Source organism: Leptinotarsa decemlineata, unplaced genomic scaffold, assembly GCF_025532065.1.
Source record: "Leptinotarsa decemlineata unplaced genomic scaffold, Ldec_3_MD MMD2_tig00026369_RagTag_RagTag, whole genome shotgun sequence".
Classification (NCBI taxonomy): Eukaryota; Metazoa; Arthropoda; class Insecta; order Coleoptera; family Chrysomelidae; genus Leptinotarsa; species Leptinotarsa decemlineata.
In genome coordinates, this window is record NW_027412709.1 from 4,594,200 (window position 1) to 4,882,557 (window position 288,358).

The 288,358-nt window shown below is 35.1% G+C and overlaps 3 protein-coding genes across 3 annotated transcripts in view; 1 reads left to right on the top strand and 2 right to left on the bottom strand.

Annotated features, from left to right (window-relative positions):
• LOC111502469 (uncharacterized) overlaps positions 1-1,949 on the bottom strand; it is a 10,512-nt gene extending 8,563 nt beyond the window's left edge. The window contains exon 1 of the mRNA XM_023156556.2: positions 1,798-1,949. Within this exon, the coding sequence (XP_023012324.2) occupies positions 1,798-1,809 (12 nt within the window). The 5' untranslated portion in view covers positions 1,810-1,949. The remainder of the gene's footprint in view (positions 1-1,797) is intronic.
• A 101,850-nt stretch (positions 1,950-103,799) lies between these two features.
• On the top strand, positions 103,800-124,880 carry LOC111508594 (uncharacterized). Its single transcript, XM_074185248.1, has 6 exons — positions 103,800-103,957; positions 104,996-105,227; positions 106,132-106,424; positions 106,556-107,167; positions 121,438-121,578; positions 123,788-124,880. The coding sequence occupies exons 1-6, from the start codon at positions 103,943-103,945 to the stop codon at positions 124,760-124,762; spliced, it is 2,268 nt and encodes a 755-aa protein (XP_074041349.1). The 5' UTR covers positions 103,800-103,942; the 3' UTR covers positions 124,763-124,880.
• Positions 124,881-137,796: 12,916 nt separating this feature from the next.
• Positions 137,797-233,716, bottom strand: LOC111508593 (uncharacterized). The gene is made up of 5 exons (XM_074185210.1): positions 233,571-233,716; positions 171,853-172,051; positions 169,340-169,630; positions 145,720-145,902; positions 137,797-138,696 (listed from the first exon to the last, which is right to left on the bottom strand). The coding sequence occupies exons 1-5, from the start codon at positions 233,577-233,579 to the stop codon at positions 138,374-138,376; spliced, it is 1,005 nt and encodes a 334-aa protein (XP_074041311.1). The 5' UTR covers positions 233,580-233,716; the 3' UTR covers positions 137,797-138,373.
• Between the last annotated feature and the right edge of the window lie 54,642 nt (positions 233,717-288,358).

Below are 288,358 nucleotides of genomic sequence, written 5' to 3' on the forward strand. Positions count from 1 at the left end.
GAAAAATATTAAAAAATGTGACAGGAAAGTGAGTCTGTTTTTCAAATTTTCAACTGTATCGTGAAATTAAAACATATTTCAAAATTTCAAAATCAGTTTCTCTACAGTGGAGTGAAACATAAAGATTATCTGGTCCGGTTCAATAAATAAAATTCAATTTTCAATTTTCAAGATGGAAAATAGCTTTATCAGGTCGAACTTTATTATTTTAAGAAATAAATAAAAACTAGTCTACAGCGCGAGGATCATATGATATACGAGTATACATAATGTCCGCATCCGAAGCATTAGCATGAGAGAAAATAGAAGTTATTCTAACTTATACTTTCATTTTGGAAACTCATCTACTGAAAATATTTTTGTTTTAGTTTCCGATTTTTTACATTCCATGGATAAGATCGATAGAGTGTGATATGGATATTTTTATTTTTCGACTTGCGATAAACTCGAAAAAATATTTTTTCTTCAAGATGAAGCTCGACTCTAACTAGAAATAATACCTTAACAGTTTTTTTTGTTCGATTGAAAACCTATTCATTCTGTATAAATTCATATTGAAAATAGGATGAAGAAAATAATTTTTGTCCAATTCCATCTAAGATTTTTATTCGTTACGACCGGTTTCGGTTCATGATTATCATTCATTATTCAAGTTCATCATTCAAGTTCACTTGAAAATGATTTTAAAAATCAAAAATTTAATAAATCAAAACCGGTCGCAACAAATGAAAATCTAAGTAGAAAAAGTTATTTTCTTCATCCTATACGCATACAGTTACTAATTATATATATATATATATCAAATTAAATAGTTTTGAATTGAATGTTCGTTGAATAGAACTATCCGATACTTGATGAAAATCTATATCAAAACTAATTAATACAATTCATTGTACGATTTTCACTATAAAGGGTTTTACAAAAACCTCGAGACGTGTTTCGCCATACAATAGCTTTCTCAAGCATAAACTGTTTATGAATGTGCCTGTCTGAAAAGAAGTTACTTGATGAACTTCAATCCTTTTCATATTTATGAATAATTATTTTCTGAACGAATTCACATTAGAACCGTTTTCGAGCTACCACCAGGTACAAATCTATCATAAGTAGGTATTTTAGTAACTGTAATGTTCGGAATCACACGTTAAAAGGTAAGACCTCGTTAGTTCTTACCTAGCACAAGTTTAAACTTCTCAAGGTTGTCGTTCGTAGGGGTGCGATAGCTGGTTAACGGGAAACACATATTTTAACATATTTTTTTAAGATATATTTTGTACGATTGAATTCAATTATCCAGTTATACCTAATAATATCCCAGAAAAATTTGATCGTTTCATAAAATAAAAGAAAAATTGCTTGAATGCAATTCAAATTGTTCTCAAAGTTACCCTCAAAAACTCGTAAATGAGAAAATACTTCTCTATTGTCATCTGCAGCATTTGAAAACACTTAGTTTTGATTGTATATTTCAATATATCGATCCTGTTTTACTGAACGAAAGTATTGTGGAGGAAATCAGAGATTTATCGACCTTATTTTTTGGGTTTTTCGCCACCTACAATCTGAAAAACTTAAAAAATTGTGAATTTGATGAGTGACCAATGAAAATTAATTCAAATTTATGCCGTAACTCATCAGAGTGAACTGAAAGTTTGTCTTTCTGAACCTCTTCAACGTTTTCCACTACAATTTTTAATTTTTTTTAGATTCTGGAAGGTGAAAATACCCATACAAGTCGACTAAGTAACATAACACATTTCACTGTTCTCTTTCACTTGTCCTTTCACCCTTACTTACAAGACAATTCATTGTTGTACACTAAGATCTGGTATTTTGCAATAACTGACACTGTAACGGAGCAAGAGAGTATTTATATGGGACCGCATCTCTTCCGGTATCTCCCTGTAATATCAATTCACTTCCACTTTCATTAGAACTTGACAAAAAAATGATGGCAATCCGATTCAAGCGGAGCGAGCGAGATAGGAAAAGAATCGCCACTCACAAAAGTAGTTTCTTCTTGCCGAACTTGACTACAGAAATAAAAGTATTCTTCGGTCAAAACGTGAATGTCGACGGCAGGTAAAATGCTTTTCTTTGAAGATTGTTAGAATAGTCCTGTCAAGGAATGCGTAAACAATCTTCGGAATTCTTCAGAAACAGCTCCGATTTTGATGATTTATTTTTTTTTATTATCATTTGAAATAGGAAACCTTTTAAGGCGAGGGAAAGAATGCTTTTTTTAATGATCATCACATCAGTACATTAGATATTCATATGATATGGCACTAACATTGAATTTGCTCTTGATAGATATAAAACGAAACGAACTAAAGAGCCTGAGAGAAATCAGAGAACAATAAATTATACTTCAATCTAATATTCACCTATTTTTAAGAAACATGCATTTGAGGAATTTTTGTTAGAAAACTGCTACAGATTGCTTCATTTTAACTGATCTCAAATAGTTATATTTGTTTATGTTATTCAACGTGCATGAAAACACTAATAGGTTATTTTGATGTATCCGTATGTAAATACCTGCATCTTTTTTGCAGGTGAATTCAATGCACCTCTGTTAGCAAATGGTCTAACAATAATTCTCCTCAGAAAATGCCTCTTTTTTTATCTAATTTTGTTAGTAACAATTGCAATTCTCATGCGTGTTGTACAATGATTAAAATAATTTTTTCACTCGTCAGTTTCAATCCAATGAGCTACCGGTCATATTTTGAGGAGCTTTATTTTTCTTCAATACAAATTTCCATGTGTGAAATAGATTATTTTGAATAAATTGATGGATGTAGTCGTTACTATGTGGTAGGAAATCATCATTCAAACCTTTTCATGGGAAGCAACCACAATTTCCCGATTCTAAACGATACGGAAATTTTGCACTGTGCAAGAAAGGGTAGCAAACTCAATTATTTGGAATCCTTGGAATTTCATAAGCTTAAGCATTGTGGGTGCAACATGTTAACTGATCAAATCGATCTAGTTTACTCATCGGTTTTCAAATTAGCATACCTACCCATATTGTCGTCACAGGTAAACAAAATTACCTACATTACATTAACAATTACATTAACAATTACCTCTGTTATTACCTACAGTGGTGGTATATAAAGGCTATTGTACTTGTGATGCACTGTTTGGAACCTTTGGTGTAGTAATGAATATTACTGGAGTTTTTTCCCAACACCAAATAGTTATTTTTAATACCTCGACACGTGTTTCGATCACCAAGTGATCATCTTCAAAGAGAAAGATTAAGAGTTTTAATCTTCCTCTTTGATGATTAAAAGATGTCGAGGTGTTAAAAATAACGATTTGGTGTTGAGAAAAAAAACTCCAGTAATATTCAAGGCTATTGTAATCAATCACTTTTAGTTTAATATATAAGTTTTGAAAATATCCTTATAGGACGAAACTACAGTAACGTTAGTTACAAATAAAAGTGGTAACATATAAAGTTTCAGATTATTTTAATATTCGCTCACATGCACTGTGAAGCTTATTTTTTATTTTTGATCCTGAACAATGTAAATTCATGACATATTCATTTTTGTTCGTGTCTATTGATATGCGCGAATGTTCATTCAGAAGAATCAATCTTTATAGATTTTCTGTAAAGTTGAACTTGAATTCATTTTACATTCAATGCAGAGAATAGCATCCACTAGTTGTTCGCCTCTTTTAGAATGTTATATCCAAAAATCAATATTTTATGAACTTTTTTTAAGGACAGAAGACAAGCACTACAGGAAAATCCTTAAGGCCCTTTCAGAACGGTGCCTGAGGGTCAAAATGAATTTGTAAAATTATTTTCAGCTCCTAATCCTTTTAGAAAAATATCTTCATAATTACTATGGAGTTACTCCGAAGTAGTATTTGTAATAAACTATTATCAGAATTATGGAGTTTCTGAATATATTTTTATATTTTAAGAAATAATATATTTTCTTTGAGAAACAAAAATTAGCGAAAAGGCGACACACGTGAATATTCGCTTCTGTAGTTTTTCAGTCCGATAGGAGCAGAAATTGATATCAAAATGAAGCTATTATTATGAACTCATACATGTCATCCCCAAAGTATACACTAGTAGTAATAGGTACCTACTAACACGTTATAATGATGAGAAGTATGCACCAAGTGGGAAACTTATTAAATTTATTAAAAGTTTTTCGACAAAATGTTATTCTTAATAAAAATTTGTGCATTCCCTAAAACTGAACATGCACCAACAAAATACACTAAAACACGTAATATACGAAAAAATTTCGGGAAATTTGTTTTTCAGCATTGAAAAATACATCTAGATTTGAAGTCATGGTTATCTGAATTAAGTTTCATTTTTTCACCAACTTTTTTGAAATGGGAACTACGAAAAAAAATTTTGCTAAAACGATAAATAGACAGCATCCTGTATACGACGGTTTATTTTAAAAGCCTGTTGCGGAGTTTTTGTTGCAAAGTTATTTTTATTTTTTGTTAACGCCGAAAATTTTTCTAAAGTATACAGTATTGTAATAAGAACTCAATATCCAATACTATCAAATCACAAAATAGGTATTTTGGAACAAACTCATTGATTTTCTGGAGATTATTTTGTAGAATTACATGACTTTGTTTCGAAATACCTATTTCATTTTGATATTTTGTGGTATTTGGTATAATTGAATATTGAGTTCTTCTTACAATACTATAGAATTTTGAGTACTTTTCGGTGTTGAAAAAAAATAAAAATAACTTTGCAATCAAAAAAATTGACCGTGGTCAACACCATAGTTGTGTTATTCGTAATATTACAGGCTTCTGAAATAAACCGTTGTATACAGTATGCTGTTTCTTTATCGTTTTAGCATTTTTTTTTCGTAGTCCCCATTTGAAAAATGGATAAAGAAATGAAACTCCACTGCTGAACAACTTTGCTAAGAAACATTTCCCGAGATTTTCCAAAATAAGGGTACTTTACTCTTATCTCAAAATCAAATATTTGAACGCTTCTCGTATATTACGTGTGTTTTACTGTATTTTGCTGATGCATGTTTAGTTTCAGGGAATGCACAAACTTTTATCAAGAATAACTTTTTGTCGAAAAACCCTTAATAAATAACTTTCCCATATGGTGCATACTTTGAGGATGGCACTGAAATGAAACTAGAAGATGGGTGAAACTAGTATTAGAAAAGTAAACTCGATGTTTCGAAATTGGGAATAGGAGTTTTATGTTAAATATTTTTTCCATCATTGGTTAGATAATTATAATTCTCCTATTAATTATGGATAATAATGACGGGAATCGGACTTTATTCATTATAATGTCGTTTATGTCGAATACCACTAATGGTTGAAAGGCTCGAAAGAGTCTTATTCAAACACCTATTAGGTTTTTATGAATAGAGAAAGGTTTTCTATTTTGTTTGTGACAAAAATCATATGATATGTCGTTTGCTACTGTTTAATATTACTTGTTCAGTTATTGTATACACTGTATGTGATATTTCATGGGGACAAGAAAGGACCATATTGAATTGAAAACGTATCACAAAAATACAATAAGTTTTTATGTTTCACTTGATCGTATGCAAATGAGAGAAATCGCACGATGTGAGGAGAACAAAAAGTGTGAAGAGTCACATAAATTATCAATTACATATACAGGTCGTATTTTTTAGCTGGTACCAATATTGCTGTATATCCTACAAGGACGGTTGAATAGAACAAAAGTTGCCTATTTAGGGATGCAATTGGTATTTTCAGATCTATAAAACCATCAACGGTTTCTGAGATATTTGCAAAAAAATGAAAATGACAGATTTTATTTTTTTGCCCTACCGCCTCCAAAAACTTCTTGCTTCATTAAATATGCTTCATAATCTGGGTGAACTCATTTTCAAATGCAACGTTTCGTTCATTGAATTCCATCATCAATATATTTTTTAAATACGGACCTGTATATTTTTTTATACATTTTTGTAGTCATTGTAATCACAAATTCGTTGAAATATCACAACATATGTATTTCTCGATGTTTCTTCCCGAAACCACATCATCAATATTCTATCGTTTAGGTAACTTTTTTTATTAAATGAGAAATCAAATATCAGACTATTGTTGTAACACATAGTTGACAGTATCGTTAATACATCACATTGAAAAAAAGACAGTTGCGAAAGAAAATGTAACGAAATAATAAATGATAGAAAATGAACACAATAACGGAATGTCTCACGTTTCATTTTTTAAGTTACGGTCTCACGCGATATCGCACCAAATATTCAAATTGTCTTCTATCATTTGTTGAACAAATACTTGCCCTAGAAATAGTGTGCTTTTAGCAGTTCTCTAACATCTGTGGAGTGATAGCCAGGCACTCCTTATTGAATCTTTCAATTCTTCAATATTTTCAAAATTTGTTCTGAATACTTGATATTTTATGAAGTCCCACAACGAAAAATCTAGGAGAAAAAGGTCCGCTGAACGTGGTGGCCATTCAATAGGACCATTATTTCCTATCCACCTTCCATGTCTATCCTATCCACAACATATATCTCTTGAAAATTGATAACTCTATGTAAATATTCATTTTCTTGTCTCCAATGATAATGTATATTCCTTTTGAACCATCCATTATTGGTAAATGTACTTTCATCACATCACACATTGTTTTACAAATTTCATTATCTTGGCGAAATTTTCTAATGAGCCATCTACAAAAAACTTTTCTTCTATTGTCCGTTAAACGCAAATGATGAACTTTCAAGACTCGATTAGCTTGAATTTATTTTTCTTAAAAACTTTCCGAACAGACGTAGTGGATATGGCTGAATTATGAGCAATCTTCCTCAGAGATACTTCCTTGTTCTCAATTTTTTTTATTTCCATAAATCCTAAATCAAATTGATGTCCCTTTATCATTATTGTGAATCTTCTTTGAACTCACCTTAAACGTCAATTTCATTATCGCCACCACATTCAGTAACCGCGTACATTTTCTTTCAGAGGGTTTTTCAAAAGATCCATAATTCCGTAAAGTATTTTCGGTTCGTTGAAAATATCTTTGATTAGGTTGTCGTCGTTCAGAATACAATTTCTGATACATTGCCAGAGATTTGGTAGCACTCCTCAAACATCTCGAATATACAAAAAGCATATCCTTTTTTTCGTCATTGGAAAAATTCATGTTTCTCCCTTAAAATCGCTCAACGATTTAAATAACTTTCATTTTGTGGCATTCACATTTATATATTTCATGGCTTACTTCAAAAAAAGAAATTATCGCCTATCATGTTTCTCGTGCAAATCATCTTTGACTTTTTTAGTTCAGTACTTTTATTAGTTAATTCTTGTTGATATCCTCATGTTCTGAACAGAAATTTTTGGGTAGCTAAAAAATTTTCAAAAAATATTTGGAAATTGTGAATGGCTTGGTATTGATAAAGAGATTATTGGTCTCTCTTTTTCAAGACGACCCTGACAGAAATTTTGTTGAATTTCAGTGAAAATGAATATTTACAATCTCAATGAACGACATTATCGACAGGAGAACTCTGGATTTCAGTAACATTCCGAAATTCGAACTCTTAATTAAAAAATATAGTGATGATGCGGTTTCGGGAAGAAACGTCGGGAAATATGGATGTTGTGATATATCAACGAATTTGTAATTATAATGACTACGAAAATGTATAAAACAATATACAGGTCCGTATTCAAAAAAAATATATTGATGATGAAATTCAATGAACGAAACGTTGCGTTGAAAAATGAATTCACCCAGATTATGAAGCACATAAAATAAAGCAAAAAGTTCCTTTGTCATTTTTTGATATCATTGAAAATGGAGGTGGTAGAGCAAAAAAATGAAATCTGTCATTTTCAGTTTTTTGCAAATATCTCACAAACCGTTGATGATTTTATGGATCTGAAAATAGCATTGTGTTGAACCCCTGAAAAGGTGATTTTTGTTATATTTAACCGTCCTTGTACGACCTACCGTTTCCGTGATAGCAATAGTGGTATCAGCTAAAAAAACGACCTGTATAATTGAATTTTCTTTCAAACCTTCATAGAAATTCACCGCCGAGGATATGACGAAAAGAACAATCAACTCATATTGGTTTTTAGAGAACATGACTTTTCATTCCACATGGAACCTTGTTAAGAATAAATAGGAGACACTATTCAAATATTTTTTTTAGAATGATATACGATATATTTTCAAAATGATAGAAATGCAAAATTCTTTTTTTTTCTCAAATTTTCTCATAATTATATTTTAAGTAAAAATTAATTGATAATTAATAATGAATAAAATTGGTAGGTAGAATGATATCCTCTCGGGTTGACGTAGGTGCTTTGCTCCACTCACTCAATCGACCGCTGTGTGAATCGGTGGTTCACGCCTCGTGGCCGGACGATCGATTTTCACTTGCTATCATCCAATCCAGATGATAAGATAAGACCTTGTTAGTGTTTAGCTCGCACATGTTTCAACTTTTGAGAGTTATCATTCGTAACGTAACGGAAAAACTGAAATAATTGATAACTTTTGAATTTCATCTATGGGACGACAGCACACTCAATCTACGAATTTCAAAGATAGACGAGACATTCCGATGAGGTTCATTGCAAAGCTATGCTTCAGGCAGCACTATTTCGACGTGTCATATGTCTCATCAGTGGTGCTGGGCTGAACCACTAATGCATTTCTGGAGTCCACTAGAATTAAAGTACAAGCCTGACTGATTGCCTTACAGTGAAAGACAGAAGACAAATCTCGCTCGGAGTTTTGTAAAGGACCATCCTGGGGGCCAGCTCAGTTTATTTTTGATATTTGTGTAGAGAGTATTCTATTGTTTCCATAGATGACGTTTCCGTAGGTGAGATGTCATAGTTTTTACTCACTTGAGTTATATAGTTGGTTCTATAGGAACAAATGGGTTCAGCAAATGATTCGACCTAGAATTACTGATGGAACCCATGTCGATTGGACACGGCATTGCTCACTTTCGGGACATGAATGGGTTCTGGTAGTAAATAGTTGCCTTGCAGTGGAAGGTGTAATAAGAAAAAGGGAAATCAGTATTGGCGGTTGATTTCAAAACCGCAACAGACCGCCTTAGGAAGCCTCGTGTATCTTTGATAACCATTTTTTTTAATGTCACTCCGAACGTAAAGTTCCGTTTCAATCATGTGTTATGTAGTTTTCATCAGTTCCATGTAGGATGGTCCCCATTTTTGTCTACATCAATCGTATTTGATCTCAAAAATTTCTAATGGGTCAGGCATTCAATGATAATAATTTTTGTAACCTATTTATTGAAAATATATTAAAATCGACTGAAAAATTTGTTTCAGAGTGATAACATGAATTATGCATAATCGTTGCATAAGTCTTTTTTAATGAATTCTGAGCTGAATTCTGTGAAAACGCAATAGTTTATGCTGTGTAGAAAATTACACGATGAATAAAAAAATGTCATTGTATCAAATCCAGGCAATTCATAAATCAACATCATAAATCTGAAAGAGTTTTTCTGAAGGTGGAAAACAAATACACCTTTAATTTGGCGATAGAAATTCCTTCCAAATACCGTTGCTATTTGAACTTCCATACTTGTCTTTCAGTGATAACATCATAATGAGAAAAGTACGGAATATAACAATAAGTTTTTTATCGACCTTTTTTTGGGTAATTGTTACCTTCCACAATCTGAAAAAATGTAAAAATTATAATGGAGAACTTTATACAAGTGTAGAAGGGCAAACTTTTTAGTTTACCCCGATAAGTTACTGCGTAAAAATCAAAGCATTTTTCACAAAGAAAAATCTTCTATTTATCAGTAACTTGTCGTATTTCACAATTTTGCCTATCAAAAAAATAATCAAGAAATTATACTTATCTTTTACGTTTCGGAGGCCAAAATCTGCCTCCGTCTTCAGAAATGGATAACAATTCGAATATATACGCAGTTATTCCTTTTTTGAGAGCTTATTTCTTTACTTTTTCGACAGATGTCAAAGAAGTTTTGAAATATGAAATTATGTCAATGTTGTTGATTGACAACTGAAATATTCGATGTAATACAAGGTACTCTCCGATATCAGTTTGTTTCCATTTCGCCACTATCCAAAGTTTTCTTCAAGATGGGTAGCCAAGTACGGTCTATTTCTAAGGAGCCATTCGAGATACAATTCTCTCCAGACATGAGAATATACGCTGATTCTTTTAGCTTACGTCTTTTAGAATGAGGCTCATTGGTAATCTTTCTTGTCCTATTCCATTCCACCCGATGTTCACCGTCTGATTTTAAAATGTGTTCTGATAATTTTGATCCTGTCAATTGTCTATTTTTTATATAATCTCGATGTTCATTCTCACGCACTTTCAATGGTCTTGAGGTTTCACCAATATAACTTTTACCACAAGAACAAGGTATTTTATAAATACAATTTTTTGTTTTTTCTTCAGTGTTGTTGGGTTTTGTATGTGTGAGTATAGATCTGAGATCTATACTGTGGACGGCACAGGTCTCGCAGCTGTTCGAGAAGTCGCTCTAGAGATCGTAGATCTCGGTCAAGAAGCAACTCAAGATCCCGCAGTCGTTCCAGACGTCGCACTAGTACCCGCTCTCCATCTCCGAAGAGGAGTCGTAGCCGCTTCCGCACCAGCGATGAGCATTCGAGATCTAGGTCCAGATCTCGTAGCAAGTCTGCTGTTAAAGAAAACGGCAAGGATTGAGTTTTAGCATTTATATCATCAGTTTCTGATTGAGTGTTTTCTATATTTTTTTACATTATCACTTCTCGGTTATAGCTTAGCAATAATTATCTTGACGAGTGTATTCACATTAAGTAATAAGTAATATTTCTAGTACAACCCTGAGACCCAGAAACATTCAAAAAATTCAGAAAACATTGAATACACACGTCATTGCAGACAATTACATTCACGAGGTATATGCGGCTATATTTCACGTCGACACATCTGTAGATTCCGGCAATTGCTACACATTCACCAGAGAAAAATATGACTATTTAAAATTTAATGATAATGTTGTTTCCAGAACATCATGGGATGAATTGAGCCTTCTAAAATCTCCAGAAATTCCCTACATTCTCTTTCACAGTAGAGAAAAGGATTTATATCTGGAGATCATACCTTTCGCTGAACCTACCTGGCGCTCGAAGGTAGAAAATGATAACTCATAATTTTCAAAAATGGTGAAAATGAATTTCTTGCAGCACAAGATGATTTTTCAGCTCAGCTTTAAAGGAATGTAAGCCAGGGTGTTTTTTTCGTTAACCAGCTATCGCACCCCTACGAATGACAACCCTCAGAAGTCGAAACTTGTACGAGCCAAGGACTAACGAGGTCTTATCTTTCGACATGTGATTCCTAACATGGGTTGGATGATAGCAAGTGAAAATCGAGCGTTCAGCCTGCAGCTTGAAACATCGACTCACACATCGGCCGATGAGTGAACAAATCACCCACGTCGATCCGCCTAGCTACCGTCCGACCAAATGACTGACTAAATAAGACTGAATCATACCAGTTTCGAAACTTCAAGAGAAAGTGTGTTTTTCATTTGATGGAGTAGAAATATGTGTTTACTAAGCTTGCATTTTATATACTCAATATTATTGCACCAGGTGAGTTTGGAGTTAACATTGACTCCTAGGAATCATGTCCGAGACTTGTCAAACTGACGTGTTGTTCGGTTTCACTAAGTAGTTGCTATCTATTGAAGAACTTTTTGTAACAAAATCAGTCATTTGAGTTTTGTTTGTATTGATAACTATTCCATTTGAATCAAACCACTTGGAGAGTTGATTTGTAGCCTTCTGCGCCCTACTAATCATAGTGGCTGATAATAATAATAATAATAATAATAAATATACTTTATTGTCTGAAGTCATACTAACTCATTGACAAAGCTTGGCTATGAATAAAACATATGTCATAACTACTAAACACATAAAATAAATAAACAAATAAATAGATATATCTAATGGTACGTCACCTAGTGGGACAGTCTGGAGAATAAAAAAACAAATAGTATATACGGTAATAACATACTAGAAATATAATACATGGTTATGCACAGTAATAAAATTACTGGAAGAATTCCTGCAGCGTGTAGTAGGCTCTCTCAGAAAGAAATGTTTTTACAGTTTTTCTGAACTGACTTTCACTTAAGTTTGCCGTCCTAATATCAACTGGTAAGTGATTAAACATCTTGCCAGCAATATAGAAGATAGAGTTCCTGGTGAGATTTTTGGAGGGTAATGGGAGTTTCAGTATGTGCCTATTGTTGCGGGTAGCATAATGATTAGGAGTTGAGACAAATTTTGATCTATGTTTATTTACCAGGCAGACCGACTCCAGAATCAATAATGCTATGACCGTGAGTATTTTGTTACTTGTGAAAGTTTCCCTGCATGACTCACGGGGTTTGATTTTATATATAAACCTTATGGCCCTTTTTTGTAAAATGAGCAATTCATTGAGAAGTGTTGAGTTACACATTCCCCAAAAAGGTATTCCATAACGAAGGTGAGAATCTATAAGAGCGTAATATGTCATTTTGGCAGTAGCTGGTCCCAGTTCATTAGAAATAACTCTCACTGCATAGCAACCGGAAGAGATCTTGCTTTTAAGTTGTTTCACATGTTCATCAAATTCAAGATTTTTGTCTATGAGCACACCTAGGAATTTAGTACAATCTTTATTTCCTATTACATATTTGCCAAACGCAGGTTCATTAATCGAGCATCTGAAGGATAATAGGTGAGTCTTATCTGTGTTGAGGGATAATTTGTTCGCATCGCACCACTCTTTTACAATGTTCAAGTCTGAAGATATTATATCATGTAATTCCCTGGTCTCCTTGCCTTTCCATAGTATAGTGGTATCATCTGCAAATATAGTGAATTTACCAGATATCTTGACTTTAGTGAGGTCGTTGATATATAATAGGAAAAGAATGGGGCCGAGCACAGATCCTTGGGGGACTCCGGACGTTATTTCCCGCCTATTCGATAGTTCTGTTGTTTTAACAATCTGATAACGTCCTGAGAGATATGAATCGAACCATGTGAGAGACACACCTCGGCATCCATACAGTTGAAGTTTTCTTAGCAGTATCTGGTGATCAACACAGTCAAATGCCTTTGTTAGATCACAAAACACTGCTGCTGTTGTCTCTATAGCATTTATCTCAGAATAGACTTCATAAAGGAGTGAGAAGATTGCATCATTCGTATTTTTTTTATTCTGAAAACCGAACTGATTTTCACTAATTATTTTATGTAAGTTCAAAAATTCTAACAGACGCTTCTTGACTATTTTTTCGATAATTTTGGCAATGGTTGGAATAAGAGAAATAGGCCGAAGATTTGAGGGATTATCCAGATCTCCACCTTTATGCAGGGGGATAACAATAGAGGTTTTCAAAAAGGAGGGAAATTCGCCTCTACGGAGGGAGATATTTATTAGTGAAACTAGTATATTGAGGGCACATAAGGAAAGGTTTTGTATTATATTGATTGAAATTTCATCATAGCCTGCTGTTTTCTTGTTTTTGATATATTTTAAGATTTCTATCAGTTCGTGAATGTTTGTGTAATACAAGATAAGGCTTTCACTAATTGTGTATTGTTCCAAGTTTTTTAAGGGATCATGTGTGGGTGTTATTTTGTTACTTAAGTTTTGTGCAATGGAACAGTAGAAATCATTTATTGTATTGGGATTTAGCCCTATATCCTTGATTTTTTTCTTTGCTTTTCCCCTAATATCATTAATAATTGACCAGGATTCTTTCACCTTACTAACAGAGCCGCTAAGTCTATTATGGTAGTATCCTTCTTTCGCAGTTTTAATCAAAGATCTATAAATTCTTCGATAGTGATTGAAGTAATTATGAAATGACTGTTCATTTGTGAATTTCCGTATGTAATGTAATGAGCGGAGGTTTCTCGACGCTACTTTTAGCCCTTTCGTCAGCCAGAGATTTTTGTTTCTTTGTTTTATTTTTATTTTTTGCTTGGGGAAAGATTTATTGAGGACATCACATAACACAATGTGGAATGCGTGAAATGGTTCTTTATGAGAGAGGATACTTTCCCAGTTGACATTAAGACAATTCTGAAAGAACTTACTATAGTTTGCTCTGCTATAAAATCTTCCAAATTTACAAACTTTAGTCTTTTTTGTGTGATCAAATGGTATGCTGCAGGTGACTGCCTCATGATCAGACAAACATGAAGGAGTGACAGAGCAAGATACCATTCGATCTTCAAAATTACTACACACATAATCAATGCAGGTAGAGGTGTACTGAGAAACACGCGTGTCTGATTCAACGTGCATAGTAAAGTTGAATGTAGACAGTAGGTTTTTCATGTCTTCGGTAGCTGGTGAAACTTGATTACTGAAATTTATATTGAAATCCCCTGCTAATATTATGGAACAATTCACAGGTAAGTCCGATAATATTAGTTCCAGCTTATTCAAAAAGAGATTTGGGTCTGTAGAGGGGGATCGGTATAAGCATAGGATATATAAATTACTTTTCTTACAATGACATAAGGAGAATTCAAAACTTTTTTCTTCTAACAAATCTTTAAACTTATCAACATGGGTGAAGGAAAAAGTATTGGAAACAGTATTTTTTATTAGGATGGCAGTTCCGCCATGCGCAGAGGTAATTCTTGAGTACCTGGATGACACAGAGTATTCCGGGATGTGAATAGGTTCCTCTTCCTTACACCAATGTTCTGTCAGTAAAATTAGATCAGGGAAATTGAGGGTTTTCAGAAGGGCAAATAGTTCGTTGGTCTTGTAACGAAGCGATTGTATATTCAATAAAATTAAAGTGATAGACTTATTTTTCATTTTTTGACAATCACTTTTTTGGGTTGTTATTCTATCATCAGCATTTCCTGGTTTGTGCGAAAATAATCATTCTCCGCAGTCAAAAATCTTAAATTTGAACATTTTTTCTGTGACTGAATATTATCTCTTAATATTTTCTGAGCAATTGCAGTAATACTCAATATTTTACCTGTACTGTTGTTGATATCCAAAAAGGATATATCGCCTTCTGCATAGTGATTGAGTTTCTTAGCATATTCATTAAGTTTGCAGTTAAATTTATATATGCGGTCATTGTTTTGGATAATCTTGCCGTAGGGTACAGAGGTGAGTATTATGTTGGTATTAGTGCAATTTTTCAATATATTGTTTATTTCCCTGAAGGATGGATATTTATCGCCCTTAAAATCATTTGAGCCAGCCGATACAATTAAGTAATCATTGAAGGTGAATTTTTTTGTTAAGTTTTTAACATCTTCAATTACGTTAATAAAATAAGCTTCTGGCTTAATGAATGACTGAATAGTGTATACATTCCCAAAGTTGCTTTGAAAAATTTTACCCCATCCACGTCCGATTTCATCACCTAAAATAAGAACTTTGGGTGCTGAGTAATGCTGCATGGTTGAAGCGGTCAACGCCACCCGTTCACTAGATTCACTCACTCCTACCGAAACTATATCATCATTATGTAACGTGTTGCTTTCTGTTGCAGAGAAAGCCGTTGGCGATGAGGTATTTTTGATAGGACTTACCGTTGTAGACATCACTATTAGGTCTTGGAGTTTGACCCGTTCCATTTGAAGTAGTTTATTATCCGTTTCAAGTGTAGAGATTGATGTCAACATATTTTTTTGCAAAGTATTATCTTTCAACTTATCTGTCGCCAATGCTTGTATGTATTTTTCATTGCGGGCTAGTTCTAGCAGCAGATCCTCGTATTTAGATCTTAAGTCATGAAGTTTTTTTTGCAAACCATATGTAATGCTTTTTTGTTCTTTAAATTTAGCATCAAACTCTTGTTCAGATTCATCAACTTTATAATCGAAATTTTGTGATCTTCTTTCGTGATATAACAAGATTGGCATCATCTGCATACACAATGGATAGAGAAGCAGCAGAATAGTAAGTCGAAAGTTCATCGATAAAAAAAAGAGTAGAGGCCTGAGTACAGATCCCTGAGGTACGCTTGTTGAGATGTATTGCATATTCGAGAAGGTATCGTTACTAGGACCATTAAGGTAAGTAACAATACTATAAAGTTCTAATTTATACAGCGTGACTTACGGTCGATGGTAGGTTAGACGTTTCTGGAAAACGCAAAGCATGATTCCTCTGATAATTCCACCTCTCACATTTCCTTACCTGTTCTATCGATCTAAAATATTTTCAGCATTGCGGGGTTGCCACTTCTATCAAAAAGTCCTAGCAACTTTAATTTTTTAAATGGAACACCCCATATATTAATACATTTTTGGAATCGCTCTGGTATTTTAATACTTTTTTGTTAATAATGTCCTATACCTATCTCTATCTGTTTTGGAGATAAAAAATAAATTGTGCTAAATATGGTCCAAAACATAGCCTTAATTGAAATTAAGTACATCAGTAATCTCAATTCATGAAAAGTTGATATTTTGATGACAGTTTGGACAAACTTGAAATATTAAAATAACACCAAGAAATCGACTCCATATCATACAGGGCGTGCTAAAATTACTATTATTTCCATTGTGCATAAAAGTAGTCAAAAGTTCATTTTTTCAATTGAAACCCCCTGCATATTACTCGATAAATTGAAAGATGGTGAAAAATGTTTCAAGATGATATATCATGTCTCTATACCTTAATCGTCAAGTTTTCTCAATAAAGTCGCTTCTTCTAGAAACATTATTTTCTTTTAGAATATGGATTCAGGTAGCAGTGGAATTATCAAGCTTATAGCAGTTCGGTTACTTTTATAAGTAATCTACAAAGAGTTATTGACAGTGTTACGAATCATTTTCCAATGCAAATATCGATTATCCAAACGAAGTTCCTATGAAATTATTCATTATACACATGAACAAAGTGATCAAATCATTGTCAGAACGTGTAAAAAATTCAACCAAATGTATCCTGAATTAATAACAATGAACAAGAGGAAGTTTGTAAGGTTACAAAATAATTTCCTTAACTATGACTCAAAGTTTCCAGGGAACAACTGTACCAAAAATCAGTCATTTTTAGGTAAAAAGTGAGATTTTGTGGGCTAAAACATGTGAAAGTACAGACAATAACAGAATAGGTCGATTCAATATATCAAAATTGTAAACAAAATATTACACCCCATAAGTAAAAGTCAAGTGGCGTGAGATCGGGTGATCTCGGTGGCCAATCCCACGGCCCTAAACGCCTTAACCAACGATCGTCGAAGAGTTCGTCAAGTTTCCTGGAAACTTCCTGGGTGGAATGAGCTGGCGCTCCGTCCAGTTGAAATCAAGAATTCCTATATTCCTCTAAAGGCAAATTCACAAGAAAATCGGATTTGAAGATATCTCTCTGCATTCAGTGTGTCTTCATAAAAAAAAGCTAATTTCATTGTTCTTCAGAATACAGAAAACATTCAGGTCAAATTTTTCTTGAAAACCCATTTCTTTTGTAACATGAGGATTATGATCAGCCCAAAAATGTTTATTCCTTCTATTGAAAATACCATCCCTCGTAAATTTTGATTCGTCGCTCCAAATTATTTTTGACAAAAATTCTCGATCTTCCTGTGTATGAATCAAAAGGGATCCACAAAAATGCATTCTACGTTCGAAGTCTTCTGCTTTTAGAGCTTGAACTTTGGTAAATTTATACGGATGCATTCCGTGATTTTTCAAAATTCGTTGTACTGAAGCATGTGATACACCTAAATCTTTTTCTGCACTGCGAATGGAAGCTTCTGGATATGCATAAAAATATGCCAAAACGTTAACAGTATTTGTCCTCATTTGAAGTAACAGGTTTTGGTAATGTTGAAGACACTTTTAACATGGAGCCATAGTTAAGGAAATTATTTTGTAATCTTACAAACTTCCTCTCGTTCATTGGTGTTAATTCAGGATACATTTGGTTGAATTTTCTACAAGTTCTGGCAATGATTTGATCACACTGTCCGTGTATGATAAATAATTAAATAAGAACTTCGTTTAAATAATCAATATTTGCATTCATTTTTGGCGATTTTTTGAAACACCGTCAATCACCATTTATCAATTACTTATAAAAGTCACCAAACTGTCATGAGCTTGATATTTCCACGGCTACCTAGAAATCAAATTCTTTAAAAATTATTTTTTGTACATCATTGTACACTTCAATCATAACACCTACCAAAAATTCATTTAGAAAAGTTCACACATGCAGTTCGTGCTATTGGTAATATTAAATCCCTGTGAAGTTACTGACGATGACGAAGTAGTATTCAGTCCAACTGTAGAAAGTCCTTCATGACTAACCAATAATCCTCCTTAAAATAACGTGAGTTGGCGTATGTAGTTGTAACATATGCCTTGTAATCCAAAGATCGTGTGTTCAAATCCCATGGACCCTATAATTTTTTTTATTATCAGCAGTAACGTTATACAAAAAAATGTGTATGATACATTTGTTAAAAGTGATTTTATTTTGCTCATGAGTTTGCTCCACTTGCTGACGCCCGTTTTGCAATAATCCCCACTCACAAAATAAAATGCCACTTTCAACACTTGTAGGTGAAACGTGAAAAACTATTTTTCCATAAAAACGGCTTTATTGAGAAAACTTGACGATTTAGGTATAGGGACATGTATATGATCTTGATTAATTTCAGCATCTTTCAATCTATCGAGTAATATACAGGGGGTTTCATTTGAAAAAATGAACTTTCCACTACTTTTATGCACAATGGAAATAATAGTAATTTTAGCACGCCCTGTATGATATGGAGTCGATTTCTTGGTGTTATTTGAATATTTCGAGTTTGTCCAAACTATCATCAAAATATCCACTTTTCATGAATTGAGAGTACTGTTGTACTTAATTTCAATTAAGGCTATGTTTTGGACCATATTTAGTACAAATTATTTTTTATCTCCAAAACAGATAGAGATAGGTTTAGGACATTATCAACAAAAAAGTATTAAAATACCAGAGCAATTCCAAAAATCTGTTTTAAATCTGTTTTAAAATCTGTTTTTCCGTTAACCAGCTGTCGCACCCCTACGAACGACAACCCTCAGAAGTCGAAACTTGTGCGAGCTAAGGATTAACGAGGTCTTACCTTTTAACGTGTGATTCCTAACACGGGTTGGACGATAGCAAGTGAAGATCGATCGTTCAGACTAGGGCTTGAACCACCGACCAACACGGCAGTCAATTCGAGTGAGTGAACAAATCACCCACGCCGAACCGCTTGGCTACCGACTGACCAAAAATGTATTAATATACGGGGTGTTCCATTTAAACAAATAAAGTTGCTAGGACTTTTTGATGGAAGTGGCAATGCCGCAATGCTGAAAATATTTTAGATCGATAGAACAGGTAAAGAAATGTGAGAGCTGGAATTTTCAGAAAAATCATGCTTTGCGTTTTCCAGAAACGTCTAACCTACCATCGACCGTGAGTCACGCTGTATACAGGTTGCAGAATCAACCGCGGTACGAATGGGCCTATTTATTTGAGGTTTCAGATTGAACTGTTCAAGTAGGTTTAAGAAATTCAATCGAGGTTTACTATGTTTCAACAGGTCAATGTTGAAATCACCGTAGATAACTATATTCTATTGTACTGTATTGATGCCGGTTGGAAACTAAAAAATATCGCTATCATCATGGTGATTTTTCACCATAATTTAATTCAAATTGAATAACCAGAACCAGGATTCTTCTAATTAGTTGTCGTGCATGAGTTTCTCCACTACGGTTTTTTTTTTCAGATTGTGAAAGGTGAATAGTCCGAAAAAAGGCTAATGAAACCTCTGATTCCTACATAAGAAATGACTTTTGTTTATTATTTAATAACTATGTTCAGTAATTGGACGAGAAGATGCCTTTCGATGCTTTCGATGCCTTTTGTGAATAAGAATATAATTTTTGATGATGCTCAGATGCTTTTCGTTAATTCAGTATTAAAATATGCCTTTCAAGAGACAGCTGGATCTTTGAAGATTGATTTATTATGTAGATTGATTATTCTGAATAATTTGATTTTTTTCAGAGAAATGTATATTTTCTTTTCTCCTAATGAAGGAATATTTTCATTATTAATCAATTTGGTGGGAAGGTGTCTCCAAGTAATGATATAATAATAATTTCATTAGCAGTCTTTTGCTGATTGTGGAATACTGTTTTGTTTTTTGAAAAATTAAAAATGGAAACTTCAACATTATTATACATATTTTGGAATATAGCTAGCGTGAAGTGTTACTAACACCAAACTGAAATAATGTGGAATAGGTAATATTAGACTTGATATTAAAATAATTTGTTTTTTTTTAAGTAAAGCACTAGATTATTGGAAAATAATATACGTTTATTTTTGTTTATTTTGAAATACGAAAAACAAAACAATAAATGAACATAAAAAACAGGAAGAACAAGAATAACTCAGAACAAAAATCGCAGATGTAAGGGTCTTTCGCGGCATCTGCACATTCTTCGTGTACCGAGCAGTTGCACAAGGCACACATAACCCTTATTCCTCCGCGAGTATCATTTGAAAATCTCAGGTCACAAATTGCGTCAACAGGGCACGTTTCTAGCAAAAAGTTTTCTTTTTCGCCTGAAGAATTTTGCAATGAAATGCTCTTGTTAGATTCTGAGCTCGATGAAGATGAAACTCTTTTTTGGCGTTTAGCGGAAATTCGCAGCTTCTTTTGTTTTTTTGGTTTATTTTGCACTCCACTGTAACCTGGTCCTGCATCAAAAACTTTTATCTTTACCATTTCCCCTTTTTCCATTCTTGATTTTACTGACTTCTCTAAATCCTCTCCATTCGGTGTAGAAGTTATTATTTTTGCCCGTCCAGGTTTCTATCCCTGGTTGCTATCTTTCCTTCAGGTTGGGAACCGGAACAATATCTTATGGATTAACTGAAATAGGTGAGCATTGCCTTTCTTCTCTATTTTCGCGATTAAGGTCTGCAAGCGGTTGTTCTGGAACTAAGTCATCATGATGTGACGCTGCCAAAAAATCTTCATCAGTAAAAACACCTCTTCTGAGCGAATACATCCCCAGAACAGCAAAATCCTCAACAGCTCGTTTGGTGGAATGAACTTTTAAGTAAGCCCGGCCAAAAAGTTCGCAGACAACAAAGTGATTGACAGCACGTTGATTTGTTCTCGAAAACATTCTAATTTCTTAATTACTGAATGTTTTCAGTGCCCCCATTACTGTTTTATCAAGGGGCTGCATTTTATGGGATGTATGCGGGGGAATACAAAGAATTGTCACAAAATATTATTTAGCCTTCACGACAACATGAAGGTTCCTAGTATGGGTATTATGTCCATCTAGGATAAGGAAAATTGGATTATATTCAGATGGGCGAACTTTCTCAATTAAGTGTCAAACCAGGCAGTGAAAAGATCAGTCTATATTCGACCAGACAGAGTTCCAGGTGGAGCACCTGTTCGTTACAGTTTTTTCGCGGATTTATAATGAAAGGTGGAACAAAATTCCCTTCTGCGCTCATACACATTACAACAGTTATTAACGACCCCCTTTTTGCAGAAGTGAGGCTTCCGATCTGACGTTTTTCTTTCAATGCTACTACTTGGGGACACTTCGACTGTACAATACAAATACCACATTCGTCCACATCAAAAATCTGGCTAGCAGTAATCTTTTTTTCTTCAAAAATCGTTTCAAGTAAATCAAAGAATTCATCTACCCTTTCTTTGTTGAATCCGGTAGCCCGTTGAGTTGATGTACCTGTAGGTCTTCTCAAACTGATTTGATCCTTATGTCTATGAAGAAAACGCTTCATTCAGTTTTTTCCTGCTGTTTGATGGGGCAAGGAAAATGGACTTGGTAGATTATTTTGCCTGGCAAGTTGAAAATCAATAGAGCATACGTCCCGCCTTGTCAATCCAAAAAATTTTTTCTCCATTAACAGAATGTGCTCTACCAGTTTGGTTTCTAGCACTTGAGTTAAAACAGATTTTCTTCTCAAGGTCTCTTTTTCAATAAGTCCAGCTTTATCATTCTTACAGTACCGAATTAATGTAGAGCGCGGTACGTTGTAATGTTTAGCAGCCCCTAAATATCCCATTTTTTTTCTCCGTACCGCTTGTATGCCATTCTCAAGTTTTCTTCAGTCCATTTCTGTTCTTTTGAATATTTATAAAAAAAATTGTAAAACATCGAAAACAAAATATTAATGAAATATTCAAAATATTTTATAATCAAGATTTTTAATGGATAATAATTTGTATTTTGAAGATTACTATACCAAAAATCCACTACATGGAAATATTCGAAAAAGTGTATGCCCTTGAGAGTATTGCTGAGACTTCTTCCCTATTTTTGTGTTTTCAATCCCATCGAGTTGATTTGGGGAAAAATTAAATAAAGCATCAGGTTTAAAATTTTTTGTCCAAAATTTGATAAGAAGTTACTAGAGCTAATCAAAGAAGAAATATCTAATTTTACCGAAGAAGACAGGCAGAAAGGGATGAAAAAAGTAATTTTAGTTGAAAAAGACTATATGGAGATTGGACACTTCCATATTAATGGTGGAAATGAATTCTTTATTGATTTAAATGACGACAGTGATAGTGAAACAGGGAATATGGAAGAGGAATTATCAGAAGCTTTCGAAGATGATGCAACTAATTTTCCTTCATTTTCAGTATTTCAATATTGATATATGTCACAAAAAGGATTTGAAGTTTTATAAATCGTATTTATTATATGCGCTATCGCTTTCGATAGCTAGTCATGCTTTCATTTTCAAGGTTTCACTCAAACTGAACGTGTCATCCACTTGTTTGTCCTTTAATGCGGTCAGAACGCCTTAGTGCAGGTACTGCAGGTACTTAAGGTAAATTTGCCTGTATTTGGGTTACATCAGGTAATAATATTTGTGTTGGATTTTCTCTAGATTTACTGTTCCTAGGAGAATGTATTGTTTTGTGTAGTATGCTGAATGTTAGGTCTTGTTGTGTTTTGATTTGTATTTGTTCCTCGATAAGTGAATTATGACTGTTGAATTTATGGATTTTAAGTTTTTTAAGTTTTCCCAGATGTCCATACCGTTTCCTTTCATTGACTTGTTTTATGAATTCAATGTTCTCTGGTGGGGGAAATAATGTTTGTATTGTATGGCGTGTGTTGCGAGGTTTGATTTGCATATTATGGGTTTATGTTTGCCTTTTTGTGTTCGTCGTACGTCTGAATCAGTTTTTTTTTGTTTGACCGATATAGAATTTGTTGCAGTCCGAGTATTGTATGCTGTACACCCCGTTCAGGTTTTTGTCTACTTCTTTTTCATAGCTGTTTATTTCTTGTGTTATTTTCGTGTTTGACTTGTATGTTCAGGGGTTTGAAGATGTTTGTTAGTGTTTTGGTTTGACCTATGTACGTAAATGCTGTCCATCGTTGTGTTGTTTTATCTGTTGGAGTGGTTTGATATTTGTTCTGTATTTTTAGTTCAACTCTATTTTCTAACTCATCTATTGTCTTTTGAGTGTATCCGTTCTCGTTCGCTATTTGGTATATGATTTTCCTTTCTATGTTCCGGGCTTCATTGCTAAGTGCATTCCATAACATTCTGTATATTGCAGGCAGTCATTTTGACGGGTAGTTTGAACTTAGCACCACTTAGCAATGAAGCCCGGAACAAAAAATCATATACCAAATAGCGAACGAGAACGGATACACCCAAAAGACAATAGATGAGTTAGAAAATAGAATTAAACGAAAAATAAAGAACAAGGATTAAACCACTCCAACAGATAAAACAACACAACGATGGACAGCATTTACGTACGTAGGTCACCAAACCAAAAAACTAACAAACATCTTCAAACCCCTGAACATTAAAATCACATACAAGCCAAACACGAGAATAACACAAAAAATAAACAGCTATGAAAAAGAAGAAGACAAAAACCTAAACGGGGTGTACAGCAACAAATTCTATATCGGCCAAACCAAGAAAAAACTAATCCAGAAGTACGACGAGCACAAAAAGGCATACATATACCCAATAATATATAAATCAAAGCTCGCAACACACAGGTTGAGTAGAGCCTTGAAGATGAAAGCACGACCAGCTATCGAAAGGGCTCGCATATAATAAATAGGAGTTATACAACTTCAAACCTTTTTTGTGACATATATTAATATTAAAATACTGAAAATAAAGAAAAATTAGTTGTTCGGAAGTTATATTTTTTCTGAAGAACGGTTGGTTCAATTTTTCTTGAAAAACAATTGTTTCCTTTATTCCTTTGGAAAACGTTTCCTCATTTTGATCGATCTCCTGAATTTAACTATTCATTCACATCTGAATACTACGTCTGATTCTGTTATTAAGTTTGCTTTCAAATTATATCATGTGAAACTAAAAAAGAATGTTCCTGTTAATTTCAATACCACAGCGAAAGTAACGACGAAGTACCCTTCACTCTCGAACGACAATTACTTTTATAGTGAACGCTAGCAAAACGATCTTAATTCAGTAATATTAATGAAGGTCCCATAAATTAATTCTTCATGAAGAGTTTCAAAAATGTATTGAAGTCATAATGATTCAGTCACGGGACTGAAAGAAAGTCCGTATGGTATACTCCACTTGAAGTGAAGTTAAATTTGTGTACCTGAATAAATAAACGTTTATTTGAAGGTGGTTGACAATGTTTCGTGGTGTATTTCATCAGTTTGGACTTCCATTGTCTAATATAATATAAATTGATTTGAAATCCCCGAAAAAATAACAGATTAACCGAAAATAACAATTTTATCAAAACAAAAAACTGAAATTACAAGGAAATAACATACAACCTACAACCAGAAAATAAAAAATTGAAAAATATTTATTTTTATTTCTCATTTTTGTTGATAATATTTTTTAATTTCCAGCTTTCATCAATATTTCAATTTTTCATTTTCTGGTTGTAGCTTGTATGTTATTTCTTTGTAATTTCAGTTTTTTGTTTCAATAAAATTGTTATTTTCGGTTAATCTTTTATTTTTTTCAGGGATTTCAAATCAATTTATATTATATTAGACAATGGAAGTCCGAACTGATGAAATGAATAAATGAAGTTACAAGCTATGGCTTGTGAGAAAAAATTCAGATAGTGCAACAATAACTTCAAGATGCTCTGACAGGGGTAGCTGTTGGATTAAAATCGCTGCGACACCTATTTCGTTTGTCTCACAGGGACGCAAACAATGAAACAGGGTCCCTGGAAAATGTGTTTTGAAGTACTCGTATATTGGATTTAACTTTGAAACGATAGAAATGATCTATAGGAGAGAGACAAGTACCCAACTGTATTTTAATGATCCAGGTTATTATTTTCACCAATGGAGGTTGAGTATGTATTCAAGTGGATATTTCTCTCCTAGCAGTCTCTGATATTCCAGTGCAATATTCCAGAGGGCTTTATTTGAGCAGAAAGCATTGTAAGGGAACTCTCCAGTGCAATATATTGGTAACCTGGTTCTATTAGAAGGTTCGATGATGTTTTATTCATAGAAAAGGGTTCTGAAGCAATATGGATATCCGGAAAAAACAGGCGTTGATGCTGATAGCAACCGAGTTACTCATGAGAAATGACCGTTGAGAAAACTGAAGATTCACAGATAAAAACGATCTGGCTAACGATAACATCAAAATTTAGTTGAGACAAACCTTCATTTCAGACACGGTCATTCACTTCGAAACTATAAAACGAAACAGCTCGAAATTCTCTATATTTGATTGCATTATACCAAATATGAATGACATATAGAAGAAGGCAAATGTTGATTTGTACTTTCGAAAACCATATTGAAGATTGCTTGAGATAATCAAGAAATGTTTTTGATTTAGATTTTGAACCACTTCAATACGTTGAACAATCAACGAAACACAGATGTGAGCATTTTCATTTCAATTGACGTTTCATAGTATGAAAGATAAATTGAAATATTGCATTTTCAATCATGAGTATGAATAGAACTGATAATAAAATAATAATAATCATGATGTATCTTTATTTTTCCAATAGACGGAATTGTAAAGTAGTTTTGCGAAAAGGAATTGAATAATTCTATATGTCATTTCTATATTCAAGTTATTCGTTCCAAAACTAATAAATCTTGGTATGTTGGTATACAGATCCCACATACCAGCAGAAACAATAGATAATGTGGACATAAATAGTCCATCCCCTCTCAAATTTCGAACGGAGTCGCATAATTCACGTGTAAAGAAACAATTTTTTGGTATTTTCCGATAAAATGTCGATAACGTGACATCATTTGCCTCCAAGAGGGCGCTATTTCAAGAAAGTGAGTCTTTTCACATTTCGTATGAGAGGTATTTCAGTTCTCTATATAATAACCTGAATTTCGATAATTGGTTGCGGATTTATTGATATTTGAACTCTTTACAAGGTATTTTGTATGTAGGATTTTTGAAGTAAATGATCATTTGAATAGAAAATGAGTGTGAACTTTTTTGCATATATAAAAAAATTGTTTACGCAAGTATTCTAACAGGAAAACAGTTAATTTTCGAACTCATTATAAACATTTTGTGACGTTTCTGGTGTAATACTAGCAAAAGTTTCGCTAATTCTGTTTCTGAATTTCTGTTTTGTCTCAGGTTACGTAACATGAACTTTCGATCTTTTCTGGCCTGAAACGAAAAAATTTGGGAGAGTCACATTCAAATTCACAAACCTGGTTATGAATATTATTGAAACACCAAACCGTTTATTTTTAACACTTCGAGACGTGTTTCAATCACCATGTGACCATCTCCATGAAGAAGATTAAACTTTTTCAGTTTGAACTTTTTTAGTTTAATATTCCTTTCGAAGATGATCACTCGGTGATTATAACACTTATTGAGGTGTTGAAAATAATGGTTTGTTGTTGAGATAGAAGTCCAGTAATATTAACCCAAAAGCTTCAAACAGTGCATCACAAATACTCAGTTATCTCTGATCCAACCAATTACATACAATACTAAATATATGAGGACGTACCATCTTGTTGAAAAAACAACTAGATTTTCGAATGCATCTTGAAGATCTGCCTCAATTCCTTGAATCTATGGGTGAGTATTTGAGGTTATGAAGAATTCCCATATATAAATCACCAGTCAGATTTATGGGTTCAACAATATGATTTTTCAATATTCCTCCCCATACATTCATTTTCACAGGAGTTTGAGTGGTATCTTTCTTAAAAATATTTTGTTTCATGTCCGGCAATATAGCTCATTCTGACAGTTGACATTTTCGTTTGAAAAAAAAGGACAATTGCTATTGAAACATACTTTTTTCAACGTCTCGATTTGCAGTCAAACATTCAAACATCGAGTCACAACAGTGAATTCTTCTAGCAGGTTGATCTTCAATCAAAAAGTGTTATATCTTCAGTCCAAAAGAATGAAAATTATGTCTCCTGTCGTTTTTTTTGATGGTGGTTGCTGAGACATCATTCTCATGAGCAACTATTGTCGAAGGCTACAGGAGGTAATTCACTCTATTCACTACGATTTTTATGAATTTTTTCAGCTACTCTAACTCTAGTTACACTCTCAGTAATTTGGAGTTTTCTGACCAATTTTCTGAGATATTTTCGGTATATATAATCTTTAGGAAATTTTGCATTGAACACTTTCTGAATCATGATATACTGAATATTGAATTATCAGTATCGATATTGACAGCTGCCAAGCAAGCACAATACTCTTGTTGTGGATTCACGTTGTGGATTCTTATCTACATTGTTGATCACAAACATCCTGAATCGAAATGGAAACTGAATTCGTGTTTTTGTCGAATACTTTGGTTCAATTCCATTCAGAATTTACCGTTGGAAGAGATCTACTTCACATTCAGAATATTGGTGTTCATTTTGATGAAATTCATTTCAAAATCCAAAATTTCAGTCGGACAGTGGTTTCAAAATTATATGTCTATTCAATTCAACTTTTCCGCCAAAGAGTGAAACATTTTATATTTTTTAATTTAAATCAGAATTTCACCACAAAAATTCAAATTTTGGCAGAATATTTCAAAAGTATCATCGAATAGTTTGTCATCTGGTTTCACATAAATAGCGAATAGTATTTCTACAAGGGGACACCTAATGCATCATAGTGTACAAGATAGAAATCGCAATACACAGAAATTTACTCCATCATAACGTCAAACGATAGAAATCGCAATTGATCATATAGTACAAGATAGAAACGTACAGCGACATAATGTACAGTTTCATAACGTAATTCATCATAATATACTTCATCATAACGTACTTTTCATAACGTACTCCGTCATAACGCTAACGCATCATAATATCATTCGATCATAAACCCAATGCATCATAAACACAATGCATCATAACAGCAATGCATCATAACATCAAACTATCATAATCGTAATCGATAGAAACCGTAATGCATCATAATGTACTTCATCATAACGTAAAACACCATAACGTAATATGATCGTACTTTGTCATAATCCTATAGTACATGCGCTCGCTTATACTACGTGAGAATAATGGCGGAAGTTGAAGTTTTTAACTCATTGAAGATCTAAGAAGAGCCCTATGACAGTGAAGAAGTTTGAATATGATGAATTACTTGAATTTATTATTTCATTGTTTTTAATTTTTCATAATTCTACAATAATAAAATTTGACAAATGAGTATCTTTGATTCATTATAACACTAAAACAGTTCAAAAATAACTCTTCAAAACGCTCAAAGGTGGGAACCCTCTTCCTTCTTCTCATAGAAGAAGATGTATGGATCTCCACTCACAAGCGATTTTGATGAAATTGATCACACGTGTGAATCATTGTATTCGTGCCACGTCCCAGTGCTGTATAATGTCCGCTGTGAGTAGACCCACTGTGATTTGAAAGTGCATATAGATTAAAACGACAAGGAGTCACATTGTCTGCTACATAATTGTTCATATCTGATACATCAAGAAGAAACTCGATGGCATTATTCAACTTACTTCTAAATATTTCTGTTAGAGATAATCTTTTAAAATGAATGATTAAAATACGGGAAAACTTATGGATCGATAGAGCCTTCGTGCATTATTTTCTTTCCTTGCAACTCAAACATTTCGGTTTTTCATGCCCATTCAAAGTTTCCTCTCTTGTGAAGAAATCCAAGTATTGTGATAGAGCCAATTGGCCAGTTTTTTGTGGTATGGGGAGTGACAAATCCCAGAAAGGATCGAAGGTTACAAATGAGTGTCCACAGTATGTGCACTTTATTGTGGATTTCAACTGACCAACGAAATTATCTACAATCTTACAGTTATATGTACTCAAATAAATCAACCATGACTCTTGTGCTTTTCCGCTGTCACTCAATTTTTCGTCAATGTCCGTTAAGGTCGAATTAGGTTTCTCATTAATTCTATTAACATCATCATGTAAACCTTCTAAAAGATAACGAAAGAACTCCTGGGCGTCTTGATATGCATGACTCATGAGGGGCAAAACTCTGAATCTGACTTTTTGAGGATATTGTGTTCACTGCTCTATCAGATGAATCTTCTGACCACAATTCCTTGATGACTTCTGCTAAAGCTTTGATGAAAGCATCCTCCATACTAGAAGTCTTAGTATTGATATATTTCATGTACTCATCATTTTTCAAATATTTCAGTAACCAACTCGTTGATCAACATTAGATTACACTGTTCATCAAACAGGTGTTGCCAATATTTTTCAATCCATTAAGCCCAAGGGTTTTGACTGAGGAATATATCATTGATCTAATCGTGTTGTAGCTGTTGGTGATACGTTCGCCACCGCTGTTTTCTTTCCAGTGAATTAAATTAATAAAATACAGAAACATTGCATAAAAAACTTTAATCGGTTTTTGGTGCCAATGAAATATGCGTTACTGTTTTCATGAATCTTTTCATTCGAACAGTGAATTCAACAAAAGAAATACATAAATAATTACGTCAGGAGCATAAATGCGTGTTATATTCACTCTTTTGAATATGACTTTTTAAAAAAACACTTTATTTTCAATTACAGACTTTTCTGAATAACAACAAAAAATATCGTTACAAAAACTACAATGAAAAATGGAACAGAATCTAAGTTGATACTAAACGAATTCTAAATTAGTTCTGACCAACTGTAAATAGTTACTGACTATGATTTGACCTCGCAGGGTCCATTTATAATGTGTAGACAGCGGTGTCAGCAGGAGACGATGGGAAATAACAAAAGTATCAGGTTCTGCTGACTCTGCTGACTCAAAGTCTTGGAAGTCGTTATCTTGGTGATCTGATACCGGTGAGATCGTCCTACTCACGATATAACAACTCCCCTTATCAAAAAAAAGTTGGTGCTTTGCACCAACTTTTATTAAGAAAAAGTTTTTTCATTCAAACTCGTGGTTAGCTCGACATCTTCTTCAACAGGGTCTTCTAGACGGACGCTGGGTCTTCTTCTAGGAACGAATCTTGCCAGGGTTCTGGGTACTATTCTTGTTCTTGGTGGTCTCGGTGGGTTGTCGTTGCTTGAAGAGGTGATTCCGATCGCAATTGACTTCTTGCGACGGCACTTGCAGAAAATAAACAAAATCACCAGTGCGATGATGAGAGCAATTGTAAAATACGTGAACCAAGAAATATGTTTGTTCACGAACGGTTCGTTGATGAGTTTGTCCAATTCATCTGAGTGTTGGTTCAACTTGTGTTTGGCGATGTAGAGATTCTCGACATTTATTTTATTTAATTTCAGGGGTTTCAGCTCCGGGAGTTTTGATTTTTCCGGGAGGTGGTCACAGCATCGATATGGTATCTGGACTGCATGTTTGTTGTAAGTTACGTTCTGGTATCTTTCAACGAAATATTTGGAATGAACTCTCGTGTTTCCAATGAAGGCGTTGCATTCAGGCTGAAGTTTCAGGAGAGTATTGGTTTCGATGATTTTTATGATTACTTTTCTGCCGATACAATTTATGGTGACCGGTAGAGGATCGGATATTGATATCAGCCACAGATTTTGAGAAATCACTTGAACGTTGTAGTCCTTTGCGTAGATCGCTGTTGATTTACAATTTTCAGGCAATTGCAGAGTTTGTTTGAGGAGCTGGGCTTCACAAATAGCGTTGCTGTCTATCGGGTATGGAAGCACTTCTGCACAAATTTTCAAGTCGGTTTTGATCACTTTACAATTATCTAAATTTTGAAAAGTAGTGTACAACATTGAATCGTCGTCTCGCGCAATAAATTTTTGAAATGATAATAATATATGGTGAAGTCCTGTTCGAGCATCCAAGATTGGTATTGGATATAAACGAAAAAGTGTGTACGTTTCAGGCTCTACTAGGGGAATATTTAAAACAAATATGCTTGCAATTTGCAATTGATATGCTTGCAATTCAATGAGGTCCAGGTATTGGGGGATATTTCCAATACTGACGTATAATGGTAAATTATTTTTGTTCAATGTTTGTGATATTTCTTGAAGTGAATAACGTAAATTTCTTGATGTTATGATTGAACCATGAATTATTTTCAATCGAGCGAAAGTATTGAATTGATAATATCGCTAATAAAGGTTTCAAGGAATAGGTAGCTTTCCATGAGTGATTCGCATATCTCTAGAGTTTTTATTTGAGCTTCGTAAAATGCCATATCGTCTGATATTTCCATTAATCATTTTTCGTTTTTTTTTATATCTTGATTGAAAGTCTCTTCATCAACTTGTAGCTTTTGAATTGTTGAATTGAAGTTTTTGATCACCAAGGTGGTTACAGATATTTGATTTTTTAATAGATTTTCAATTTGATGTTCGTCTTGGCTTATTTTATTGATACAATCGTGAAATATTCTCCATCGCATGCGTCAAGGTTTCCGGTTATTACTTTCCAAAAAGTTCCTACACCATTTATTAAACCACGTTTTGTTCTTTTTTCGAATTTTTCGTGCCCGTGAAGATATCTCTAAACTTTACTTGTAGTGAGTCTGATATTTGGGTTAAAGGACTGGTATGTGTTTTTATTTGAGCTTTGAAAGCTAGTATTCTAGGCTCGTCTCTGTCAAGAAAATAAATGAGGTTTTCTAGGATTTTATCATTATTGTATAAAGCGTCTTTGATGGATGATAAATCTTTGTAGACCAAAAGGGTCCATTTTTCGTTTGTTATTTTGAGGGTTCCTTCTTGATGGAAGAAAACGCCGATTGAGTTATTGATTGACTCTAAGTTGTATTGGGCACTGGCTGTTGATGACAGCAGGAGTGTCCTGAAAAAGTGTTCATGAAAAGGTTTCAAGCGGTCGAAATTTACTTTAGTTTTATTTCGCGTTTTCCAATTTACTAACATCGCGGAATTGGGATAAATTTCTAATATTTCGAATGGTCCATTGAATTTATTTTCGAGTTCATTTGAAATTAGTGACACTTTCACATAAACCTTGTCTACTACTTTATATTTAGGGACGTTTTCGGAAACTGTCCTATCAAATCTGATTTTGGACTTTTCTTTTTGTCTTTCGGTTTTTGCTCTGGCCAATATATAGAAATATAAGGTTAAGATCTCTAACATATTTTGAAATTAGGTCTTTTTGGTTATAGAGCGTTTCTGGGGATCGACTAGCTGTATGTCCGAATATTAATTCGTACGGTGTGAAACCTGTTGTTTTGTTTCCCGTATTATTATAGCAAATAACTACATATGGTAAAACGTTCATAGGGTGTTTGTCGGGATTTTCGGCTTTAAAGGCGCGAATCATCTCAGCAAAAGTGGCGTGGAATCTTTCGATTGATCCGTTTGATTGTGGGTGATTTACACTCGAATATGTTAGTTTAATGTCGTACAAAAAGCATAAGTCTTTCATAAGTTGACTTGTAAATTCTCGATCGTAGTCGCAATGTATCCTAAGTGGTGTACCGTAGTGTTGAAAGTAAAGAAGAAGGGTATTCACGACTGATTTCGAGGATTTGTCTTCTATGGCGTATGCTTGTGTGAATTTAGTCAATTCGTCTCTTATTGTCAAAGCGTAGTATTTTGTGGGAATTTCGAAAATGTCTACATTGATACGTTCAAAAGGGGTTTTTGGTGTTTCAGTTATGACGAGAGGTGTACTGAGGTTTTTTCGGCAAATTTTGACTCTTTGACAAATTTCGCATTTTTTCACGAAATTTTCGACGTCTTTAATGAGACCTTGCCAGTTGTATTTCTGTTTTACTCTTCTGATGGTTTCATCAATGCTACGGTGTAAATTTGTTTTTCCTGAATGGCACTGATCAATGATTATGGGAATTTGATCGGGGTCAGGAGTTGTCGTTAAGTTTTGACAGACTTTTAATTTGATTTCTTCGTCAGCAAAAATGAATGAAAATATTTCTAATATGGGTAGTTCTCGGTTGTTTTCGATTGAAAAGGTATTTCTAAGATCGAACTCATTTTGGGATTTATGAATAATATAGAACATGTGTTCTATGACAGATTCAGGATCAAAAGGAAGGGGTATGATGTAGTATTTACGATCTTTTACTGATTTGCTAGAAAGTATGTTGATTCTATCATTGTAAAACTCTGGGTGTTCTTCGAAGAGGTCTTCGATGATTTCATAGTGTAATGGTTCTAGTTTGTTTTGCCAAAAGAAACTAACAATGTTTTTATGATGTTTGTCAAGAAGTTGAGAATTATCGAATTCTATTTTAGAATAATCGATTAGAGATTTTGATTTATATAAATTGACAAATGTATTAAATTCTTCTTGAATGGTTTCTACGGGGATTTCGTTTTCAGGGGTGTCGTTTCCTTCAGGGTTATTTCTTTCTTCAGGGTTATTTTCGTTAGGGTTATCACTTATTTCGGGGTCCGCTTTTACTTTGGTTTCGTTCTCGTTAGATGCGTGTATGGAAATTTTGTGTTGGAAATTCGCGCATTCTTTGAAGTAGTTATCTTTGATTCGGGATAGTGCATCTGCATTTTTGTTGATTTTGCCGGGTTTGTATTCTATCTGGTAATCATACTCTTCAAGTTTGAGTCGCCAGCGTGCCAGCCTACTTACCAGGGTCTTTTATTGAAAAAAGCCAGGTGAGGGGTCTATGATCAGTAATTAGTCAGAATTTTCGTCCGAAAAGATATGGGCGAAAATGCTTTACTGCCCAAACGATGGCAAGAAGTTCTCTTTCTATTGTAGAGTACTTCGATTCTGCGCTACAAAGTGTTCTAGACGCATATGCTATTGGGAGATCTTTGCCAATGGGACCTTGCGATATAATAGCACCAATTGCAAACGCACCGGCGTCAGTTGTGAGCAAAAATGGTTCCTCAAAATTGGGGTTAATGAGAATGGGGCTCGTTATGAGTGAATTTTCAAGTTGTTCGAATGCTTGTCTGCATTCTGCGTCAAAGGTGAAGGGGGTATCTTTTTGTAGTAATTTGGTCAATGGTTTCGAAATTTTGGCGAAATTACAAATGAATCGTCGATAGTATCTAGCTAAACCTAGAAATGATTTTATTTCTTTTTGGGTTTTTGGTTCGGGGAAATTTCGTTGGATTGGGTTTGACTCCGTTTTGGGTAATGACATGTCCAAGATAGGCGACTTCTTTTCTCAAGAATTCGCACTTATCCGGTTGGATTTTCAGGTTCGCTTTTCGAAGTCTTTTAAATACTTCGGTCAACCTTGCTATGTGCTCATGGATGGTAGGAGAATATACAATGATGTCATCCATGTATACGAGACATCTTTCTTTCTGTATACCTAGAAGAACATTATCCATAAGTCTCTGGAACGTGCTTGGAGCATTCTTTAAGCCAAATGGCATACGAACAAATTCGTAGTGACCATTGTCCACGGAGAAAGCCGTTTTGGGAATATCTTTGGGTTCGATTTCAATTTGATGAAATCTGGAGGCGAGATTAAGCGTGGTGAAATAATCGCATTCACCAAGCTGGTCTAGGAGGTCAGAGATGTTGGGTAATGGGTATTTGTCGTCAACCGTTAGCTCGTTGAGTTTCTGGTAATCGATGACAACTCTCCATTTCTGTTTACCGGAGGCATCCATCTTTTTGGGTACAACCCAAACTGGCGATGACCATGGGGATATTGATGGCTGAATAATGCCTTGATTTAGCATTTTTGATATTTGTGTTTTCACTTCCTCCTTGTGTACCTGTGGGTACCTGTAGGATTTCGTAAAGACGGGTCTAGCATCCTTAGTATCAATGTTATGCTTTATTTCGTTGGTAAAAGTGAGATTGGAGGCATGAATCAGTTATTGATTGATGTTCCTCTTCGTTCAAATGTTCGGTTCTTAGTTGCGCTTTGATTTCTTGGATACAATCAATATGGGGTTGGTTTTGGGAAAACAATTCATTAATATTCAAAATTGATTCATGTGTTGGAAGGGGTTCGAGTTTTATTTCTGAAAAATCAATTTGTTTTGGGATTGCGTTTGTATTTACGATAGTAGTGTAGAACATACCGTTTTCATCAATTTTGATTATGGCGTTGGGAATTATTACTTTTTTTCTTTCTTCAGCTAGCAGTATAGCTTCAGTGTTCTTGAGGTTGCAATGCAATTTGAATATTTTCTCCATTCGGGGTTCTATTTGAATTTGGTTCGGTTTTTCAGTGAGTATATGGTCATTTATGTCTGAAACTTTGAACAAAGGGACCGTTTTGAAGTTTGTTATGAGTTGTTTATTTTTCAGGTCAATTATACAATTGTAATGTTCGAGAAAGTCAGATCCGAGTAAACCGTCAAAGTCGATGTCTAAGTTGTAGATGAAGACTTTGTGCGGATCGTTTTGTGTGAAATTTATTAGAGTGGATTCATTCACGACAATTTTCTGGTCAGTGATACCTTGTATAGTGACGTTTTCAGGGAATCTAAGGGGGTATTTTTTGCATGTTTTGGGTATGAAAATGGATATTCCTGCACCTGTATCGATGAGGATTTTAAAGGTATTGGAAGAGTCTTTGATGTAGTACAGATTCTTCGAATTCATAGAAACCATAGGGCTTACATGAAAATTTGTTCCGGGAAGTTCTCGTTCGGGTTGAAGTCTTGTATATTCAGGAACTGAATTTGGGATTAGACTTCTGATATAGGGTCGATCGATTGGTTGTTCGTTGTCTGGTGTTGAATAGCTGGGTGGTTCGTATTTGGGAGTGAAAGAAAATTCTGGTATATTGAAGGATCTTCAGGTGTTTGAATTTGGTTGTAGTGGTAATCTTGATCACTAGGGGTATAGTAATCGTAGTCATTATCGGTGGGGTAATAATCGTTGTATTGATAGTTATAGTTATCAGCTATATGATAGTCTTGATTATCACCTGTATGATAATCTTGAGATTCGTATGTCATGAAATGAGCTCTTTGGTTTTGGTTAAAATTGACAGGGTAATTCGGATTTCTTTGAATTACGGGTGGTCTGAATTGGTTTTGAGATTGAGGTCGAGTTTGATTTTGATTAGTCTGGGACCTGTTTGGTTGAGGATTTGTTTGAAAGTTTGGTCTTGAAAAATTCTGATTGGGTTGAGGGTTTGTTTGACTCGAAAAATTTTGGTTGGGTTGAGGGTTCGGTCTCGCAAACTTTTGTATGGAATATTGATAATTATTTTGGGGTCTTTGTTGTCTCATTCGACATTCTGTGGAAATGTGACCTATCTGACCACAAGTGTGACAGGTTCTTTGGGATGTTGGTTGAGGGCTTCGTCTGATTGTTTGTTGAGGACGTGTTTGGTTTGGTCTTTCATTTTTTTGATGTTCGAAATAGGATAGTTGCATTTCTCTCCTAATTCTAACATGGGCTTCAAGTAGATCTGCCGGATTTGAGTCACGAATTACTTGACCTATTCGTGGTTCTAGTCCGGTTAAAAGCGTGTTTAATGCCATTGTTTCAATTAGTGCGGATTGCGCGTGTTTCTGTTCCGCAGAAAGGACGAATTTTTATACACATGCGTGCATTTTGGCATTGTGGACTTGAAGGCGATTGAAAAATATTAAAGGGGTTTCATTTGGAAGTTGTTTGATACGCTGGAGATCGTGAATCAATGATGTTAGATCTCTAGAGTCTCCAAAATATAAATTTAATAAATGTTCGATTTCGGGATAAGTTCCAGGATTCCTTGAACTTATCAATTGTGCTGCTCTACCTCTGAGTTTATTTTTGATGTGAATCACTAATAGATCGCGTTGGTCTGCTGTTGACATGCGATATGCACAATCACAAGCATTTAAGAAAGTGTTCAAAAATATTTGATCACCTTCGAATTCAGGCACTATAGAAAATATTTCTGATAACTTGTATGGTTCGATTGCTTCTGGTTCTGGTTGGTTTTGAGGCATTTCGATTTATCTCAACGAATTTTTGGTGTCAAAATTTGAATGATCGAACAGTACTTATTTACTATTTACAATAATCAATCAGTATGATTATTGATTTTGAAAAGAATTGAAGTGATGATAAATAGATTGCAAAATAAATCGAGACAATTCAATATCGACTAACACTATTACAATCTTCATTCCGATTCGTCGTGTTCTCGAAGTCGTCCAGCCAGGGGCTTCACCAGGTGTTCCTTCCGCTGCTTCCTCGAGTGATGACTCCTCAGGGGTTGTTGGTTCTTTCTCTGTTGAGGGATTAGAATCCGCCAGTACTAGCTAGGGTTTCCTTGTTCTAGCAACATTGTCAGATCCTACAACGACTGCGCCAATTGTTATATTCATTCTTTTGAATATGACTTTTCAAAAAACACTTTATTTTCAATTAGAGACTGTTCTGAATAACAACAAAAAATATCGTTACAAAAACTACAATGAAAAATGGAACAGAATCTAAGTTGATACTAAACGAATTCTAAATTAGTTCTGACCAACTCTAAATAGTTACTGACTATGATTTGACCTCGCAGGGTCCATTTATAATGTGTAGACAGCAGTGTCAGCAGAAGACGATGGGAAATAACAAAAGTATCAGATTCTGCTGACTCTGCTGACTCAAAGTCTTGGAAGTCGTTATCTTGGTATTCTGATACTGGTGAGATCGTCCTACTCACGATATAACATGCGTTTATAGTAATTATGTAAGCTGAGTTACAGTTTTCATGAACGTATTGATTTGAAAAATGAATTCTATTCGTGAAATTGGTGGATACTCTCAGTTGAATGCATTATCATAATTATAAGTTCAGTAAATGAGGTTCATTCCACCCATAATACTTCTTTATTGTTTTAGGGTTCGCCGTTCCCTGTCCAAATGAAAAAAGGTTTTGACATCCATCAATTTTTATCATTGAAGCTAGAAATTGGTACATTAGTTTCATAAGATATTTTTATGTTGCTCGTGCATGAGACAATTCAACTCATAAAGTTGTTTTATGGATTTTTATAATGGAATTCTATTATATTGAATAACATGAGTTCTCTGTTACCATTCTGGCATTGAAACTATGACGTCACATCAAATATGATTTGAAATTAATTTATCGTAATTCAAAACTAGCGTGAGATTGGTTTTGAAACGGAATTTGACATTACGTTACGTCACTTGTCAGTTTCTGCTTTATTTTGATCGTTATAGTTCATTAAGTGCTGAAAACTTTTCATCAAATACGTTAAAAGGATGTACAAAATTAAGCTGTTAAATTATTACTTTCACAAATCCGATTATATTTGATCTTACAGCAAATTTAAAAGTTTGTTTTCATTATTGAATATGATACAATTTGAATGTGCCCATCGTTTTTGAATACACACTAAAATACCATTTAACACCAGAAAACACTTTTAGATTAGAGTGGCGATCCCATAGAAAGTGCGTTTGTGACTGAAGATGTCATTGATTTTTCCTACAATATATTCTTGAAATCGAATGTACATTTTTAAAATTCATAAGGTTTTATTTTCTTAGGGATTCAATTATTCGTCACTGCCTGAACCTATTTGCAGTTATCTTATGAAAACACAGTAAATACACTGTCCACAGAATTATAACTGAGCTAGTCACATGAGTGCTTATCACGCATAATGACTAGCTTAGTTATAATTTCAGTCAAGAAGTGACACTCAATGAGGCATACTGATCTTGGAATAATATCACTGATGAATTCCAGGAAAATTCTTTTTGGTTCAGTATTAATCAAATAATTGAAAAAATGATTCAAACGTCTGCAATTTTATCATCAGAAATAGTCTTATAATCTGATGTACAACATCAGGATCATACAAGTCCAATAGGGTAGCTACACTTCCATTTCTCGGCCAATGCTCTCAGCTGCATTAAAAGAGATTTCAATTGATTTGGAAGGGTTATATTTTTAGGAGTGATTAATTTTTGGGAAAGAAAGTTTTTGGCTTTCTACTACTCCATCTGATACAAAAAAATGGATGGGAGAATCTTCCAAAGAAAGGAAGGAAGTAATCAATTTGAAAATGAGTAACTCTATACATGGATGTGCAGATCATGCAAAGAAGTAACTTTCAGATACAAACTGAAAGAAAGTCATTCAAAGTAGAACTAATGTGAATGGTATCTGATTCTTATTCCTCAACAAATGTTCGATATACAAACTGAATAGAGAAAAGTATCTTCTGTATAATTCAGTGTTCATATAGAAGTATTTGTTTCGGAAGAATTTTTTTTTCTTTCGTGTAATTCATTGTTTATATGAAAGTAGCTGTTTCAGGAGGACTTTCTTTCAGTTTGTATCTGAAAGTTACTTCTTTGCATGATCTACACATCCATGTATAGAGTTACTTATTTTCAAATTGATTACTTCCTTTCTTTCTTTGGAAGATTCTCCCATCCATTTTTTTGTATCAGATGGAGTAGTAGAAAGCCAAAAACTTTCTTTCCCACAGATTACAATTATTTTGATATCTGTTTCATGAATATTCATGTTTTGCAAATATAATAATTATATATCCGGTGTCCTTATATAAGTGATTTTTATATATCCTGATCAATTAAAATAATTGCCTGAATCAGATTGAAAACGATAATCTTTTTTGTTGCTAAAATGTGTAAAATATTTGTTGAATGTAGAAACAATCAATTTCGGTAATGAAGGATCTATTGTCGTTGCGCTCTTGCAGAAACTGGTTTAAATTGCTCTGCCATGGTCTAATTATCACAAAATTATGTGCATTCAGTCGATAATTAAAACACATTGCATAAACAGTTAAAGCGAACATTGGCCTGAGAACGTGAGGGAACAAATTGCATTGCACAAAGATCAGTTTAATTTGAAAACGCACACAAGGATTTCGTTCATGAATATAGAGCGAATGATTTTTTATTCAATTCCACATTAATAGCACGATGATGAGGTTGTAGAAAACAATATAATGTTATTCGTTCAATAACAACACTTCCAAAATATAAATCATGAAATTATAAAACAACAACAAAAATTAATTGGCGCTCCGGGGAGACTCCATTGATTCCAGTGGCGCATTTGCTTTTTCAACTGCAGGAAACCTCGAAAAAACCTGCAGCACCACATCATCTGAATATCTCGATCTGCAAATGTCCTCTCTCTCATGAAACAAAATGTATGGTGTCTCCAGAGGCTACAATAAAATCAATACATCGCCGGAACACTTAGTGACACGACTATCGTTAAACTTGAACCAGTCCGTTTCGTCTTTGACCAAAGCGTGATAATGACCAGATTCAACTTCAGAACCACAGTGAACAATGACTGCATAAAGATTATAGTGATCTGTTAGATTAAAGTGCTCGTCTATTTCGAACCTTCGTAAGAGTTTGGTGCTTTTGTCAGAGGTTGAGTCATGTGTTATTATCAGATTGGCTGGTGCCTCAGCTATACTTGTTTTCTTGAAACAGTCATTTAGTTTGGCTCATGTTTGGAAATACAGTCGATCATCACATGTTAAAAGTTCCATTTTCAGAAGATTCAACAATAAGCTTTGCACGGACTGGTTATTAGTCATATTAGGAAACGCTAGTTCCAGTTCCAGAAATTCACATTCGTTTTTGCTACCTCTTGAACATTTACTACAAAGTAAACAAGTGAGGATTTTTCCAACAAGAGATTTAAAAACACAAGACGAGCTAGAATGTACGGAATCATTCAATCCAGAGCGGTCAAGAGTATTGATTCTACTATTGTTTTGCTCACGAAGAGTATTCAACAAGAACCCCAAGAATTCCGAACAATCCTCTTCTTGTCCTAACGAGTATCTAGTGGACTTCAAAAACTCCAGGAAACCGGTTGGAGGGAAAGATGATACATTCTTACGAAACTGCAGCTGCATGAACAGGTGTTTGGAGTTTGGTGAATAAGTAGAAAACATTATCGTTCTCGTTCATCATTAAAACCTCGTTCTTGAAATTCTTCCTCATGAATAACACTTGTAAAACGCTATTTATGTAGCAATTGTCCATTTAATTATCTAATCCAAGTTTCTTTTCAAGATTTCCAGGACAACACTCTACTGATTCGTAAGAAAGAACATGTTTCACAGAATCTGCATAAGAACCATTTCTCAAGATGCAATCGATCATTCCAAGTGATGAAGGGTTTCGTAAAGGGATCATTTCGGCTCTTGCTTCATATAGCTTTTCCACTGAAGGAGAACCAGAACCACTAGGACTGCAACTCATATTTAAGGGTCAAGAATGACCTGAGTCCATTGACCGCACTGAAAAAGAAGAAGGTGGATCTATTACTTGCGAATTAACCTTTATAGGAGACCAATGAATATCTACATATCTTGGCTTGTTTCGAAGAGATTTTAGTTCTGTACTGAAATGAGGGCAATGCATGATCTCATCAAAATTGTGTGAAGGAGGATTAGTTTCAAAGACCGAAGCAGCATTACCACGTTGGATAGCAATACTAATTCTTCCTATCCAAAAAGAGGTAGAACGGTGATCTTTCATTGCTTGGCCTACTTCCGAGTTCATGAACGAATAACAGAGACTCCGGGCCATGAACACCAAAAGTTTCAATCGTTACTGGATGGAACAGATAGTTGTTACCAAGATTTTTGTATTTTTTTGTTTGAATTTTTTACCAGACAATGCTGCGTTTCCAGCAGACTTCGAACATTCGGCTAGATGGGAAGCCGCGACCGTGTCAACGTAAGTGAAGTCCCATACCACAGGTTTATCGTATTTCGAAGGTATGAAAGACATACCATTTGATCGTTTACCATAATATCGACTGGTACCTGAGGGTTCCAGAATTGTAAGAACATTCACTGACACCATAGCTCATTTCAATATATCGTTCACCTGTTGATGTCGAGATGTACGCCCTGCACTTCTTCTACAACTCAAACCATGTGTACATTTCTTTTCAACTATACTACCGCAAACACAAGTATGAGGCACAAAAATAGATAACCCCATTGGTAAGTCCTACTGCTATTCAGAAAGATTCATCGTCTAATAGTGTTCCAAGAGATGCATCAGGTAAAGCATTCAGCCAAGCACCCGATTCCTTGATCATTGCTGCTTTCAGACGAGCTTCATCGTATACACTTGTAGATTTCAGAAGTTCATCATTATTAATATTCAGAAGAGGTCGGTTTCACGCACTTTGTATTTTCTTTTTACCTGTAGGAGTAGCAATATTAGTTGCGGCATGTCAAAGTAATTCACCTTCAGCATAAAAAACGTCTTTGATAAATATGGAAGAAAGGATGGAATCGATAAGATCAGAAATACTATTGACTGATGACAGAAAAGCTGGTAAAGCTAAAGTAGGGAAACATTGAAGCATTGCTTGGAGCCATGAATCATTATTGAAATGATTGTTTGTAACATATTCCGTCGTGTAATTTATAATATTCAGCTTTTGAATTTTATCGTTCATAATCACTCATGTGAATGAAGAACAAGTTTTCGGTTTGGCCTGAAAAGAAGCAAAATCTCTGAGAAATAAGTAGTGAAAAATTATCTCTTATTTGAAATTGAGGAGATGTATAAAAATAGAGATATTACCTGATGGGTAGTGTATTTTTAGTGAAAACGAACTGCACTGAGTGAAAAAATTATATTGAGACAAATGCTCCTGCATAACTAATGCGAAAAATACAAAACTGAGAGAACAGATAGATTCAATAAAAAAAAAATATTGAATCTGCGGTTTTTACTGAATCTATTGAAAATCCAACTGAAGGTGAATCACCACCATTATCGCCTTGTCTTTTACCTGAAAAATGAAAGTTGTTACTCCAGACAACGGTTGAACAAAAAGCTCTCTGTGACTCACCAGTTTGAATAATCCAGCAAGCAACCGTTCATGAACCTAAAGGAACATCATTACACCACCTTGACTTGGCAGCATCGACATGTATCAATAAGGTTCACCAAGACTGGCTACAAGTGCACAAGCTACTAATGATCGTATCTTCTTCACCCCGGAGACAGTAATGCCATTACCAATAGCACCCCCAAGAAAATTCAATAGAGGGTGAAAAATTAAGAAGTCAACTATTTATACTGATACACCAAAAAAAAGTGATATGGAAAAAGCATGAATCAAAATTAAAACGCAACAAATCTATGAAAGTTGAGAGAAGAACATTAGATGGAAGAAAAGGTAGAAGAAAAATTTCAAAAGGAAAGAAAAAAATACTGAGCAGGAATCAGAAGGGAAATAATGCTACTGTATGGTTTGGTTAGCACTATATTCAGAGAGCAGATCCAGAGAAAAGTGGATTCAATGTACTTCGTTTAAACAGTGGGCTCACGAGGAATACATAGAAGGTGGTCTTAGCTACGTCTGTCACAATAGCGGCCCTGAATAATCCTGAGCTTAATGTTTTGTTTGAGTTCATTCTCGATGCTTATTTGATTGAAGAACTATTCTCTTCAGTTTATTCTCAATGCTAATTTGATGTAAAAAGTTTTCTTTCAGTTTATTCAGAATGTTGATTTTATTATTGATGTTTATTTAATGGGACTATAATGACACAGCTATATCGTAGCTAAAACTTTACATTTGAACTTCACGTATCATAATCGTCACAACAAAATTATGATGAAAAATGAGAATTGAAACTTTCTATATTTTTCACCACTTTTATTTGTAACTAACGTTACTGTAGTTCCGTTCTATAAGGACAATTTCAAACTTATACAATAATTTAAAAATAACTGATCACAATAACCCTTATTTAATACCACTGTAATGTAATACATCAGTTACAAATGAACGTGGTAAAAAAACATAGAAAGTTTCAATTCTCATTTTTCATGATGATTCCCTACCACGTATTAACGGCTACATCCATTAATTTAACAAAATAATGAACGATAAATGCTGAATTGTTTCAACCGTACCCAGTCTCCCCAATTCAATAGTTCATTAACCGTTGGCATACGATTGGCCGTAATTGTTTTCAGATTCATACCCAACATTTTCATCTACCGCAGTCTGAATGTCAGCTGCCAGTACACGGATATCATTCAACAAAACCGCGATGAAACCATCTTTCGAACCGCTTCACCACAACCCAACGCTTCAGTTTCGCTAAGTAAGTTAGCGGGCTGTTTGAAGTAAAACATTTGTCGTTTCATCCTCGAATATCCAAGACCGATGTTTGCCTTCACTTCACAAACAGCACTTATTTGTCTATTTATGTTGACGACTTGATACTGTTTTCAAATAAAAAAAATCTACGAATTATGTCAAAGATGCTTTATTCAAAAATTCCGAAATGAGAGAATAAACCAGCGAGAAGTTAATATTTTTAGTTTCGGAAATAAACTTTTCATAGGCTGTCAAAAAAACTCACGATTCAGAATATTTGATCGTAAACCATCATAAATAACTGTTGAGAAATGAACAAGAATTCAATCTACATCACTATGTATAAGTTTTTTCAAGTGTTGTTGATAAAGGTGTCTCTGTCAAGTCAGTTGAATTCATTTTTCAGGGATTTCCATATATTTATTTTCATTATGTTTGCTGTTGGGTAGTCCTGTGTTCGACCTAAAACTCAAGACTCAACCAAAAGTTCAAATGAAAGTCTCAAAAGTGGTGATTGGAAAATTATAAGGTCAATCAAACTGGTTGTCCTGGAATTTCCAGTTGAAAATTCAACAACATGCGTGTGAAGCAATAAAAGCTGTGTAAGGTATGCTTCAAAAACCTGAAGAATTGGCCTCATGTGCATCAGGGTACCAAAAAGCTGCTCATTGCAAACAGTTAGCAGTTTATAATAAGCTAGAGAATACTGCTCAAAATATAATGGTCTCCAGTTTGAGCTCTCAATACAGTTACTACAGTATTTTTTAAATGTCATTGACTTCCACTTTCTTAATAATTTCCCGTTAAAAAATCATGTTATGAAAAAATCAAAGAAAAATTGGGTCACTGAATATATAAGGCGTTCAAGTTCCAAATTAAAATATTTGCATTATTTGAAATTACATAGACCCGAACTCAAAAAAATATATTAAGAAGAGAAAAAAATACACCAAGAATTGATTAAAACATCCAAACAAGAATACTATCAACACAAAATAGAGACGGCACCTAACAAAAATAAGGCAACATGGCATGCTGTGTCTGAAATAACACAAAAAAATATGTTGAACAAAAAAAATATGATTTTGGAGTTTAATGGTAGATCCATAGAGAATCCCAAAGAAGTATCCAATATGTTTAATGAGTTTTTTAAATCAGTTCCTGAGAAAATCCATCAAAATAATTTAGAAAAAATATCATGCAGAAATGAGCAAGTTTCAGTTGATTTCAGAGAACCTTTAGTCAACATCAATTTCAAAAGCATTTGTCCTTTCACGGAAGATGAACTTATATGCTCAATATATCCAAAATTGAAAAATAAACATTCTGCAGGTCCCGACGATATTCCAAACTTTTTAGTAAGAAGGATACTGAAAATAATTGCGAAACCATTAGCATATGTAATAAATCTTTCATTCTGTTATGAATTATTTCCATCAATGTTAAAAAAAGGAAAGGTGATTCCAATTCACAAAAAAGGTAGTCCGTCGCAGATGGAAAATTATCGGCCAGTTACAGTTCCGTCATCATTTTCAAAAGTCATAGAGTATTGTTTTCTGGACAGGTTTCTTCAGTTTGTAAATGAGAATAATATATTAACAAATAGACAGTATGATTTTGTTTCAGGCAAATCTACATCAACAGCCATGCATAACTTGTGAAACAAGTTAATTTCATCTATCGAAGCCGGCGAATGCCCTGTGGGGATTTTCTGTGATCTCAGTAGGGCATTCGACTGCGTTGATCACGACCTTCTCATAACAAAATTATCTAGATATGGAGTTCGGGATGCTCCTTTGAGGTGGTTACAATCATTTTTGAGAAATAGGATGCAATATGTCAGTCTACGATATCAAGATGGAAATTCCATTGAACACTTCAATTCTGATGAAAACCAAATCAATATAGGTGTTCCTCCAGGTTCCATCTTGGGGCCCATATTATTTCTTTGCTACATAAACGATCTTCCAAATAGTTATGATGGAGCCTCGTACACTTTGTATGCAGATGATACATCTATAGTTGTTTCCAATAGAGAAGAAACAATTCTTAACGAACAATGCAATATTCTTATGAATAACATAAATGAATGGTTCGTTGATAATTACTTGCAGCTTAACGTGGAAAAGACCAATTTCATTCGTTTCCATAACAGACAAAAAAAATGGAATCTAGATTTATCACTGCGCTCAAATGATACAAATATTTCGAGAAAACAAGACACAAAATTTTTAGGCCTTTATGTGGTGAACATTTAAATTTCAATAAGCATTGTGAACATATTATCTCTCACCTGAATTCAGAAAGTTACAAACTGAAAAACCTTAAAACTGTAATGAGTGTCTCTTCAAGACAAAATTGTAAAGAACTCTTCATAAAATACAAAATTTTAACCTTACCCTCACTGTTCATCTTTGAGTTGTGTATATATATATATATATATATATATATATATATATATATATATATATATATATATTATATATATATATATATATATATATATATATATATATTTGAAAACAAAAATAACTTCCTTATGAATTTTAATTATCACTCTAGGACAACAAGATAATATTCTTTGTTTCATATTCCATTTGCCAAATATGAGGTTGGAAAGAATTCCCCAAGTATACTTGGTTTAAAATTTTTCAACAACTTACCAGATGATATAAAAAATGCGAAAGAATAAAAATATTCAAGTCGAATTTGAAACGTTTTTTGATAAATAATTGCTTTTACAGCTTTTCAGAAATTTTCGAATAGTTTTCACCGCTTTAACTGGTACTATGTTCTTCATGGTTTATATTTTTATTAATATTTTTATTATGTTGATGTTCTGTTGTTGTTACTTGTTTGTTATTGTTTGACTTCGATAATAGAACTACCTCGAAAGACAGCACGCATTTCCGTTGCCTTTCTGCATTTCATTTATCTTATTTTAGTATCTGAATGTTGGCATGTAACACAGTACCATGTGCTAAATGTAGTTATATAAGCTTGACGATTACCATACAATGTAATTTTTGTCTAAAAGGTGATAAAGTATTATTATTATATTATTATTATTACTACTTAATATGGGTAATTCAGCTCGAGAGATGTGGAATAACTCACATAGTGTTTTCGAACAACGAATAGAGCAGAGACAAGATCAATTATTCAATGAATTTTTTGGTGTAAAAGTGAAATATCCTTCAGATAGTATAGCAAAGCATATGGCAAAATTAGAAAAACTTTGGGTAGAATCACAAAATGAAACTTCATGAATAGAGTTTTGAATACAATGTCTCCTGATTACTTCGAGTTCATGAATGCCTGAAAATCTGTTCCTGAATCACAAAGAAACCTCACTCTTCTCCAAGAAAGACTTTATGCTGTTGAACTTCGTTTACAGGACAGGAGTGGTGGCGATACTCCACAAAAATCAGTTTTTCTCGTTGCAAAAAACAGTCAGAAAACAAAGGTCAACACAAATGCCCTACATCCAAAAAAGTGTGAAAAAATGGATTTGTTTTGGTTGTGGAGAGGAAGGGCAATTAATAAAAGACTGTAAACAACAGTGATTTAAAAAAACAGATGTTAAGAAAGGCAGCGTTTTCATAAAATCCACATATCAGTAAGATAATATTGACCAGCGTGAAGTTTGGGTTGCCGATTCTGGAGCAACTCAGCATAAGACAATGCATAAGGAATTGTTTTCTTCGTTTGAACACTTTCTAGTCCCACTATCTGTGTAAGTTGGCAACGAAACATGAAAGCCATAGGAAATGGGGATATTGATGTTCAAATGTGTGTTAATAGAAATTCAACAAAAACAATCAGAAACGGGTGTTTTCAACAACAAAAGAATTGATGTTTTTGATACTGCAGAAACAGAAACAGACAGACACAAACAACTACAAGGTATTGTAATGTACAGTTGATTATTCATATTGATTCCAAATTTGCAAATGATTTTACTGAAAGAAAAAGTATATATGTACCTATATGTTATTTGGTTTATGATAATGTCATATACTGGGAATCTGTGAAAACAGTCAGAAAACAAAGGTCAACACAAATGCCCTACATCCAAAAAAGTGTGAAAAAATGGATTTGTTTTGATTGTGGAGAGGAAGGGCAATTAATAAAAGACTGTAAACAACAGTGATTTAAAAAAACAGATGTTAAGAAAGGCAGCGTTTTCATAAAATCCACATATCAGTAAGATAATATTGACCAGCGTGAAGTTTGGGTTGCCGATTCTGGAGCAACTCAGCACAAGACAATGCATAAGGAATTGTTTTCTTCGTTTGAACACTTTCTAGTCCCACTATCTGTGTAAGTTGGCAACGAAACATGAAAGCCATAGGAAATGTGGATATTGATGTTTAAATGTGTGTTAATAGAAATTCAACACAAAACAATCAGAAACGGGTGTTTTCAACAACAAAAGAATTGATGGTTTTGATACTGCAGAAACAGAAACAGACAGACACAAACAACTACAATGTATTGTAATGTACAGTTGTATATTCATATCGATTCCAAATTTGCAAATGATTTTACTGAAAGAAAAAGTATATATGTACCTATATGTTATTTGGTTTATGATAATGTCATATACTGGGAATCTGTGGAGCTTAATATTATTGCACTTCCAAGTATAATAATACTTTTAAGTGTCAAAAGTTTTGAACGTTGATATTTACCCAATTGAATTGAATTGAAAATATATGACAATTTTAACTCCTCATGCTTCATTTGAAAATGTATTTCATCGGCTACTTCAAGTCTTGTTGTACGAACACTCGTGACTTGCTATAAAAAGAACTAATAATTTTCAAACATTCACCAATCCGTGAAGATTTCACAGGATCTCTGCTAGGGCTTGTTTGGAAGTACCTACAATTACTTCAATTCACATACTTAGTTCACAAATGTATTACAGTATTTAGAATTGAAGTCGAATCACAAACATTGAATACTTGCTTTAATTTCAATTCCCGTTGACGTGGAATTAACTGAGGAGCCAAACGTTCGACAGTGAATTCTTTCTATCCGGCCGGTAATGTATGCAACCAACAAATCAATAACCTAATGACAAACAATAATATTTCGAATGAATTTGTTCATTGTACAATATGAGTAGAAGTGGTTATTTTCACTAGTGACTTTTCGTAATGCATTGAGAACGACGTAAAGTCATAAATATCATGCACGCACCATGGAAACTAAGTAATCATATCTATATGACAAAATGTATTAGGAAAAAATGTAATTTTCATCACCTTCCCAAAATCAAATGATAAATCAATATTACATTCGATTGTGTTAACCTATTATTTGTGAATCTTTTCACAGAATCTACAAAATAAGTAATGCATGAAATAAAGATGTTACACGCCTGATCTATACAATTTGATACCCTGTGCATTCGCCACATTACAGCATAAGTTACTCCGCCATATTACACAGCTAAAGATTTTATGAATAAATCTATTTTTAAATTACGGTTTCAATGAATCAATCCTCAAATATCTCTTGAATGATTACAATATTCAGTCAAAATTACCCAGAGTGTTTCCTTATGGCATGCCAAATATCAAAGTTCTACTTCATATAGTGGATTGAATGTTATAACACTTCCGCCAAGTAAGAATAACAACTAACAAGTAAAGATTCATACCAGAAATTCGGATATGCTTTGCCTGTATCAGATTCAAATGGTAGATCTGCCGTTTTCTTCACAATGTATGTATCGTCTTTCCCACCAACCGATTTTCTAGAGTCTTTGAAGTCCACTAGATACTCGTTAGGACAACAAGAGGATTGTTCCGAATTCTTGGGGTTCTTCAACCAGCGTTTTCTAATATGACTAATAACCAGTCTGTGCAAAGCTTATTAGGCTTATTGTTGAATCATCTGGAAATAGAACTTTCAACAGGTGATGATCAACTGTATTGCCAAATATGCGCCAATCTAACTGACAACAAATATAGCTGAGGCACCCACCAGTCAGTATAATAATAACACTGATTATCTTCAAAGACGACTCAACCTCTGACAAAAGCACCAAACTCTTACTGAGATTCTAAATAGATGGACACTTCAATCTAGCAGAATACTATTATAATCTTCATGCAGTCATAGTTCATTGTGGTTCTGGCGTTGAATCTGGTCATTATTACCTATTAGTCAAAGACAAAACGAACTGGTTTGAGTTTGACGATAGTCACGTCACTAAATATTCTGGCGATATCTTGAATTCATTGGAGCCTCTGGAGACACCCAACATTTCATTCTATGAAAGAGAGAACATTGGCAGATCAAAATCTTCAGATGATGTGGTGCTGCAGGTTTTTCCGGATTTTCCTGCAGGTGAAAAAGCAGATTGCGTCACTGGAATAAATCAAGTCGCCCCGGAGTGATAATTCATTTTTGTTGTTGTTTAATAATTTCATAATGTTGATTACTTCCTTTCTCAAATATAAACACATTATATATAATTTATTTTTGTGGAATAAATTCGATATACATTTCTAGAAGTATTGCATTGCTGAGGCTATTCGTAATTATATATTTAACAGGTTTTTGTCCAAATCGCACCAAATTTGAAGACATCAACAAATTACAGCTTTATGACTAGTCGAAGTGACATTCCATTGGAGCTTTCGAAAATATTTTTTCTATAACTATTGAAAAAAGCATCAACTATATCAACTATGTCTGAAGACTGTTTAAAGACTGTATAAACACATTATATATAATTTATTTTTGTGGAATAAATTCGATATACATTTCTGGAAGTATTGCATTGCTGAGGCTATTCGTAATTATATATTTAACAGGTTTTTGTCCAAATCGCACCAAATTTGAAGACATCAACAAATTACAGCTTTATGACTAGTCGAAGTGACATTTCATTGGAGCTTTCGAAAATATTTTTTCTATGACTATTGAAAAAAGCATCAACTATATCAACTATGTCGGAAGACTGTATCGAGGAGAGATACATATGTACCAGGAAAGCAATATTTTGAAATAAAATCTCGTAATATTCATCCCTCCCAACTACCTACACCGTAGGTTTTGTATGCCTGTCTGCCTTTGTCACACGGAGAATTTCAACAGAAAAGAAGAAGCGGTGAACCTCAATCGAATATGGAACCCCATTTTAAGGAATTCTAGAACAACGAACAGGACAACAGGGAGCAAGATTGTTAATGTTCTAGGTTCAAGTGTAGGTACAAATGCAGGTACAAATACAACTGATTAAGACATAAATACGCTTTACAAAGCCTAAAAGGTAGTCATCGGACAGCAAACAATGATGGTTAAACCTCTGGAGAAGCTAGCCACTCGCGCCAGCGAAAAGTCAGGAAGAAATTCCAAAAATCCACGGCTTTCAAACTCGAAAAGCAATGACACTGAAAACCTCAGCCGTGAACGTCTGAACCATTTTGTCAACTACTTCCTTGACTGATATCACGCTGGATACCTAATTATATCAGACATACATCTATGCAAGATACTGCAAAGACATTAGTTTCTCAGATGTTTCCCGTTCATACAGCAGCAGGACCATACAAACCGGTTTCGAGGTATTATCTCTCGTCAGTGCACCAAAAATACAAGCCAAACAGCATCTACAAGAACCTACTGGGTGAGTAGTTGGGAGAAACGGATATTTTGAGGTTTCATTCAGCAATATTCATCTTCTGAGACGTATATATCTCTTCTCGATACAGATACATGGGATGTTTTTTCATCGCTTGGGGCTTTGTTCACTAGATGAAGCTGTAACTAGATAAAAATATTTTGAGTCCCAGGCATTTTGTTGCTTAGGTCGGATCATTTCTGCACTCGGAACCAGTTTGTAGGTGATATACTCGAATAATTTAAGCATGATCCTGCAGCTGGACGAACGAAAAACTTCTGCTAGGCCAACCGTTGTAAGATATCTTGCATAAATATTTGTCGAATATAATTCAATATTCAGCGTGGTATTAGCCGGAAAAGTAGTTGTTTCCGGCAAGCATTTACTAGAAACTACGGTGTAGGTAGTTGGTAGAGGTGGATGTTTCGAAATTTCATTTCGAAATATTTTTTTCTAGTGATTATATCACCAAATCATCTGAAAGAACAATTCACTCAGGCCAGTCTCAACTCACCTACACTGTAGGTTGATTAGCTGACACCTATCAGAAAACAAGTCCTCCTCTGGCTAATACCACGAGGGGCGTTAAATTATATCCGAGGGGTGTCAGTGCAGGAATCCTGCATATGCTGTTGGCAATTATTATTATTATTATCATTATTATTTGGCCTCTCGTCAATGCAAGTTAGTGACCATCATCAGCATAGAGTCGATGGTATTCCATAATTAAAATTCGAATTCCTTTCCGAGTATCATTCCTCAAACTAAGCTGAAGGGAACGACAAACAACATATTTGTCATCGCCTCGTCTGCCTGTGAACGTGGTTACTGACCACATGTCCGAATCGGCCAATTCTCCGAATGAGGAAAAAAAAAACTTTGACATATAGGCCGTTTCGTTTAGTATGTGGTAACACTGCTATATTCTAAACTGTAACAGATACGAAAATGATTAAATGGCAAAAAACGTAAAGTCATCGGGAAGAATACAATGGTTGAAAAAAATTTACGAAGACTCTCGCCCTTCTCGAGTTATATGGGGAAAACCTAAAATGTTGTTTTTCGTTTTTTTTTCGAATGAAATTGTTATTTCGGAGAATATAAAAAAATTGAAAATCAAAATATTATTGTATTCAAAGTGTACTATGACGAAGTGATAAATATTCGATGAAACGTTTCGTGTCAACACGGCCATCACCAATTTTTTTTTTATATTGTCTTCTTAATTACTCTTTTTCTTTACAGATATTGATAAAGTAATAATTTCACAATTCAAAGGTATATAGCATTTGATATTTTCATAGCGTTTTATTTGAAATAACTTCCAACATCAGTGACAAGAATCAAACAGAAAAACACTTTATTTTATCATGAAACTTTGGGAAAAATTCAATCAATACGGAAAATCTAAGCTACATTGCAATCTATATTGAATTCTCGAACTGACAACCTCCTTGTTGAATGCACATAAGTTGTCGGTCCAGACAATTTCTGTGGCAATTTTCTTGCACAATAGGTGTAAAACTAATGAATTCATTTCTCATTTTCCGTTTGAGATGGTTGATATATGTACTTGGTGTTGAAAGCACTAAAATCAAAAATAAAAGCAAAAAATCTAAAGGAGTGAGATCTGGGGATCTAGCTAGCCAGTTAATTGGTCCATTGTTTCAATCCATTTTCTTGGGAAAATTGCATCTAAACGTTCCCTTACTACTGCTGAACTATGGGGAGGAGCGCCGTCCTGTTGAAAATATTGAATTTTATGGCGAATAGTCAGTGACAATTCATCTAAGTAGCCATCGAATTCATTGAATAGAAAATGTAGATACATTTCACTATTCAAACGATCACCGTGAAAGAAAGGGACAAGGATGTTTGTTCCCACAAACATGTATTCTGAATGTTCATTTATATTATTCCACCTATAATGAATACTTCTGTTAATTCACCATTGTTGGTGAATTTTGATTCGTACGTCCGTATTATTTTTTTTCAAATATTTCCGAATTCCCTATTTCTACGTCTTAACCACTTTCTTTGAGGTGATGAACTTTGCGTATCCCGTAGCATTTATATTGATTCTTTTCAAACTAGTTCTGGTGGATATAACAGAAATTCCCATTCCGTGGGCAATTTCTCGTGAAGAACAATCTTGATTAGTATAATTTTTGTACCTGGCCAATCTTAAATTTAAAAAAAAGTTGTTATCACTATGTGAATTTTCATGTGGTAATATTCGCTCACCCATAACATTCATTTGATTTCTCACACTTCGAGTAACCACTAAATGTTCTTGTGTTCTTTCTGTCAAATGCACCATAGTTCTTCAAATTTTGCATAACTAAATAGCATATCAGTTCTTTCATCATTTGAATACATCTTTGATATGTTCATAAACGTCTGATAGTTCTCAACAGATATCAACATGCCATAGAAATCAAGCAAAGCCTACCCGTTTGAGATGGTAAATGAATTGAGATGCTATTTGATTATACCGAATTACACAACAATCGTCATAGTATACTTCGAATACAATAACATTTTCGTTTTCCATTTTTTCATATTCTCCGAAATAACAATTCCATTCGAAAAAAACTAAATACACCATTTTTGGTTTTCCCCGTATAACTCGAGAAGGGCGAGAGTCCCTGTAAATTATCTTCGACCATTGTTTTGTTCCCGAAGACAGTTACCTTTTTTCTCATTTAATCGTTTTCATATCTGTAACGGTTTAGAATATAGCAATCTTACCACATGATAAAAGAAACGGCCTGTATAGTAAGGGGGAAAAATACTTGAAGACTGGCTAAAAATCAACTTATCTAGAAGAACAATTCGTTCAGGCTAGTCTCAACTCATCTATACTGTAGGTGAATGGACTGACACATATCAGAAGAAAAGTACCCCCTGGCTATTTGGCCTCTCGTCAGTGCAAGGTAGTATCTCTCATGACACATGAAGTCCATGATTATGTTACCGTCTTTGATTCATAACCCAAACTCAAGAACCAATCACAGTAATAAATTACTTCGAATATTCGCAAGTAATCCTCAAGAATTCATCTAATTCTAAATATGCTCTGAACTTTGAAACCTCATCAGTCAACTCCTAGTTTATAACGAAGAAGAAAACTGAAAATATAATGTGCAAACGAGTATAAAGCCCAAATATCTGTGATGTGTTGAAAATATTTACATTTTCGACTCAAATATAAAATTAGATCAGTTTGAAACTCATAAAGATTCATTTCACACTAATTTCTAAGCCAGTTTTGTGAAGTAGTTAGCTGATTTCTCTGAGCTTGATTGCCAATAGTCGTGATCTCGAACCATTCTACAACAGTTTCCTGATTTTTTTCCAATTACTCAACATTTAAAATATTTCAAATGGTACATAATAATCATAGTCATAGAAAATATTATGGTATTCTACTCGTGATAAATGCCAATATATGTTTGAATAATTAACAACAAACTTCATTCTTATGAATAATAGTCGCATTTCCACTCTTTGAATGATATTCTATTAAAAAAGTAGTTATGAGTTATACATTTTTCAATTGGTTCTACGTGAATCTAACACCTGACAAAATTGAATAGAACTAATTGATACTTAATGATAATCCATATTGAAACTCATTAATACATTTTATTGCTACATCACAACAACATTTACAACTACATAAGCTTTCCCAAGCGTGAGATTCTATTTTACGTAAAATAGTATTTTTTGCTTGAGAAACCTAGTGTTGGTGTAGTAAAACACGTGTCGCGGTTTTTGTGAAAACTTCAATAGGAAATATCATACAATAAACTGTAATAATGACCTCTTCACTTTCTCAAGCGCAATTGTATAGCGAAACACGTGTCGCGGTTTTTGTGAAACTTATTATAGTGAAAATCATACAATAACTGTATTAATGACCTGACAAAATATTTCAGTTGTGAGAAAAAGAATTCCGGATAATTAACTGATATTGATTAGATTAAATTTCAAATTCACTCTCCAGAATTCGAAAACAATTCAGATTTCTAGTACAAAAAAAAATTAATATTTTATATGGGAATATATATATAACTGGTAGTGTTTTCAGATTCAAACTACAAAGGCAAGCTAACTCCGCTAACAAGCCGTGATGAGAGGGAAGAGCAACAGTATTCAGAGTTCTATGTTCTTAAAATGAGGTTAATTTCAGTAATAATTTAAATAAACTTCCTGTAGTCCGATTATTTCATTATTGAATTTGAAACATAATAAAATGTTTCGAAAAACAAGGACTGTTCTCAGAAACAAGTGCTGTGACATTTTCACGACGTGACTGAAGTACTCAGTGTGCTTCATCTCATCAAAGTATGTAGTAGAATTGCAACACCCTCCTCAACGAACTTTTCATCAATCAACTTATAGAGTCTTATAGATTGAAGTATACTAATTAGCCTACTTCAGTCAGTAGATGGCAACTCGGTTGGTAATATGCGCGTCAAAACAGTATTACAGTTTTGGTTTTTTGGAACTCTGCCTGTTTTGGATGCATTTTGAGCCATACCTTTCAGTTCTCTATACAGAAGTGAAACATTTCATATACATTTACATTCTCGAAGATATTTTTTTTCGATGAAGAAATATGCATCATAGTTTTAGCAATATCATTCAATTGAAAATTGAATTAGGAATTAACGGGATCAAAATTGTCAAAATATATTCTGAAATCCGATGGTGTTATCAACAAGATAACAAGACGAGAATGATTGCCAGTGAAACCAACTATAAGAGACGCAAACTCAAAGAGTTACCGTATATTCTTATATCTTGAAGAAAAATGTGGAATGTGACGACATAGCAATTGACTAATGTTACAAAACATTTCTTACTCATCGAATGTTTCGAAAGGCAATCAAAAACGTCTGTCTAGGAGGTTAAAAAAGAAAGAGAATCGGTGAACAGAAAACTGCAAACATACTCGGATTGTTTCCAATTTTGGAAGCGACGGCATATTTCTGCCTCCAAAACGTTGAGATAAGTATCTATATAATTTCTTATCATTTTTTCTATGAAAGGCAAAATTATTGAATATGACAAGTTACTGTGAAAAATATTTCGAACTAGTTGTTGCCCAGGGCTTCACACACGTAGAATTTGGGTTGTCACATCAAGTTTTGTGACAGACTATTTTACAAAAATAGTTACAATATTTTTTTATCAACACAAAACTTCAGGTTTCCAACTTCAAAACTGGTGAAATGCGATACAATCTCTGAACCCCTATTTTTCCCTCTTGGGGGTGGTAATTTCTGATTTCTTGATGCTCATTTACGCTATACAAAGAACCTTCCTGAATATTTCGAAATTCTGGCTTCAGTAGCTTCGGCTGTACGTTATTGTAAGAGCGGACAACAGAACAAACCTGTAGTGTTCTCCACTGCAGTTTTGAACTTCGCCATTTGGAGGTTATATTGTATTCCACCCAATAAAGACCACTATTATTATTATTGTTATTATTATTTTCACTTCAAAAATACAGTTAATGGCAACTGCACTAAATAATAAATTATGTTACCTATAAAGAAATTCGTAAAACTAACACAAGCGTCTATAACATCTGCTCTAACGCGCCTGCCCGCGGGTCGCGTTTTCGGCGATGGTGCTTCATTGCTCCTTCCACACACGCGTATCGTTCTCCGTCGTCTAACAGTAGAAGCAACACGTCTTTTCCACATGTTCTCCATTATTCGAATTGAAGGGGTTATATTTTTAGGAGTGATTAATTTTTGGGAAAGAAAGTTTTTGGCTTTCTACTACTCCATCTTGATACAAAAAAGATGAGGGAATCTTCCAAAGGAAGGAAGGAAGTAATCAATTTGAAAATAAGTAACTCTTTACGTGGATGTGTAGATCATACAAAGAAGTAACTTTCAGACACAAATTGAAAGAAAGTCCAAACTCCATTATAATTTCCATTCTCTTTAGACTGGTATGAAAATACCCAAAGGAGATCGATAAAATATATTGATGCTTGAAACATCTTAGTCAAAGTCTGCTTATTTTACATCGAGGTACTCCAAGAAGTTCATTTGTGGAAATTCAAAACACTTCATGATTTCTTTGAGATCTAACGAAACAATGAAAATATCTGAAAGCCCAGATATCTCAACTGAGTTTGATAAAACCGATCGATAGAGGAAATTTCTGATTCTTATTCGAATGAGCCAAATAGACCACCCAAAACATTATATTTCATTCTATTATCCAAAAAACTATTTCAAAACATTTCAGAAGTGAGAATGAATGATTAATTGATAATATGCAAATTTTCATTACCAACTTCTTTGGTATTGCTAAAAGGAACAATGACGAACGTATTCTGTAAATTTAGCAAAGTTAGTATTTGATTTCTTTCATATCATTCTGGTAATTGAGTGGAAAGAGAATATTTGTAACATCGCTTTCAATTCGCAGAGTGGGTATTTTGGTGTTGTCAAAATCTCTTTCCATTGAGACTGAAGATTGAAAATCATTGAATATATATTCAGTAGTAGACATTCAATAATGAGTGTTTTTTAAAAAGAGTATAATGTAGTTTGTCTCTGATTTCTCGAAGAGTAGAGGAAGTTGCATTATCTCATGACTATACATTTTTTTCATATGTGATGAAATTGGCCAATCGCAATTCTTAACGTATTCGAATAACACTTTTTGAAATTTCCACTGTACAGATTACAAAACAGCAACAGAGCCCAAACAAAACGCAATTTTGATTCACACTGGACAGCGCTGCTAGGATGAACCACAACAACGTAGATACAGAAGTGGGTTGCTGGACTGAACTATCTTTAAAGAACAACTCTGAGTTAATGAGGTCGATGATAAATCCCTTCACGAAGACGCCATCTATTGTGGTCGATAGAAAACTATATCCTCCGATATCGAAGATAAATGAGAGTCCCCAAGGCGGTCAGTTGCAAATCTAAGCTTCGATATCAACCGCTGGTTTACGACTAGTTGCCTTACAGTTGAAGCTGCAGTGACAGAGGACGAATCCCACCTACGATCTATATCAAAACTTGACTTCGCAACTTGACCGCTTTGGGGAGCCTAGTTCATCTTTTTTATTCGATCATGATGATGTTAGTATATTTTATATAAATGCAAATTAAGTAAATTATAGTATCGATCAAGTATATGAAAAAAATATGGAGCAACATTCATATAATGAAACAGATAATTTTCAAACTGTATACTTCTGCGATATTACTTGAAATGAAGATGATAGGTAAAGTTTGTTTGTTGGATATGGAATTACATAAAATTTAGACTACAACAAAATCAAGTATCAATGAATTAACAGGAAAAATGTTGATTCCTGTGAATAATTATGATGAATACTGATATTCTATGGAAATATTCCCATCTTGTGGTAACTGACTTCAAAAAACACCTGAGATTCCATAGAAAGATTTTGCAGATCATCAAAACTCTATATATTAGAATATAAATTATGATTATTGAAGTAGGTACGTTGGTAAAATATCAATGACCGAAGTTGGATATTAATGCATGTCGTCCGAATTACGTAATCGATACCGTGTACGGTAGCCGGTTGATTATCATTGGTTGTTCAATCTACTGATATACTCATCTGTATCTGTATCTATAAAGTAGGGAGGGTGAGTGTGAGCCCACAGCACTTAGGCCAAATGTGACCTATTGTATATCCTCCCGAGGAGCTGTCCTCCTAGGTCATCGTCCATCCTGTCCTTTCCAGGAAGGTGGACAGGACATTTGGAGACATCTCCTTTATATCGGCAGGTGTGAGCCAAGACTCGCCGAACACACACACTCTTATTGACGATAACTCCGGGCACTCGCATAGGACATGCCTGACAGTCTCATCTTCCTGTTCACACATTCCGCATAGAGGTATCGAGGTATTTCCTTAGTCGACAGAGGCCATTCAGAAATCCTACTGTTAAGCGTAGATTTTTCCTGGTCATCGCCAGACATTTTTTCAGCGCCAGCTTCCTAGGATCGCCCAGAATGATCCTGGCAAGATTGTATCCTTTGATTCCATCCCATCTCTTAAGGGATTGAGCATGGGTATAACATTTGGCTAGTTCCGCAACTATCGAAGTCATCAGGCCGTATGTGCCACTGTATCCTAAAAATCTCAATCCAGCCGATTCCTTGGCTGAAGAGTCGGCAATGCGATTACCTTTACTCCTGTCGTGCCCTTTAACCCACCTCAGGATAATGTTATTATCTACCGAGACTTTGGCTAAATCTTGGTGGCACTCTAGTACTAGCCCTGAAGTAACACGTTGTCTGTTCAAGGCTAACTCATATACTCATATACCGTTATATGGAACAGTGATTTTTACGTGCTTCAAATCGCACATTGAGAGGATATATCTCTTTAACCCTTAGTTCAAAGGAAAGAATAATCTACCCACTCATGCAAGTTTTGAAACTTTTTTAATATTTTCCTAGCAGTTGTAGGAATGACTTACGCCCGTCGCAGTGCCCATTTTCTTTGTGAGTGAAAGCGATGACAGTTCCTCTATGTAATCAGCAAAAGACTCATTTCACGAATATCACCGATAATTTGTAAAGCTTCAACATCGACCGTCTAACAAAATTCGTCTTATGTCTTTGAGTGAAGCATACACTGCAAAGCAACTAATTAAAACCATACTCCAATGAGAGAGCATTTGTGATTCAACATCAGAAAGTGTTGTTTCGATCCGCTATAGGTTTCATCAGTGATGCTAAGCTGAACCACGAAATCATTGCTGGACTAAACTGTGGAGGCGATGACTACTCTACTCAGGAAGACCCATCTTCAGAATCGATAGGAGATCCAATCAACTATTATCAGAAATAAACGAGGCTCTTCAACATCGTTCACTTTTAATTTGGAGTCAATCTATATTTTTCAAATATTCACCTGCCTGTACCGCCTCTGATTTGCGTGCTTTCTCGGACATCGGGATGTGTCAAAGAGAAAGATAGTTTGTTTCGGGCAGTGAGTGGAACAGATAGATAATCTTGAAAAGTCATGCTGAAATGAATCACAGAGTAAACTAATTACCACAATTCAGATTATATGTTGTACCGTAATGTCTATTGAAATGCCGCGCCCACTTACTTTCTTTAGCTCTATGGCACACCGGATGGTGTGATTATTTAAGGAAGCAGTCATCCTCCCCAGGCAATATTATTTATTGTGAAATTTATCTCTGGGCTTGCTTTGCAGTAATCTTGACGGACAAATGAAATTAATTTCTCTTGTGATGTTATTACAATTATGTCATATTTCTAGTAATATTGTGATCATTTGATATATTGACAACGTAATGTATATGTCAAAAAACGAATGTGAATCGACTTTTCAACTGAAAATGTTGAATCGTTGAAGTTATAGATCATTCAAATAACAAAATATATGTTAATATAGAAAAACATTATTGTTTCATTAGTGAGTTTGGAATATTATTCATGAGGATTGTGACATACCTGAACATTATTTCTGGTAAACTGGCACGTTGAAAGATGGGGCTTTCTTGATACACCAAATTAACACTACCAGCTAATTGAATGTCTTTGTATTTCGGAACAGTTTATTGACGCCACAAGTAGTTTTTGAAATAGTGAAGTCTTCTGTGTATAACAAATTCTGAAATATATTCAGCATTGATATCTGACCCCAAAATAAGACTCCAAGATAAATCTCATGATCCTTTTTTGTTGTCCCATTATAGATTCCTGAGGAACTTACAAGGATCTATTTTTAATCATGCAACAGAGTATATGAATCTGTCTCCCAAATTTTATTTCGTTGTGTTCTAGGATATCTGTGATAATTGAAACTTCGGAAAAGAAATAATGGCGGTTTTGGTTCTTCGACACTGTATTTGATACATGATGAATATAGTAAGAAAGGAATATTGAATCAACTTCTCAAATGGAAAGGTTGAATTATTGAAGCTATAGATTATTCAAATAACAAACTGTGTGTTTATATAAAAAAATATTAATATTTCATGACTTTCTACCTAGTAGACAATGAATCGATAATGATAATCATAGCTCATTTATGAGGATTATGAAAAGAAGTTAAATTATTTTGGGTTCGCTCTTATACATGAAAATTATGTCTGCTAAACTTGCACGTTGGAAGATGGAGCGATGCTGCTCAGTTGAGCATGATTTTGAAGTTATCAAATAATAATCTACCTTGTGGATCATTATTATGCTGTGTGCATATGTACTTTCACCACATTTATGGTGGTGGACCAGTACACGCACACGAAACTCGGGATAGACAGATGTGTAATGCTCCTTCTTAGAAGAGGATGGTGTGAGGACTACAGAGAGGATGTGCAGCTCGTTGAAGGAAGCATCCTGCACCATTTGAATTCCAGAGAGACGTATACTTACCTCGGAGTGAAAGAACTCCACTCACAGACGGTAATGGCAGTCAAGAAATTGCTTCACGGCAAGTATCAGCACAAATTCTGACAGATCTGGTCATCGGAATTGCCGAGGAAGAACAAAGTTACTGAAACAAATATGCTTGCCGTTCCAATACTACTCTACTCGTTTGAAATAATGGAGTGGTCTCGGAAGAAGCTATATAAATTCAACGTAAAGACCCGAAAAATTATGCACCTTCGTAGGAGTTTGCATCGCAAATCGTTCTTTTTACAGTTGTATTCCCCCCGACAACAGGGTGGCCCCAGTCTTTTGAGTTTGAAGTATCTACATGACAGAATGGAGCCTGTAAAGTCGTCAGGAGTTCGAAGCCCCTTGTTTGCATGGTCTGCGACTATAAGAGAGCAGGAATCGAAGCATTTCTCTTTAGGGCAGCTGCCCGAATAGATGGTGAACTCGGTTTAGTTTTCGATACTGAACGAGGTGATCACAACTCTGCCATCGAGTTGGAACCCTTTCAGCAAGAGGCTCATTCAAAAACCGCAGAGATGACTTCAGTCCTGCGGCAACACAAGGATGAGCCAATGTATGGGTTCTTCTTCGACAACACTGAAGACCTTGACTTATCAAAGCGTCTGATTTTTGCTTTTCTTGAGTCAGGTGGGCTGAAATCGGGAACTGAGGGTTTCATTACGACCTGTCAGGATGGTTTCTTCAACACCTCAATCTACTGCAGTCGTGTAATGAATGAACAGGTTCCTTTCACAAGGTGTAGGGCCTGCCGCGAGGCGTCAGAGACCCAAATGCAATTGCTGTCAGCATGTCCAGCATATACGGTCTCAGTCTATAATCATGGCACACTAACAGTATTGACGAGATACAAGTGTTGCCCTACGCTTCGAGGGATATCGAAGACCATTTCGACAAGATTGTAGAAAGATGGTGGAGAGATGCCCTCTCTACTGTCGTATCTTAGAATCATGCTGGCTTACCGTACTAAGGCAAAAATCTTAGCTCAACTTGCTCAGGACTCATGATTCTAGGACCCAAAGATCACCTACCTCACTGTGTTAGAAGTGGTTATTGGTTGATAATGCTTGCGCGCCCTCCTGATTGTATCGGGGCTGGGGTAGATAGCGCGAACTTAGGTTAATGGCCTGTTAGAAGCTGTTTACTGCAGTGTGTTTCATTGAATTCAATACCTCATTGGAATTCTCGGTGGACATCGGTAGATACACTGATGAGTCTGTGATCATGCAATGGTAAGCTGCTAATGCATGTTGATGACAGTGATTTTAAATAGATTTAAACAGATCAGAATTGATATTGATACTTGATTCTATATGAGTTTGTTTGTGTTAAATTGCAAAATCACTATTCTTGTTACCGTCAGACATGAAGGTCTTCTTAAAACACCTTCAAAACAAATCAAGGCAATTTGAATGGGACACCTCCAACTCCAAACTATATGAAGTGAAGAAGAGTATTTGCCCTTACAAATCCATCCCGAACAACAGAAAACATCAAGTTGTGCTTACACGACTGAGATTAGGCCATACTAGAATCACTCACGACTATCTCATCACTCGCTCCACCGAACCTGTGTGCTATCTATGTGATACGACTCTAACCGTGAAATACATATTGTGTGAGTGCCCATTGTACCATGAAGAAAGGGAGAATCATCAGTTTTCAGAGACAATAGAAGATATTTTGGGTGAAAATTGCAACTTTAGGAAACTGTTTTCATTTATGAACAATATTAATCTATTACAACGTATTTCAAACAATATTTTTGTACCAAACATTACCAACATTTTTCAATATGTACTGATCCGTCGCTAATAACCCTAGCGGTTGATGCGAATTGATGAATAAAAAAAAAAACTATTCTTGTTCAGATAAGAAAGTTCTTCAAGTGATTTTTTTTCAAACAAAATACGAACACTACAGGAAAATCTTTTGACCGCTCTAAGAGCGGTGCCTGTGCAAAAGTAGCAATTCACATTGGATTTGAATCGCTGGAGATTGATTCCATTCGGGAATACATTTTCAGGAACGCAATTCACCAAATGAAAGAGTTCTCTAAGAGTGAATTTCGAGGTGTACTGAGGTGTACTGAATTGAACCTCAAAACAATGAGCAGCCACAGTCCGTGGGTGTATTTCTGATGTACTGCTCTTGGTGGTATCAAATGTGCCAAGTCACTTGAACACTTCCCGTGAGACAAATCTCCAACTTTTTTTCGATGTACCAGACTATCAAGGTTGCAAGTGATGTTCACATCTACAATAAGGAGAATGACTCTTTTCTGGATGGAATCCTGTAGCTTCAGGATATGCTTAGGTTTCAAGTTCTATTGTAGTATATCAATTTTCAACAAATTTCATTGTTCATTCCTTTTGAGATACATGAAGTATCCAAGAGAAGTTTTTTTCTGGTACACTCTTCACTGACTCGTTGAATATTGAATGCTTCTAATAATTATTGACACAGTTCCAGAAATATCTATGTTTATATATTCCATTAATTCATCTTCATCAGTATTGATAGCTGTTGTTGAACCTAATCCAAACAGAAGCTTTTGATTGGTGCTACATTTTCATTTTGGGCTCGTTAATTTATTATTACAAAGTTTTTTCGAACACGGCTTACCATCCAAGGTTTTGTTATTTATGTTATATTTTTTCGAAAGTTCTCAGACTTTTCTGAAACAAACAAATAACAAAACAATAACCACCCATTTATCACGCGGACTTCGCCTTTGGTGATTAATCAGTCAAGCGAAAACTAAGAGCCTTATTCAAAATGGAATAATCGATACAACCACCTACGCCTACTCCTACGGTAATATTTGATTACAGGTTTTGATTTAGCACTCGTGTGGCAATACTCACCAAGCATTCAGAGCGTTGCGGCTATTAATATCAATGCAAATCAATAATAACAATCTAAGGTAATGCAGCGTTAATGACAGAACGCATATGTGTTTCAGGTGATCAAATTCAATTCGTTTCACTAGAAAAACATATCTTACCGCAATTCGCTATAAATTCCTCTGAAATTATTCCGGTAATCGCACACTGGCCTTACGTAAGTCGGAATCTCATTATAACAACTGTAAATTACAAAATTGTGAGGAAATATTCGCCTTTGATTCCGACTGCGGGTTTCAAGGTTTCTCAATGGATGCACTATTTTCATCAATTGATTTTGCGGAAACTTCACTCGACATATGCTAAGCTGACAACTTTGAATAATAAAAAAAGGGTGTGGATTCCTTACTTTCTATTTCAGCCATTTTGTGTTGAGGATCAATTAGTGTCTACGAGTATATATGGAAGTATTCTCTAAGAATACTTTTATTTTATACTCACAGAGATTGTAAAATCGAATAAAATTAGAAATCATAAATATTTTGTTGAGCAAAAATTCTTCTGAAGATATTGAAATCCAATAATGAGAAATATTTTTCCCAGAACTTTCGGAATATTACATATTCTTTCATTATCCTATGGACATCGTGTTAATAAATGAAATCATCCCACCATCCTATGGAGAGGTAACCATTTCGAACAGCATTTATGACCATGATTAAAAAATCAAACTAACTGTGTCACTTATGAATGATAAACTAAATTCTAGACGAGAACGATGACTAGGTATAGATCTTTGGAATATTCGCTCGATTTGTTTTCCATGTACATTTTGCTATATAGGTCGAAAATTACCTAAATATGCAATTCGGTAAACGGGCCGAGATAGGCCTGTTCCATAGCCTCCAGGATCACCTGATTTCAAACCGCCTAATTTTTCTCTGGGGTATTATGAAGTCACAAATTCATGCGGCAAAAGTACCTACTTCGAAATGTGAGATCAGGAATGAAATGGAAGTGTATGCTATATCAAAATTTGAGATGCTTTAATTTTTTTGAAGGTTTTTGAACATTCTATGAATAACAATTGTTCTGTATGATGGAAAGAATTTTTGACTTCCTACTACCCCATCATAGAACAAAAAATTCAGTGAATTTCCAGGAAGAAAGGAGAGAAAAAACTACAAAAAGAATAATAACAATAAATTTTCAGATAGAAATTTCATGAGCAAGTTCGAAGTGAGTTGGTTAATAGAACAAGTCAGTTTGAAAGAAAATGTTCTGAGAAAATGAGCACTACAAACTAAAAAATTGCAACGTATTGATTGCTGTTTTCCTATTAGCGGTAGGGTGCTTAAAATTAATTAGTCTAGTTTTAGTTAGAGAATAATACTTTCTTGATGATATTCGGCTTGCACTGATGAAAAGTAATCAAATTTTATCTTTATATGATCAATCGAAAGATTTCAGTAAGGTCCTGCCTTTGGACAAACTAGAAGTCTCTAAAAAATTGTTCTCTTTCAAAAAACCTACAAAAATATCAGTCGATTGTAGTCAAATGTTGATTGTGATATGATCTAGAAAGATAGATCATTTTGACACCTTACTGTGAATATTTTTCAAAATTCTTTAGAAATGTTCATTTTCTTTTGGAAAGTATCTACCAGAAGTTATCTGATCACCGTTGTGATAGATGAATACTGTTACAGTTCCTGAGAGTATGCCTCCAAGTGACGACTACGTACCGCCTCAGACAGTACTGTTCCCGAGTAGAGAGGACTGAATACTCCGGAAGGAGGAAATATTAGGAGCATATAGTTGTTGGTTCACATATAGATTAAGAACACTTTCAGGTTCTAGGGTAAGTATTTTCAGTCGCAGAGCCAGGACAGAGATATTAACCTGTCTAGGGTCATATGCGAATTCAACTCCATACACAAGTCACTGAAAATATTCTAGGACAGTCAAGCGGCGTTGAAAGTTTTTGGCTGCTACCTATCAACATCTGAATTGGTACCAAATTGCCAAAAGCGACTCCCCCCAATAGAAAGACTCAAGAAATTGTCTCTGGTCTGGATTACTGGCTATACTGGCCAGGAAGGCAATGAGGCTGCTTACTCTCTTGACAAAGAGGGTGCTGCAAGCAGCTTCATTGGCATCGCTTTAGGCTTTGCCAAACAAACATTGAACACCTGGTTGGTAAGAAGATTCATGGGCTCTTGGCAGAAACTTCCAGGATTGCCTCTCTCCAAGGCGTTCATTCACCCTTTGATGATTGAAACCAAACAGTTGTTGGACTACAGTAGGGGTGCACTACGATATTTAAAAGGCCTTCTCACAGGTCACTCTCATCTGAATCATCATATGCAAAGACTTGGACCGTTGGAAGGCAGTGTATGTCGCCTCTGTTTGGAAAATGATGAAACAGCAGAGCACATACTTTGTGCCTGACCCGATGCGGAGCACATGAGGTTTTCAGAGTTTGGCAGAGCCGCACTCTCACTATCTGACCTGAAAGTCTACTAACCATAGAAACTAATCGACTTCTTGAAGAAGCTGTGTTTGTGTGGTCGAGTATAAACCCTTGCGGTTGTGGTGGAGGGTCGAATAGACCTACTAACTTTTGATCTAACCTAACCTATCCTATCCGACCACTGCTGTGACAGATAGGTGAATACTACTAAAGTTTCCTGAATAATCTCATATTCTCTAATACCAATCACTAGGAAATCAAAACCAGAAAAAAATAAAGATCATTGGTGTCAGTCAAAAAGTTATATCTTCTATATCAATGAATGCTCATTTAGGTCTATCAATATAGCACTGTAAGATAGTTTCATGAAATAAATTGGAAAATTTTATTCATAATACCGAGCAATACTTGCTTATTGCCAAGAAGTAGAGGACATACAATTTATGCACGATAATGCTTCACTGTATATTAGTGCCTTATATATGAGAGCAAAACATTGAAACTGTAAGACATCTGGCTAAATTTAGAATTTTCCATTATTGACCCTTTTTTCGACAAAAATCAATTGTGAATAAGAAAACGAATGAATTCCTGTGTGGAAACACTGTGAATATTTGAAGTGTTGTTTACTTCATATGTTCTGAGGGAATTTTGAAAAACGGCGTTAGTATGTACTAAGGTGGAAATTGGATATCTAAAGGTATAGTAATATATGCGGAGGATAAATTCCATTTCATCGTATTTAATTGAAAGTCTTTTGAAATACATTTTTTGTGTGATTATTAGCAATAAGCTGAAGTGTTGCCGCTACATCTATGTTCAGTTCTATCACATAATGAATATCATTTCTCATGTTATTTTATGACCCACATTTTATGAAATTGATAGATTTGTGACTCTTTCCTGAATCGTTACGCATTCATCGAGGCCTAGATATCCTGGGAACTGCATACGAAAATGTGTGTGAATATCGTCTTTTATTCAGAGTTGACTGCCATTATACATTCTAATAACCATCCTGATACGAAGTTTACAGCTGATTCGCGGAATTGCCAGTTATATCACACCCAACTTCTATGAAATTTTCATTTTAATTACTCTGGATCTTGCTTAACCGATTTTCAGATCAGTGTCGGTTAATTTACTTTGGTGAGGTACATAGGAGCATACAAAAATTGACAATGATGAAAAACTAATATATCGACAATGATGGTGTACCATTCCATTTTTCCACTTTCCATTTTATAGTATTTGCGGGATAATTTGAACGCGAAGAAACCTTTTTTGCCAATTTTGAATTGTTGATTGTAACATACCAATTATTCAAAATTTCTATTTTCTATTTTCATAGATCTGGTATTTTTCTGACCATTCTACAGTAGTACTTCAAAGAAATCATAATCAGAATTCTGACATCTACTCAAAGTCAATATTTTTCATTTTGAATATTTTCATTCTTGTTAAGGTTAGGAATACAAATTGACGTCAGCGAGTAATCTTATTTTCTTGTTCAGTCGTACAGTTGTTTTTTCTAGTGATAGATAGAATGAGAAGTGAGGTACAGACAGAGATATCCACTTTTAATAATAATTTAATAGAACTGGCCGATACTTCATAAAAATCCATATTAAATCTAACTAATATACTTTATTTATTCATTTATTTATTTCTCCCTAAGAGGCCTGGTGGCCTCATTACAAGGATGACGTATACGAAATATTCATCAGTATACAAGCCCTTGAATTGATATGGTAAATAAAATAATGTATTATGGGGATGTATTATTATCTTACAACGAGCAGTACTTATTACAACTCGCAACAACAGAAATAAAATAAAAAGTAACAGAAAAACTAATTGCTAAACTAATAAATTCTCAACATGTCTACGGACTAGATATCTAAATTTTGTGAGAGACATATTTCAATCAATGTCTTGCAAGCAATTGATGTCGTTTGCCAGAGAAAGCATGATTAAAAGGGGAATGTGGAAGTAACAGTCACGAAGGGAGGGGGGGGTGCATTAATTGGTAATATTGACAATAATACTGCAGAATTCATATTGTTAATAATTTTATATATAACAATTAGTGCAAAGATTTTTCGCTTAGAGTCAAAGAAGAGTATATCAAATTGAGTTCTCAATTGTTACGTTCTAATGCTGTTGTAATCGGGTTTCCTACGATATTTCTCATAATATAGGTACCTTGGAAATTTGTTCTGTAGGTATTTTTTCTAGTCCATTCCAAATTAAATAACCATATTCGAGTTCGAGTTTAGATCTAACATGCGTAAAATAGAGTGCTTTTATGGAATCTATGTTACTAAACAGAGAAGTGTATCCTAAAATGAATCCTAAAGCTCGATTTGCGGCATTTCTTATATGTTCAATATGTTTTTTAAATGATAATTTGCAGTCATAAGTTATTCCCAAGTCTTCATTCATACACTCTTTCAAGCGATTCGTTGTTCATGTAGTACTCAAAAGATATGGGCGGGTAATTGCCATAACTTACTTCGAACACTCCAAACCAATGAACTATTCAAATCTTTCTGTAGGGCGAAGCAAACTCTGACTGATCTCACCTGTTTGAACATTTTTACATCATCGGCAAAAAGCAAACATATGAATTGCTCGATATAATCTGGCAAGTCATCAATAAATAACAAAAAGAATAAAGGCCCTAAGTTTAAACTTTGGGCTACCCATGAGGAAGCATGAAATTTTCCTGCCCAACCACAAAATATCGATCCTGAAGATAGTTCTTCAAAAGAATAATGGCATTGTAGGAGAGTCCAAATAGATATAACTTTTGCAGCAAAACATAATGGTCCACCCTGATGAAGGCCTTGCTGAAATCCATAAATATTGTGTCTAGTTGAACCTTATTTTCAAAGGAGTTATTTGCTTCTTTGGTATATAATAGCAAATTTGTGTTGACAGATCAGTTGGACATAAAACACGTGCTGTTGCTCAACTGAGATACCTTCTACATAGCCGTACAGTTTAGTATGGATTATCGATTCAAATAGTTTGGAAGGTGCACATATATCGGTTTGTAATTTTTATATCATATTTGTTTTCTGTTTCATGAACTGGTATGCAAATTGAAGTTTTCCATTGCGTCGGAAAGTCGGCACTGTTGATTATGATATTAAATATGTGGAGTAGTAGGTGACGTAACTATTCATGGCAACCCTTCACTATACAGGCTGCTTTTAAAGTTGATCCAAATGCATTGAAATTGTTCTGAATTCGTATAAATTTCTTGAGGTTCATTGGCGGTAGATTCGGATATATTTCATTGAACTTTCTACATGTTCTGCTGATAATTTTGTCACACTGTCCAAAAATAATAAACAAATTCATAAGAACTTCATTTGAATAGTTTTGTTCCATCGTTTTGAAGGTATTTGCAACTTCTGAAGTGACGAAAATGTCGATATTATTAGGAGAATGTCAAATAGTAATCATGGCCTGCTTACCAAATACCGAATGGAAATACCATTCTGAAGGGACATTTTCACAAATAAATGTTCATAAGTCCGAAACTTGACTGGTTAGGTATAGGTATGATATACATAGAAAGAAAGCAAATTTCAGCAGCTTTCCGAATTTTCAATAATATACAGGGTGTTCTATTTAAAATAATCAAATTTCAGCAACTTTTTCAAGCAAACGAAAATCTGTATTTTTTTACCACCCTGTATTAAAGTAACGGAGATCAGGCTGACGTGTGGGAAGTGTCCAAGTATCACCTAACTCCAAACCAAATTTCGATATCATAGTACTTCTTAACTAAAAGATATCGGCATTTTTAGAAGTCATGATTTTCGAAGAAAAAAATTGAAATTAATTTTTATTTCGAAAACGGTAACAGATAGGTATAGGAAAATATCAAGAAAAGTTGTCGGGCAATTGTTGGAGATTCCAAAAATAATATTATATACAGAGTGTTTCATTTGAAAAATCAAAGTTGCTACTGCTTTCTAATAGAAGCGGCAACACCGCATTGTCGAAAATATTTTAGTTGGCTAGAGAATGTCCGAATATGCCCTCCATTAAATTTTCAAAGTGATCCGTCGTCTGGTTCACCAGAAACGTCTAATGTGCCATCCACCGTGAATCAGCCTGTATACGGCGGTATACCATCTACACCTGCAGATTTTTGTTGGCTCCAGTTTCTTTAAAGCATCATCAAAATCTGATTAAGTTATAGATTTTATTGAGACGGTATCGTTAGTTACTTTTAAAAGCTATTTTATAACTGCTGGCGTTAGTAGAGCACACACTGGCAAAGAACTCTGCGAAATACTGTGATGTATCTTCTGCTGGAATTTCCATGTTATTGTATATACATTTTTTATTGATTTTAATAAACAACACCTCACGATTTGATCTCCACAAAATTTATTTGAAAAATTTCAAATAAAGTTAGTGGAGATCAAATCGTGAGGTATAGTTTATCAAATATCAAGTAACGGTCAAATCAATCAGAATTTTTTTTAATGGTTGAGCATTTACCTTTCTTTTTGTTAACTTATTTCTTAAAAGTATTGATAACATTGCTCACATTGTGTTCGATAGTATTGATGTAGTTCTTATGTTCTTGTTTCGAAAGTGACTTTATTTTCTTCTCACCTCTAGATATTTTTCAGTATGATATTCTAAAATAGGTTTTTCCTTCTCCACAACTAATTTTTTAATTTCTTTATTATACCTTTCAGGAAATTTATTGTAACTTTTAAATAGTTTGAATAAAGGCACACAAGTAGAAGAGATGTTATCCAATATTTTATATAATTTTTCCAAGACTATATTTACAATAGACTCCATCAATACCTCATTCCAGTTAGTGTCTCTCATAAGTTCTGCCATGAGGCCAAAATTAGCTTTTTTAAAATTTTACTCATAATTAATTGTATTACTATCTTTCCTATGTTTTTTACCACTTTTAATTGTGACTAACGTTACTGCAGTTTCGCCCTATATGGACATTCTTAAAATAAAACAATGAAATACAGTAATACAGTAACGTTAGTTACAATTGAAAGTGCTAAAAAACATAGAAATTTTCATTTCTCTTTTCATTATGATCTTCTACCACGTAGTAACGGCTACATCCATCAATTTATTGTATTACTATCCTTCACATCACCACTCAATGAATGTTCACGACATTCTAAAACGAGTCTAAGGTCCTTCTTCGGAAATTAGTAACATTATTGTATAAGCTGAAAGAATTGAAATTTAAAAAATCGTTCATATCAGACATTATTAATATTATTATGGGATACTAGTGAGCCTCCGATTTCTGAAAGATTAAAATATCTAAATATAAAAGATTTGTTTGACTCCGTAACAGAATTCATCAAATTGTTCCTCTATTTTTCCGAATTTCTGTTCCAACTCCTCTTCAATTTTGGCCATGAACTTTTGACATGCTGGCCCTAGCGAGTATTCACATTCATCGGCATGGCCCACTTACTATTGTGATTGAGATACCGAGTTTCTCATGAGAAAAAATTATCACAAATAGTAATTTTCAAATAGAAGATTTCTCCCCAAACTCACTTCCCAACTATTTATACAGTGTTAACTTTTTCATTAAATAAGATTCTGATATGTTTAGACTTCAGAAAAACCTCCAAACTGACAAATTTCACAGGAGCGTTCGATTACGTTCACACGAGATTGTTGCTCGACATATATTTGTATGATTTTCATTATGAACGGTTATACAAAAACCGCGATACGTGTTTCGCGTGGTTTTTGTTAAACCCTTTATAGTGAAAATCATACGATAAAGTGTATTAGTTACTTTTACTAATGTCATACTTGAAATAGATGGACTCCCTGTGTATGATGGGACATATGTAATAAGTGGCAGCATTGCCTGAACTCTGAACTGATACTGATTCAAAGTAGCACGGATACAATTTTGAAAGGGTCTTTTCTGTGCCTCGCTTCATAGAGAGAACACGTAGTTGATTTAGGAGAAATTTTTGAAAATCATCTATAAGATTAAATTCATGGGTACGAGTAGAGAAGTGAATTTTGAGAAAACATATTATGGAATTGTCAATTTTAACTAATTGTGGTGTCATCAGGATTTTTTTCAATATTTTCTCGAAATGAAGTTCTGTTAGGCAAAATCAACAAAATCCTGAATAGCAAATTCATTGAAAGCGTACACGCATAATAAGCGTACATGTATAAAAAGCATACATGCACAAAAATATGAAAACCACTTATAGCATCAAAATCATCAAAATCCACACAATCTAATTAATTGCACACAACAAGTATATCCTCTTGGATATGTTTGACTGCGCTGTGAAAGATGGGTTTGAGGTAGCTAAAGCTGGAGATCTCAAAAATCAGAGTAGTCTATTTGGAGGAGTATAAAACAATAGCCTTCAGTTTCCTTGATGGTATCTGGGAATGGAATTTCGATCAGAAGTTGTGAGGTGCAGTGCAATAAACCCTAGAATGAGTTCATGTGCTGTTGTGAATTTCTTTAGAAAACATCATTGGAGAGAGTATAAAATTTCAGAAAATTGACACTCTGATTATTTCATATAGTGATCATTTATATCAAATATTGATTCAGTATTCTTATTATTTCATGCATTTCAAGGTTGGGGATGCAAAACCCTATCAAAACTTCCAAGTGAACTTTATTTATGATGCTAGTTATACAAGTTTATATCAATAAACTGTTGAAATTGATTTTTAATTATTGAAACGAGCACACGTGCAGACCGGTTTCGGACTAATTGAAGTCAATGATTCTACATGATTGAAAATCGAATCCTTTCAGTGTCATGAATCGAACAAAGCTGAAGCGAACGATAAACAACATATCTGTCATCGCCCCTTCTGCCCGTAGATGCAACCGCAACCACCAACCGCAGGGGAGTAGTAGTAGTAGACTGGCATGAAGGAATTGTTCCTTCAGATGATTTGATTTTTAGCCAGATTTCAAGTATGCTCTCTTACTAAAGGTGAAATTCAGTTTTTCCATTACACTCATTTTGTCTTCACATCGTTTATAATAAATATGATCGTTGTAACTCATAAATTAATAATTTTTGAAAAAATGAATGATATTTTGTAAGAAAGACCGTTTCAGAAAAAATTCTAGATTATACAAACAATTTTATTTCACATTGTCTCTTCCGAAGATACCATAATTCAATTGGGATTATATGACTTTCAAATTATTTTTCTCATCGTTTTCAGTGACAACCCTTCTCCACTTTCAGAAACAGAAGAAGTCGCAAAATTTGCCAGTTCAAACGTTATTGAAGCTTGTGGTGCTTGGCGATAGCCAAGCACCTGCCATTGTTATTTAGTATCATTATGAAAAAATAAAACTGAATCATAAGGTCGAAAAGTATTCAAAGCAGAAAATGAAGTGGATCAAGCAGCTCCATAAAGCAATAATATTAAAAATAAGCGAGAAAGTACGATGACGAAATTTGAAATTCGATGAATTCTGAGTCAGTAAGTTCAACGAATTTTCGAAAGTAAATTAACTAAAGATTTGAGACAGATGGACGATGGAAAAATACAAACTCACCAGTTTGAATCTGCTAGAGAGTGGTGAATAAGTAGGTACATTATTTCTGTATTTCTTGGAATTTCCGAATTTTGCGATATTTATCACAGTGTTCATTGAATCGTTCACTATACACAAGTTCAAACATCAGGTATATAAGAGGGGAAGGGTAGGTAGGTAGGCCTAGAGTAGGTAAAAATGACAATATACTATAGGTATACCTGAGGGCCGGCACAGAATATGTGCTCTACTACCAGTGTCTGAATTTCGTTATTGGAGATAATACAAGGGATATTACATTTTTCGCTGTATAATGAAGAAATTATTGGCGTTTGCGACTTTTTTCGTCGGGCTAATAAGTAAAAGAAATATGTGGCTTGGAAAGTAGGTCTTATGTATCTTTACGTTAGCTATACATTAGATTAGGACAAGCAAGGTTTTTCTGCCTCTAGCTTTTGGCAAATTCTGGTGAATTGCTTGGGAGAATATTGTTTTCTTCATTGCTGCTCAAGGATTTCGTGAAAGACAGATTTAGAGGATTTCTTACTCTTGAGGAAGCGATGAGTTGCTCTCTAACTGCCCCATATATGCTCCTCAATTCTTCCAAGGGTTTCCTTGATCCGAAATAATCCAATCGACTACCAAATTCTTTGTAGAACAAGGGTTGAAATATTTGATTACCTTCTTCATGGGCCATAAAGGGTTTCACGTGTAGCTGAAGTGAGAAGCTCCATTATGGCAAAGCCTTGCATTATCGTGTAAGCAAGGTTTTATGTGATGAGTAGATTTCCAGTGTTTCAAAAATTCCATTAGTGACACTGGGCGGGCTCAGAATGATACACCCTCTAAGCATCGTTGCACAAACCTCAATATGAGGTGTCATTCAGGAGGACTTTCACCTTCATGAGTGACATTTCTTCCGAAAGCGGTATTCTGATGGTCCTTTGCAGGAATGATATAAAAGAGAGTCATCTTGTCTTAAATGGAATAATCACAATACGCTCTTATAACAATTAACAACACTCTACCTTTGATAATGGATCAAATTCTGTTTATTGTTTGAGACTGTTTGTTTTTTCTTAATATCGCTAACATAACTTCCAATAAACTTGAGTATACTGCTTAGCCTATACCTTCCAGCTAGACTGCCACTGCTTTTGATACATTTTGTTGAGAACAATGAACTTTCAAATTAATGAACATTTCTACAGAGGAAGGACAACGCTAATTAACATTTCTTTTCGTTAATTCTTCAAACGTTGCATGAAATTTTTTGATTCAGTGACGATGACTATATCATATATATGTTATATATATATATATATATATATATATATATATATATATATATATATATATATATATAATGACCATAACTATGAATATAATATTATACAGATAGAAGACGTAAATGTTCTCGAAGCGAAAATAATTCTCGATAATCACAAAAGTGTACTAGTTACAGCTTGCTACAGGTCACCCTCAACAAATATTCCTCATTTTACAGAGATATTACAAAGATATTTCGAAAGTATTAAAATTAACAACTATTGTTATTATTTTTTCGTTGGTGATATTAACATCAATATATTAGAGCAAAATGAGAATAGTTTAGAATACTTAAACACACTGAGTGAATTTGGTTACATATCCACCATAAATAACCCTACAAGAATGACTTCCTGTCTGGATCACATTTTTATAAAATCAAAACTAAACATCTCAAACTTAGTTATACCGATTGTCGTGAAAAATAATATAACAGACCACTATTCAACTCTGTTACAAGTAGTCATAGAAACTAAAAACGATTCCAATAATAATAATAATAATAATAATAAACAAAGACAGAAAATAATTATAAACCATTCAAAACTACAACAAGTATTGCAGGAAGAAAAATGGGAATTTATATATTCAACAACTGATCCTAACGCTGCAATGAACAACTTCATAGATATTCTTATTAGATCGTTGGACGCATGCAAAAAAGTTATGAAAGTTATAAGAAAGGAGTCCAAATTTGCACCATGGCTCACAAACGGCTTATTAAAATCAATTAATAAAAAAAATTATATGTTTAAAAAATCTTTGGAAAGTCCTAATGATATCAGGTTGAAAAATGAATACAAAAGGTATAAAAATAAACTAAGCAATTTGATTGATTTGACTAAACATAAATATTATAAAAATCAAATTGAGACAAACGCGAATAATTCAAATAAAATGTGGGACGTTGTTAAAGAACTGACTGGTACCGAGAAAAAAAAGAACGACATTCTATCGATAAAGAACAATAATGGTGAGTTATTAACGAATAACAAGGAGATAGCAAATCATTTCAATGAAACATTTGCTGAAACGGGAAAAATTCTAGCTAGCCGAATAAAAGCGGTCCCTAACTATGCGCCAACAAGAACAATTTCAACCAACTCACTAGTCTTAATGCCTACGTATAAAGAGGAAATATACGCAATAATAAAAGAACTGAAATACAAGAAAGCTACGGGAAGCGATGACGTTTCAGCTGAAGTGATCAAGTCGATCACAGCTCAAATCACACAGCCGTTTACACATATTATAAATCATTGCCTTGAAAAGGGGGTGTGGCCTGAGGCATTCAAAAACACTATTGTGGTTCCTATTTTCAAAAAAGGCGATAAAAATTTGGTAAATAACTACAGACCAATTTCCCTTATCACGCATTTATCAAAAATATTTGAAAAATTGCTTAAGAATAGGTTAACATCTTTCATAAAAAAATACAAACTCCTTTCTCCAAATCAATTTGGATTTAAAGAAAACACATCTACCGAAGATGCCATTCTAAGTCTGACTAATAAAATTTATAAAGCCTTAGATGAAGGAAAACCATGCATATGCTTGTTTATCGACTTAACCAAAGCATTCGATACAGTCAGTCATCCGCGACTTCTACAAACTTTGGAGGATCTAGGTATAAGAGGAAACTGTTTGAAAATATTCAAGAGCTATCTCAGCAAGAGAACACAGGTCGTTAGAGTGGCTAACGTGCTGAGCAATCAAAAAGAGATTGAATATGGTGTTCCTCAGGGCACAGTCCTGGGTCCTATTTTGTTTAATCTATACATCAATAGCATATTCTCACTTAAATGCGAAGGGGAATTTACAGGTTATGCGGACGACACAGCAATTTTCTACAGGGGCGAAACATGGGCAGAATTGAAACTCAAAGTACAGAAAGATTTCGCTTTCATAAAAAAGCATTTCGACCACCTTCTACTAACCATGAATTTTGGGAAAACCCACTATCTACCTTTTAGTGCTACAAAGTCGGGCATGCCAACTTTTCAACAATTAGAAATAGAAACTAGTGACGGTATGCTGACTATTCAATCTGTTGATAAAATGAAATACTTGGGGTTGATTATTGACGGACATCTTAGATGGAACCTCCACATCAATTATGTGGTTAAAAAATTACAGTGCATCATATATAAATTTAAAATCCTCAAAAAATGCCTGCCATATACGCAATTGAAAATCCTGTATTATGGCCTTGTAGAGAGTCATGTGCGATATGGCATGTTAGTATGGGGTGGCGCACTTCGGATCCACATCAATCCGTTAGAGATCCTTCAAAAAAGAATATTGAAATTGATTACATCTAATAATGGCAGGTACTCCTCCAATCAATTATTCAAAGATTGTCAAGTAATGGACATCCGCCAACTATTCTACTTTCGTGTGAATCTCAAGTATCATTTCAATGATAAATATCGAGTAGAACTGCCTGAGCATAATTATAATACCCGTAATAAAAATAGTCACCCTCTCCCGCTTGTAACGAAATCACTGTGCCAAAGAGCATATTCATACATTTCCATCAAATGTTATAACAGCCTACCTGAAACAATTATAAATATTCCTAGCAAATGGAAGTTTAAAAAGAAACTTAAAGAATTCATACTGGAAAACGATCGATGTAAAATCAATTCATTAATAGAAAAACATTGAAATCCACAAAAAGCTACTAATAAACCACACTTAATTTGAAATCATGTCACGATTCATATTGTATGTCTCATGAAAGTACAATTTATGTTACATAGGAAAGAAAAAAAAAAAAAAAAAAAAAAAAAAAAAAAAAAAAAAAAATACTGAAATGTATATCTTAGTATCTATATAGACTTAATCTCTGTTGTCTTTTGTTTTATGTCACTTATTCATCAATTTTATATTTTATATTGTTTACATGTCAATTTTAAATTAATTGTGACAAACGGATATATCGTTTTATACCATTATTGTTATGTATATACTATTACTACTTTATTTTATTATATTATTTTACATACCTGTTATTTTCCAGAAAAAAATCGTTTGTTATTCTCTATTTATTAACGAAACAAGTGATGCATCACTTATCGTTTGCCTTACTTTATTCAATTACTTTGCAATTGTGTGTACTATTTATTCATTTTTTTATTCGTGAATAAAGTATTATTATTATTATTATTATTATTATTATTATTATCTATTATAGATTATGACGAGGGATTTTAGAAAGTAGAAATGATTTCACTCAAATAATATAAATAGTTTAACAAAATGAGGTGGATAGAATGTATATCTTTATAAAATCACATAAAGTCCGAAATTTAAAAATCGTTACTTTCGAAGTGAGGTAATAATTGTTTACCTTTCATTCGAATGAGGATTCAGAGTCTTCAGAAATTGAACGAGAAATATATTTCCAAAAAAAAATGTATCCGTCAATCATAATGAAAATTTTACTGTCATAAAAAAATATCCAACAAGAAATAGTTGAAATGAACTGAAAAAATTCTTTTCAGATACTCAACTCATCTTCACTGAATTAGAGAAACGAAGAATCAACAGAAACCCCTCCTGCCCTAAACTATATGGCCTAATGAAAAAATATAAAGATGATAAATCCATAAAAATAATAGTTTGGTATATAAATAAACCGGTAAACAGTGTTGCCAACTGGAAGAACTATAAAGTCGCTACACATGAATCAAAATTCCGCTACACTGCTTCATATTCCGCTACGCTTGTGTATCTGACGGAATCAGTTCGCGCATGCGCCTCATCCAAAATAAAACACCACAGAACTTACAGTTTGTAGTTTGTGTACCGATCAGATATCACAAAATTGAACTGTCGCTAGTATCAGGTATCAGGATCATGCTAATTTTCAATCGCGCAACTAGATAGTAGATAGTAGCTAACTTTCTAAATCTACAGCAGCTAATTTTTGAAAGCTGTCGTTTCGACCAAATATTTCTCAGCTTGAAATAATGATTTTGAGAAGTAAAAATAAATATCAAATCGTTCACGTACATATAGTCATTCTGATCTCTTGAATGATCATTCGCGACATATCTAATCCATTCTTTCAAGTGGGAATCAGACAACCAATGTTGGGAAAAAGTTTGTTTGTGAGACTTTTAGTATAACATGTCTCGTTTCCGTCAATTTCAACTCAGGTAGCTCTTTCGCTTGAGCTACCTGAGACAGTCGTGACTTTAAGTTTCAAGATATTGGAGGTTACATGGTTCATGATATCACAGCATAGTTAATTATTATGCTGTGATGATATGAATGAAAATATCCAAAATTATTCTTCTTGATCATCATGTAATGGCATCAGCTACTGAGACTATAACGTATTGACTGTGCATTCAATTATTCAAGTGTCAGCTGTCAGCTTCGAGTGTTGTCCACTGCCTTTTCTTCCATTTTTTTTCAATATTGGTTATATGTAGAAAATTCCGCTACTTTATGTTCAAATCCGCTACGCCGCTACCGTCGAGTAAATTCCGCCACAGTAGCGGAATTCCGCTACGGTTGGCAACTCTGCCGGTAAGAGAACTAGGCCTAACAGTGTTTATGTGAGACAATGTGGCCGAAATATCTCAAAATGGTATGCTGAAAGGTCCTTCAGACTAGGTAAAAATGATTCGACGTTTTCAAACCATTCTTTGAAATGCAACCACAAGTTCCTGAATCCAAACGACATGAAAATTCCGCAATATGCAAGCAACGGTTGAAAATTCAATCATTTGAAATCCTTGGAATTCATTGCGAATGTAACCGGGTAAATGATCAAATCGATTTAGTTTACTCATAGGTTTTCAAATTAGCGTACCCATATTATCACAGTTGAATAACATTCAATTTGGATAGATAGATAGATATATAGATTCGTTTATTTAACTATGTTACATAATGTTTATAACCGTCAATTTCTCACAAATTCTTAACAAATTTTTAGATATTAAAAAAACAAAAATATAAAATATAAATCAATAATATAATATAGCATAAACATACAATTTTAAAAAAGGCTAACAATATCGTAATTCTGCAACAAGAATTCTATCCCAAGATTAACAACAAACTTCCCTTTCTTATATATTATTATTATATACAACTATAATAATGTCACAAATCATTTTGTGAATATTCTCGCACACTGTAAAAACATTTAGATTTCAAATATTGTTTCATTTTCATTTTGAACTGATTAAAATTAAGACTTCTTGATTTTGACGGAATTTTATTATATAAATTCAAGTTTAAAGAATTCATTTTCGATGTTGTCAAACGAAATTTGGGTATTTTCAATAAGTCGTCAGATCTGGTGTTATATTCATGGTTATGAGAGAGTGTTTCATAATTTTGGTTATTTTTATGTATCTCCAATATACAATGGAATATATAAAAAGATGGCAAAGGCATGATATTATATTTCATGAACAACGGTTGGCAGTGGTCGAATGCTGGAGCATTTGCAATGATTCCCAATGCTTTTTTTGTAAACGAAAAACATGTATTGCTGAAGTGGAATTACCCCATAAAATAATAGCGTAAGAAATTCTACTATGAATCAGAGAATAGTAGATGTTAAGTAGAACATCTTCGTTACAAATCCGTTTCATCTGCCTCAGAAGGAATATATAGGACGATATCTTTTAACATATATTCTCGTTATGAGTGGACCAACTTAACGAGTCGTCTAGTTGTATTCCCAAAAGATTTACAGAACTTCCAGTTCGTATATTATTTTGACTGGAGACGATGATGGTTTGAGTTTCCAGTCTTTTTAGTATAAGTGTCCTCCAAAAACGTATGGGGTGTCTTTGGGGTTGTGGTGGTGCTCATTATCCAGCCGGGTACGCTGGATATCGCTTTCACACAACCCGTATGCCTCGGTGCATGCGGAGGCGCGTTCACCAACAATGACTCCGCTGTCCTCCTCGGCCACCGCTACGCAACGTCGAGACGGCCGGCAGGCCTCCCAGACCTGAGTCCAAGGGATTTCAGGACACAGCTCCTGTCTGAGCTCGACGGGAGGTTGGTTCGATGTTCTGACTAGCTCATTGTATGTTGCTATTTGGTCGAGCAACTTCGCCCGCCATGAAGGCATCCCCAAGGCCCTGCTGCCTTCAGGATGCCCCCCTGGCATTCCACCGCCCCCTAGCACTTCCGCTAGGGCCTCAGTTGCTCCTTTATGAGAGAGACCAGGCGCTCCTGTGCGCAGAGCCTCTCCCTCCCAGGAACCGCTAAGGGTTTGGGCCTGGGGGCGTCGCGACGCCTGGCGTCGGACGACCATTCCCGCTCCTCCATTTGTACGTTTAACGCCCGCCGGCGACCCGTCGAAGATGCATCCCACATTGGAGTATCCATCTCCCAGATACTCGTCCCTGATGCTGACCTCCCCTTCACTTCCGAAACACCCTGTGTTTCGGGAAGCCTCATTTCCGCGTTTTACGCCCGCCGGCGACCTGAAGATGTCCTCTTCGCTTCCGAAATACTCCGTATTTCGGACAGGATGACTGTACACCCTGTACATGTTTACTTTTGGTGTTTCCACATAAGTGGCCAACACCTCTCGTTGTCTGAAATTATTTAAAGTTTCAGACAGAATTGTCCTTTCTGGAGGGATTCCATCCTCCATCTTTCTCATCGCAACCGATCTCGGTATAGCGGGTTTCTTTGCGGCTTTCATCATAGCGCGGAGCCCTAACTGGGGCGCGCTCTGGGTTTGCGAAATTTTTCCCTTATTGGGAAGCTTCTCGGAAAACATCTCCTGATGTTCCCTAGCAACATTTTCCTCCTGGAAAATACTATTCTGCAGGTTCGCTGGGGTTTTAAATTCCCTAATTCGATTTACTAAAAATTGAATGTCCGACATTTTATCGCGGTTTGAGGACTGAGTCCTTTGAGACATTTCGCTTTCACTAACTAAACGTCTTGCAGTGGAAGCGAAAGTGCCAAGGTTTTGTCGCTCTGCGACCACGGAAGAGGTACTAGTGTCCTCGTTGACAGAAGGGTTTCGGATAGCATGAGACATCCTCAGACTAGATGTCTCAGCTGGAGTTCTCGGAATACTGTGTCCCGCGAACACAGATTCCATTGGGATTCCTCGTTGTTCAATCGAAGTCGCACAAGGGCGACTAAGATTGTCTGAATTAGGATTGAAATGGTCGAAGTGGTTGACCTCGCGAAAAGTCCCTACAATGACTCTGACTTGGAGATAGGCAGAGGGTAGGATTCACGGAAAGCTAAGACTTTAGGTTCACTCTTGGATCGCGAAATTAATTTCCTAACCAAGACCTACAGAGTGAACTGAGCTGATAATGAGGGATCACGAAACCTAACTGTTGAACCGCACCCTAGGATGAGGCTGATCTAATGATGGCTTGACTCCCCCGCTTCAATCTCGTTATACCAGGCTAGTTATCACCGCTAGGTTAGCCTTAGTACCTGAGAGTGGGCAACTTTAGTGGAGACCTACTTTTCCTTTGTAGGATTCTGGCCAAGCAGGAACCTGCACAGAGTAAGGTATGGTTAAGCAATAACAAAAATCGAATTCCAAAAACCAGTCCGCAAAGCTCCTGAAAATCTCTAATGTGTCCTGAAAAGAACCAGAGATTTACCATCCAAGAAATCCTCGAAGTCCAGAACTAAGTCCTATTGACTTTCCTCGAACACCGGATCTAAGTCCAATTGACTTTCCTCGAACACCGGATCTAAGTCCAATTGACTTTTCTCGAACTCCGGATCTGAGTCCAATTGACTTTTAAGTCCGACCCTTAAGTGTCTCTTGAATAGTTCTAAAAAGAACCAGAGACTACGAATTCAGTTGAAGAAAACCACCTAAAAATCGAAGAAGTTTTTCTCTATTTGGTTCTGAAAAGATCCAGAGAAAATAAACGAATTCTTTTGACAAAAGTCACCTGAAAATCGAAAAAATATTAAACGAATTCTTTAGTTCTAATGAGAACTATAAAACCAACGAATTCTTTCAGTTCTAAAAAGAACTAACAAATATCAATGAATCCTTTGTAATATCCCAGAAGAATATCCAATAATCCACTGTAGTAAATCGCTTTCAAATGATCGCCAAGGAATCTCTCTAGGAGAACCTACTACCCCACTCCTTCCACCCCCGCTCTCCGAGCGGTCCTCAATTTACTGCTGGGCACTTCAGCAAAATTGACATCTATCCTCATTTTGGTAGAAAGTCAGCCTTTAGGTGCTTTTACCTTCTTATCGAATTATTATTTTATCTCTCTATTCCTAACTGAATTTGAGCATGGGGGCCCCCAAAAGTTAACCGGCGGCTTTACATTTAATGTCGGGCGTTCCTTAATAAGAATACTAGAATCGCGGTTGAGTTGTTCTGCGGTGAACTTGCTGAAAGAAATCTGATTAGTGTACTTACCGGAGGACTCGTCGGCCTTGGATGTTTGTTCCTTTCTCGGAACCTGGGATCATCCATGTTCAACGCATCGTGTAGATCGCGGAACGCTGGATTTAAGTGCGATCTGATTCTATCGAACGTGTTTTCTGCATGTTCTCTCATATACACGTCCACATATTGCATGTCCAGGTCTAGATCTCTGTATATGAATCTATTTGGTATATAGTAAGGTGCATTTACAGCGGCCCTTACGCTCGCATTCATAAATCATAGGATCTTCTTTCTGTATGTCTGCGCACACTGGCCCCAGGCAGTGTATGCATACAGTATTATTGGCATTAGAATCGTTCCGATCATTAGTAGCTTGACTTTCAGTGCCATTTCAGTTACTACTTCTTCCAATGATCGGCGCCAGGCGTCTTCTGGCCTGTTTCGCTATTCCTATTCTCTGCTGTACGTGGTCCTGGAATGTTAGTTTCTTGTCTAGGATGACCCCGAGATATGTCGCTTTGTTTGTCCACGGAATCTCTTGTCCGTTGAAGATGACTTTGCCTTCCGGTTGTACGAACCTGCGAGTGAACAGTATCGCCTGACTCTTGTCAGGGTTGATACTGATCTTCCACAGGTTAGCCCACTCCTCTAATCTGTTTGCCTGTTGTTGTAGGTATCTCATAACGAGTGCTTGACTCCTAGATCTCGCCAGCAGGGCTGTGTCGTCCGCGTAGAGCGCCAACTTGTTAAAGTTGTTCTCTGGCTTGGGCACGTCTGCCGTGTATACGGAGTAGAGGTGTGGTGAAAGGACTGCACCTTGCGGGACTCCTGCCTCCAGTAGTCGAACTGTTGATAATTCGTCTCCTACATTGCAGCGGCATCGCCTCTCAACTAGAAAAGACTGAATTAATCTTACCATTGGTTTTGAGTATCCAAAATCGCTCATCTTGTCCAGTAGCCCGTCATGCCAAACTCTGTCAAACGCCTTGGAGACGTCTAAGAAGATAGCTCCGGTATCGTATCCTCTGCCAAGGTTGAAGCCTTCTGTCGCAAAGTCCACTACCCTCAGGACTTGTAGCTCTGTTGAGTGTTCTGATCTAAAGCCAAATTGTTCGTCGGGGAGAATCCCTAACTCTCTAGTAGTTTGTTCTTCCAGTCTCTTCAGGATGACACGCTCCGCCACTTTGCTGCTCGGATGTCAGGCTGCTAAGTATTTTTACTAGATCGTTTTCGTTGTTTGTTGGTGTTTGTCTCGTTGGGACTTTTTTAGCCGATTGTTGTTGCGGCTTCGTCGTCGGTCTTCCCGCCTCTCTGGGTTTGTTCCAAGCTGAAGTTCTCTGCCTCGGGAACATCTTGCAGCCTCTATAGCTTGCCGGATGCGCCTCCATACAGTTCGCGCATTTGGCCGGCGTGTCCATTGTTTTTTTACACTCTCTAGTGTCGTGGTTTTCTCCACACTTGACGCAGCGTGCCGTCGAGTGGCAGCATCTCTGCGAGTGGCCGAAGAACTGGCATCGATGACATTGGGATACCAGTCCCTTATTAATTCTTTGGGGTTCTGCCCGTACTATCAAATTTACGCATGTTCTTAGCGTAAAAATCCTCTCTTCACTTTTTGGTACTTTCACCAAAAACAGTGGCAGTACCTTCCTATATTTTCTAGAGGTCATCCTGTGACACTCTATTACCGTATAGCCTTGTTTTGCCAAATCGTTGGCGACGTCTGCGGGTTCTACGTTTTCTGGTATGCCGCGGATAACCGCGTGCAGTGGGATTTCTTTCTTCACTGTGTATGTATGGAAGTCCAGTTTCTCAATTTCCAGGTATTTGGTGGCTTTACGCCACTCGACTTCGTTGTTGGTGTATAGGTATATGCCATCCCTCGTGAGTTTGGCTTTATTATACCCTATCTTTCTTTGCTCTAGGCATTTGGAAATCGTACACCACTTTTTGGCGTCGTGGATAACTATTGGCGGCGGCTTTCCTACTTCCATTGGCGGTCCGCTTGTCACTTTTGGGGTTGATTCCCTTTCTTCTGAGTTTTGTCCCTCTGTGTTATTTGTCTGAGGTGTGTTTTCCGTATCCATATTTTCCGTGGCCTGTTTATCTGCTACTTGTTTCGCTATTTTCGCGGCTTTTTCCTGAACCTGTCGCTTCCTGGTTTTTTTATTGGGTCTCGCCTTTTCAACGAGTACAAACCCGTCTTCCTCTGAGTCTGAGTTTGATGCGCTGTCCGGGCCGCGTGGCCTCTTAGTCACACTACAGAAATCGTTCTGGTATCAATCGAAAGCTAATTAAAAGTTCTATCGATGTCTCTTAGAAGAAAACATGATTTCCCTATCTAACTGAGTGAAAACGGCATTTTCCTGAAAATGACCGGTTCCCCTATATAGAATAAACAAATGCTATTAATCTTGCAAAATATTTTCTAACACTTAGGAGATGATATTCCAATGCTGAGTATCCATACTAAGCTGAAAATATCATAAATTTTTTTCCAATTTTCCATTTTTCCTCAGAGTGTGCGGAGTCGCACTGAGGCTCTGGAAACAAAGCAAACAGTTTTGTTTCACGACATAAGCTTATTATAATTGTACCATATCTCAGCTTTGTATTCAATTTGGTTGATAGTGGTATGGAGACTATCAATATATTTTTGGGGTGAGAAATAGGTAGCATCATCCGCATATGACACCATATCATGAGGGTACATGTAAAAGAAAAGGTCATTAATATATATGATGAATAAGAGTGGTCCCAAAACAGATCCTTGTGGAACATCATGTGGATTTTCCTGTATGTCCGATTTGCCGCTCTTTGAATATACATATATTGTTTTCTACCGGTCGAATATGAACGAATAAAAGAAAGTGCAGGACCTCTTATCCCATAAAATTCCAGTTTTTCGAGGAGGAGGTCATGAGAGACACAATCGAAAGTTTTCATGAGGTCACACAGAATTAAAACAGTATGTTTACCTTCTTCAAATCCATTTATAATCGCGGCAACAATTTGACAGACCGTTCACTGTTGATCTAACTTTGTTTTAACCTACAGTCGTGTATTCGCTTGAAAACGTCCGTATAACAGTTATTTATTCTTGAAAATGGTAAAAAAATATGGAAAATTTGATTTTTCACTTTTCTTATATATTTTTATTATTTCAAAAAAATATGTTACAAATTTATTTTTTCCATGGTTATTCTGGAAATGAGTCGCATTTTTCAAACTGACATGAATGTGGTTTAAATTACTTAATGAAAATGAATTTGATAAGGATCAATTATACCGTATTTGGATGAAACTAATTGCGCGAATATATAGATTGTAGTTGACAATTTTTTATGTTATTTGTTGAGCCTTGGTTGGACTTTTTCGAAATATGATGGCAAAAAAACATAAAAGAATATGAAGGTCGAAAATCAGAAAATTGTTCATGAAGAAACGAATTGTGAAGTGAAATAAAAATGAATTATTGATATAAGCTTATGACGTTTGAGAAACTTCGTGAAGGGCATATTCAAGGAGACTGGAAAGACCATAATCTTCCTATAGCACAAGGCTCATGACCTTAGTTACCGATGTCGAAGACACCAAAACAATTTTGAAAGTTTTAAAATCCACATCAACAGTCTATCATTTACGAGTAAATATTATCACATTTGTTATTCTCGATGATAGGATACAATAATCATCAGAACATTTCACTTATTCTATTCATTGTCTTCCTTGATGGCGAATACAAAAATACTTATAGTAGCTGATAATTATTATTATTCTTGATGATAGACCGAATAATCAACTGAACATTTAACATATTTTATTCATTGTCTCCTTTGATGATCAATACAAAAATATTTATGGTAGGTAATTAATCAAATAATCTATTATTGAGTTTATTTGTCAAGTTCAATGAAATAAAAATGGATACCTGATGACATTTTGGGAGAATGAAAGAAATATTTTACATTAATCATTTCTCTGTACAGTTTGGATATGTTGAAGGATTATATAAGCATTATTGAAAAAAGTCACTGGCTTTTGGGACAGAACATTATGTTTTGACGAAGTTTTCAACTTCAATTTGTGTCTTCATGGTTTAGATATCGAGGTATTTTCATATCTCAATGAATGGAGAACAAATGCATGTAGCATTTGAATGTATAATTTTTCTGATATTTCACACTATTCTGCCGATAGAAATTGAACAAATTTTTAATATCAATGTGTCAAAGAATAATCTTCACTACATAATCTTCACTACAGTCTTACTCCGAGAAAGATAAGTTTTGTATTTGTCATTTTCCAATCTTCTTGATTGTCATTAGATTTGATTGAGTTCCTCGACGACTTATCCATTGAAATATTGGCATCTGTCTAATTAGTCTCTCAATGAGCAATTATTCGTTGAGTATTTTTGATACACTTGCTTACAAGAATGAAAAATAAAAGGGTGGGGACGATATAATATTCGAATTTGATATTTTTTCGATTTATTTTTACGAATTCATATTCTTTCTGCAAGTTTCAAACAAAAATAACTCCTTTTTATTTTTTATTTTCTTTGCCCATTGCTTTGCGATTATTAACCGTTCAGCTCAACTCCTTCTGAAATATCGCCGACTAAGTGTTAATCATATTTATGAAGAGAAAGGTTGATTGGGTAACAGAATCAAATTTTTCTTTAGAAAAAAGAAGTTTTTTGCCGACGTTTCAAATTCAATTTAATTCTTCTTCGGTTTTTTCATGTTGATAATACTATTATTAATTCGAGAAAAATATATCAAATTTGAAAAATCGGCGAGAAAACAATGATTATTATTTTCAAGAAAAAATTGATCTTGTTACTAACCAAACTTTCTTCAGAAAAATTATTGGATCACTGAACTAGTTAACTGTTGATAATATTATTATTCTCTTGAAAATTCTTTTATTGATTGAAACAAGTAGTTCAATTTCATTAAACTTCTACGTTGACTAAACTATATTCAAATTATATTTTCTGTTCAAGGGTTCGGAAGACTTCTCTGTACAATCTGAAATTCTATGCAGATTTGGTTTCTGTAACAGTTTGCTTCTGCTTCGGTTAATTTTTTCAATTTTCTGATCGATAAAACTGAAACAGAAACTCTTTTATTCTTTGACATTATCAGAAAATTCCCTAGTGTGTTTGGAAATATTTCATTCAAATCGTACATTTCTTTCAATTCTATTTGGAGCAATACTGTTTTGAATATTCTTCTAATTTTTTTAAAATGTAATTAAGTATACAGTGTGTCTCACTTCTCATGGAAGCACCCCCGTATCTTCCGTAATATTCGAGGTAGAACGATGAAACTCTCAGGACTGATGGAAATGCTCAAAATGCACCTACCACTTGGATGGGGTTGGCCAAAGTGATATACACTGTCCGCCACTCGCGATGGAACACCCCATTTTTAGGTAAACATATTACGCCGCAAAATAGTTCATTCATTCTATCTGGAGAATACTCTCAGGTATGAAAGATACAGATGCTGTGAAATGCTATCATCCATTTTGAGCCTATCTGAGGAAAATGTCACAGCACCACATTCTCAGATTATCGAGATAGTGTGAAGCAGTCTACGAAAAATTATCGATGGCGGCATCTATTATAACTGAAGAAGATTATTCGTTAAACTAATTCTGGTTACTGAACATCCAAATTATATCCCAACCAGAAGTGAAAGCTCTCAATTGATGAGCGAAAACTGCAAAAAATGGAGAAAATTCATATTCAAAGGTTCACATCTCGAAAACTGTACAATTCTGAGCTTTGGTTGTGGACACTTTCAATCAGCACATCAAGAACTACAACATATCAAAACTTCGGCAAAATTCAAGGCAAGCCATTTCTCATAAGAAATGTGCGGGGTCCTTTATCAAAATATTGAGGGAACATTATACCATCCGAAACAAAATTAATCTTCATACTCATTGCAACACCGAAACAACTGTTAATTTTCAAAGAAAAAATCGCACTCGGTGAACAGGTAGAATATAGATTATTTCACCTACTTGCTGAATTGTTGTCTGAAATCATTTGAAGGGATTGCATTACATCAGTTTCATTGAATCATTCGTTGCCCTGAAATCACCATGGAAAACAGTTGCTCATCGATATTTACTGTCAACCTGACAATATTGTTGAAAGATCTTGTTGTATTACCCCCAGACCAGTTTTCATTGAATTTGTTGTTTTTAGTATTGTTGTTCTTTGAATCACCGTTGTTCCTGTTGTTTCTGCCGTGTTTTTGTTCCCATTGTTTTTATTGTTCCTGTATTTGTGTTGGATATTGTTCCTGTGTTCCAATTGTTTTCTGTTTGTAAGTTCCTGTTCATATTTTAATATTTCTGAAGTTCCCATTTCAACTGATATCAGCTCATTTTAATTGACAAAGTTCAACATGGCACGTCTGTCACATTAAGCAAAAATTTAAATTATTTTAATTGTTGGTGAAGGGGTGAAGTCTTATCGTGAAGCGGCCGCTGAATTTAATAAAAGACACCTGCTAGAAGTAGCTGTACGCCCTGGAACTGTACATAAAATATAAAATCTATTCGTGAGCACCGGCCAAGTAACAAAGGACAGAAAAATTGTAAAACATCCTATTGATGATGATACGATATTGGCGGCTCATCAAGCTGATCCTAGAATTAGTTTGAGAAACTTATCGCTTCAACTCAATATGAGCCGCAGTAAAATATGGAGGTGTTCAAAGAGGCATAAAACGCATGCGTTCAAACCCAAATTTTTACATACTTTGCACGAAAGAGATGAAATCCGCCGTATGGAGTATTGTTTATGGATGCAGGGACATTATCTCAATGACAGGAATTTTTTAAAGTATATCTTATACAGTGATGAGGCTACCTTTACCACGAATGGTGTTGTATCTTCCCAGAACATGAGGTTTTGGGCTGAATAAAATCCAAATTGGGTGGTGAATTGTAGAGACCAAATATCTCAGAAAGTTAATGTGTGGTGTGGTATCCTGAACGAAAATATTATCGTGCCATTTTTTTTCGATGCAAGTATTATACAAGCGTGTAGAGAAATCACACCTAGAGAACTGAGAAGAGTTGGAGGAAATAATAGAAGGCGCATAGAAAAATGTTTTCGATTGAAGGGAAATTTCATAGAAGGCACGAAAATATAAAATTGTCAACAGGTTAATCATTCGAAATTATTTGTTTTGTTTTTTAATTGAAAATGTTATTTTGAAAGTAGTACTTCGAAAAAATTTTGAAGTACATAACATTCTTCGCCACAAAATATCCTTGTTTTTCTTTAAATAATGGGAAAATGTTTCCGTTCCTCTTACAAAATTACCATTTTCTCTCTTATTGAGAAGGAATAACTTTCCTGACAACAAAATAAAAAATTAATTATTCATGTGAAAACAAAAGTCGAGTTTCTCTTAAACATTTCGTTCATGTTCTGATGTCAAAACCAAAAAAATTAAATCTACTTCGATTATTACGGAAGATAAGGGGGTGTTTCCATGAGAAGTGAAACAAATTCGGATTTTTCGGGACTGAAATTTTTCCAGGAAAAAAGTGTAATAGTAGTAAGTTGGTAGTCCTGATCACGAATCTGAAGGAATATTGAGCCTATTTTGCCCCCTAATATATTTTACCGTAAAAATGGGGTGTTCCATCGCGAGTGGCGGACAGTGTATATCACTTTGGCCAACATCATTCAGGTGATAGGTGCATTTTGAGCATTTCTATCAGTCCTTAGAGTTTCATCATTTTACCTCGAATATTACGGAAGATACGGGGGTGTTTTCATGAGAAGTGAGACACACTGTATATTAACTTAGAAAGTAAAAGAAATCATGAAATTATGAAACAAGAAAATTTAATTGTCGCTCTGGGGCGACTTCATTGATTCCAGTGGCGCATTTGCTTTTTCAGCTGCAGGACCACATCATCTGGAGATCTTGATCTGCCAAGGCCTCTCTTCCATAAAAGAAAACGTAGGGTATCTCCAGAGGCTCCAATACATTCAGAACATCGCCAGAACACTTCGTGACACGAATATCGTCAAACATGAACCAGCCCGTTTCGTCTTTGACCAATGCGTAATTATGACCAGATTCAACGCTAGAATCACAGTTAATAATTAATTTCTACGTTGTCACGAGTGTTCATCTTGAAAGCCTGAAATATGTATGGGAAATTTATGGATGTAAGTTCCATCACCGATTCAACTCCAGTTGATTAATTATTGATGAATATTTCTATATTCAAGTAGACTCGATAATTGATCAGTAGTTTCATATATTTTTATATGCAACGTATGATGATTCAAGTTTGTCCAGTAGATAAATGAAATGAACTTTAAAAATGACATTGAAAATTCTCAAATGAAACGATTTGTCTTATTATCGTGTATGGACGCCTTTATCAAATTTGCCGTGGGCTGACCGTGACTGTGGTAAACGGCAACTGAGCTCATTATTCTTCATATTGAACTAATGGCACCGCTATCTTTTATCTATAAATATACCAGGAGTGTTACATAATCGAGTGAAACTGTTTCTTTGGAAAGAAGGCAACTTTGCAATGACTTTTTATTTTTTACAAGATTTGACATGATGAAAACTATATCCTTTCTGGACCGCTAATAAAAGAAATTATTATTTCTTTTCACATTCTATTTCTCCGTTTTTTCATCACTTACAAAAAACATCGAGTATTTTTCAACTAAACTAACCTAACATAACCTATTCTAATCAACATATGTAACCTGAAATCTGAAGTAAAAACTAACATATTTTACTTATGGAAAGAAGCATTTACCCTCAACATCTAACTTGACTTCCGAATTCAAAAACGAACTCATGTTAGATGTTCAGGATTAGGAATTATTTCCAACATACTAACATGATTTCGTTTTTGAATTCGGAAGTCAGGTTAGATGTTGAGGATAGATGCGTTTTTGCAAATAAAGCATTCGAAAATACGTTAGTTTTTACTTCAGATTTCAGTTTACATATGTTGATTGGTATAGGTTATGTTAGGTTAGTTTAGTTGAAAAATACTCGATTTTATTTCATTCATTTTTGATGTGTTTAATGGTAACTACATACATCTAATTTCAGCTACAATCAACTCCATCTTTTGTAGTTTGAGGACAATTTTTATTTTATGATCTGAAGTCTTGTTATCGTAGATTTTTTTGCTATAATATAAAATAAATTGATATTGTGTTGTTACTACAATAAACTACAATCAATTTAGAACATATTTCAAAACTTTTTAGCGCATTATTACTTGTATTTCGTAGTTTGAATAATAGCAATAGTGCTCTTTCAGTAACCTATAAGACTACAAAAAAATGAACATTACTACATTTATTAGTATTGTTTGTAGGTAAAGTAGGCTGAAAGGAAGGTAGTTTTTTTTTCAAAGCGGTTCCAGACTGTCGAAGCTAGCAATAACTTCTGTAATGAAAGGTGAAACTTAAACCTCTGTCGTAAAGTAAATCCAAAATAGTTCTGTTGTTTGGGAAAAGTGCTTGTTATGAAATTACCACTTCCGTAAAGTGACGTTTGATTATTTATTTGGTGAAGGACAAGCCTTCACTATTATCTTTTTGTAATGAGCAATAAACCTAAATTACTAGAGCAGAAAACTCAAATAAAAACATTATATAGATACCCATCATGCAAAAATTTTGTATTGTGAACTAGCGAAAAACCTGAACATTATTATTTGTGGAGTTCATGAAGACTGGCCAATTCCATAAAAATATAAGAATTAATTTTCGAGTAAAGGGAGGTCCAACTCAACGAAAAACAGCTATTTTTCATGGTCCTCGCAAGTAAAATGATAAACCTAACTAAGTACATGTAGAAAGTATATTATTTCAAACGAAAACTTTCACTCATTTTGTTATATATAATGAAAATGCATCAATTTTCAATGATATTCTGTATGAATGCAGTGGCCATTTTGGGAAATGAAACATTCCATATAATGCATTTTTCGTTTCCTATGTTATGTTCATTCAAGATAAAAGTTTATACTGTTTCAAAAAATTACTATAACTGCAATATTCCTCTTGACGCGCGTTTCACCAACCAAGTTGGTATCTTCAGGCAAAGAGGAAAGTAATCAAATCCTACTAATTGAAAAAAATTCTCAATTGATTCTACACAAGTTCCAGCTTTTGTCACCCCTTGAATGGTTAACTGACTGATACTGATTCTGGAATATGTTGGCAATTTCACTTTTGGGCAAGCTTTCAACTATACTATGATTATTCTGGCAAATTTCAGTTTTGTACAACATTTCTACTCAAAAATTGAAACAATTTGACGTTTTTCAATGACAACCCTCTACAACTAGTTCAAATGTTTCATGGTAACAAGATCAGACTGGCATCTCGATCATTATTTTTGAAAAAGCGGAAAATACAGTTAGAGATTGGTATTTTTTAATAAATTCACATCTGAAATTCAGTTATTCAGTTCTGATATTTCACCATGTAGTTGAAAAAATTATGCCTCTCATGAGTTTTTATTTTCTTATCATTGTTGAGTATAGTGGACTGATCAACAACACTTGTGTCCTGAAAAAATGTTCATTGAAAATTATCAACGATATCCCCTACAAATGTGAAACAAAAAGCAACGATTGCAAATTGGGTCTCAAGATTCTAACTTTCAATATTTCGTTGAATAAAAATCAGAAGTCTTTCACAACAAAACATTTTCTCAAAAGCCCATTAAAGATTTTTCTTGCATTTCCTTCAATTACATGCTCCAATACCCCGAAGTTTATTACTCTCAGGAACATTATTCAGCACAGTTAAGAGAAGTCAATTACTACAATTGCTGCACATGGTTTGTGAAATATCATCACAATTAAACACTTGGACTTTTACATGTCATGTTAAATTATTCCCCCAAAATTATGTAACAGCCACACCTTCATATTTTTTATTTCTTATTTGACGAGTTTATTAATCAGACTGTGAAACATGTAACCGGAAATTAGGCCTTTCCTAACGGAGTATAAATGATCGTGTTCCAAGGTAGAATACTTCTTGTTTCGCGAGCCGATGATAATTGATAGATAGCGTCTTATAATGCCACTTTTGTTGAGTCACCAACACTCAGACTTACTTGGACCCAGTGTTCGAATTCAATTAGCATTTGTACCAGATGTGTGCTCAATGCATTCACTAGATTACATCGACAAGATGACAGGGGAAAAGGGTCTAACGTTCCTCAAATAAATTTATTCTTTTCTTGTTGATATACTTTTCGTTCGAGTTCGCAACATAATTTTATCAGATATTGTACTATGTACCGGGAATACGCAGATATATGCATAAAACGTCGGCTACTTGGATCAGTAACCATTAAAAAAAGAAACAGTGACAAATGTGTGCAATCGCAATGCAATTTTAGTTCGAGTTCATTCACATCCAATATTAGGTACTAATCAGTTATCAACTATTTCTCGACTCATTATTGAGAGAATTCTGAAAAAACATAAGTTTCATCCCTGAAAAATCAAGTCGAAGACGATATCGATCGCCATACACATTTCTGTGATTGGGGTGGATGTTGCTTTGCCGTTGGGTGTTATTTTTCCTTGAATTAACCCATTTCATATACACAGTCACAGCGTGACTCACAGTGGATGGTAGGTTAGACGTTTATGATAAATACAACGCAGGATTTTTTTAAATTTCACTGTTCTATCGATCTAAAACATTTTCATCATTGCGGCGTTGACACTCCTATCAAAAAGTCCTATCAACTTTATTTTATTTGATAAATTTTCTCCGAAATAGATTTCGAAATCAATAAAATTACCTATTGAAAAAGTATTTCGTCACGATACCGTGTAGAAATCGCTATTTCAAAAATCAACTGTTATTACATCCATTTCACTTGCGGCAAACAAAGGCATTCTTCACATAACACTCATTTGAGAAATATGTTGTTAACAGAAATCAATGAATACGTTGTTAGATATTTACATTAACGAATCATTTTGGAGGTGTCTGCGTTTGAAAAAGGAAGGCGATTCATAGCTTCAATTGGTAGGTAATGTGTTTTCAGAAATGAAGAAAATGTCGAGCTCCTCAAAATATTCAATAAGCGATACGCTTGATGATTTTTTTTGAAGGAATGCTTCTCGTATTTATCAACTGAAAAATTCTCGTGATCTACAATTTTGTTATGTTGGAAGTAACAAATGAATGACAGATAAAGGCAGAGTATATAAATAGTATAGTCATTAAGCTAAGTTGAAAATAACGTTATTGTCTCGAGAAGTCAGAGGACACTGGTCTCGGAAGAAATTAGAATGGCTAACTTTATTTTGATGCATGAAGCACCTGTCTGGAAAAACATCATGTCGATCACGAGGTGTGAAGAAACAATGATATAGAGACAAAAGATAATCCTACATATTCCACAGGATGAAATAACAGCTACAGAGGTATTATCTATTATTCTACATAGTCTTGTGCGGTCATGTATCTTTTCGAGTATATCAGAAAAATACTAGTAGTATTGATGTCTATACTGTGATGGAGAGAAATATTAATTGATCTTTTTAGATGCAGATAAGATAAGTCACATATACACACATACATTATTACTCAAGAATGAATATTATACTGTTTCGCCTTTTATTTGTGTTTCTCTGAATAAGACAGCTATATATTCGTCAGTAGAATAAAGACAATTCGAAATCAATAGATATTTTAGATAGTTTTTGAACAAGTATTGATTCAACTTTTTGACAAGGGAAGGTGGAATATGGAAGTTGACATCGATAGAGTTTCTATTTGACTTTTTCAGTCTGAATCTACTGGCCGTCAACAAATCACATCCTCTAGTCTCATGATCGTGGAAATCACAATTTATGTTTGATGTTGATTCATTTTTATGAATATCTATCAAAAGTTGATAAAGATGAATAGAAGGTACTGTCATTATTTTCATCGAAAGGAAATGAGGTCTACAGGAGTCTAAGAAACCAGCCGCAGATAATATCCTCACGACCTTTTTTTGTAACATAAATATCCTATTTGCGTTAGTACTATTTCCACAGAGAATTGTTCCATATAAGATGTGAGAATGGAAAAAAGCGTAGTAAGCTGATAATAGCGCCTGTTGAGAGATTATATTTTTCAATTTCCGAAGAGTTTTCCGGATGTCGTAAGAGTAGTATCATCGGCGAAAGCGAAACAATTAAGAGGTGACATGAAGGAAAAAAGATCATTTATATAGATTATGAATAAAAGAGGCCCCAGAACCGAGCCTTGAGGAACTCCACACATAACTGGTTTCGAGTCGAATACATTGTTCGAATCAATTGATACATATTGGTATCTGTTCGACAGATATGGATGTGACAAAAAAAGAGACAGGGGGGTTCCTTTCATGCCATAATCCTCTAATTTTTTCAGTAGACTAGAATGATGCAGTTGATACGACGGAACGTTCCATTCCTGAACTACAAGCAGTCACGGTGAAATATCGCGCGAGGTCTGACACCACACACAGCTCAGCTGATTGGGAAATTCTCCAAAATTATTTTGAGTTTTCTCTCTGATAAAATGTTTCTCGGCTGATCTTTCAAAATTTGCTCCAGAAGCCTCTGTGGACCTTGATCTATCTGTTCAAATCTTGAGAGAAGCCAATGAGAGCTGTTGAACAAAAGATTTAGAGATAACGTGTTTTTCAGTGACAAGATTCCAAAATTCTTTTGCGTACGGCTCAAAATCTGATATATGAAAAAATCATGTTGATGAATTGCACCTTTGTTTTGTGGCTCTGTTCAATGTAAAATATGTTTTGGAAAATTAAACATTAACAGACTTCCATATGCCAATCAGATTTGTAATGCTGCAAACCAGAAAAATGAAGTGTTTCGAGCTATCACTCCAACATTTTCGATCATGTATTTCATGAGGGTTTACCCGTTCTGATTTGACAGGTCGTTGTTTTTGGTAACTTCCCAAAGTTTTTAAGAATTTTTTTCTCCGTCGATGGTTCTTTTTTGCATATTTTCACCAGCAATGCAGTTGTTTTTTTCTAATATTGTCTTCAAGCCTCTTGCTATTAATTCATATGAATGACCACTAGAAGAGACTGTGAATATAATCCAATGCTTCGCTGACAACAGCATACTTGCCTCTTCATCCCATTAAGTGAATCCGAACATCAGAACAGTTTGGTCAATACGGCACTACAGTTAATGGTGTCAGGCTGGTTGCGTTAGTTGATTTGTTGGGTACGTACCACATTGGATATGTCTTGGTACAATCACGTTGATAAAATGGCTAAGAAAGCTTCTCGAAAACTAGTGATTTGTACACAGCACTTTCAATGCTCTAAATAAAGTTAAAATTGTTTCTTCTTTGGGGTATTGTATGTTTAAAAGTATATTCTGAAGTTGTTGTTCCTCATCCACAAAGGAGCCTAATACTGGATCCAAACACCATAAACTACCTTGGAACATCAAAGGAAGGTGGGAAACTACTGCAATGTATTCATGTATAGTTTGGAAAAAAGTATCGAATTGACAATTCGCTCGATTCCATTCTTTAGTTTCTCCTTGTGTGTATGAATCTGTCGCCAAATTGTTTCATTGTGAATGTATTATGGTTTCAACTTCAGCGAGTACATCGTTATGATTCGCATTTTCGAATATTTTTTCTTTCAAATCAAATTATCTTATATTTTTATTCCTCGGACTAATTCTAACTCAGATTCCATTTCGTATTTGCAGAACTTCAAGTAGCATAAACTTCAATTCAAGTTTCCATTTTAGATATGTTTCTATGTTAATTTCAATCGATCACACCACCATGATAGAAATCATACGTTGAAAGGTAAGACCTCATTGATTCTTAGCTAGCATAAATTTCGACTTTGCAGGTTGTCGTTCGTAGAGGGCGATAGCTGATTAATGGGAAAACAGATTTTTACAACATGCTTATTTACAACAGAAACGATTTGTTTTTGGGAAGTAAGGCAGTAAAATATGTTCATCCCGGTATTGTCATCATGGTAATAGAACAGAGTGGGCCAAATTGGACAGTTTCAAAGGGAAACTCCTGTTTTCGAACGAGATAGATGAAAACTGATGGCTGTGTCTGAGAGTTAAATTTCATGACAAATTTAGTAGTAAAAACTGCATATTGATATCTATCATCGTTTTTGAATCACATGTTTTTCGAGAATATGTCATTTCAAAAAGTTGCTGTAATTTGTTCCTATGAAAACATTTCCAAAGCATTTTTGTACGTTGAATTCAATTTTGTGAAAAACTTATTTTTTCGAATGACATCAATAGTTATCGATGGAAAATTATGTTTTTCAATAAGGTACCCTGTATATTTCTACATATTTCAATAGACCTCAAAATCACCTTTTCAAAAATGTAGCACACTTGATGTTTTGCTAGAGTCATATTTGAAATACAGAGCTTTTTTCATGTAGACTTCGAAACGCACACTTTGATCAAGAAGGCTTTGAACGACGACGAGGCGATATTTTCAAATTTTGCGTTGACGTTTTGGAATTATTTTCAACAGCTCTTGAAACTACTATTTCTTACAACTCCTCATATCTATTTGATAATCATGGCTTTTTTTTTTCAAATTGACCATCATCAAACAGGTTGTGTCAAAATCTTGCGAAAATGTCTCTGGAAGGTTGTCTTCTCTCTGGATACCTCTCGTGATACAAAACGTTTGCTACATCTGCATTTTTTCTATACTATCATGACACATTTTTCGTAATTCTCAGACTTAATTCCGAATGAGTCCGAATATTTGACAAAAACCACTAATTGAAGAGCGTCTTTACTGCTCAAATCAAAATTTTTCAGCTACCAGTAAAGATTTGCAATCTGTTTCATTGCCGCATCATCCAAGTTGTACTTGATCAAAGTTTGCGTTTCAAAGTCTATATGAAATAACTTCAAAGCTCTGTATTCTTTCCGGAAAGGTAATTTTAAGCTCTGTTGAAATATTCAGAAAAATACAGTTTTCCTTCAATGAGTATCGATATCTCACTTGGAAAAATGAATCTTTCACAGCATTGAATTCTACATAAAGAAGTGCTTCGGAAATGTTTTCATAGAAACAAGGAATTTTTGACAGAAAAAAAATCACAGGAATTTTTCGAAAATGCACATTTTTGAAAAACATGATGCTACTCAGAATCGATGATAGATATCAATATACGGTTTCCACCACTAAGTTTATCATAACATTTGACCCTCAAACACAGCCATCAGTTTTCAGGAGAGAGTGTATATGAAAGAGTCAGGCTTTGAAAAAGCCAATGTGATTTTTTACCACTTACTAAAATCCTGCGATAATTTAATTTTAATGTTTGTATGGCAACACTGAATAGCTGTCATCTACAAAAATTTGGTAGTTCTGCGAAAGCGAATGGTGTCGGTAGACCACATCAAAGATTTTAGGACCAAAAAGGAAGTTTTTTTGCATTTACTCAATTTGTTTTTCAAAGAAAAGTGCGGTATGAGTTGATAAAATTGATATGTTGTATTGTTACGCATATATTCAGCATTATTTTACGATAATATTGATGTCATAGCTGTATTTTGAGGTTACAACTTAAATTGTTATGAATCACACGTTGAAAGGTGAGACCTCGATAATCCTTCGCTCGCACAAGTTTCGACTTCTGCGGGTCGTAGTTCGTAGGGGTGTGATAGCTGGTTAACGGAAAACAGATTTTTTAAACAGAAATGACAAAATGTTCTGGAAGAGCCGTCGTGGAGGCTTTGAAAGAGCCGGCTCTTTCATGACACGAAAACTGGCTCAATACATTACAAACTTTCAGTTTTAAATTGCCGTCTTTTTCATATTGTATTTATTTCTGGCTCAAGAAACATGTCCACGCCAGCATCTGGAAGGAATAAAAGACAACGACCTACAACTGCCACAATAGAAGAGGTTGTAAGGGAGGTCTTGCCGAAAACCAATCTATGAATAAAACGGCATTAATCTCTGGCATATTCAGGTCTTATTTGGCGAAATTTGTTAAAAAGGCTCGGAATTCTGACGGTTTGTGCATCGTTTTAATATAGGTTTCAAACGCATGTTTTTTGAACATCAAGAAGACTTATTCGTTTCATATTTAAAAACTGCGTCTAAAATATGCCACGGCTTCACGAACAAACAAACAAGAGATTTTGAACTCCAGTATGTTGCGGCAAATGCTATCTGTCCAGCAAAATTGAATGTTGAAAAAATTGCATCCGTGGAATGACTTCGAGTATACATGATGAGGCACAAAGACTTGAGCATCAGAAATCCTGAAAGCACTTTTTTGTCCAGAGCCACAAGCTCCAATAAGACAAACGTTAGCACATTTTTTTAACGACCAACCTTTACGAAAAGCATAATTTCCAACCACATATGATTTTTATTCCGGACGAAACAGAATGCAGCAACGTTTCAGCCCCTCCTTAAATTATCGCTGAAAAAGGGTCGAAACAAATTGGACAAGTTACTTCTGTCAACATCACAAATCGCAAGCCCTGAAATTGAATTAGGCCCCAGAAATAGTTCAAAATCAAATAATCGTAAAATGTCATCAGCTGTAATCACTGATACTCCGGAAAAAAACGAGGAAAAAGAGAAGAAACATAAAACCTAGAACAGTTGGTGTTGGAGACTGATTTGAAAAAAATGAATAATTGTTTTACGATGCTCAAAAATAACTGTGATTTTAATAGAATTAGGCAATGTTCAAGTTTGATTAGGTTTTTATAAGAGTTAAATAGTTCATTAAGAGATTGTTATTGCTGATAAACTCTTTCGTTTTATAAAGATTAGGCTTGTGCCATTACAAGTTTTCTAGTTAATTAATTATTTCATAATGGAGACTGAGTTTTGAAAAATATACATTATATTGCTCAAGATTGTTGGAATATTGTGATTTAAGAGTGATAAATAACTGATTTTTACAGTTTATTATGTGATTTCTATTTGCTGAAAGACTGTTCTGTTTTGTACAGAAAAATCCGGCTCTGCCATTGACATGTTGCTTTGAAAGAGCCAATTTCCCTTTTTTTTTAAAGTTACCATATTACTAATTTTTGTCATTGTATCTCATTTTATTTTAATTGAATGACAATGACTATTGAACTAATTATTTACAAAAAGCAATTTTATTCCATAACCATCACCTGACGTTAACTTTTTTTGATGCTCTTTCATACACACTCTCCCCTATATATCTGGTTTGACAACAAAAGTTTCTCTTTAAAAGTGTCTAGTTTGGCCCAACACTCTGTACAATATTTATACCCAGCACGTAGCAGAAATAACTGCTTCTTTGTAATTACAACATGCATAAAATCATTATCGCTAGAAATTCTCTCGTTCGACAGGTTAGGCACAAAAAATATTATGTGTAACAAAATCTGAAGATATATCGTGTGCATTAGAGCATCTCGCCGGTCTGCATGAGTATCGTGGGTACCATCGCAGATTCACCCGGTGAAAGTCTTCCAGCGGTGAGTGGTTACTTTGGTTTTGATTTGGGGAGGATCCCACCAAACTACTATATAAACCCACCTCTCTCAAGGGGTAGACAACATTGTTCGCTGCACCTCATCCAAACATAGACATGAAACCGTTTTTGGTAAGTCTATCTCCACGAAATTTTCATTAAATCCACGTGATATATTATTTATGTGTGTGAGTTCGGGAATGTGTATTAGAAATTTCGTTTGATATCTAAATAGTTTTGTGTGAAGTGAGAGTTGAAAAAATTTGAAAATTTTGAGAATTGATTTCTAATATTGAAAACTGAAACTTTTCAAATTGAAAAGGAGAAATAATTATGCTAATTGAACTAGTGGATAGAGTCCCTGTTCAACTGATTCTTGCTACTTATCTTAAGAAGTAACAAAAAACATTCTCATGACCAGTGCATATCCATCAACAAACAAATACTCAGAAAATCTAATGAAAATACCTTACTCACAGTTTAGCGATCAATATATCGTTTAGCATAAAATTTCAAGGTAGTCAAATAATAAATTCGTAAATGATATGCTGGTTTCATCGAGATTCTCTACGTCTTCAATTTTCTTGATAAGTAATTTCTATTATATCAATAACTGAACTATTTATATGGATTAACAGAAATGAATTGAAGTTTTAATATCGTCACAAAGTATTCAACTATCGCCATATGTTAACAATAACCCTTGATATTTCAATGTTCCCATCATCTTCACCTGCATTGTGATTGAAAAATATCATCATGACGTGAAGAAATTTGAATTCTATAGTTCGTCATTTTGAAAAAGTATATATTGCAATAGGATTTTTTCAAAATTGAAAAGTATGATACAATGTAACTTCAATTTTCTTTATTCTGATCTATATTTCCATACAAAATAATTAAAATCAAAATATTTATCATAAAAATGAAGTTTTCAAATCTAGGAAACTTTTCAGAAACATTTTCTCAAAAACTATATTTCTCTAAACTCAAGTTGCAATTGTAAATAACCACCATCATTCATTATTTATTGATTACAAACAAAAATAGTTGAACTTGAAAGAATACATCAGGACATTTATCAGGGTGTACTTATTCATTCATTAATGAAAACCCAAAACTAAAAATCTGCGCGCTTGTGTTCCAAATCTTCATTATATATTATTGTAGATTGCATCCCTGGTATTAGCAGTCGCCAGCATAGGATCATGCGGCGAGGCTAAAGCAAAAACTTCGAAGAACGAAAAAAGAGGAATTTTTTCAAGCGACATTGGTAGCGGATACGGGGGTGGCCATGGAGGTGGTATATCCCTAGAGTCATATGGAGGTGGCTACGATGGAGGTGACTTAGGTGGTGGCCACGGTGGTCTTGGAGGTGGATTGGGTGGTGGATTCGGAGGTGGTGAGTTAAATTTGAATATGCAAAATATTTCAAAATTTCAACTATTTGTTTAGTTTCTCATCTATATTCGAAAAGTAATTGATAGATTACTTTGTCCAGAACTTCAAATAATGTCACTACTGAATTCATATTCATATTTGGACTCCTTTTGTCAAGTAAGATTCCTCTCACTCAACTGAACACAAATCTCGTCATTCATCGTGTTCTTAAAAAAACACCGAATTAATTGAAACCGACGACTTATAGATTCTTGAACTCACCTCATAAGTGACGGTTTTTTCATTGTTCAATATTCTTGAGCGATATAATTTCTCATTGCAACTGAGATTATCAGGAAATTTTAGCAATTACTCTCTATGTACATTTGTGTTTGATGATTTCAAATTGATATTAATTTCTGAATTTGTAACGGAGTTGAGTTAGCTATAAATGTATAGTATGACTTTTGTCTGATGTTTACAGAAACTATCGAAAATTCTTCTACTGATTTACAGTTATCCAAATATCTTCCTGTACATATTTCACCACCTATATATTTGCTGTCAACCCTATATCAGAATCAACGACAGTTTTTTCTTACTGACTCTGTTAATTTAAGGTATCGACATTGTTCTCTCAATCGCTGCATTACATCTGTAAATTCCTCTGAAAGATGAAATGATCGTCTTTTTCTCCCATATATTGAAATCATTTTCCGCATCTGAGTTTGGACTTCAAATAACTGAATGATAACACATCACTCTAGAACACATTTCTATATTATATACACGTTCATACCTCAGATCACTCAGTACGTCAAGTTTACTTCAGAATTATTGACAAAACATGGAGATTGGATAGAAACAAAATATTGCTTTCGAAAAAGGTATTAAGAGAGTTGATTGAAACATGTTCTTCATTATAGGTGGGCATGGAGGTGGAATTGGAGGAGGCCTAGGAGGTGGACTCGGAGGTGGATACGGAGGTGGATTCGGAGGTGGAAGTGGAGGTGGACTCGGAGGAGGTTTAGGAGGAGGTCTGGGTGGTGGACTTGGAGGAGGTCTTGGAGGTGGTGGAGGTGGTGGTGGAGCAACTGTTACCACCATCAGTCGAACTGTACCAGTCCCCGTACCCCAGCCTTACCCTGTCACTGTCAACAGACCAGTAGCAGTACCAGTACCTCAACCTGTTGCAGTTCCAGTACCAAGACCAGTACAAGTATGTACTTGTTTATTATCCTTTGAATGATAGAATGCCCCCACTTTGACTATTCTCCGCTTGGTCAATTCCAATTCATCAGTTCACAGAAATTGTTTTATAATTATTGTTTATCTTCATCTCATTTTCAGGTACCTGTTCCAGTAGCCCAACCAGTTGAAGTACCAAGGCCCTACCCAGTAGTTGTCAACAGACCAGTTCCAGTAGCAGTACCTACTCCAGTACGAGTCCCAGTACCCCAACCCGTTGGAGTTCCTGTACCACAACCCTACCCAGTTACTGTTCCACAGCCCTACCCTGTTAGAGTTCCCCAAACTGTTGTTGTCCCTGTAGCACAGCCAGTCTTTGTTGGTGGAGGCGGTGGAGGTGGCATTGGAGGTGGACTTGGAGGAGGACTTGGAGGTGGACTTGGAGGTGGTCTGGGAGGTGGTCTTGGAGGTGGTCTTGGAGGTGGTTATGGAGGTGGTTACGGAGGTGGTTATGGAGGTGGTTATGGAGGTGGATATGGAGGTGGAATAAGTGGAGGACTTGGAGGCCATGGCGGTGGTTTGGGAGGAGGATCAATTTCTCTCGGAGGTCATGGAGGTTCTTTAGGGGGATATGGTGGTGGAAGCTCCTATTCTAGCTCGATCTCACTTGGCAAGTCATCAGGAGGATATGGTGGAAGCTCTTATTCTTCCGGTGGACACGGGGGCGCAACCAGCTACTCTAGTGTCTCATTGGGAGGCGGCCACTCCAAATACTAGGAAACGGAAGACTTAATCATGCCCATCAGCATCATTTCACACTTGTATAAAATTATTCATTCGACGTATCCGTTACCAATGTGATAACAGTATTTTTATTTTTGTTTGTGACTACGTTCATGCGTTTCGTGTACATATTTGCACTCACTATGAATTAAAAATATATTTTATTATTCGATGTTTTTCACCTCACTCTTAGAATCCTTTTTTCTGAAATGAATCGTCATAGTATAAGTTCACTTATAGACTGGCAATATCAGACATGGGAGATATTCAATATTTGTATGCATGGCATTATTGAAGATATTTCTACAAAAAACTATAGAGTTTTGAAGAATCCCAATTGAAGTTGAAGATTTCTTATTCAAATATGTATTTCTTCATATTCATATTAATTGATTCACGAGTATATACTTCGTGTGTATGGTTGTTATCAATAATGAGATATTATAGTTTGGTGAGCAAATCTCAATATTGATTCCCAAAAAATCAAATCACATAAAGTGAATTTACCAATCACCCAAAAATAGTTTCGTGAGAAATATTTCAGTATGTTCGAATATCTCACTTTGTATGATTGGTCCTCTTCTAGAAAAAAATATGTTGGTTTTCTGCTAGGAAAACCGATGTTGATTTTGACATAGAATAGGGTAATCAGGAGTCTGATACGTTATTGGGACCTATATAACAGATGTTTGAAATAAATAACGCATAGAACACTTTACATCTGGAACTATAAAATAATCGGCTACTAGGTCGGTCTTAATTACATCATCCAGGTATAGAAAATGTCTCTTATGTTCCTATCAAAGATGCTCGGAGAATGTATGGAGTTTTCTGAATCAGATATATTCCTGAAACTGATAGATATTTTGATCTTTTTCAGTAGTTATCATCCTGTACGAACTAACCTTGCGTAGTAGCTCTATGGATACTACGTCAATATTTGTTTTTGGGTGATACTTTGCTTGAAAAATAATGAACGAATAAATAATTTCAGTAAATTGAAACCTCTCAAACTAAATATTTCAACAGAATAAACTATGTAGATATAGCGTCTAATCGACTATTGACTATCCACTAAATTAAATTTCATTTTGGTGTCCTCTTGCAAAGATTAACAATATCTCCAGAAATATTTGAAAATATCAGACAAAGTATCGAGACTAACTTATTCTCATGGCAGTTGATGGGGAACAGTGGCAACATCCACTGTGAAATAATAAACTTTGAAATAATTTGAATTATGCCCCATTTCCAATCATTTTAGTTCATACAATGCACACTTCTTCAAAATCGGTTATCATTTTCTGACTTGTTCACATTATATTCCGACTTAGGTATCATAATTTGAAATATAAAAAAATTTGTTTTCCTGTAAGGGTGCGCAAAACTGACAACTTACGTAGTGGACAGTCACATGGACGAATTTCTCATAAAATCACCTCATTAATGATGTATCACACTTAACACTTAAGTGTTTTCTCTATTCAAAATCTAGAGAAAACGGTCACAACGAAGCGGGGAAAATGTGAAATAGAAGTGGATATTCAAAATTAGCATTTTTTCCAATCACCATAAATGAAATATTCTTCTCATGGAGACAACTGTTGTTATGAATCGACCTATTTTTTGATTTCATCCACAACAAAGGAGATATTCGGTCTGTTCGTTTTATTCAACTCCAATATTACTTTGTAGTGGAAGCCTTTTTAGCTCAGGAATGGAAGTGATTAAGTCAAAAATATGAATCAAAGATATTCCTTTCAATTAATTATTGTGAAGTACGTAGTACTAGTTTTCGGGATGGAAATAAGACTTTCAATAAACCCTAAACAATTTCAAATTCTATTTACGAACTCAATAAAATGAATTAATGAAGATATAGTGATATTGGATAATCAAAATACACACATCGGAAAAGTCTAGGGATATTTTTATAACATACTAAATATCATAAAAATAAATGCATGAGGTCGTTTAATTTCGATTAAATTGGTACACTCGACCATCCTGTAGGTTTCTATGGGTTGAACAAAGCCTGCAAAAACGGTAAGTAATCTTTTATCAAGTTTTTTACAAACTGTAGGTTTTCGGCTAAAATGAATAATCTGGATGTGTCGAGTTTGTACATTCTATGCAGTTCTTGCTCAGCAATTAAACTGGAAATATTGTGCTTCAACATGGAACGCCATCACTTACCATTGACTGAGATGAATAGAGCTCTAGGGCTTCTTCAAGGTGGCATGCGACAAAATGATGTAGCTCTTCGTTTGGGGGTCTCCCAAAATGTTATCAGTCGATTGTGGCGGCGTTTCCGTGAAACTGGCAGTCCAGCCGAACAACATCCAGGGCGAGGATGCGCTACAACTGCAGTTCAAGACCGATTTTTGGTCTTAACCGCAAGAAGACAACCGACAATCACAGCACCTGAGTTGGTTAACGTGTTGCAGCAGACGCACCAGGTAACCATTGGTCGTGATACTATCAGAAATCGACTGCATGAAGCAGATCTCCACAACAGATGTCCACCTTTGTCGAGAGGCAATCGCGGTAGAAGATTAGAGTGGTGTCAAGAACATCAAAACTGGGATGTGAATGATTGGGCCGCAGTTTTGTTTACAGACGAATCCAGATTTGGATTTCATCCAGATTCTCGTCGAGTGAGACTGTGGTGACGACCTGGAAATAATGAACGTTTGAGATACGTCCAGGAAGTCCAAACATACAGAGGTGGTACAGTAATGCTATGGGGCGGAATCATGATCGGTGGCAGAACCGATCTCGTTTTTCCAAATCGCTCCCTCACAGCTCGACAGTACCTCGACACCATTCTTCTACCTATCGTCCGTCCGTTTGCTGGTGCTGTTGGTGAAAACTTCCACCTAATGCATGATAATACTCGTCCACATGTCGCGCGTCTAGTGACTGACTGGCTCACCAACGTAGGAGTTGATGTATTGCCATGGCCAGCACAATCACCGAACCTGAATCCCATCGAGCATGTGTGGGACATGCTTCAACGAAGAATTACTCCGCATATGGGGAACATTCACACAACGTTTCAATTGAGAGAGCTTTTAATCGCTGAATGGGCAAATGTACCTCAACAAGACATTAACAATCTCAATTTGTCGATGCACGATAGATGTAGGGCCGTAATAAACCAGCGTGGAGGCCATACTTTGTACTGATTCCAATTTTTTTTGTATTATGATTTTATTTCGGGAGCCAAAGAAGAACCATATTTTTTTTTAGTTTTGCTTATATGGGCACTCAGTATTTTTGACCATTTAATAAATTTTGCTGAAATTTACATTCGTTTAATAATCACCCGTCAACTTTTTCTTCCCTAAAGCGATCTAAAAAAAATTATTGCCATTTTTAAAAATATCCCTATACTTTTCCGATGTGTGTATATTAGAAATAATCATTTATCTCGGCGATATAACTGAATCTATTTTGATTTATAACTGTAAACTCAGTCAACGATCAATTTATCAAGTAGAGCTACTAAAAAAATTTTTTTGAAATATATATATATATATATATATATATATATATATATATATATATATATATATATATATATATATATACTGAATAACATAAAATGTTTCAATTAATTCAAGAGGTTGTTCAGCCCAAGTTTATATTCTGATTCAATTTCCCAAATTTATGCTATGAATAGAGATACTCTGAAAATGATTACAGTTTTCTATTTTTCTAGATGTGTGATTCCAAGCTTCAGATACTCGGTAAGAGATGTCACTACAAGGTGAAATTTCCAATTAAGTTTTTTATATATGAAATTGAAATTTTTCGAGCAAGGGGACAAAACAAATATCATCTTTAGATGCTTTAAGAAGGGATAAAAAATTGATTGAGATTTATTATAATGAATGAAAGACGAGAAGTAAGATTGGAAAAATTTTTATTTCAAAAAGGATCAACTGAAATGAAGTATAATATTAATCATTCAAACGAGAATGATATATCATTCTCAAAATCACTACTGACCTGACGTTCCATCCAGATAATGATTGAAGATTAATGTTTTTCGTAAGGCTGTTTTACAGAAATCAACCGAAGAGATTGAGTTAGTCAATTACATTCTCATATGTTGTTTGATGAGTAGATTTTGAAAAATGACGAATAGAAGAAGGTGTAATTGAATGAGGATATAAAAATAATCGAAAGTAACATAAATAAAACATGCTAGAGCCCTGTTGATGGCTGCTGGAAATATGTCCAAGATATGTGAATATGTTGGAGATTGTTGAAATACTGATTACTCGGAACATAATTAACAGTATTGTCATGTAATATCATGTTCCGTATTTCTTTATATTCCTTGGAAACGGAAAGTATACTATTTTGTGAATGATCTCTTCTCTTGAAACTGATATACTTTGAACAGTACAATCGACGCAAAATTCACAGAATTTTGCGTCGATTGTAAATAACCAATGTGATACAATGTGGAAACACTGTACAGTACTTGTAATGAAGACAATTCGAAAAAAAAAAAATTAAATCATACCTTTTGTTATTGAGCGGTACAACTAGAATCTCTGGCGATAAATATATCAGAATCAAGAACTGTTCCTGAATAATAGAACTTTTTCCAAAATAAGTTTCGCCAACCAAGTTAGTGTCTTCACGAGATAAACTGGACTATTGTTTTATTAGATGATAACAAGAGAGCTCAATGGTAATCTACCATAAATACTAATGTTCTGGAAAATATGGAGTAGGGACACCCAACTCTTTTATGATTTAATTTCTATACATCTGCTTTTTCAGGATCCATATTTGTAGAAAGTTCAATGGCACTGTTGATATATTGAAGAAGAAAGTAATACAAATCAGAAAATTATGAAACAACAACAAAAATTAATTGGCGTTCCGGGGCGACTTCACTGATTCCAGTGGCGCATTTGCTTTTTCACCTGCAGGAAAACCTGGAAAAACCTGCAGCACCACATCATCTGAAGATCTTGTAAATGTAGGGTGTCTCCAGAGGCTCCAATAAATTCAAGACATCGCCAGAACACTTAGTGACACTACTATCGTCAAACTTAAACCAGTCCGTTTCATCTTTGACCAATGCGTAATAATGACCAGATTCAACGCCAGAACCACAGTGAACAATGACTGCATGAAGATGATAATAGTGGTCTGCTAGATTGAAGTGTTCATATATTTCGAACCTTTGTGGGAGTTTGGTGCTTCCATCAGAGGTTAAGTCATGTTTGAAGATCATCAGTGTTATCAATAGATTGACTGGTGCCCCAGCTATACTCGTTTGCTCATGATAGTTAGTTTTGCGCATGTTTGGCAATACAGTTGATCATCACCAGTTAAAAGTTCCATTTTCAGATGATTCAATAATAAGCTTTGCACTGTGAGTTATTTTGTGTAATATATATTCAGAATTGAAAATGTTGGTTTCTATAGAGAAAGAAAATAATAAACTTCCAGTATGTTAATGTAAATCATTTCATTGAAAAGATGTTTGGAAAATTATAAATGATTATAATTTATTATTACTCACAGTTAACTTATACAGACATAATAACCCACCCAATATTTGAAACTTGTAATTCCTTCTTTCAATACTAATGAAATTTGAATTGAAGGAGTTAAATTTTTAGGAGTGATTAATTTTTGAAAAAGAAAGTTTTTGGCTTTCTACTACTCCATCTTGATACGAAAAAAGATGAAGGAATCTTCCAAAGAAAGGGAGGAAGTAATCAATTTGAAAATAAGTAAATCTATACATGGATGTATAGATCATGCACAGAAGTAACTTTCAGACACAAACTGAAAGAAAGTCCTCCTAAAACAGCTACTTTCATATAAACATTGAATTACACGAAAGAAAAAAATTCTTTCGAATTGTGTGTATTTTCTATAATGTTATCCAATTTGGTACTGAAGAGCCTTAGGGCAAGTGTCTTACGGCGAAACATCGATGTATACTATTGAGGATGACAGTGTTCCATGCAAGTGCAATTTGTTACCATTCATTTAAAGTAGAACTCATGTGAATGATATCTGATTTTATTCCACAACGAATATTTGAAATACAAATTGAGTAAAGAAAAGAATCTTCTGTATAATTCAGTTTTCATATAGAAGTATTCGTTTCGAAAGATTTTCATTCTTTCGTGTAATATAATGTTTATATGGAAGTTGCTGTTTCAGGATGACTTTCTTTGAGTTTGTGTCTGGAAGTTACTTCTTTGCATGATCTACACATCCATGTATAGAGTTACTCATTTTCAAATTGATTACTACCTTCCTTTCTTTGGAAGATTCCCTCACCTTTTTTTGTATCGAGATGAAGTAGTAGAAAGCCAAAAACTTTCTTTCCCACTAATGAAATTATTACTCAATAGGTTTTTAAATATCTGGAAACTTTGAAATAGAAAGGTTCCAAATAAATACCACTGCTCCCCAACAAGAGGAGTGCTACACTTTTTGATGCACTAATCTATAAGGCTCCAGCTGTTCCCTAAATCTAAACTTCCTATTTATAACTCTCGACTGTGTCGAAGCCTCAAGGACAAGGCCCGAACAGCTTACTCTTTAGGGAACGATAATCATAATAATACTAATAATGATAATGATAATGAGGCACAGTAGTGGGGTCTGAGACGATGATATGCCTGCCGATAACAACCCTGGCAATTACAACGCACGCTTTGAGTGGACGCATCAGCTGACAGGTAGCTGACAGGTAATATTATGCATTGCTACGAGAGTAGTGAACCCGCGCGAGGAGGGTACATCGCGAGAATGCATGTTCTGTGGTGGAGTATTCTGGAGTATTCTGCCGCTCTGCCGCTCAAAACATTGGAAATTACGTATCTTATCTTCAGCGGTAGGGCTATAAAGCTCCTTCCAAGCCTGCTAACGAGTTGGTGGAAGTGACATTTCAGTCACCCATTGGCACGGCTGGAGAGCAGACTCGCATCATGCTACCGATTTAGATAATCAGAACACACAAGGCGCTTCACAGAATCAAACTCCTGAAGCCATAAGAACTGGCTGCTGAGGTTCACAGTGTTCTGATATCTTAGTCTACCGCAGTCTATTGATGGTGAACTGAACATTTTGCATCAATGCTAATGACCCATTACAATTATTTGTGTTTAATGTTAACTACATCCCAAATTTGATAAAATCAACTTTAATCTCTGAGATATTGTCAAATATGTAAAATAGAACGTTTAGAACGTTCATTTCAAAATCAAAATTTCGGTATTCAATCAAAAAGGTTCTTTCATTATTCAGTAAAAATATTCTACTATGTAACATCACACAAAATGAATGTTTTATGGCATTGAGAGAAAATGTTTTATTTTACAGATTCAAAATTTTACTGCCTCAGTTGTTAAGAAAACATGGTTTAATAACTCATATTCATTAGCATAACATTTATCAATTGTTAGTGGCACCTGACTCACTTCTCTGTTTTTCATTGCAACAGATTTTTCTGAAATGAATTATAGCACTCTTCGTATAATTGGGAATATAAATATTGTTTTCTGTTATATAATTAGTCATGATCCTCACCATTTCTCTTTTGAACGTTTGAGTTTCGTAACTATGGACAGTTCACAATTTATTGCTACTGCTATACTCGTACATCATGAGATTACGGGCTTTCCACTAGTTGTCGAATTTAATTCGTCCTTTTTGAATGTTACGAAGGGTCATTTATACTCCAATATAACAACCATTATGGAGAACGAGCATCTGGCGTAGAATAATCCCATCAAAAATACTTCGTGATAAACTTCATGAAAAGTGGCACTTTTATATATTGTGAGAAAAGTGATTTGTTGGATTGAAAATGAAATCATTCAATTTTAATTTTTCTGTACTACGAAGGTTTTGAGTTCCATCCAAAAACATATAATCATACATATACGTATAAAATGAATAAGCAATTCTTAATGTCTTGATTTATATCGATAATTTTCCGCTAGAAGTTGTTTCACTTTTCACAAACCTACCATTCAAAATAGTGAGACAATGTTCAAATAAAAATTGTTCTATAGTTGAAGAACAGTGTGACTTAGAGATGGTAACATTCATAAAAAATTAGATTTGATTTTCGATTCAACCTATTTTATATTCGAAGATAAATTTCATGAATAAACATTTGGCATACCAATGAGTACAACTATATCATGAATATTATCAAATTATTTTCAAAATTAGCTCATTGATGGATGAATTCAAAAGGTATCTTTCCGTTTTTCATTCATCAAATATGATCTGATTCTGATCATACGTACAGATGGAAATGAAGATATCTCTAACGTTTCAAATTCATATTATTTTAATATTCAGTTCATCATTGATAAAGGAGTAAATAACTCATTTTTTTATATATGGAATGGATTAAGTCAGAATAAAATATCATTGTCACTGAATGGTACAGTAAACCCACATCTAGATATAAATTTATTATTTATCATTTCTATCATCTGAATCAAATGGTGATCAGTTTAATACAATCATTCATAAACAGAATCATGATTCACGAAACAAAAGTTTATCAAATTTCAGTAATATTTTCATACAAAACTCTTATCCCAAATATTTATTATATTTGTTATTATGGTGCCTCGAATTTCCATCATTCTGTATTATTTTGGATCGTAGTGAGAGACCAAATTATTTATTTTCATCTACTTACAAATTACAAGGTCTCCTATTTGGAAATGATGTTTTTCATGTTTTCTTTTTGCATCGGTATATTCTTTCAGTTTTTTGTTTTTTTTATCTGCATTTTGTATACTGTTTTGTTTGGATTCATGTAGCATTGGTGAATTTCCTATAGCTGAGTGAGATGTACAGCGGTAATTGATCAGACATTTATATGAACATTAGGATTTTTTTGTGGTTTTTAACAAATAGTTCTTTGGTCATTGAGGTGTAACTTTCATGTGCTTGATTCCTTGATTTGTAAAAAGAATTGAAAATTCTGAGCCGCTAAATAGGGGTTGTTGGGAATCCCCATCCAAAATTGGATTGCAAGTTGGAAATGATATTGAATTTACTATTTCTATGATTGGGTATTTTGAAAATTCATCAACAACAATGAAAGCATACTTATTTCGTCGGGATGGTTCTGCTAAGTTAACATCGATGCACTAGAATGTATGGTCTGCTAATGTAGTTGATATGATTGCATCTCTGTTGTTTTTTTTTGGTGACGGCATGTCATGTATGTATCGGTCATGAAATCCGAGTTCGAAAACCATATTTCAGTTGTTTAGTTTTTGTTATTTTCAAGTATTCCTCATGTACTAGTTCTGTAGCTCATTTTTGTAGTGATGGTGGTAGCACAATTCACGAATGATAACATAATCTTTCAGTTTCTTATATGGTGTTAAATCAGGTAGTTTCCAATTTTTTTGTTTCTGTTGGTGATAGCTTCTATTGATAGTAGACAAACGTGAGTTTTGCTGATTTGTTCTTGGACTTCATTCAATGTCATTGTTTTTGGTGGAGCTACAAAAATTGCATGCAAAAATAAACATGATGCTCAATTTTTTCCATTATGCAGCCTTGTTCAGGTTTTTTTCTCTGCAGAATGTATCGATAAGTAGGATTTGGAATTCGTTCTGGAAAATTATTCGATGATCATACCATTGAATTCTAAGTGAAAGTCGTTCCACTCTTGCATTTGGTGCTGATTTTGAGTTCTGAAGAAGTTTGACCAACGATAAGTTGTCACAATGAAATTTTTCACCGGATTTGGCCATATGCGGCTTTTTCATGTCTCCAAGATTGAAGGAGACAACATAGAAATTATTTCATCAGTTCGGACTTCCATTGTCTGAAATAATATAAATTGATTTGAAATCCCTGAAGAAAAAAATTAAAAAAAATAACTGAAAATAACAATTTTATTAAACAAAAAACTGAAATTACAAAGAAATAACATACAAGCTATAACAAAAAAAAATTGAAATATTCATAAAGGCTGAATATTGAAAAATATCATTAACAAAAATTGAAAAATAAAAATTAAAAGATTCCAAATGAAGTTTCTTTTTTGGTTGTAGCTTGTATGCTATTCCTTTGTAATTTCAGATTTTTGTTTAATTAATCATTATTTAATTTTCGGTTAATCTTTTTTAATTTTTTTTCAGGGATTGCAAATTGATTTATATTATATTAGACATTGGAAGTCCGAACTGATGAAATACATCACAACACATTGTCAATCACCTTCAAACAAACATAGAAATTAATTGAGAGATCAATTTTTTATGGGAAAAATGAAAATTCACCTTAATTTTTCGTACAGGCAACGTACAAATCATCTTATTATCGCTTGATGAAAATATTGTATAATGAAACATGTGTCCTGACTTTTGGAAAAATTTTTTTGTGTTAATCGTACATTGTAGTATTGATATGGATTTTCATTGGATATCGACCTGTTCTATTTAACGTTCGAAATATTATATAAATGCTACAGCAAAAATAAAAACGTCTTTCATTTGCAAAAGTAAAAAATATGACCGCCACCTCTTCCTACACATTTAGATTCAAGCGAATATAATATGGAATACTTTCAGTTCAATTCAATAAATATGTGATGATAGAAATTGTGCAATATTCTAATGATAATTGTAGCAACTGACGTACGCTGTTTACTAATTTCAATATTATTGAAATTAGATATTTCAAACCTCTTCATATTACCGACCTGGAATTCAATTGGTTACACATAAAATTAGACTGTTTTGATTAAGAGTTTTCTGTTCATCATTTCTCTATGGGTAGCGATGGTTGCTACACAGTCTTTTTTTCTGAAGTCCTTCGAGGTTGTTTTTTTTTCAATTTTGTTTTCATAAATTATTTGGGATCATAAACAGATTTTTTTCAAACAGGTATGTTTTCAATGATATGTGTGATATTTATGAGTGAGGCTCAGCAGATATTGATGAAAAGTTTTTTTTGTGAAGGAGATCGAAGTTTTTTAGCGCCTTCTTTATGTTTTTTACATATTGTTATGGAGTACTTTATACATGTGTATACAATCATATATTGAATAATGTAAAAGAATTATTGCACACTCTCTTCAAGAAAAAAATTTAAAAAATGCTGACAATGAATGCTTTCTACAGCCTTGAAGAATTTGTGTACTATTGCAAAACTACCGGATTCATTTCAATACTTGCATGTGAGTTTATCCCTTGCAAGAATATTATACTTTCAAAATAATTGATTTAATTTCAAATTTTTTGAAAATTGTTTTGCATAACATTAATAATGCGCTACTAAGTGCAATATAACTTGCCATACCCAAGCACAACTTGGCTACAAATGGTTAATAAAAAATCTGAATCTGAATGACAAACATTTTAGTTCACCCCGATAAGAGAATGTGTGTATTCAAAGACATTTTCACAAAAAAAAAATTGTGAGAACAAATCTATGAAATTATACAGATACTCATCTCCACGTTTTAGGGATTAATGAGTGACAAAAATTGCTATCCCGGTAACGGTAGAAATACGTTGTTGATGAAATCAGACGAAAAATGTACTTTCTAGATATTCATTGGACAGAATATGGAAAAATATATGAAGGTTTTTGGTTGGAGTTCATGAAGGCTATAATTTGCACTCTTTGTATTTTTTATGCGACGTTTTGTTCAATTAGTGCCAATGAACCTTTTTCTAAAGTACAAAAAATCAATCACTAACAGCGCTAGTAGTTCGGTAGGGACAAACACTACCTAATCCTCATATAAACATATGGTATAGTACAATTGAAAAATAATGTAACGAATTAAAGAATTAACTGTCTTAATCAAATTTATTTTTAACAATATTTCACTATCACAACACTTAGTTACTAACGCTTAATTTATCTTCACAATTAGATTCCTTTCTTTAAACGCACGATTCACTTTCTAAGTACAGACTCCTCCTCGGGACGGAGAGCGACCTTTTTATATCGTCAACGAACGCTCCGGATCTCTCTCTGGGGATTTCGTGATTCATCCACACGTTTCGCGCTGTTTCGCGAAGAGACATGCGTTTGATGACTGGGACATCGGTCAGGGCCGGCTTCAGATTCATTACAATAATGTTTTTAATATAAGAGGATATTCCTGGAGCAAAACTAAAATTTGCAACCGTAAAGGATAACAATGTTGTAACATTGAAACGTTGGCTTGCATGCCGTTATTTAAAAGTAACTGAAAAAAACAATGAATCAATAGACAGGTTAGTATACAGACTCTAGTAAAAGAGTGGTATACTAAGAGAGTCTATCAGTTAAGGCCTCTGAGTTGAATGTGTTTAACAAAATATTCTGTTCTGTGCCTCTAGCTGTATAGAATCCATTGCACTCAAAAAACATGAATTTCAAGAATTTACACTGAACAGATACTAATCGCTGAACGGAATTTTGATATAATGGAGACCAAATTAACGATACGTAATCTACCTTACTTCTGACGAAATCTCACTTAAATCTTTAAACGTGTCACCGTTTTCGAGAGCCATATTATTTGGAATATTCGGAAATTACTAGACGAAGTTTTCTGTAAGACAGTACTTTGCACTTATCTCCATTCATTTGAAGTATGTTCTTACTACACTAGATTTGAACTTCATTAAGCGAGTCCTGTAAATGATAGCAGTGATCTATGGACTCAAATACTGAATAAATCTCCAAGTCATCTGCGAAAAGTGAATGAGGGCATGTGATGTTTACCGAAATGTCATTCATGATTTTTTTTTCACAAATACTGAAATATATCTTATATATCTATGATTTCTCTCAGACGATGAGTTTCATCAAAATAACTTCAACATTGGTGCCATAGTTATCACGTGAATATCTGATTTATTGTTTTCATACTGATCAATATAATATGAAAAATTTTGTAAGGAAGAATGAACAAAAAATTTAATTTTTCATGTAAATTGTTTACATATTGTTCGAAAGACTTTGATATTCCAAAATTTTGGAATATTCAAATAAACCACAGTTTCCTTCTGAAGATTCTCTAGTTTTCTATACAGAATGTTCATATTTGATTGGTAAAAAACTTTCTTTCCTCAAAAATTAATCACTCTTAAAAATGTAACCCATTCAAGCTAAAAAAATGTATTGATATCTGATTATTCTAGAAATGATAAAAAAGGTGACATTCAGTGTTTCAAATATATTCGTAGATTACTCCGACATGTCGCAGGTGTTTTCGAATCGGTTAAGACTTTGACATTTTGTTACTACATACAAACTTCAGTTTTTTATTCTCATTTGTAACAAATATTGTATTATATATTCATGTATGTGATAATTAACTTCTTCTATTGATTATATTGTGTAGGAATCCCGTAAATGATATCTGATTCGATTCCATTACTAATGTTTGGAATACAAACGTGTTTGTAAATACAAAAGCGTTTTTCGTATAATTCAGCGTTCATATAAAAGTCTTTGTTTCGAAAGTATTTTTTTTTTCGTGTACTTCAAATGTTTATATGAAAATAGCTATTTCGAGAGAGCTTTTTCTTCCAGTTTGTGTCTGAAAGTTACTTCTTTGCATGATCTACACATCTTTGTATAAAGTTATTTTTTTGAAATTGATTGCTCCCTTCATTTCTTCCGAAGATTCCTTTATTTTTTTGTATCAAGATGGGGAAGTAGAAAGTCAAAACCTTTTTCTCCCAAAAAATAATCAATATTGTTTTGTACACAAAAACAGAATTATAGATGAGGAAATGAAAATGCGAATTTTTCTTATCGTTATCAAATTGATTCCCTGGAAACAGAAGGAAACTGGAAATTCACTGTTTTAAAAAATCAACACGAATGACAAATCGGAGAAAAATATAAACGAACTTTTCAAATTTTGAAACAATAAGAATACTAAGAATATTTTCTACAAATAATCGAGTTAATCTTGATGAGATGAACTCCTACTTTTCTTCAATTCCTTCGTTCAGCTGTTTATGTTGTAAGTGGTCTCATTATCGTTCCTAACTCGACCTTAGGTACCAAAAATAAGTATAATTGTTTATTTAGAAACAATACTAAACAACAACGGAACCCATTCATAACGCAAAATGACGCAACATCCACTCCTAACCTACACCTTCACGCCGACATTGTATTGTCGAGATTTTGGCGCTGCATTCATCGTTGGCCCATATTCGTTGCGTAACACTGAAAGTGGACCATCTTTTGGTAGCACACCGAAAGAAAGGTAACCCGTTCAGTTACGATGCGAAGAATCCGCCCCTCTTGATCTAGAAAATTCATCACACACCCAATATAAATACTGTATATGGCTGCAAATTGGTATCAGTCTTCTGCTAGGTTCTTCCTTGTACAGCATCATGAAGACCGCTGTAAGTTACCTAATTTTTTTCACAACCGATTAAAAGAACACAAAATTTCATTGACGTATGTGTTTGTGTCATCTTGACCGGTATTAGTAAACAATATTTTTTTGTTATTCAGAATAGTTGTCAACCTTTTATTTTTTAGGTTACGATTCTGAACGAATTGAAGTTTTTCTTCATGAAGATTCTCAGAATTCATTTTTTGTAACTTTCAGCATTATTCAAGTGATAACGTTGATAAATATTGTTTCTCGCTTTGATTTTCGTTTCTACAATTAGACCTAGATTTTGATATCAATTCAGCCACTGTCTATAATATTTTATCTAACACAGGTGTGCATATGAGGAGAAACATTAAATAAAATATATTTCAGTGCATTTGGATAATTGGTTCTTTGTAGATTTCAATGTGATGACAGTATGTCTTCATTTTGTTGAAATTTCGTTTTTTCATTTTCACCTTTGATCACAACGTTAACAAATTTGTACTCGCTCATCCACACCATAGTTTCAGGATATCTCGATCATTTTTCCACTTTTTTCAAATTGTAGGCACCTAGCTAACAAGTCCGTAGTCATTCTACTAGTTATGTATATCACGTAACAAATATGCACGGAATGAAATTATCAATTCTTCAACTTATACTTATACTAATAAATCATAATTAATATACACCAGCACCACTGCTTTGGAGCAAAGTTCATCTAAATGCACATAACAATTTTTGCAAAAAAAATATGATATTGAATCTCCTTTCATTATTTGTCACACGTGAAACCACATTGGATGAGCACAACTTCAAAACCAGATATATCTAGCATGAACCTGTGAAGTACCTTGCTCAGTTACTTTTCTGCAAAAATTTCATCTGAAATGACAATAACTTACTGAAATTGTAATGAAACATTTCAGAGTGCAGATGGCAGTAGATACAGAATCAACCATGAGCGTATAACTAGTACATAGTGTCACCAGTCATGAATAATTGATTTCATCATTTACATATTTTGATACCTACTTTTGGTTCTTTTTTTGTCAGACTGTTTTCATATAATGAAATTCGTGAAACAGAAGAAACTCATTTTCATTTTCTTAATAAGATGAAGATATTTTGAAAAAGTTGTTTAGCTGCATCAACACTTCTATGTTGAAATACTTTGAAAATAAAACGTATTCAATGCATGTAATGAAATTATCCAAGAAATATTCATCGCTTTGTTCATTAGAAAAATACTGAGCTGATGCAGAAGAACTTTAGCTCGAAAATATTTTGAAATTTATAGCTTTTCATTAGATTTTCAATATTGATCTCATCAATAGAATACTCACTTGAAGTTAATGATACTGTTTCTGAATCGATTCACCAATTTTATCAGAATGTAATGAACAATATGATATTTTATCAAAAACTCCAATCATGAATTTCCAATGACTCAATATTTTCAATTAATGAGCGCAGAATACAGAATGAATTGAAACATGAATTTTATAAAACTTTGATTTCATTACTAATTGTATTTTATTATAAAAAAGTCTGGTTTCTGGCTAGCCGGTTGAATCTATTGATAAATATAATCTTCAAAAACAATTTCCCTACATCAGAACAAAACTGCAGTCATTTCACGCATACCTAATTAGCTTTATTAGTTTTAGTCATCTTCTAATGACGCTTAAGAGGTTAGAGAGTATTTTTGTTCTGGTATGGAAACAGGATTCGTTTTGGTTTGACTCTATGACAGAGATTGTAGTAATACCTTCCATTTCTGATTTCAAACATTTTAAAATTGTCCTTTTTTCAATTTACAGAATAAAAAATGAACCTACTATCAATATCTGGAACAGATTAGAATTGAAATTTTTTTGAATTAGGAAGGTGGTCATATAAAAAAGTTCTCATAGTTATTTTCCAGTATATGAAGGAGTGATCATTTACGTGGACTACCGCTGAGCAAATAATCGTACTGGAAAGTATTTTTTCGGGTAGAATCGTCTTTCTCGTTTTTATCTAGCCAAAAAATTTGTAGGTATATACTGAAATTTTCAGTTTTTGAGAGATTATAATCATTTGGTTATTAACGGTAATATATTCATATTTCAAACTGAATAAGTGGAGATTTCTCCCAGTTCAGTCAAAGTTTGTTGATATGTGGTAACGTCGAAAAATAATAACATTTGTCAAACCAATTTTTTAGTCAGAAAAAAATGTTTTTTCAGGTATTTCTAATACTTCTGGGCATCTCCGCCACCCTAGCTGGGGAAAAGAAGCCCACCAAACGTGGGGTCTTTGGTGAATCTCTTGGCTATGGTGCAGGGAGTTACAATCTCGGAATCGGAGGAATACACTCAGGCATCTCGTCATCTATAGATTTGGGCTCCTCCGTAGGACACGGATCTATAATCCAGTCAGGATTCGGTTCAGGAATTGGATCAGGATTAGCGTCTGGAATTGGATCAGGATTAGCGTCTGGAATTGGATCAGGACTTGGATACGCATCAGGATCTGGAGGATTCGGATCAGGACTTGGATTCAATTCAATCAATTCCGGGTATGCTTCTGGAATTGGCTATGGTTCTGGTGCAGGACTAGGAGGTACGATCAATCTTGGCCAGTCAGTTACTAGACATATCACAGTCACTAACAGAGTAGGAGTACCAGTACCCCAACCATACCCAGTTACAGTGGAAAGAAAAGTACCTGTCCCGGTACCTCATGCAGTACCATACCCTGTTGACCGTCCCTATCCCGTACATGTCCCTAAACCATATCCAGTTACCGTCGAAAAACATATTCCCGTAACTGTCGAGAAACCGGTTCCTGTTCCAGTCAAGGTACCAGTTAAAGTAGCTGTGCCAGTCCCATACAAAGTAGCAGTGCCACAACCTTACCCCGTACACATACACAAGCCGGTTCCTGTTCCTGTTGCTACCCCAGTGTACGTGAAAAAACTTGTTCCAGTTCCAGTATCGAGTGGCTGGAGTTCTGGTTCCGGTTGGTCTGGCTCTGGATCCGGTTCTAACGGTTGGACCTCTGGTTCAAATGGTTGGTCTTCTGGTTCGAATGGATGGTCATCTGGGTCCAACGGCTGGTCTTCTGGTTCCAATGGTTGGTCAGGATCCAGAGGTTGGTCGGGTTCTTCGGGTTGGTCTGGATCATACGGTGGTGGATATGGTTATGGCCATGGATGGTAATTTTTGTCTAAATCTGTGATTGAAACCATCAAGCTCATTTATAAATATGCCATCTCTCATTCACTAGTCTTTGTTTTTTTCATTCAAGGAGAAAAAAGTATAATAAATATCACCGAAATGAATCGTTTTTATAATTTCTTCTACTCAATATCTTAATCAAAACTTTGACAGTAATATCAACCCAAATATTCGTATTTTCTGCATTATAGGTTCAAATTGATTGACCACATATAATGTAGATAATATGAAATACATATTTGAATTTTTTCTTCACTAACATAATATAGAATCACAAAAGTGTGGAAGGACCATAAATAATTTTAAAGAATCAATCAATTCTGAGTTTGTGTTGGGAATATGAAAAATTTCAATTCACATTTTCATTTATATACTGCAAAATCCTCACTTGAAATTTAACAAATGTAATGTCACATTGATACGCTATCTCACAGGTTGTTGACGTCACAAGTTTGCTAAGTCAAACCAGTCGTCATTAGTGATATCGGATTTCATATAATCACGTTGAATCTGATATACGAGTATTGTCGGACAAGTTTTCGTCGAATTTCACGATTCAGACAAAAATTACTTTCTCAAGCAGATTTTGTTTATATAAGTAGAAAGCCACAACCTTTTTTTCCAAAAAAAAAAAACAGTTTGTTATTGTAGCTTGCAACGGGTTGAAAAAAATCAAGGATCGTTTTAGAACTCATTATTCATCTTGAAGTTATACGTTGGGCCTGCTTTCAACGACTTCAACGATGTCATCTTTTACCTGAATTTTTTTTAAATAACACACTTATATGTGATGTTGGTACGATTAGATATCTGAAACGAAAGTTTGAGTCGAGAAAATCGGTTTGGAATGCAACAGATTATGAGGAAATTTATATTTGATGATATTATGATATGAAGTTTTCATATCTTATAGTTAACAACCACATTTCAGATGATTTGTAAGATACACTATCATAATTTCTTGTACCGAAAATGTAACGTAAGATTGATATTTTTTGACCCATGTAATTTTAATAAAATATTTTCAATGGACACGATTAGGGTGTATCATCCTCATTCATTTACATATGGTTGGAAACGTAGACACTTGTCGAATATTGATCCTAAATTTGTCGCTCTTGAAAAATTTTGCAGAGTCTCAACGCTCACTTGATTTGTTAACATGTTGTATTTTTTCCAATTCTTTCAGAACAGAATGAATTTCGATTTTCTTACATTTATTTGTTACTTTTGTGCTTTTGGAAATGACAACAGTTTTTTCAACGACCTTTTTTTGTTTTTACACATTGTGACCTATTTTCCAAGAAGTTTTTCATTGATTCGAAAGCATCTGTAGAGAGACCACTATACTTCAGTATTATATAACTTACAACACATACTACAAATATGGAGTTGTAAGAGAGTAAAATTAGATGAAACAAAGTAATACAAATCATAAAATTATGAAACAACAAAAATTATTTGGTGCTCCGGGCCGACTTCATTGATTCCAGTGGCGCATTTGCTTTTTCAGCTGCAGAAAAATCGGGAAAAATCTGCAGCACCACATCATCTGAAGATCTTGATCTGCTAATGTCTTCTCTTTTATGAAACAAAATGTAGCGTGTCTCCAGAGGCGCCAATAAATTCGAAACATTGCCAGAACACTTTGTGATACGACTATCGTCAAATTTGAACCAGTCCGTTTCGTCTTTGACCAATACGTAATGTTATATATTGGGTAACTTAGTGGACTGTTTTAATAGGTCTTTGAAAATTATCGAGTAGTTCGTTCTGTTCAGTGGTGCTAATGAATGAAAATTAACTAACAATAATAATGATATCAAAAAGAGAGAATTTAACGTGTCTGTGATTTCCTTACCTTGATTTTGGTCACAACGGCACTTGAGGAATCGGTGAATAGAGAGAGAGAGAGATAAGAAACTGCACTTTTCCAGTACAACTGCAGTTTTCTCGAACATTTTCGGTTCTTTCTCCGGAATCGAATCTTTTGTCTATATGTTCTTCCTCTCGCGGCAGACAGAAAACCACAGTCTTCTCGCAATAAGAATATAAACAAAAAAATGAAAGCAAAAACTCTACTTAATCAGACAAACACACTATACAGGGAGGTGGTGACGATACATACCGCCCACCTAAAATGCCGAGGCATTTTATTGATTATTTTCGAGTGGTGAAGGGCAAAGCTTCACCACTGACCGTTTGAGCAATCCAGTAGGAGTTTTTACTGAGGCAACGCGTATTATTCCGTCTGTGCCCGGATAAACTTCAACCACACGGCCAAGTTGCCAACGTGAGGGAGGCATTGAGTCGTGCTTAATTAAAACCATCGTACCCAGTTCAATGTTAACAGTGGGATCAGTCCACTTGCCTCGCTGGAACAAGATATGGGGATACTCTTTGCTCCATCGCGACCAGAAATCTTTATGTAAATGTTGAATCAACTGCCATCGTGATAGTCTATTTAACGTGACTTTGCCAAGCTCTTCATCGGGGAAAGCATTCAGCGGTTCCAGAGTTAAAAAATGACCTGGAGTGAGAACGGACAGATCATTAGGGTCAGAGCTGATCGGACACAGCGGCCTAGAATTCAAAACTGATTCTACTTGGACCAATAAAGTGTTGAATTCTTCGTAGGTAAGAAGCTGATTTCCAAGGACTCTAGAGATGTGATTTTTAACTGACTTGATACCAGCCTCCCACAATCCACCGAAGTGAGGACTAGAAGGGGGGATAAAACTCCACTCGATTAGCTCTTGTTGAGCAGCAATATGAAAACCTTTGAGGATTCGAGAAGCTCCAATAAAATTAGTCCCGTTATCACTAAATATCTTTGTAACCCTACCACGTCGAGCAATCAAGCGCCGCAGAGCTGCCAAAAACGTCTCGGATGTCAAATCTGTCGCCAACTCTAAATGGAGTGCCTTAGTCGCAAAACACACGAAGAGGCAAATATAGGCATTGTGGGTTTTCGCACCACGATGTCGACCGAGAGTTATGGAATAGGATCCGCCGAAATCGATGCCAATGCAAGAGAATGGTTTCATCTGTGACACGCGTAATGGAGGGAGGTTTCCCATTGGAGCTCGGGATGGAATGGGATTTTGTTTCCAGCATGTGAGGCACTTTGAAAGTTTCTTACGGATGGTGCGTTTCGCAGATAATATCCAGTATTTCTGGAGTAAGAGAAAATACAGAGTTTGGAAACCAGGGTGGAAATATTGGCAGTGTACACTTTCGTTGATTAAGTCGGTTAACCGATGTTTGCTGGGTAATAATAACGGGTGTCGTTTGTCATAAGTGAGTTTGGAGTGTGTAAGACGACCACCTACTCTCAAGAGACCATTTGTGTCAAGAAAGAGATTCAACTTGCGGAGTGATTTCTCTAAAACTTTTCCACTGAGTAAGGAGAAGATTTCAGAGTGGAACACGTGAGATTGGATATGTTTAACTAGGGAGAGTGAAGCATGATGGAGATCTTCGAACGTGAGGTAAGACAACTTTCGTTCGGAAGGAGGAAGCTGACAATTATGAAGGAAACGCTTTACATAAGTGACAATCCTTTGAATTTTGGTGAAGGAGGAATACTTTTCTAACAGGATATCGAGAAAATTACTTTCTCTTTGGGTGGACAAAACAGTTTTTTTTCTTTCAGGAGATATTCTGCATCTAACTCAGCGGAGCTAACCATGGAGGGCCAAAACGTCGAAGGTTGGCGAAACCAAGTAGGCCCCGCCCACCATTGGGAATGATCTATTAGCTGGGATGGAAAAAGGCCTCGAGATGCACAATCAGCAGGGTTGTCTTTTGATGGAACGTGATGCCAAACTTCAGGGGAGAGCTTGTCTTGAATTCGACTTACGCCGTTACTTACGAAAGTTTTCCATTTATGAGGAGACGAACGTATCCATGACAAGGTTGTTGCTGAGTCTGACCAGGCAAAAATATTGCTTACGGGAATTTGTTTGTCAAAAATCTTTATAACGAAAAAAAGGAGATCAGCTAGTAGACAAGCCGCAGAGAGTTCGAGTTTTGGGATAGAGAGGGTTTTAAGAGGAGATACTTTGGATTTTGCGCATATCAGGCTAACGCGTATGTCATCCATAGTTTCATATCGACAGTATACAACGGCCGCATAACCATGTTCACTGGCATCAGCAAAGCCATGCAGGGTACAGGAAAAAGAAGAGGTATGGAATAGAAAGCGAGGAACGCTAATGTTTGAGAGAATTGGAAGGTCATCCTTTATCCGATTCCAAATGCATGTCACTTCCGAAGGAGGATTTTCGTCCCAGCCTATTCCTAAGGTCCACAAATGTTGAATGAGCCTTTTTGCAAAAAGAGTAAGAGGACTAAGAAATCCCAAGGGGTCGAATATCCTGGCAATTTCGGAAAGTATATTTCGCTTGGAGCAAGGTACTGACTTGGAACATATAGTGAAAGAAAAATGATCAGCGGAAGCATTCCACTGTAAACCTAGAACCTTTACAGTTGAATCATTATTAAGATCAAGCGAGGTAGAGTTATTCGAAACTTCTTGGGCAAGTAAAGAAGTGTGATTACTTTTCCATTTGTGAAGCACGAATCCTCCTCTTCTGAGCAACGAAATGAGTTGAGATTTGAGACTTTGAGCTTCTTGAACTGACTGGCAACTTGTCACGATGTCATCTACATAGGAGGAGGTTTTTATGGCTTTAACTGCCAAGGGGAATTCTTCACCTTCATCCTGAGCAAGCTGCAGAAGGGTTCTTATCGCAAGAAAAGGGGCCGAGCTCACTCCATAAGTGACAATATTTAGAACGTATTTCTGAACTGGCTCGTTTGGAAAGAATCTCTATAGAATTTTCTGATACTTCCTATGCTGTATGGAAAGGAGAATTTGACGATACATTTGACGAATGTCTACCATGAGAGCGATACGATTCATTCTGAAATTCAATAGGAGAGTAACCAAGTCACTCTGAAGCTTGGGTCCTATTAATAAAGTATCATTGAGTAATACCCCACCTGTGGTTTTCACAGAAGCATCGAATACCACTCTCAGTTTGGTGGTAGCACTTTTTGGTCGCAAAACACATTGATGTGGGATGAAATATTCATCAGCGTTATTGTATGTTTCTGTTATAGGTGACATATGGTGTTGAGAGAGATAATCCCGCATAAATTCGGAATACTGTTCTTTTAATGAAGGATTTCTATTCAATTTGAGTTCGAGAAGATGAAATCGTCGGAGAGCGAGTTCTAGAGAATTAGAGAATATAGGTGCATTGGCTCGAAAGGGAAGTGAGACTATATATCTGCCTGAGGCTGTTCGGGACACAGTTTTAGAGAATATATCTTCACAAACAGAATCTTCAGGAGAGGACTTACATATTCTTGGGACTTCCCCCAGTTCCCAAAAACATTTGAGTGTTGAGTCGAGATAAGGATTACAAGAGCAATGTAAAGATGTGAGTAATTCCGAACTAGAAGGGTTGGGAATTGATCCCATGAGAATCCAACCAAAAATGGTATGAAATGCGTTGGGTTCGTTATGTTTCCCAGGCCGGCGACCACTATTTAGGATCAAAGGAAATATTTCGGCTCCTAGAAGAAGATCGATTTCATTGGAGATGTTGAAATGAGGGTCAGCAAGCTTGAGGTTCGACAAATGAGACCAAGACGTAACATTGAGGTCATGACTAGGCATTTTATTACAAACCTTGGGTATTACGATGGCATTCAACTTGATAAGAGGTTAAGGGCTAGTGCACGGGCGAATCTGCAGGGAGACTGCTTTAGAAGCTGAGGAATTCATTTCATTTATACCTTGGATGGAGAGGAAAATATTGAGTTTTTGATTATATAATCCAAGACGATTGCAGCAACTTTGGCTTATAATGTTGATTTGTGAACCTGAATCGAGGAGGGCACGAATTTGTTGATAGTCACCGCGGGCATCAAGAACTTCAATAAGAGCTGTTGATAAGAGTATGGTAGTATTCATGTTCGACGATTGACATTGAGAATGAGTTGAGGGTTTGATGTTCGTGAAAGCAGAAGAAGCTTGATATTGTGGTAGATTATCTCCTACAGGAGGCAGAGATGAGCTTTGATCTTGATGAAGTCGATTTATGGAAGGAGCGGTGATGCCAAAGTGTAACAAAGTATGATGTGTCTGCCCACAATTAAGACAGTGTGATTTTGAAGTGCAATCTTTTATCACATGTCTTGAACCGAGACAGTTGAAGCACCATCTTTTCGTTTTCATCATATTAAAGCGATCCTCAACATTCAGAGAGATGAATTGTGGACATTTGTAAATATGATGATTGCCATCACAAACTGAACAGATCACATGTTTAACCTGGGCGTGAAACGATCTTCTGGGGGTAAAATTGGAAGATGAATTTTGCAAATGTGTTCTGGCTTTAATATCGGGTTTAGGAATTTTCTTCTGTGTGCAATCGAAAGTTCTATCTAAGGCACTAGATTGTTTTAGCACGAAATCTCGAAGGTCATCAAATGTCGGTATGTCATCAGAACCAATTTCAATTTCGAATCAACCAACTGTATTTGAATCTAACCGCCGTACAAGCATATTAAAAAGCAAAAAGCTCCATTGGTCTGTAGGAAACCCTGAATTTTTCAGAGCTGCAATATTTTCTGTGAACGTGTCTACGAGTTTTCTGAGATTTTGAGAGGAAATATTATTATCAGGGATTCGAGGAGCATTTTCTAACTCGAGATAGTGAGCATTCGCAAGGAGTCTTTTGTTTTCGTAACGTTTTATCAAAGAATTGTATGCTACAATATAGTTTGCATCCGAGATAGGGTTAAATTCATCTATGTTTTTCAAAGAGGAGTTATCATGGACTAAACTGTTGAACATGCCAATAAAGGTTTTCCATTGCTTGAAATTGCCATCAAATTCAACAAGTTCGATTTTTGGCAATCTCACATGACTCATTTCGGGTGGACTTGGGTTGTTTACAACATCGACTGTATTGAATTATTGAGAAAAGGTAGATTTTGCTGCATAATAATGCTTGTAAAATCCTCTGGATAGAACTTCAAATTCCTCATTGTCATATTCATCCACTGAAATGAGGAGTGGCAAAAGAACTGCATTATGCTTTTCAAAGTCTTGATAAATATTTTCTAAGTGCGAACACATTGATTTAAATAGAGAATGAAGATCCACAGACGTTTTGGCAGCTTCTGCTATTTCAGCAATATCGCTCATACGGTCTATATAAATTTGTTGAAGAGCCTGACATTGTTTTATTTTATTCGCGTTAGCCGTCATCTTGAACTACCACTGAATTGCTAAATAACACGCTTCAAAATAGCTTGATAAATAATCGTACCGAACAAAATTATTCGATCACACCTCGTATATTGAGAATCAATATCTCACCTCTAGCAAAAATTCCAAGTATTAAATATTTTTCAAAAAAAAAAAAAAAAAAAAAACAAGTAAAGATCGGATGTGAAATTAAAAAACAAAACGATAGAGAGGTATTCAACAGAACGTTGACTTCTTGTGTTTTTTGCCAACAGGAGAAAATTAAATGTATTTGTCTTAGAACTAAAGAGTCTGAACAAAACGAACAAACGAAAATTTTCAAGAATTCACAATATCCGGCTCGTATGGACCATGTTATATATTGGGTAACTTAGTGGACTGTTTTAATAGGTCTTTGAAAATTATCGAGTAGTTCGTTCTGTTCAGTGGTGCTAATGAATGAGAATTAACTTTTGTCTATATGTTCTTCCTCTCGCGGCAGACAGAAAACCACAGTCTTCTCGCGATAAGAATATAAACAAAAAAAATGAAAACAAAAACTCTACTTAATCAGACAAACACACTATACAGGGAGGTGGTGACGATACACGTAATAATGGCCATATTCAACGCCAGAACCACAGTGAACAATGACTGCATGAAGATTACAATAGTGTTCCCCTAGATTGAAGTGTTCATCCATTCCGAACATTTGTAAGAGTTTGGTGCTCCCGTCAGAGGTTGAGTCACGTTTGAAGATCATCAGTGTAATTAGATTGACTGGTGCCTCAGATACACTTGTTTTCTTATAATAGTCAGTCAGTTTGGTGCATGTTTGGCAATACAGTTGATCATCACCCGTTGAAAGTTCAATTTTCGGATGATTCAACAATAAGATTTGCACGGACTGGTTATCATTTATAATGGGGAACTCTAGTTGTAGTTCCAAAAAATCACATCGTCATTGCTACCTCATGAACATTTACTATGAAGTAAACAAGTTTGTTGTCCAAACGAGTATCTAGTGGACTTCAAAGACTTCAGAAAATCGCTTGGTGGGAGAGATGATACATTCTCACGAAACTGCCAATTCATGAACAATTGTTTGAGTTTGGTGAATAAGTAGAAAACATTCTCGTTCATCGTTGAAACTTCGTTCTTGAAATTCTTCGTCATGAACAACACTTGTAAAATGCTATTCATGTAGCAAGTGTTTCCTAAATGGACACCAAAAGTTTCAACCGCTACTGGATGGAACAGATAGTTGTTACCAAGATATTGGTATTGTTTTCATTTCAATTTTTCCCCAGACAATGTTGCAAATCCAGGAGACTTAGAATTTTCGGCTAGAGAGGAAGCCTCGACGCAAGGGAAGTTCCATACCACAGTTTTACTGTGATATTGATATGACCAGCTGATGACTGATTCCGTTGAAAGCTTTAAAATAGCTGGAACGAAATCTGTCTGTCTATACATTAACATTATCACTATTTGAAAGTGGCAAAATAAAATTGGAATAAAAATTAAATAGATATTTTTTCTCATAGGTTTCTCATGAAGATTTACAACTTTTTGTGACCTGGAGAGAAACCCGTTGTTGAGAAGTACTCATTACTTTTTCAGTTTCTTGGCCAGGTACCACTCCTTTTCCTTTTGGGCTTATTGATACTATCTTGAAAAAGAATGATGACAATTGTAAAAACAAATGATGCAAAAAAATGTGTCATTCACTTACTTCTCCCTACTGAAGATACACAACTGAAATCACTCTCGTTTAAACATGTACTCAGTCAAACCAACAAATCCCACACACCAACCCTACTCGGCCCTGAAATGAGGTATTGTATGCTAAGCACCATGAGTTTATTATCGATACCATTGTCTTTTACTTACTTTTCTTAAATACTGAATATGTAACTCTACTGTTTGAAGACGCAAAAGCAAACTATTCGCTGTAGTGCAATTTGGACAGCCTCAAACTATAAATGGTACACTAACCATGAGAAAATGATACTTTGATAATAACACCAATGCCAACCGTCATTTTAAACCAATTGTCGATTTCAAAGCAAAGCTGGCAAGCGTTAAGGGGCAGCCGCTTTCACAGAGCTTCGACTGCCGCGTGTTACACTTTAGTTGACCAATGAGAAACGTTTACTCCAATACTTCACTTCCCCATTTCTCTGTTGTCAAAATCTGTCGCTTTGTAATTGAATAATTTCAAATAAAAAAAGACAAATAGGATTAGAATAAACCGATTTATCAATGCAATTGATTCATTTACTGGACCATTCGAATTTTTTTGTCGTTTCCAATATTTGAAGCAATTCATGAGTTCAAAAACTGGTTGAAACTATAAGGCTTGTATACATTAGGTTATGCATTCGTTTAAAATCTTATATTTTTGTTTTCAATAATATCGAATTATTTGAATACATCATCATAAGATAATTCAATATTCCAGTAATACACCGGATAAAATATTTCGAAATATACCCTGGGGATATATTCTAAATATATTCCATATGGTATATTCGATAGACAATATTCTTAAAATATTCACGGGAGAATAATCCATTTATAGACATTATATGCACATTCTCTCGGGAACAATCCTGCCATATTCATTCAAGCATATTCTATGAATATTCTACGTTGCTTTTATGATATGATATTCCATGATTATCTGGTGAGGTGTGGGATGAGTAGAAGTATCAGTAGAGGTGTTACCTGTAAAAATTTTCAGGCGTTCGGGAATTGTGTATCAAGAAAACAAGAGTTAACAATATCAGTTATGAATGGTGATATTCTAGGACAGCATGAAATGATCATCTTTATGTTTATATCATCAGATCCAGTTGACTCGAGTATTCCCTTCCAAAAGAAGTGGAATAATGAGATGTTTTGTTCATTTCGATCGTAATGAGTTGAAAATGAATCATCAACAGGGCTATCATTGAGGGAAAATTGCAAAATTATTGCTGAAAAAAATTACGCGGGCTGCCGCTGGTCGTCGTAAATCAATTGTGACGTGGCCAAGATCACACTCAACTCGACTTGCACTTGGCGATTCCGCGTCGCTTAGAGATACTTCCAGTTACTTTCCTATCGGCTCCAGATACTTCGATTACCATATATAAACGCTAGCCATATCCAAATCAAAAAATCTAGTGGACAGAACGGTACGAAGTGATTTAATAAGACGATAGACATATGAATATCAGTTTGAAGTTTCAGTTGAAGTGTTCAGTTATATTTTTAGTGTAGCAGTGAAATAAAGTTGAGTCAAGTGTAGTAAATTATTGGCAAATCCATGAGGGAAAACGTAACAATATTCATCAACTTCGTTTGGATCATACGATTGAACAGTAAGAGACGTAACTTTCGTGTATAAATGCAGTTTACCCAGTTTTTTTGGAGATTTTCTTCTTGAATTGCCGCTATTATTATTGAGGCAATAGGTGGTCCTGTTCAATTTTGGTTTTATTCGCTTTATGAAATGCTTCATCTCCCAATTCAATCATCTTTCAGATGAAGACAGTTAACCAGGGAGGTTTTATGTGTTTTATAAAAACGACATGCAATGGTGCTAGTGCATCAAAACTATTCAGCAACAACGCATTATATGTATATGATTGTATATGTACATGGATTGAAATTTCGAATGGCGTTCAACGCTCCACCGGTGACGTACGGTCGCACATTCCGACGAAATGAAAAAGTACCGTTCATTTTTATTGTGTTTGAGAGACCGCGCTATTTCCTCTGGTACCTTCCTAGCTCGATATCACTTTTTCAGTGGAGGCTGACGTTTGTAGAAACGTCAGCTTTATAGTAAACATTTCAAAAACAGTGCCACAGACCAATATGTTGGTCTGTGGCACCGTACGTCACCGAATTGCGATGTGGAAAGGTAGACCGACAACACCAATATCGTATGTATATTTTTCATTGGTAATTGCTAATTGTTTTCTCTCATATTTATTTATCGTGAGTCGAAATTATGTTTTTATATTTGACAATCCTAAATATATTGATCATATGAAATTAAGTGATTTTTATTATTAAAGAATAATGAGGCCGAACAAAAATGGCTGCAGCAGTTGGTACCAGAGGGTTTGCCGGACTCCGAAACAGAACAGTCCGATGATAGAAGTAATAATGACGAACGAGACCATATTGAAAGAAGAAAAGATGATTCAGATACCGAGCAAAATCATGAAGAAGAACCTTATGAGGAAGAAAATGTTATAGAAACAGAAAAAGCAGAATCAATAACATCATAATCATCTACAAAAAATTACTTTACGGATAGACCAGATAAGTTATACTACACAAAATGGAAAAAGCACTGTTCCCCAGTATGAAGATCCGGAAGATCTTCATACTGGGGAATCAAGAGATCAAAGAGTATTGTTACTCAGTTACACGGAGTAAAACAACCAGCTAGAGATCTAGTTGACCCCGTAGACATATGGCGTACATTTTTCGACGTTTCTAGTCTTGAAATTATCGTATCGCATATAACGTGAGTTTTGGATAAGGGAAATATTATAGAGACACTTATATAAAACCAACAGATATCATCGAAATTGAAGCTTCAATTGGTTTATTATACTTATGTAGGTACATATTCGATTCGATGACCACTGCACAAGACGCGACAACGAACCAGTGACAAGTAGCGATCATCCGGGAGGTTTTCCAGAAGGTTGTCGGTAATTACAGTATGGGGTACAAATATTTTCGTTATTAGACGCTGAAATGTTATATACTATGAATATGGAATTTTACGTAGGTAAACAACCGCAGGGTTCTATGTTTGAATTAGCAACTTCCCTATAGATGGCGTTTGTAGAATGCTTATGCCAGTTAGGTAGTGAAACAGACGAAATGTTACCACAGACAATTAGTTTACGAGCGTGAAGCTTTCCACTAAACTACTGGATGAGCACAAATTAACATTATTGAGGACAATGAGAAAAAAAAGACAGTTGCCTTTTGAGTTTGTGAATGGTTTGAACCGTCCTGTTTGATCAAGTATTTTTGCATTCCAAATAAATTATACTATTGTGTCCGACGTTCCAAAACCTGAAAAAAACCTTTTGCTCTCATCCTCAATGCATGATAGAGACGAAGTTGATGAAGAAAGTGGAAAAACTATAATAATTTTGGAATTAAATCATATGAAAATAGAAGTGGACATGGTGGACAAGCTATCAGCAAACTATGACATGGCACGCGATACAAGAAGTTGTATTTTATGATTTGCTGAATACTAGCAGAATAAATGCATATGTCATACATAACTATAATGAGAAAATGATATGAACCTGAGAAGGCATTTTCTAACGAAACTTGCAATTGGTCTTACTGAAAATCACTTAAGAAGAAGACATACTAATCACCACCTGCCAAGACCTATAAGAACAAGAATAAAAGAAATATTGAAAGTACCATCGAAAGAGCTGCGACGAGATCCCAATGAACCAACACGTACAGGGCGTTGTGTAGAATGTACATCCCGACAAAACCGCAACACTAAATACTTCTGTTGGTTATTTAATGAGTTCCTTTGTCTAGAGCATTCGAATATGGCTATTATAATCATTATTATTATTTTTATATATACTTCTTATCTCACCTCATTCTTGTGCATTCTATGCATATGATAAATTCGAAGTATTACAAGGATAAAGAAGGACTCGAAAGGAATGAAAATACAATTTTCAATATGAATTATAAATTTTAATGACAAAGTATTCAACAATTTTTTGGAATACACATTCCACTACTCTGATAACGACAATAAATAATAACTAAGCACTCACATGAAAACGACATCGAACATACTATTTTGCATTGACAAACAATTTAAAATAATTTTCAAAACATTTCTATACGAATCTGACGCAACTGGACCCAAATCAAAATGAATAGTCGATAAGACGTATATTTTTAATAATGTGTTCATGAACTCATATAAATATTCAATAAACAATCAGGAAATTAAGGGTTTAGCAGAGCAATACCTTGGTAGCAGTGAAGTTATATTGAAACGGCCACTATAAATTTATAAAATTTTCAAGACATTCATTGAAATTAAATGAAATCACTTATGAACATGTTTTTCCACCATAACTTTATTCTTAATTTAACCAGTGGAATCTTTATACATTTTCTGCTCATCTGATCCTTGACGTTTGATGAAACCAATAAATTTTGACACGATCAAAATATTCAGAAGATGTTAAATGTAACAATCATCAACTGCAAAATCATGATGTTTTCTAACTTATTCCGTTTTTACCTAATGTAAGACATTTTCATTTCAGATAAGATGAAGAATATAAATCTATGATATCCTGCCCATAGATATCTGCTCGATTTGCGTCTTTTGGAGTAACAGACTCAGTATTTTGGAGGATGTGCGTTGTTTGGATAAATTCAGGCTGAACAGGTTGAGGTTGCTGCATCAATTGGGAAGGATCAAGAGAAGAATAAACTGGTTCCTGATGTGGTAACTGTAGAGGCGATGGTGTTGCATATGCGTTCCTTGTCTTCAGTGGTCTTATTGGAAGAGGATCACCAAAACCTACTCGATTGGGAGGAAGATATTCGTAGCCATTCTGATCTGTTGGCAACTGACCTGTAGGCAGAAAAAAGAAACGTTGGATGCAATCCTTTATTTGAAATAATTCTCAAGCTCTGTTTAGGAAAAAAAAATTTTTCAGACTCAGTCAAGATAAAACTAAAGAGAAAAATATTGCATCATGTGGTTAATGAGGAAATTCAGCACTTGTAGGTCTTCGAACTTTCAAGAATTTTTTTAATGATTGTAGAAATTCATAAATTATTTGAACATCAACAATGGTATAGCACCTATCACTTCATCATCATCTAAGTCAAAACTGAATTCAATGAGGTTTGAGAATGTCTCGTGAATTAATGAATATATAAAGATAATTTTTATATTGTCCTATGATTTTGTCCGTTCTATTGGATACAGTAATTTCGTGTTTGTTGGAAAATTATTTTTGTGATTGCTGGAAAGTGCCAAATATTGTTGCTTCACTACAGCTGTACTATAGCTTACTGAATCTCGTGGACGATATTGAAAGAGCTACTACTGTTGCAGTAAGAACAACAACAGCAATTCTCATATATGTAGATTGACTATATAGCATCTGATACGGTAAATCGCCAGATAATGCTTTCTATTTTGCACTTTTGTGGATGTTCACCAATCGTTATCAGGTTTTTAACGAAGTGGAGACTGAACGGAAAGGATACTTGGACCTACATTCACTATATATTCAAATGACACCTCATCATCCTCGAAAATCTGTTGAGCGCCTTTTCATGTCGATAGATGATAGCTGAATGAACTATAGATGAACATTTGGTTAAATTGGTACGTTAAAATATCATGAATGTATGATATAGTAGAACTCTCGTTCTACATGTTGTGGAAGATCAAAAAATTTGGTCTTGTATCGATTACAGACCTTATGAAATCATAATCTCCATTGACTCTGATGATAATATTGTTTTTCAAATAGCTGTATTTTTACAAACATTGTTATCGACATCACCAAAATAAGATTGAGTGATATTGGATGTACGGACCATGCATGGTTCATAGAGATGTTATTCGTATAGAAAAAATGCAAAATTAAGTCTCAAATAAATTTACCGAATTTGAAACACACAATTACTAAAGATGCGAAATTGAGTAAAATGTCACTGTCTGGTATTAACACGCCCATATATTTCTGAACCGTTTCTTTTCTTTTTTGTTTTAAACTGAAATATCTACGGAAATAAATATGGAAGAATTGATATTCACAGCTTAAATCTCTACCAAAGAGGTCAAGTCTCTCACCTTACAAAACATTCGCTTTTCAAATGATCTTCACTTGCAATGTTTATGAAATCTAAAATTATATTCAAAGAGATTTTATAAGCTGAATCGTTATTTATTTCACCCCATTTGGAGTAGAAATATTTTTCCAGAACTATTTTACATACAGTGTCACCATTAAAGTGCGCACCATATGGGAAACTTTTTTTTCGAAAAGTTTCAATGAAATTTAACTTCGGCACTTGTTTGTGCTTTAAATTCAACTTGAAATGATGCGGCCAACTGCGACCCTTTGACGTTCAGTGTTTGTCAAATTCATTTTTTTTTTATTGAAAAAGTGCCTTTTTAGATCGAATTTAACAAAAAGTTATTTGAGAAAGTTGTGTCTACGGCAATTTCATATCCATATACCAAGTTTTATGCAACTAGGATGAAGTTGACGTTTTGCTTATTTTTGACAGATATCCCCTTTATTTTAAAAAACAAGTTCGGTTAATTGTCATCAATTCATGTATACATAACAAACTCATCATGGAGTTTAACTTTTCTGATACAGTTTCACTCATACGGACATTTTTAGAGAGAAATTTGCTATAAATATTTTAACATGACTGGTGCAAAGTTTCAATCACTTGGCTATTTTCCTAAACAAACCTTTGATTTCGAAAAAGCAGAGGCAACTACAAAAAAATTCAAATAATTTTGATAGAACTATTATCATTATTATAAATTTTAAACAACAATTATATTATATAAAATACAAATGGGTACAAAAAATTACTTATTGATCTTATTGATCTAAATGAGCCTACATTTCAGTATGTCGTCCTTCACGTTCAATACAAATTATGGTCCTTCTACAGACATCTGTAACTGCATTTTTAATGAATCGGGGATTTATATTTGCACAGCTCTCGCGAATGGTATTTTCCAGATGTTGTATGACAGTAAATGATCTACTTCGGTACACTTTTCGTTTCAGGTAAACCCACAGGAAAAAGTCTAAAGGCGTCAAGTCGGATGATCTAGGTGGCCAATAATGTTCCCAGTTACGTCCAAAAACTTTGCCTCTGAACATTTGATGGAGGGACTGTTTTACAGCAACCGTGTGATGTATTGGTGCGTCATCAAGCTGATACCATAGGTCGTATTTAATATTTGAAGGCATATTATCTGAAACTTCACTAACCTCATTATTTTAAAGGTTGAGATAACCGACGGATGATGAATTTTCCCCAAAGAAAAATGGCCCCATTATTTGGTCGTTAAGTATCCCACACCATACATTAGTTTTAAAGGAATACTGATCACAACATTCAACTGTGAAATTGGGATTTTCTTGAGCCCACCATCGGCAATTTTGAGAACTTACCGTTCCATTTGAAGAGAACGTTGCCTCATCTGTCTATAAAATTGTAAACGGAAACTTTACATTTTCTTCTCTCTCTCCTTGAAACCAGAATGAAAACCCCAAACGGACATCAAAATGTCGTTCTTTTCATGTGTTAATAAATTTTGGCTTGTAAGGCCAAAATTTATTCTTTAATAAAAATTTTCTAACACTTCCGCTCTTGTAATCGGTATTTTTTATAATATCGGTTATGCTCGTTTGCCCGTGTTCAATAACTTTCAAACAAATGTTGAGTTGGGCCTCCTTATCATATTTACTTTCTCTTAAATTGATTTGCTACGGATACTGTTTCTCTTAATTTCGACATTATCCTTGACACAGTAGTATGTTGAACATTTTTTCCTGGATGCCTTTCATTAAAAATGTTAGCTACTTGCCGGTATGGTGTATTCTCACCATATATTAAAACTATTTCTATTTTTTCCTGAAGAGACAACATTATTACAACAATAACTGTTAAAAATTTGACGAAAAAATCAACATATTGACACTACCATAGCATGCATTTTGGTTGTCAAGACCTACTTAAAAATTGTATTCAACGTGATTAAGCTTCCTTACCGCACTAGTTAGTGTGAATAAATAATCTGTAAATACTGAATATTGAAATTTTAATGTAATTTTATTAATACTTATTGCAGTTTTTGAGTTGTGTCTGCTTCTTCAAAATTGAAGGTACTGACGTTTGTTTAAGAAAATAGCCAAGTGATTGAAACTTTGCACCAGTCATGTTAAAATTTGTATAGCACATTTTTAATTTCTCTCTAAAAATATTCGTGTGAGTAAAAATTTATCAGAAAAGTCAAACTCCATGATGAGTTTGTTATGTATACATGCATTGATAATAAGTAACCGAACTTGTTTTTAAAAATAAAGGGGATATCTGTCAGAAATAAGCAAAACGTTGACTTTATCCTAGTTGCATAAAATTTGGCATATGGATATAAAATTGCCGTAGACACAACTGTTTTAAGTAACTTTCTGTTGAATTCGATCTAGAAATGCACTTTTTCAATTTTTTCAAAAAAAAAGTTGAATTTGACAAACACTGAACGTCAGTGGGTCGCAGCTGGCCGGGAAGGAGGTACCAGGTGTTGAACTAGAACTTTTTTGGATTGTTGAGGCTCATTTTGGGATTGTGAAAACAAATATCATCATTAGTATTGCTACCGTCACTATTTTCTTTTGGCGATGAAAGATCAGGTCGAGCTTTTCGAAGTTTGAACAGATTCAGAAGGGCGCGCCAGCATCATAAACCAATAACCACTTTCCACCCCGTGAGTTGAGTAATCTTTGGGTAAGGAAACCTAGTGTTGTAAGTAGACACAATGAGCCAAGAATGGCGAGTCTTCTGCATTTGTCTCACCAAGATTTTTGCCTTCGTGTGGAAAGCCGGTATAATTTTGAAATTCGAGAGTGATTTCGCCAATCTCCAATTCACCAAAGGACTCCAATAATCAGGAAATTCACGTCAACGGAGTGGGCTGGATATAGCCTTCCAATTTCGAAGAGAAAATCATGATACTTCATCTATTTTTTTTCTTCTGTTTCCGGCGATATTCGTCTCACCGGGTATTAAATATCGCCTCGCTCTGTTGGCCGAGGAGAACTAGGTATGTTATTGGTCTGTAACTCTTAGGAATTGACAAATCCCATTTTTGGGGGATAATAGCGGCTCGCATTCAATAAACAAATTCGTAATCAGCTGCTTTCCATCCAGCCATGAGTTGTATACTCTGGTCAGATGGCATCCGGCGAAGGAAAGTTCAAAGCTATCTCTTACCTCATGCGTCCACTCAAAGCGTCCAGTGGCATTGCATGTGTTAACCTCGTTATATGCCTCACCATCTCACATCTAACCACTAATCGGAGGGGGCGGTTCTGGGAGCCTCGTCGTTGAATGACAAGTGTTAAGTGTGGGGTCTATCGAGTATTTGTCACAACAGCATTTGGCATTGAAGAAAGAAATAAGTTCTCCTTGCCGGGTGCGTCTGGGCTGCTGGTACGGTTTTTAACCCGAGTTTGCGCTGGTCAGGCCCTATTCTCCGCAGCCCCTATATATTCGGGAGGGCGTGCCAGCATCATCAACCAACGACCACTACCCACATTGTGGGGTAAGTGATCATTGGGTTCGTGGATCATGTGCCACGAGTAAGTGCAGTGAGCCAATAATTAAAGCCTTCTGCATTTATCCGACTCACATTTCTGCCTCACTGCGGCGAGCTGACATGATTTTGAGATTCGAGAGTATAGAAGACATCATTTCTCGAAGGACTCCGATAATCAGAATGACTATCTTTTCCGGATAGAGTCTGCGGAGTTCGAGGAGGAAATGTCGATATTTTATTCGATTTTCCCCCTATTTTCGGACGATGGTCGTCTTGTTAGGAGCTGAAAACTCCACGACAAATATTGTTTTGCTCTGATGGTGATGCTCTGATGATGAATAGTTCCAATAAATTCAGCTCTCACCGTTTCCACAAAGGTTTCAATATCCCCCGGAGCGTAGGGCAACACTGATATCTCCTCGATACCGTAAGAGTGCCGTAGGTGGTTATATAGCACTCTTAAGGCCGCATTATGTCGAAAGATATATTATGGACTATTATTATTATTACTTTTTGTCGTTCATATGGGGGCGACAGCTGATTAACGGAAAAACAGATTTTGAAACAGATTTTTTTTTAAGGCAGATAACTGTCAAATCAATATTACCGTGAACAAAACGTTACGGTTCTTATTGATGTTATGTCTTTATCAATATGTACATTGAGTCTCAAAAATTAATACATCAACATGTTTCAGATATTTGCATTTTTCAAGAAATTTGGTGATTTGGCAACGATGTTTCCACGCAAGAAATAATATTTTGTTGTAATTGTGAATGTGGTCAAACTAAAACATAATTTGGGTATTTTCATCTTCCATAATTTGAAAAAAATATGGAAGGTGAAAATACCCAAAGCATGTCTATAAAAATTATATTTTCCTCCACAAAAAATGACTTTCGTTTAATATTTTGAGTGTCGTGTTTCGTAAATTTTTTTCGATTCTATCTTTCCGCTTCCAGATATTTTTGGAAATGTGAAATTACTCTCGAAAAACTTCAGTGTCACACCTCATTTCAAAATTTTTTTGAGTCATTGATAATTATTACAATTATTATCTTCATACGGATTTTCAAAAATTTATGCTTGGCACAGAAATTGTTCTCTTTGTTTTTGACTTTCATAATATTCTTTCATGCATTATTCTCGAATTTGAATAACGAACAGCATGTGGTTTCTTCCTACATTCTTCGAAAATGAAGAGCGATAATAAATTCTCGTTTCGAGTATACTTACCTACTTCAATTGGGATTTTTGCTATTGATGATGTACAGAAACTTATTTATTTATCGATTTATTCTCATACAGGTGTAACTCAATCACATGCGAAAATTGTTGTACAAGTATTATGAATTCATAGCTAGTAGGTATACAATGAAAATCTGTTTTAAAAAAATCTGTTTCAAAATCTGTTTTTCCGTTAACCAGCTGTCGCACCCCTACGAACGACTACCCTCAGAAGTCGAAACTTGTGCGAGCTAAGGATTGACGAGGTCTTACCTTTTAACGTGTGATTCCTTTTAACGTGTTATTCCAAAAAACAGATAAGCTAATGATTTATACTTAATATGTAATTTTTGAAACCAGTGAGGAATTTTTTAGGGGGTTGGACAAAGTTGTGTTCAGACATTGATAATATATTATTTGTGACTTTCAACATTGTTGCGCTTGGGGTACCTTGAGTCATGGTGTCTAATGGAATTTCGAAAAAAAGGGTTGATATTGTAATTTTTCTTTTCATCAAACTACGTAACTAAGGACAGTTGAGATAGTTATTATAAATTTTGTAACATATTGCGATTATATGTATATAGAGTTGACTTCTTTGTATTTTTTCAAATTATCACAGAAATGAGTTCAGATATGTCATGGTTATCTACATTGAAAGATGTATTGAATATTACTGGAGTTTTATTCCAACACCAAACCGTTATTTTCAACACTTGGACACATGTTTCAATCAACAAGTAATCATCTTCAAGAGAAAGACTGAACTGAAATTGAAAAATGCATTGGATGAAAAAACTCTCAAATTTGTGCGTGAATCCTGAAGATAAAAAAATATAATCTCTGAAGAATATTATTATAAATTATGCTCTTTTCCGAAACACAAATTTGATACAATTATGTTCTGATACCATCCAGAACATAAATAAAAATTCCATCGAAAACATGAATTGAGAAGATATTTTTGACAACAATATTCTAAGGAATTCTGGAAACGAATCTACCTATTACAAATTGTGTGCTGAAAATTTATAATAATGTACTTCATATTCGTGTGCTAACCTGTCACTGGAAATTGATATTCAAAAATTGGTGTCTGTTGGGGCGGCAGTGGGGAATTCACAGCAGCTGGAATCAAATTTGGAGTTGCTCGAACTGGTGGTAATAAAGGTGCTTTGAAAGAAGATCTTGGATTTGATCTTCTGTCGGAGTAACCAATCGATCCTGAGCCAAGGGCATACGCACCTGAAAATAAACGAATATATGATTCTATGGACTTGAGAAATGAAATCACTTGAGGAATGAAAACATCTCTATCTCCACATCTATTAACGTATTTTCAATAAACTATGTTTTTATCTCTCGAAATGAAAAACCGATTTGTACAATCGTACAAATCCCATTTATTATTCGCCTGGCTCACTCGTCAAAAAAACTGATTTTCTAGTAACCTACCCACTTCATTTTTCCTGATGCTGCTATTTTTATAGCTCTCCTCCCTAACTTCTCATTCTGAACGATTCATTTTCGCGAAATTATGCCACAATTTCACAACTATTTTCAGAAATGAGTTTTTCATTATACCGTTAGATAAATAGCTTGACCATCCGAATTCTACGTTCATCATTTCATATTTCAGATAATATTCCACCACTGAAAATAAATACTTCATACCTGCTTTTGAAATCTTGCTGAATTATAATTCATTTTCTGAAGATGTGCAGTAATTACTCACCCTAAACAAATAGATACAACTGCCCGACTGAGTCATGGCCGGTGAGAAGCTCCTTCCTCAAGATGTGTTGAAATATGTTATTAGTGTATTGGATTATTCGAGCCGTAAATGTAAAATTGCAAAAAAAAGTTTCTATTTGATGAAGGTGGTTGAGGAAAAAAAAATGTGGAAATTGGTACACATTATTGATGAAACCAGTCAATAATGAAATACAATTGAACGACTCTTACTTCGAATCTGATTCGTCAATAGTTACAACAAAAACTTCACATAGTTCGATATCATAATTCATATAATGTCATCTTTTTTTTTGGACAAAAGTACTATAGGAAAATCCTTGAGGTGCTCTGAGATCGATGCCTGTGCAAAAATAGTGATTCCCACTGAATTCGAATCACTGGAGAATTTATTCACTTGAAAAAACATTATCAGGAAGTTTATTCCACATAAACGTAGTTCTCCAAATCAAAGAGTTCTTGAAAGTGAATTACGAGGTGTACTGAGTTGAACCTCAAAACGATGAGCAGCCACAGTGCGTTGCGTATTTTTGATATATACTTGTTGTGGAATCAAATGTGCCAAGTCACTTGAACACTTCCCGTGGAAGTATCTGTAGAAGATAAACAAATCTCCAACCTTTCTTTGATGTTCCAGACTATCAAGGTTGCAAGTGATGTTCGCGTCTCCACCTAGGTGGATGGTTCTTTTCTGGATGGAATTCAGTAGCTTCAGGGTATGAAAATCAGGTCAGACAATTCCACCTTCTGCGTCGATAAGTTTGTTGGGGATTAAAATGGACACCAATATGTCTTTGCACAATCATGTCGCTGGAATTGCAAATGCCGCTTCTCAAAAGCTTTGAGAAGAAGCTTTTGAGAAGCTTTACGTGAGAAAAATACTCCAAAGGAGGTCTGATCTGAGCTTTATGAAGCATCAATAGTTGCTGAGGTGTGTACAGTTTTCTAGTTTGGAACAGTGTTCAAAGCTTCTGAGAAGCGGCATTTGTAATTCCAGCGACATGATTGTGCGAAGACATATTGGTGTCCATTTTAACCCCCAACAAACTTATCAACGCAGAAGGTGGAATTGTCTGACCTGATTTTCATATACGGTTCGGACACCTTTATTTTTGTAGGAGAAAACCGTTGCCTTGGTTTTGTGGCATTGAACTGAACTTAGTTACTTTCATCCCAGTTCGAAATCACTTCTAGATCCTCATTAAGGTGTGGCAACCTCCTGCTGTCGGTGAAGATATGTATCCGCCGCGTTTGTCCTGGAATCCGAATGGAATGACGGAACAAGTGTGCTATCGGCAGCAAAGCAATATATTGGATTTATGATTTTTTCCAATAAGTCGTTGATATACAATATAAAGAGGGTTGTAGGCAAAATAGATCCCTGGGGAACACCAGCATTGATGGTAAAAATATTCGAGAGATTTCTGTCGACGGCTACTTGCAGGAAACGAAATATGTGAACTGCTTTTTGATTGGTGTATATTGAGACATATAAGTTCACACGAACTGATTATTATTTTCAACTATTCATGAAATGCACACTTGTGACAGAAAATTTGCGGTTATTTACTCAAATCATGTGAATACAGTATCAGCCTATCTTTGTTTCATTACTGCACCGCTTTTATGAACTCAAGTTTTCAAACATTCGTCATAACTAACGAAACGGGCTATGCCTATCTGAATCTGACAGTCACAAACCGAATGCCTACTGAACGGTAAAAACTGAAAATTATTGTGAAGAAATTTTTCTTCAACATTTGGAGTAATATAATGGATTAAAAGCCCTTTCATAATAATAATATGATACGTTTATCATTGACCAAAATCCACCGAAAATCTTCAGTATCAATTCTAAGGAACTAGGTAAATGAAGGGTGGAGTTCAGTTTTATTTCAACACTTCTACTCGAATCCTTACTACAAAGTTAACTTAAAACTGATAATATGTATAATCATCGACTAGTACACAAAGAACCAGGAGGCGAGAGAAAAGTAAGATAAAGAAAAGAGAGAGAGAAGATAGAGAACTACAGTGATTCCATTAGGTCATGAAACAACTAGGTTGCATGACGACGCTGTGAGAATTCATTTTTTTGCTTCGAGTTGGGAGATATTTCCAATTATTTTTCATATTCATAGTTCACGCAAAGATTCAGTAATGGATTTTTTCAAAGAGAGACACGACCTACTGTAGTCGGTTATCTTGAACGTATTCATGTAACTAGCGATATTATATGAAAAACTTTTGACGTTTGAAACTTTCCTTTCTATATCGAGAAATGGTGATAAGAAAAATTGTAGAGTATTTGAATCATGTATAACTTTTTTATATATGACTTTATCTTATAGATAGTTCGGTTTCTTGTATTTCAAAAGTTTTTAGAAGTAGCGAAGGGTATGTTTTTTAAACCCGTTGGACTTTTTGAGCTCTCTTCAATCTAGTGTAACTTTTTTTCAATATTATATTGATCTGTTCTTTGGATCCCAATTTTTGATCTATTATCAAACCCAAATTTTTTGTACTCCCACTTAAAGGTATTGTATAATTTCCCATCCTCAGTACATTGTCATGCAAATTATGTATTGGAAATCGAGAACTTAGTTTTTAAAAAGAAAATCGATTTCACATAAGACTCAAAAAGCGTTTATTCTCTTCGAGAGCAGTACAAAGAATGAATTTTTATTAAGACAATTATTACAAGATTTGAAATATAATGAGTTTGCAAAGTCTCGGGCTCCTGTAGATAAGGCACGTTTCTTGATAGCTGTTTCCACGTAACTCGTCCCTCCTCAGGCTGAAAAAATAACGGAGTTATTTTTTGAAGTTGTGGTTTCTGCGGATTCACAGGCTTTTTGGTTCTTCTTGAATATTTTCTGGAAATACTGCTTCAATTTCGGCAGGCTGAGCAGTATCACGATGACGATGATTACAAATATTATAGTCCCAAAAATAGATGTTGTAGGAACTTGGTTTTGTTGCGATTGAATAGGCTTCAGTTGATTGGCTATTCTATCTATTTGGTACAGTTCATCAAGGTTGATTTTGGTGAAATTTGGGGTGTCGTAGACTTTTGGGGTTTTCAAGTCCGTCATTTCCAATTTGGGTAAAATCATGGGTTTTCCTTGTTGGATATAAATGTCATTTACATATTTTGTATCATGGATTTGGACTTCGCATGATTGTGGGATTCTGATCAATACTGGAGAATTGATTTCTAGGTATTGATCTGTTTTACATTTGGAATATAGGCGTTCTTTTCTGAAAGGGATTATCAATACTCGATCTTGTGTTACTTGTTCTACAATGGGATCTTGCACGTTGATTTCCAAAAGGTGGCATTTCTCTAAGGCTTTTCCTTCAAAAAGGTGAAGTGTGCAGTTATCCGGTGGCGCAAAGTTCTCCGGGCAGTAATATGTATTTTCTAGGAACGGGCAATCTTCTTTTTCGAACTGGATATCGCCCTGGTTCCGTGCCAAATATGGGTATTTGGGGAAAGACATCATGTGATTTTGGATAATAGGATATACATGATAGAATTCAAAGAATTTGGGCCTAACAATAGGGACGTGTATTGCAAAGATCAATTTGGTATTGACGAAACTGACTTGCGTTCCTAAAAATTGGTAATACGTGAGTGTATTCTTAAAATTTGGAACTTGATTTTGGTTATATATTTTCATTAAATATGTCGCCATCTCCTGAAGTTCAGTAGTAGATACAATTGAATTATGCAAAGTGTTCAGTTTTGAAAACATAATGGCATTTTCGATATTATCTATAAAGTTTATCAAATTCTGACAGTCTAAGTTCAATTGTAATAGTGTTCCTTGAAAACTAAGGTAATTATCGACATTTCTTATTGTATCACTAATCGTTACCTGAAATCTTTCCAAATCTCGCTCGAACTTCTCTTGATTCGCGTTGAAAATTCTAATGGTTTTGTTATAATGGTTTATTAATGTTTTAGACAAAGAAATTTGGAGATTGGTTTCGTGAATAATTTTTTCCTGATTATTTTCCAAAACTTTAATAGCGTTATTATAACGTTCCTCGTCATCAGAGTCGAGGTTGCCAAAAAGCCATTTGTTTACTTTACCAACTACATTGATTAGCCCTCTTTTATTGCGAGTATGGAATGAAGGTAATAGATTGTCGATTTTTCTCTGTAAAGTGCTAATGAGATATTTAGTTCTGATCAGCATATTTTCCGATAATCCGTGATAAGATATTGGGTTAGTTACATTAACTGTGGAAATACTATTTTCGATTGATTTAAAATTTTTATTCAAATTTTGTATCTGATCGATAATGATTTTAAGGTCCAAATAGTGTAGAAAGGTATGTTTAGTGTATATGAGTCTAGCGTTTCCTAGTTGTATTGGGAGGATAAGATTGTCTAGGTTGGTAACGTCTATGTCATCCTTACAATATGTTAGTTGAACGACCAGGCAAAGGAGAAGAAACTTCATCCTCTTGATTTTCCTGTAACAATGTTTATTCTTTAATATTTCTGGGTTTTCTAGCAGAACTTTTATGATATGTTCCGGATTGTGTGATTAATTTTTTATCAGTTTCCTGATCGATAGTAACCTTTTTGAATTTTGGTAAATTTTTGTTTCGGGGTTTAGTTTTTATATAAACTGTTTTTCGACCCGTATATTGTGGGGCGTTTGACCTTTTTTCGTTTGCTCTAGTTATTACTTTTTCTTTAGTTGTTTGATTTGCTCTTTGTATATTTTCGTACATATTTTTGCTAACTTCCTTGTGATTTTGAATATAATTCGATATAATAACGTTATCGTTCATATCGAAGGGGTTAGAATCGTCAATATGTCCTTTGATAACTTCAAATGGAGTGAATTTGGTTACACTATGTATTGAATTATTATAGCTCAATATAGCGTATTTTACCAATTGGTCCGGGGTGAGGTTTTTATTTTCTTCTCTTAAACAACGAAAATGTTCAATTAAGGTAGAATGAAAACGTTCTACTGGGGAATTTGAGTTGCTATTCTTCGCTGTGGTGAAATGAAGTTGAATACGGTGAAGAGAGCAGAAGTTTTCTAAATCTTGATTTTTAAACTCCGTACCGCAATCACTTGTAATTTTTAGAGGTAACCCATGATGAGTTACAAAATTCAAAAGACCTTCAACTATTGATATTCCTGTTGCCGACTTTAAAGGGTATGCTTGGCCGTATCGGGAGAAAGCATCAATAATGGTCAAGTAAATATGGTTAGATATTCTAAAAACGTCGATGTGAATATGTTCGAATGGTTTGGATGCAGTGGGGGTCAGATTGAACTTAATGGCAGGGGGATCCCTGTCATATTTGTTTTTTAGGCATGTTTCACAATTGTTGATATAATTCTCTATATCTATAGACATATTCGGCCAATAATATCGAGAACCTAATGACATTTTCACTTCGTTCATTCCTCTATGACCGGATTTGTATATGTGGTAATACTCTAGCTTTTGCTTTTGTTCCTTCAACGTTTCTACGTCAGTCAAAAATTTTGTGCAGTGCAATAATTTGAATGAGGAATTTTTAAAAGTATTTTGGATAGTTACAGAAAATATTTCCGAGAGTTGAGGGTTTTTAAAGTACAGAGCATAATGCTGTTTGGGGTTCAAATATTCTCTTGCAAAAGTTTTAATTTGATTTTCGAGTTCGACTTTTGGAAAAGTGATGTATAGTCGGATATTTTCGAATACTTTTTCTCGTCTAACTTTGGTTTTGTCTATGTCTCCAACTGTCATAACTAGCTGATTTTTATATGTATTTAAAGATCGGTCTACTATTGGTATTGTCAATATAGGGTTTTCGGCAGAAGTATGTACTGTTTCCAAGTCCACCTCTGGTTCGGGGTTGACTTTGTTTGCCGGTTTTACTAATATATTAGAAATTATATTAACTCTTGGATTTCCAGTACTTGACGGCAGAGTATCCAATAGTGACTGATTTTCTAAGAAATCAGTGATATTCTCATTGTCTAGATTTGGAAGATTGTTCAAGTTTTCTAGTTCTTTTTCTATTACTTCATCAATGTCATCCAAATTAACATCGGTTGACATTGTTTCTAGTGCATTTATCTCAAAATTAGGTGGGTATCTAGAGAGGACATCTGCTGCTTGATTATTTTTACCATTTTTGTATTTAATGACATAGTCAAACTCTTCCAATTTTAGGCGCCATCTCACAAGTCTTGAGTTTGGGTCCTTTGAGGAAAAAAGCCATTGCAGAGGTTTGTGATCTGTATAAATCACAAATTTCCTGCCAAACAGGTACGGTCGAAAATACTTACAGCTCCAAACTATTGCGAGCAGTTCTTTTTCTATTGTAGAGTAATTTATTTCAGCAGAGTTTAGTGTCCTAGATGCATAGCAAATGGGATGACCATTTTGAGACAAAATGCTACCCAATGCATATTTAGAGGCATCGGTAGAGAGTTCGAAATCTTTTTCGAAGTCTGGGTAAGCTAACACAGGTTCTGAGATTAGAATATTTTTGCAAGTTTCAAAACAATCTTTGAACTCCTTGGTATGTTCGACTTTATTGTCCTTTTTTAGACATGAAGTCATGGGTTTGGTGATTTTAGCGAAATCTTTTATAAATTTCCGATAATATCCAAGAAGGCCTAGAAATGATTTAATTTCTTTTTGTGTTCTAGGTAATGGAAAATTTTTTATCTTTTCAATTTTGATAGGATTCGGTTTTATCCCATCTTTTGTGACTATATGGCCTAAAAATTCTACTTCTTTGCGTAGAAATTCGCATTTATCTAGTTGGATTTTTAATTTAGCTTCCCTTAATTTTGTAAGAACCAATTTTAAATTTTGAATATGTTCTTGAAGGCCGGTACTGAAAATTATGATATCGTCCATGTAGACCATGCATATTTTGTGTTGTAGGTCTTTCAGGACTTCATCCATGGCCCTTTGAAAGGTAGAGGGCGCATTCTTCAACCCAAAGGGCATCCTCAAGTACTCGAAGTGCCCGTTATCCACGGTGAAAGCTGTCTTTTCGATAGAGCATTTACTCATCTCAATTTGGTGAAACCCGCTAGCAAGGTCAAGCGTGGTAAAATATTGAGCTCTACCAAGTTTGTCTAGTATATCCGCGATATTCGGGATAGGATATCGGTCGTCAATAGTTTTTTCGTTGACTTTTCGATAGTCAACTACTAAACGCCATTTTTGTTTACCTGATGCGTCTAACTTTTTTGGCACTATCCAAATTGGTGATGACCACGGGCTACAGGATGGTCTTATGATGTTTTTGTCAAGCATGTCTTTTATCTGTTGTTGTACCTCATTTTTGTGAACATACGGATATCTGTAAGACTTTGTATGTACGGGAATTTCGTCGTTTGTTCTGATTATGTGTTTGACTTTCGAGGTAAATGTCAGTTTGTCACCTGGTTTAAAAAATATGTCAGCATATTCCTTACAGAGCTTTGTAATAGCGGATTTTTCTTCAGAGTTCATGTGATCGGTACGAATGAAATCCAGTATTTCATTCTTTTGTATGTGTGTGTCTGTCTGTTGTGGCGGGATAGAAAAAGCTTCGAATTTATATGTTTCAAATTTTTGCGATTCGAAAGGGATTGCTTCAATATTGTTGTTTAATGTCATCGTAATGGATTGATCTGTAAGATTTTGAATTTCAATAGGTGCTAGACCGTTTTTTGCTGAAGTAAGAGTTCGAGGTATAACAAGTTTTCCTAAATAAATTCTTTCAATCAAAATATCTCCATCTGAAATATTGACCGGTAAATTTTTGATAATTTTTTCTTTGGGACCTACTGAGAAACTGAAACTACTGTCGTTACTTTCTCTATATTTGAGAGGAATTTCTACATGTTCCCCAATCAATCGGTTATTTGTGAGATCAATATTAAGATTCATATTGATCAGATCATTTAAACCAATCACACCGTCGAAATAATCATGAAAATCAAATAAAATAAAGTCAATTTCATAATTACTATTAAATTCTGGAAAACACGGAACAAGAGCTCTATATCTAATGTTTTTACTACCTAAAGTTGTTTTTAAGACAGTGTTCGAATGATAAATTGTGTTTGGACATAAATTTTCTATTATTGTTGGGCGTATTATAGATTTAGAGCTACCTGTGTCGATCAAGAGTTTCGATTTGGGATTTTGAATTTCTATGTAAGGAAGGGCGTTGTTTGAGAAGACATTAAATTCTTCTATGTCAGGTTTTCGTCTTGGTTGTCCGAAGGAAAATTTTGGTCTTGGTCATTATCAAATTCTATATTTTCGTCAGGCTTGGGTGTTTCGGTATTGAAATCGTAGGAATTTTGATATTGATCATGTTGATACTCAGGAGAGGAGTATAAATTTTCATTAGAATAGAAAGGGTCTGACACAAATTGATTGTCATATTCGTTAGAATTTAATTCTTCGAAAACAAAGTTTGGATTCCTACGTTGTTGTCCATTTGAATTCAGATTAGTATTTCCGAAATTTTGAAATCCGTGATTTTGAAATTGTCGGTTTCTTGATACTACAGTTGGGTTTCTCGAGGTTGTCGACATTGGTTCGGGTTTAGGTAATCGGTTTTGTGGTATTTGATTAGGTTTGAAGACATTTTTTGGGGGTCCGAAGACGTCACGATTTGTTGGGAATCTAGTTTGTTGTTGCCTAGGTTGAACAGGTATAGGCTGATTTGGCCAAACTGGTTTTTGACTATATTGTGACTGGAAAGTGTTGAAATTTCCAGAAAATTGGGGGTATTGGTGAAAGTGGGGTTGGTGATTTAAATAATGTTGGTTATTGAAATTATGCCCTTGTGAATTATTACCAAATTGTGGTTTAGGAACCAAATTAGTCCTGGGAGTTGTATTTTTTGTTTCGTTTGAACTTCCATACATTCTTTCAAAGTTTTCAAATTCATTCGCGTACGCCATTGCGTCTTCCAGTGAAGCTGGTTTTTTAATATGCATATTATTTTTCAGGATGCCAGTACACCCTGCAATGAAGGTACTCAGTGCTGTTTTATCATAGTGATTAATATGACATAATTTTTCGGGTTCGGTTAAATTGACATCATTACTTATTCTCTGGACAACACTACTTTTCAACAGTTGTATTCTACTCCCAAAATTAATAAGGTTTTCTCCTTTATAAGGTCTAGTTCTCGTGAGTTCTTGAACTAAACAATCTAAGTCCCTGCGATCTGAAAAACTTTGGCAAAGAGCATTTTTCAGTTTTTCCCAAGTATTTAATTCTATCCTGTTTCCTACCATTGCTTCTGCTTTTCCTACTAATTTTTCTTGAATGCATTCAAGTATATGTTTTTGAAAAGCAGCATCTCCATACATGGCATAATCGTTCAACAGGCTTTGACAACGAGTTATGAATTTATTAAGAGTATTACTATCCCCATCGTAGGGTTTAATGTTTTCCAAACGAGATTTAAAAAGGTTCCAGTCGACCATTCGAGGTTCCGCTGGTGGCATGTTTGGAATATTTTGATTATTGTCTTCGACTGACAGATTATTTAATAGTTGTAAAATATTTTCAATATCGTTCATAAATTGTTGATTTTGATCAATAGAATTCAGTATCTATCGATCGGCACTAATTTAACTTTCAAGTTCAATATAGTTATTATTTGTTATTTTTGCAAGTAAATGTAATGTCAATATCCAATATTCAGTTGGAATCAACGTCACTACCCTATCTCTCCCAAAGTCCTTAAAAAGAGGGTTTAGGAAAGTCGAAAAGGAATTTGGCACTTACAGTTTGGTGATTGTAGTCTCCTGGTTCCTTTCCCGATTCTTTTTTCTGCAGAGAGCTCCTTGAATCCCTTCGATCCTCGCTGAAGAAGTTGAAACTTCAAAGTCACGAAAACGATTTCTGGCACAATGCAAATGTTCTTTTTCACGACCGCGAGAATCCTACCGACTGCGCCAATTATGTATTGGAAATCGAGAACTTAGTTTTTAAAAAGAAAATCGATTTCACATAAGACTCAAAAAGCGTTTATTCTCTTCGAGAGCAGTACAAAGAATGAATTTTTATTAAGACAATTATTACAAGATTTGAAATATAATGAGTTTGCAAAGTCTCGGGCTCCTGTAGATAAGGCACGTTTCTTGATAGCTGTTTCCACGTAACTTGCAGAACAGAATATCACATGATTTTTGTTTTTTGAGTAGATGTTTATCACATAAGTCAGTTACAGATTGCAAATCGATATTTATTTCTCTGTTAGTTATTGTGATATTATCAGATTCAAATATTCCATATATGTCATGGAATGTTGCAGTGACTAGAGTCGATATCCTTTATGAAAAAGTGGAGGATGACAACACTGCTCATAGGGTTGAAGTTTCCGAAATGGTTCCCAGGTCAAAATTATTCGTCCTTCAAAGTGAGTTGAAAATTGAATTTCTGCAATATTTTTTTTCCTCGCGGTAGACAAAAAGTGTTCGAGACCTGTCCATCCAATGAGGTCCTTCTGTGCTGATTCTTCTCTTTCGGTTTTATGCTATCTTTTAGAATAATCCAAGGTCACGTATTCCTTTCAGCTTATGGAATATTGCACGTGCCTACGTATAATAAAATTACCAGTGAGTATAGGTTTGAAACACTCAACCAGTCAGATTTATATGTGCAATTTGCATAAATGGTGTTTTAGGCTTTTTGTGTTATCCATACACAACTAGATGTTGATTAAAAAAACAAAATACCTTTTAATGACCTCTACCTTCCACTGAATTGTAGAATGTAAACTTAAAAGATCGATTAGAAATGTTGACCTGACAGCAAATTGAGATTGGGAAAAATTTACGAACCGAATCACTGGGCTGTAACTTGGCAAATATAAGAAGATGCTGACTTAAATTTAAAAAAACGTATGTAATTAAATCACCCTCATGTTACAATTAACACCTATCAAAGTAAACGAAATCACTACATTGTTTATTCAATATAATTGTTTTCGAGTGATTTCTGTACAATTTCTTTAATTTATTTAACACTTTCTTATTGTCTCTCTTCAAGTTCAGATAGTATCAACATCTTAATTGGCATGACTTATGAATATAACGAAAGTGAAGGCTTTCAACATTTCAAATTGAGTAGAGTAAAAGTTTTTTTTTTGTTGCGATAGAATTTTCTACTGTAAAATATTGAATTCTGTCTAATTCCAACTATTGTCATTTTTCATCATGAGAAAACTTTATGGATTCATTAATAGCGTTAGAAAGTGACACCATGCCCTGTGATTTATGTTCATTTTGACTTGATCTTTATCATTGTATGGGCGATAAATTAGATGGAAATTCAAATGAACTCACTGCTGTCAAGACAGGCTAGCTGAAGCCACTTTTTGTTGTTTTTTGGTATATGTAGAATGGATGAGGATTTATACAGGTATTTTATTGTGTATTCTGACCTAGAATTTATTTCTCATTAGAAAAAACATAGTGAAAACTTGATATCACTAGCGTTGTCACATTGATAACATGACCAGTATTGAAATTTCAGAGTGAAATTCGAAATAATTTTTAAAAATACTGAATTTTTAAGTATATATCAGATAATAATACATAGGTTCAAAGCAATCAGTCGAAATACACTACTGTAGTTGTAGTGAAGGGGCATTGGTGAAGTATTCGATTCATCAACCAGACACTACTGAGAAAAATCAACAGATTGTTGATACGTCATCACAGATATATCACTGGACCTCCTATCTCATTTATTCACATTCAAAAATGGAGGTTAACACCCTGCACAGGGGGTTGGAAGTTCTCAAATAATTTCCATCGAAATTGATCCACCTCACAAAATGGTTGAAGTTTGAATGTTTGCAAATATATATGATGGAATTTGCCGATACTTGATGAAAATCCATAACTAACGTATTCGCCTGTCCACCACTCTACAACTTACTGAACAGTCTGAATGAAAACATCACTTCCAACTAGAGAATGACATGTACATACCCCAGTTATATTTGGAATGTGTCGTTTTGTGGAACAGTTTGTTCACCTACTTTCCTACATTTTGACGAAAGACGGGAGAGTAGATAAAAATTCCAAGAATGACCAAGAATTTTTAAGCAGCACTGGCATCCCATTCGGTCCGACGTGGATTTATGAAATGTTGCATAACCTGCGGACTGACTAGATCTATGGTAGACAACAAGATGCGGAAGAGTTTCTAGGTTTCCTTTGAATATACACAATTATGAAATTTTTGAGATAAATGAGTTGGTTGAATATTATATTGAAGATAAAAAACTTCTAGTTGACTCTGCTTTGAGCAATGATTCAAATAATGTATGGAACATAATGGAATCGAAAAATAAAGGACATCCAACCAGAAGGATCGACTTCACCAGTACACCAATAAGTGACATCTTCGAGGACAACACTAAAGTCGAGCATTCATCGCAACGGGGGTCACATTACTGAGAATATCCAGCATTTCTTCACCATGCCACTCAACATTGAGAAAGTGAAGACTGTCAGAGAAGCGCTTGAGGTACAAACAAACGAGAAGGTCGAAGCGTAGGAGCAAATTACGTTCTGAAAACTCCCCGTTACCCTTATTTTGTATCTGAAGTTTTTCGAATACAGCCACGACCGTTTCACGAAGATTATCAAGGCTTTGGATTTTGAATTCGACTTGTAGATTGATTTGACTTTGGTATCGTCGGAAACACAGTCTCCAACAGAAAAGCAATACAAGCTATCCGCCGTCGTTTACCACGAAGGCGAAAATGCTAACATTGGACACTACGTGACCGATGCCTTACACGTCGGCTACAACTGCTGGATAAGGTACGACAATTTTTCGATCGAGACCGTGCAAGAAGAAGACGTACTGAAACCCCAGGGAACGCGAGTTCCTTATGTCCTGTTTTACAGGAAACGCGATATGATCCGATCTAAATAGGGTTGCTACTTTCACGTAGAGTTCAGCGTCTGGAATCTCACGGAATTTCTCTTTTTAGTTTTTATTGAATGTGATATTTTTTGTTTTAATAGGGCCGTATTTATTAAATTTGGCATTGATAAGTCGTGAAAAAAAACACAATAAATTGTTTTATGAATACGTTTGTTTGCAAATATTTTCTCTCGCAGTACGTTTTCAAAGGCACACTCTATATTGACTAATTTGCTACCTCTGTATTAGAACGGAAGTGTTCGACATCGATCCGTCTGTTGAATATTTTGAACTTTTGAGATCCTTCTATTCTAGGTAATCTCTTTCACTTTTCCGATTCTTCTGGTGATTTATGAATCCTGATCGAATCATCAACTAGGACTGAAGATACCCATTATTTTCAGCTTAGCTGCTCTTAACATGTCTTCCCATATAATAATGATATTGATGGATGTCTTTAATATTTTCAAAAGAAAACAGGATTGATGGAGTATATAAAGAAGTTTATATACTTAGAATAATTCTTATAAAACTGAATTCACTCTAGTTCCTGAATAAATTAAAAAACTCCTAATTGTTTCGCGATTAACCCTAAACAACACCGCTTCATTGATTTCCTGATATAAGAATAGGAAAATACAAAAAATGTATCTACATTACGATAAGTTTGCAGAAACAATAATCAAATGAAACCAGATGAAACACTGAAATGATATCACTGATGTATGTTGAATAAATGGGTAAATAGTTTGCGCTCAAAATTTTGAAACCCAGCTGTACGCAATTCGATAGGAAGGTCATTCATCACAAGGCATATTTGGTGACTGCAACAACTGCGGAAAAATTCACAAATTAAATCACACATCAGATGAAGATGGGTATTCAATAATAAGGAAAAATAATATTTTAAATGAGAAGAAGAAAAGAACCATTCCAAAGAAATTAACACATTTTTCATAAAGTCTCTACCTGAAACGGATAATTCTACAACCCTTTCAGATTTTCACAAGAATCATAACCTAATGAATTCGAAATTCAGATTTGCGGCTGTTGACAAACTAGTTGTTCATGAAATGATAAATTCAATTTAAAGTAATTCTACAGGAAGCGATGGAATGAACTTGAAAATGATCAAACTATGTTGCCCTCAAATTGTCTCTTCATCAAGCATACAATCAATTTTTATTTTTCCAGTAATGCTTTTCCATCTGTATGAAGATGTGCCATAGTTGCAGTGTGACGAAAAAATAAAATCCAGAAAATTTTAAAGATCTACATAGATTACCTACGATATCCAAAATAATTGAAAAAGTGATGGAAAGTCAAATTGAAGCACATATAGATAATCATAGACTCCTTCCCGTCATACAATCTGGTTTCAGAAAAGTCCACAAGTTGCGCTTCTCCACTCCTCCATGTAGCGGATGTTATTATGGAAGCCACAGACATGGGCAAATTTACTATCTTAGATGATGACGATACGAATATCGGTGCGAAAAACAATTTCTATGAAGAAGATTGGCAGGTTTTCTGGAATCGGTTAGCGGCATGAATGAGTCTTCTGTTACATATTTAACCAATTGACATATTTGAGCTCCTCAGATATTATCTGAGAACGTTCATAATTAAGTCTCAACCACGAGTTTTGGACTTTTGTAATTTTGATTTTATACGGCTTACATAAATGTGGTCTATAGACAGTATGATCATAGTTGAAATATAATAAAACCAGTATTTCACATGGGAATGATTTCAATTTGAGTGGAAGATATCGCCTAACTCCATATATTGATTCCACGTCGTAATAAGTTATCTCGGAATTTTTCGAACCTGAGAGTGTGGCTTTTAATGACTCCAAGTTTTTTCGATTCTTCCACTAACTCGATATTAATGCCATTGATTTATATGTTTATGAATTTCAAAATATCTATATGTACTCAGGTACAAACAATGAAACATTAGATTTTTGAGGGTTCAAGGGCAAACCGTGTTCTATTGGAGCTGTATGAAAATTATTCAGGTGTTCATTGGCCATCCTACATCTAGATTGGAAAAACAATGATAGATTTGGATGTCATCCGCATAGAAGTTCACTTTGCAGTGATTCGAATTTTTGATAAGATTGGAGGAATGAAGAGCAAACAGGATGGATCCATGTATAGCGCCTTGTGGTATTCCATGCTGTGGTTTATAGGGTCAAATGCTCTGTAAATGTTGAGATAAGCTAAAGCTGTACAATGTCCTTCATCTGAAGCTCTTACAAAGTCATCTACAACATGTAGCAATGGTAAGATGTTGAAGTCTGAAATGTGGTCCAGGAGTTGTACTTCTACAGATTCTTCTGATATTTCTGATATAGCCGGATGTACACTGATTTATATTATTTCTTCGAACTCGTTTTCTGTGACACTCTCACAACAGCACTGCCCCCCATTTTATGAAAGATATTTTCAATTAAGCAAAAGTTCAGCTTTATATATACTTATATATTTACATACTTATATATTTATATATTTAAATTATCACAATCAGTTGCATTTGTCTTAGTTTCAGTTTCAAAACCAAAAAGATCATTCACTTCTACAAAACAGAATTTTTAGGTATTTGAACAGTTATTTTTGTAATATTCAAATAAATTTGGCGGGTGTTTCATTGGGTTTCATTATTGGTATAGAATTAACGAAAAAATCATTAACTTCATCGACACTTTTCAAATAATCTGAAACGATTTTCTCCTTAGATAAGTTAATATTTTGTTTCACATTATGCCACATACTTTTCGAGTCATTATGTTGATACTGAAATGTAATGTCAAAAATGCTTCTTTTTCTATATTTGAGCGAAGCCTTATATTTTGTTTTCTTCATATCTCTCATTATGTCCGTCAACTATGGAACCCGTGGCTTGGTTATTCTTGCACTCATTTATCAGTGACATGAATCAGTAAACCTCCACCCCTAAAACTGATCTAAAGCCATCTGAATCCACAGTTTCATCAGTAATATGATTATTGAGCCAAGTTTCAGAAAGAAAATACTCTTCATGAATATTTTTGATGAGCAACTTCATATATGTCAACGAAGTAATCAAAGATCTTATATTTATGCTTCTCAACCTTGAATTTTTACAAAAAAAAAAACATGAAAAATCATCTCTAAAGTAAACAATGTGTGTTCTCGGATGAGAGTTGAACAGACAAAAAGAGGAAAAAAAATCACAAGAATGTGTATTCTCAATAGACAAGATGGCATAAGATGAAGGGAACCAAATACTGCAAATTCAATCCAAATTCTATTCATTATAATATTTTTTGAGATCGAAAACAATGAAATTCAATATCAAAGGTCACAACTTCCATAATTTCAAAGGGTCCATTGCATTTCACAAAAATATTTTTATATTTGTTCTGACCTTTCTATTGGTTCCAACTTTCGTCAGAGCTTTCTTCAATACTTCTTTTTGTGATGAGATAGAATTTCCACGAATGGAAATACCACTGTTTATACAGGTTCTACTAGGTTATTCAACTGTATCTGGTTTGGCTTAATTTTTCGTGATTTTGTCAATTATATCATGTCAATATCAGTATCATTTTCCGTTATTCCGAAAAACCAAAATATTTCTCATTTCGAATTGTTGGTCTTGTCTCTTCTGTCTTTTGATCAGGTATGCAATTACGTTTTCTTGTTCCTGTATTTTTGTTTTCATTCCATCATTGTATCTCGTCACTGTTTCTATTCGATCAATTTTTTTTTCTCCAAAATGAAAGCTAGAAAGTTCAGTTAAGAACTCTTCGTATGTACATAGGGAAGTGTTCCGTCCTCACCATTTTTATCGTCACCTCTTCTATTTCGACATTCAGATCAATGATGAATAGATCATTTATGATTCCGTTCTCAGAGGAAGCTCTTCAAGAAGAAATGAAGATCATAAAGCAGATAACAATTAACAAACATATTTCCGCCAACCAAATTAAAACACTGATATCCAATAAGATACAAAAATTGATCAAGAACGAAGTATACCTAAATCATGAAGAACCTAAAGAAGCTAAGAAATATGCTAGTATAAGCTATTCGGGAAAGCTTTTCGAATACATAAAGAAGTATTTTTCAATACTCAACATAATTACATCATTTACTGATACTAATAGTTGAGGGAACATGTTTTTCAACGCAAAACACAAAAGGGATAAGTGGAAAAAAGCAGGCATATATAGACTAGAATGTGGAAACTATTCTGCAGCTTATACAGGCCAGACAGGCAGAAATTTCAAAGTAAAATACCAGGAGCATGTATTATCGGATAAAAAATCAGGTATATATGGACATCCACAAGAAAAAAACCACACAATAAATGAAGAAAATATGAAAATTCTCCATACGTGTAATAAAATAGGGGAGATGAATTTATTGGAAACAAATAAATTGTTCAAAAACCCCAATTTCAAATAGATCAATGAACAATTAGAGCCATGCAGCTGGCCTCTTTTAAATTTGTGAATTTTTACATCCAGTTTAGGATTCATTCAACAGTTGGTAGTCGTGCCGGTAAAAAAGGGTGAATAGAAACAGTAGGGTGAATAGTAACAAAACTTCCAAAATAGTTTTATGTCACATTTCAGGGGGTAAAAATAGTGGTAAAGGGGTAAATTTCTTGTTGCAAGTTGACAACACTCTAAATTTGAAGGGAAAAATAAGTGTATGTGGTTGGTAGTATTAAGAGTCAAATTTATTGCAAGAATAACACGTTTTGTTTTAAGTTGATATTTCGTCATCTCCTGAACTTTACATGTAAGTATTATATCCTATCATGTTATGTTCTTGACTTGAACTATTTCTTTAGTGATAAATACCTATGAAAAGGATAACATACTTTCAGAATGTATGAATAACACACTTTTCTTTTTTCAGATTGTTATTTGAGGTTATGTCACATATTTAGGAAGTGTGGGGTGAATAGAAACACAGTAGACAGCTACTATGTAAAAGAGTGAGTTCCCTAGTTTACTTAAAAACTATATGAAGCGTGTAAATCAGAGAACATAATTGCTGGTTTTAGAAAATGTGGTATTGTGCCTCTATGTCGCAATCAAGTATTAAAGATGTTATCATCTTTAGAAGAGTCAGGAGCCACAACTCCTGTCTCTGCTATTGACGACACATTCAAGCAACTCTTGAAAAGTCTCAGAAAACCAGAAGCAACTGCACCTCACAAAAAACGTGTGAAAGTTTCTGTTGAGCCTGGGAAAAGTGTTTCTGTGACAGATTTTCCAATTCCAGAAGATCCAGTTCAGGTCGAACATACCGGTGGTGCTAGTACCGGTGGTGCAATGGGAGTTCTAGTATGTCTAAAAATAAAATAACAAGCAGGTCAAATAACAAATATGAGAAGGTGAGGAAACATAAAAATGTTAATTCCTCAGCTGAAGAAAAGTCAGAGTACTCTCTCCAAGATAGTGATGCAGAACTTATTCTATCTGACTCCGGAGAATCTGATATGGCAAACTATGCTCAAGAACTTGACCTCCAGGTTGATGACTTTGCAATTGTGAAAGTATATGGGAAACCTAAAAATGTGTTTCGAATGTACATTAGCAAAATCTCTCGCCTTGAAGAATATGGTTATGTTGGAATATTTTACAAGAAACCAATTTCTAACAATACATTTTTGCCAACTGAAGAAGAGTTCCTTTTCCTGAAGGACGATGTAATCAAGAAACTCATGCCGCCAGTTGAAGCATCTGAGGCTTCCTCTCGTATGAAAACAAGCATCAGTTTCCTTGATGATCTCAAAAACTTCACCATCTATTAATTGAATTAACTTGACTAACAATGATTCATTTTGTCATTTGTAATTTAACATTTGGTCAATACATACATTTTTTTATCAAAACAAGTGTTGTTTCTTTTCACCCCATGATAGTGTTACTGTTTCTATAAGCCCCACAGGTTCTGCAGTTGAAATATACTTGGAAAACAGTGTCTGTTTCTTTTCACCCCACTCAATGGGGTGAACAGAAACAGAATGTTTTAATTTTTTAAATTTGTTTCCTTGTAGTTAAGAAAAAACAATGGTGTAGGTTTGTAGAGGACTGCAAGGCCCCTAAACCAAGGTAGGTTTCAATTCCTTACATCTCATATTTATGTTCAAAGTTGAAAATTATTTCTATTTACCCCATTTTACATAGAAGATAAATAATATATTGTAATATTGGTATTGATTATTCAGGTAACATTTGTTATTTAAGGTACCTATTACAGGTGCCTGGCCATATTAATGTATTTTTAGGTACTTCTTCAGAATTTATGTATTAGTTACTTGAAAATGGTCTAATAAACCAAAACCGGTCCTAACAAATAATAAACTCAGTAGAAATTAGATAAAAATTATTCATTCTATGTTGGGTATTATAACCTTACACAATCTGAGGAAAAACAATCGACGGAAAAATTTGAACATTTGATTTTTTTTGACGTATTCCCAAAAGAACAAAGTAATTCACAATCGAGGAGGGAGTTTCCAAGCCCAGAAAAAATTGTTTTTCAAAACGTCGGCCACAAAAGAAAAATAGGTATAGGAATTTTATTTTATTCAATTTATTCTTCGATTTGTAAGCAAAATTTATGGATACGAGAATTTACTGAATAATAGGACTCCTCAGTGATTTGCGCAGTAACTTTTCGGAATGAACTCTTCAGTTTGCCTTTTATTATACTTCAGCAAATTCTCACTGACTTAGCTCCGTTTATTTTTCAGATTGTGGAAGGCACTATACTCAAGAAACAGTAAGCAATGTTGTGTCCTCCACAAGAAATATCTTTCAGATGATATACCTATAAGCACTCACAACAAACTTGATTTCATAACCAGTTTTGAACACGATTATACACAATTTCATTGGAAAGTGTCAAATTTTTGTCACTTTTTGTACCTTTGGAAAGTTGAATTGTTGTCATTCGTTGTTCGTAGCGGGAGATGTCATCACCTACACTTTCAGGCTTGTCCTTCTCAGGTGAGTTGGGTGGTTCAGCTTAATACCACTGATGGGATCTTGGCAGATCGAAACAGCGCTTTCTGCTGCGGTGAAAGACAGAAGGCGAATCTCGTTCGGTGGTTAAAATTGGAGCTTGACATTTTTCATATTAGACGATTGAGCCTTTTGTCGATTCAATAATATGTGGAATATTCGTAGGGGACGATGTTATCACCTTGACTACCAAGTAGAAAGAGGTTGTTCCACAATATTTTCATTTTCAGCAAACAGTTTTAATTTGTTTGAAACAGGATACAGACTTATTAGAATTGAAAGAAGTACTGCGGGGCATAGAAAATAAAAATTCTACTGGCATTGATGAAATTTCTGTAAAAATTCTACTGAACCTTCCAGATGCTGCTCTAGATTCACTAGCCACAGCTATCAATAGATCGTTTGGAAAATTTTCCTCATGTCTCTATACAGCTTTTCTCTTTTTACTATTCAAAGGTTGTGATTCAGAATATCCAAGCAATTAGAGACCAATCTCTTTACTTTCAACACTTTCGGAAGTGATTGAAAAACTTGTCAAAAAAAGGGTACTAGCCTTTCTAGATTGTCAAAAAATTTTATCAAACACCCAGTTTGGTTTTCAAAGTTCAAAAAGAACAATGATGCAATCTTTCATTTTCTTGAGCATCCTTATACGAACCTCAACAACGGGAAACTGAAGTAGCTGTGTTTTGTCACTTTTCAAAAGCCTTCGATTGCGTAAATCATAGTCTCATTTTGAAGAAGCTTTGCTTCTATGGTTTCAGAGGTTACTGGTATGACTGGTTTGCCTCATACTTAAGCAATAGAAAACGAATAGTACAATCGAATGTACAACTATCATCCAGTGGAGAGATCTTATCTGGTGTCCCACAAGGATCAGTTCTAGGTCCAATTATTTTTCTTCTGTATTTAAATGATCTGACTTTTACTTCAATTAGAGGAAATTTTACAATTTTTGCATCCTCTGCCATGAAAATAATGTTCAACAATTGAAATATATTATCACTAGTGACCTCAAAATGGTAAAAAATTGGTGTGATTCCAATTACTTATGTTTTAATACAAATGAATGGAACGTACTTTTAGCACCTCCTGTGAAGATTGGAGCCTAAACGGACAAACTTTAGAAAACAAAATTAATTCAAAATTGCTAGGAACATCTATTGATTGATGAAATTTGATCTGCATATTAGAACATTGATAAAAAAAATTGCGGCGGGATGTTATGCACGTATAGTTGTCACAAATGAACTGAGCACATCTAAAGCGATGGTTTACTACTCTATGATTGAGGCTCATCGGAGATATGGAATTGCCTTTTGGAGTTTTCATAGTCAACAATTATTACAATTAGTGTTTGTCCTACAAAAAAGGGCAGTTAGATACTTATGCAAAGATCGAATGCGTGAACCCTGTACACCATTATTCATCAGCAAGGGCATTTCAATCCTCACCTGCATTTTTATTCTAGAGTCTGTATGTCTAATACACAAAAACCTCAATACAGTTGATACTCCAAAACCATGCAGTCAAATGAAATATGTTACAAGGCAAATATCGAAAAATAATATACCTCTCCCTATTCCGAAATCCACTTTGATAAAGGACTCTTTGATTCATGAAAGCAAAAATTATATAATTACGTATCCTCCGAAATTAGAAAGGGGAAAATTGTTACAAATTAAAAAAAAATAATGAAAGAGCTCTACTCAAAAAAGTATTCTATTATCTCGAGGGCTTTTACAATGAAACTCTACTATGAATTCATTTTAGATATGATTTTATTCTCAGTATTTATTATTTATATTTTATTTTCTTTCTTGGTTAACTTTTTTGTGATTTTTTTTATACACCCACTCACTTCATCTATATTTGACATATTTTTATTTTTCAATTGATTAACAAATTTTTTTCCTAAAATGATTTGTTAATGAGAACTTGATTTCTTGAACAATGAAGGATATTTCTCTCTCTCTTTCTCCCTCCTCTTGAAGATGATCACTTGGTGATCGAAACACGTGTCGAGGTGTTAAAAATAGCGATTTGGTGTTGGGAAAAAACTCCAGTCATATTCATATTGAATAAATCAAAGATATCTATGCCAGCTCTGAAGTATTTTGGTTACATTTGGATGTGGAGAGGACAAACAAATACAACAGATTCGTTAAACCGCAAGGAGCTTTCAATATAACACAAAGTTATCTAGAGAGAATAATACAACATTGATTTAATTTCACAAATGAATAATAGATATTCATCTGTTCCACTCGCTTCAAGTGGGGTGCTATAATGATGTTCAAATTAAGATTCCTATGAAATTAAATCGCTTGACTTGCGGTCAGCTTATTACAGACTCAAGTCATTTAAGCAGTAACATTTCGGAAATTATTGATTTGCATGCATTTTAGACGATTGGGAGTACTCTATATTTTAGACGATTAGGAGCATTCTATATTTATAACTTTCGAAAATATACCGCTTTGGAGAAATGTTTCAGGAATCAGATTTTTTTTGGTGAACTCACACTGTAGTTTCTGTCTGGGATAGGTAATTTTTGTAAGGAAAATGTAAATACTGATCACTCATGAAAGTCAGTAATAATTTCAACAAATTATACCTATCTGTTCTGGTTCGTATTATTTTGAGTTAGATGTACAAAATGAAGAGAAGAAAACGATAATTTCTGTTGAAATAATATTCGTCAGGAATTCTCTGGAATATCTATAGATATTTGTTATTTTTCATGTTCCTTCCTCCAGAAGTTGATATCATCGAACACAAAGAAACCTACAACATGTTTCATCTACATATCATCATTTCGAAGTGAACTTATTCCTCTTCAAAATCCTTTAAAGGAACATTTTTTCTTATATATATTTTCAAGGAGAAGTCGTTTGATAAATACATAATACCAGATAAATACTAAATACCAGAATGAAATGTTCAACTCCGTAAGTACTTTACCTCCTCCTAAGTCGAGGACTCCTAAAGATCCTGAACCTAGAAATACTGCTCCACCCTTTCCAGGAACATTCAACCCAACAGTATCAACAGGTATGGCAGGGGGTGGCCTCCTCGGGATAATAACAGTACCTGTTGCCTGGGGTGGTATAAAATCTTGCGACTCTTGAACTGGTTTATCGACAGCATTCGAACTTGCATAAGCAATTTGTGGAATTTGATTCAGTTCTTGGATATGGGAATATTGACCAGTCGCTTCTGACTTGGAGTACTCAGGAACAGGCATGAGATTTCCTAAATTATAAGCTTGATTAGTTTGTACAGTTTCACTTTTTGATAATCAAAAAATTGTTTTGTTTGGTTTCCGGATTTTGCTGTGGTCTTTTTTGGTTACAATCTCCTAACGTTTCAACTGAAACTGCGACAGTCATCTTTAGTCACGTGGTCGACGTACTCTTCTTGACGTATCAACTGGAACTAACGAATCGACTGCAGTTTCAGTTGATGAAGATGACCGTCGCAGTTGCAGTTGAAACGTTTAAAGATTGTAACCAAAGAAGATCACGGCACAACCCGGAAACCGACCAAAATATTGACGCCAGCTGTGAAAGCCTACATTTCTGCCCCAAAAAATTGTTTGAAAATGTTGCATATTTTTAGAATTTGTGTTATAAACTAACTGTCGGCGGAAATCAATTATGTGACAGATATATAATCCAATGAATTGACAGTAAAATGGAAATAATACTGGGATTGAAACAATGGAAGAGTACAGTAAGTACAGTTATATGGTATTAAGAAAAATGTTATCGAGGAAATTGCTGAAACAATGGGTAACATAGTTAATCCTTGATTAAGACTTGAAATGTATGGTACTTCCATACAAATCCAAATACACCAACAAATTGGAAGTGGCTTCTGAAAATGCTTGTACACAAGTGTTGGGCAACCCGAAAGACAAATCAATGGAAAAAAGTCTGGGAATCACAAATGTCCTTCCTGAAAGCTCAGAAAGTATAGAAATTTGAAAATGTACAAGTTCGGTGATATTACTAGACAATGAATGATTCTGTTAACCAATAGTATGTGAGAAAACATAGTTCTTGGTGTACATACCCTGTCGTAACACTCATTGTTGCATTGATGATACTACATGTTTTCTGTAAATTTATGATCGTATGCCGAAGCAATCTAGTGATATTACAGATGTGAATCATCTACCTGCAGAGAACAAAAAAATGGAATTAGATGTCCATAATGTATCTTATATTTTGTTGCTCCAAAAATTGTGCAACACTGAAAACATTTTTTTTCATGAAATGAAGTTGTTACATGCCCATGGCTCATGGCTCATGCCCATGCCCATCTTCTTCTCGAAGATGATTTACTCAACATCCAGTACAGTTGACATCCAAAATCTACGTAGCTCTAGGAGGACGGTAGGCACTGGATACTCTCCATTGTTTACTTAGAGTATACATCCTATGTGACGAAATGTAGTCAGTTACAAAACATTTGTCACTATTTATATTGACTGTACCTCAGGGATAAAACGATTGCTGTTGTAATTGACTAGTAGGCTTGTGAGTAATCCCAATTTTGTGACGTTTCAATAGTTCTCCAATAGCCAGTGGTAAGTACGGCCTACTTGCATTATGAAATCGAAGCCACCGACCATTTTAGAGAACTCGTTTAACGTCACAATATCAATTCGCCAACTATGCAACACTACTCGATAGGCCATGAACGAAAGATATCCTTCGACAACTTCTGACACACGGAAACTAACAAACGCAGCATTAACATCAGATGCAGCTGATGCCTTATGCAACCGGAAAAACCAACAATTGTAGAACATATATTAGCCGAAACAGACTACATAATAACATACTCAGAATCTGCTATCGTGAATCAATGCACTACCACCCAAGACTTCATGGAGAAGCCATCAAGATTTATGGGCATCTCAATAATTTCAACAGACGAGAAGGTAAACAGGTCAACAGAAAGTGGTATCTAGTATTCAAGAATACCAGATATAGACTAGAATACAACTTCGATCGATATCCTATTAGCAGCGTACCTGTCAAATCGTCAACAAATCAGTAAAAACCAGCAAAGGTTCGAACCAATCAGAAATGAGACCACGACCTACCAGCACGGATTTTGTCACCCCAACTGTGAAAGTCGACATTCTTGAATCGATACAGATTTTGAATATCCTCTTCATTTTAATGAATTGACTTTCAAACAGAAAAATGCATCTAATTGTAACCGATATCACTTATGTCTTACTTGAACTCAGCATAGGATTAATAATCTATATATCACCGGAACATCGAAATATACTTTTATTGAACTTTCCACCCAAGTTTTGATTCAAGCTTGAAAAAATTCTGTTCACTCCGAACAAAAGTTTGGTTTATTATCTGGGACATAGTGCCTGACTGGATCTTTTCACTTGAATTTCTGTAGAGAATATCACACTCAATTTTGTAAAAGATCAAACGACTCACCATTTGCCTCTCTGAATAACTCCGCACCATTCAGAGAAATTCCATTAGACTTTCCAAAATTTTCTACGCTAATTCCTGCAATTTGTAACTGATGTGATTCTTTGGGGTAGGTCGATCTGAAATAACCTCTTCTTTTTCTGTTATTGACGTCCTCTTCAGATTCACTCAAAGCAAATAGAGCTAAGCAATACAGAAGAATCTGAAAATTGAATATTTACTTGACCTTTCTTATTTTATTCCGAATGTTCACTATGATTTGCTAATATCAAGGGAAATATCTGATAAAATTTTGTACCGGCATCACACTTTCTGATTCGAAAACAAATATCATCAGGTACAATACCGAATTCAAAATATCATCGATTGGAAGTAAGTATCATGTATTTCGATGAAATATATTGGATTGAGATTGAAAAAATCTCTTTGAAATTATTGATAAAAACCTATTGAAAACACTTCTCTTACACCCAAACAAAATGTTTTCAAATATGCTCCGAGTAACTTTTATGTAAAATCTCAATTCAATAACAAATCTAAAGGAAAATTATCTGAGAACAATTCGTTCAGGCCAGTCTCAACTCCCTTCACAGCAGGTTAATGGATTGACACCTATTAGAAAACAACTACTCCCCTGGCTGATACCACGAAGGGCGTTGGATTATATCCGACAGGTGTCAGTGCAGGATTCTTCACAGAAATTTTTCCTGCATATGCTGTTGGGGATACAACTGCCGCAATATATTTTCAATTATTGGAACACACTTGCAGACCGTTTTCGGGCTGTTTGGCCACTCGTCAGTACAAGGTAGTGTATATCATCAACATAAAATCGATGATTTCCGATAATTGGAAATCGAATTTCGTCAGAGTATCATTCTTTGAACTAAGCTGAAGCATACAACAAACAACAGGTTTGTCGTCGTCCCATCTGCCTGTGAACGAGGTAACCAACTGCATATCCGAAATTTGCCCAATTCCTCGTAGGTATAAGGAAAGAAAACTTTCACATATAGTCAGTGGGCATACTTGAAGACTGGCTATAAATTAAATGTTGTATGCTTCAGCTTAGTTCGAGGAATGATACTCTGACGGAATTCGATTTTCAATTATCGGAAATTATCGACTTTATGTTGATGATATACACTACCTTGCACTGACGAGTGGCCAAACAGTCCGAAACCGGTCTGCAAGTGTGTTCCAATAATTAAAAATATATTGTGGCAGTTGTATCGCCAACAGCATATGCAGGAATAACTTCTGTGAAGAATCCTGCACTGACATCTGTCGGATATAATCCAACGCCCTTCGTGGTATTAGCCAGGGGAGTAGTTGTTTTTTGATAGGTGTCAGTCCATTAACCTACTGTGTAGGGAGTTGAGACTGGCCTGAACGAATTGTTCTCAGATAATTTGATTTATAGCCAGTCTTCAAGTATGCCTACTGACTATATGTGAAAGTTTTCTTTCCTTATACGAGGAATTGGGCAAATTTCGGATATGCAGTTGGTTATCTCGTTCACAGGCAGATGAGACGACGACAAACCTGTTATTTGTTGTATGCTTCAGCTTAGTTCGAGGAATGATACTCTGACGGAATTCGATTTTCAATTATCGGAAATCATCGACTTTATGTTGATGATATACACTACCTTGCCCTGACGATTGGCCAAACAGCCCGAAACCGGTATGCAACTGTGTTCCAATAATTGAAAATGTATTGCGGCAGTTGTATCGCCAACAGCATATGCAGGAATAACTTCTGTGAAGTTATTCCTGCATATCTTGCACTGACACATGTCGGATATAATCCAACGCCCTTCGTGGTATTAGCCAGGGGAGTAGTTGTTTTCTGATAGGTGTCAGTCCATTAACCTACTGTGTAGGGAGTTGAGACTGGCCTGAACGAATTGTTCTCAGATAATTTGATTTATAGCCAGTCTTCAAGTATGCCCCACTGACTATATGTGAAAATCTAAAGAAATTTCAATCGTAACTGAATCAAGAGGTATGAAAAAGGATTCTCAGATGGACACTCGTGTATCTGCAGGTGATCAAAAACCATTTCATTATATACATACACTTCACAAGTAGAGTTTTTTGAAGAAATTTTTCACAAACATATGATGCAACCACATCCACTGCAGCGGAAAACCATTCGGAAACTTCCATCACCAAGTACCAAGAAAAATTTCCACATTTCAGAGAGTAATTGATCACAAACTGAAATCATCAAATCAAGAAGCATTGCAGGATATACAACTTTCGATTTTCTAATTTATTTTCATACAATTTATCCAACAGTTGAACAATTAAACAGTTCACAACGTTTTATGGGTGCGCGTCGCTAGTGGAAGAAGGCAAACTGATAGATTTAGGCATCAGAAAAATTGTTACATGAACTAACCATTGCAAGTTCTGCAAGTAGACAGTTTTGAATATATTATGGGTACACTGTTGTTTCAGGCATTTGCATCACCAAAATTCAGAAACTGGAATGGAATGACTGCAGTATTCGCATATGAAAGTATTCTTACATATTTTTTGTCAAGGTATTCAAAAATATAATGCAACCATAAAGTACCGGTGGAAATATGGTTTTATTAGATAGTCTATCCAGAATTCTAATTTCCAATAATGAGCATTGCAACTTCAGATTAACTATATCCAATAGCAGAGTCGAAATGAAAAATCACGTGCAAACCAGACCAGATTCTATTCAGAGACGATGTAATGTACACGTACACAGCAATAGTATACGATGCTGAAAACTGGGACATACTAAAAGATAAACTCAGACTGATTTTTCACTAATTAAGAACTGGCTCGAACATAAATTACTAACGGTTGACTTGGAAAAAACCAATTACCTACTTATCAGTTGCAATAATCTGAGCAGACCGCATTTTGACAGTCTTGAAACCGCTACTTCACAAAACCAAAGTTTATCAATATTACCTGTGAAAGAAATCAAATACTTAGGTGTAACCATTGATAGTAATTCGAAATGAAAAAATCACATTCTGTATGTCTGTATCAAAAAATTACAGAGTATCCTTTATAAATTCGAATACCTTGAGAAAATTTTGTCATTCAAGCATATGAAAACACTATACTTTGCTTCAGTAGAAAGTCACTTACGTTTCGGCATAGTAGGTTGGGGTGGTGCCCTATGAACACACATCAAACCATTAGAGATAATCCAAAACAGATTTCTGAAGTTGATTTTAGAAAAACCTCATCGATATTCTACAGATCTTCTATATAAGGAATGCAGGATACTTGACCTGAGGCAACTATATTGTTTGAATGTTATATTGAAATATAATAAAATAAAAAATGACGCCAGTTCACCTACGCATAATTATGGTTCCCGACAAAGACATCAATATGTTGTTCTACAGATGAGCAGATCTGTTTGTCAGAGAACATTTTCGTATATAGCACCCAAGGTGTTCAATTTTATTCCTGACCATATTAAAGAAATAATGAAATTTAACATGTTTAAAAATAAGGTAAGACGAATCATATATCAAACACCAAGTGCCAAATGTATTGAGAACGTCGAACCAAAGTTCTTCAACTGATTCATTTTATTTTATCTTATTTATACTTGCCTTTTGAATTCTTCATGCACAGGTTCAATTTTTATTTTCATAACTATTACTTATTCCAAATTGTTTGTACTTTTGAAATGTTCCTATTGATGTGTTTGCTTTTTTGAAGTACTGTTATTCCCATATATATTTTTTAAGCGTATTGATTTTTTGGTGGTGTTCTTGTATCGACCTGAATGTTTATTGAGTAGTTAAGTAATGTACTTTTATCTCGAAACAGGTGTTTGCTCGCTTATCGACTATGTATCATTTATGCAAAAAAAATACTGTATAAATGTTCTCATCTTTGTGTTTGCTTTTTGTATCACACTGTCATTTCCATATATATTTTTAACTGTGCTTCATGTTTTTGTAATGTTCTTGTTCTGGATTGAATATATTTTTCTTTTTATGTAGTTAAGTAAGGTAATTTCATTTCGAAACAAGTGTTTGCTCACTCATCGAGTAGGTATCATTTATGCAAAAATATTATATTCGCTATATACATTCTCTCTCTTTCATTAATAAATGATATTATTTTATTCCAGGTATGGTCTGACAGTAGAAAGAAGATGTGATTATTTCATTCAATTCGAAGAGGTTACCCAGAGTTATAAAGTGTAGATTAGAAACTAATGAATCTACATAAAGGATCGAAGTGAATGAAGATTTTGTAAAAATGGTAAACTATTGCGGAATTTGTGAGCATCACCAGCGGTTTCAACCTGAAGAAAGTTCCACTCCACATGCTTACGCGGGCAAGTAGTTGCGGGTGATCTCTTCTATTTTGCAGATAATAAGCAGGTTATTACTGTTAACAGGTTAACACTGCCATTAAACTTACGGATCATTAGCATTTTGAATATATCTGTTTTTTAATGCATTATGTTGTAGTGTATTTCGTTCATTTAGTTTAAAATCGTTATATTCTGTATAATTATATTTGATGTTTTGTAAATATTTGATAATATGTATGAGTTAGCTGTGACGTTGTTGAAAACAATGGATAAGAGTTTGACAGACAAAAAATTGGATTGTAATTTGGTTCTTCTAGACTGGATATTTCCAATGAAACCTAATCTACAGGTAGAGTCAAAGCATATGGTCGTTCGTTGCCTATAAAGAACAGCAATTTGATAATACAAAGCCAGAATTATGTCTGAATTGAGAACAAGTAAACGACTCGCCGACAAAAGAAACCAAAAAGACGTAGAAAATAATGCTGAAGCCGATGAGAGGATAAACAGGCCGGAAAAGGTGCATGTGCAAATTTTTTCTGATAGATCGGTGGTAGATCCAAATGACGTTGACAAATCTACCCAAGAATCAATGAATGCAGAGAGCAAGAAGAATTATTCTGTACATGGTGAATCTCATTAAAGCAAGAAAGTCAGCACAAGATGCACTGCTTCATCAAGACGTCGAAAGCAATGTGAAATCAAAATTCAGATAAAAAAGAAACAACTGGAAATCAAAAATCAGCGAGGGGTTTTGAAAAAACAACAAGGAATCTTAGATTTAAAACTTGTAATGAAACTAGTCCAAATTGAAGAAATTTAGTCAGTATCTACTTACCAAGATAAAACTGGAACAGATGACTACAATGAGTCAGTGGTAAGCTACGTTCCTAACGTACAAAAGTGGATGACAGGTAAGAACTCAGTGGGATGGTGACGACAAAGCAGGTATTTTGACATTAAAGTATGAGCAAGATCAGAAAAATGAGACCAAGGTAGGTGATTTCTATTTACGAAATCCATATTTCAAAAATAGGCATAATTATATACGTCAATGTCAAGTGACAGACAATGACATTCGGAAATTTTGGTTAGACAAGGTGTACGAAAGGACTTGCCAATTTTCAGTGGCGATCCTATAGAATGGCCACATTTTATTCAGCAATACATTCAGCAACATTCTACATCTATATGTGGCTACTCTAATGAAGAAAATCAATGTCAACTTCAAAAATGTCTCGAAGGTAATGCAAAAAAATTAACTTAGTCTCTACTAATATTGCCACAAAATTTTGACAGAGTAATTGACCTTTTACAAAACCGTTTTGGACGTTCAGAACATATCATCTCACTTTTATTAGACAGGGTTGGGAATTTTCCCAATTTCAAGAATGAAAAACTAGATATGTTAGTAGAGTCCTCAGATGAAGTAAAGAGTCTTGTTACAACCATTGAGACATTAGTGGACAAATTACCAACTCCACAAAAATTCAATTTGGTGGATTATATATCAAATAAAATATCCAAATGCTAATTGGTTGAATTTACTACCTGGTTAGAATCAAAAGCAAATGCAGAATATCAACTTTTGATTCCATGTACTTCTGACGACAAAGGTTGTATTTCAAAAAATAAAATACGTTAAGATGTTACCCTAACAAGAAAAACCGTTTCCAAAAGTTGTATCTGTTGTAGAAATGAAATTCATCATTTGACTGTCTGTCCAAAATTCGAAGCTTTCTCAACACACGAAAGATGGTCCTTCACAACATCGCGGTGGTAGTGCGTCCGACTCACGATCGGAAGGTCGTGTGTTCGATTCCCGCCTCGACCAGATATTTTTCTCGAGAGAATTTATCTGGTTGAAGCTGGAATGATTCTGCAACCGTGTTAGGAATCACAGGTAAGACATGTTAGGTAAGACCTCGTTAGTCCTTAGCTCGCACAAGTTTCTCAACTTCTGAGAGTTGTCGTTCGTATGGGGGCGGCAGCTGATTAACGGAAAAACAGATTTTAAAACAGATTTTTTTTCAAATATGTTTTCCCTGTCTTTCTCATTATCATAGCATCAAAAACTGTAGAAAAGAAAATTGTGCAATTTCAATGGCTATCAAAAGCCTCATCATGAACTGTTACATGAAGATTATAGTCAAGAGACAAATATTCAAAAAAATACAGATGTTGAAACTAATTGTCACATATTGACAAACTCAAAAGTATTACTCAAAATTTTACCCGTGGTGATCTATAAAGGAAAACAATTAGTCGAAACATTTGCCCTTCTTGACGATGCTTCAACAGTTACATTAATCGACGAGAATTTTGCCAATGAATTGAATTTGACAGGTCCTAAACAACCTCTTCAATTACAATGGACAAACAATCAAGTTGAAGCACAGGATAATTCACGAGTTGTCAGTTTCAAAATATCTTTCCATTCAAATCAAAATTCAAATTTCTATGTGCGTCACGTTCGAATAATCAAAGGTTTATCTTTACCAAGCCAAACGGTGAATGTTAGTGAGATTTCTGAACGTTATCCATATATAGGCAACAGATTCATGTTATTAGTTGACGCTCAACTGAAAATTTTGATTGGGCAAGATAATTGGCAATTACTGGTAAGTACAAAAGTTATATCAGGACCTTGGCATGGGCTTGTAGCCAGTAAAACGCCTCTTGGATGTGTTATACATGGTAATTTCAGGAATAATGATTAAACTGTACCTAAACATTTCGTTTGTTATATATATTGCGAAGTGAAGGACGACCTGGACATTCTACATGATCTTGTCAAGGAGCACTGGAAAATCGAGACTTATGCAGAAGTAGGAAAGTCTATGTCCAAAGAAGATTTACGTGCTCAACAAATTTTAGATACAACAATGAAAAGAGTTGAAAATGAGTATGGAACAGGTCTTCTTTGGAAAGAAGATGATCTGGTTCTACCAAATAGTAGAGAAATGCGTTGAAGATACTTCATGCTACTGAAAGAAGAAAGGATAGAGACGAATCGTTTGCAAAGAACTATATCGAGAAAATTCAGGATATGGAAGGTAAAGGTTATATTTCTGAAATCGATTCTGAAGAAAACAAATGTAATTTGGATAGAATTTGATTCCTTCCTCATTTTGGAATAACTAATCCATACCAACCTAACAAATTGAGAATTGTTTTTGATGCTTGTGTGAGGTCCAATGGGGTAAGTTTGAATGCTTTTCTGTTAACTGGACCTGACCTTTATCATTCATTGCAAAACATTTTCCTTAACTCCCGCATAAAAAAGTTTGCTTTCACTTCTGACATCAAGGAAATGTTTCTTAGGGTCAAGGTGAGAAAATAAGATTGAATCTCTCAACAGATTCTATACAGAGAAATGGAGAGGACAAAACAACCAGATATTTATGATATAAACGTTGTTTTCTTCGGTTAAACTTGTGGTCCCTGCTTAGCACAAGAAGCAAAATATAGAAACCCTCGAGACTTCAGTCAGTACTACCCGAAAGCAGTAAGGGATATAATCGACGCTCACATGGACGACTATCTGGGAGGGGCAGATACGGCAGAAGAAGCAGCAATGTTACAAAATAACATTTTCGTGTCTAACTATTATTTTTCAAATGGCGACCATTTTTTGACAAGCAATTTCCGAAAAAAGGATTTTTTGACGAATCTAACGTTACTAATTTATTTGCGATTGGATCAACAAATTTAACAAATTTAACTAATAATTTCAGCGATGCACTTAGATTTTTTGCAATATCCTAAGTTCTTGAAAATTCCACTATAGTAAATTTTCAAAGTGCATCCCTCCTTGTTCAAGACACATTTCAGCTCGTTCAATTGTTTCTCTCAACACGTTTTGTAACATTTGAGGCGATATACTTCTAAATGCCTGTTGAATCCTTTCTTCTAAGATTTCGAGAGTGGCTGGGGCTGTTGCATAGTAGACCCTTTCTTTTACATATCCCCAAATGAAGAAATCTAACACAGTCAGATCCGGTGAGCGGGCAGGCCACCGTACTGGACCGTTGGTTGCAATAACTCTATTATTAAAATGCTCTATTAAAAAATCAAGTACGTCTCTGCTATTATGGGGTGGTGCTCCATCTTGCTGGAAGTAAATTTGCCGTAAAACTTCTAAAGGCATATCATTAAGATGATCCTCGATTTCATTTTGAAGAAAACCCAAGTATCTAACCCCTGTTAACTGACCTTGAAACAATATTGGACCAATTATTCTGTTTCCAACGATACCAGCCCAGACATTGACGCCAAACCTTTCTTGAAAATTGCCCTCTCTCATTGCATGTTGATTTTGTTGGGCCCAGTACCGACAATTCTGCTTATTAAACATGCCATTATTTGTAAACCGTGATTCGTCGGAAAATAGAATGAAGTTGATAAAATTTGGGTTAACTCTATGATTTTGAAGCAACTAATCACAAAATACTACTCTTCTATTGCCGTCGTCAGCATACAAATGTAACTGATATTTAAATGCTCGATATCCGTGCTTTTTCAGTATTTTTCTTGCTGATTCGTGACTTATCTGCATTTCTCTACTAATTTCTCTTAAAGAAACCGTTTTGTCAACTTCTACCATAGCAAGAACGTTAATCTCAGTCTCCTCATTTATGACAAACCTCTGTTCTGCGTCTCGATTTCCCTCTTGCCTAAAACGACTCTCAACATAGGGAAAATACTGATGAGATGGGTGTTGCCGATTGGGATATCTCTGAGCATACAACTCAGCAGCTTTCCTTGAATTTCTGTGGCATTCTCCAAACAATAACAACATATCCACTTTTTCACTTTGAGTTTACATTATTTCGACGAAAAATTAAACTAAAATTAACGAAAATCAAGAGAAACTTCTACTTTCTGCTCATAAAGCTTATGTCACTGTCATAACCTAGGTGAGCGTTTTGTTCTCCAAAGTGGACTTGATGGAAATAACCGCAAAATATTATGCATCATTCCTATCCATGGCACCCTTGACAAAAGTAAATGAATTTGTATCGAGTATTTTCCTCAGTAATATTTAATTCATGTTCTTATTTGTAATCCAATCGCAAATAAATTAGTATCGTTAGATTTGTCAAAAAATCCTTTTTTCGGAAAGTGCTTGTCAAAAAATGGTCGCCATTTGAAAAATAATAGTTAGACACGAAAATGTTATTTTGTAAACTTGTCTCATTCATATTCAACACACTAGTCACTAAAACTCCGCTATTGCAATTTTCTGATATCACCTGAGGTCCATAGATTAGTTTACGTCCGATCATGGCCACCTAGATGCAATTTTAAAAGTGACTCTGAAAAAATCAAGTAGGCTGAAAAACTTACGGAAATGTCAGTTTCTGATCCAGAATTGTCTCAGAAATCCAAAAATGTTACAATATATAGGGTGTTCCATTTAAAAATTTAGAACCGGAGCCATTTCCGCTGAAACCGGAAGTGACCGGAAAGTGAAAAATATGTGAAAACTCTCCTCTCCACATACCATTTATCTGTACCAAATCTCGTTTTGATACACCTAATAGTCTAGAAGTTATGACTTGTCTAATAGATTCGTTGACACCCGGTATACATAGTAACGGAAATTTTGAAATTTGTAATTGGGTAGCTAATGATTTCAACATATAATGGGATTCGTTTCTATTTCACCATTTGACAACATCGGTTATAGCTAATAAAAGAAAATGAATCTGTTACCTGTATGAGACAAACAAAGATGACATATTTCAGAGGCGTGCTGTTCTGTTCACTTATGTTCCGAGACATTCTGTGATATATGACATTTTGTGTACCCAACCTATCTTCCTCTATATAAATAAATAACAAAACAACTGTTGTATATGTGACTTTTGGAGGTGGTATTGAACTTTAATTTATATTTTGCCCTAATTGTTGATTTATAAAGATAATTTTCCTTTTTTAAAGTAGAATATCTAGGTACGCATAAATTATTTCAACTCGATATAGGCGTTGTTGCCAATATGTGAATCAGAAACAAATCCTTCTAAAAATTAAAACCCAACATTTGAAACATCAATTTGAATACTTTACGAAGTGAATTTGGAAAACTCATGAATTAAACTCAACTTTATTTTGTTCAAACTTGCATTTGCTATAATAACCCAAATTGAGGAACATTCCTCATTGCCAATTTGTCGACTCGAACCCACTGAGAGGCCGTTTATCAAAACCAGAGTGAACTATTTTGGACCAATTGAAATAACTGTTGAAAGATCACACGAGAATCGATATGGTGTAATATATACTTGCTTGGTTACAAGAGCTGTCCACTTCGAAATAGCCACTTGACCACTAATGGATTTATTCATGTTTTCAGACAATTTGGTTTCAGAAGAAGTTTCCCAGAAGAAATGTTTAGCGATAATGGAACCAACTTCAGAGGGGCGGCAACGGAACTGGCAGAAAATTTTCAGAATATGGACCAAGACGAAATTCAAAAATATTGCATACTGAAAAATGCTAAATGGACATTCAACCCACCGTTAGCACCGCATATGGGTGGTGCATGGGAACGTTTAATGCAATTCATCAAAAAACATTTGAAGGAAATTTGAAGGAAGATATATCCCCATGAATATGTTTTGAGGACAGCCTTCGCAGAAATAGAGAACATTTTGAACTCCCGACCACTGACGCACGTATCAACTGATCCAAATGATTCTGATGTACTGACTCCAAACCATTTTTTGATTGGGTCATCACATGCGGCATCACCTTGTTCAAAGATTGAAGAAACAAATTCACATCTCCTGAAGAAATGAAAGGCAGCTCAGAAGATTGCCGATATATTCTGGCAACGTTGGTTACGTGAGTATGTGCCACCACTAATCAAAAGAAGCAAATGGCACAATGAACAGAATTCTCTCAAAATAGATGAAAATAGATGATATTGTTCTGATCTATGAACCTCACGCACCTCGGAACTGTTGGCTCAAAAGAAAAATAGTACATCTTTATTCAGCAAAGGATGGAAAAATACGTGTTGCCGACGTTATGACAGTCAAGAAAATAATTTTCCGAAGAACAGTTGCCAGATTATGTGTGTTGCCAGTACACGACAAGAACGAAAAGAGTAATTGTTGATGGAACAATTACTGAAGGGGAGAATGTTGGAGTTTATTTCGTTTAAAATCGTTACATTCTGTATAATTATATCTGATGTTTTGTAAATATTTGATAATATGTATGAGTTAGCTGTGACGTTGTTGAAAAAAAATAGATAAGAGTTTGACAGACAAAAAATTCGATTTTAATTTGGTTCTTCGAGACTGGATATTTCCAATAGCACATAATTTACAGATAAAGTCAAAACACATTATATTTCATAACTTCATTATTTGGGAATTTTCTATTTAACTAATAAAATTGATGTTTTTTCTCAGTGTGTTTGAATATGATAGAATTCATTTTACCATTTTCCCAACGGAGGTATGTTTTTTGAAATTTTCAAACATATTTTCCTAAATTATTTCTGGCGGGATAAGACATACGAACATTTATCATTGATCAACTGCTTTTGAAAAGTATCAGAAAAAAAATCTGGAATATCTGTTATACTGCCGTTATCTAAAACAAGGGGTATTTTCTTCATTTTCTTCATTTTTCTTCATTGACCACAAAAGAAACTGTCGTTGTCTGGGGTATACCAATACCATCAGTCCAACTGAGAAAGCTAGTGTTATGGTGAAACGCGTGTTGTGAAAAGATTATATTTTGTGATGATGTGTAATTATCAACATAAATACCAATAAATATTCAGTAGCGGAACATGCACTTCCAGAAGACATTTCCCAAAACTATATAGAAATATGAAATAAAATCAGAATCAACATCAATAAAGTCTGGCTACTTGTGCTAAATATCATTCGTTTTCAAACTCAATCACTTCACCTTTGCCTCATCGCCTTTGATAATGTTTACCGCAATAGTGGACGTAACGTTAAGCATGAAGACTTGCAAACCACGGCGAACGAACCAAGAAGACAATTTTTACACAATTACGTTCCTGTCTTGAAAGTTTGAACTATTTCATCGAACTGAATAATTTCAGAACGTCTGCCAAAAACTCGTCATTATTTTTTCAAGAATCCTCTTATACTTTGCCCTTGCTCAATTACTCGGTCACATGAGGTATCATTTGGATTACCAAACAGTCACGCGTAATCGATATTTCCTTTCAGATTTCTACATTTAGTCTGGACGTGTATTTCTACAAGCATAAATCCCTCCACTTTCACTTTGCTGGAATTCAATATTATGTGGTTGGTGAAAATTGAATCACTGATGCGAAACAAGTATGAGTTATGAAGTGGTCACTCTTCCCAATACCTGCCGAAACCAATTCGATCGATTGTTTTTCAACCAAAAACTTGATCAAATCGAAAGTGGATTAACACTTCTGCCGCTTTTACATTTCAATGAAATTGCCGCTGATGAATGTTTTACCTTTCAAATTGAATTTCTGAATTATATCGGTTTTCACCGACATTCTTGTCGAATGATAATGTTGTTATTGCAGTAAATGATTATATCTAATCACTTTTAATTAATTGAAACATCTGTGCGGTTTCCAATAATTATGGGAGCAGAGCACGTCGAATCATTCAACTGGGATCAGTGGATAATTTTCCATATTACTAATTTCTGTATTTGATGATTTGCTGCCTTTAAGAAGAATTAGTTAATTATCGATCGCTTTCTGCGGCTTGTGTAGACTTTCTTCACACATTTGCTATGCCATATTTGAAATTGTTCAATGACATATTTATTTGTTTTATTAGTTACACAACTTCTTCCGCTACAGTATTTTTCGAAAATGTATTCTTTTATTTTATCAATAATAGTGTCTGTAATTTTTTGAAATAACTTAATTTAGTCAATCAATACTTTCCATAATGAGTGAACTTGACGTTCCTTACGATGGTAGTGTAACAGTTGCATGAAAAGGAGGGTGATTACAAAATATTATGGGAAGAAAATATATTATTTCAAAATATGTTTTCAACTTTTTGTGATTCATGCTTGTTTCTTCATTTCAAAAAGCGTTTCAGAAATAAACAGTGAAATCTTCATATTAGTATGAGAATGATTATTTTTTCAAGTAACCAATATAAATTGAAGAAAAAATTTTCAGTGAGATAATTCACTTTTCACAATCTGAAAAAATATAATTATATACACTGTGTCCGTAAAGTATGGAACAAATTCATTTTTAGCTAAAGAGGTCATTTTAAGAAATAATCCTGAAACACGTCGATTTTTGATGTTAATTTACCGTATTTTAAAATAATAATCTAATATACAGGGTGAATTACGTTCGAGTACTGACGTCACCGTCATTTTTTTTAAATGGAACACCCCCATTTTGTCTCAATTTTTGGATTACTCTAGCTGAGCTGATTCCAAAAATGTATCACATGTTGATTCCAATTGGTACAGGGTGGACAAAAATACAGTGGTTGTGTGTGTGCTAATAAAGTAACGCGTAACATTCTTTATCAGGTAAATTAACAATGTTATCAAAAATACTTATTGTCAGCGGACAGAATATGCTGGAATACATGACTTTATATTAAATTCTTCGAACTGCAGCCCTTGCTGTATTTGACAGTAACCCAAACGGTGTACAAATTCTTGTTGAACCTTGTGTATGGTTTCTTGCGTAATATTGTTTATTTCTGTTCGAATTTTCACTTGTACATCTTCAATATTTGCTGGTTTTGTTTCATAAATAACATTCTTCAGATGGCCCCAAAGAAAATAATCCAAAGTATTTAACTCTGGTGACCTCGCTGGCCATTCAGTGGGTCCACGTCTACCAATCCACCTTTTCGGAAAAATTCCATCTACGTACCTTCTAACATCTACAGCATAATGTGGAGGTGCACCATCTTGTTGAAACCATAAACTTTCATCAAAACCTCCAGGATTACGTCTGCTGGGAAATAAATTACGTGAAGTAGGTACGAGATACCCCCTTAAAAACTCAAGGTACTTTGCCCCGTTTAGATTACCTTCGATAAAGTAGGGTCCAATGATTCGATTTCGTACAATTCCAGCTCATACATTTACCTTTTGAGGGTATTGTGTATGATGCTCACGCATCCAGTGGGTGTTTTCTTTTGCCCAGTATCTACAATTCTGACGGTTAACAGTAGTGTAACAAAGAGACTTCTGGCGCAAAATCCCATGTATTTTCTTATGGAGCTAAACTTTCTGCAATTTTTGGTTCAAACAGGAGTGGGGGAAACGTGTGACGTCATCGACGCAGGATGGAACGAGTTTCGTAGCGATTCAAGCATTCACGCCCCCCTTAGTACTCCACATCACCGCTCAGGCCCTCTTGCGACTCTTCCTCACTCCTCGGCCCCCTTGGGATTCCGCATCAGCGCTCAGACCTCCTTGTCACGTGATTTTAATTAAAAAAAGTTTACAGTTATGAGATTCGAACCTGGATCGTCCGCGCCGTAGACATTGTCCTTAGCCTCTACACCATCGTAAGATATTGAAGTTAACTGCGGATGTTGGGTATTTATAGCGTTAGTTTTGTCGGGACCGAAATTGACTCATTCATTATACGTGACAGCATTTTCATTTTTGATTTCCGTAGAATGTAATCGTCATTATCATATTGAAGATAGGAAAATATACTTAGATTTGGGAAATAATTAATATTTCATGTAAAGATGTGTATGTGTGTGTAAGAGCGAGAGGCGCGTGTGACGTAATCGATGCAAAGAGAGATGGAGATTGAGGTTTTACCGGTTGCTAGTGCAAGCAGGTGTTGCCAGTTGTACAATAAATCAATGTTTATGGAGTAATGTAGCGTTGCCGGTTTGAAAATTAAGTTATAGAATACACAGAGTCATCTATGAGTCACTAGCTGAACTATCTATTGGTTGAAGAAGGACACTGAATCGATGCACAAATTCACGTGGCTTTGCTTATATTGAGAATTCATTTGAATAATTTATCGTACAGAATTGTTTCATGTCCTGTTATCAGTAACCGCACAAAAATAGGCGCTCGATTCATCGATACAAAAGTATATGGAAACACCAAAGTTATAGAACACACAGAGTCATCTATGAGTCACTAGCTGAACTATCTATTGGTTGAAGAAGGACACTGTAAACACTGGACTCATAAGACTGCGTCTGTCAAATGTCAATACATGCCAGCATGGCAGGTTCGGCGTTGCCAGTTGTACAATAAATCATTGTTTATGGGGCAATGTAGCGTTGCCGGTTTTGAAATTGATCGTGAACTACTCAACGAAAATTGGAAGCGCGAAAGTGATATATTTCATAATAATGAATCAGATTTAAGAAAAAACATTACAGATTAATGAGGCTGTATCGTTTCAAAGTGTGATCCCTCAGTGTTACAAGGTATCTCAAAATACATCATTGAAAACAAACATGGCGTCGAAGTGTACAGGGTGCGTCAAAATACATCATTCAAGAAAGAACATAACAGTTCCACGAGGCTGTAAGTTTTCAACGTGCGATCTCTCAATGTGTATGAGGTATCTCAAAATACACCATTGAAAAACGAATATGACGTTGAAGTGTACAGGGTGCGTCAAAATATATCATTTAAGGAAAAAAACATGTCGATTTGAAATATGATATTAATGTGTATACAAACATGTCGATTCAACAGAAGTCTAGCGTTCCAACATGTCGGAAGTCTCATATATCTTTGTTAACCAAGTTAGCATCATTAGGAGAAAGAGGAGATCCAAAAGTGTCGAGAGGTTGAGCGTTGTGGACTCAACGTGAGGGCGCGAATGGGAGAGCGAAGTATTCGACAATGACATTTCAAAATATGTGGTTTTCCGTGCGTTTTCGATCGTTTTTCGTGCGTTTATGATCGTTTTTCGTGCGTTTTCGACCGTTTTCCGTGCGTTCATTCGTTATCGTTTCATCGTTATTGTCGTAACGGTTTTTCGTGTTTCAATATGGCAGTCATTTATCATTTAACGCGTTTCGCTAATCAAGTTGGCATCATCAGGAGAAAGAGGAGATCCAAAAGTGTTGAGAGGTTGAGCGTTGTGGACTCAACGTGAGGGCGCGAATGGGAGAGCGAAGTATTCGACAATGACATTTCAAAATACGTGGTTTTCCGTGCGTTTTCGATCGTTTTTCGTGCGTTTACGATCGTTTTTCGTGCGTTTTCGACCGTTTTCCGTGCGTTCATTCGTTATCGTTTCATCGTTATTGTCGTAACGGTTTTTCGTGTTTCAATATGGCAGTCATTTATCATTTAACGCGTTTCGCTAATCAAGTTGGCATCATCAGGAAATGACTAACGTCCATGCTTTGTCATATGAAGATTCATTTTGCGAATTTTCGTGAGTTTACGATCGTTTTTCGTACGTTTACGATCGTTTTTCGTGCGTTTTCGACCGTTTTCCGTGCGTTCATTCGTTACCGTTTCATCGTTATTGTCGTAACGGTTTTTCGTGTTTCAATAAGACAGTCATTTATCATTTAACGCGTTTCGCTAACCAAGTTAGCATCATCAGGAAATGATTAACCTCCATGCTTTGTCATATGAAGATTCATTTTGCGAATTTTCAGACTCTTGAACGGAACCTTGTGGAACACCCAACCTAACCTCTGTTACAGAGTAGTGTCGGTCAGCCAATCAGAATGGAGAAATCAAATATCGCTCGATTGATTGTGCTAGATGAAATTGAACTGGAGAATGAGGGTCGAATAATAATAATAATAGTGATAAAACATCAAAAGCTTGAAAGTGACGTAGTCAGCGTGATAGGTGGTGGCGTGTGTGATAATGAATGAGTTATTACGAAGAATAATAGCGCAACTGTCAGAAGGGCACTGAGTTGTATATTTACTAATAATGATCGGATCGTCGCATACGGCATGTCAAATGAAAGGATAAGAAATGGAGAATTCGTCGACAGAGAAAAAACAAATATGGCGTAATGAATATAATATCCAACGCCTAATGTGAAATAACATAGGAAGAATTGCAAATTCAACAAAAATCACTGAAAAAACTTGTAATTAAAAATTGTTGGGTTATGAACAACTATAAGTTTATTCCAATTGCAGAAGCTTGATTCAAAACGCAGAATTTATTGACAAAAAAATTAAAAAAATCATTGGATACTGAAACATATGATATATTTGGATTCCTTAGGGTGAGAAGGTTTCGAATCCATCAAAAAACAACCAATTCCGGTTTCCACTTCCGGTCCTCCGATTTCGATGATTTCAACATCAATGGATTCGTTTAGATGTCATGAAACATAATTAATCATTTGTCGAAGCCAAAAGGGCCTTATAACCTATTTTCATTATACTAGCAGCAACGGACCGATGTGGGTACTCATTTTAAATGATTTCATTTGTAGATTATGAAAAGTATAATATCGAGCATCTAATGTGAAATAGCATAGAAAGAATTGCACATTTAAAGAAAATCATTGAACATATTTGAAATTAAAAGTTGTTGGGTTATGAACAACTACGAGTGTAATGTAATTGCAAAAGTTTTATTCAAAACACATAATTTGTTGACAAAAAAATCAAATAATCATCGTATACTGAAACATATGGTATTTTTGGATTCCTTAGGGTGAGAAGGTTTCGAATCCGTCAAAAACAGGTCACTTCCGGTTTTCACTTCCGGTCGTCCGATTCCGATGATTTTGACATCAATGGATTCCTTTAGATGTCAAAAAACATAGTTAATCATTTTACGAAGCCAAAAGGACCTCATAACCTATTTTCGCTATACTAGTCGCAACAGGTCGATGTGGGTACTCATTTCAAATGATTTAATGTGTAGACAATGAAAAATATAATATCGAGCGCCTAATGTGAAACAGCATAGGAACAATTGCAAAGAGAATCATTGAAAAAACTTCGGATCGCCACGTACATCATGTCAAATAAAAGAAGAAAAATTGCAGAATTCATCTATAAAGAAAAAATAAATATGGTGCAACATGTCAGAAGGGCACTAACCCACATCTTCATTAATGATAACTGAATCTCAACGTGCAGCAAATCAAATGAAAGGAAAACGAATGCAGAATTCATCAACAGATGAAAAAAAACCGAGACGATGCCAAGAGGGCACAAAGTTGTATCTTCACTAATAATAGTCGCATCATCACATGTAGCACTTCAAATAAAATGGGGAAAAAAAGCAGAATTCATGTGTTTGTTGCGCTATTCAAATCCAAGGTGACATGGATCAATGTCAACGCTGAATATGCATCTAACAAAGACTCTTTGATTTTCTTTTGTTCCATTTCAGAATACGTCATCACTAATTTTTATATTCAAACCCAAAGTGACATTGATCACTGTCAATGTCGAATCTACATCCGGAGATACGCAGTTCTCAAAGCGACGAAACAAAGGCTCTTTGTTTCATTTTGAAATATGTCATCACTTATTTTACTACAAATACGTCATGCATGGCGAAATGAGTTAGTTGCATCCGTTGAAAGTGATACCAGTGACAAGTGCACCGATTCTATTTGAAAGTAAGTGTTTTAGGTTTGACTTTTTCCTCAGATGAATTTATTCAAATGTAATTTATTTGAAAATTGGTGAGAATTGTTGAATCATTTGATTTCCAAAATTTTTCTCGATATATATATATGTTGGATGATTTCAGTCAAATGTTTTACATGTCGTGGTTTGTTTGAGATAGTATTCGCATATATTGTCAATCAAAACATGAAGCTTTCATTTTTTATTTTTCACAGATGGATTTACAAAAGTTGAATGCAAGTTCGATCGTGAAGAGAAAGCCAAGTATCAAAGTAGTAGATTTGCCTGTGGAGATGCCGCAGAGGATATTCACTGCCAAAATCGTGAAAGGAAAATTTGGTGAGGCGGTCTTGTTAGATTTGGGAGATAAAGTATCATTTCTGCCCCACCGAGTGACGGAGGCGTATCGTCCTCACTTAGAAGAATTTTCATCAGGAAAATACGCTATTGTGTTCAAAGGGTTGATGGACATTGGGAAACCGAATCTTGTCGTTTCATTTGAGATTGTACAAAATTAAGGTTAGTACTGTTTCCAATTTTTTCTTTGTTTTATAGGCAAAGAGTTTTTGGGTGTATACAATATTTTTCATTCGAGTCAAAAATTCTCACTCACAGATATGATCCGCATAAAGTAGTGTTTCCATACAATATATTTCCTTCACTTAGTACGTGCAGAATATGTGTTTTAAATTCATTATTTTGAATGACACTTGATTTTTTATTTTCATTATATGTGTAGCAATTACTTCATGGAAGACATTACCCTCTCTGTTGTCAAAAAATTTTGTTTAGTGTATGTTTTTATTAAAAAATCGAATTTATTTCAGTGTATGTTTTTATTGAAAAATCGAATTTATTTCAGAATAATACATCAACGTGTGCAGTATCAGTCAGAGTCATCTCAACAACAACATTCAAAACCGTCATAGCAACCTTTCCAGAACGAGTTTCAAATCTAAGCAGTTTCCATTTTTTTCAATCTATAGAGGCTTGAATTTGTCGATATTCAGTGATTTGTTGGACAAACTGCGTCTATTCAATATATACACAACCGTAATGAATTTGGAAGACTTTGAAGATTCATCGTGGTGTGTTCCAAAATTCAAGAAAAACACGCCGTTCTGTATGGGTCATTTCAAAGGAAATTTGTTCAGCTGCAGTCTCAATAACGTTGATATTTTATATAAATGGCTTTATAATATACTACCAAAATAAATACAATACATATCACACACATCTTTTTTTGAAAATGAAAACTTATCTTGTACAGGGAAAGTTGTCAAAAATGTGCAATAACAAAAAATTATATACCAGATTTTATAGAGATGAAGAAACATCATATTGAAAGATACTAAGTTGACAAAAACAGGACATTTTAGAAATAAAGGAAATAAGTTTGTCTGTCATTTCAAATTCTGATTCGTTGGGTCGATATAACAAAAAGTGGCATTTTATATCTTGAATTTTATTCAGGACACTATTATAGATTATTGACATTTGTCATTAAATTTCAAGTGTGATATTTGGAAATTCATTTCGTGTTGTAGTTTTTTCGAAATTCCCTTTCAAAATAGCATCCTTTGATATAGATACCGGACGAGTTCATTATGTGTAGATAACCTGAGTTTCATTTTTATGACAATGTCGTTTGGTGTGATCACGAGTCCATTATAACAGGGAGTGAAATGAATTCTCAGACATATGAATATAACAAAGTAACGATACAGACAAATATGAAAAATCGTTATGAAATAATTCAAAGCCATGAATCGAAATACATGAATTGCTTCGATATTCTGAAACAAAAACACTCAGTATTCACAATTCCATTCATTATTCCAACTATCTTCAAAATGCACATCAAGCATTTTGTCGTAGTACGGTGACCGGAGCAAAGTTACAACTTCAGCATATGAATGTTCATAAATAGTGAGGTAGGTCAAGATCTTCAACAGGTATTACGAAATTCATTCGGTGTTCATTGATCACGAAACGGTTCGTAAGCTTTCGGAATACAATGCAAATAATTTTCTTTATGACTTTTCGTTCGATATTAAATATTATTACCTCAAAATATATCGAAATCATAACACGTTTGCGATTCATTTTTTCAGTTACACTTGAAAAGTGAGTTTCAGTTTGCAGAAATAATAGCCCACACATGTTGGAAATTTTGCCATAGTGTGGTGAAAATCGTATTGAAAATTCTACGAAATATAAGCGCATACATACAGAGTGAATCAATATTTGAAATACGTCGTTTGGAACCCCCCATAACCCTTCTCTATCGAATTTTGGCAGAAATAATGCTGAGTCGTATTGTAGAGTTAACGTTCGAAATTGGGGAAAGTGAAGTATTCAATAGTTTTGCGTGCGACGGTTATGCGTGCGTTTTCGAACAGTTTACGTGCCTTTATTCGTTATCGTTTCGTCGTTATTGTCGTTTTTTTTCCTTTTTCAATATGACAGTCATTTAACACTTAACGCGTTTCGCTTACCAAGTAAGCATCATCAGGAGATGACTAAAGTCCACGCTTTGTCGTATGAAGGTTCGTTTTGCGAATTTTCAGACTCCTGAACCGAAACTTGAGGAACAATCAGCCTAACTTCTGGTACAGAGTGGTGTCGTAAGCCAATCAGACTGGAGAAATCAAATATCAGTAGAATGATGGTTTTAGATGAAATTGAACTGAGGAATGTGGGTCGAATAATAATAATAATACTGATAAAACATTAAAACTCAACTTGTGTTACAGAGTGGTGTCGGTCAGCCAATCAGAATGGAGGAATCAAATATCGGTCTAATAATTGTGTTAGATGATATTGAACTGGGGAATGTGGGTCGAAAAATAATAATAATAATGATAGAATGTTAAAACTTTGAAAGTGACGTAGTCAGCGTAGGAGGTGGTGGCGTGGTAGAAAATGTGTGAGGATTTGTGGAAATGAATGAGTTATTAGAAAAAAAAAATGGAGCAACTGTCAGAAGGGCACTAAGTTGTATATTCGCTGATAATAATCGAATCTTCGCTTACAGCACGTCAAATGAAAGGACAAAAAATCCAGAATTCATTGACGAGAGAATACAAAGATGGCGCAACATGTCAGAAAGACATTAGGTCACAATTTCACTCATGATATTTGGATCTTGACGTGCAGCACATCAAATGAAAGAGAAACGAATGCAAAATGTTATCGACAAAGAAAAAAAAACAAAGACAACGTAACATGTCAGAAGGGCAATGAGCCGTATTTTCGTTAATAATGATTTGTTCTCAACGTACAGCACATCAAATGAAATGGAAACGAATGCAGAATTCATCGACAGAGAAAAATCAAAGATGGCGCAACATGTCAGAAGTGCACTAACCTGCTTCTTCGTTAATAAAAGTCGCCTCGTCACGTGCAGCATATCAAAGAAAAAACAAAAGAGGCAACCAAAAGGGCACTGAACCATATTTTCGTTAATAATAGTCGGATCGTCGCATTTGACATGATTCATTCACTCAAAACTGAAATGTTTAGAAGATACCAAAGGAGATCTCACGGTGACTATAAGTTCTGGTATGCTTTGTTAGGTATCGAATGATGCGTGCAATTTCGTTAATTCCAGCGACATGATTATTCCAAGACATATTGGTGTCCATTTGAACCTCAAAAAACTTATCGAAGCAGAAGGTGGAACCCCAAAAAATATGAGATATAGTACACCAAGTCAGTGAAGAGCGGCATTTTTCTGCCGAAAAATTTTTGAATTTCTTCAAATTTTCCAAATATCTGTAACAGAAAGACAAAACTCAGCTGTGGAACGCTTCTATCTACTAAAGTTAAGTATGTGTCGGTAGTGTGTAACGAAGGTTTCCATTAAATTCACTGGTTGCGCCCTCTGGAGGATGTTTGTTGCGATACACCATAGGTGACAATATTTATTGTTTATCATTTCGAATCCGTTGAATACAAGGGGTTTGGAAATAAAAAAAAAACAACGTTTTAACGCTTTGTAGACGTGTTTGATGCTCTATGAGCAACACCCGTTATCCATATTTTCATTATTATCCCGATTGTATGACCACCAAACATTCAATATTATCGGGATTGAAGGGAGCTGATAGGTTAGGTGGAGTACCAAGGTGGCCGATAGGTTAGGTGGAGTACCAAGGGGGCACGCTGGATGGAACGAGTATCGTAGCGATTTAAGCGTGGAACTCCGCCCCTCGGCCCCTTTGGTACTCCACCTAACCTATCGGCCACCTTGGTACTCCACCTAACCTATCAGCTCCCTTCAATCCCGATAATATTGAATGTTTGGTGGTCATACAATCGGGATAATAATGAAAATATGGATAACGGGTGTTGCTCATAGAGCATCAAACACGTCTACAAAGCGTTAAAACGTTGTTTTTTTTTTATTTCCAAACCCCTTGTATTCAACGGATTCGAAATGATAAACAATAAATATTGTCACCTATGGTGTATCGCAACAAACATCCTCCAGAGGGCGCAACCAGTGAATTTAATGGAAACCTTCGTTACACACTACCGACACATACTTAACTTTAGTAGATAGAAGCGTTCCACAGCTGAGTTTTGTCTTTCTGTTACAGATATTTGGAAAATTTGAAGAAATTCAAAAATTTTTCGGCAGAAAAATGCCGCTCTTCACTGACTTGGTGTACTATATCTCATATTTTTTGGGGTTCCACCTTCTGCTTCGATAAGTTTTTTGAGGTTCAAATGGACACCAATATGTCTTGGAATAATCATGTCGCTGGAATTAACGAAATTGCACGCATCATTCGATACCTAACAAAGCATACCAGAACTTATAGTCACCGTGAGATCTCCTTTGGTATCTTCTAAACATTTCAGTTTTGAGTGAATGAATCATGTCAAATGCGACGATCCGACTATTATTAACGAAAATATGGTTCAGTGCCCTTTTGGTTGCCTCTTTTGTTTTTTCTTTGATATGCTGCACGTGACGAGGCGACTTTTATTAACGAAGAAGCAGGTTAGTGCACTTCTGACATGTTGCGCCATCTTTGATTTTTCTCTGTCGATGAATTCTGCATTCGTTTCCATTTCATTTGATGTGCTGTACGTTGAGAACAAATCATTATTAACGAAAATACGGCTCATTGCCCTTCTGACATGTTACGTTGTCTTTGTTTTTTTTTCTTTGTCGATAACATTTTGCATTCGTTTCTCTTTCATTTGATGTGCTGCACGTCAAGATCCAAATATCATGAGTGAAATTGTGACTTAATGTCTTTCTGACATGTTGCGCCATCTTTGTATTCTCTCGTCAATGAATTCTGGATTTTTTGTCCTTTCATTTGACGTGCTGTAAGCGAAGATTCGATTATTATCAGCGAATATACAACTTAGTGCCCTTCTGACAGTTGCTCCATTTTTTTTTTCTAATAACTCATTCATTTCCACAAATCCTCACACATTTTCTACCACGCCACCACCTCCTACGCTGACTACGTCACTTTCAAAGTTTTAACATTCTATCATTATTATTATTATTTTTCGACCCACATTCCCCAGTTCAATATCATCTAACACAATTATTAGACCGATATTTGATTCCTCCATTCTGATTGGCTGACCGACACCACTCTGTAACACAAGTTGAGTTTTAATGTTTTATCAGTATTATTATTATTATTCGACCCACATTCCTCAGTTCAATTTCATCTAAAACCATCATTCTACTGATATTTGATTTCTCCAGTCTGATTGGCTTACGACACCACTCTGTACCAGAAGTTAGGCTGATTGTTCCTCAAGTTTCGGTTCAGGAGTCTGAAAATTCGCAAAACGAACCTTCATACGACAAAGCGTGGACTTTAGTCATCTCCTGATGATGCTTACTTGGTAAGCGAAACGCGTTAAGTGTTAAATGACTGTCATATTGAAAAAGGAAAAAAAACGACAATAACGACGAAACGATAACGAATAAAGGCACGTAAACTGTTCGAAAACGCACGCATAACCGTCGCACGCAAAACTATTGAATACTTCACTTTCCCCAATTTCGAACGTTAACTCTACAATACGACTCAGCATTATTTCTGCCAAAATTCGATAGAGAAGGGTTATGGGGGGTTCCAAACGACGTATTTCAAATATTGATTCACTCTGTATGTATGCGCTTATATTTCGTAGAATTTTCAATACGATTTTCACCACACTATGGCAAAATTTCCAACATGTGTGGGCTATTATTTCTGCAAACTGAAACTCACTTTTCAAGTGTAACTGAAAAAATGAATCGCAAACGTGTTATGATTTCGATATATTTTGAGGTAATAATATTTAATATCGAACGAAAAGTCATAAAGAAAATTATTTGCATTGTATTCCGAAAGCTTACGAACCGTTTCGTGATCAATGAACACCGAATGAATTTCGTAATACCTGTTGAAGATCTTGACCTACCTCACTATTTATGAACATTCATATGCTGAAGTTGTAACTTTGCTCCGGTCACCGTACTACGACAAAATGCTTGATGTGCATTTTGAAGATAGTTGGAATAATGAATGGAATTGTGAATACTGAGTGTTTTTGTTTCAGAATATCGAAGCAATTCATGTATTTCGATTCATGGCTTTGAATTATTTCATAACGATTTTTCATATTTGTCTGTATCGTTACTTTGTTATATTCATATGTCTGAGAATTCATTTCACTCCCTGTTATAATGGACTCGTGATCACACCAAACGACATTGTCATAAAAATGAAACTCAGGTTATCTACACATAATGAACTCGTCCGGTATCTATATCAAAGGATGCTATTTTGAAAGGGAATTTCGAAAAAACTACAACACGAAATGAATTTCCAAATATCACACTTGAAATTTAATGACAAATGTCAATAATCTATAATAGTGTCCTGAATAAAATTCAAGATATAAAATGCCACTTTTTGTTATATCGACCCAACGAATCAGAATTTGAAATGACAGACAAACTTATTTCCTTTATTTCTAAAATGTCCTGTTTTTGTCAACTTAGTATCTTTCAATATGATGTTTCTTCATCTCTATAAAATCTGGTATATAATTTTTTGTTATTGCACATTTTTGACAACTTTCCCTGTACAAGATAAGTTTTCATTTTCAAAAAAAGATGTGTGTGATATGTATTGTATTTATTTTGGTAGTATATTATAAAGCCATTTATATAAAATATCAACGTTATTGAGACTGCAGCTGAACAAATTTCCTTTGAAATGACCCATACAGAACGGCGTGTTTTTCTTGAATTTTGGAACACACCACGATGAATCTTCAAAGTCTTCCAAATTCATTACGGTTGTGTATATATTGAATAGACGCAGTTTGTCCAACAAATCACTGAATATCGACAAATTCAAGCCTCTATAGATTGAAAAAAATGGAAACTGCTTAGATTTGAAACTCGTTCTGGAAAGGTTGCTATGACGGTTTTGAATGTTGTTGTTGAGATGACTCTGACTGATACTGCACACGTTGATGTATTATTCTGAAATAAATTCGATTTTTCAATAAAAACATACACTGAAATAAATTCGATTTTTTAATAAAAACATACACTAAACAAAATTTTTTGACAACAGAGAGGGTAATGTCTTCCATGAAGTAATTGCTACACATATAATGAAAATAAAAAATCAAGTGTCATTCAAAATAATGAATTTAAAACACATATTCTGCACGTACTAAGTGAAGGAAATATATTGTATGGAAACACTACTTTATGCGGATCATATCTGTGAGTGAGAATTTTTGACTCGAATGAAAAATATTGTATACACCCAAAAACTCTTTGCCTATAAAACAAAGAAAAAATTGGAAACAGTACTAACCTTAATTTTGTACAATCTCAAATGAAACGACAAGATTCGGTTTCCCAATGTCCATCAACCCTTTGAACACAATAGCGTATTTTCCTGATGAAAATTCTTCTAAGTGAGGACGATACGCCTCCGTCACTCGGTGGGGCAGAAATGATACTTTATCTCCCAAATCTAACAAGACCGCCTCACCAAATTTTCCTTTCACGATTTTGGCAGTGAATATCCTCTGCGGCATCTCCACAGGCAAATCTACTACTTTGATACTTGGCTTTCTCTTCACGATCGAACTTGCATTCAACTTTTGTAAATCCATCTGTGAAAAATAAAAAATGAAAGCTTCATGTTTTGATTGACAATATATGCGAATACTATCTCAAACAAACCACGACATGTAAAACATTTGACTGAAATCATCCAACATATATATATATCGAGAAAAATTTTGGAAATCAAATGATTCAACAATTCTCACCAATTTTCAAATAAATTACATTTGAATAAATTCATCTGAGGAAAAAGTCAAACCTAAAACACTTACTTTCAAATAGAATCGGTGCACTTGTCACTGGTATCACTTTCAACGGATGCAACTAACTCATTTCGCCATGCATGACGTATTTGTAGTAAAATAAGTGATGACATATTTCAAAATGAAACAAAGAGCCTTTGTTTCGTCGCTTTGAGAACTGCGTATCTCCGGATGTAGATTCGACATTGACAGTGATCAATGTCACTTTGGGTTTGAATATAAAAATTAGTGATGACGTATTCTGAAATGGAACAAAAGAAAATCAAAGAGTCTTTGTTAGATGCATATTCAGCGTTGACATTGATCCATGTCACCTTGGATTTGAATAGCGCAACAAACACATGAATTCTGCTTTTTTTCCCCATTTTATTTGAAGTGCTACATGTGATGATGCGACTATTATTAGTGAAGATACAACTTTGTGCCCTCTTGGCATCGTCTCGGTTTTTTTTCATCTGTTGATGAATTCTGCATTCGTTTTCCTTTCATTTGATTTGCTGCACGTTGAGATTCAGTTATCATTAATGAAGATGTGGGTTAGTGCCCTTCTGACATGTTGCACCATATTTATTTTTTCTTTATAGATGAATTCTGCAATTTTTCTTCTTTTATTTGACATGATGTACGTGGCGATCCGAAGTTTTTTCAATGATTCTCTTTGCAATTGTTCCTATGCTGTTTCACATTAGGCGCTCGATATTATATTTTTCATTGTCTACACATTAAATCATTTGAAATGAGTACCCACATCGACCTGTTGCGACTAGTATAGCGAAAATAGGTTATGAGGTCCTTTTGGCTTCGTAAAATGATTAACTATGTTTTTTGACATCTAAAGGAATCCATTGATGTCAAAATCATCGGAATCGGACGACCGGAAGTGAAAACCGGAAGTGACCTGTTTTTGACGGATTCGAAACCTTCTCACCCTAAGGAATCCAAAAATACCATATGTTTCAGTATACGATGATTATTTGATTTTTTTGTCAACAAATTATGTGTTTTGAATAAAACTTTTGCAATTACATTACACTCGTAGTTGTTCATAACCCAACAACTTTTAATTTCAAATATGTTCAATGATTTTCTTTAAATGTGCAATTCTTTCTATGCTATTTCACATTAGATGCTCGATATTATACTTTTCATAATCTACAAATGAAATCATTTAAAATGAGTACCCACATCGGTCCGTTGCTGCTAGTATAATGAAAATAGGTTATAAGGCCCTTTTGGCTTCGACAAATGATTAATTATGTTTCATGACATCTAAACGAATCCATTGATGTTGAAATCATCGAAATCGGAGGACCGGAAGTGGAAACCGGAATTGGTTGTTTTTTGATGGATTCGAAACCTTCTCACCCTAAGGAATCCAAATATATCATATGTTTCAGTATCCAATGATTTTTTTAATTTTTTTGTCAATAAATTCTGCGTTTTGAATCAAGCTTCTGCAATTGGAATAAACTTATAGTTGTTCATAACCCAACAATTTTTAATTACAAGTTTTTTCAGTGATTTTTGTTGAATTTGCAATTCTTCCTATGTTATTTCACATTAGGCGTTGGATATTATATTCATTACGCCATATTTGTTTTTTCTCTGTCGACGAATTCTCCATTTCTTATCCTTTCATTTGACATGCCGTATGCGACGATCCGATCATTATTAGTAAATATACAACTCAGTGCCCTTCTGACAGTTGCGCTATTATTCTTCGTAATAACTCATTCATTATCACACACGCCACCACCTATCACGCTGACTACGTCACTTTCAAGCTTTTGATGTTTTATCACTATTATTATTATTATTCGACCCTCATTCTCCAGTTCAATTTCATCTAGCACAATCAATCGAGCGATATTTGATTTCTCCATTCTGATTGGCTGACCGACACTACTCTGTAACAGAGGTTAGGTTGGGTGTTCCACAAGGTTCCGTTCAAGAGTCTGAAAATTCGCAAAATGAATCTTCATATGACAAAGCATGGAGGTTAATCATTTCCTGATGATGCTAACTTGGTTAGCGAAACGCGTTAAATGATAAATGACTGTCTTATTGAAACACGAAAAACCGTTACGACAATAACGATGAAACGGTAACGAATGAACGCACGGAAAACGGTCGAAAACGCACGAAAAACGATCGTAAACGTACGAAAAACGATCGTAAACTCACGAAAATTCGCAAAATGAATCTTCATATGACAAAGCATGGACGTTAGTCATTTCCTGATGATGCCAACTTGATTAGCGAAACGCGTTAAATGATAAATGACTGCCATATTGAAACACGAAAAACCGTTACGACAATAACGATGAAACGATAACGAATGAACGCACGGAAAACGGTCGAAAACGCACGAAAAACGATCGTAAACGCACGAAAAACGATCGAAAACGCACGGAAAACCACGTATTTTGAAATGTCATTGTCGAATACTTCGCTCTCCCATTCGCGCCCTCACGTTGAGTCCACAACGCTCAACCTCTCAACACTTTTGGATCTCCTCTTTCTCCTGATGATGCCAACTTGATTAGCGAAACGCGTTAAATGATAAATGACTGCCATATTGAAACACGAAAAACCGTTACGACAATAACGATGAAACGATAACGAATGAACGCACGGAAAACGGTCGAAAACGCACGAAAAACGATCATAAACGCACGAAAAACGATCGAAAACGCACGGAAAACCACATATTTTGAAATGTCATTGTCGAATACTTCGCTCTCCCATTCGCGCCCTCACGTTGAGTCCACAACGCTCAACCTCTCGACACTTTTGGATCTCCTCTTTCTCCTAATGATGCTAACTTGGTTAACAAAGATATATGAGACTTCCGACATGTTGGAACGCTAGACTTCTGTTGAATCGACATGTTTGTATACACATTAATATCATATTTCAAATCGACATGTTTTTTTCCTTAAATGATATATTTTGACGCACCCTGTACACTTCAACGTCATATTCGTTTTTCAATGGTGTATTTTGAGATACCTCATACACATTGAGAGATCGCACGTTGAAAACTTACAGCCTCGTGGAACTGTTATGTTCTTTCTTGAATGATGTATTTTGACGCACCCTGTACACTTCGACGCCATGTTTGTTTTCAATGATGTATTTTGAGATACCTTGTAACACTGAGGGATCACACTTTGAAACGATACAGCCTCATTAATCTGTAATGTTTTTTCTTAAATCTGATTCATTATTATGAAATATATCACTTTCGCGCTTCCAATTTTCGTTGAGTAGTTCACGATCAATTTCAAAACCGGCAACGCTACATTGCCCCATAAACAATGATTTATTGTACAACTGGCAACGCCGAACCTGCCATGCTGGCATGTATTGACATTTGACAGACGCAGTCTTATGAGTCCAGTGTTTACAGTGTCCTTCTTCAACCAATAGATAGTTCAGCTAGTGACTCATAGATGACTCTGTGTGTTCTATAACTTTGGTGTTTCCATATACTTTTGTATCGATGAATCGAGCGCCTATTTTTGTGCGGTTACTGATAACAGGACATGAAACAATTCTGTACGATAAATTATTCAAATGAATTCTCAATATAAGCAAAGCCACGTGAATTTGTGCATCGATTCAGTGTCCTTCTTCAACCAATAGATAGTTCAGCTAGTGACTCATAGATGACTCTGTGTATTCTATAACTTAATTTTCAAACCGGCAACGCTACATTACTCCATAAACATTGATTTATTGTACAACTGGCAACACCTGCTTGCACTAGCAACCGGTAAAACCTCAATCTCCATCTCTCTTTGCATCGATTACGTCACACGCGCCTCTCGCTCTTACACACACATACACATCTTTACATGAAATATTAATTATTTCCCAAATCTAAGTATATTTTCCTATCTTCAATATGATAATGACGATTACATTCTACGGAAATCAAAAATGAAAATGCTGTCACGTATAATGAATGAGTCAATTTCGGTCCCGACAAAACTAACGCTATAAATACCCAACATCCGCAGTTAACTTCAATATCTCACGATGGTGTAGAGGCTAAGGACAATGTCTACGGCGCGGACGATCCAGGTTCGAATCTCATAACTGTAAACTTTTTTTAATTAAAATCACGTGACAAGGAGGTCTGAGCGCTGATGCGGAATCCCAAGGGGGCCGAGGAGTGAGGAAGAGTCGCAAGAGGGCCTGAGCGGTGATGTGGAGTACTAAGGGGGGCGTGAATGCTTGAATCGCTACGAAACTCGTTCCATCCTGCGTCGATGACGTCACACGTTTCCCCCACTCCTGTTTGAACCAAAAATTGCAGAAAGTTTAGCTCCATAAGAAAATACATGGGATTTTGCGCCAGAAGTCTCTTTGTTACACTACTGTTAACCTCACCATTTAACGTGAAAGTGGACTCATCAGAAAAAATTATGTTTTGTATCAAGAGAGGGTCTCGGTGACATTTATCCATCATTTCTTCGCAAAATTGGAGTCGTCTATCGGGATCATCTTCGTTTAATTCTTGCACAAGTTTGATTTTATAAGGATGCCATTTTTCAAGCTTCAATAGTTTGTGTACTGTTGTTTTGCCAACACCGATTTCGCGACTAACTTTACGAACAGAAGTGTGCGCATCTTCTTCAAAACTCAGTAAAACATCTAATGCTGTATCAGCATTTGCAGGGGGACGACCTGATTTGCGTACATTTGCAACCGTACCAGTTTCTCGAAATTTCGTTTCCAGCTTACTGACTGTTGAACGCGTTATAGGTCTTTCTGGATATTTATCATTAAACAAATTGCATACTTCCATCTGAGTTCGCGATCTGTCTCCATACCCAATCATCATAAGTATTTCAATTCTTGTTTTACACTTAACTCCATTTCTACTTCTAATTAAATCTAAGTAATCAGTCGAATATTCACGAATAGCAAAAATATTGTAGTACTAAACTGTCACTGAACATCAATAAATTACTAAACAAATAATGATATTTCACAAAAAACTAGACGACTATGTTTTTATAAATGATAATGGTACCTTCTGAATTGACCCTAAACAAATCATTCAAGTAGATATTAAATAGGAGAGGCCCCAATATCGTTCCTTGGGGGACTCCATATTCTATGGTACGGTAAGAACTAAGTGTTTCATTTATTTTGACGCACTGTTTCCTATCAGAGAGACAGCTTTCAAATAATTTCAGCGATCTCCCTATGAAACCGATGTTTGGAATCAACATGTGATACATTTTTGGAATCAGCTCAGCTAGAGTAATCCGAAAATTGAGACAAAATGGGGGTGTTCCATTAAAAAAAAATTACGGTGACGTCATTACTCGAACGTAATTCAACCTGTATATTAGATTATTATTTTAAAATACGGTAAATCAACATCAAAAATCGACGTGTTTCAGGATTATTTTTTAAAATGACCTGTTTAGCTGAAAATTAATTTGTTCCATACTTTACGGGCACAGTGTATATAATAATAAAATATAATAGGTTGTAAAGAAGGTAAATTTCAAGTTGACCTCAATAAGCTACTGCGTGAAATAAATATATTTTTCTTAAGGTCTCTTTGCATCAGTAATTTGTATTCAATAATTTTTCGCATCTGAGAACAGAGATTCACGATTTGAAAACCTCAATCAGACCCCGTATATAGATTCAAAAATGGACCGTTTCGTAGTTTTCTTTCCAGAAATTGCTTAATTTTTCGAATTTGATGCAATATTTCAAAATTAATAATATATATATATTATTCATATGGTCATTTCTTTTCTGCTACAACGCAGTACTTTCAGATTTTATATCTGATGTTTCGTCATTCGGTTACCATCATCGAATCAACTTTTTCTTTCAGTGTCAAATCTGAATTTCACAATTTTCGAGAGCCTTCTCATTGTACCTTTCCGATTCTGAATTGATTATGAAACGTTTTTTTGAGGCAGGAGTCATCGATTTCCCAATCTCTTACATTCAACTGAAATTTTCAGACACAGTAAATCACTATTGTGGATAATGAAGAAAAATGCTATATAATGTAACTTCCTGAAAATATCAATGACAAGATATGAAAACATGTGTATCTGAACACGTATTTCGACAAATGACAACTTCATTGATCACAATTTGAATTATTGAACCCATCTTGCTGAGTTTGGTTCATGATTATTTAAAAAAACGATCTTATGAAGCGATACCGACATTGACCTTTGTTCAAGACATTAGATACGAAGATGAAACTCAATAAAACAAAAAAATATTCTCGATATCATGATTTAATTTTCAGGCACTGAGCAATTTATTTACTTTTTTCCTAAATTTCCATATTTTTCAATTATGTTGAATTACAGGTCTCCAAAATTTTTATATTGGCCCCATTCGTTGATTATTTCAAAAAAAAATAGTTTTTTCGTTAACCAGTGGTCGTTCCCTTACGAACGACAACCCTCAAACTCGAAACTTGTATAAGTTAACGAGGTCTCACCTTTAAAAGTGTGAATCCTAGCACTGGTTGGACGATAGAAAGTGAAAATCGATCGTTCGGCCTTGCGGTTTGAACCACCGGTTCACACAGCGGTGGATTGAATGAGTGGAGCAAACCACCTACGTCAACCCAACCGGCTACCGCCCCACCTCATAAAAATGATCGCCAGACCTGGCTATAGGACCTTTGTATTCGATCCTTTCACCACTGAAACTCAGTAGAGTAACCAGATCCCGTTTTGTGTTGTGAGGTGGAGCATCATCTTATTGATGTCTGGAAGTGTCCAAAAACTTCTGTATCTCCTGGAGACGGCCACTTGGTTCGAATTTATTCTACGCCAGAGATTACAGTTTCATCTTCACTACATGGTATAATGCAAAGACGCTTTCCGTTGTCGGTCCCTATGATCCGTCCCTTAGATCTTTAAAACTACGAAACGGATTTTGATGCGGGTATTTTTATAGAAAGAGTGATTTGAGGCAAAGGTTCATATGTATTTATATAACATGCATGATATAATACTAATACTATTCACAGACTGAGTATTCAAACTAAAGTATGAGCGGGACTAAAGTATGAGCGAACCTCTCCACGGCCTGGATTAATTACCGCAAGGCATTTGATACAACATCGCAGGAGCTCTTACTACATTTGCTCAGACACCTTGCTATACTCTACAAAATAGTGAGATGCTTTGAAAAACTGAAACCATTATTGAAGACTCATTCCACCATAACATCCAGTCAGGTACGATTCTACTATTGCCATATCCGTAACACAAAGAAATAGTCGAGAGAACATTTGTGATGCTCCCGGAAACCGAAGGGATCCATTTGTTTCATATGGATATCGGTATAAAATTCGAAATGGATGAACGTGCAACAGACCATTTCAAAAGAGGCCGATGCGAGAATCACGTACACGGAAGCATACTGTACAATATGGGTGCCGTAAAGTCGTATAGTTATTTCGAGATGGAATAATGCCACTCACAAGAGAAAACCGCGACAAGTATCAGCACAAACTCCGACATATCTTATAAGCATAACTTGGTTCAGTTTTCGAAATTGAACTAGGTGCTCAGAACCTGTCATCAAGTTGGCATCCGTTCATCTATGGGGTCACATAGAAACGGAATTCACTACACTCCTGCGGCAACTCAATATGAACCAATGCATGAAGGCTTTTTGTCATCCCATGGGGTCTCCGTTCAAAATACCTGATCTGTCTCTTAGGTCTTCAAACTACCGGAGTCGCGTAGAGATTCCTCATACTAGTTACGAGTTCTGCTGAGAGACGCCAGAGACCTTATACAGTACCTGACAGCATGTTCAGCATATGCGGTATTAGCCTATACTTAGTGGCATAACACGGTCTCAAGGGTGCTCTGTTATCAGTTTGTCACTTCTATGATATTGATGAGACAGTGATGTTGCTTCAGAAATGGGTCAAATTCATTGGAAATGTGCATTACTCCCCCTCAGGTACAAACTAATGATCCTGGCTCTTCTCGACAATCAAATCCAGACGAGTTTAATTGTAGAGTCAGCTCTGTTGAGGCCAATATCATCCAACAAAAGTAAGAAAAACGGAAGAAATATCGGGGATTTTCTCTTCAAACATATTGTAAAGATAGTCGTTTTGATTTTTGAATTTTTTATTGGAATGATGCCTTCCCTACTCGTAAGAATATACCAGCTTTTCCCGATACGTCCGAAATATTTTTGTTAATGAAGGAATTGGTTAGTGATGCCGTCACGCCCTCTAAATGTGTCAGGGCATCAGGAAGGACCTAATTGGTACAACCAGTTCAGTGAAACCAATAATATGTTATGTCATGTTATGTTATGGTAATATGCTACAAACATTTGTGAGCAATATGTGTTCCAGAACAGTGAAACTATTCACCTACTTGAGGTAGATCACGTCCTAAAATACAATAAAAATGTGAGATTGAACAAGATCCTATTATGAATAATATGAACAAATAATATATTACAAAAATGATTCCAATACGGTACATACAAATTCTATATCTCCGCTTTCGAATTTGCCCTGAATGTTTCGGAGTTTTCATCACTTTCAATAACTACTAACTCAAATTCGATTGAAAACTCTCAATCCAACGATATTGAAAGATCAAAAAGAGAGCTACAATATTTTGGAATTCTCAGTGAATCACTCTCCGAAATGGAATCTTGGTAACTTTCTTGATCGCGTAATATCATTTCATGAATGATGATTGGAAAAAGTATAAGAATATCATAATAAACAGAAGCTGCTTCCATAATCAAGGTATCGTCCGTTCTGACTTACATCTTTTTGCTGTTGAAATATTAATCTTCAACACTTCATAAGAGACATCTCGAATCAGTCAGTGTTTACGAATAATAATAATCATTATAAAACCATTATTTCTCTTTCAACCTATCTGGCTTTGTAATAAAGCTTTTCGATTAGAGCCGAGTGATCTGGTTTTTAAAGATACAAACACATGTGATTTATTCGGTTACAAAAAGTGTTTTTCGTATAACTCAGTCTTCTTATGAAAGTAGTAGTATCGAAAAGGGATTTTTCTCTGACTGCCCAGCGTACCCCAAAGTACAGCGTATAAAGGGCAGTCACCATCCGAAAAACCAGAATTATCAGGGAGACCTGTGGGGTCTGGACGCATCCAGGAGGGGGTCAGCTCTGCCAGAGCTGCATCCGAGGGTGCCAGCAGTACAGCAAAGCCCACCTCCCCTCGATCTGAACCCTCACCTCAGACTCAGGGGCTTTCAGACATCTGTGCCGCACTGGACCAGATGAAGAAGCTGTTTGTCAAATTCCCCATGCTACAGAAAATGTTCACGGTGAATACCGTCATGATAACTGCCAATGTCTAGATCACCAACGTTGTCCAGATCTCTGAAGATCGTTTTTTGGAAGTTTTTTGGCATTCGCACAAAAAGACTCGACTTCGAAGATTTTCTGATCCATCATAATATTGATGTGGCTCTGTCACAAGAGACACATATGAGAAACGAATCCATTGTCATTCCAAATTACATATTCTACCACGGAGAACGTGTTGGACGTGCTGGAAGGGGAATTGGCATCTTTGTCAAACTGTCTTTCCAGTGTGTACAATACGGCATCGACAGTGCTCGATTACACGGACATGAGGCGGTGGGGATCGAAATTCGCCTGAGCAGGGGTTATTACAGAATAATTTTGGTTCACAACCCTACGAACAATCATTTGCTCTCAGACTTACTGAATAAACTGCTGATGAGAAGCAACATTCCGACAATTGCTGCTGGCGACTTTAATGCCGAACATAGAACATGGAGCAGACCCACAAATTGAAACGGCCAAACGCTCCATGCGCATGTTGACAGGCATGAATATCTTGTGCTGGGACCAGATGAGCCTACGTACTATCGCAGGCAGACTATGCCTGACGAACTAGACATCTCGCTCCTCAGAAACGTCTCCCTGACTAGCGAAATTTACGTTTTCTCGGAATTAGATTCTGATCATAATCCAGTAATCCTGTTATTGGGCGATGATCTTTCTTCTCCTGATCGATCTAAGATGGATTGGGATATCTTTACAACCCAGCTCGGAGAGTTGCGCGCCCCTCCTGAGGTACTTCGCTCTCCCGACGAACTCGACGCGGCAGTTGAGCATTTCGAGCTTTCTATGAATGATGCGTTTCGAGCGGCCACCTCCAGGGAGGAGTGTCCGCTGAGGAGCCATAATGAGTTTCCCCTTCGTATCAAAGCCTTGATACGAGTGAGAAATCGCTTGAGAATGCTCTATCAGCAAACCTCCCTCCCAGGAGATAAAATTGCGGCAAGCAGGATGACCAATCAAGTCAAACAGGCCATCATTGATCACCGAAACGAAAGGTAGGAGGAGCTCTTGGAATCCTTTCAGCCTGGGGATGACGAGCTTTGGCGAGTCACCCGCAGACTCATAGGGAAGAAGACTGCTCAGGGCCTGATCCGGTGGATTGAGTCTTTCGTGAAACACAGATCATTTCAGGTTAGAGTAGAGGACTCTGTGTCTGACTACAGAGAGATCCTCGCTGGAGTGCCATAGGGGGGGCGTGCTCTCTCCCACTCTATACCCTCTTCATACCAGCGACCTTCCGAGCGTGTGAAGATATCCCCATACGGCTCTCCTCTCATCTTCCATGGGTTGAGAGCTCGGCGTCGTATACATACAACGTGTATTGGACGACCTCGAGCGCTGGTACTTCGAATGGAAGATTCGAGTGAACCCGGATAAGACTCAGGCGATAACTATGGGAAGATTGAAATCTTCTTCGGCCAGAAAGGTAAGGATCTCTGGGAGGGAGATTGACTGGCAAGCGCGGGTGAAGTTCCTCGGTCTTCTAATAGACTGCAGGCTCACCTGGAAACCACACATTATGTGCGTTCAATCAAAGATCGAGGGTCGGATAGCTATTAGTATGTACCCTCTGATTAACAGAAAATCAAAAATGAGTCTGAAAACCAAAATTTGGTTTTCTGACAAAACTCAGCTTCAAGGGTGAGGTGCTGGGCTCCCACCTGATGAAACCGAAGATGACACGAACGAATAAGTCCAGTTATCACCCGAAGACGATTGTGAATACTAACAATCGACATGTCGTGTGAAGTAACTTGGTTTGGATACTTTTAATTTTGTTGTTATAATTTTCATTTTTTTTTCATTGTTAACTGTGGTTCTGGCGTTGAATCTGGTCATTATTACGCCTTGGTCAAAGACGAAACGGACTGGTTTTAAGTTTGACGATAGTCATGTCATGAAGTTTTCTGGCGATGTATTGAAGCTATTGGAGCCTCTGGAGACACCCTACATTTTGTTTTATGAGAGAGAGGACATTGGCAGATCAAGTTCTTCAGATGATGTGGTGCTGCATGTTTATCCGGGTTTTCCTACAGGTGAAAAAGCAAATGCGCCACTGGAGCGCCAATTAAATTTTATTGTTGCTTTCATTTTTATCGTTATCAATGATCCCTTATATTATTTTCATTTCTTGTTAATAATTTTTTGATTTTTCAGCTCGTGTTAATAGTTCAATTTTTGTTTTTTTTTTGTTGTTGCCTGTATGTTATGTCCGAACTGATGAAATTTACGGGTTTACCCAGCAAAAACAGAAGAATACCTCAGTATTCTAAAACGATATTCTTCTTAATAATTGCAGATAACCAAATGAAAAATCATTTCAAAATTTGTTATATGGGAAAAAACAAATACTAAAACAAAATTATTGCCAAAATTTCTCTTCCTAAATAAGGTGAATGACGTGACAGTCATGATATTAAAAAAAGCAAAATCGTGTAATACGAAATGTCTAGACTGAATCATTCGAACCAGTGAAGTGATTCGCTCTTGCAACCAGGAAGGCACTCAACAGAAACCGTTAGCCAACAATAAATTAATTCATTGCTAGTTGTTTAAAAACTGAATTAGTAGTTGATTAGTTCCAATGAAGTGGTTTTTTGTGAAAATGCAATACTGTTCGTATGAAATAGTATAATTAGAATGTGAAGGAGGAACTTATTTAGAACGTCAACTTGTGCAAGAAGTCGTATGCAAAAATTACGGTTATTTATGTGCATTAGCATGTCTAATGCACAAACACGCACGCTGTCGAGAAAGCGATGGAAACGGAAACAAATGCATATTTTGAATGTGATTATTATATACAAAAATTTTCTAAATATTTCACATATTCAGAAAATGCCCTTCAATTCACCTTTGTTTCATGTGACAGAATAGATGATAATAAAATGTTAATCCAGCTCTGCCGACGATGCTATCCAATGAATGATGAAAATATCCGTTCTTCATCTCTAAATTTCAAAAAGGACGAATTCCATAATTGATTTTTTCCCAATTACGTTTCACCTATATACTACAGGGTGTCCCATATAAAACTCCGCGGGCAAATATCTGAAAAATGAGAGAGAATATCCATATTCCGTGAAGGCAGATGATTTTGATGTCAAAGGGTCCTCTTATTTGCATTATTTGGTAACTCTCTCAAACGATATATGTGAAATAATATTCTTTAATAATAATATCCTTTATTCAGTAGAACACAGGATTACAAAATTAAATGAAACCTATCAAATACGCATTTCCTATGCAAACTGAAAAGGCGGAGTTCATCTTGAGCACCTGGAGTGCTCAAGATGAACTTACATACCCTGTATATCACATACCTGTGATATACAGGGTATGAAAAACAGCTTGCCACATATTGTAAATAACAATTTGCAGAATCTTACTTATTTTAAATGGAACACCCTGTATATTATTGATCCATAAGGAGCACCAACGAAACCTCTACAAATATTATTGAGTATTTCCTATGGCTAGATTCAATAGTTTTTCTTAAAAAATCATTTTTTTTTTCGAAAAATGGTCGTTCTTCCTATTTCTACGCCATAAACTCGATGAAAGAATTTGTTCAAAGCGAAATCCATTTGACGACTGTTAAGAATGTACGAAAGATATCTTGTTTCAATTTTGTACATCATAGCGTATCCTATAGTTTTTCTTATTTTTGTTTTTTCTAAAAATGACAACTCTCTATTTTATCGCCATAATATCAATGCTTTTTTTACTGTGAATTCCACAGATATATGTTATGTCCATAACACATTTATTCTTTGAATAGAACACCGTGTAATATCTTCATTTGATGCACAGTTTTTGTCCAAGCCTTTCCTTAAAATATCGCTCCATGCCTAAAATTACCTGTTGCTAGATAAACAAGTTTCAAATTACACCGCAAAATGTACGTTCTTGAATAATAACAATAATTTTAATAATCTTGAAATTTGTGCCATATTTTTTAGGTCTAAAACAGCGAATAAAATAAAATGAAACGATTTGTTGAAACTGGATGTATTAATTATTCTAAACATTAGCGCATCAAGCCAGCTACCAATGAAGATAATAAATTGCAAGTTCTTCTTGTTGTTGAAGAAGATCCTAGTACGGTGGCCCACTAGATCACCAGATTTAACCAAACTGGATTTTTTCTCATGAGGATACATAAAAAATATGGTTTACGTCGAGCCACCAGCTTCTTCCGAGAATATGCGACCAAGGATAACGAATGCTTTCGGCAGCATTACACCAGCTATCTTGCGCAGGATAGAACAGTCTTCCAAACATAGACTTCAGCCCTGCATTCAAGAAAATGGAAGACATGTCGAACATATTTTATGAAAGTTTCATTATCAACGTTCATTGAACTTTTCCTTTTGTAGTTTGTCAGTTGACAAATTTAAATGTCCAGACCTTAAGCCCTGAATTCATGAATATACACCATAACATGAAAAAAATTTTGTAATATTCATAATGTTTTTTCATTTGATCTTGTACTAGTATCTACACTACAAGTACTAGCCATAGGGAATACTCAATGAAATTTGTAAAGGTTTTGGGAGCGCCAACAAAACCTTTACAAATTTCATTGAGTATTCCCTATGGCTAGTACTTGTAGTGTAGATACTAGTACAAGATCAAATGAAAAAACATTATGAATATTACAAAATTTTTTTCATGTTATGGTGTATATTCATGAATTCAGGGCTTAAGGTCTGGACATTTAAATTTGTCAACTGACAAACTACAAAAGGAAAAGTTCAATGAACGTTGATAATGAAACTTTCATAAAATATGTTCGACATGTCTTCCATTTTCTTGAATGCAGGGCTGAAGTCTATGTTTGGAAGACTGTTCTATCCTGCGCAAGATAGCTGGTGTAATGCTGCCGAAAGCATTCGTTATCCTTGGTCGCATATTCTCGGAAGAAGCTGGTGGCTCGACGTAAACCATATTTTTTATGTATCCTCATGAGAAAAAATCCAGTTTGGTTAAATCTGGTGATCTAGTGGGCCACCGTACTAGGATCTTCTTCAACAACAAGAAGAACTTGCAATTTATTATCTTCATTGGTAGCTGGCTTGATGCGCTAATGTTTAGAATAATTAATACATCCAGTTTCAACAAATCGTTTCATTTTATTTTATTCGCTGTTTTAGACCTAAAAAATATGGCACAAATTTCAAGATTATTAAAATTATTGTTATTATTCAAGAACGTACATTTTGCGGTGTAATTTGAAACTTGTTTATCTAGCAACAGGTAATTTTAGGCATGGAGCGATATTTTAAGGAAAGGCTTGGACAAAAACTGTGCATCAAATGAAGATATTACACGGTGTTCTATTCAAAGAATAAATGTGTTATGGACATAACATATATCTGTGGAATTCACAGTAAAAAAAGCATTGATATTATGGCGATAAAATAGAGAGTTGTCATTTTTAGAAAAAACAAAAATAAGAAAAACTATAGGATACGCTATGATGTACAAAATTGAAACAAGATATCTTTCGTACATTCTTAACAGTCGTCAAATGGATTTCGCTTTGAACAAATTCTTTCATCGAGTTTATGGCGTAGAAATAGGAAGAACGACCATTTTTCGAAAAAAAAAATGATTTTTTAAGAAAAACTATTGAATCTAGCCATAGGAAATACTCAATAATATTTGTAGAGGTTTCGTTGGTGCTCCTTATGGATCAATAATATACAGGGTGTTCCATTTAAAATAAGTAAGATTCTGCAAATTGTTATTTACAATATGTGGCAAGCTGTTTTTCATACCCTGTATATCACAGGTATGTGATATACAGGGTATGTAAGTTCATCTTGAGCACTCCAGGTGCTCAAGATGAACTCCGCCTTTTCAGTTTGCATAGGAAATGCGTATTTGATAGGTTTCATTTAATTTTGTAATCCTGTGTTCTACTGAATAAAGGATATTATTATTAAAGAATATTATTTCACATATATCGTTTGAGAGAGTTACCAAATAATGCAAATAAGAGGACCCTTTGACATCAAAATCATCTGCCTTCACGGAATATGGATATTCTCTCTCATTTTTCAGATATTTGCCCGCGGAGTTTTATATGGGACACCCTGTAGTATATAGGTGAAACGTAATTGGGAAAAAATCAATTATGGAATTCGTCCTTTTTGAAATTTAGAGATGAAGAACGGATATTTTCATCATTCATTGGATAGCATCGTCGGCAGAGCTGGATTAACATTTTATTATCATCTATTCTGTCACATGAAACAAAGGTGAATTGAAGGGCATTTTCTGAATATGTGAAATATTTAGAAAATTTTTGTATATAATAATCACATTCAAAATATGCATTTGTTTCCGTTTCCATCGCTTTCTCGACAGCGTGCGTGTTTGTGCATTAGACATGCTAATGCACATAAATAACCGTAATTTTTGCATACGACTTCTTGCACAAGTTGACGTTCTAAATAAGTTCCTCCTTCACATTCTAATTATACTATTTCATACGAACAGTATTGCATTTTCACAAAAAACCACTTCATTGGAACTAATCAACTACTAATTCAGTTTTTAAACAACTAGCAATGAATTAATTTATTGTTGGCTAACGGTTTCTGTTGAGTGCCTTCCTGGTTGCAAGAGCGAATCACTTCACTGGTTCGAATGATTCAGTCTAGACATTTCGTATTACACGATTTTGCTTTTTTTAATATCATGACTGTCACGTCATTCACCTTATTTAGGAAGAGAAATTTTGGCAATAATTTTGTTTTAGTATTTGTTTTTTCCCATATAACAAATTTTGAAATGATTTTTCATTTGGTTATCTGCAATTATTAAGAAGAATATCGTTTTAGAATACTGAGGTATTCTTCTGTTTTTGCTGGGTAAACCCGTAAATTTCATCAGTTCGGACATAACATACAGGCAACAACAAAAAAAAAACAAAAATTGAACTATTAACACGAGCTGAAAAATCAAAAAATTATTAACAAGAAATGAAAATAATATAAGGGATCATTGATAACGATAAAAATGAAAGCAACAATAAAATTTAATTGGCGCTCCAGTGGCGCATTTGCTTTTTCACCTGTAGGAAAACCCGGATAAACATGCAGCACCACATCATCTGAAGAACTTGATCTGCCAATGTCCTCTCTCTCATAAAACAAAATGTAGGGTGTCTCCAGAGGCTCCAATAGCTTCAATACATCGCCAGAAAACTTCATGACATGACTATCGTCAAACTTAAAACCAGTCCGTTTCGTCTTTGACCAAGGCGTAATAATGACCAGATTCAACGCCAGAACCACAGTTAACAATGAAAAAAAAATGAAAATTATAACAACAAAATTAAAAGTATCCAAACCAAGTTACTTCACACGACATGTCGATTGTTAGTATTCACAATCGTCTTCGGGTGATAACTGGACTTATTCGTTCGTGTCATCTTCGGTTTCATCAGGTGGGAGCCCAGCACCTCACCCTTGAAGCTGAGTTTTGTCAGAAAACCAAATTTTGGTTTTCAGACTCATTTTTGATTTTCTGTTAATCAGAGGGTACATACTAATAGCTATCCGACCCTCGATCTTTGATTGAACGCACATAATGTGTGGTTTCCAGGTGAGCCTGCAGTCTATTAGAAGACCGAGGAACTTCACCCGCGCTTGCCAGTCAATCTCCCTCCCAGAGATCCTTACCTTTCTGGCCGAAGAAGATTTCAATCTTCCCATAGTTATCGCCTGAGTCTTATCCGGGTTCACTCGAATCTTCCATTCGAAGTACCAGCGCTCGAGGTCGTCCAATACACGTTGTATGTATACGACGCCGAGCTCTCAACCCATGGAAGATGAGAGGAGAGCCGTATGGGGATATCTTCACACGCTCGGAAGGTCGCTGGTATGAAGAGGGTATAGAGTGGGAGAGAGCACGCCCCCCCTATGGCACTCCAGCGAGGATCTCTCTGTAGTCAGACACAGAGTCCTCTACTCTAACCTGAAATGATCTGTGTTTCACGAAAGACTCAATCCACCGGATCAGGCCCTGAGCAGTCTTCTTCCCTATGAGTCTGCGGGTGACTCGCCAAAGCTCGTCATCCCCAGGCTGAAAGGATTCCAAGAGCTCCTCCTACCTTTCGTTTCGGTGATCAATGATGGCCTGTTTGACTTGATTGGTCATCCTGCTTGCCGCAATTTTATCTCCTGGGAGGGAGGTTTGCTGATAGAGCATTCTCAAGCGATTTCTCACTCGTATCAAGGCTTTGATACGAAGGGGAAACTCATTATGGCTCCTCAGCGGACACTCCTCCCTGGAGGTGGCCGCTCGAAACGCATCATTCATAGAAAGCTCGAAATGCTCAACTGCCGCGTCGAGTTCGTCGGGAGAGCGAAGTACCTCAGGAGGGGCGCGCAACTCTCCGAGCTGGGTTGTAAAGATATCCCAATCCATCTTAGATCGATCAGGAGAAGAAAGATCATCGCCCAATAACAGGATTACTGGATTATGATCAGAATCTAATTCCGAGAAAACGTAAATTTCGCTAGTCAGGGAGACGTTTCTGAGGAGCGAGATGTCTAGTTCGTCAGGCATAGTCTGCCTGCGATAGTACGTAGGCTCATCTGGTCCCAGCACAAGATATTCATGCCTGTCAACATGCGCATGGAGCGTTTGGCCGTTTCAATTTGTGGGTCTGCTCCATGTTCTATGTTCGGCATTAAAGTCGCCAGCAGCAATTGTCGGAATGTTGCTTCTCATCAGCAGTTTATTCAGTAAGTCTGAGAGCAAATGATTGTTCGTAGGGTTGTGAACCAAAATTATTCTGTAATAACCCCTGCTCAGGCGAATTTCGATCCCCACCGCCTCATGTCCGTGTAATCGAGCACTGTCGATGCCGTATTGTACACACTGGAAAGACAGTTTGACAAAGATGCCAATTCCCCTTCCAGCACGTCCAACACGTTCTCCGTGGTAGAATATGTAATTTGGAATGACAATGGATTCGTTTCTCATATGTGTCTCTTGTGACAGAGCCACATCAATATTATGATGGATCAGAAAATCTTCGAAGTCGAGTCTTTTTGTGCGAATGCCAAAAAACTTCCAAAAAACGATCTTCAGAGATCTGGACAACGTTGGTGATCTAGACATTGGCAGTTATCATGACGGTATTCACCGTGAACATTTTCTGTAGCATGGGGAATTTGACAAACAGCTTCTTCATCTGGTCCAGTGCGGCACAGATGTCTGAAAGCCCCTGAGTCTGAGGTGAGGGTTCAGATCGAGGGGAGGTGGGCTTTGCTGTACTGCTGGCACCCTCGGATGCAGCTCTGGCAGAGCTGACCCCCTCCTGGATGCGTCCAGACCCCACAGGTCTCCCTGATAATTCTGGTTTTTCGGATGGTGACTGCCCTTTATACGCTGTACTTTGGGGTACGCTGGGCAGTCAGAGAAAAATCCCTTTTCGATACTACTACTTTCATAAGAAGACTGAGTTATACGAAAAACACTTTTTGTAACCGAATAAATCACATGTGTTTGTATCTTTAAAAACCAGATCACTCGGCTCTAATCGAAAAGCTTTATTACAAAGCCAGATAGGTTGAAAGAGAAATAATGGTTTTATAATGATTATTATTATTCGTAAACACTGACTGATTCGAGATGTCTCTTATGAAGTGTTGAAGATTAATATTTCAACAGCAAAAAGATGTAAGTCAGAACGGACGATACCTTGATTATGGAAGCAGCTTCTGTTTATTATGATATTCTTATACTTTTTCCAATCATCATTCATGAAATGATATTACGCGATCAAGAAAGTTACCAAGATTCCATTTCGGAGAGTGATTCACTGAGAATTCCAAAATATTGTAGCTCTCTTTTTGATCTTTCAATATCGTTGGATTGAGAGTTTTCAATCGAATTTGAGTTAGTAGTTATTGAAAGTGATGAAAACTCCGAAACATTCAGGGCAAATTCGAAAGCGGAGATATAGAATTTGTATGTACCGTATTGGAATCATTTTTGTAATATATTATTTGTTCATATTATTCATAATAGGATCTTGTTCAATCTCACATTTTTATTGTATTTTAGGACGTGATCTACCTCAAGTAGGTGAATAGTTTCACTGTTCTGGAACACATATTGCTCACAAATGTTTGTAGCATATTACCATAACATAACATGACATAACATATTATTGGTTTCACTGAACTGGTTGTACCAATTAGGTCCTTCCTGATGCCCTGACACATTTAGAGGGCGTGACGGCATCACTAACCAATTCCTTCATTAACAAAAATATTTCGGACGTATCGGGAAAAGCTGGTATATTCTTACGAGTAGGGAAGGCATCATTCCAATAAAAAATTCAAAAATCAAAACGACTATCTTTACAATATGTTTGAAGAGAAAATCCCCGATATTTCTTCCGTTTTTCTTACTTTTGTTGGATGATATTGGCCTCAACAGAGCTGACTCTACAATTAAACTCGTCTGGATTTGATTGTCGAGAAGAGCCAGGATCATTAGTTTGTACCTGAGGGGGAGTAATGCACATTTCCAATGAATTTGACCCATTTCTGAAGCAACATCACTGTCTCATCAATATCATAGAAGTGACAAACTGATAACAGAGCACCCTTGAGACCGTGTTATGCCACTAAGTATAGGCTAATACCGCATATGCTGAACATGCTGTCAGGTACTGTATAAGGTCTCTGGCGTCTCTCAGCAGAACTCGTAACTAGTATGAGGAATCTCTACGCGACTCCGGTAGTTTGAAGACCTAAGAGACAGATCAGGTATTTTGAACGGAGACCCCATGGGATGACAAAAAGCCTTCATGCATTGGTTCATATTGAGTTGCCGCAGGAGTGTAGTGAATTCCGTTTCTATGTGACCCCATAGATGAACGGATGCCAACTTGATGACAGGTTCTGAGCACCTAGTTCAATTTCGAAAACTGAACCAAGTTATGCTTATAAGATATGTCGGAGTTTGTGCTGATACTTGTCGCGGTTTTCTCTTGTGAGTGGCATTATTCCATCTCGAAATAACTATACGACTTTACGGCACCCATATTGTACAGTATGCTTCCGTGTACGTGATTCTCGCATCGGCCTCTTTTGAAATGGTCTGTTGCACGTTCATCCATTTCGAATTTTATACCGATATCCATATGAAACAAATGGATCCCTTCGGTTTCCGTGAAGTATGAATCTACTGAAAATTCTGCGGGCGGTAATATCAACAGCAAAAGTATTCTAGATCAGAGTTGAAATTGATGTAATTTTTCCATACATTCATCTTATGATATAATTAATTTTTGATATTCCTAGGTTAATGCTATAAACTACTATTTTGAAAAACTTGCAGCTATGAGTTCACGTGATGATTTTGTTTGTCATATTCATAATGACTCTCATTTTACGCAAAAATTCAATAGTATTTTTTTCAACTGATCTTCTGTGGAAAAATCACTCACCATTTCTTCGAATAATTGTGTGAGTAATCAGAGAAGTAGTTTTGAGTTGAAAATAGTATATTATGCAAGGATCATGTAATGATGGTTATTAAGACACGAGCATTAACCGGGATACGAAACGAGCCGAAGGCGAGTTTTGTATGGTATATGCGAGTGTATTAATAACCATTACATGAGAGTTGCATACGCTATTTTTTCTAAACCCGATAAATAATGAAAAACTATAAATATTATATTTGTATTGAACACATTTACAGTAATTAACTCATATTTTTAAAAAAAAACACAAACTTAATGGTATTATTATGGATATATGAAAACTATAAAGATTCTAATTATATTTATATTGAATATAACAACTGTAATTAATCTGATCTTTTAAAAATATTGGAGTCGATGGTATTCCTTCTATATCGCTGTTTTCAGACATTTTGATAATATAGATAGGTAATATGAAAATTGATTTTGACAAATAAAGCAATTAGTTACTCAGGTTAGAATCTAGGACAAACAAAGGAACAGGATTCTTGATTGAAAAATTATGGGTTTCTATTGGTTGATAATCTGTATCGTTATGAAAAATCTGTATCATAATGGATATCATTATGAAACGGATTATGGTCATATAAGTGTATTGTTAGAGTACGGGTGTAGAAAATAATATATTATACACGGTCCTGCATCAGTGGCGCGGTGTTCTATATCACAATTTAGGAAACAGATTGTACGAGCAATCTCATTGCACGAGCTCGACGAAATAAATATATTGGCGGTCACACAGGATGTTAAATTTTTTCTGGGCGGATCCCAACTGTGTTTTTTTAAATAGCAACCTATATTTTTTATCGCTTTTTCGATTTCTACATAGAAAATGAAAGACACTTTATGTATATCTTCACTTCAAAAATTTCGACGGTTTTCGAGGTATCTAGCATGACAGGTTTTTTTTTCCAATATTCGTCACTCAGAATATTTAAAATCCTAAAGTTGTGCCAAGTCCAATTGAATTTTTTTTTGGGGCAAATATCTTACATTGGTAACTCTTTTAAACGATATATGTGGAATCTACCTGTGATATACAGGGTATGAAAAACAGCTTGCCACATATTGTAAATAACAATTTGCAGAATCTTCCTTATCTTAAATAGAACACCCTGGCGATCAATAATATTTAGGGTGTTCTATTTAAGATAAGGAAGATTCTGCAAATTGTTATTTACAATATGTGGCAAGCTGTTTTTCATACCCTGTATATCACAGGTAGATTCCACATATATCGTTTAAAAGAGTTACCAATGTAAGATATTTGCCCCAAAAAAAAATTCAATTGGACTTGGCACAACTTTAGGATTTTAAATATTCTGAGTGACGAATATTGGAAAAAAAAACCTGTCATGCTAGATACCTCGAAAACCGTCGAAATTTTTGAAGTGAAGATATACATAAAGTGTCTTTCATTTTCTATGTAGAAATCGAAAAAGCGATAAAAAATATAGGTTGCTATTTAAAAAAACACAGTTGGGATCCGCCCAGAAAAAATTTAACATCCTGTGTGACCGCCAATATATTTATTTCGTCGAGCTCGTGCAATGAGATTGCTCGTACAATCTGTTTCCTAAATTGTGATATAGAACACCGCGCCACTGATGCAGGACCGTGTATAATATATTATTTTCTACACCCGTACTCTAACAATACACTTATATGACCATAATCCGTTTCATAATGATATCCATTATGATACAGATTTTTCATAACGATACAGATTATCAACCAATAGAAACCCATAATTTTTCAATCAAGAATCCTGTTCCTTTGTTTGTCCTAGATTCTAACCTGAGTAACTAATTGCTTTATTTGTCAAAATCAATTTTCATATTACCTATCTATATTATCAAAATGTCTGAAAACAGCGATATAGAAGGAATACCATCGACTCCAATATTTTTAAAAGATCAGATTAATTACAGTTGTTATATTCAATATAAATATAATTAGAATCTTTATAGTTTTCATATATCCATAATAATACCATTAAGTTTGTGTTTTTTTTTAAAAATATGAGTTAATTACTGTAAATGTGTTCAATACAAATATAATATTTATAGTTTTTCATTATTTATCGGGTTTAGAAAAAATAGCGTATGCAACTCTCATGTAATGGTTATTAATACACTCGCATATACCATACAAAACTCGCCTTCGGCTCGTTTCGTATCCCGGTTAATGCTCGTGTCTTAATAACCATCATTACATGATCCTTGCATAATATACTATTTTCAACTCAAAACTACTTCTCTGATTACTCACACAATTATTCGAAGAAATGGTGAGTGATTTTTCCACAGAAGATCAGTTGAAAAAAATACTATTGAATTTTTGCGTAAAATGAGAGTCATTATGAATATGACAAACAAAATCATCACGTGAACTCATAGCTGCAAGTTTTTCAAAATAGTAGTTTATAGCATTAACCTAGGAATATCAAAAATTAATTATATCATAAGATGAATGTATGGAAAAATTACATCAATTTCAACTCTGATCTAGAATACTTTTGCTGTTGATATTACCGCCCGCAGAATTTTCAGTAGATTCATACTTCATTGTGACATTTTCGCAAGACGACTACTTCGTAGTCAGTATCTACACCTTTAAATTTAGATGTAGATGATAGTTGGACTTGAAATTTTTCATTAGTCTCTTTGGATAAAAACTGAAATAGCGAATTTCGGATAAAATGTTAGCACCTACCTAATTGGTGATTTCAATGAAGAGCAGTGTTTAAAATGGATAGACTAACGAAGATATAATCAAATTAATATATTAACAATTATTTTTGTATTCGTATTGTTCACATTGTATAACGGGTTGAATAAGTGCCTACCCCTCGATATATTACATATTTTGCCAAGATATTTCTTGTAAGTGAATCACGAACATGTCTTACATGTCTTATTTTCTGTTTCATGTCTTTTAAATCATTAGGTCGATAACGACCTAACGATACTTTTTTCAAAATGAACTCGAATGACAAATAGAAGAAAAAGGTCCATTTACCTAGATATCACCTCACGGAATCATTATTACCAATTTCAGCTGTTTATGGAATGAACGAACCGTGTTTCAGTTTCTTGAAATACGTTCGTTGTGCTTCCAGCAGAGGTGGTTCGTAGAAGCAGCGGTAAGGAGTGAAACACACTGAATGACCGACTACTTGAACTCAACACAAATAAAATTATTCGTACCTTACTGTGAGTTTCATTCAACTAGAAAGCTGGTCACAAAATGAGCTCGAGTTTACAACAACACAAATTTTTACATATTGAAGGTATACATTGTCAAAGGCATATACAGTGCTTTTCTATAATGTCCCCCCCTTTAATTTTTTGAACGGGTCAACTGAAGAAATTGAAATTTGGGATAATGAAATTAATGCATGAATACTTTATTTCGAAGTTTCAAGCTTAAACTTTTGAGATGGCGACTGGGCGACATCTGGGAAAAAAATGAAATAGAAAAGGGGGTCTCGTGATTCATCTTTTTGAAGCTCCTGATAAATGCTTCACTACCATAGGATATAACGTCAATATCTTCAACTACTACAAAATGGCGAGACTTTTAATAATTGCCTGAATATATTGATATTTAACTACATGATATGAGGTAATAAGTTTGAGGTCATTTCAGAAGATGCTCGATACTTCCGATACTTCACGCCGAACATTTTCGAACACAGTAACGTCAATATCTCTTAGTACAAATATTTATTATTCTCTGACGTATATCCAATATTGGAGCAGGTTCAGTGTCGTATAACTTTTGCTTGAAATAGCCCCATAAAAAAGTCCGAAGGTGTCAAGTTTGCAAATTTAGCGAGCGAGCTGGCCATTCTGCAGGACCTCGACAGCCAATCTAATGACCGTGAAAAGTGGTATCCAAATAGTCTCTTACTTGTCTGGAGTAATGTGGTGGTGCTCCAACTTGTTGAAATTCAATATTCATATCGAATTCATAAGTTTTCAGCATATTCAAATACAGTTCCCCTGTTAAATTTTGATCAATAAATAGAGGTCCTACAATATGGTTTTCCAATATTTCTGCCCAAACATTAATTTTTCTGGATATTGGGTATATATTTCCGGGAAAACATGAGGGTTGGTGTCACTCCAATAACGGCAATTTTGTCTGTGAACATTGTCGTTTTAAAAAATGTACATTTCTCTTCAAAAGTTTTCACAAAGTAGAAGGAGACACCTCACAAACATTCGCGAGGGAATAAGTAGATTGTTCAAGATTTACTATCATCTTACCAATTATTTGCACTTGCTCTTCTTCCGGAATGGTCTCGTGAAAGTTACACGTTGCACCGTAAATAAAAATCACCTAAATTTTTTTTTCCAATAGACAAGAATTGACCATTTTAGAGATTGTTAACGTGGTACCTCTCTACTAGTAAAATCTAAAACTGAATGAGAATATTGTAACTGAAAAATTATGTTCCTTGTCGTACTGACATTTTTTGTCAATTTTTATAAACAAAAAATAACTAAACTATCGAAATATCGATATTAATGTGTTTGTCTTCAGGAAATTATTAAATGTTTTGCCATTTTGCAGTATGTGAAGATATGGACTTTATATTCCAGGGTTATGAAGTATTATTCAGGAGCTTCTGAATGATGTGTCACTAGACCCCCCTTTCCATCAAATTTTTTCCCAAATGGCACCCAGTCGCCATCTTGAAAGTTTCATCTGTCAATTTCACTTCAAAATAAAGTATCATGCATTAATTTCATCATACTTAATTTCAATTTTTTGACTTGACACGTTCAAAAAATAAAAATTGGGAAGACATCAAAGAAATGCACTGTAGATTAAATACGAGATAAACTCTTATTGGGCTTAAGTAATTCTCGGGTAAAAATCATGATGATCAAAGATATTTACTGGTCATAATGCTTACAAGGTTGTCGTCTTAGAGAACATCAAAACAAATTATACAATGCAATTATTCATTGTAAAAGATAATATTTGAAAAAAAATGGATGTCAGCAATTACCGGTTCTTATCTTTTATTCATTTTTAAAGATTAGGTTCGAGAAAAAAGAAATGTCAGCAATTGCCAGATCTTATCTTCTGATTTATGCGAGATAAACAAGGTAGTTCAGAGTTGGCTCGAGGAATACGTAACTCTGGATACAACTCAAGAAGCTTGCGATGGTTGGTTTGCATTCCGTCGGAATCTGAGATATAGACAAAAACCATATCAGACATTTGGCGGTGGGTGAATATCATAATGACTTTCTGATATCCTTTGTATTTGATGGATTCAACGTGAAATTGTTAGTGTTGCAAAGGACCACGCAAACTCCTTATGCAAAATGGCTTTCTGTCGAATCGCTTGAAATTTCAGTATTTTGTTGAGCTCGATCTACTGATCAAAAGTTATCATAGGCACAAAAAAATTCTATGTATAGTTTTCTCGAAATACAGGGTTTCAAATCTGGAAAATGCCACTTTCAGACTAATATTAACTAGTTAATATCACACATAATTATCGGTAGAATTGAAAAAAAAAATATGTAGTCTATAGTTCTGATCTCAGAACAAACTTTCATATATATGTTATGAACTTTAAAGAATGATATACAAGATGAATCATTATTAGTTTTGGGTACTATAAAATGAAAAATTAAACTCTAAAATGAGTTAACACTTTCATACATATTGTTTAAAAAATAACAATCACTCATTCAACTGTTTCTATTTGAAGCCACAATACACCGAAAATAGTAGATTCATAATTTGATATAGAGCGATTCAAAATTTTCGTTGCGATATATATTATTGTTTCGCAATGATTCGTTTTTCACATTTCAACAAAATTTCCACTTGAATCAGGTGAACATATACAGAAACCAAAATCAGAAATTAGCAACAGAGTGATTCAAATAACTCATATCTATTTATAGGATTTTGAAATATTTTTGTTACATTTCGCCCTGTATACTGAAATTTTTACTGTCAAATTCTTTTATATTTCAGCATTCCATAGTGAATGTGATTTATTAATTTGAGTAAAAATTACAGAGAATTCGTACGTACCGTTTTCTATTTATAACCTGGCATAATCAAGTAGGCATATTTTTCAAGGATATTGAAAATGTGATTTCGCTCTCGGTAGATGAGTTTTGAAAAGACGATGACCCAATTTGCCTTATCCCACAATAATAAATCATATCGCATATCGCAAGTTTTTCAAAATAAACGCATAATTTATTATGTATACAAGGTGAGTTGTGAAAAAATCGTAAGACTTTACCTTGTTTCGGATCATAATTTTTCGACTTGACGACAGTTTTCTGATATTATATATTTCCGGAAGCTAGATCTATCACATAGTTCAGCAACAGTCACACAGTATCGTAAAGAACGATTTACTCATAAGAAAAGACAAAGTGAACTGAGAATGTTACGATATTTTTTCGATGATTTTTATTGTTTATTCCATCTGTTGCATAAATCTTGTCTTCAAAAATGCGTTTTCCCATTTACCAGTTGTCGTCCTCTCAAGAACGGCAACCCTTAGAAGTTGAAACAAGCATGAGACGAGGATTAATGAGGTTTTACCTTCCAATGTGGAATTTCTATCACGGACGGCTACTTTGCAGATCCAGCACCCGACCAGAAGCATTTATGCAGTGACCAAAATGGATAGCTCTAGATATTTTTTCACGTCGATAATATTCTTTAATGAAAACTTTTTCGTACTCTGATAGAAAAATAATTCTCTGGACATTGTTTGGATCACATTAGTAGATTTTAGAATACCATAATATTGAAATAAACTGGGGAAATCAAAAAATGAAATTTTGAGTTCTGTATCTTTTTTCGACTCTACTTTTTATCAACTTACTTGACTACAAATTATCAAAAACAATGTTTATTCGTCCATTCAAGTTGATTTTACTTGATGAAAATCAATATTTGAGAAATATATTATACTGTTCCCTGGACCATTTTCATTGGAAGGGTCCACAAAACGCCAGTAAACCCTTTTAGTGAAAATCGTACACAGAACTTTATAATATATTTTACTAATGTATTGTTAGTTAACATCGAAAAGGAAAATGCCACTTTAACAAAATTGATTTTACAACTTTCTCGAAGAATTTCATTTCTCTTATCGAATGAAAAATTGTCAATGCATCATACTGAATTCGACTTTTACATTCTTTGGTTCAGTTCAGTGGAAAAAAATGTATAAAAATTATGTTTACTACTTTTTTTCGGACGATTGTATTTGAAATAAAAACTTAAAAAAAAAAGATATTTCAATCTTGTATTGATATTTCTAACGTGAGATTTTCATTTGAACATATGCTATATTGAATGAAAACTCAAAAATGATATCAAAGTTATTCAATATTTTGAACCATATTGACATCTCTTTTCAGGTTATACTTAGAGAGTACAGATTGTGACGATGAATAATATCAAATAAATCGTTACATTTGGACAAATCAGAAGAACGATGGAATATCGGAATAACCTCACTATAGCTTGCATGGCAATTGATCTATCAACTGATTTACCTAACGTTTGGATTCGAAATTAGCAACGGAATAAGATATCTCCCCATATGTTCCATCATTCCTAGTGAGAGAGTTGAAATGGTGAGTAGAGCATAAGAACGATTACAACTGAACAAATTGAACCTTTTTATCTTCTTTGACCTGAAGATCGACATTTTGCCGGTTACAACAGAGCTTTAGAGATATCGTGATTTCCGAATTTATTTTAAGCTAATCATCTGAACTATGTGAAAGATCTAGCTCCCGGAAATTATATTATAATATCGAAAAAAAATTATTATCCAAAACATGGTATAAAGTCTCACGATTTTTTCACAACTCACCTTGTATACATAATAAATTATGCTTTTATTTGGAAAAACTTGAAAAATATGCCTACTTGACTATGCCTGTATATAAATAGAAAACGGTACATGCGAATTCTCTGTAATTTTTACTCAAATTCACAAATCACATTTACTATGGAATGCTGAAATATAAAAGAATTTCACAGTAAAAATTTTAGTATACAGGGCGAAATGTAACAAAAATATTTCAAAATCCTATAAATAGATATGAGTTATTTGAATCACTCTGTTGCTAATTTCTGATTTTGGTTTCTGTATATGTTCACCTGATTCGAGTGAAAATTTTGTTGAAATGTGAAAAACGAATCATTGCGAAACAATAATATATATCGCAACGAAAATTGTGAATCGCTCTATATAAAATAATAAATCTAATATTTTCGGTGTATTGTGGCCTCAACACCCCAACTAGAAACAGTTGAATGAGTCATTGTGATTTTTTAAACAATGTGCATGAAAGCGTCAACTCATTTTAGAGTTTCATTTTTCATTTTATAGTACCCAAAACTAATAACGATTCATCCTGTATATTATTCTTTAAAGTTTATAACATATATATGAAAGTTTGGTCTGAGATCCGAACTATAGACTACATTTAGTTTTTTCAATTATATCGATAATTATGTGTGATATTTCGAAAACTATACATAGAATTTTTTCGTGCCTTTGGTGACTTTTGATCAGTGGATAGAGCTCATCAAAATACTAATATTTCAAGCGATTCGACAGAAAGCCATTTTGCATAAGGAGTGTGCGTGGTCCTTTATCATCTATTCAGTATATCAGTTTTTCATGACAATATCAATTGTTAAAGTTTAGAAGAAAACCTAAAGTATTTTATTATTTTGAAAATGCCCCATCCTACTTTCGATAACATTTTCAGTCAATACTTATGTGAATTACTAGACCGAAGAGGACAGGTTGATGCGGTGTATACTTATTTCTCTGAGGTCTTTGATAGGATAAACCATAAAATACTGAAAAAAAAATTATTGTTTGGATTTTTAATAAAATTTTTTCAAACCTTTTGAAATCATACTTTAGTAGAAAACATTATGTATCATACAATGGAATATGCTCATTAAACTATATTGCAAGCAGTAAACTCTCCCCAAGGTTCTAACTTGTAGCCATTGTTATTCTTGTTATTTATTTATGATATTTGCAAGACACAAGATTGCAATAAATTAATGTTTGCAGATTAGTCAGATCTATATGTTTCAATTTCTAATTTGGATGATTGTATTGATACAGGAACATATCGATCAAATTGGAGACAATCAGCTCACATTCAACTCTCACATAATCGAAATTACCAAATCAGCAAATCGTATATAGAAGTTGTAGGAACTTTAACGGTATCACTGCACTCGCATATCTTTTCTTCAGTCTGGTAAGGTCTAAACTAGAATATGGATCATTAATATGGAATTCCATTCATACCCTCAACCCTCAATAACCATCGAGAAAGTCCAAAAACAGTTTTTAAAATTTCCTATGCTCCAAGATAGATGAAGCTTATCCTTCTGGGTATCTGATTATATGAATATACAACGCAGATTCGATTTCGTATCTTTAGAAAATCGCAAAAATCAAGCATGCATTATATTTCCACACAAGCTCCGGAATGGTGGAGTTGACTTCCCTGTACTATTATCACAAATAGGTTTTCATATGCCGACAATGGAGTCTAGATCAAATATCACTTTCGAGTGCAAAAGAGCTTAAATAAATATTATGTGTAAAGCTTCAGTTGATGTGATGTGTTCTAATGCTAACAAATTATAAAATGGGTGATATTTTCAACTACAGTAGAAGTGAATTGAGAAATAAATCTCGAGCACATCTATAAGCATCTATAAGAGATATTGAAAGAGTTCGAAAATATTTGGATACGGAATAATTTGAGTTTAGTTTCAATTTTGTAGGTTTGTTTTTCCTTATAAGATAAAAATATGCTATTTATTCAGCCAATGGAACTGTCTAGCATCGGAAATTTCCATAAGGGATTTTATCGTAGCTTCGATAAGAGTATATAGGAATGTTCAGGGCTTGTTCTCCAAGATCAGCAACAGAAATCTACCAGTCTTGAATCAAAATAAACCAAGTTCCTTCTATTCTTGTCACATAGGAGGTATTCAAGTAGGTAGTACTTTATTGTGAGATTATCACTAAAATACTGACTACTACCTAGTGTGAACAAGCCTGAAGGAGCTATAATGAAGTGCTACACATGTTTTGCCTTCATAAACTATTCAGTGGGAATCTCACAATAATGTAATACAGGAATACGTTATAGATTTTCATCAAGTAACGGCCGGTTCCACCACGTATACGAGATATTTTACAGAGAAATCATTTTAGGAGAAATATACCGGGTTGCGAAAATTTAATTGCACATTATGTCATTTTGGTAGCAGTAGAAGATACGGTGTTGAGTACATAAAAAAAATAGTCCCTTCAGAAGTCGATGGCGATATGTTGAAGAACCCGAATTAACATGAACCGTTCTCGAAATGAAAAATAATTGAATCTTTAATTCTTCTTCTCTAGTATCTTTATTATACAGAATATGGGAAGATCTATGAAAAATGTCGATGTTATTTCAGGCTATGATACACAGTCATTTTGTGTGTGACACAACGTTTCGTTCACTCATGGTTACCCTCATATTTGTTTCCAAATACGAACCAATAATTTCATAGAAAATTCTGATTCCTCTCTCAATCCTCTATTCATCTACCACGCATAACTTTTTGTCAATATTCCACTCCGAAAATTAGCATCCTCACTAGGTTGATTGTACCTGAAATTCAATATCCAGGTGAAATACTTGATTCGTTATTACCAAGTGAAAAATCCAATCCAAAGTCTGTAAAAGGAGTATTTAAAATCAATTGTTTTTGGATTATTATTCTACTCTGAAATTTCAAGAAGGTCATAACTCGTTTGTTAGAAACAATATGTTATCATCACGTGAATCAAATTACCCGTTTTCTTCATATTTTGTCAGTCCATTGTATAAGAGAATGATGAAAATGATAAAATGATAAAAATCAATACGGGTGTCATGATATCGCAATATTATTTTTCTGAATGCAAAAAACACACGAAAAAAAATTAAATTTTATTCGAATTGAAAATGATACGGAGGAATTTCCTATGTAGTAATGAGTGCAGGATTTGAAAGGAAATCAGAGTTTGCTATAGGAAATGCAGGTTCATATTTGAACAGTGAAAAAAAATGATGGGGTGGACGAAATATCGTGCGGAAAACGAAATGATTGCTTATTTTAGCCTTAAGTGGAATCAAGGATATGTTTTCAATACATTTCTTATCATAAATACTGGAGCAGAAAAATCAAAATCAACGATTTCAATTATTTTCTTTAGATAATCTGGATTCCTCAATAGTTCTATCACATTCTTTAACATTCTTTTGCGAAGCCTTATTTGAAACCTCCGATGTAGTGATGAATATTACTGGAGTTGGGTCCCAACACTAAACCGTTATTTTCAACACATCGACACGTGTCGAGGTATTAAAAATAATGGTTTGGTGGCGGGATTAAACTCTAGTAATATTCTACATTTTTTTGTCTGATTCACTCAACATCGAATTTCCCACCGTTCTCGAGATAGCAATAGTGTGCTTATAGATTTTTCCCACCCTGTATACCAGAATTATACTTTTCGGAACTATCAACTTCTTCAATGGAATATTTGCCTTTTCACATCTAGCAGGAGCTGATACAAGTTTATTTAACAGAATTTTTTTTTCATCGACCTGAATAATGAAAGTTGTGAACCTATTTGTTTCATCAATTCGAATCGAAGACCTTGTTCATTTCCACTATCATGCACCATTCAATTAATAGATTTAATGAAAATTGGAATCGATGATAAACATATCCTTGGCATATTTAGTAATGGCGAAAGCAATAATTGAACATAATCAGGCATCATTTATATTGATAATTGTTTTTGAATATCAATTAGAGGTAATATTAATTATAAATCAATATATTTTTGGTGGAAGAATTTTACATTTATTCAGATATGGAAAACATTTTTGTTTGGTGTTCAACAGTAAAATTGAAAATATTTGGAAAAGAAACATTCCAGTTGATAATAAATTAATGTTTTATGTTATAGGAATATAATTGGATTGGCTTGCAATACATATTTTTCTCACTGTATCATTGAAATTTGTGCTTTTGAAGTGGTTGAGGTTATTAAAAATTCCATACGAGGAGGTTGAACTTTCAAGAACTGTTCTTTGATTTATTGAGAGGAATCGATCACATCCTTATGAAAAATGTGTCTTTTTATTCAAGAAGTACACATTTCTACAGCGACAAAACGAAAAAAATATAAAGGTGAACCTTAGAAAAAGTCCTGTCTGGAATCGTTTATCCACTATTTTGAATTTAGTTTTGAATACTGTCATTTGTATTAACTGGAATCATTTGAATCTAGTTGCCCTCTTTTCCGATGGAAAATGATGTGCCAACAAAAAATTTATTATAAAGATGATTGATGGCGAGATAACTTGATAGGAAAAATGTACGTTTCAGTCATAGATATTCTAGAAATTCTCAAATACCATGTATTCAATACCAAAATACCATCTTCTAATAGATTTGAAAGCGAAAAAAAAGATTATTTTCGCTTTATTGGAACCATTTTTCAAATTCATGATATATTTCAGGTTTTTCTCAAATATATCTACATTAAATAATGGGTTATAATGAGTTATTGACACTTCTTCATCACAGATCTTAAAGGACACTAAACTTCAATTTGCAATGAGTAAATATAAGTTGTTTCGTTTTGAAATATATAGTCAAAATTTATATGTTACTAACAAGTTGGATGAATCTGAATCTGATATTCATTCAAACGCAACATTTTATTATTTTTTTAGCGTAGCTGAATCACTCATATATTTTTTTTATTTCAGGACAGTGACTACTTACAGATGTTGAGAATGACTCGTGTATATCCAGTCAGACGAATTTGCTATCAAATTCTACACCTACATAAAACATCATATCGTAATCAGAAAAGAAAAGAAAAGAAAAGAAAAGAAATCTTACTTACTGAAACCACTTGAAGTACATTCAATAAAAGAATGTCTCGGGTCAATAACTTAGCAAATTAGGTCTTCGTTCGATAATAGCAGAGGAGAGAAAATCTGATACATGAAAAATTATAAATTATTCACATCTGGAATGATCTAGTTGCAGCGAATGCTCGTATTCAAAAACTGCCTTGAATCAATAAATGTATCTTTGTATGAAATGAAATATCCCAAGCCTAAAGAAATGTAGATGAACTTTCAATAAAACAATAACAACACATTTTCGTGACGAGTTTCTCAAGTCTAGTCATTCTATAGCATACTATTTTCTTTGTTATTTTCCACAAACTTTCTATTTGAAAGTATTTTGATTCCCAAATTTTATTTTCATTTGCCTGTAAAGAATTATCACTTGCCCAAAATGAGTATATTAGTAACTCCAAATAATCCAAAAGCACCCAAAACAGCGATTTTCCAAAAGCAAAGCTCGATGCACCGTAAACTGATATCAAAACTCATACCGTTTTCATAATAACTAGCTGACATGCACTTGTTTTCACTATGTACAAATAGTCAATTATTAGTACTTAGATACTTTATATACCCCCCTTCACTTTCAATCATTCAGACAAGTGCAAGTACGCGGTATATACGCATCTGTGACAATGCTTTCTGTACTACTCCATCATTATGACCGAAAGTGTTTCTGATTTTGAATTCATTAATGAATCTTGAGTTGTATAAACAGTACGTTTCGATCGAAAGTAAGGAAAGGAGAATATAATGTCCGTTTTGAATTCATCACGTTTCATATATTCAAAGTTCCGTCCTTTCAAATAAAAGTAGAAAAGTTGACCGTGAAATACAATGCATATTTATTCAATGGGTATTGTCTTGTTCGATTTTTTCAAAAGACAGAAGAAACCTTCACAATTTATAGGTTTTTTCAGAAAACAGAATTTGGTTTTTTGCATTCACCTGCTCACGTTGTGAAGTATGGAGGACAAAAAGTCCCAAAAAGTTATGGTAATGTATTTTTCCAACTCGAAATGCACCAAATGAATTGTTTATACAGGGTGATTCACGGTGGATGGCACATTAGACGTTTTTGGTGAACCAGACAACGGATCACTTTGAAAATTCAATGGAGGGCATATTCGGACATTCTCTAGCCAACTAAAATATTTTCGACAATGCGGTGTTGCCGCTTCTATTAGAAAGCAGTAGCAACTTTGATTTTTCAAATGGAACACTCTGTATATAATATTATTTTTGGAATCTCCAACAATTGCCCGACAACTTTTCTTGATATTTCCCTATACCTATCTGTTACCGTTTTCGAAATAAAAATTAATTTCAATTTTTTTCTTCGAAAATCATGACTTCTAAAAATGCCGATATCTTTTAGTTAAGAAGTACTATGATATCGAAATTTGGTTTGGAGTTAGGTGCTACTTGGACACTTCCCACACGTCAGCCTAATCTCCGTTACTTCAATACAGGGTGGTAAAAAAATACAGTTTTTTTGTTTGCTTGAAAAAGTTGCTGAAATTTGATTATTTTAAATGGAACACCCTGTATATTATTGAAAATTCGGAAAGCTGCTGAAATTTGATTTCTTTCTATGTATATCATACCTATACCTAACTAGTCAAGTTTCGGACTTATGAACATTTATTTGTGAAAATGTCCCTTCAGAATGGTATTTCCATTCGGTATTTGGTAAGCAGGCCATGATTACTATTTGACAGTAGCGTTGTGACATTCTCCTAATAATATCGACATTTTCGTCACTTCAGAAGTTGCAAATACCTTCAAAACGATGGAACAAAACTATTCAAACGAAGTTCTTATGAATTTGTTTATTATTTTTGGACAGTGTGACAAAATTATCAGCAGAACATGTAGAAAGTTCAATGAAATGTATCCGAATCTACCGCCAATGAACCTCAAGAAATTTATTCGAATTCAGAACAATTTCAATGCATTTGGATCAACTTTAAAAGCACCAAGAAACTTGCCTCGACCCGTAACTTTCGAAGACAACCAGATTAATGTCTTAGCATATTTTCACGCATTTCCCGAGTCATCGATAAGAAGTGCTGAAGAAGATTTGGGTATAAAATATTCATCGGTTCAAAGAATCTTGCGAAGACATAAATTGCATGATTATAAATTCACCAAAATTCAAGCAATGAAGCCTCAAGATCCTCAACCGAGAGTAGAATTTTGTGAAATGTTGTTGACACGCATTCAAGAAGATCCACTTTTTTTAAATAAAATTATTTGGACTGATGAATCGAAATTTTCGAGAGAAGGGATTTTCAATAGAAAAAATCGTCATTATTGGTCCAGTGAAAATCCTCACGTCACAAAAGAAGCCGGATTTCAAGAAAAATTTAGTTTTAATGTCTTCTGCATGTTGATGGACAACAAATTGAGGTACGTGATATACGAGGAGTCATTAACATCCAGAAGCTACCTGAATATTTTGGAGAATACTGTAGACAGTTTCGTGGATAATCTGCCACTCGAAGATTATCGAAACTGTTGGTACCAACTAGACGGAGCTCCTGCACATTGCACAAGAGAAGTGAGCGCAGAACTGGATAGACTATTTGACGATCAGTGGATGAGGCGCTTGGGACCATGGAATTGGCCAGCGAGATCACCCGATCCTAATTCATTAGATTTTTATTTGTGGGGAATGTTTAAAGAAAAAGTTTACAAAATACCCGTGCGTTCGAGAGATGAATTGTTAGAAAGGATTGCCCAAACATTTGAAGATTTGGATCCCAATGAAATCAGATCTGCCACCACGAAAGCAGTCAACACCCGCATTTCAAAGTGCTTGGAAGTGAACGGCCAGCGATTCGAACATATTTTGAAATATTCCACATGATTGTTTTACTTTTTTATAATTATTCATATCAATATTTCCAATTTCAAGTTTCTTGGTGCTTTTCATATTGAAATTGTTCTGAATTCGTATAAATTTCTTGAGGTTCTTTGGCGGTGGATTCGGATACATTTCATTGAACTTTGTACATGTTCTGCTGATAATTTTGTCACACTGTCCAAAAATAATCAACAAATTCAAAAGAACTTCGTTTGAATAGTTTTGTTCCATCGTTTTGAAGGTATTTGCAACTTCTGAAGTGACGAAAATGTCGATATTATTAGGAGAATGTCACAACGCTACTGTCAAATAGTAATCATGGCCTGCTTACCAAATACCGAATGGAAATACCATTCTGAAGGGACATTTTCACAAATAAATGTTCATAAGTCCGAAACTTGACTAGTTAGGTATAGGTATGATATGCATAGAAAGAAAGCAAATTTCAGCAGCTTTCCGAATTTTCAATAATATATAGGGTGTTCTATTAAAAATAATCAAATTTCAGCAACTTTTTGAAGCAAACGAAAAAACTGTATTTTTTTACCACCCTGTATTGAAGTAACGGAGATTAGGCTGACGTGTGGGAAGTGTCCAAGTATCACCTAACTCCAAACCAAATTTTGATATCATAGTACTTCTTAACTAAAAGATATCGGCATTTTTAGAAGTCATGATTTTCAAAGAAAAAAATTGAAATTAATTTTTATTTCGAAAACGGTAACAGATAGGTATAGGGAAATATCAAGAAAAGTTGTCGGGCAATTGTTGGAGATTCCAAAAATAATAATATATATATAGAGTGTTCCATTTGAAAAATCAAAGTTGCTACTGCTTTCTAATAGAAGCGGCAACACCGCATTGTCGAAAATATTTTAGTTGGCTAGAGAATGTCCGAATATGCCCTCCATTGAATTTTCAAAGTGATCCGTTGTCTGGTTCACCAGAAACGTCTAATGTGCCATCCACCGTGAATCAGCCTGTATAGCCTGTCCATAAATGAGAGAAACTACAGCAGTATATCCATATATGTCAATGCCATAGGCGTACTGCATTCAAATCATTTAAATATATTATGTTTAAAATATGTTTTGCTCGTTACCCAACTATCGCACCCCTACGAACAACAACCCTCAGAAGTTGAAACTTCTAACACACCTTTTAAGGTGTGATTCCTAACACGGATAGGACGATAGCGAGTGAAAATCGAGCGTTCTGCCTGCGGCTTGAACCATCGACTCACACATCGACCGATTGACTGAGTGAAAAAAGCACCCACTTCGAACCGCCCGACTGCCAACGAATTGAATAAATGAGTATCAAAAATTTATTCTTGAATAGTATCATTCATAACAAACGAAATCAAATGTGAAAACATGCCCAGTAGTAACCAAGACATGCTTCAACGAATGAGTATTTAGTCGAAGGGGATTGAAAAAACATTGTTTTTTTGAAGGCGGTATAAATAGATATTCTTTTGAAATATATCGTCGACAGACTCACTGCACGCATCAATAGAACCGACTTGGCTTTTTCCATGGGAATAAAACATTACATTATTTTCTGTTGCGAGTTCAAGGCCATGGCAGAGGGGTTAGTCTTAGTCTGAGTCTTAGTCGCAGTTTTAGTCATAGTGATATTCATCAGTTTACTTCGAGAGGGCGTTGAATAAAAAGCTATACAACATGAAAGCTACTTGTTCGCTAGTTGAAAGCTAGTTTGTTATTAATGTTTATAATTCTTTAAAAATAAAATATCCGCCCAAAATGAAAAAAGGAGTGTGTAGTGCAAAAATGCGAGTGTATGGTCGGTGTCAATAGATCGACAATTTTTAGAATTCTTAAGGGACTCAAAGATAACAACAGCTTTTTTGAGCCGACAGTATCCACTGACAGAAAGTGTTTGGTTATCGATGAAGGAGTCAAGAATTTTATTAGGAGAACAGTACACTCTTTTTACATAAAAAACGAAATACCTACATTGAATAAAGTTTTGTCAGTTATTCGTGAAAACAGTATCTTCCTGTTGAAAGAAAAATAAGATTATGGGAAATATTTCGAAAGTTTTATTGAAGTGATCTTTTCAATGAATCGCTCAATATTGTGATCAAATAACTTAAATACATTTGTATTTTTTCAGAAGTGACAAAAAAATAAGGAGAAATTGATCTAACATTGAAAAAACTAATTATGACACTTGATATCATGGTATTTTTTTAATTTACAAACTAGCATTCAACAAGTTGTGCTCTACCAAGTTTTTACTCCAAAACTGAACTGCCAAAGCTGAACTTCACTTTTGGAAAACAAAATTGAAAGAGCATGTTATTAGGAACATGAGAGATTGTGGAATCGGGAAGAAACTATCTAAGAGAAATGAAGGAAGCCAGAACACTGGACAAATCTATTTTCATTTGAATGAAATACGGTCATACCGTCTCGAAAGTTTGGCAAGACCAAAACATCAAAATCCCAAAGTATGTCTCTCAGTACAGCCATACTTTTCTACTTCTTGGAAATGGCTTCAAAGTTGAAGTCGAAATGTCGAACAATTCAAAACTAACTTTGAGTGTGGTTCAACCCGAAATTATGATGTTCAAATTTCTAACTGCGGAAACCTATTCTATTCATATACTTATCTGGTTTCGAAGACTTTATTCATTTTCATTATCAAATCTTCGATCAATTCGATATCGTCAGTGTCAATAATGATAAAATTGAATTAAGTTACGTCAAGAGACGAATCGTAGCTACCAATTAAAATGTTTTGATTCGAATAGGTTGGATAAAAAAATGGATAGTCTTTAAACCATTACCAGATGACACATATTTATTTTTATATGCAAAATTCCTTTTACTTTTACGAATGAAAAAACTTTTAACAATCCTGAAATACAAATCATGAAATTATAAAAAAAACAACAAACATTAATTGGCGCTCCGGGGCAACTTCATTGATTTCAGTGGCGGATTTGATTTTTCAGCTGTAGGAAAACCCGGAAAAACCTGCAGCACCACATCATCTGAAGATCTTGATCTGCCAATATCCTCTAAATTCACTGCATCTTCAAAACACTTAGTGACAGAAAATTTTATAAATTCAAATTACTGACAAATTAGATTTTTTTTACAAAGCTGATGCAGTAATTTTTTGCCCTTTCTACATTTGTATTTATTTTAAATAATTATTCTAATCATTTCATAAATCTGTAGAAGGTAACAATCTCAAATAAAGAACTATTTCAAATATAAATATTTGAACAAAATAAATTTTCACGATATTTCAATTATGTTCGCATCGTACAGAATATATCATTGGAAAATTCATATTATCACCCTCAGTCCGACGCCTTTCAATACTATATTTAACGCAATATGATGAACATTGTCACCCGCCTCTTTTGATGTTATTTGTCACTTGTCCCTATTTTAATGGCTCCTTAGCGGCGTCCTCAAGGGACATAGCGAGTAGAAATATCTCGGTGACTTTGTGGATGAGTTGCAGTGGGTGACTGTGTTTCTTTCTATGATGTGCCTGGATGTTTGCGTTTTTGAAATCATTTCACCCTCAGACATTTCTGGATAGACCTATAACTGTTATCAAAAATGGAAAAGTCAACAGGGCCTTATAAGTGATTTTGTTTGATACAAAATCATGATAAAATGAATGAATTTATACTTATTAATTAAAAGGTGGCAAAGCTTTTTTCATGACCTAACCATACCAAGTCACTTAAATATATCTTTTTGATTCCCATCCTAGTGCTGCAAAAAATTCAAATTCAAATAATTCGTCTGAAAGGCATAGTTATGCTCTGTACCAACAATCACGCATATCTCCTGACGTCCCACTAGCTTTCGACAACCGCGCAGTTTCAATGTTGTAAACTTTGATAACAATTGATGATACTGATTTGAGGTTTTTGGCATTGTATTCTGAAGAACAAAAAGTTTTGTTCTACGCTAATAAAATTGTTACAACCTTTCGAAATTCGCAGGTACTATTCATGGGTTACTATTGTGATAGATCATTTTTCTGAAAACAGAAATATTATCATCTGAAAATGTTGCACTAAATTTTCTCAAAATTTCTTTTCTTGTACATGAAATATGTCAAGTTCACATTGGCATATATCGTTTGCATATTTCTGTGAATAGAAAAACATAACGAAAGATACTTCAATTGCTATTTGAAATATTCTCATCTGCGACTGATTGCGTAGAGTATAAAGTAGCAAGTATAATGTGTAATTTCTGATAATGAGTTCTTTGTTGGGATTCATCACATTTTCAAATTTGAATTCCAAGATGTGTTACAGCGAATTAGATTTCAAAATTGGGTGAATTATCGAATTATCACTGCATATTACCAATTCTGATGGTTTGAATAAAACAACTAATTTTGAGCAAGTAGTATTGTTAGATCACAGGGATAAAGGTGGTGGTGATGGTTATTTTGAAAGTTCAACGTCGTGAAATTGAAACAAATATTTGGTGAAAAAAAATTCCCTTGAATATTTATTACAATTTTATGTGACTATTGGTGAAGATTCAGCATTTCTAAATGGTTTCTTGGGGAAGCACTGTTCTTAACAATTTCACCTGCTCGTCGTTGAGAACAATATTTATTTAATTTTATCTGATGTAGAAATTGTTGCATATGATTTTGTCAATAATTTTTGTCAGAATTTTGTCTTCATCTTGAAAAGTAACTAGCAACCAGTAATAAACTTGCAATTCTGGTAATCGCCTGCCTACATTTCTGCAGAGCATTAGTCTCATAAGCCATTTTTTTTTCATTTAGGTTTCAATGCGCATCAAGCACATAGGGTTATTAGCGGCGGTACGTTTGACATATTTCATTACATTATTTCATTCTCTATTTAGAATGGTGTATATGTCTCCCGTTAGCTTCACTTCGTTTATCTCTTGGTGGTGTTGTTGACATGTGAATAGGTATTCCACTGTTGGGTCCGTGATGCAATTTTCACATTTACTTCGAGCTTCCTTTTTTTAGTGAATGTTGGTGAGTGAGACGAGTGTGTCGAATTCTTAGGCGACTTATCGTTATTTGATTCTTTCGACTGAGGGCAGTATAATTTTTCATTTCCATGTTGGGCTTAATTTTGAACAGTTTATTGGTACTTGAAGATTTTCATTTCTGTTTCCAGATAACGTTTATGGAAGTTTATATCTGACTATATATGTCTGTGTGCAGTGTTTTTTCAATTGTCACTGCACTAGTGTTTGAGAAGGCGTTACGGGCCATCAAGTCGGCTTTCTCATTTCCTGGTATCCCAATGTGTGAAGGTATCCAGATTATCTCGACTGTTTTTTTCTTGATGAATTTTGAAAAGCTCGATCTTAATTTGTTGTAGGAGAGGATGTTTAGGGTATAACTGGTGGATTCCCTCCATTGCACTCAATGAATCTGTGAATATTACAGAGTTTTCATTGACTTGTCTCGCATATATAATTGCCTGTGCGATGGCATAAACCTCTCCAGTGTAAATACTGCTGACGGTAGGTAGTTTGTAACTTTTACTCTCATGTTTACTGAATACGGCCGCTCCCACACCTTTATCTGTTTTAGAAGCATCGGTATAGATGTGATTAAAGTTAGAGAACTTAGAAGAAATGGCCTGGAATGATTTTCAGATCAGTGCAGCAGGAGTTTCGTATTTCGGAAATATGAGCAGTTCTGTGTTACAGGATGGAATATCGATTATCTAAGGTGGAGGAGTATTTGAAGAGATGTGATAAGTAGATGAGAGGTTGATACTGACATGTATTCTGGGATACGGGTGTGTATGGGTGGCATAATATTAGTCTTTTGTTGGTATATTTCATTTATATGCTGGGGAAAAATACGACTATGGATAGTATTTTTGGGATTTGATTAAATTCTTGAAGCATAGGTCACTCTGAGATAGTTTCTTCTCAGTTGTAATGGAAGTTCTCCTGACTCAACGTACAAGCTCTCCACTGGACTGGTCCTAAACGCTCCATATGCTATTTTTATACCAGCATGATGAACGCTATCTAATAGTTCCAAAATTGCTTCTCTGGCATTTGAGTACACTATAGCTCCGTAGTCTAGTCTTCATCTCAGGTGCATCAGGATTGAGTAGTCTTCACCCCAAGAATGGCTAGCTAGAGTTTTAAGTAGGTTAAGGACATTTTGGGATGACTGTTTGAGTTTCTCTATATGTTTTTTCCATAGAAGTTTTTATCGAAGATGAGTCCGGGAAATTTTATGTTATCAACGAATTCCACTTGTTGATTGTACAAGCTTAAGGGTGGATTTTGCACATTGGAATTTTGAGTGAATACCATGCATTTAGTTTTTTGGCAGAGAATTGAAGTCATGTTTGCTTGGACCATTCTTCAAGATGTCCTATGGCATGTTGGAGGAGTTTGGTTGATGATTGCATATTTTTGCCATTTGTATATAAAACCAAGTCGTCAGCATAAATGTTAGCTCTAATAGGAGCTACAATATTTTCCAGGATATCATTTATGGCAACCAGAAGAAGGGTGGCACTTAGAGATGAACCTTGTGGAATGCCATTTTCTTGTGTCTTGAGGTCAGATAGTACTCCATTAGCTCTCACAGAAAATTTTGTATGAATGCCAAGATGTTTCCATCAATTTTACAGCTTTTCAGTTGTTCAAGCACTTTATATTTCCATACCCGCTCATACGCTTTTTCAAGGTCGAAAAATACTGCTATTAGGTTTTGCTTATTCGCAAATGCCTCCCTAATATCTGTTTCTATATCATATTATTCTGTTCTGAGAAGTAGATCATTTTTGCATTGATTATCTTTTCAAGCATTTAGCACATGGTTACAGATGAGGGTTATAGGTCTGTACGAATGTGGGTCGGTTCTGTTCTTATTTGATTTCAGTATCGGAATTATTATTACTTCTGACCAGCTGGATGGGAACTTATATGACAGGAATATTCTGTTCATGATGTTGAGAAGATGATGGTTTGCTGATATGGGTAGGTAGGATATAGGTAGTTTTTTCAAAATATATATGATATTGTATCATGTCCGGGGCTAGAATCTTCTGTCTTTGAGAGAGCATCTTTCAGCTCCACGATTGTGATAGGTACATTCAGATGGTTCGTCAAGTTCTTGGATTTTCTTCACTAGTTGGAAATCTTGGCTGTATGCATCACTGTTCGTGTGTTTCCGAAAAGTGTCGCTCAGTATATCGGATATTTCAGCCTTGTCGTAAATTATGAAATTTCCCATTTACAGCGCAGATATTTCCATATTCGTCTTGGTACCTTTTATCTTCATAATTTTTTCAGAACTTCTTTTTGTTACATTTTATTATATATCTCATTCGTACCCGCAGCTATTTGAATTGAATGATATTTTTCTGAGTGTGATTTCTTTTCAGTTTGTTAACAGCCGTCTTTGTCTGTCTGATAGCTGATTCGCACTCTTTGTTTCACCAGAGGACAGGAAAATGTCCCACTACTTGCGCTGTTTTTCCTATTAAAGAATTAGCTGCTTCAGTGATGATGTCGTTAAACTGTTCAACATAATTGTCGATGTTTTCTCTTGATGGCAATGGCATCTGGTTTAGTTTATTATCTACAAATTCTCCATACACATTCAATTTTTCTGTACTATCCTCTCCCCAACGATTATGGACGGTACAGGATTGCTAACTTTTTCGATTTTGTTAGACACATCACGTGATCTCGTGACGTAACAGTGGTGACTCTGGATTGATTCGGTATTGCACTTTCAAATTAATAAACAAATTTCATGTAAATTCCTTATTGAAATATTATTTTTATATAGGATTAAATACTCAATATAAATAGATTGAAACTAAGTAATTTTTTTTGTGAATGATGAGGTGAGCCTCAATAGGTTTCATCAGTTTTATATTATTTTCGTGGAAACTGTAACTCCCACAACAATTTTGTAATGGACTTTGTTTTAGATAATAGTATTATCTAAAAAAATTTTTCATAACTTTCAGTTCCATCTTTTATAATAAACGCTTAATAATCAAAAATTTATATAAGTAATAAATTGTTTATAGGTGTAACACCTTTTTTTATTTATCTGACAGAATATACATGATACGGTTTTTATTTTTTATTATTCTCCTTGTATGTTTCCCAATGTTTCAGAAACCTAAATGGTATAGTTAAATAAAAATTTATTCAAAAATTGAGCTGGAAGAACGTGTCTGGAAGTTATTGGTATATCAATGTCAGAAAGAGTATGAATTCTGATCTTCTCCTCAACAAATGGTGATAAACAGTAAAATATTGAAAGGTGAGTGGGTAGTTTTCCGGTCGTAGCGTCCTATATCCAAATTCATTTTCAAGGACGAGTAATCGCAATCGAAATCATAATGCAGAATGCAATAAATGCCGTGACTTCTACTATTGTTTTAATGATCTGTCGATAGCTGAGACGAATTGATTGATAGAGTTCATCAAATCTGAAATATCCGGGCAACTTAGATTGTTATCATCTATTATTCAGTTTGAAATTATTATAGTGTGAAGGTCTGACTGAATCCGTGTGATCAAATTGAACTTTTCAACGGACGTGCGATGTTATATATAAAAAAACAAATCAAAATTCTACAGTTCATGGATAACTGATATAACACGTATCAAATGAGAACATAAAAGTGTCATATGAGTAGGTATACTAATAAAACTTAACACAGAGAGTATTATGAAATACAATGTTCGAGATTGTTTTGCGAGATTTCGATCCACGAAGATGGTCAAGAAGCTCGAAAAGTGGGTGTCCACGATGTAAATGATCGACAGAAATTGTCACGTTCTAAGGTGTGTTCTTCTTTGCTCTACGACAACAGGAAACGTTCAGTATAATTGTTAGACACCGATGAGCCATCCAGGCACTTTCTATTTCTACGGAAATACCCCAATCCACAATCAAGTTAAAATTTCAGAAATACTTCCTACATCATATTCAGGTGCAGTAAACCAATTTAAATTTCCCTCTAAAGATCAATCCATTCTTTTTCAGGCCTCAGGAGAAGCTAAATTACAGGAGTATACACATGATCTCGGTAAAAAAGTACAGCCTAAAAATATTATATTTTCGTCTCGTATCTCAAATAATAGAATATGTATTTATCTTTCCAGTAAAGCACATATCGATAAATTTTTAGGCGAACATGGGCACATAACAATTAGTGACGAAACTATCACAGCCCGTAGACTAGTTTCTCCATCAAATCATCTACTATTATCGAATGTCTGCCCCATCAATGTTATAGATAGAAAACTGCCCCATCACCTTCCTGAGGTTGAAATTCCTAATCCCGAGTACAGGCACGTACTCAGTTTCCGGTAACACTCCGGCCATCCCCGAAGCTATCGTTCTTGAATACGATAATACGTTGTACCGTATTTTTCTATTCGATGACAACCTCAACTGCTTCAAATGCAAAAAACATAGACACATTGCACTGCTCAGAAACGAAGCATGTCCAATACACCAAGTCCTTCCGTTGAAAACGAGATGAAGAAAGACTTCATTAGACCTCTCAAACCGAAGACGAAGAAACAGAAGAAAATAAGTCAAAAAGATTCTCCAACAATGAAATACCCCATTATGCCAATCAAAGAACATTTGAAAATGAACACCCGCCATCCACCCTCAATTTTGACCAATTATCTGACTTTCTGGAGAACTCAGCTGGCGCATTAGACAATGTCACTGACAATGTCAATATATATAGTATCAGTATAGTATGGAGCAGCCAACTGTAAGGATGGGCAACACTTGGTTATCAAAAGATAGAAATACAAATGCACGGAGCCACCAGCAAGAGCCATCCGCACATTTGTGGTTTCAGTTGATATATCTTGTGTTTACAAGAAAACTATCAGAATGACCACGGAGGCAACTATAGCTACCTGCGTGACATCTGGGTCCAGAAAATTATACAAATATGAAAGTTATTGAGTATCTTGATATAGAAAAAGAAGTTAATAATCGGACATAGCACTCAAGAAAGTGGGAAACCATAGACACGTGTTTCGGGCTTTTGGTATTCAAGCGTATTCTTATAACACAAGTTATTCCAATATTTCGATAAAATTCATTATCATCTTCAAGGAAAAGCTACAAAATTTGTATGATGGTGATACAATATAAAATTATTATGAAAAGTCTTAAACTTACTGTTAGTGAGGTTGGTCGTGTTGAAATGAATGTTACATTTGAACAATTGAAACATCTCAATACAATAAACAATTCACTACGTTAAAAAAGGTAGACTCCTCACTGGATACAAAGAAGATTATTGAATTGAAATTTACTAAAAATGGTTATTTGTTTTTAAATTATGGATTACTGGTGACGCCATGTGGTTGAAGAACAAAGAGACAGACAAAAAACAATTGACAATGTCATGTGATTCAGTTTGAAAAAGTTTGTTAGTTTGTTGATGATAAACCTATGGAATAAAATAAAACTATTATGGTGCAAGTGTGATCATAGACATCTGCTGAAATATATATATAAAACATTAAATGGAAAGGTTGGTTGAAGCTCCTGAATATGAAGTCAATATCTTCACCTACTACAAAATGGCGGAACATTTAATAATTTTCTGAAGACAAACACATCAATATCGATATTTCTAGAAATATTCCTTTTTATCTGTCATATGGCAATTCTAACAAGCCGATTAGTTTTGTTGAGTTATTCTTTGTTTATAAAAAATTGAAGTGACACCAACCCTCACGTTTTACGGGAAACACATATCCAATATCCAGAAAAAAATAACGATTGGGAAACCATATTATAGGACCTCTATTTATTAATGGAAATTCAACAGGGGAACTGTATTCGAATATGCTAGAAACTACTGTTGACCCTCTCATCACTGAAATTTTCGAAGCGAATCCTAATGAATTCGATATGGATATTGTATTCCAACATGATGAAGCATCACTACATTTCTCCAGACAAGTAAGAAACTATTTGGATACTACTTTTCCCGGTCGTTGGATTGGCTGTCGAGGTCCTGCAGAATAGTAGCCCGCTCGCCAGATTTGACACCTTTGGGTATTTTTATGGGGCTATTTGAAGTAAAAGGTGTACAAAACTGAACTTGCTTCAATATTGGATATACGGCAGAAAATAATGAATATTCGTAGAGATATTGACGTTACTGAGTACGAAAATGTTCGGCGTGAAATATCAGATAGGCTTCAAGGCAACCATTTCGAGCATCTTCTGAACTGACTTCAAGGTTATTACCTCATATTATGTAGTAAAATGTCAATGTATTCAGGCAATTATTAAAAGTTCCTCCATTTTGTAGTAGTTGAAGATATTGACATTACATTCTAGGGTTGTGAAGCATTTGTCAGGAGCTTCAAGAAGATGTATCACAAGACCCCCCTTTCCATTTATTTTTTTTTCCAGATGGCGCACAGTCGCCGTCTTGAAAGTTTCATTTGTCAATTTCACTTCAAAATGAAGTATTCATGCATTAATTTAATTATCCCAAATTTCAATTTTTTGAGTTGGCCCGTTCAAAAAATAAAAGGGGGCAATAAAGAAATGCACTGTATAATCAACTTTCGGTATGTCATTCACTACGAAACATGTCGTGATATATGTGATAGCTTTTTGATAATGAAGTTGGTGAAGATAAAATCGTGAGGTGTAGTTCATAAATTTATTTATATATTATGTACGAATATGTATTTTTTTTTATATTATATGAATGCGTTCCTACCCTGCCTACTTCTCTTCCTTTGTTTATTTGATCTGGAGTTCATTAAACCATGTTGATGAATCAAGATTAAATTTGTAACTTTCACGTAGATTCGGCTGTAAGAGATTATCTCGTAGAGTTTAGTGAAGTTCTTCAAAATTGAGGTGGAACCGTAACTTTCAATTGCATGTCTTGCCTCGGACTTATGAACATGACAAACTTCAGCAATTTTCCATCCTTTTGAAAATATGGAAGCCTTTTGAATGAAGATGTATAAAGTCGTCAAGGGAGGCAGTCTTTCAACAGAAAAGATGGTATGTTACCATATACGGCAGTAAATTCATTTCTCAGTGTTTATTTCCGATTTTCCAAGATTTCTGCTTCAGTAATAGGTTCGATTGAAGTATCGTTCAATTGGTAACGATTATATGGTCACTCCGAATCATTTGTAGACTTTGAAAGAATATCATGAGAGAATTAACGATTGACTGTGATGTATCACAGACCTGATCTACATAAGTCATTTTTCCTGGTATCCTAGAGATTTTGAATTTTCAACTGAAGAACTGCCAAAACAATTTTGAATCGACTTTCAGTTATCCTTGAATTTCATGAAAATATTTCGCATAAGCTGAGACGTTTGAATAACGATACATTGGGATACTATTTCCTGTAGATTTTTTTTAATTCATGCTTTGAATCACTCTGTATAATAAATGAACACATTTCAGTAAGTGGTTTGAGATTTCTCAACTATTGTACCTTTTTGCTTTGATGAATGGACATACACAAATTACACTCTTTATGAAGCCAATTATTATGGTTGGATAGTGGAACTAAAATTTGACGAAGAACTGAGTTGTTCATTTATATTTCAACAATATTCGTTGATATTGAGACCTACTTCCAACAAAAACCTTGTATCTATTTCGTTTCAGTTCGGCTTCAATGCAATCTTAATAGTCCTTCACACGATTTTTGGAAAATATTTTAAGAGATCGATGATTCTGTTCTTCATTTATGAATTCTCGAATTTATACTGATTATAATGAAAGAGATATGAATTGCGATTCACATGCTACGATGGAAAATATTAGGTTGTCTCTGAAGTTTTTTTTGTTTATCCTGAGTGGCAATGGTTTTCTACCGGTGAGAAAGTTATTGAAGTGCTTGAAAAGATGGTAGTCGATTGGTGAGAGGTTTGGGGAGTATGGTGTGTGAAGCAGAATCTCGACGCTCAATTTGTTTGATTTTCGAAATCTAATTTGTGAAAAATGCTGACGGGCGTTGTTGTGGAGGATATTGACATGTCGACTTTCTCACAATAGAACTCCGTCGTGATGAACGTATTCAGAAAACACTTTATTGTAAGATTTTCACTCAAAAAAGGTTTAGAAGAAATCTCACAATGATGTGTTTTTTGAATACGTTACTTATGGATTTTCATCAAGTGTCGGTCGGTCGGTATCCGGTCGGTTTGACGTGGGTGCTTTGTTCACCCACTCAAATCAACCGCCGTGACGGTCGGTGGTCCAAGCCCCAGGCTGAACGATCGATTTTCACTTGCTATCGTTCAACCCGTGTTAGGAATTACATGTTAAAAGAGGGTTGTCGTTCATAAGGGTGCGACAGCTGGTTAACGAAAAAACAGAACAGATTTCATCATATATCTGCTGTAACAGTTTGGCCCGATTGCAGAAAGTTATATAGAATCACACCAGCCGCTAATCATCATACCTGGATGACTCATCAGTGTCGAACCACTGTACTGAACGTCTCCTGTTGTCGTAGAGAATCCACTTTTCATCACACGTAACGATACCACACAAAAAGGATCGTCATGGTTGCGCAAATGCAACGAAAAGCACTCGTGGCCACCTACTTTTTGAGCCTGAAATCTCCGGAACGAAATCTCGCAAAACAACGTCGAACAGTGCGGTTATCAACACTATCATTGTCAAATGCCTGGGTAATTTTTTGGTCTGTTTCGGTAGCGCTTTGATTCAATTTGACATCATATAGCTTTTCAAAAAATTAAAATTTGAGAAAAAAAGAGCAGTAGAAATGTATAAAGTCTAAAAATTTTCTAAAAAATTAGTATACACGACACAGGGGAATGAATGTTTTTTGAGATATAGAGCTACAAAAACACATGAAAATAAAACGGACAAAACTTTCGAAACAACAAAATACTTTTATAATTGTGTGGTACTATTAGATGCTTTATTGGAACTGGAATGAGTATTCTTCGAAATTAATTCCGAGATAACGATTCCAAATTGCATTTTTTTACTGGCATGAAATGAATCACTTCTGAACGTGACATTTGCTTCATTTGAAATCAGTTTCAACTGCTCATTTAGGAAAAGACTGGTTTTTCTCACAATATTTTACAGGGATTCCTTGAACTATTTCAAAAGTAAACAAGTTATTATATCTCCTACTTCTTCATTTCAGGACTCAGTTTTATCGATATGTCAAGTAATGTGAATTATTACATAATTCTTCAGATGTATCTACCATCTCATCACAATCACCTCATAATATATGTGAAATATTCTCATTTGAAATACGCGAACTTCAGTTCATGTTACATATATTTATTCAAAGACACAACAAGCACTAAAGAAAAATCCTAGAGGCCCTCTAAGAGCGGTGCCTGTGTGATAGTGGTGATACACGTTGGATTTTGGAATTGCTGGAAATTAAATTCATCTGGAAGAAAGTTCTCAGGAAGTTTATGTTACATGAACGCAGTTTTCCAAATGAAATAGTTCTGGAAAAGTAGAATTCCAGGTATTCTGAGTTGAACCTCAAAATAGTGAGCAGCTACAATTCGTCGCATATTTCTGATATGAACCACTCTTGGTGAAATTAAATGAGCCAAGTCATTTGAACACGTGAAAGTATCTAAGACGAGAGACAAATCTCTCCTTCCTTTTTTCGATGTTCCAGACTATCATGGTTGCAAGTGATGTTCGCGTCTCCAATAAGGCGGATCGCTCTTTTCTGGATAGAATCCAGCAGCTTCAGGGTACGCTTAGTGGCGGAGCTCCTTACATGAGAACAATACTCCAAAGAAGGTCTGATCTGAACTTTATAAAGCATCAAAAGTTGCTAAGATTGGTACAGTTTTCTAGTTCGTAACAGTGATCCAAGCTTTTGAGAAGCAGCTTTTACAATTCCAGTGACATAATTGTGCCAAGACATATTGCTGTCCATTTTAACCCCCAACAAACTTATCGAAGCAGGAAGTGAAGTTGATGGTCCTGACAATATTATATCTGGTTCGGAGACAGTTTTTCTTGGAGTGAACCGATGCCTGGGTTTTTGTGGCATTGAATTAAACCTGATTATTCTCACCCCAGTTCGAAATTACTTCTAGATCCCCATCCAACGGCCTCTCACTTTCACAGATCTAAGTGTTACCTTCGACACAAAAAATTGCTCCATAATCTGGAATCTATCTCATCCTTTGTATACAGAGAAAGTTCAATCAGTACACGTCGTTTCCTTAAACTTATCTTCTATATATCAGACAGTATCTATCCACCAATTGGATTTCCCCATGATGCATTGTTAGCTAGACATGCTATTAATAGCTAGAATTGCCGTCGTGATTGTCACTTTATAATTTTTCTCTTCAAACTGATTAATAATTCAATTATTGACCCACATATTCTGCAGAAACTGAATTTCAACGTACCTAGAGTGGTTAATCCTTTTTATCTGCCAACATCACGTAAAAATATTCTGAAACGTTTACCTCTACATAACATGTGTGTCAAATGTAATTGCACAATTAGTCAGCTCGACATTTTTCACTGTTCCATATCTAAAATTAGGTCTTTTCACTTCAGCTAATTCTATATGTATTGTTTTTTATCTTATAACTTATTGTAATTGTATTGTATTATGATTTGACTCATATCCCTGGTCTGTAGTTGGGTGTATTCTGTAGAACAGTGTATGAATAAGACAATAAATGAATACATAAATTGAGATATGCAACTTCCTGCTGCCCGTGAAGATGTGCATCTGCCGCCGATGTTCTGGAATCAAATTGAAATGACGAAACAAGTGTGCGACCGTCAGCTAAACAATATTTTGGATTCTTGTTTTTTTCCCTAAAAAGTCGTTGATTTACAATAGAAAGAGGGTTGGAGACAATATAGATCCCTGAGGAACACCAGCGTGAGGTAATCCCACACACACTTACTACAAAAAAAAGTTACTCCTAAAGTACTAGTTTACAGGTTAGGTTGACAAAATAGAGTATATACACATACATACATGAACATAACACATTGTTGAGGATGTAACCCTAATATTACTCGAAGATACATAAAAACAAGTATACAAGACATCACTATGAACTCGGTTAACATTGTTAGAAAGGAAGTCATCAAATTCCCCTAATCTATAAAAACAATGATTCGTTAAATTTTTCTTTAACCTACTTTTGAAAATTCCGTATGTGTTAACATTTTTTATATTACAAGGAATCCTATTGAAGTATGACGCTCCAATGATCAGAGGTGTATTTTTGTGGAAAGTGTGGATAGAAGTAACAGTAAGAATTTTTTAGTTTTTGTATACATCGCGACATGAAGTTTGATAAGGTAGGTCAAAAATTAATAGCAATATTCTTTTTTGTAATACAAACACCCTTTGGTTATCACGCCCTTGCCCTCATACTATGATACTATAGGAAATCGCAGAGTGATCATATGAATAATAGACACTCAATAAAGTATCTCTATCTAGCATAGATTTCAAAACAATCAATAGATAGAAACACTGATTGATTTTTTACAGACACTACTAATTTGTGCTTCCCAAGATAGATTACAGTCGAATATGGTTCCGAGAAATTTTGCAGACTGCAGATGTACTGATTGAAGTGTTATTTAATATTATTGAGCAATCTGATGGTAATTTTTGAGCTGTATGATATTCAATGCAAACCGTTTCCGAAACATTCAACATTAATCTATTAAAATAGCACCAATTTTTGGATTGGTTTAGTGTTCTGGTAAGTTTTACTGAAAGTGCGAGTTTTGACTGATCTGATATTATTGTGCATGTGTCGTCTGCATACATGAGAACTTTTGTTTCAGTTAGATATTTAGGAAGATCGTTAATAAATATGAGAAAAATTAATGGACCAAGGACACTGCCCTTAGGGGTTCCAAGATCCATATCAAATTCATTTGAAAAAACATCATCAATTTTTACTGTAATCTTTCGGTTTTCGAGGAAAGAGGGAAACCAGTCATTAAGGCAGCCACGAATACCCAACTTTTCTAGTTTTTCTGAGACGAAAGACCTTTCGACTGTATCAAATGCCCTTGTTGAGTCGAACAATACTGATACCACATATTCCAAGGCTCTTGACTCTCCACGTTTCACGATTGTGAAAGCCATATAGATGATCGCTCAAGATGTTGAAGTCTTTCAAATATTTGAAGATACGGTGGTTCACGGCTTCATCTATGATTTTTGATATCACTGATAGCAAAGCGATAGGTTTATAGTTATTTCAAAAACTACACTTCACGATTTGATCTTCACAAAATTGATTTTGGAAAATATATCACATGTTTCGCTAGCACAGTAGCTTTTTGAAATGATTTATACGTCAAGTTGTTCTTACATTAATATTTATATACTACAGGTAACCATAATTGAAACAACCTCAAAAAAAATGCCTAAACCTAAGCTACTTGTTCCATTATGATTAGCTCACATCTACATCAATAATAATTGCTTCTCGGTTTTTGAGAAAACTAGTTCAAAAATGTTCAAATGCAGTTGGTCATTCATTAGAATGTTTGAATTTTTAAGTTTATTAATTTCCATTGCTTCAAACATTTATTTTCTATGTGCAAAATTTCGAACTCTTAATCAAAGATATAATTTTTTTCTAGAAGATGATTTGAATATATTGAATTTGTTTTCTTATTTACATAGCTCGTATGATGCTTCTGGATTCGATTCCTGAATGTCCTGCCCGTTTAACCAATATATACCTTAGGGTTTGTTTCACACTTAAATTTATATATTCCTGATTTTTCGAATTTGGATATGTTGTCTTCATTATTTTTAACTAATTTTCCCAACGTATCACTTGTTCTATATGCAATTTTAATATTTCGTTTTCTCAAAAATGAAGCCACTTTTTCCGTTGTTTGTCCAAAATACGTTGAAGCTTTATTATTTTGATTATCTACCTTATCAATAGGAAAAACGTCTCGAATCGCTTTTGCGTAGACTTCCTTGGCAAGTATTTTATTTATCAATTCGGCTTTAATCCCATTGTTTACAGAAATTTGTTTGATGGTATTAAGTTCTTTATTGAAATTATCTATTGAAAGAGGAACATTGACTAATCTGCATCATCCTACCATAAGCTACTACTTTGTAATGATAATGATGGGTAGAATCATAATGTATAGTAATATCCGTTTAGGACGGTTTGTGATAAATTGAAAAATCATGTTTTTTGTTCATTCTACTAATTGTTATGTCCAAGAAATTGATTGAGTTGTCTGCTTCTATTTCAATAGTGAATTCACTATTTTCATGAATGTTGTTAGTAATGTTAATGTTAAATAAAAATAGAGTGAACCCAATCATAAAACAAGAAATAATTGACCTCCTGTCGTTATGTCTCAAAACAAAATTATTTTCAATTTAACAACAATATTTATTTCTCCTCAAGAGGTTCAATTATGGGAAATCCATTAAGCCCCTCACTTGCAGAAATTTTCATGTATAATCTACAGAAGTCGATCTTTAAACACCCATTGATTAAGAATTTTTTGTATTGGCATATATATGTGGATGACGTTTGGGTATTATTTACAGGTACTAAGAGACAATTAGATACTTTTCATAGGGATATTAACAAAATTCATGAAAACAATGAATTCACTATTGAAATAGAAGCAGATAACTCAATTTCTTGGACCTAACAATTAGTAGAATGAACAACAAATATGGTTTTTCAATTTATCACAAACCGTCCTATACGGATATTACTATACATCATGATTCTACCCATCCTTATCAAGACGAAATAGCAGCTTATTCACAGCATTATTCACAGATTAGTCAATATTCCTCTTTCAATAGATAATGCCAAAAAAGAACTTAGACCATCAAACAAATTGCGGTTAACAATGGGTTTAAAGCTGAATTAATAAACAAAATACTTGCCAAGAAAGTCTACGCAAAAGCGATTCGAGATGTTTTTCCTATCAATAAGGTAGATAATCAAAATTATAGAGCTAACATACGGAAAAAGTGGCTTCATTTTTGAGGGAACGAGATTTCAAAATTGCATATAGAACAATTAATACGTTGGGAAAGTTAGTTTAAAATAATAAGGAAAAACATCCAAATTTGTGAAATCAGCAGTATGTAAATCTAAGTGTGGAACGTACCCTAAGGTATATATTGGTCAAACGGGCAGGACACTCAGGAATGGAATCCAGGAACATCATACGAGCTATGTAAATAAGAAAACGAATTCAGTATATTCAAATCATTTTCAAGAACAAAATCATATGTTTGACGAAGAGTTCGAAATTTTGTACATAGAAAATAAAGGTTTGAAACTGAATCACTTGGAAGCAATGGAAATCAATAAACTTAAAAATTCAAACATTCTAATGAATGACCAACTGGATTTGGATAGATCACCATTATTGTACTTGTTTTCTTAAAAACCAAGAAATAATTATAATTATTGACGTAGATATGAGGTTATATGCTTCAGGTAGTCATAATTGAACAAGTAGCTTAGGTAGAGGTTTAGGTAATTTTTTGAGGCAGTTTGAATTAAGGTTACCTGTAGCATATAAATATTATTGTAAGAACAACTTGAAGTATAAATCACTTGAAAAAGCTACTGTGCTAGCGAAACATCTGATATATTTTTCAAAATAAAGTTTGTCAAGATCAAATCGTGAGGTGTAATTTTAGAAATTACTATATATCTCCATCGAGTAATGGCCGAATCAATCAGATCAGAAAAAAAGGGTTTATAGTTATTTGGTTATAGGCTGAACGCGAGCAATCTTTCAACAAGCCTCCGAGACGAATCGCTGATCAAATCTGATTATCATTTCAAACTGTCCCGAAATATCTTTTTGGAATTGTAAAACCTTTTTTGAAATAGAAAACATTGACATAACAAATACTTCTGATCTAATTGAGTTTTGTTGCGATGTTTTTTATCAATGTTTTGGTTGATTAAACGGAATTAGAAAATGACACTCATCCGAAAAATAGAACAAAATTCAACGTATAAATTTGAGAGCTCATGAAATATGTACCGATGATCTTCTTTTTCGATTCAAATAGAATTTTTATCAACAAGAATTTGAGACCATTTTCTCCATCTCTAAGTGATATTTTCATGGAATATTTTGAACAGCCATTTGTTGTGGAATTGGCCGCGGTGGTTGTGCGGCCGACTCACGATCGGAAGGCCATGGGTTCGATTCCCGCCTCGACCAGATATTTTTCGCGAGAGAATTTATCTGGTTGATTCTGCAACCGTGTTAGGAATCACACGTTGAAAGGTAAGACCGCGTTAGTCCTTAGCTCGCACAAGTTTCTCAACTTCTGAGAGTTGTCGTTGGTTTGGGGGACACAGCTGATGAACGGAAAACAGATTTTTAACAGATTTTCAAACAGATACATTGAGACTTATCAGAGTGGTCCAAAGATATAGTGGAGTTATGTAGAGGATGTATTCACATCCTGGGACCATAATCCAGAATACATTTTCAAAATGCAAATGAATACAAAAAACTCACTACAAAAATAGAATTCACGTTGAAAAATCCAACTCCAGTTTCACGATGTGATGTTCAAAAAATCGATAATTACACTTTATAGAAAACCATATTATATATCCCAATATTATTCAGATCATCACGCCAGAGTCAAAAAAATGTATAGTTAAATATTTGTATTATTGGACTTTGTCAGTTTAGAATTTGGTTCGTGATCTAGACGAGAAACTGAGTATTTTTAAAACAGTTTCAACAAAAAAAGCGTATCCGGAACCTTTTGAAGAAAGAGCACTCAATTGAATTGGTAGTTACAGTAATGCATTTCATCAGTTCAGACTTTCATTGTCTAATATGATATAAATTGATTTGAAATCCCTGAACAAATCTGTAACAAATTAAAAAGGTTAGCTGAAAAATAACAATTATATTCAGCAAAAACATAATTGAAATTACAGTTAAATGAAATAAAAGCAGCAACCAAAAAATAAAAAATTGACTTTTAACACGAGATGAGAAACTGAAAAATTACTAACAAGGAATGAATATGAAAGATTAAAACATTCCAAACAAGCTACTTCAGGACGTTTCGATTGTAAGTATCCACAATCGTATTCGGGTAATAACTATCGGGTATTCAATGTTTGTTTGAAGGTGGTTGACAATGGTTCATGGTGCATTTCATTAGTTCGGACATCCATTGTCCAATATGATATAAATTGATTTGAAATCCATGAAAGAATCTGTAAAAAACTAAAGAGGTTAGCTGAAAAATAACATGGTGTCTGCGCATCTCAGATTACCCGCGTTAACCTCCGATGACCCGGAGGTCTGGTTCCAGCAGGTCGAGTGGATTCTTGAAGATGCCGGCGTCAAAACCAGCATCGAAATGTTCCGCCAGGTCGCGAAGTCGTTCGACGCCCGGGAGACCAAATAGGTCCGCGACCTAATTCTCAACCCGTCAGCCGACAGACCGTACGAATAGCTTAAGGACGAGCTGCTGTGCAAGACGGTGCACCACATTTATAAGATGCCTGGTTAGCCCTCATCGCCAAACCACGACGCCTACCCCTGGACCGATTCAACGCCGCCAAAAAGGAATTAGAGTTCATGCTGCGACTGGGCATCTACCGCCCATCAGAGAGTAGCTGGGCCTTTCCTCTCCACATGACGCCAAAGAAAGGTGACGAATGGCGTCCCTGTGGCGACTACCGTGCCCTCAATGCCCGCACGATACCTGATCGATACCCAGTGCGACACATCCAGGACTTCGCCCAAACGCTGCGCGGAAGGAAGATCTTCACCATCATCGACCTGGTCCACGCCTACCACCAGATCCCTGTAGCTCCAGAAGATATTCCGAAAACGGCCATCACTACGCCCTTCGGGATGTTCGAGTTCCCATCAATGAGCTTCAGTCTTCGCAACGCTGCACAGACCTTCCTGGTCTACATTGACGACCTCCTGGTTGCATTCGACCAACGACGAAGAACATTTCTGGTTACAGTTCGAACGTATCCAGAAGTCCGGCATCATTATCAACATATCCAAATGCTGTTTTGAAGAGCCAGAAGTCAAATTCCTTGGATACCTTGTGTCTGGCAGAGGCACGCAACCCCTTCCGGAGAAGGTCTCCGCTATCCAGGAGTATCCATGACCCAAAACTGCAAAAGGCCTCCTGCAGTTCCTAGGTATGATTAACTTTCACAGACGTTTTATACATAGAAGCAAATTTCATGGAACGTCACCGCCGAAGCTGCCTTCATTGCCTGCAAGGACACCCTAGCCAGCGCAACACTCATTCGAAGCTCGGCGCCGAACTCTTCTTGGTCTGCGACGCGTCGGACACCACCGTTGGAGCAGCCCTTCACCAGTAAGACAACGGCGAATGGCAACCTCTGGAATTTTTCTCAAAGAAGCTGAGCAATGCCGAGGCCAAATACTCTGCCTACGATCGAGAACTCCTGGACATCTACAAGGCCGTCAAGTACTTTCAGCACATGGTTTAAGGACGCCACTTCACCGTCCTGACTGACCATGAGCCGCTGACCTTCGCTTTCCACCAGAAGTCTGATCAATGTTCCCCGCGCCAGCTCCGCCACCTGGATTTCATTGGACAATTCACTACCGATATCCAGCACATCTCTGGTGAGGAAAATGTTGCAGACGCTCTCTTCCGGGTTGAAGCAATCGCTGCCCCACTCGAATTCGAGGCTCTCGTAGCGTCTCAGCAACAGGACCAGCAGCTTCAGGAATTCTGTCAGAGGAATGACTCTGGCCTCGCATCCTGGTGCCAGAGCGACCACCAAACTCATCAAACAGCGCTACGTCTGGCCCTCCATCAACAGAGATTGTCGTGCTTGGGCCCGCGCCTGCATCCAGTGCCAACAGTCCAAGACCTCACGACATGTCTCAGCACCCATTGGCAACTTCTTAGCACTTTCTAGACGGTTCGAGCACGTCCACATCGTATTCATCGTCATGCCGTACTCCGAGGGATATAGGTATTGTCTTACCTGCGTCGATCACTTTTCGCGATGACCAGAAGCCATACCTCTCCAGGACCAGGAAGCCGAGACTGTTGCCAGGGCGTTCTACTCCATCTGGGTCGCACGTTACGGCGTTCCACTCGCCCAACCACAGACCAAGGTAGACAATTTGAGTCCCACCTGTTCCGGTGCCGCAACAAACTCAACCGACCACCTACGGACAACAGCATACCATCCTGCAGCCAACGGCATGGTCGAGCGACTCCACCGACAACTGAAAGCCTCCACCAAGTATCTGCAATCCGACAGATGGACACATACGCTCCCGACCGCTCTCCTGGGGATCCGTGCAGCTTGGAAGGAAGATCTGCAGGCCACTGCTGCCGAAATGGTGTATGGTGAACCACTCCGTCTTCCTGGTGGGTTCCTGATGTCCACTTCCACCAGGGACATAGACGACTCCGCTGACTTCATCCGTGAGCTGCGCCAGCATTTAGAGGCGCTCAGGCCAGTCAGCGGCACCAGACACGGCGGGCGAAAACTCTTTGTTTCCAAAGACCTTGCCACCGCAACCCACGTCTTCGTCAGGCAGGCTCCTGGAGGACCGCTCCAGCTGCCATACGATGGTCCCTACGAAGTTGTTTCCCGACGCGAGGCAGAAATGTCCCAGTTTCTATCGACCGTTTGAAATTAGCCTACATCGTCTCCAAGGACGACCAGAGGTTATCACTGACCTCGACGACGACGACTTCATTCCAGTTCTTCCAGGAGATAATCGAGCTCCGTCGCAACAAGAAGCAGCATCACCACCTGCTCTCAGGATGCGCTCAGGCCGTCTTCGCGTTCGATTCACTGAACGCTACCAGGCAGGCTTCAATTGAATTATTTCTACTACTTTTTATTTCTTTTTGACGATATCAATTAGTTATCAAAAAATGAAATAATTCGCAAACATTTTTCTCTTATCCACGAAAAATTCAAAATTTTCTTTTACAATTTCATTTTCTTATACCATTTATTACATTTCAATAAATTTTTGCAAATTCACGTTCAAATACCCACAAATCGAATCTCTCTCCTTTCATCATTTTTTTACCGCAGTTCGATTTCAATTTAAAACTCGCGATTCAACTTTAACATTTCATAAATTGTATATTTGCAATATTTATTTAATTTGGAATATACAATTCCAATTTTAGTTTTTATTTTTGCAAAAATTTATTCAATTTTCAGTATCTTGAAAAACTGTACCACTGCATTCATGATTCTATTTTCATACCATAGTCTACAAAATATTTTTATATATCGTTCATCACTGGCATGGGGGTACTACTGTAAGGTTTTTCCTACAACTATGTACCTAAGAGACATTTTATTTCGTTTATTAACTTTTCATAACTATTATCGAGCAGTCGGACAAAATATCCATCTGCTTGGGTTTCTTTATGTGAATCATTGAAATATTCTCTTGTCTCAAATCGAGGTTCATTGCCGAGAAACACATGGATATTTTAGAATAGACTCCACTTGGCACTTTTATGTATTAGACAACGGGCCGAGTGGTTCATCTTCTGTGAATATATTTATGACCCCGACCATATTGTCACTGGCGAAGATTTTCGAAAGGGACTTGAGAAACTATTTTTAAACCTAAGCATAGATTTATTCTGTGCTGGGATTTCAGTCGGGCTAATCCTAATTTTTATTCTCCTTGCCACGAGTTTTCACTATTTTCTGTTTGTTCGTTTTCTTGGTGTTGTTAATAAATTTCATCATTTGTAAACGCTGCGTCAGATTAATTAATAATTCACCTAACCTCAGTTTATTTCAGAGCTCATGTTCAGAATATGAGGTACCCCTAATGATATTACCCTAAAACCTCCTACATTGTGAGCAATAAATTTGAAAAGTCATTATTGTCAGGAAGTGGATGGGGTTCATGGAATGAACTGTTGTGAGATCTGAATGTATTTTCCATGAAATTATATTTATTGTTTGTTTACGATTTGTTTTTTTCGTAGCTATACATATTTTTCCCTGATTTTTGATAAAATTTAAAAAAAATGGCAAGCATTTAATTCATGCAGATGATTGCCAATAATTATAACGTATTCAAAAAACACTTTATTGTGAGATTTTCACTAAACGATTTTACGAAAACGCAACACGTGTTTCGCCACGGGCGTGTCTTATCCAACTAATTGTTTTTTGAACACGTTAGTTATGGATTTTCATGAAGTATCGGCCAATTTCATCAAATACAATAATTATAAATCAAAACAACTTGAAACAATTGAAAATTAATAATCGATAACAATTTTATATTTGTGACAAAATGCATTTTGGAAGAAATGAAATGAACGTTCATAATAAATTGGCAATAGTAAACGAAAGACCAGGAAATCATCTTTTTCATGAGTCATTGATGACTAATGATGAAAATGGCCAAAACGTAGCACAAAATAACAAACGACGTGGAAATAATATGTCTAGGTGCCAATAAGGAAAACTAACCTGGTAACACATCCGTTCTCTTCATCACATTCCGAAAGAGATCAATAGCACTAGCGAAGAATGATATTGAATATGAATTTTTTCATTAACGAATTGGAAACATTTCCAAAACTTTTTGGGAAAGAAAGTTTTTGGCTTTCTACTACACCAAAACTTATATTTAGTGATCCTTTGGTCTGAAAATATGGTGTGAAAATAATTAGGCTACATGAATGATTGGAGTTATGTGAGTGTACTCAAATATTTTTGTTAATTAGAATCTTGTCAATAGTTTTTTGCTAAAAGAGGTTATTACCAAAAATCGTGAAACTTTTGAGAGTATCAAGTATTTCATGTGGATGAATATTTATATAAACTGTGTCTCATTCGTCACGTTCTGTCAAGTTTGAAATTCGAAATATTCGTAAAACTTTTCTTTGAAAAATGCCATTCAATTATTGAATTGAAGGAAAAAAAAGTTTTCATTAAGCCATGTTAGGGCAAACATTAGTTTTGATGATGAAGAAAACATAAAACCAAATGAAAGCTTATCAATAAATATAACTGTATTTTTACAAATGAATACTCTGAAACATGTATGACAGGAACACGGTCGATTCTGTGTGTGCCTTGATCAAAAGTTTTAATGATTATTATCCACTGTTTCCGATATAGCAAGATCATTATTTTCGAAAAAATTCAATTTCTCATTTTTCACATATCCAATTCGATTTCTGAAATATATTCACTACATCTATAATCAGGTTAGAAAGCTGAAATTATTTACAAATAGAAATCTCCAACGCCATGTGAAACAGATATCAATCTAGGAACAAGGAAGTGCCTACAGCACTAGATTTTGCATTTGTTTTTCTCGTAGACAGAGCTGGACTTGAAATACAATAACAACGAATGACGTCATAAGAATTTGAAAAGATGATTGTGTTTTATTTTCCGTGCAAACGTATCTGTCATCAGCAGATATGTTTGTTTCAGTTTTTCACACTCGTCAGCTTCATGGAATTCGAGTCATAAAATACAGTCTGACTTCGCGTGGATGTGAGTAAAAGGACAGTTGTTATTTGTTCTACAGGGTATTCGATTATTGAATCAAGTTAGTAGTTCAATCAGAGCGGTTGAACGAAGGAAACATCCTTGATAGAGTTTGATATAGTAGAAATATACTCGAATGTCTCTAAAGACTTCATTTCAAGTGAAATATTTCAAGTTCTCACTATATATACTCGCGTTTCCATCATTGAATAAATATTTGAATTCTCATAACATAAAATACAAGCTGCTCTTATGGGGATATCATTTCAACTGCAACAAAACAACATTACATATCCTACATTGTTTCATTCATAAACATTTGTTACTGTTTCTACAGAATGGATACCTGGGAAACAGCAGATTGCTACACAATTATTTTGATATAAACACGCTCATACTTGAAAGGGCACATGATTTATGGTATATGAATTCAAAGGTCATTGGCCGTATGAACTGACCGATCTCCGTGATTTCAAAAACCTTTCAGGATTTGTTTCTTCACAAACAATATGCAAAAAAATAGCTTCACTTTAAACTTGATATTATTTTTATTTTTTTGTGAATTAAAAGAGGAGATACCATCATATTTTTCCAATGTTTGAGCTTTATAAGTAATCGTATCTCACTAATGAACTCCTTTCTTAAATCTGTACCCTCTCCAAGTCAACTTATGTTGGACTTGTGAGTAGTAGACATTCTGATTTGTTTTACGAAAATAACAACTACGGAATCGATAGCGAGGTGAACACATATACCAAATAGATTATGAATGAAAGTCCAAACCGCAGTTTGTAGCAAATTCGAGCTTGGACTTGCACCGCAAATAAGAAGTCACTTTCTGTATCGCTTTGCAACTTTCACTGTGAGATGATTGAAAAGGATAAACTTGCTGGGGTGAAAATCAGATGAAACAAAATATGACAGAATTTATACCACATTGAACTCCATTCCAATTACTAGAACTGAAGAACCTCTCCGTGAGAAGACATGTTATCGCTTTCACTAACTCAAGCTTATCCTTCAAGAAAAGTTTGGGTAAGCAATACATTTGTGATTGGGTCCAGTGAAACTTATGAATCACACGCTGGTTTGAGGCAGCGCTGTCGGGTGGTTTGAAGTTTCACCAAAATTAAGCATTCATATAAAAAAATTATTAGAAAAACTCAGATTGCCTGAAGTAGAAGAATTCTGGTTCGCGCTGAATTCGAATTATTTAAATTTGCACCATATGATGTTTATGCGAGACTTCACGAAGTAGAAATCTTTGGAGAAAGTGACACAAATGGGAAGTGGATTCGCGATACTGTATTCTTGAACTATTTCTATGACCAAAAGAGACAATTGAATTTTTCCACTCAATTGAATTCTTCCACTAATTCTACCGCTCATGAGTGTGAAGAATTGAATTGAGGGAGTAAAGAAGGAACTTAAACCTAAAACTGAAGAAGGAACCATTTTTATCAATAATTATAGATTATAATCTATAATTCAATTTCAAGAAATCCCATTCTGAACTGAAGTACGGTATGGTATGGACCCGGAAAAATAGTATATGAGGATTTCTTTCCACAATCTGATGTGGTCTTATATTCTAATGTATCTGCAGATTGTAAATTCCAGATTGCATTTTAGCTTTACTTTTTTTGCAACAGAAACAGGAACATTTCGTATCTTTTGTGTTATTTCACAAGATACGATATTGTTCACCGATCAAACTATTCAGGAAAGTAAATGGATAATCAACCAATTCTATCCTTCCAAAGATCCCCATCAAAATAATCAGAATATATCTACCTTTTTGAATTCTTGTTGATCCATCCTTCGTTTTCAAAAGTACTTTAATAGATTATGAAGCTTATTAGGAAAGAAAGAATTTGGCTTTCTACTGCTCCATCTCGATATAAAAAAATGTAGGAATCTTTCAGAGAAAAGAAGGAAGTTGCTTCTTTGCATCCATGTATAGAGTTTTCAAATTGATTACATCCTTCTTTTATTTGAAAGATTCCCACATTTTTTTTGTATCAAGATGGAGTAGTAGAAAGCCAAAAACTTTCTTTCCCAAAAATTAATCACTCCTAAAAAATATAACCTCTTCAAATATGAAGCTATGGAGTAAATGAACAATTTTTATTTGAGGTTAACGAAAATATAGATATCATTCTCTGAAATGCATTTTCAGTGTATCACAGTAGTGTCGATTGAAATGATGACTTATTTTATTTATATATGGTTGGGTTTGGTATATTACTCGTGAGATCGTTGTGAGAAATAAGTGCTTTTCGTTGAGTTGGACCTCACTTATACTAAAAAAAGATTTTCATGCAACTGGACGGTGCTAGTGAGCCTCACAAACAGTAATGTACATTTCCGCTGTTGGTCCATTCCATAGGTGGAAAAGATATACTTTTTTACTCTCTTTTGAACAATAATGTTTCTAGGAATCGATAGGGAAAAGAATTAGTGAGATGTGAAAAATCATAAAAAAGCTCGTCTGGTCTAAGTGCGTCCAGTTGATATCTCTACCTAGTGGAACTCTGTTTGAACCTTCCTAGAAGTGTGATCTGTTCATATATGATTTCGAGATTTCTAGAGCCAAAGGTAAATGGTAAAGTTATTAATATTGAACTCCTAGTCACAGGTGACTTCTTGTGGTATGGTGAAAATAACGACAAAGTAGAATGTAAATATAAAACCATTAGAAATGAAAGACCTGAAAGAAAGAACGGCTATACGAACAATGATATGTAAAGTTCAAGTCATGTCAAAAAGGTGTCTGTTGAAGATATTCCGTGATTACCAGTTAACGAGTCAACAACAGACATACTTGTGGTGGGTGGTCTGGACTGGAACTTGGAGGTAACGATCAGATAACGAGGATACAATGTTTGAAATTCAATACATTCAAGTCAGTAGGTACTTCTTTTTTTCTCCCAAGAAAGAGAAAACTGTGATATTCACCTCCTTATGAGTTCATATGGCAAATCCATTAAAGATGTGAGCAAACGTTTTCTCAATTCAGCTCCAGCTATATGCCGGATTCCTCCTTTCAAATTTATGTCAACTTACTGGTCATCTCTTGTCAGTTCGAATCAGTTTCATGAAATGGGTTGATTGCGAGGAAGAAAGTTACTTCTTGAAGTCTTAATAACGACTGACTGGCGACTTACATATTCATTCACATTTATAATTTCAGAGTGCGGTCAGAATGATTATGGAACGGTGGCGGGACCGAAGGTGGGGACGGCGGTGGGGAAAACGACGGGGTGTCTATGCGAATGCTCACTTCTGATTGATTCGTACTTTTGCTAGGTCGTTCTGATTGGCACACACTGTAATCAGGTTATTCTGATTGATTACTTATCGTTGTTGGCAAAAATGCTACATCCCACTAGCATCGACCCCATCACCGTACACCAATATTTGAAATAAAATCAACTTGACATGATTCTCAATGGTCCTTCACAAGTTTTTAACTGCGACGAAACGACGTTTTTTCTTAACCCCAAGGAAAACTGAGTGCTGGCTAAAAAAGGTAAAGTAAACAACAACAAGTAAACAACAGTTCAGTTCAAATACAAATGGGTTCCTCAAGATATTGTCGATGATTTCCTAGTAGTATGGGGGATTGAAGAGACCCACTTGGGTCTCTTCAATTGGGCAAATTTTGTGACACTCATGGTATTATTTTGGTGGAGCTATATCCTAATGCTACACGTCTGCTGCAGCCATTATACGTAGATATCTTTAGAACTTTGAAAAGAGGCTGGAGAAATAGAGTTCATGATTGGAGAATGAAAAACCTTGAGGCTTCAACATTGAAGAAGAAAGATTTCCCAAAGTTGCACAAGCAGGGCATTGAAGGAAGAGTGACTTAAGATATCTGGTAAAAAAAAATACATAATTACTGAAATGCTGAAATGCACCTGTTTTGAATTAAGTACCTACAGGAAGGTTTCAAATTTCTTAATGAAAATTTAGAAAATTTATAGTTTTCAGCACTCATCAGAAATATGGGACAGCCTCATCGCTCACTATGGAAGAAGATCCAGACAGAGTTAGAAACCTATGGTTACTGTGTAGGTCAAAACAATATATTGGATTCATGTAGTCAGGATAAAATTCAAGTTATTGACTTCATTTTGCCAGCTGAATTAATACAAGTAGAGAAAATGTTAAATAGCGTTGCTAAACTAACAGATACCACATTACCAGACAATGGTAATTATTCAATTACAATAACGGATGACAAAGATGTGAACCCCGGAGGACTCAATGAGAACATTGTAGTAGTTGAACAACCTTCTAGCAATCCACCTTTTCCAACTGCACTCCTCAACACAGAGACCAAATAGACAGCCATCCCACTTCATAACAGAGCAAGCACCTCTTATGACTTTAGTCCTGCAAGTCATTCACAAAATGTCCCAAGACCAATCCTAGAAGAAAAAAGTAAAGAAACTCATTAGCTGTCCGTCTGAGAGTTCCTCTTGTAGTGACGAAGATATTGATTCTGATGAAAGTGTTGATGAGCCAAATGGAAATGAACAAGATTCTGGCCTCAAATGTCCAACTGTCAAGAGACAAATAAATGAAAATGAAGCAGTCCAAGAATCTTTTCAACTATGAGAAAATTCAATTCTGACTCCACAGCTAATTCTGTTAGTTAGTGATTGAGGTGATTGGGGAATTTTCCTTAGCTGGTGAACTACCGGTGCCCTCATCTCACATCTATGTAATACAATGATCATAGGAATATTTTTCGTCAGATATTTTCAACTTTGTTTTCAACAAATGTTTTGAGCTGCCAAATCGAAATTTATTGTGGAACAAATTAAGACACATAACATATTTCCTGGAAACCAGTTGAACAACCTGAATAAAAATGTTCATCACGTGAAATCCATCTTATTTAATGTTATCCTTGGCAACCATATCACAGTAAGCTCATCATGTCCTTCCACCTTTGAAATATGCTGAATAATTTTTTGTAACCTGGTTTTATTCAATTGAAGTTATAAACCTCTTCGTGGAGATTGACGTGAATGTTTCTCTCGTGAACACGGGAACAGTTGATTGATATTCCACAATCACTAATAAGATTCTTGGAGGAAGGCCATATGTGAATGCAGTTTCTGTCCAGTAAGGACGAGAGTGTTAGTCGAACAGAATAATGGTACTGGTAACAAATAATGAAGTGAATGATAAACATTATGAAAGGTGATATATATTTCATAGAATAGAATGGCTAGTGAGATAGCGTTAAAAACTAGCTCATAATGGAATGTTATTCTGCGAGTTTTTAGTTAATTTCTGATTTAGGTTGCTAATCCAATATATAAATCTGAAAATGCATCGATGATTGACTGAAACTGGGTCAGTCAAATGTTGCAACAAATACTCTTAGAACTCAATTATTATTAAATATCTGCCGAACTATGAATATTTTGATTTGGATCCGGTTCATGAAATAAACATTTCATACTGTAACTTAATTATGAAAGAAGACAGTCGAATAAAAGCAAACATGATTATCCCCGATTGGGATAAAAATATGTCTAGTAGGAAAATCAAAACTAGGTTTATATTAAATACCAGATCCTTTTGGATTTTAATAGTTCATCCTTATCATTCATCATCCAATTTAACTGAGGGTGAGTCTTACCTAAATGTCTCATGTTTCACTTGTCATCAGAAGTAGAATTGGAATAGTATTTCATTCTCTCAACTCTTTTGAGTTTTCTCATGAAAAAATGTAAATTCAAATTACCATTTGGTGATGATAAAGCGCCATCTCTAAATATATATATATATATATATATATATATATATATATATATATATATATATATATATATATATATATATATATATATATATATATATATATATATATATATATATAACTCAAAGATGACTGACTGACTGACATAGTGATCTATCAACGCACAGCCCAAACCACTTGAAGGATTGGGCTAAAATTTGGCATGAAGGTAGATGTTATGACGTAGGCATTCACTAGGAAAGGAATTTGATCGATTCCACCCCCAAGGGAATAAAATAGGGGATGAAAGTTTGTATGAAACTTTGTCAATTTTAAACCAATCGGGCTTAGACTTTGCATGCATGAAGCTACTATGACGTAAGAATCCCCTAAGAAAGGATTTCAATAAATTCCACCCCTAAGAGGATAAAATAAGGGATGATGGAGGATGTGAATTTAATGATTTGAACCTATCAGGACCTAATGGAACAATAGATGACGTTAGTAGTATTTTAAAACGCTCTATAGTTGTATTTTCACTGAGTTACATATACCCGATAATGAGTTGCCGCCGTATCTAATAGTATATACAATACCTAAATATTCCTAGCGGATTATATTTGATGCTTTTGGCTGTTCTTCTCTTGGCAAATTTTGGATTGTATTTGCTTTGTTAGTAGTAGTAGTAGTAGTAGTAGTAGTAGTAGTAGTAGTAGTAGTAGTAGTAGTAGTAGTAGTAGTAGTAGTAGTAGTAGTAGTAGTAGTAGTAGTAGTAGTAGTAGTAGTAGTAGTAGTAGTAGTAGTAGTAGTAGTAGTAGTAGTAGTAGTAGCAGCAGTAGTAGCAGTAGTAGCAGTAGCAATAGTAGTAGTAGTAGTAGTAGTAGTAGTAGTAGTAGTAGTAGTAGTAGTAGTAGTAGTAGTAGTAGTAGTAGTAGTAGTAGTAGTAGTAGTAGTAGTAGTAGTAGTAGTAGTAGTAGTAGTAGTAGTAGTAGTAGTAGTAGTAGTAGTAGTAGTAGTAGTAGTAGTAGTAGTAGTAGTAGTAGTAGTAGTAGTAGTAGTAGTAGTAGTAGTAGTAGTAGTAGTAGTAGTAGTAGTAGTAGTAGTAGTAGTAGTAGTAGTAGTAGTAGTAGTAGTAGTAGTAGTAGTTATAGACTCTGCTTTGTATTTGGAATTTGCTTTGTTTCCGTTCGGTTTGAGTATAGGTTTTGTCGGTTAGACTTTTTTGAAATGGCTGAAGAAAATCTGAATGTTAATGGAGAAGTTGAAGAATGTACTGTCGTTCCTCTTGTAAGTGACGGTGCATGTTTGTTTCATACTCTCTCTAATTTAATGTACGGAACACAAGATAGAGCGATGGAGATGCGTTCAGAAATTGTCGGATAATATGTGGTTAATGACTGGAGCAAGTTCTCAATTATGACCCACGACACGAATGGTGATAACTACGTAACACCTGACGAATATTTGCTGATATGATAAAAAATGCTACTTATGGCGTATTTTGTGAGTTGATAGCAGCATTAATATTTCCATTTGAGTTTGAAGTTTATAGAAACGGTCTCCTGTATACGGAATCTGCATCTAACAACTATCCGGTAAGGCGATTACGATTCAACAAAGATTTGTCCAGTGGGCATTGAATCGTCGTCTAGCGCAATAAATTTTCGAAATGTTAATAATATATAAATGAAAAACTGTATACGTTTCACGTTCTTCGAGGGGAATATTTAAACCAAACATTACTTCAATGTCTGATATGCTTGTAATTCAATAAGGTCTAGGTATTGAGGAATATTTCCAATACTGACGTATAATGGTAAATTTTTTTTGTTCAATGTTTGTGATATTTCTTGAAGTGAATACAGCAAGACTCTTAATGTTATGATTGAACCATCAATTATTTTTAATCGAGTGAAAGTGATCGAATTGATGATATCAACAATGAAAGTTTCAAGGAATAGGTGGCTTTCCATGAGTGATTCGCATATTTCTAGAGTTTTTATTTGATATTCGTAAAATGCCATATCGTCTGATATTTCCATTAGTGATTTTTCGATTTCTTTTATGTCTTGATTGAAAGTCTCTTCATCAACTTGTAGCTATCGAATTGTTGAATTGACGTTTTTGATCACCGAGTTGGTTACAGATATTGTCAATAGATTTTTGATTTGATGTTCGTCTTGAGCTATTTTATTAATACAATCCGTGAATAATTCTTCATCGGATGCGTCAAGGTTTCCGGTTATTGCTTTCCAAAAAGTTCCTACACCATTTAATAAACTACGTTTTGTTCTTTTTTCAAATTTTTCTGTGTCCGTGAAGACATCTCTGAACTTTACTTGTAGTGAGTCTGATATTTGGCTTAGAAGACTGATATGTGTTTTTATTTGAGCTTTGAAAGCTATTATTTTAGGCCCGTCTCTGTCGAGAAAATAAATAAGGTTTTCTAGAATGTTATCATTGTTGTATAGAGCGTCTTTGATGGATGACAAAAAGGTCCATTTTTCATTTGTTGATTTTGAGGGTTCCTTCTTGATGGAAGAAAACGCCGATCGAGTTATTGATTGGGCACTGGCTGTTGATGACAGCAGTAGTGTCCTGAAAAAGATTATTATTATATGATGGAATCGGCCGATACTTGATGAAAATCCATAAGTTAAGATTATTATTATTCATGATAAGGTTTCAGGCGGTTAAAATTTACTTTATTTTTATTTTGCGTTTTCCAATTTACTTACATCGCGGAATTAGGATAGATTTCCAATATTTCAAATGGTCCATTGAACTTATTTTCGAGTTTATTTTGAATTTGTGACTCTTTTACATAAACTTTGTCTCCTACATTATATTTGGGGACGTTTTAGGAAAATGTCCTGTCAAATCTAATATTGGACTTTTCTTTTTTTCTTTCAGTTTTTGCTCTAGCCAATTTATAGAAATATGTCATGCGGTCATTAAGATCTCCAACATATTTTGTGATTAGGTCTTTTTGGTTATAGAGTGTTTCTGGGGATCGACTAGCTGTATGTCCGAATATCAATTCGTACGGTGTGAACCTTGTTTCTCGTAATATCATAACAAATAACTACGTATGGTGAAACATTAAAGGGGTGTTCGTCGGGATTTCCGGCTTTATGGACGCGAATCATTTCAGCAAATGTTGCGTGGAATATTTCGATTGATCCGTTCGATTGTCGGTGATTTACACTCGAATATGTTAGTTTGATGTCGTACAGAAAGCAAACGTTTTTCATAAGTTGACTTGTGAATTCTCGACCGTAGTCGTAATGTATCCTAAGTGGTGTACCGTAGTGTTGAAAGTAAAGAAGAAGGGTATTCATGACTGATTTCGAGGAATTGTCCTCTATAGCGTATGCTTGTGTGAATTTAGTCAGTTCGTCTCTTATTGTCAAAGCGAAGTATTTTGTGGGAATTTGGAAAATGTCCACATTGATACGTACAAAAGGGGATTTTGGTGTTTTGGTTATGACGAGAGGTGTGCTGAAATTTTTCGGCAAATTTTGACTTTTTGGCAAATTTCGCATTTTCTCACGAAATTTTCGACATCTTTAATGAGACCTTGTCAGTTGTATTTCTGTTTCACTCTTCTGATTGGTTTCGTCAATGCCACGGTGTAAATTCATTTTTCCTGAATGACATTGATCAATGATTATGGGAATTTGATCGGGGTCAGGAGTTGTCGTTAGGTTTTGACAGACTTTCAATTTGATTTCTTTGTCAGAAAAAATTAATAAAAATAGTTCTAATATGGCTAGTTCTAGGTTGTTTTCAATTGATGAAGTTTTTCTGAGATTGAACTCATTTTGGGATTTATAAATAATATAGAACATGTGTTCTATGACAAAAGGGTATGATGGGTATGTATAGTATTAACGATCTTTGACTGATTTGCTAGAAAGTATATTGATTCTGTCATTGCAAAACTCTGGGTGTTCTTCAAAGAGGTCTTCAAAGATTTCATAGTGTAATGGTTCTAGTTTGTTTTGCCAAAAGAAAGTAACACTGTTTTTATGGTGTTCATCAAGGAGTTGGGAATTATCGAACTCTATTTTATAATAATCGATGAGAGATTTTGATTTATATAAATTGACGAATGTATTGAATTCTTCTTGAAAGGTTTCTACAGGTATTTCATTTTCAGGGTCGTCGTTTCCTTCAGGGATATTATTTTCTTTGGGGTTGTTTTCGTTAGGGTTATCTTTCATTTTGGGGTCTGCTTTTACTTCGGTTTAGTTCTCGTTAAAAGCGTGTACTGAAATTTTGTGTTGGAAATTTGCGCATTCTTTGAAGTAATCGACTTTGATTCAGGATAGTGCATCTGCGTTTTTGTTGATTTTGCCGGGTTTGTATTCTATCTGGTAATTATACTCTTCGAGATTGAGTCGCCGGCGTGCTAGCCTGCTACCGGAGTATTTTATTGAAAGAAGCCAGATGAGGGGTCTATGATCATGATGAATCGGAATTTTCGTCCGAAAAGATATGGGCAAAAATGCTTTACTGCCCAAACGATGGCGATAAGTTCTCTATCTATTGTAGAATACTTCGATTCTGCGCTACAAAGTGTTCTATACGCATATGCTATTGAGAGATTTTTGCCAATGAGACCTTGCGATAAAATGGCATCAATTGCAAATGCACTGGCATCAGTGGTGAGCAAAAACGGTTTCTCAAAATTAGGGTAAATGAGAATGGGGCTCGTTATGAGTGCATGTTTGAGTTGTTCGAATGCTTGTCCGCATTCAGCGTCAAAGTTAAAGGGGTATCTTTTTGAAATAATTTGGTCAATGGTTTCAAAATTTTGGCGAAATTACAAATGAATCGTTGATAGTACCCGGCTGAACCTAAAAATGATTTTATTTTTTTTGTTTTCGGTTCTGGGAAATTTTGGATACATTCAATTTTCGTTGGATTGGGTTTGACTCTATTTTAGGTAATGACTTGTCCAAGATAGGCGACTCCTTTTCTCAAGAATTGGCACTAATCCGGTTGGATTTTTCAGGTTCGCTTTTCGAAGTTTTTTAAATACTTCGGTCAACCTTGCTATGTGGACATGGACATCCATACGAGAGACATCTTTTGTTTTCTATACTCAGGAGAACATTATCCATAACTCTCTGGAACGTGCTTGGGACATTCTTTAAGTTGAATAGCATACGAACAAATTCGTAGTGACTATTTTCTACGGACAAAGCCGTTTTGGGAATGTCTTTGGGTTCGATTTCAATTTAATGAATTCCGGAGGCGAGATCAAGCATGGTGAAATTTTCGCATTTACCAAGCTGGTCTAGGAGGTATGAGCTGTTTGGTAGTGGATATTTGTCGTCAACCGATATCTTTGAATTTGAGGCATAAATTAGTTATTGATTGATGTTCCTATTCGTTCAAATGTTCGATTTTTAATCGCGCTTTTATTTCTTGGATACGGTCAATATGGGGTTTCTTTTGGGAAAATGACTCATCAATGTTCAAAATTGTTTCATGTGTTGGAAGGGATTCGAAATTTATTTCAGGAAAATCAATTTGTTTTGGGATCGCGTTTATATTTACGATAGAAGTATAGAACATGCCGTTTTCATCAATTTTGACTATGGCGTTGGGAATTCTTACTTTTTCTTTTTCTTCATCTAACATTATAGCTTCAGTGTTCTTAAGATCACAATGTAATTTGAATATTTTCGTGGTTCTATTTGAATTTGGTTCGGTTTTTCAGTAAATATATTTATCATTTGTGTCTGAGACTTTGAAAAAAAGAACTGTTTTGAAATTTGTTATGAATTGTTCATTTTTCAAGTCAATTATGCAATTGTAATGTTCGAGTAAGTCAGATCCAAATAAACCGTCAAAGTCGATGTCTAGGTCGTAGAGGAAGACTTTGTGTGGATCGTTATGTGTGAAATTTATTAGAGTGGATTCATTCACCATAATTTTCTGTTCAATGATAGTGACATTTTCAGGGAATCTCAGGGGATATTTTTCGCATGTTTTGGGTTTGAAAATGGATATTCCTGCACCTCTATCGATGAGGATATTAAAAGTATTGGAAGATCTTTTATGTAGTACAGATTCTTTGAATTCATTGAAAGCATAGGGCTTACATGAAAATTTGTTTCGAGTGTGGGCGAGTGGTTTGCATTCGGGAGTGAGAGAAAATTCAGGTACATTGACGGATCTTCAGGATTTGATTGTATTTTGGTAATCTTGATCTCTAGAGGTATAGTAACAATAGTCATTATCGGTAGGGTAGTAATCGTTGCATTGATAGTTATAGCTATCAGCTGTATAATAGTCCTGATTATCGTATTCGATAATTTGTATTTCTTTGAATAACGGGCGTTCTGAATTGGTTTGAGATTGTGGTCGAATTTGGCTTTGATTGGTCTGGGACCTGTTTGGCAGAGAATACGGTTGAAAGTTTGGTCTTGAAAAATTTTTATCGAGTTGAGGGTTTGGTCTTGCGAACTTTTGATTGGGATATTGATAATTATTTTGGGGTCTTTGTTGTCTCATTCGACATTCTGTGAAAATGCGACGTATCTGACCACAAGTGTGACAAGTTCTTTGAAATGTTGGTTGGAGGTTTCGTCTGATTGTTTGTTGAGGACGTGTTCGATTGTGTTTTTCATTTGTTTGATGTTCAAAACAGGATAGTTGCATTCCTCTCCTAATTATAATGTGGGCTTCAAGTAGATCTGCCGGATTGGAGGCACGAATGACTTGACCTATTCGTGGTTCTAGTCTGGTTAAAAGCGTATTTAATGCTATTGTTTCAATCAGTGCAGATTGCGCGTGTTCCTGTTCCGCAGATAGAACGGATTTTTGTACACAAGCGTGTATTTTGGCATTCTGGACTTGAATAAGATTAAAAAATAATAAAGGAGTTTCATACGCCGGAGATCATGAATTAATGATGTCAGATCTCTAGAGTATTCAAAATGTAAATTTAATAAATGTTTGATTTCGGAATGAATTCCAAGATTCTTTGAGCTTATCAATTGTGCTGCTCTACCTTTAAGTTTGTTTTCGATGAGAATCACTAGTAGATCGCGTTGGTCGGATGTGGACATGCGATATGCACAATCACAAGCATTTAGAAGAGTGTTCAAAAATATTTGATCACCTTCGAATTCAGGCACTATTGAAAATATTCCTGATAATTTGTATGGTTCGATTGCATCTGGTTCTGGTTGGTTTTGAGCCATTTTTATTTAACTTATCAAATTTTTGGTGTCAAAATTTGAGTGATCGAACAGTACTTATTTACTATTCACAATAATCAACCAGTATGATTATTGATTCCACAAAGAATTAAAATGATGGATTGCAAAATAAATCGAGACAATTCAATATCGACTCACAATAATACAATCGTCATTCCGATTCGTCGTGTTCTCGAAGTCGTCCAGCCAGGGGCTTCACCAGGTGTTCCTTCCTCTGCTTCCTTGAGTGATGACTCCTTAGTGGTTGTTGGTTTTTTCTCTGTTGAGGGATTAGAATCCGCCGCTACTAGTTAGGGTTTCCTCGTTCTTTCCAACATGTACTGATTGATGGTCTCACCGCTCTGATGGTGACATTTAATTGTGGAGATGACTTTGAGTTTTTATTCTTCGCAAAACAAACCAGGAAGCCGAGTCGCTTGGTGCTTACTTGTTTAGTCGTTGTTTTTTATAGAGTAATGTCTTCTAGAAGAATTCATTCGGCAGATGCAGCAATGATAAAATCGAAAGATAAAACAAATAAATTGATGAGCTCCAGATGAGCAGAAGTCAAAAATGAAATTAAATGATTAGATGTCGAAAAATAAATTTTCTGAAATGCCCATCAACATCCCAAGTCATATAGGTACTCAATAAGAATATTGAGTGTGATATTACACTGAATGGTGATTTTATCGTTTCATCAATATTTGTAATAAAAGAGAAAAAAAAAAGTTGATGGTGGCTGTGTTCGAACAGTTATAGTACATTTCGAACACAAAAAAACTGAAATAACAAATTTTGTTCGTAAAAAAACAAAACAGAAACATTTTCTGTTTCCCATGTATAACTCGAGGACAGCAAAATTCCCTGGCAATTTTTTTATCATTGTACTTTTACCCCACGATCAGTATCTTTTTTCAATTTTAACACGCTTTTATCAGCTTCATCTTTATGTATGTATGTTTATATGTTTGTTTGTGACTCTCCTTGCTTGATCTATTCGAGGGCAGATGGCTCTTTACGTAACCTTCTTGATATATCGACATTTGTGCTTGATCTATTCGCGGGCAGATGACGCTGTACGTAAGCTTCTTAATTTTTCGACTTTACTGCTTGATCTCTTCGCGGGCAGATGGTGCCCGCTGTACGTAACCTCCTTGATATAATTCGAACTCATTTCATATGTATTTCTCCATTTGAAAAAAGTATTTTTTTATTAACACGCGCGCCTGCTGCCTTATTTGTAAGCCTCCTTTGCGCGCCTGCTGCCTTATTTGAAACCCTCCTTTGCGCGCATGATGCCTTAGGCTTGGTAGTTAATTTTCAGTCTTCCTCTCCGGAATCGGAAAATATTAATGGTCATTTTTCTTAAAAATATACGGCTGATTGATCCCAAAGTTTAGATGAAATAAATATAGTTTAAAAAGACAAAAAACCCACTTATATAGCATACGAAACTGAAAAATAAAAAATAAATATAGTTTTGAAAACTAAGAAACACGCTTTTAAAGGACATCGAACTGAAAAATTGAAAATATTTTTTTTAATAAGCTTAAAACAATAACGAATGAAAAATACTAGTATTATTGTGAAAAAAGCGAGGTCTCTTTGTGCCACATTTTTGGTATATCAAGGGATTGTCACTTTTTTCCCAATAATACTAGTATTTTTCGTTCGTTATTGTTTTAAGTTTATTTAATTTAATTTTTTCAACTTTTTGGCTCGATGTTCTTTAAAAGCGTGTTTCTTAGTTTTTTGTACTATATTTATTCATATGATTGTCTTATTATCTGTTACGGTTTCGAATATAGCAACGTTACCACATGATAAAGAAACAGGTTGTATATTCGAAATTTGATATTTCAGAACCTCACTGCCTTCAATTTTCAAATGTACAGTACCCTACACTGCGGAAGTAATAATATGCAATTATTCACACACTTTTTATCCACCTCCACACTATCTTTTTCAGTTCTGGCCTACTCTAATTGGCTTGACTGCAACCCAGTTTTAGAGTGATAAAAACAATCACCTTGCTAAACTAAACACACGCGAAAGGAATCGCTGCATCTTATTCGACATTACGAAATCAAGGCAACTGCATGAGAGCAGACATCCAGTTACATTAACAATCAAGGAGGTCACCGTCGTGCACATGACCTATTACAATAGTAGAAGAAATCGTGAAGGCATTAGCCAGGTAGGTGTCACGGATGATTTGATATCCCTGAATACAGTTGAGTGAAGTTGAATTATAAAACCTCTGAAAACTTCTCAGTTCTTTGGGATGGGTTGATTTCGATGATTGAAAAATTTGCTTCTTTCTATGTTTATAATATCAGAAATCGCGAACGGGCACAAATGAATATTTTCACTGGTTGAACACTATCACTACATATTATTAAACAAAGTGTCCTTGCTGCATCAGTCTGTATGTCTATCTGAACACATTCACCAAAACTACCGAATAAATTTTCATAAGGTTTCCACCAGTGAACGGAGTGGGTGAAAAAAATATTTTGTGTGAATTGGTTGAAATATGACAATGGTAACCGTGAAAAGTTGGGAAAGAGGTGATTTTCTAGCATGACCTTTCAAACAAAAAAATCCCTTATCCCTTTGTGATATAACAAAACTTTTACTGAATATTGTTTGTCTCTCATAGATATATAAATACAAAATAGTCCACCTCAGTGTACATACCTTTCAATATCAAAAAATAATTTTCTTTGAATATTGTGGTGATTTGAAATTCATTTTAAGGAATAAGTATCACTCCATCAAATAAATACCTTGAATTCCTTGAATTCCTTGAGCATTCTTTGCACATCATTATTACTCTTCAAACCATATATTTCAAATCAGTATTTTAGGGGGTACCGCAAAGTTGAAACTGACGCACATGGATTTGAGCAATTTCACAAATCGATGCGACATGTGTGATGAAGAAAGATTGCAACTACGTTGGATTTGATTTGCAAACTGAAAGAGTTTGGACGTTCGGGCTACACTTTTGTTAGCTAGCTGGGGTACCAGCTTCTCTCAGAAAGTTAATATCAGATTGTACGATAGTTGGAATGGAAGGAAATACTTTAAATGAGCTACCATAATATTCCAGTACATTCCACAACATTCGTAACTTTCTGAAATATCGCACGATTATGACCTGGGATATTCCTTCCAGACTTACTTCCAAACAGTTCACAACCATCTAGAATGTTTCAGTATGGTTTGGAATATTGCGGCATGTCCTCTGATACTCTTGAATATTCTGAATTCTTTCACAAAACTTTCTAGAGAGCAAAATTTCCAATCCCTATATTTTTGTAAAATAAAGGTTTCGACTCTCTACTTCTCCATCTTGATACAAAAACGTGGGAATCCTCCAAATAAAAAAATGAAGCCAAATAACTCTATACAAAGATCATGCAAAGACAAAACTTTTAGATTGGAAAAAAATTGGAAAAAAGCCCTCTAGAAACAGCTATTTCTATATAAACATTGAATTACACGATTTGAACAAGATCCTTTTGGCTGGGTTTCAGTCACATAGGCGAATGAATGTAATTTACGTGTTGTCATCGGTGGGTGGATTCGACCCATTCCGTAACAAAAAGACGTAATTTTATGAACGAATCAAGTATTTTTTCTCATAATATTATCCGTATTCGGTACTGGATAGCCAATAAGCCTGGTATCTACCAGAAAAATGACAGTTTCACGTACTTCTTCCATCAATTATATTGTGCAGGAATCCTGTGAATGATATCTGATTTTATTCCGTTACGAATACTTGGAACATAAATGTAATAGAAAAAATGTTTTCCGTTTAATTCAGCGTTCATATGAAAGTATTTGTTTCGAAAGTGTAATTCAATATTCATATGAAAATATCTGTTTTGAGGGGGCTTTTTCTTCCAGTTTGTGTCTGAAAATTACTTCTTTGCATTATCTACACATCTTTGTATACAGTTGATTTTTGAAATTGAATGCTTTCTTCCTTTCTTTGAAAAATTTCCACATTTCTTGTATCGAAATGGAGAAAACCAAATCCTTTCTTTTCCAAAAATTATTCTCTCCTAAAAATATACCCTTTCAATTCAGCCCCTATATCTATTAAAGCACGCCATTTTAGTCGATAAGGGATAGAGAGCTATCACAACATCATTCAACATTGATTTGGCATATTCCAGATTGTTCCTGAACATTCCACCACATATCAGAAAGGTAGAGTACGTCCTGGCTGATTCCACAATTATCCGGGATGTCTCGAAATTTCCCGAATTCATTTAATTTAAATTGTTTTATATATCAATAAGTGGAAACCACATGATTTTCAACTGACTATTTTCTCTTCATTTTTCATATTATAATGAAAAATAAATGATCAGACCCATTCTCAATACAATGATATAGCTGAAAATAACAATTATATTGGCTTTTTCTCACCATCAAGCGAAAAATGGCCAACTCCCGCCAAACGGTCATCTCCCACGGAAAATGGAAAGCGGGGATAAGTGAAAGTACTCGAATGACCTAAAAATAGTCATCTCTCGGAGGAATCAGTCATCAGACACATCTGAGGAACGAATCTATTGTCATTCCAAACTACAGATTCTTTCACAGAGAACGTGTTGGACGTGCTGGAGGGGGAGTTGGCATTTTTGTCAAACGATCCCTACAGTGTGTCCAATACAGCATTGACAGTGCTCGATTACACGGTACTGAGGCCGTGGGGGTCGAAATTCAACTGAGCAGGGGTTGTCACAGAATAATCTCGGTTAACAACCCTCCGAACATTCATCTACTCCCAGAATCTCTGGATGAACTGCTGATGTGAAGCAACATTCCGACAATTGCTGCTGGCGACTTCAATGCCAAGCACAGACCTTGGAGCAGAGCCACAAATCGAAACGGCCAAGCGCTCCATGCGCATGTTGACAGGCATGAATATCTTGTGCTGGGACCAGATGAGCCTACGTACTATCGCGGGCAGACTAGGCCTGACGTACTAGACATCACGCTTCTCAGAAACGTCTCTCTGACTAGCGAAATTTACGTTCTGTCGGAACTGTCGGAATCCAGTAATCCTGGTATTGGGCGATGATCTTCCTCCCCCTGATTATCGCATGAGATCCAAGACGGACTGGGATGTCTTCACAGCCCAGCTTGAAGAGATGCGCGCCCCTCCTGAGGTACTCGATTCTCCCGAAGAACTCGACGCGGCAGTTGACCGTTTCGAGCTTTCTGTGAATGATGCGTTTCGAGCGGCCCCCACCAGGGAGGAGTGTCCGCTGAAGAGCTACAACGAGTTTCCTCCTCGTATCAAAGCCTTGATACGAGGGAGAAATCGCCTGAAAAGGCTCTATCAGCGAACCCTTTTCTCAGGGGACAAAACAGCGGCGAACAGGCCATCATTGAGCATCGAAACGAAAGGTGGGAAGAGCTTTTGGAATCCTTCGAACCTGGGAGCGACGAGCTTTGGCGAGTCACTCGTAGACTCAGGGGGAAGAAGACTGCTCTCTCACCCATTCACGGAGAACCCGGAGTGTGCTACTCCCTCGCCGGCAAGGCGTTAGCCTTTGCAGACACGATGGAACGTCAGTTTCAACGTCGTCAACGACGACGATGTTCGTCCGGTTTCTATGGAAGAACTGAAGGGTTATATCAAGGCCAAGAAGGCCAAGAAGGCTCCGGGAGTCGACTCAATAACCAACAAGTTATTGAAGAGACTCCCGGAAAATTGCGTTGAATTCCTTCTGAACCTAATCAACAGTTCGTTGGTCCTCAGACACTTCCCTAGAAGGTGGAAGCATGCGATCGTCGTCATGCTCTCAAAACAGGGTCAGAACCAGCTGTTCCCGCAGAATTATCGCCCGATCAGTCTACTCTCGTCGGCGGCTAAGCTGGCTGAAAGAGTCGTTCTGCAAAGACTCAACGAAGAAGTTGAGGACCGAAACGTTCTGCCTAACGAACAATTCGGCTTCAGGAGAGATCACTCCACTGAACTACAGGCTCTAAGGTTGGTCGAAAACACTATCAGCGAGCTTAACACAAACAAGAAAGTGCACATAGTGTTGCTAGACATCTCAAAGGCCTTCGACCGAGTATGGCACGAAGGCCTTCTGCACAAGCTAAACGCGTTCGACCTACTTCGGGACCTGATCCGGTGGATCAAGTCTTTCCTGAAAGACACAACTTTTCAGGTCAGAGTAGAGGACTCTCTGTCTGATAACAGAGAGATCCTCACTGGAGTGCCACACGGGGCCGTGCTCTCTCCGACGCTGTATTCACTCTACACCAGCGACCTGCCTAGGTCCGAGCGAGTGAAGATATCCATGTACGCCGATGACACGGCTCTTCTCTCATCTTACATGGGTTGAGAGCTCGGCGTCGTCTACATGCAACGTGCATTGGACGACCTCGAGCGCTGGTACCTCGATTGGAAGATCCGAGTAAACCCGGAAAAGACTCAGGCGATAACCATGGGAAGATTACTATCTTCTCCAGCCAGAAAAGTGAGAATCTCTGAAAGGGAGATTGAATGGCAAGCGCGGGTAAAGTACATCGGCCTTCTAATAGACCGTAGGCTCACTTGGAACCCGCACATCATGTGCGTTAAGTCAAAGATCGAGGGTCGGATAGCTAGTCTGTACCCTCTGATCAACAGGAGATCTAAAATGAGCACGAAGAATGAAATCACCATCTATAACACGATGTTCAAGCCTGTCATCATGTATGCTTCAGGCGTCTGGGGACAAGCGGCTCCGTCCAACATTTCCATTTTGGAAAGGATGCAAAATAAGTTCATAAGGATGATTATGAATGCTCCTTGGTTCATGCGGAATGAAGCCTTCCGCAGAGATTTGCAGCTGCCTTCCATTCGGCAGTCCATCCAGTCGAGGAATCAGAGAGTTTTTGAAAATACGGAAACTCATGACAACCCGTTAGTTAGGGAAGCCACAGATTACGCTGTAGACGACCTCTCCCGATATAGAAGGCCCCGACACTGTCGAATGAGGCCCTCATGTCCCCCGTTAACGGATGAACAACTTTTTCATCCATCCCACCCCAGCCAGGTACGGGTATCCCGTGAATGGCGGCACTGATGTCTAAGGACTTCATGCCGTCATACCATCAGTCATGAACCCATTGGTCCTTCTTGAGACCAATAATCACCCGAAAGGGTAGGGGAGCTGGACTCCAAACCTGAACGAAACGAGGATGACCTTCTGAGAATCAGTCCAGTCATCACCCGAAGACGATTATATGATACTAACAATCGAAACGTCGTGAACTCACGTGACTTGGAATCTCTCAACTTTCAATTTTTATTTTCTTTTTTCATTCCTTTATTTTTATTTATTTCAGTTCAATTGATCTTTTTTTACTTGTATTTTTTTTTTCACTATCATTTCATTTCAGGTTTTTTTATGAATATAATTGTGATTTTCAGCTATTTATTTTTAATTCTTTTTTTTAGTTGTTTCAGGGATTTCAAATCATTTTGTATAGTAGACAATGGAAGTCCGAACTAGTGAAATTCATCATGAAACATTGTCAATCACCTTCAAATGAGCGAGAGTAGCTAATACAAAAAGTAAAACTTGCTAAAACTGTCAGCTATGAATATTTCATTGTCTATTCAGCACCTTCTTCTGATTTTTTTTCTTAACCCTGCGTCTGACATGTGGACTTTTGTAACATTTGTAGACACGTAGGGTGTGTGCGACCCCAATATGATTTTTCAGTTAAAATTAACATTTTTGTGAATTTCGACATAGTTGTTATGAGAATTCTATACTGCAAAAGATTAATTTTTGATTTACCAAAACGAGCAATAAATCGTTACATTCCGTCTTTACCAGAACAATGGGTTCTTTCAATGGAAAAAAATAGATTTGCTCGAAGAAGTTTTTTGCACATGAAACGACTGAATAAATATAAAATTGCTTGATTTGAAAGGGTTATATTTTTAGGAGTGATTAATTTTTTGGGAAAGAAAGTTTTTGGCTTTCTACTACTCCATCTGATACAAAAAAAAATGGATGAGAGAATCTTCCAAAGAAAGGAAGGAATAATCAATTTGAAAATAAATAACTCTATACATGGATGTGTAGATCATGCAAAGAAGTAACTTTCAGACACAAACTGAAAGAAAGTCCTCCTGAAACAGCTACTTTCATATAAACATTGAATTACACGAAAGAAAAAATTCTTTCGAAACAAATACTTCTATATGAACACTGAATTATACAGAAGATACTTTCCTCTATTCAGTTTGATTATCGAACATTTGTGGAGGAATAAGAATCAGATATCATTCACATGAGTTCTACTTTGAATGAATGGTAATAAATTGTACTCACATGGAACACTGTCACCCTAACTGGTATACACGTGTTTCGCCTTAAGACACTTGCCCTAAGGCTCTTCAGTACCAAATTGGATAACATTATAGAAAATACACACACTTCATTCATGAATTACGATTTTGAATGTCACGGAATAAGCTTGATCTGCTTATGTCATCGATGACATCGTAATGACATTCATTCACCTATTTGATTTAATCCCGGCCATGAGGAATCTTATTTGATTTGAAAGGGTTATATTTTTAGGAGTGATTAATTTTTTGGAAAAGAAAGTTTTTGGCTTTCTACTACTCCATCTGATACAAAAAAAAAAAATGGATGAGAAAATCTTCCAAAGAAAGGAAGGAATAATCAATTTGAAAATAAATAACTCTATACATGGATGTGTAGAGTTTGTGTCTGAAAGTTACTTCTTTGTATGATCTACACATCCATGTATAGAGTTATTTATTTTCAAATTGATTATTCCTTCCTTTCTTTGGAAGATTCTCTCATCCATTTTTTTTTTGTATCAGATGGAGTAGTAGAAAGCCAAAAACTTTCTTTCCCAAAAAATTAATCACTCCTAAAAATATAACCCTTTCAAATCAAATAAGATTCCTCATGGCCGGGATTAAATCAAATAGGTGAATGAATGTCATTACGATGTCATCGATGACATAAGCAGATCAAGCTTATTCCGTGACATTCAAAATCGTAATTCATGAATGAAGTGTGTGTATTTTCTATAATGTTATCCAATTTGGTACTGAAGAGCCTTAGGGCAAGTGTCTTAAGGCGAAACACGTGTATACCAGTTAGGGTGACAGTGTTCCATGTGAGTACAATTTATTACCATTCATTCAAAGTAGAACTCATGTGAATGATATCTGATTCTTATTCCTCCACGAATGTTCGATAATCAAACTGAATAGAGGAAAGTATCTTCTGTATAATTCAGTGTTCATATAGAAGTATTTGTTTCGAAAGAATTTTTTCTTTCGTGTAATTCAATGTTTATATGAAAGTAGCTGTTTCAGGAGGACTTTCTTTCAGTTTGTGTCTGAAAGTTACTTCTTTGCATGATCTACACATCCATGTATAGAGTTATTTATTTTCAAATTGATTATTCCTTCCTTTCTTTGGAAGATTCTCTCATCCATTTTTTTTTTGTATCAGATGGAGTAGTAGAAAGCCAAAAACTTTCTTTCCCAAATAAAATTGCTGTTTCAAACAGATAATAAAACATCATGAAATACAAATAAAAAAATTTTTCGAAAATCATAAGAAAAGTTACAGGTCATCAACATTTGCCATTTCTTCGCTAGATTTGCAGTACATTTCTGCATGGCCCAGACATATGAATTTATTGCATTTGTTACAAATATATATTGTATTTCGACACGGGCACGATGGCAATCTTGACACCTTCCTTGACCATTTTGTTCAAGTCTTTTGGATGGAGGTTCCACAGTTTCGCCTTTAATCTTTGAAATCTGGATAGTTACTAACGATGCTAACGTTATCGCTCGTTTCATCACCATCAGATTCGTCAATTTCATCATCACTTCCTATTTCATCCCATAAGGACTGAAGGCGGGCTATTTCTCGCTCGTAATCACCTATTTTAATCGAAAAACTAGACGATTTAGTTTTCTTTGAATGCGATTTTGGAACGTATAGAGACACATGGGGTTTCGTGCACCCCAGTCGCTTCATAACAGGTCTGATTCGAACATACGTCAATCGACAACTGATTTGAGATGTGAATATGAGAGTGGAGACTATATGCGGAAGCTACTGAATACGCTGGGGCGCCAATTTCGAAAAGTTATGTGGAATTTTCTACGGCTGGGGTATGTCACACCCCACGTGTCGAACGCAGGGTCAACGTTCCTTACCTTTGACATAATCACAATAAAAATGATAGTTTCTCACTAGATGTATACATAGCGATGATGAATAGAACTATTCTGTAATATATAAAGAACTAGTTGTTGCCCGCGGCATCGCACGCATAGAATTTGGTTTGTCATAATAAGTTCCATTGTAAACAAATATTCACAATACTTTTTTATTTACCCCAAACTCTAGGTTTCCAACTTCAAAACTGACGAAATTCAGTACAATCTTTGAATCCCTATTTTCCCCCTTCTGGGGTGGAAATTCCTGACTCCCTTTCTTGATGCGTATTTACGGGATACAAACAACCTACCTGCATATTTGAAGACTTCAGAATCAGTAGCTTCGGTTGTACGTTAATATAAAAGTGGTCAACCGCAAATTTATATTTTTACTTTGAAAATGCAGTAACTAAAAAAATATGCCAACTGTACTAAGTACTGAATAGCTTGGAGAATCGAATTATGTTACCTATCAAAAAATTCGCAAAACTAACACAACCATCAACGACGTCTACCCTCACGCGCCTGTCCGCATTCAGGTCGCGTTCTCGGCAGTGGCGCTTCATTGCATAGACTGCCCTTCTACTCTGGCGCATCGTCGCAAATCGTCTTATAGTGGACGCGACGCGTGATGGCTTCTCGCGTTGTGGCTTCTATCGTTGCGCACGCAAAGATAGCTCTCAGGGAGCAATCATTTTTTCGACTCACTTGATACTTTATCGGTATATTATACACAATGAGAGGTTTATTGGAAATTTTGTATCACATTGTTTATTCTCTGTTTGTTTTTTGTTTTTTTCGAATCATAATTCATTGTCAGCCAGTGGCATTTCGTGGAATTCAGAATATGGATAATCACCTATTTTCAATAAAATCATAGAAAATCTGAACCAATTACCGCTCAACAAACAACTGTTTTTCTCTGTACATATATACAGTAAAAAGAATCATTCCGTATTTGATACATTCTGGTGAATGGTATGTATTGACTCAGCGTTATACCTCAGGCCATTACCTTTTCAATAATGAAACAGTCTCTTATTATAGTGCGTTTACCATGAATTTATAGCGCGATCAATGACAAAACTGAGTTTTTCTATGAAGAAAAGTAATCATGTTACTTCATGATCTTACTCAATTAGCGGAACAGATTCTTTAAATAGCAGTTCCAATTAGTTGATTACCGTTGAATTGCTGAAGGAGTCATAATGTTTCAAAAATTGTAATCGAATTGAAATTCATCATGGATAACTATTTCGAAATAATTATCAAATGTTATTGTATTCATAGGGAATCATAGGGACTTTCTCCATCAATAAAACTACCCTTATTTCATTAAGGTTGAATGTAGTTCATATAATTCACTACGTTGAACATTCTGAATCTTTATTTTTTGAAGTAAAACTTCTTTACTTCATCTTTTGAATATTTTCCGGCAGCTTGACTGCATTAACCTTTCAGGATTCTACATTATTTCTAGATTTTTTTTCCGATAACGTTCAACGGAAGCTTCTGAAATTTCTGCTGATGTAGTTGTCAACTGACGTTTCAGTTGACACGTCAAGAAGAGTGTATTCATCACGCCACTGAAGATGACTGCCGCAGTTGCAGTCGAAACATTTGGATATTATAAAATTTGCTTCCAAATATTTCTTGACTTCTCTGCTCCAACATGGAATGTTCCAAGTATGAGAATTGTAGCGGTTGAAAATGCCGGCACTGCTCACATAAGCTTCGTCTGTTGAAATAGAATTTAACGAAAAATCACGCACTCAGTTACAACTTTCCAGGAACCACTGGCAAAAAGCCATGCGCCATTCAAAATCTCCTGGTCTAAGTTGATGAACTCTGCTGGTCTTGTATGGCTTGAATTTGTGATTTTTCAAAATCCTCCTAACGTTAGTACTTGGTAGGCCTGTTGATATTTTCAAACTTAGCGTTGACGTTATGAGATCATCTTCAATATCTCCTTAAACGACTATTTCTTTTAACTTCTTATCCCTTGGCGCATAACTCTGTTCTGATATGCACATTTTGGCATGTCCTTAAGCTCTCTCAGTGATTCGATTTTTAGCTCCTGAATCGACACAAAACGCCGTCCTTTTATGGATTTCTTTGATCTTGGGAACAGAAAAAAGTCACAGGGGACCAATTCTGGTAAATACGGTGGCTTACGCATGATTACGGTATTACTCCCCACAAGTGGCGCATAACTTCAAGATATTACTAATTATTGACCGTACCATGTGGTGGCAAGAACTCCTGATGCACTACGCCACGGTAATTGAAAAAAAACAACGAGAAAAACTTCGACATGTAATCGAAATTGGTGTGCTTTTGTTAACTTTGACTCAGCTGGGCTCTTCTATTGCTATAATTAGACTTTTGTTTCGATATCATAACCATATACCCATAATTCGACGTTTGCACACCATCCTTTGGAGGCCAAACATAAAAGTCCGAATCTGAACGATACTGAAATTTTGCTCTATGCAGGCATGGGTTGGAAACTCAACTTTTTGGAAATTTTGGAAATGAGGCGGATGTAATCTACTGAAAGACCGAATTGACCTGGTCTACTCGCCG

What these genes read in the sequence shown, in the direction of transcription:
- LOC111508593 (XM_074185210.1), bottom strand. An exon ending in AGTCCTCGACTTAGGAGGAG is followed by an intron (nt 145,903 to 169,339) that starts GTAAAGTACTTA and finishes GTTTATTTTCAG; the next exon opens with GTGCGTATGCCCTTGGCTCA. An exon ending in ATATCAATTTCCAGTGACAG is followed by an intron (nt 138,697 to 145,719) that starts GTTAGCACACGA and finishes TTCTGCCTACAG; the next exon opens with GTCAGTTGCCAACAGATCAG.
- LOC111508594 (XM_074185248.1), top strand. An exon ending in GGGTGGTGGATTCGGAGGTG is followed by an intron (nt 105,228 to 106,131) that starts GTGAGTTAAATT and finishes TCTTCATTATAG; the next exon opens with GTGGGCATGGAGGTGGAATT. An exon ending in CAGTACCAAGACCAGTACAA is followed by an intron (nt 106,425 to 106,555) that starts GTATGTACTTGT and finishes TCTCATTTTCAG; the next exon opens with GTACCTGTTCCAGTAGCCCA.